The 259290-nt window shown below is 44.1% G+C and overlaps 8 protein-coding genes and 1 non-coding gene across 16 annotated transcripts; 5 read left to right on the plus strand and 4 right to left on the minus strand.

Annotated features, from left to right (window-relative positions):
* Nucleotides 1–2876: 2876 nt before the first annotated feature.
* SPMIP8 (sperm microtubule inner protein 8) lies at nucleotides 2877–5438 on the minus strand. The gene is made up of 6 exons (XM_075280647.1): nucleotides 5229–5438; nucleotides 4445–4506; nucleotides 4205–4379; nucleotides 3973–4034; nucleotides 3104–3168; nucleotides 2877–3024 (listed from the first exon to the last, which is right to left on the minus strand). The coding sequence occupies exons 1-6, from the start codon at nucleotides 5410–5412 to the stop codon at nucleotides 2988–2990; spliced, it is 585 nt and encodes a 194-aa protein (XP_075136748.1). The 5' UTR covers nucleotides 5413–5438; the 3' UTR covers nucleotides 2877–2987.
* Nucleotides 5439–10880: 5442 nt separating this feature from the next.
* CNGB1 (cyclic nucleotide gated channel subunit beta 1) lies at nucleotides 10881–62725 on the plus strand. Its single transcript, XM_075282229.1, has 41 exons — nucleotides 10881–11045; nucleotides 12146–12271; nucleotides 14320–14359; nucleotides 15124–15166; nucleotides 15250–15367; nucleotides 15654–15678; nucleotides 15774–15816; nucleotides 16101–16224; nucleotides 16353–16380; nucleotides 16698–16824; nucleotides 17123–17216; nucleotides 17712–17748; nucleotides 17825–17849; nucleotides 17943–17957; nucleotides 19358–19424; nucleotides 20449–20485; nucleotides 26896–27000; nucleotides 27507–29840; nucleotides 33295–33448; nucleotides 34184–34216; nucleotides 36958–36999; nucleotides 37200–37253; nucleotides 37888–37978; nucleotides 38275–38317; nucleotides 40057–40213; nucleotides 40509–40574; nucleotides 40936–41093; nucleotides 41175–41366; nucleotides 41817–42025; nucleotides 47827–47877; nucleotides 47963–48049; nucleotides 48122–48186; nucleotides 48466–48588; nucleotides 49462–49603; nucleotides 49713–49872; nucleotides 49982–50079; nucleotides 50185–50268; nucleotides 52248–52366; nucleotides 52794–52940; nucleotides 60878–61064; nucleotides 61581–62725. Exons 2-41 carry the CDS (start codon nucleotides 12164–12166, stop codon nucleotides 61794–61796), a joined length of 6048 nt encoding a protein of 2015 aa, XP_075138330.1. The 5' UTR covers nucleotides 10881–11045; nucleotides 12146–12163; the 3' UTR covers nucleotides 61797–62725.
* On the plus strand, nucleotides 55895–55976 carry TRNAS-CGA (transfer RNA serine (anticodon CGA)). Its single transcript has one exon. It is a non-coding gene; the product is annotated as a tRNA-Ser (tRNA).
* A 2330-nt stretch (nucleotides 62726–65055) lies between the features above and the next one.
* Nucleotides 65056–112032, plus strand: KIFC3 (kinesin family member C3). 4 transcript variants are annotated; one of them, XM_075282224.1, is made up of 19 exons: nucleotides 65056–65276; nucleotides 95731–95818; nucleotides 98956–99449; nucleotides 99640–99684; nucleotides 100674–100781; nucleotides 100913–101134; nucleotides 103411–103584; nucleotides 103751–103898; nucleotides 104218–104348; nucleotides 104441–104552; nucleotides 104759–104940; nucleotides 105015–105119; nucleotides 105213–105343; nucleotides 105804–105927; nucleotides 106018–106147; nucleotides 106252–106481; nucleotides 108082–108216; nucleotides 108946–109009; nucleotides 111877–112032. In XM_075282224.1, exons 1-19 carry the CDS (start codon nucleotides 65121–65123, stop codon nucleotides 111900–111902), a joined length of 2805 nt encoding a protein of 934 aa, XP_075138325.1. In that variant the 5' UTR covers nucleotides 65056–65120; the 3' UTR covers nucleotides 111903–112032. The 4 variants fall into 4 exon arrangements, with proteins under 4 accessions (XP_075138325.1, XP_075138326.1, XP_075138328.1 ...); XM_075282225.1 differs by lacking the exon at nucleotides 99640–99684; XM_075282227.1 differs by lacking the exons at nucleotides 65056–65276; nucleotides 95731–95818 and adding an exon at nucleotides 95846–95983.
* A 57-nt stretch (nucleotides 112033–112089) lies between these two features.
* On the minus strand, nucleotides 112090–120437 carry KATNB1 (katanin regulatory subunit B1). The gene is made up of 19 exons (XM_075282228.1): nucleotides 120177–120437; nucleotides 119970–120100; nucleotides 118151–118268; nucleotides 117832–117932; nucleotides 116684–116725; nucleotides 116523–116606; nucleotides 115887–116002; nucleotides 115730–115801; nucleotides 115403–115553; nucleotides 115123–115310; nucleotides 114935–115032; nucleotides 114803–114853; nucleotides 113559–113632; nucleotides 113280–113429; nucleotides 113054–113203; nucleotides 112902–112978; nucleotides 112754–112828; nucleotides 112559–112675; nucleotides 112090–112486 (listed from the first exon to the last, which is right to left on the minus strand). The coding sequence occupies exons 1-19, from the start codon at nucleotides 120214–120216 to the stop codon at nucleotides 112354–112356; spliced, it is 1968 nt and encodes a 655-aa protein (XP_075138329.1). The 5' UTR covers nucleotides 120217–120437; the 3' UTR covers nucleotides 112090–112353.
* A 4764-nt stretch (nucleotides 120438–125201) lies between these two features.
* DRC7 (dynein regulatory complex subunit 7) lies at nucleotides 125202–145741 on the minus strand. The gene is made up of 17 exons (XM_075282241.1): nucleotides 145612–145741; nucleotides 143587–143758; nucleotides 143377–143502; nucleotides 141533–141727; nucleotides 140850–141008; nucleotides 140312–140530; nucleotides 138758–138883; nucleotides 138573–138630; nucleotides 137526–137654; nucleotides 137321–137449; nucleotides 137023–137249; nucleotides 135314–135529; nucleotides 131726–131836; nucleotides 127563–127673; nucleotides 127283–127477; nucleotides 125447–125586; nucleotides 125202–125302 (listed from the first exon to the last, which is right to left on the minus strand). Exons 1-17 carry the CDS (start codon nucleotides 145737–145739, stop codon nucleotides 125212–125214), a joined length of 2532 nt encoding a protein of 843 aa, XP_075138342.1. The 5' UTR covers nucleotides 145740–145741; the 3' UTR covers nucleotides 125202–125211.
* Nucleotides 145742–147051: 1310 nt separating this feature from the next.
* Nucleotides 147052–150465, plus strand: LOC142214464 (pancreatic secretory granule membrane major glycoprotein GP2-like). The gene is made up of 8 exons (XM_075283411.1): nucleotides 147052–147167; nucleotides 147243–147446; nucleotides 147527–147723; nucleotides 147859–148034; nucleotides 148193–148435; nucleotides 148522–148678; nucleotides 149349–149463; nucleotides 150320–150465. The coding sequence occupies exons 1-8, from the start codon at nucleotides 147089–147091 to the stop codon at nucleotides 150463–150465; spliced, it is 1317 nt and encodes a 438-aa protein (XP_075139512.1). The 5' UTR covers nucleotides 147052–147088.
* A 9061-nt stretch (nucleotides 150466–159526) lies between these two features.
* Nucleotides 159527–205910, minus strand: LOC142213766 (adhesion G-protein coupled receptor G1-like). Of its 3 annotated transcripts, none has more exons than XM_075282242.1 (14): nucleotides 205841–205910; nucleotides 182086–182155; nucleotides 176890–177318; nucleotides 170655–170733; nucleotides 170449–170563; nucleotides 170211–170333; nucleotides 170014–170130; nucleotides 166979–167012; nucleotides 166785–166885; nucleotides 165452–165573; nucleotides 164736–165001; nucleotides 164546–164654; nucleotides 164200–164465; nucleotides 159527–162749 (listed from the first exon to the last, which is right to left on the minus strand). In XM_075282242.1, exons 2-14 carry the CDS (start codon nucleotides 182117–182119, stop codon nucleotides 162604–162606), a joined length of 1941 nt encoding a protein of 646 aa, XP_075138343.1. In that variant the 5' UTR covers nucleotides 182120–182155; nucleotides 205841–205910; the 3' UTR covers nucleotides 159527–162603. The 3 variants fall into 3 exon arrangements, with proteins under 3 accessions (XP_075138343.1, XP_075138344.1, XP_075138346.1); XM_075282243.1 differs by lacking the exon at nucleotides 205841–205910 and adding an exon at nucleotides 191546–191794; XM_075282245.1 differs by lacking the exon at nucleotides 205841–205910 and adding an exon at nucleotides 183126–183169.
* A 1987-nt stretch (nucleotides 205911–207897) lies between these two features.
* On the plus strand, nucleotides 207898–227260 carry CCDC102A (coiled-coil domain containing 102A). Of its 3 annotated transcripts, none has more exons than XM_075282247.1 (10): nucleotides 207898–208123; nucleotides 211415–211529; nucleotides 215048–215849; nucleotides 216205–216386; nucleotides 217089–217197; nucleotides 217371–217487; nucleotides 217571–217780; nucleotides 224299–224469; nucleotides 225170–225273; nucleotides 225891–227260. In XM_075282247.1, exons 3-10 carry the CDS (start codon nucleotides 215301–215303, stop codon nucleotides 226012–226014), a joined length of 1566 nt encoding a protein of 521 aa, XP_075138348.1. In that variant the 5' UTR covers nucleotides 207898–208123; nucleotides 211415–211529; nucleotides 215048–215300; the 3' UTR covers nucleotides 226015–227260. The 3 variants fall into 3 exon arrangements, with proteins under 3 accessions (XP_075138348.1, XP_075138349.1, XP_075138347.1); XM_075282248.1 differs by having other exon boundaries at nucleotides 215053–215849; XM_075282246.1 differs by lacking the exon at nucleotides 211415–211529.
* Nucleotides 227261–259290: the final 32030 nt, after the last annotated feature.

Below are 259290 nucleotides of genomic sequence, written 5' to 3' on the forward strand. Positions count from 1 at the left end.
TACATTTAAGTTTGTGGTTGTAAGGTGACAAAATGTGAAAAAGTACAAGTGGTGTGAATACTTTTGCAAGCCACTGTATAGAGGATAGATAAAGGATAGGGAGGGCTAGCACATTCTGCCACTGATCCAGCCAGACTGTTAAACTGGACAGACAGATTAGATGTATATAACCTGAACCTTCGATTTCGGTAATAACAGCCAACTCTATTCCAGTTGTTGATATCTATAAAGAGAAGGTTATGACATGTTGGATTTCAGCATAAACAATCCTTTTATTCTCCCTGCTAAGAAGGAAACACACATATGTTCTGCCTAGCCAAGTGTGCATGTGTATACGGAAATCAGGTGCAATACCTGGCTAGCCTGACAAAGTGTTATTCATAGTATTGGACTGAACGTGTGTTTCTTTAAAGTGTAAATATCATTTATTTGTCATTTTCTGTCACTGGTCAAATCAGTACAGTAGAACTCTATGTAGAGGAACAGAAGAGCTTCTCAAACAGAGAATCATCAGAGAAAGTGTTCAAAGGACTTTTCTCTACGCATTTTTTAAGCGAATTCAGAAACAAAATCCTCGAACGGAAACCAAGTGCTGGTGTGAACCGAGCGTCACCCAGTAATTTACTATTAAGTTCATAATCATACCTTTTATTTCTTTGACCAAAATGCATAACCTTACATTTGTCTACATTTAACTTCATTTGCCAAGTTTCTGCTCCGTGCTTTTTTGGCCCCACAGTATGACTCCCTTTTTTTATGCCCCCTACAATATATGCCCCCCCCCATTCTTGACCCCAACAGTTATAAGCCCACCTTTATATGGTTCCCCTCAGTATGTGACCTCCCTTTTTCAACCCCCACAGTATATGGCTTGATTTTTTTATGGCTCACCCTCTTATTTATGGGCTCTCTAACAGTAGTTGACCCCTTTTTTATGTCCCCCTATTCCACAGTATATGAGCCCCTTTTTGCCCTCCCCCACAGTATATGATCCCTTTCCTACCTTTTTTTGGCCCCCACACAGTATATGACCCCCTTCTCTTAGTCCCCCACAGAATATGACCTCCTTTTATATAGCCCCCACTCAGTATACAACCACTTTTTATGGCCACCACAGTAAAGACCTCCTAATTTGCACCCTCCACAGTATAAGATCTCCTTTTTTGCCCCCCCCCCAGTATATGACCCCATTTCCCCCCCCCCCCCTAGTATATGATCCCCTTTTTCCGGCCCCCACGCAGTATATGACCCCTTTCTACCCCCCCCCCCCCCCACATGATCTAAGCCAATCTTTTTAGGGCTCTTCCACAGTATATGACTCCCCTTTTATGGCCCCAACACAGTTTATGACTCAGTTTCTTGGCTCCACCACAGTAATAGACCCCTCATAGTATATGAACCTTTTTTGTCTTCCACACAGTATATGACTCCATTTTTTGGCTCCACTACAGTAATAGGCTCCCTCATAGTATATGGCCCCCTTTTTTGGCACCCATATAGTATATGACTCCCCTTTTTGGTCCCCACACAATATGACTCCACAGCATTATACTTCCAGAAGGGGTGTTCCTTCCCACCCAGCCATGAAACGGAGCCTGACAGTACTCATCCATAGAGTCATGACTGGGCGAGAAAGAACAATCACTCTGTCAGTATAGTGCTATGGACAGTACGGTCAGGAGGACCGTTCCCAGGTAGACTGTCAGGAACGCCCTTCTGACAGTGAAGAGGAATTGGTAAATGCACCGATATCTGTTCCCCCTGTGTACAGGACGAGAAAGCTGACAGTACGCTGAATTCAGTGCGCTGTTGGGCTTTCTAGTGGTATATAAAACGGCATGTGCCCGAGGACATGAAAGGTTCTCTTTAAGCTGTGGTTCATACAAAATATGTTCGACCCGAAATGAATCTTTTTTTTATTTGTAGATTGTGAGCCCCATATAGGGATCACAATGTACTTTTTTCTTTTTTTCCTATCAGTATGTCTTTGTAGAATGGGAGGAAATCCATGCAAACACGAAGAAAACATACAAACTCCTTGCAGATGTTGCTCCTGGCAGGATTCAAACCCAGGACTCCAGTGCTGCAAGGCTAACCACTGAGCCACCATGTTGCCCCGACACGAAATGAATCTTTAGAGGTTACCCATCTTTATGAGAAACTTTCATTCTTCTGACTAAATGGAGTTTTGATGCACAAAGCGTAAAGGTTAATAGAAGACTAATAGCTGCATCATAAGACTTGGAAGATGCCATCTGACGGCAAGAAATGAAAATGAAAGATTGGCCACTTGAAGAAGATCAATGAGTAAATTGGGATCTGTAATAGTGTGGGAGATGTATTCTTTTCTGACAAACCCTTGGGTTAGAACACCAGATGGGTCCTATTTTTAATTCCTTCACCTGTGATATCAAATAAAGCCATTGGTTGAGGCATTTAAATGAAGAGCTTAGCTTAATAAGGTTGAAGAGATCAAAAATATATGTTGGGTTGGAAAAATATAAGTGGAGATGTACTGTAAGTGTTTAAGGTGTTAGAGAGAGCTGAGGGATAAACTGGTGGGTCTGTACAAGGATAACCTTGTGCTGTATTGTTCTTCATGCTAGCTCCAGACTATATTTATTCACAAACTACTCATATCCAAAAAGACAAGCCCTTTATTTAACCCATTCACCCTCTTCTTCAGTGTTTATGCCATCTTGCTGCTCAGTCAGTGACAAGTCATAGGGATGTATTACTTATTTACAACATGGGCTACATAGTGGGTAAAGACCTAACCTAACACCCCTTCTCTGCTGTAAATATGTTGTCACATAACTTTGTCACTAATTTGCAAATTATGCATCTAAATAAATTCCCGATATCTAATCTCAGGGATATTTTTGTTGCTTGTGGGTAGGAATAAGGGCAGCAAGAAATTTCTGGGACACTGATGTAAATACAATGTGTAGTACTTCTCTCCAAGAGATCACAGACTGCAAGTCCCATCATCTATAGGAAGGACCAAATGTACGAAAAATGTTCCTGCAGTAAGAAGAGAACTGGTGGTTAGATGGAGGATTGAGGGGAATGGAGTACCTGGAGTATTATGATACAGACTTACATGGTCTCCACAGGAATAGGCTTCTGTCCATACTCATCTAGAGATGGGTTATTCTGCAGGCAAAACTGTGGGAGGAGAAAGATGTTAACTCAGATGAGAAATGTGTTTGTCTGTGATATGGAAGCCACTATATCCTCATCTTGCTCCCTTCCACCATGACCTCTGGCACATTGTACACATCACTAGACAACCACAATAAAAAACATTTGCAATGTGCTTTTTTTACACAAGGCACTCAAAGCACAGGGAGCATTATGGAATAGTGGACCACAAGGAACACTGGAGTAGGGAAGCATAGGGAGCACTGTGGAGTAGGGGAGCACAGGGAGCAATGTGGAGTAGGGGAGCACAGGGAGCAATGTGGAGTAGGGGAGCACTGTGGAGTAGGAGGGGAGCACTGTGGAGTAGGGGAGCACAGGGAACATTATGGAGTAGGGGAATAGAGGGAGCATTGTGAAGTAGGGGAGCACATGGAGCATTGTGAAGTAGGGTGCACAGGGAGTATTGTGGAGTAGGGGAGCATTGTGGAATAGAGGAGCATTGTGGAGTAGGGGAGCACTGTGGAGTAGGGTGCACAGGGAGCATTATGGAGTAGGGGAGCACTGGAGTAGGGGAGCACAGGGAGCATTGTGGAGTAGGGGAGTTAGTGGCTGCTGTACAGGAGCTCATCCCCAGAACCCACAGGGGTCAGTTGTTAAATGGAAGCCAATTTACCTATCAGTATATTTTTGCCATGTGGGAAGAAACTGGAGTACCTGCAGGAAACCCACACAAACACGGGGAGAACATACAATGCAGATGTTTACATGTGGTTCTTATTATTGTATTATTACTCAGTGTATGCATGTATGAAATGTGTACCCACTTACCCTCCAGGATTGAGTAACTTTGGGGGATAGGAATCTCACAGCATAACCACTGAACCCTAAATCTGCAAATAAGAGATCTAATATCAGTATCACTTCATGAGTGCTCTCATAACAGAATCAATGATGTCATCTCTAGTTGTGGAGCTTGTTGGTTTCTTATATAGTTTTAATATCTATATAGACAACTAATATGTAATATGATATCATTACATAGATGTTGTATTATTCTTACCCATTTTCTCTAGATCTTTCAGCTGGAAGTTTCCGGATGCTGCTGTATATCTGGAACAGTCTTTGTCTACTTGCATACAAGTTGTCTCTTTCTCTTGAGTCCATTTCAGGGGTTGTGTCACCATGTTATGGTCTGAATGTTGCTGTATGAACTGCCTCCCGGTATGTGTGATCTCCTGAAAGGGACAAGACGACATTCACAATCCTGAATATTTAATAGAGTTTTTATCTTTACACTCACCAATGATGGCAGCAGCTGCTTCTCAGAGTTATATGTGGTTATCCTAGTATTCCTGAAGCTCCCTGTGCAGACGGAGAAAATAGGACCCAGTTACACAGGGCGCATACAGCTCACCCTTATACACAAGAAAGAAAAGACTCAGATGGGAGTGGGTATCCTCACTTGGATTATTTACAAATTTACCATCCAGGCAGCATAGTATCCAATTTACTACCCTCTAATAGTGTTGCAATGTATAGTGTGAAGGATACAACTTAAAGGGGTTTTCTGGACTAAAACTATTGATGCTGTATCCTAAGGTTCGGTCATCAATACCAGATCGGTGGGGGTCCTACACTCTGCATTCTCACGGTATTCTGACCTGCACGCACACTAACTAATACACGTTATCCTTGTATTCCACTGGTGGGTAGATAGTATTGCAGCAGAAAGCCAGATTTTATGTTATTAATCTTTGTTAAGGCCTGGTTCACATCTGTGCACGAGTTTCCATTCGGGGGTCCGCTATAAATAGTGTTATCTATAGGATACCATTATCCTTTATTGTGATGGGGCTCACAGTGGGTTCAGCCTTGAAGTACCTGTATAAACTAATCATAATGCCAAAACTTAACCCAGTAGTTTCATAAAGCATTTTCTCCTAGTTGGGCGTAGGAGGACCATTACACAGTCCCAGTGACCACCATTGTTTCCTAGGAAAGCAGGTCTTACACTGAATTATAAGCTATTATTTATGAACCCTACAAATGTTTGTGTGTAGAACAGAAGATTGTTGGACACTCACTGTGGTTACACGGCGTGCTGGTCCTTGAGTGTTCATCACTTAGCTTGTGCCCCAGACTATCCATCTCCATCCTGCGCAGGGTTGGCAGCCGGGGGTGGTAAAGGGTGTGTTTTACTTCTGCTAGGTGGTACAAAGGAGAAGGCCTGTCCAAGACAGAACTGTGATGGTGTTGGAATAGAGCCATCTGCAGATGATGAGACCTGTGAAGAAACATCACAGTGACTTACCATCACTTCTTATGCCTGGAACTACTTTTTAACAATATTTTTTATTAACTTTTTCCAAGTGTAACAAAAAACATTTACAGTGAAGGAGGACATGAGATGGGCGTAAGCGCTCAGTACCTGTTAGGGAAGTGCAGACAGCAGTTCCCCAGTGCATAGAAGAACCCTTGGGAAAAGGGGGCACAAGAGACAGTGAGCCCTAAGCGGAAGCCCCCCACTGTCCCTTCCTCTTGCCTGGCCCTATCCTACGTAATAGGCGGCAACTTGGAGACGATCCCTACCTGTTAGGAGTATTTAGGTTCATTGCTTTCTATTTTTCTTACCTGGGGAGTTTTTGGCTGCGCGGTGTCTGGGGTGGCATCCTGGCGCTGCGGGGTTGTCCTGTCGTGGGTATTGGTGCACACCTTCTGACTTGCACGCGCGCACTGCTGGTAGGCAGCTTTATTTCCTGGTTGATTAGTCTGTCCTCCCATTTGCACCTGGGAGGAGTGGTCTCTACTCTGTATTTAAACCCATGCCTCGCATGGTTCTGTGCTGAGTGTCGCTTTTACAGAGCTAGGCCTTAGCAGGAGGAGTAGGTGGTTATCTTGGATAGAGGAAGTTCCATGGTTGGTTTTTGGGAGGTTTGGGTGAACGAGTTGGTTTGTGTGTTTTCCCTTCTGTGTTCACCAATCCTTCCTCTGTGTGTAATTGACTGTGTGAGTGAATTGCCTTATCCTTTGATTTCTACTCAGTTTCCCTGTGTTTGTTTCCTAGTGTAAAGTTCCTTCCCCTATTGGTTTGGGGGAATCCTTTCCCACATTTTTCCTGTGTGCTGCTTGTGTAGTTAGTCAGCGCACACCCTTGTCAGTCCCTGTCAGTAGCAGCTTCACTTGTTCGTTAGGGGTGACCCCCTTTAGTCTCCAGTCCCTAGAGATCTTATAGGGCATTCCTTCTCCCACTTCCCTCTAGGCCTACGGTATCAGTGAGAGAGGAGCTGTCAGGGTCAGGCTTAGCCTGAGAACAGCCGACCCACACCCGTGAGGCAGGGACCGGGTTAGCTAGAGGGAGTAGTGCAGGGCAAGATTTCCTACTGCTATTCCTTAGCCCCGTTGCAGCTACCTGGACTGACATAACACTACCTATATACGTGGCACACAAAACACAGACAAGACAATAACAATAAAGGTAGGTCAGCTAGCCAGGGGTCAATAACAGTTGAGCAATGAAGTGTCATAATCCAAAAGAATAGTCAATAATAAAAAGGCAGAGGTCAAGAATCAGAATATAAGTAATAACAGCGAGAGAAAAAGCAAGTACGCACGAGGCAATAGCAAGCACCAGTGTGAATGCGAGCCAAGACTAAATAGGGAGGAAGAACCCGCCCTGGACCTGACGGGAAGGCAGGCTGTCAATCACAGAGCAAGAATAAGTTTAACTAATAGAGGAGCAGATAGAAATGAAGGTGAAGAAGATGGGTGTGGTGGGAAATCAATTAACAAGGAGAAGGAATAGGACAGTGTTCAGACAATGCAAAACAAACCCAAAAGAAGAAATCACAGCCAAACACGTCTCCTGCACCGCAGCATGAGACCGGATGATGACACCAAAGCCCGGATGGGCAAAGATGTTACAGTACCAAATAGTAAAGTAACCTATCTGAGTATCCACCTGAGTGAAACCATGGAAGACTAAAAAATATTGTATAAATCAGAGAGACGAAACTGAAGAAAAAAAAAGAGAAGCAAAAGAGAAAGAAGGAATAAAAAAAATAAAATAAAAAGAGTAAGGGGGTTTTCTGTGTTGTCAATGGGGACCCTATGGTGGACAGAAGGATTCAGGGGAGCAGGCACCTATCTAATGGAGAAGTAGTAGTTTATTAGTAGTCCATTTTACATCATTTGTTAGTATGGCAGTGCTTTTTACATAGAGATCTAGGAGTTTGTTAGCATGTTTAATGTGCCTATAGATATTATGTGGAGCTTATTAGTATCTTGGGTGTTCCATATGTCTATAGATATCATATGGAGCTTGTTAGTAACATGCTTATTGTATGTATCTAGCTATCTAGATGTGGCTAATCGTGCATGCTCCATGTGCATATAGCTATCTAGATGTGGAACTGTCATGCATGTCCCATGTGTTAATGTATAGCTAGATGTGGAGTTTGCTAGTATAATACAGTATATGTTCTATATGTGTAGCATGTGAGGTACATGCTATATGCTCACCTGATGCAGGCTCTAGACCGGGCGCCTCTGTTTGTGTAATGTTGCTGGGCAGCCGTCTCCAGGGTTATTGTGTCCTATCCAGGCTGTAATTTGAGTCCCTCATCACAGAGCTGGGGGCCCTCATGCAGCACATTAGATGGGTGCATATATCTATACTGGGGTAAACAGAGTGGCAGGAGCTGGGTTCTCTGTAATGATAGAATAGACTTTGCATATAAGAACATAGGACATCTCTGTGTTTTAAGACCAGGTCAGTCTCTACGTGTAACCCTCTAGTAGGGAACCTTCGGCTCTCCAGCTGCTGTGAAACTACAACTCCCATCATGCTCCATTCACTTTAATGGGAGTTCCAAGAACAGTAGAGCAAGTATGCATGCTGGGAGTTGTAGTTTTGCAACAGCTGGAGAGCCGTACATTCCCTACCCCTGGTGTAACCCCTCGTTCGCATCTGCATTTGTATTCCGTCCAGGGGAGTCTGCATGGGGACCCCTCCTGAACGGAATACCAAACGCATTTGCAATCGGTGTGCAGTAAAAGCACACAGATCCCCATAGACTACAATAATTTGAGAAAGCACACGGACCCCATTACGCAAATGCGTTCAGAGGTCCGTTCCGGGGGGGGGGGGCTCATGTGAACAAAGGGCAATGGTGTTGGCAGGGCTATATGTATCATGATAGGGGTCAGTATTTGTGAATACTGATAGAACAAGCTGTAGGTATAAGGACAAGAGCTGGGTTCTATATCTAAAAATGAGGGTTGTTCTGTTTGTGACATTTTGTATAAGGACAGGGGGTCATTCCATGCCAGGATTATTGACCCTGTGAGTAGTGTACCTTGGAACCCCACTTAAGCATGGTACAGTTCTTAAGTGGATACCTTAATAGATTGTACTGTTTGTACCGGATTTTTGTGTATAATACAGTATAATATGCTCCACAGTGGCACCCACACAGTATTATATACTCCACAGTGGCCCCACACAGCATTATATACTTCACAGTGGGCCCCCACACAGTATATGCTCCACAATCAGCCCCCACACAGTATTATACAGTATATTATACAGTTGGTCCCCATACCGTATTATACGCTCTACAGTGGGCCCCCACACAGTATTACACATTTTACATTTGACCTCCACACAATATTGTATGCTCCACAGTGGCCCCACATCCTATTAATATTATAAAGGTGAATGTTTGTGGGTTTGTGTGTTTGGATGTTCAGATGTTTGTTCCTCAATCACAGCCAAACGGCTGAATGGATTTTGGTGAAATTTCACACACACCTACATATTTCCCACGAAAGTGCAATAGGCTACTTTAAATGTGGGTCACTCACCCCAAATCGCCACCATCACCCTCCAAACACCCCTCCAGGCTCGGCTGTAGAAGCTGGCATTCTGCCAGCACTGCTCTGTCCACGCTCCTCCTATTGGTGCATGGCAGGCTGTGGGCGGGCTATAGAGCCAGGACTGCGGCACCATAGGATGGGGGCTCAATGTGGGCGTGCCGATTCACCAGGGACACAGTGAGGAAGACGGCGGCCGCCCACAGGGTCCCGGAGCTGCAGCTATACCACGCTGCCTACACACATCGCGGAGGAGGCTGCTGCACCCCACACTACACATACAGGTCAGTGCAGCGGGCGGACGGGGTGTCCCGGGGGGGGGGGGGGAGGTGTCCCCAGGTCGGTCAGAGAAGGGGGGACATGAAGCTGGGGGCAGAGATGGGGGTGAAGAAACTGGGAGCAGAGATGGGGGGGACAAGATACTGGGGGCAGAGATGGGGGGACAAGATACTGGGGGCAGAGATGGGGGGACAAGATACTGGGGGCAGAGATGGGGGGACAAGATACTGGGGGCAGAGATGGGGGGACAAGATACTGGGGCAGAGATGGGGGGGGACATGAATCTGGGGGAAGAGATGGGGGGACATGAATCTGGGGGCAGAGATGGGGGACATGAATCTGGGGGCAGAGATGGGGGGACATGAAGCTGGGGGCAGAGATGGGGGGAAGAAACTGGGGGCAGAGATGGGGGGAAGAAACTGGGGGCAGAGATGGAGGGGACATGAAGCTGGGGCAGAGATGGGGGGAAGATACTGGAGCAGAGATAGGGGGGGACAACATACTGGGGGCAGAGATGGGGGGACAACATACTGGGGGCCGAGATGGGGGGGGACAAGATACTGGGGGCAGAGATGGGGGGGACAAGATACTGGGGGCAGGCCCGCTCTGGCCACAAGTAGAGGGGCGTTGGGGCCCACGGCCCGCACTGTAGGTGGTTTGCGCAGGCATCAGGGGGCCGCTGACGAAGTCACGGGTTATAGCTAGTAGTATTATATGCTTCACAGTGGCCCCACACAGCATTATATGATCCACAGTGGCCCACTACACAGTATTATATGCTCCACAGTGGGCCCTCACAAAGTATGATATGCTACTTAGGCTCGGTTCACATCTGCGTTGGCTCTCTGTATGGGGATTCTGTTCCCCTCTACACATGAAAAATCTGGAGAGAAAAACGCTGCAAGCAGCACTTTTTCTCTCTGCATTTTCCACCCGTGCGGTCCGTGAGTTTCCAAGGTAACCGCTTTTTTTTGTGCAGATCAAGTTTCCGTTCGGTGGACCTCCCCAGAGGGAAACCCGTATGCAGAAGTGAACCTAGCCTTACCTGCATTTCCATGAAGACTAGATAAATAGCGTCCTCCTTCTTCTATAACACAGTGCAGGCACTGATGAATTATTTGCTACTTTGTGTTGATCTATCACTCAGAATCTAAAAGGTGAAAAAGTTGAAGTGGTATGAATACTTTTGCAAGCCACTATATATGATCATTCACACACATCACAAATGACCACCTGTCCCACTTACTATCTACAATAGAGTTTACACATACACTGGCCATTTCACCAGCTTTTTCACATTTCACACATCACATTGGCGGTACACTATTTATAGTGTTATGTATACAGTATATGCAGCACTAATGGGTAAAATAACATATCAGACCGTTACCCATAGTAACAGTGAAAAAGGGATATGAAAGATAGAGGGGGATCACCAACAGCTGACATATAAAGATAAGGGTCAGGCTCTCTGTATAAGAATGAGAGTCAGGATATGTGTAAAAGAATGGGGATTGGCTGCTATGTATAAGGGAGGGAGTTAGTAATGATAGGGATTAGTTGGGGGTTGCACTTGTCTGACGGTATTGAGCTATTAGGTACCTTGCGAAATCCATTTATCCTGTGGCAGTGATGGGATCAGACTGTACTTTGCAGTCTCAGCAGAAGAGAGATTTAGTCAAGGACGCTGTGGCTGCCTGAGCCTACGGAGGACTGCAAGCCCCAGGTACCAGGAATACAGGAGTCATCAGGTAACAAATATGGGGGGCATCTTACCTATCTGATATGGTGCTCAAGGGAGGGAAAATCACTCGTTATGATCCAGACATTTTAAGACTAGGTTTAAAGTGGTGTTGACCTATATTCTGCAGGGCGGAAGCATTGGCAGAGCAAATAATGTCCAAACAATCTGTAAATAATGGCAGTGACCATGACTGAATGAGAGTGAGGCGCTGCTGAGCTTCTGTATCTAATCCTATCATGTATGATACTGTCTACTCTATCCAATCCTGTCATAGGTGATACTGTCTGCAGAGCTGTGTATCCATGACACACTATAATGGCCTATTATACGGGTCCCTGCTCGGGGGCGTTCACACTACCGTTGGTGTCCGACAGGTAGTGTCTGCTGCTAATGTCTGTTCAAAATCTTGCACGGACATTAGCAGCGGACACTAGCTGTGTCCGTGACATTTTTCATTCATTTTTAAATGGAGATCGGGTGCGTTCTTTTACACTCCGTGCCTGTCCTTAACTGTCCGTTCCCAAAGATGTCCGACTTTTCAAGCGGACAGCAAAAACCTACATGTCGGGTTTTGCTGTCCGCTTGAAAAGTCGGACATCTTTAGGAACGGACACTTAAGGACAGGCACGGAGTGTAAAACAACGCACCCGATCTCCATTTAAATGAATGAAAAATGTCACGGACACAGCTAGTGTCCGCTGCTAATGTCCGTGCAAGATTTTGAACAGACATTAGCAGCACACACTACCTGTCGGACACAGATGGTAGTGTGAACGCCATGCGACAAAAAGAACTGGTCGGGTCTTTTATGCTAGGCTGGAAACTACCATTACCATTAGTACTTATTGCTTTGTAAAGTATGGCTCTGCTGCCAATATGCAAAACCGTATTGCTTATCCATTGTAGAGTTTGCATCACGCTGTGTGAAGGCACCTTTAACTGAATGCCCATTGTCTTCTTATATCACAATAGAGACATTAATGAACACACATAATAGACCTGAAATTGCCCCCTGTACAAGGGGGTATTTCTCTTAGAGCCACAGATCTACATCTCACATTGAAAATCATCCTCTTATCCTTTATCACTGAAATATTCTCCTCGCAGAGACACACAGATTACAGAATGTTCAGCTGGATTGATAAAGTGATTCCACAACCTCCAGAGACCCCTACAAAGACCTCTCCTGATGGGCAGGACACAAGCTCTGCAGCCCCTTCCAAGTGTGATGCGGTGAGTATTATGAGCAACACCAATATAAGTGGTGATAACCTCATCCGGACTCTGTAAAAGCTTTCTGTATGTTCACATCTGCGGTGTCCATTCTGGTCCTTTGGATGACAATGAACTGCTAAAATAGTAGACACATATGAATGCCTGTTGTTTTTTACTTTAACTGAAACCATTGGTGCTAAAAATTCTTGCAGGTGTCTCAGTGGTTAGTACTATTGCCCTGCAGAGCTGGAGTCCTAGGTTCAAATCTGGTCAAGGGCAACACCTGCAAGGACTTTGTGTGTTTGACCCATTTTTGTGTAGATTTATTTCTTCCAGGTACTCTCCTCTCCTCCCACACTCCATAGACATAGTGATAGGGAATTTAGAATGTGAGCCCTTTACGGAACTGTGACTGACAATGTTTACATCAGGGAAAAAACAAGTAAACCCAGTTGTAAAATAGTATACTCAGAGCACTCATAGCATGCTCACACACCAAACACAGTTCACAACTTCCCAACCATCACCTGCCTGTGCCAGTGAAAGGGGAACCACTGCTATGACATCATCCCATCCTACTTGACCAGCAAAAGCATTGTTACCAGGGGCTGAGGGACCGCCCCCAGTACACCAACCGCCTAATTTGCAGAACACCTTCAAATTAAAGGGATTCTACCATTGAAATGAATTTTTTTGGCGATCACACGTCGGAATAGCCTTTAGAAAGGCCAAAGTGCCAACACGGCAATTTAACCTTAATAACGTGCGGGTCCACAATTGCACACAATTATAGACCTGCAAAATATGGTCATATGAATGGGTCTTTATAGAGCTTTCTGCTCCACTGTGATACTCACACAGTCCAATCTGCTTCACAGTGACCCCCACACAGTACAATCAGCTCCACAATGGCCCCCACACAGTATAATATGCTGCACAGTGGTCCCCACAAAGTACAATTTGCTCCACGGTGGCCCCCACACAGTATAATCTGTTCCACGTATGGCTACCCAAAGAGAGGGCTCTGAGTGCCACTTCTGGCACCCTTGCCATAGTTTCGCCATCACGGGTCTAGGGGCTTAAATGGGATTGAGCTGCTGCTACACTATATGACTGAAGAACATGACATCACCAGTGCATAGAATAGGCCACAGCACATGTGAGCACTATGGCCTCTTCAAACAGCTGTTCAGAGGGTGTATTGGGAGTTGGACCTACCTGATAAAATATTGATGACCTATCCTAAAAATATGTTGGCTAAAAAAGTTCAACTCTGCCTTAGTATAAATGAGAGTATGATCATTATTTTTTTATTCTCCACCTGCTTTGAGAGTGGGTGGGTAGATAAAAGGGGTTATAACATTGTATGTCTATTTATTTCATTGATATTTTATTTTGCAAGATTTTGAAATGAAATAGTAAAATGACCTCTCATACTCATCATTTATCATTCTCCATTACACACTGGTGACATGGTGGAGGATGGAAGTGATCTGTACGCACCCATACTCATCCTCTTTCAAATTTATTGTTATTCTGTTTTATAATGCACTGCTGAAAACATGTTACTGTGCCTTTAATTGTGATTATACATTTAAGCTGATACGGTATTGTGAAAGCCAAGTTTACCAACCTGGTGTGTAGAGTAGGAGATGTGAACCACACATTTATCAGTGTGGACTCCCAATAATTGATGAAATATACAATGGCATTTGTGGATGCAATCCTGCAGGAGCAATAGGTGTGAGTTAGGAGGGGAGATTCTCCTGGGGCCTTTATCTGAATTGATATCGGACACTACAGCACTAGACGCACTGCACCACATTGTCTGCAGAAAGCATCATTGTGGGTCTGTATAACTGTGTTTCCTGCTTGTAGGCTGAGTGTGTGCATAGTGAGCACATTGTAGACAATGACACCTGTTGTGAGATTAGGTAGAGGCCACCACCTAGGAAAAGAGGTTTAGAGTGACTGGAGCCCAAGCAGGAGTTGAGTCAATACAGCCATTAGATGTGCGCTCCCAGATAGATGGACTTGGTGTGAACACCCGCTGTTTTATATTTCAGAATGTGACCTGTCCACAAAAAGATGCAACAAACCCTCCAGGTAAAAACAGATCCTCTAACTACTGTCTCGGGAGGAGGGGGTTGTTGGTTCTCTGCCATATTATTTGGTTTGTACCTCCTAGAAAATATTCCACTAGTGGTAAAATGGTAAAACTTGATCCTTGATATGGTGAAGGTCATAGAGTTGGGTGGTCATCTGGTTAATGACTGTGTATGGCCCGACATGGTTCTTGTCATGTAGTAGACACTGGATAGTTCTTTGGCTGTATTTATTTGATAATATAGTTGACTCAGGATAATTTTCTTGTTAGACATTGCGGGACAACTATACAACTGGTTATTTGATTATATAGTTGACTGAGAAAATTATCTGGTTATATAGCAGGGCTGGGATGGTTATCTGGTTTTATATTTAGCATGGTTATATATTTGTCCCAGCATTGTTATCTGGTTATATAGTTGGCCTGGGATGATTATCTGGGTATAAAGTTGATCAGAAATAGTCATATAGTTCAGCCATATAGTCTATATATCTGGTTATATAGTTGGCCCCTGGTAGTTGAACCAGATAGTAATCCAGATTTATAGTTAACCCGTTTGGTTTTTAGTTATTTACTTGGTCAGGGGTAATTATTATTCATTTATAGTTTGCCCATAATGGTTATATAGTTGCATTGGGATGGTTCTGCTTGGCCCAGTATGGTTACCTGGTAATAGTTGTCCTGGGGGTGTTATTTGGTAAGATATTTTAGCTCTATATATAGGTGTTTTTTTTTCTGATCTTGAATTCCTGTATTTTTGTAGCTGAGTCCATGGCTCAAGACTCCAGTACAACATCTGATAAGAGGTGAGTGTTCCTGTCCATATTGACTAAATTAACAGTTGTAACTCTTTATCCTGTGTAACTTGGGAACCCATGTTGTCTTGCAGTTCAGGGGGAGTTCTTGGCTGGCTAGCACAAGGACTGGGAAAAGTGGTCCCACAGCCTGTGGATAGTCCCGTTCTGGCAAGAGCAAACAAGGAAGAACCAGAGCCAGTGGTGCAACAGGTAGTAGACACCCCAACTCGCCCTCTAAATATAACTGCATAATAAAGGTTGTTGGCATTACTTCCTATTCTACTTATCTGTCCTATGTGTTCTAATAAGATAAGATGATGGAGTCATTGCTTGTTGGCCTGGAGAATGTGGGGCTGGGTGTTAGCTGAGGTCACCACTAGCTGCACTGCTTTGTTATTGTCTTGGTCCCCACATTCTTATTCTTCTGTTATTTAATACAGTTTTGGATGAAGCTTTACTCTCATTTAAAGAGACATCTCATTTGTTTTTGTTCCAGACCTGCAAAGCAGTGAGTGAAGCAGGTAAGAAGTGGCAAAGATTTTGGGAGGCATCTTCATCCATGGTACTGATGCAGGTTCCACCATTTGCATTTGCCTTTCTTTGTTTTTCTTTATAGCTGACAAAGTAGCAGAGAATGGCCCTATGGAGCAAAGTGACAGGTACCATCACAGAGCAAGGCATCCCCACTAAATGCATGGCTTTGATTCATTGGCCTCAGTGACCATTTTGGGGGTGCAATATCAGCTATTATAGCTCTAGTTGGATGGCAACCCTGAGGGAACTATAATGGTGGCCATATTGAGTCTTATTCAACTCTCCCAGAATTGTTTAGAACTGTAAAATGCCAAAATAAAGCAGAGACACCATGACTGATATTTAATGTTGAAAAAAATGGTGAATCTTCTGTCACGAATACTCACCTCACTATTACATATACCTGCAGCGCCTCCACAAGTGTTCTGTCATGGTTGTCTCACGGCTTGGAGAAGGTCATTCCACAACCAACATGGAGCCAGAGGGCAAGCACTGATTTTGGATCTGAACCCAGTACTGCAACTGTAGAGCAGGTATACGGATGTGTGAATACGGGGGTGATATATAAAACCTGCAGGGAAGGAGGTGGGGGGACAATGTCTTTCACTGCATGGTGCATAGTCTGCGCACATCTAACTTTCCTCTCTTTTCTGTCTCTCAGCCGAAGCCACAGCAAGAAAAAGTGGAAGGTGGGTGCTGAGGAGATGCAGGAGGATGATAATGCAGGGAAGAGGGGTCAAGACCCTTATTGAAGCAGAAATTATATAACATCCTACATGGAGATTTTGTGGAGGTTTTAAAGCCACTGCTGGAAACTAGAGGTTACAATGTGATGGGTGGACATTATAATATAGGTCACATTTATAATGTGACAACTTGAGACTGGAGTTTATAATGTGACAGGAGTAGACTGAATATTATAATGTGATGGTTGGAAATTAAAATATGAAAGGTAGAGATTATAATGTGACATATACTGGTTTTACTATATTATATTATTTTGCAGAAGTGGTTGTTGCTCCACCATCCCCTGTTGCTAGCCCCACACCACCACCACCCCCACCTCCTCCAGCTGAGATACAACCAATAGTCACCATAGAGGAGGATACTGCGGCTGTAGACAAAGAGTCAAGGTATGTCCACAAAGATGCCTCATTAATGAACATTATACAAATGGAACCCAGCCGTCCGCTCTGTGTGAGCTCATAATAGAAGGCTAATAATTTATGGGAAAACATAGTCCCTCACTATGACCATACTACTATATCACCCTGATCCTTCCACCCTCTTACACTGATTCATGTACCCCCACACACTGAATCTCTACCCTTTGGCTCAGAGCACGTTGAGCACTTGTCTGATTATAGCCCATCCCAGACTAGTGCATGCCGGTTCCCTAGTGGTTTTACAGGGAATTACCTTTTCTTACAGTGCTGGAAGTGCAGTGTTAAATTGGCTCAAGCAAGGACTGGGAAAAGTGGTGCCACAACCAGAGATGCCAACAGTAACCCCTAAAATTGTGGAGGTGAGTTAGGTTATCCAGCATAAAGAACAAAATAAGTTATCTGGTAGAGTGTTGAGAGAGAAAGTGTAAGAAGTGGTACAGAACAGGAGAAATACTGTACAGTGTCCATAAATACAGTAAAAAGTAGGCGGCGAAAAAAAGTCAAATGCAAAAAACGGGCACAAGTGCATGGTTGTCTGGTTACATAGAGATCAATGTTAAAAATCAAATAAAAACACATCAAATTCCATTTGTTCTTTTGGGCTAATACACAAATGTAATATACCATACTTCTCTGTTCGTCGAAAGAAACGGACAGGTTTTTGTTGTGATTTTTCAATATAAAAAGTGGTACTGTGCCATGTCCAGATTTAGAGCATGAGAAATGCTAGTGTGTCCAGACAGATGTTTAGTTTATAGTCCTTGTGAAGGCTGTAGACTGCTGAAGACCTGTTGGGATTAGTCAGTTTGGGTTTTCAGATGGTAATTCATTGGTTTTCTGTTTTTTGTCAACAGGCAGAGAAGCCGAAGGAGGAGGAGCCAATCCCTTCAGGTAAGGGCTGAACATATGCAGGCTGGGTTTATTACAGGTGTGGGTTTGCACTGAGGTTCTATGTGTTTGCTTGCAGTGACCCGGAAGGACTCTAAGAGCAGGTGAGTGCCCTGGCCATATCTCACTGATATTCTGAGTCGTCATATGTGTGTGACATGAAGCTTCTCTTTCTTCTTCTATGTGCCTGGACCCAGCGCTGAGAGCACCAGGTATGCCACATGTCACTCCACAGTGATTATATGCCACATATATTGGTTGCTTTTCACACCTATCACATGTCATTGTATGATATTATAATACAGGATCTCCCTGTTAGGCTCCTTGCAGACGACTATGTATTAGTTCAATGTGCTATCCAGGTTTTTCCCCCAATATCACACTGACCCATTCATTTCTGTCGGCCCACGTACACAACCATGTATTACATGGTCCTGGGCGCGGGCCGACAGTCCGGGTGTCATAACTCATAAATTTTGCGGCCATGCTTCCACGGCTCCAACTCAATGAATGAAGGAGCTTACAGAAGCACGGCTGGTACACGGGTGGCACATGAATGACATCCGTGTGCTGCCCATGCATCGGGCATGCAGTTCATTCACGGCCGGCGACTGCACACAATCATGTGCAATTGGCCTAAGGAGAAGACGAGCATACAAACAGTGGTGAAGCACCCGAAGACTCAAGAGTCACGGCAAAAGATTTATTACTACTAACGAAAAATCATGATTAAGACAGCTTTTGATTAAAGGGAACCTGTTACATGAAAAATGCTGAGATAAATAGACAGTTCTCTTCAATATACAGTTACGTTCAGAAATTTGGACAGTGACACATTCTTCATGATTTGGCCTCTGCATGAAAAAAAATATCCTGTGAAATATTTAGGAATTGCCACCATTTTTCTAAAAAGCCTTTTCCATTTTTTACCATAAATAAAATGTTCATTTTCAATATTTTGTAGAAAATCCTTTGCAGGGATTTACTGTCCACCAAACCTTGGCGATGCTTTGCCAGATCTATACTACAGGTTTCTTCTGTTGTTGCTTGTTTGTGGATCTTTCTACCTTAGGTTTTCTCTTAAGCAAGCGAAAAGCATGCTCGAGTGGGTTGAGCTCTGGTGATTGATTCAGACATTGCAGAATATTCCACTTCTTTGCCTTAAAAAATTCCTGGGTGGCTTTTGCAGTATGTTTTGGGTCATTGTTCATCTGTACTGTGAAGCGCCGGTCAATCAACTTTGTATTTGGTTGAATCTGAGCAGAAAGTATATCCCTGTATACTTCAGAATTCATCCATCTGCTTCTGTCACATCATCAATAAACACTATAGACCCAGTGCCACTGACAGCCATGTAGTCCCACACCATCACACTGCCTCCTCCATGCTATACAGAGGTTATAAATTCACTGACGGGTAATTTACTCAATTATTAACTTTGTCACAGAAAGAGTAAATTTAAAACATAACTTTTAATTTTATAGGATAAAACAAACAAACAAAAAATAAAATAATTATTTTTATCATTGTATATATGTCATTGTGTGAGGTGTCCTGAGATCATGGTGTGAGGTCATTAGATGAACTAATGTCGCATATGGTTTTCTTCCAGGGTGCTAAGCTGGATCAGTCAAGGTCTGGAGAAAGTCATACCACAACCAGTAGTGACAGCAAAACAGGTATCTACCATCAGTGCAACACTAGACAGTACACAGCAGAGAACACAGACAGCAGTCTGATACATTTGCAGCCAGAGGGGAAACTCCATTGAATTAAAGGGGCTCTATCATTGGGAAAAGTTATTTTTAGATAAGCACATCCTTGCATAGACTTTAGAAAGGCTATTTCACACCTACCTTTTGTATTTAAATTGCCTCCGTGGTTATTGAATAAGTCAGTTTTTATTCATATGCTAATTAGCTTTCTTACTGTGCACTTCTCTCTGCTATTCTCTATGTGTATGCACAGCAGATGACTCATCTCCCTACACAGAACATAGCAGATACAGACACTTCTGATGCACACAGAAAGCTAACTAGCATATGAATAAAAACTGACTTATTGAAAGACTACTGAGGCAATTTACATACAAAAGGTATGTGTGAAATAGCCTTTCTAAAGCCTATGCAAGGATGTGCTTAGCTAAAAATGACGTTTTCCAATGATAGAGCCCCTTTAATGTTATTGCTATTTATAATATGGATGTTTGCAGCCTCAATAGCAATACACCTGGGCGCAGAACTAAAATATTCTATTGACTTCACTGCTTGGCTACTACTAATGACACCTTTATATTCTGTATTCCCTCTTCTTCTTACTCATGAAAGAATTGATGGTTCTCCTCTGAGATTCTACCATCACGGTATCCGTGCCCCATCTATTGGGTCTTCATGGTATTCCTTTTTTTTCCTGTCTCCATTAGGCCACAAATCAATTTTTTTTGTTCCTTTCATAAATAGAGACATTAATAATGGCCCCATTCAGCCTGCCTCCTTTTCCTGCTGAGCTCCATGACATGTATTTCCCTGTGCGGTTGGCAATACTTTTTTTCAGATTTTTTTTTCTTTTGTGGACTTTGGTAACTCTGTAAATAGAAGCTTTCAATGTTTACCTATAGCTTATATTCAAGTGAAATGGATGAGGAGACAGGACTGAGTTCCCATTATTATTATATGCCAGTAATGAATTCTCCTTTTTTGACAGGATGCCCAGAATATAACATTGTGTCAGGTGGAAGAAAGTAAGTACCTTCCGCCTATCCATGTTTCCTCTTGTTATATTGAATATGCTCTTTATTCCAGTAATGATAGATAGATAGATAGATAGATAGATAGATAGATAGATAGATAGATAGATAGATAGATGTACCAGCAGTGCGTCTATAGTTGCACACCAGCAGATATTTCAGTGTTATATCAGCAATACATCTATAAGTTACATATACGGAGATGTGCTCATGTAATATCCACAGCTCAGCTATTATTACATTATTATTATTATTTATTTATATAGCACCATTAATTCCATGGTGCTTTACATTTGGGGGTTACATACATGCCAGCAGATGTGCTCATGTTATATCACTAGCACTTACATAAATTAGCATTTACATGAGTCTTGCCCATAGAATAATCTGCCAGGCATTCTCATGTGTGAATTTATTCTCCTGTTTCTTATTATTTGAGTTTGGGGAAGGAAAGTGTTTCTCTCCCAGTTTGAACTTATATAAATAGGAATAGGGACTAATGGAGGAAGTATCTCACTGTCTCCATGATGTTTCCTTGCCCAGGGCCAGGGTGCATCGAGGGCAGCACATTCTCTATTAATCGTTTTCTCTTCTCCTTTGTTTCAGAGGGGAGTGGGGTTTAATTACCCCTGAAACAAATGGAAAACAGAAGACGCTGGAGCCGTGTCCTGTCCCTGAGCCCCGAACCTTCTGCCTCTGCTCTCCAGCTATAGTCACATACTAGCAGCAGCACTAGAGTCATCACCTTCTAATGCCGCACTGATATCACTGGTGTACACTGCTGCCATAGAGACAGACAGGTCTTACTCTAGTATGAGTGGCCATGCAGGGCGTCTGTCGTGACGTAACTGTCTATCATAACTTTCTGTTCAAATAGTGGGCGATTGTCACTGCACCACAGATAGTCCTCATGCACCCTTCACAACTGTCTCCGAACCTTTCATAGTCATGTATAAACTCCCAATAAGTATTAGTAGACCTCTTACTGTCAACCCTGCACCCCCCATTGTCAACCTTGCACCCCTCATAATCATTGTTTCACTCCTCATAGTCATTTCTGCATGCCTTGTAGACATCCTTGCAACCCTCATAATCTTTATTGCTCCTCTCATGGTTATCCCTGTAACCCTCTTAGTCATTACTGCACTCCTCACGGACATCATTGCTCCTCCTAAGGTCATCACTGGCCCCCTCATAGTCATCAATGCACCATAACAAACACTATGGCCTACCTTTCCCAGCAATGAACATATCATCTCCGTCACTAGACAACACATGATAGCATGAGAATTTGCAGCATTTGTTTTTACCTTGGAAACTATGAAATAAAGTTTGTGCACTCTGTCTTGTTGTGTCGGCTTGTGGTGGTGTGTTGCTGAGTCAGCTCCACAGTCCAAAATGTAGCTATAGGCGGTACAAAAGTAACAGGTTTTGAAACCAAAGTTTTGGTTTTTGAGGGGCCAAAAGGCATATGAAGACCCAAGTATTACACTTAACACAGTAGGTAGGGGCCTGTTATGCATTTCGGCATAACAAAAATTTTACTGCTGTTCTGTGTCTTTATCTAAATAAAGTCAGAATTATTTGCTGGTTAATACCACAATAGATTTTTATAGTTATCAGATCCAGTCACGCAAAGCTGAAAATTCCTTTAATAGACATGAAGCTACTCAATATAATGCTCTATTTCTGCTTCTTCCACTAGCAGGAGCTCAGTTCACTGCATTGAGCTCAATAATACCACAGTATGCAGTAAACTCCAGAGCTCCCCCTAGTGACTGTAGCAGGAAGACAAAATTATATCATTCAACTCTATGGCTATGCATTGGATTTGGAGCCTTTGTTAAGCTCTATTATGACATTATTCAGCTCAGAATTTTAGACCTAAAATGATCTGTCTAGACCAGGGGTCTCAAACTCAACTCAGCATGTGGGCCGCAGAGCAAGATCCCAGCCAGTCGGCGGGCCGCACCGCGGCAAATTTAGCTCCACCCACTTTTATGTTGACTCCGCCCATTCATTTTTCATGTGCCCCCACACTGTATAATCCTCCTACAGTCACCCGTAAACTATATGTCCCCCCTCCATCTTTCCTCCAGTTACATATACACCCTTCATCTGCCCCCAGATTCATGTCCCCCCCATCTCTGCCCTCAGATTCATGTCCCCCCATCTCTGCCCCCAGATTCATGTCCCCCCATCTCTGCCCCCAGATTCATGTCCCTCCATTTCTGCCCCCCGTTTCATGTCCCCCCCATCTCTGCCCCCAGATTCATGTCCCTCCATTTCTGCCCCAGTGTCATGCCGTTCTCCCCCCTCCCTTCGTCTGCCCCCAGTGTCATGAGTCCCTTCATTCCACCATGTTTAAAGAGGACCTTCCACCATTTTGCCCACAGGCAGTTCTATATACTTCCGGAAAGCTGACAGTGCGCTGAGCAGCACACTGTCGGCTTTCCCGATGTGGGCCCAGTGTGAAGAGCTTACGGTCCGGTACCGTAGCTCTTCTATGGTCAGAAGAGCGTCTCTGACACTCAGTCAGAGACGTCCTTCTTCACAGCACAGCCAATCGCGCTGTGCTGTGAGAGCCGAGAGGAACGCCCCCTCCCTCTGCTCGCAGTACTCGTCCATAGACGAGCATTATCAGGGAGGGAGGGGGCGTTCCTCCCGGCTCTCACAGCACAGCGCGATTGGCTGTGCTGTGAAGAAGGACGTCTCTGACTGAGTGTCAGAGACGCTCTTCTGACCATAGAAGAGCTACGGTACCGGACCGTAAGCTCTTCACACTGGGCCCACATCGGGAAAGCCGACAGTGTGCTGAACTCAGCGCACTGTCAGCTTTCCGGCAGTATATAAAACTGCCTGTGGGCAAAATGGTGAAACGTCCGGATTCAACTTGGATCCGGCGCCCCTAGGCTTGTGCGGGCCGCACAAAATTGTTCGGGGGGCCGCGAGTTTGAGACCCCTGGTCTAGACTTTTGTCATAACAAAGCTTTCATTTTTAAAGAGCATTGTATAAGAAATGAAAGTGATTGTTTGTTTGCTTTGGCAACATAAATAGATTTTTCCAATATGTGTCTAGGAAATTCCACTATTAGGTCTTGATGTGTATCACTGTAAGAATGTTTTATATCTGCCCTCATACTGGGTCTGATTCAAAGGTCAGGAAATGGAAAACTGAGTGTGTAACATGTACATTGTGTATTATGGAGAATTGCTTACAGTTAATGTTTTGATGGTATTAAGGGGCATAAGGAGGACCTTTCACCTCCTCCACCAACTCTGATTTTTAGCATCTGTTAATAGGCCCTGCTACAATGATTCCAGCACAGTTGGAATTTTCTTTGTAGCCCTCACTGTTCCTTTGTAATCCATGCTGTCATATTTGGTACCTGATATGCTAATTAGATTCTGTACTGTCAGGAGGGCGGTGTCAGGCAAGAGCAGACAAGGGGTGTGATTCTGAGCTCTGACACTGGCTCCCTCTGATTGGAGCTCTGGATCACACACCCCTGCCTGACACTGCCCTTCTGACATTACAGAGCTTACACATCAGGCACCTAAACTACCTGCGCTTGTTACTCAGAAACGGTGAAAGCTGGAGAAAAGATTCCAACTGCACTGGAAAAGTATGTCTCTGTCTCTAGTCAGTGTCTCTTTCACCAGCAAGTGTCCCTCCTCGGATCATCCCAAAGTATCTCCCACAAGGAACCGCCACTGGCCTTTTCCATGTTTTATTTAGGTCTTTTTATACCCCAATGATTTGACTCCAAACTATTGCTGCCTATGTCCATAACTATGTTGTAAAGGATATTACTAAATGTTGTTAACAGAGAAGAGTAACTCAGACAAGATGGCAGCCTCCACAATCATCTAAGCAAAATACAATTAAAATCTACAATTTTAATATAAAAACAGATTTAAAAAGTAATATATTTAATCTGGTATAAATACATTTGTGATACATTTCTTTTAAATGTAAATAAAAGGCAAACTCAAGATGCCATGAATATTAAAAATAGTTGATAAAGAGATGACATTAGTATTCTTTATTTGCATGTTACGTGAGGGGGACGTTGTATTAGGAAGATGGGACTACAGTCCTATGAAAAAGTTTGGGCACCCCTATTAATCTTAATCATTTTTTGTTCTAAATATTTTGGTGTTTGCAACAGCCATTTCAGTTTGATATATCTAATAACTGATGGACACAGTAATATTTCAGGATTGAAATGAGGTTTATTGTACTAACAGAAAATGTGCAATATGCATTAAACCAAAATTTGACCGGTGCAAAAGTATGGGCACCCTTATCATTTTATTGATTTGAATTTCCCTAACTACTTTTTACTGACTTACTGAAGCACAAAATTGGTTTTGTAACCTCAGTGAGCTTTGAACTTCATAGCCAGATGTATCCAATCATAAGAAAAGGTATTTAAGGTGGCCAATTGCAAGTTGATCTCCTATTTGAATCTCCTCTGAAGAGTGGCATCATGGGCTACTCAAAACAACTCTCAAATGATCTGAAAACAAAGACTGTTCAACATAGTTGTTCAGGGGAAGGATACAAAAAGTTGTCTCAGAGATTTAACCTGTCAGTTTCCACTGTGAGGAACATAGTAAGGAAATGGAAGACCACAGGGACAGTTCTTGTTAAGCCCAGAAGTGGCAGGCCAAGAAAAATATCAGAAAGGCAGAGAAGAAGAATGGTGAGAACAGTCAAGGACAATCCACAGACCACCTCCAAAGAGCTGCAGCATCATCTTGCTGCAGATGGTGTCACTGTGCATCGGTCAACTATACAGCGCACTTTGCACAAATAGAAGCTGTATGGGAGAGTGATGAGAAAGAAGCCGTTTCTGCACGTACGCCACAAATAGAGTTGCCTGAGGTATGAAAAAGCACATTTGGACAAGGCAGCTTCATTTTGGAAACAAAAATTGAGTTGTTTGGTTATAAAAAAAAGGCGTTATGCATGGCGTCCAAAAAGAAACAGCATTCCAAGAAAAACACATGCTACCCACTGTAAAATTTGGTGGAGGTTCCATCATGCTTTGGGGCTGTGTGGCCAATGCCGGCATCGGGAATCTTGTTAAAGTTGAGAGTCGCATGGATTCCACTCAGTATCAGCAGATTCTTGAGAATAATGTTCAAGAATCAGTGACGAAGTTGAAGTTACGCCGGGGATGGATATTTCAGCAAGACAATGATCCAAAACACCGCTCCAAATCCTCAGGCATTCATGCAGAGGAACAATTACAATGTTCTGGAATGGCCATCCCAGTCCCCAGACCTGAATATCATTGAACATCTGTGGGATGATTTGAAGCGGGCTGTCCATGCTCGGCGACCATCTAACTTAACTGAACTTGAATTGTTTGTCCAAAATACCTTTATCCAGGATCCAGGAACTGATTAAAAGCTACAGGAAGCGACTAGAGGCTGTTATCTTTGCAAAAGGAGGATCTACTAAATATTAATGTCACTTTTCTGTTGAGGTGCCCATACTTTTGCACCGGTCAAATTTTGGTTTAATGCATATTGCACATTTTCTGTTAGTACAATAAACCTCATTTCAATCCTGAAATATTACTGTGTCCATCAGTTATTAGATATATCAAACTGAAATGGCTGTTATAAACACCAAAATATTTAGAACTAAAAATGATTAAGATTAATAGGGGTGCCCAAATTTTTCATAGGACTGTATGTGTCTTAAAGAAAGGACAGACAAAGGGACAGATAGAGGGAGTAGATAAGCTATAACATTCCCCATTGTTAGTAGTGGGCACTATGGATGTCAACTGTTGAGGCGCTATCGACTATTCTGATACCTTCTGTCTTGTTTGTGATATAAATGAGGTGCTGCAATGAAGAACCTCCAGAACTGGCAACTGTCCGTCTTTTATTATGCTTTGTGACCAGAATGGAAATTGCAGGCTATAGGCCTTAAACATTGGATAGTGACATGGAAGATAAAAAAAATATAATATCAGAAATTCTTAAAAATATGTTTCCCATAAAAATTGGTTTGAAAAGTAGGACATTTCTGTCCCCACTGCCAACATACATCTGTAAGGAATACCATTGAAACTCCTTAGGTCCTTTTGATGAGAGAATCACGGTAAACAATAGGTATCTTGCATAAGGATGAAATGAATTTCACTGAGATATGCCACCACATCCACAATCCTCCATCTTTATATTAAATATCAAATATTACATATCATAGAGATCTCCTTATTTATAACCTGCATTTCTGACAGCATCAATAGCATTATGTGGGGGGGGGGGACACCAGAGCTGGTGCAGGCTTTGTGACCAGCTCCTCAGCCATTGCTTGCTTTTTCTAGTTCTAGAAATATAGAACAATAATCAAATATGTAAATATTATTTTCCTGCAGTCTGTATTACGCCTCCAAATACTGAACAAGAAATCCTCTCTGTAGAAGAAACCATGAACACAGAACCCCCATCAGATGAAGTCACAGCAAAGCAAGTACCTGATGGTAGGTCATATGTTTAGTAGATTGTCTGTGCCTGGCAGCTGCAGAGAAAGCCTGAGCTATGACATTTTTACATCATGTAGCCTTTTATACACTAACTCCATAGTCAATCGCACTAGATGACGCTATTACTGATATCTCATGCTTTGGTGTCTCACATAGTGACAGAGATAATAGAGGAAGCCCTTATACCAGTGAACTTGCTACAATAAAGTCCCACAACACCTCAACTATATGACCTAACACATTAGCCACAGATCTCCTATCTACACCTAACTTTACAGACTTCGCTCCTTTGCAGAAATATTTTTGCAAAAGGATTCATGTCTACTTGATATAATTGCAGTCAGAGTAATAAAGGGCAGGATATAGACAGGGGTGACTGGTACCTTCTGAGTATTTCTATGCTCATACTCCAAACAAAGATGACAGACATCAGCTTGTAGTAGATGCCCTTTGACTGGCTTATGAACAACCTCGTAACCTCGTGCCCTGCTCCTCCCTTCCAGGGAGAGGTTCCATTGAAGTCCCAGAGGAGCTGAGCAGGGGCTTCAACACATCAGAGAATGTGGACCAGGATAGAAGAATCATGGACACATCAGAGGACCAAGAGCGATTCAAGTATGAGAAAAACACACAGCAGAATATCATAGAGGAAGAGCAAGGCACCCAAAAAGTCTACGGACAAAAGCACAGTGAAGACATCTGTTTAGTTAATACCATGGAGATAAAGGGACATGTTGACAATCATTCTCAAATGAATGAAGTGCAGTGTCTCAGTCACAGTCAGGCTACAAGAGATGAGGAGGAAGTGCTGAGTCTGAGTCATGAATGTTCTACAAGTTATAAAGAGGAATTGCAGTGTCTGAGTCATGGTCAGTCTACAAGAGATGAGGAGGAAGTGCAGTGTCTGGGCCATGGTCAGTCTACAAGAGATGAGGAGGAAGTGCAGTGTCTGGGCCATGGTCAGTCTACAGAAGATAAGGAGGAAGTGCAGTGTCTGAGCCATGAACAGTCTACAGAAGATAAGGAGGAAGTGCAGCATCTAAGCCATGGTCAGTCTACAGAAGATAAGGAGGAAGTGCAGTGTCTAAGCCATGGTCAGTCTACAGAAGATAAGGAGGAAGTGCAGTGTCTGAGCCATGAACAGTCTACAAGATATGAAAAGGAAGAACAATGTCTGAGCCAGGGTCAGTCTACGAAAGATGAGGAGGAAGTAAAGTGTCCAAGCTATAGTCAGTCTATACCATGTGAAGATGTGCAGTGTCTGAGTCTTGATCAGTCTACAAGAGATGAGGAGGAAGTACAGAGTCTGAACCATGAACAGTCTGCAATATATGAAAAGGAATTGCAGTGTCTGAGTCAGAGTCAATCTACAGGATATGAGGAGGAAGTGCAATGTCTGCACGAGGGTCAGTCTACAAGATATGAGGAGAATGTACAGTGTCTAAGCCAGGGTCAGCCTACAGGACATGAGGGGGAAGTGCAGTGTCAAGGTCATTGTCAGTCTATGTCATATGAAGAGGAAGTGCAGTGTTTGAGTAATGAACAGCCTACTAGATATGAGGAGGATGTGCAATGTCAGTGCAGTGGTCAGTCTACAAGATATGAAGAAGTGCAATGTCTGAGCTATGGTCAGTCTACAGCATGTGATAAAGAGGTCAAATATCCCTCTGTAGGTCACATTAAATATTTAACAGAAAGACCAGCAGTGGGGAACATAACAGGAGAATGCGACCAAAAGGAAGGCACTCATCCAAACAGTGATCAAATTAGTCAGCTGACTCTTCATGGAGATGAAATAGGGAGTGAGCTCCCGACTGAACATCACTTACAAGATGATATGAAGGTATTAAAAAGCCAATGTGAGTTCCAGGAAGAATGTCAAGAATATGAAGGGATTAAAGACAAAATAACACTTAATGAAGATGTGAAACATCTGCAGCAACAAACAAATGTGCAAGGAATTGCAGATACTGACCTCAAGGGATCACAGACAGAACAAGTTGAATTAAAAGGTCAAGATGTCGCCAAGGAAGAAGAAAACACCATTAGTTGTCACCAAAATGATCACTTGCAAAGACAGATGGAAATAGAAAACAAGGTACACGAGAATGGTGAAGATGATGCTACACCACACATACAATGTGTAGAGAGTCAACAACAAACTACTCAGCTGGTGGATGCTACTACACCTTGTCTACCACAAGATACCTCAATTTCAGAATTACAACAATGGGAGCCATTGGTGGAGAACCAAACCAAGATACATAAAGAAGAAAACTTTCCAGAAGATGAAAGCGACGAAGCAGAGAACTGGAAGATACAAACTGAGGAGAGGGAGACCCAAACAGAATGTCAAACCACTGACCATGAACACTCATCATATGATGAAGGTACACCAATCCAAACCGAAGAACGCCAAACTCAGACCACACCACCCATGGAGAAAGAGGTTCAGCATGATGAAGTGGACTTTCTCAGAGAGCACCTTGAGGAGAAGGTCAATAACAACCAAAGTGAGCAACTGACCAATGTTAAGATTTCATTGAATGAAGATTATACAGGAAGAACATTGGATGAAGAAATATCCCCCAGAGGAGAAGAAATGGGAGCAACAGAGGCCCAACCCATAGAGACAGCTGTGCCAGATAGAATAGAATATGGCAATGGTCATTGCTTTCCAACTTGTGACCATAGTGATATGGTAGACAAGGCCTCACTGGAGGATGCGGTGGTCAATTGTGAAGCTGCTGCACTAGACTCTCCTGAAGAATTACAGAAAGAAGAAGGTGTAGGAGACATAAGGCTCATGGCGGTGTCAAATTCAAGGATGTGCCCAGGTGCTTGATATAGTGACATAGAGTCCTGACACATCTTTATGTGACCATAGGCAGGAGCTATTTCCCAGTTTCATCAGTCAATTGAGATAGATAAGATGGCTTGTTTTCGAAAGGGAATCAATGGCATCCTGGCCACAGGGTAGTAGTATCCTTTAGTAATTTGTGTTTATTGTACCCAGCATAAAATACAGGAGCAATGAACCTACCTACAGTTACTTGTAAGCCCTATTATTCTGCCCTAATGTGTTCAACATAAACTAGTGATAGATTTGTGATCTTATTTTAACAGTTAATTTGCCATAGGTTTTGAGATCTTACATCTTTAACCAAGTAGAATGCATCTCCACTGCCATTGAGACATCTGATATAGTTATCATATGTACACTCAATGGCAAAAAAAAAACATAATGCACCAAGGAGGAGTTTTTGGAATAAAATGAAACTATAACTTGTGAATGTAATGATGATATACAGATGTAGCAGAGTTGACACGAACTTCTGCAATTAGCTAAACTGTTGCAGCATGATATCTTATCACAAGAGACAAAAAACACCAATAAAAAAATCATTGACTCTAGTACATTTGTATGAGATAACTCTGCTACATCTGTATGTAAGTGATTACAATATTACAAGATACAAGATGGGGGAATACAAGATGAGATAAGGATGGTAAGGTAAACATGCGGGTTGAACATGGTATACTGTCCACAAATGTTACAGCTGGGATGTAGATCCTGCAGTTATAGGCTGCCAAAGCTGATATTCAAGTTGGCCCTATTGGCGATACATATGGAAACTGGTTAGGCCAAGAAGGGGTTGCAGCCTGGCAGAGACATTATCGTGACACCCTTACTGTGTGTGGGCCATCATTAACCTACTGAAAAATGACACTTTGAAGCCCTGCTGTGAAAGGCAACACATTTGGCCACAGGATGTCCTACACATGTCACTAAATTTTAAGTGTCCCTTGTTATGTAGGGGTGACAAACTGGAATGCAATCGCTTCCCAGATCATCACACCAGCAGTTGGGGCAGTATATCTCTCCACATAATATTTGATCATCAATTTCTAAACAGAAAATGGATTAGTCGATGAGAAAAATATGGTTCTAGTCTGTAGCAGTCCAGGTTTCTCATTCACGACACCACATTAAATGAAGGTGACAGTGGTTTGCTCTCAGTGGCAGAACATGTAATGGATGCTGCAACACTTTATTGTTCGGAGAGAGACGAGGGTCTGTAATGAAGGCGCCACCTGTGTCTGAGATAGTTGCTCATGCTCATTGGCAGGTCAAACAATCCTGAACCATCCAAAGCCTGTTTGCCATATGTGCATGCCCCCACCACTGCTCTCAACACCTCCTAACAACTGGGTCAGAATGACCAAGATTCCAACGAACTTGTCGAAATGATCATTATGTTTCTTTCACTCCAATGATGCTCCCTATCTCAAGGTCTATCAAGTGGCATGACATAACATGACAATGTCTTGCCATATTAAAAGTATGTTGTAGAGTTATGTCTACCAATCAATGATCTCTCAACAATACATACCCTACCCAAAGGTAGCCTCTGGGAACCTTTTTTTAGGGCAGCAAGGAAAGAACTTTTGTACCCTCTTGTGGCAAGGCCCAATGTCTAATCAGACCACACCTGTAATCATTTACATATCTGTTTGAGGCCATGTGTAAATCTGTAGGGGGTAAAGGGATAAGTTACTTTCCAGCCATCGACCCTGAATGGGCCCAAAAGATACTACATAAAATATACCTCCATTCTAAATGGCCCAAGGTAGACAGAGCCCCATTACAAATTCTGCACTGGTGTAAAGAAACGGTGTAGCTAAACTCTTGGACAACTTTTGATTTTCTGGCAGTATTAGTGTCATGAATACATTTTGTAATATAGTTTATTAACAAATTTTGGATCCTTTCTGTGAAATCCTGCATTTTTGTCATTCTGTATTGCGAGCTGTTATCTTCTCATTCTTGTAATGTTCCTGTCTGATAACCTGTCCAAGAAAATCATGGTTGGGTTTCGCAGGCCATAGAATGTTACTGCATTAATGGTCATGTCCACGGGCAACCTATAAAGAGAAATGGCAGTCGCCGCTAAGATAGTTGAAGAGCATCTTCACAATTCTGCAAAATGTTTAATATTTGCGGAAAATATTTAGCTTTTAATTATCTACAAATTTAGATATGGTTATGTTCATGGAACAACTCCTTTAGGCTAAAGTGCCACGTAGTGTCCCACAGTAATAATGCGCTGCAGGAAAAAAACACGGCAGCAACACATCGCAGTTTTTCCCTCAGCGTCTTTAATAGAATGTGTGCAGAGGCGCTAGGTGAGTATGGTTTTTTTTGTTTAATGTATTATATTGTCTAAGGGAACACTGGAAGGTAGCTTAATATTTGAAGGGCCAATGGGGGTCAGCTTTATGTGTTATGGGTCACTAAAGGGACATGATAATATATGGGCACCTGCAAGGGTATTTGACTTCTTGATGGACCACTGAAGGGCAATATAATATATTGGGTTACTGGAGTGGCATTATATTGTGTGGGGGTCATTAGTGGACATGAAAATTTGTGCATGCCACTTAGGGGACATTATACTGTGTACAGGAGACATCATGTACACAGTATTCTAGAAATTGAAGAGCACTTTAACTGTGTTAGGGTACAAAAGGTCATCATAGCAATGGGTCAGGTCAAAGGGGAGATGGGTGTGGCTAAAAGAATTTGCTGCAGTATGCATTATGCACCACCATAGTGTTGCTTTTTTAATATGCTTCACCCTAGTGACAGACTCCCTTTAAGCTGAAAATGACTTAATCTTAGAAGAGAAAATAGCACTTTGCTGGGCACAATGAACATGGACTGCTGGGGAATACTGTTCCATGATATCGTTCCATGAAATCTTCCTGTTTTGCTATACCTGCATCCTCTACTGAGTCCGTTACTGTCTCGCCACAATTTTTACTTTTATGATAAGTCCTCCTTATAATGTGTATATAGGTAGAAAAAGCAAAGGGCTTCAAGCAGATTTTAATTGACAGTCTTTGTGTCCTACTGTCATAAAAAAAATCATTGGGTGTCTTGATCCGTTACACCATGTATCAAGTGGCTATGGTCACATGCATGGAATATTTTACATTATAATAAAGGACCTTACCACCCACCACAGAACCCCCCTTCAGTTCTTCAACGCTACAGAATATGTATACATGAAACAACACAGTCCTTATCAACACATTCTATTCTTCAGACCTCTATGGAAATACATTTTTACTGCCAATGACTGGTTTAGGGTGATTTCAATCCAATGTGTTTGGGTAACACACGTGACAATGCCACATTTGGTAGTGACTGTCCATACATCTACACACATCATAGACAGGCCCTGGACCCCACAATAACAGGATTCTTGCCATCCTTCTCTTCTGTAGTGGAACCGTCAGAGGACTGGAGCCTGGTGACTGATGAGATAAAGTCCAACTTCCAAGATGAGAATGCGCCAGACATGAGTGTAGAAGAAGTAGGAACACAACCTGAGGTTCCTGTGTTGCTCTCCTTACCACAAGAACATGAGGAAGGGAAAGTGTAAGAAGTATAATAATAATATCAAGTCTCAATATCACCCATTTGTCTTACCCATAAGACACTGTAGTGGCATGATGGAAGAAAATGACCACCCAAGAAAAGACCCTGTCAGTGTACAGCTTGTCGCTATATAGAGATTCCAGGACATCCACTGCCACTATCTAATAGCTTGTCTTTAACACACTGCACACTTACCCACTGTGGCCAGGTTATCTTCTTATTCTTATAATGTTCCTGATAACCTGTCCAAGAAGATCATGGCTGGATTTCTGACAAGTCCCAGGCCATAGAAAGTTCCTGCAACCATGGTCATGTCAACAGGCAACCTATGAAGAGAAAAAACTGGCACTATTAAGATGGATAGAGAAAATCTTTACAATTCTGCAAAATTTTTAACATTTGAGGAAGTATTTAGCTTTTAAAATTTACAAATTTAGATATATTTATGTTCATGGGAAAACTCCTTTAGGCTAAAGCCCCACATATTACATTATTATTTATTTATATAGCACCATTAATTCCATGGTGTTTTACATTTGGGGGTTACATACAGTACACAGAATATACAGGTAGATATAATACTAACAATGACCGACTGGCACAGTGGGGTAGAGGGCCCTGCCCGCGAGGGCTTACAATCATAGTGTCCCACAGCAAATACCTGACCCCACAGAATGTCATTGAGAAGTTGATCATATGCCAAGCAGCCGTCTAATTCTGTATTTTCTGAACCAGGTTGGAAAGAGAAGTCATGGAGTCTGAGAATGAGTGAGTAATGGGTGATCTATACAAGGATTATTTATAGTCTCCTAGTTATAGGGTATTTCTTGATGTCATCTCCCAGATATAGACAATGGGAAGGAATGAGGGGAATTTTTAAAGTCATTTTTTATCAAATGTCACACATGACATACAGCTAGATGGGCTAAGCAACTCTGCTATCTACGCAGTGGAGTGAATATTGGCTTTTTTTTACACTGCCATTTGGGAGTGCAGTGCTTGATAAATGCCCCCTCATTTATTGTTACCTTCCATACATAAACCATATCTTTACATTGTCTCCCAGATACAGATAGTCTCTTTATATTGTCTTGCATAAATGTATTTTCCCTGAAATCTCTTTGTGTAGTCTCACCAATGTTGATGACTCTTTATGTGATCTCCTATTACACTGTAGATTGTCTCTTTATATCTTTCCCTGCATGTAAAGCATCTTTAGGCAATCTCCCATATATAGAATGTCTTTTCATCTCTCTCTCGTACGTACAGCATCTTCTTATGTTGTCTTCCAGATTTGGTGTCTCTTTATATCATCTTCTGCATATAAAACATCATTTTATATTGCTCCTGCATAAAAAGAAGCGTTATACACACATGGACAAAATTGTTGGTACCCCTCGTTTAATGAAAGAAAAAAAAAACAATGGTCACAGAAATAACTTGAATCTGACAAAAGTAATAATATCTAAAAATTCTATGAAAATGAACAAAGGAAAGTCAGACATTGCTTTTCGCTTCAACAGATTTATTTTAGAAATAAAACTCATGAAACTGGCCTGGACAGAAATGATAGTTCCCGTAACTTAATATTTTGTTGCACAACCTTTTGAGGCAATCACTGCAATCCAACGATTTCTGTAACTGTCAATGAGACTTCTGCACCTCTCACAGGTATTTTGGTCACTCCTCATGAGCAAACTGCTCCAGTTGTTTTGGGTTTGAAGGTTGCCTTTTCCAGACGGCATATTTCAGTTCCTTCCAAAGATGCTCAATAGGATTTAGGTCAGGGCTCATAGAAGGCTTCTTCAGAAGAGTCCAATGTTTCCTCTTAGCCATTCTTGGGTGTTTTTAGCTGTGTGTTTTGGGTCATTATCCTGTTGCAAGACCCATGACCTGTGACTGAGACCAAGCTTTCTGACACTAGGCAGTACATTTCTCTCTAGAATCCCTTGATAGTCTTCAGATTTCATTGTACCCTGCAAAGATTCAAGACACCCTGTGCCAGATGCAGCAAAGCAGCCCCAGAACATAACAGAGCCTCCTACACAGTAGGGACAGTGTTCTTTTCAAGATATGCTTCATTTTTTCCATCAGTGAACATAGAGCTGATGTGCCTTGCCAAAAAGTTTGATTCTTGTCTTATCTGTTCATAGGACATTCACCCAGAAGCTTTGTGGCTTGTCAATATGTAGTTTGGTTATTATTACTTTTGTCAGATCCAAGTTATATCTATGACCATTGTGGGTTTTCTTTCATTAAACGAGGGGTACCAACAATTTTGTCCATGGCTGTATATAGTCTCCTGGATATAGTGTGTCTATTTATTGTGATTTCAAGATATACAACCTTCAAGACATAGAGCATCTCTTTATGTGTTCTCCCAGATATACAAAGTATCATGCCATCTCAATAATATACAGTGAAGGAAATAATTATTTGATCCATTGCTGATTTTGTAAGTTTGCCCACTAACAAAGACATGAACAGTCTATTATTTTAAGGATAGGTTAATTTTAAGGGCCCCTTCACACGGAGTTTACGCGCCGCTCATTCAGACACGTATACACAAGCGCTTCAAAACACATCCCATTCACTTCAAAGGGAGCGCGCATAAAACCGTCTTTACACACGCTCCCTTTTGAAGCGCTCGTGTATACGTGTCTGAATGAGTGGAGCGTAAACTCTGTGTGAAGGGGCCCTAACAGTGAGAGATAGAATATCAAAGATAAAATCCAGAAAATCATGTTGTATAAATTTTATAAATATATTTGCATTTTGCATAGAGAAATAAGTATTTGATCCCTAAGTATTAAGGATTTTTTTGCCAGAGGGATCAAATTCTTATTTCTGTATGCAGAATGCAAATATATTTATAAAATTTATACAACGTGATTTTCTGGATTTTATCTTTGATATTCTATCTCTTACTGTTAGAATTAATTTACCCTTAAAATAATAGACTGTTCATGTCTTTGTCAGTGGGCAAACTTACAAAATCAGCAAGGGAGCAAATACTTATTTCCTTCACTGTATATTACTAGATGTAGATCATCTCTTTGTGTAGTCTTCTGACTATAGTTCATCTCTTTATATAGTCTTCTAGATGTAGATCACCTCTTTATATAGTCTTCTAGATGTAGATCACCTCTTTCTGTAGTTTTCTAGGTATAGTTCATCCCTTCATGTAGTCTTCTAGATACATACCATCCCTTTATATAGTCTTTTAGCTGTCGTTAATCTCTTTATGTTGTCTCCACAATACACAGCATCTCTTTATATTATTTGTCCCACATAAAGCAAGACTTTATATGTAACCTCCTGGATATAGAATATCTCTTTATGGTACCTTTGTATGTAGTGTCCAGAATGTACTGTACAGCATCTCCTTATATCAGCTCCTCATACATGCAGAGTGTCTTCTTTATGTAGTCTTCTGCATATAGAGAGTCTCCTTGTATCATCTTCCACATATACATTTTTTTTTACCTCACCCTGTTCTTTCTCCTTAGAAGACTTTCGTGGATCTTGGAAGAAGATGAAGATGAATCAGAGTAAGAAACCTCACCTTCTCCTGGGGCTGCACACAAGTAGAATATAAGTTATACATGATTCTATAAGTGTCTATAGGTTACACTATTGTGGGAGTGGTGGTAGGCAGGGGGTCTGATATCCTGTGGTGAGGGAATAGTTATAGGCGATACAGGGGATTATAGGTTCAGTTCCTCCATGTCCCCCTACCTGTGTCTTCCAGGTTGCAAATGTCTTGTTACCACAGTGAGAGTGAGGAGGAGACCCGGGTGACGCAGTAAGTAGCTGCCGCTAAAGATGCCTTGACGAGCGGTCTCCTAGCAACCCTGGTTCGACCCTAGTTACGGATGCGCTTGCCTTAGTAACCGTCCTGTGCGCGGAGGAGCAGCAAGGGCTGAGGGATCGTGTAAACAGGCAATCCGATTACTACACGGCCGCCCCACAGCAAGCAGACATAGCCCCGGCCGGGGGTCACTACTGTGGGGGAGGTGCAAGGTGTCAGTACTACGCCGGCGCTTTGGGGGTCAGTACTCCTGGGGAGGTGCAGGGGGAGAGATCAGCAGGGTGTGCGGGGGGGTCAGTACTTTGGGAATTGGGGGAGAGATCAGCAGGGTGTGCGGGGGGAGGGGGGGTCAGTATTCTGGGGATGTGCAGGGGGAGAGATCAATGTGTGTGGGGGGAGGGGGCAGTACATAAGGGTCAGTACTGTGGGGGAGCTCAGGTGATCACTATATATAGCCAGTCAGTACTACAGTCAGGGGTCCATATTGTGAGTTGTCCTTCTCTCATGGTGGCTGTGATGTGACATCCTTCTTTCATGGTGGTCTGTGGGTGAGGTGTAGGGTGAGGCTTCGCCAGGACGTCTTTTGTTGTATCCTGGTGATTGGTCGGTAACTGTTATGTTCTGTCAGTCAGGTGACGGTGCAGGGACCCCCAGAATGTCTGGACACGGCTGTTCTGCCCCCCACAGTGGTTGAAGTGGTGAGCACCCAGTACATACAGGTAATACGGCGCCACGTTTGGTGGTATGTAGTATGAGTGCCTCTATTCATCTTTCTTTGCAGCTCTGAAGTGATGTCCTTCTGTCATGGTGTCTGTGATGTGACACCTCCCTTTCATGTGACATCCACCTATCATAGCAGCTCTGATGTGACCTCCTTGTGTCATGGCCGCTCTGATGTGATATAGTCCTGTGGTGTCATTTCTGATGTGTTGTTCATCCTGTCATGTCTGTTCTAATGTGATATAGTCCTGTTCTGACTACTCTGCTGTTGACCCGTTGTCCACATATTTTGCAGGTTTTGGAACAAGCAATTGGAAGTTTCTCAACTGAAGATTTAGGTAATGGCTCAGCAGATGTTTTCGGGGTGTGCAGACCTAAGCCTCTACCCAAGCTAGCCACCATCCCATAAATCCCAGGCTCAGATGCAGCATTCTTAACATTGACAGTTCTTGCTTTCTCCCATAGTTCCTTGCTCTGCAGCTTCCCATAGCTCTGTTCTTCCTGAATTCTCATTGATTAGAAAGTGAAGACAGACACTGATACATACTCACTTTATCCTGTGTTTTAAGTAGAATACCAGAGGTTTAGTATATACCTATACACCAGCAAACAGAAGGGAGTGATGTGACTATTTTTGTATGGAAGATATGGTGCAGTGGTGTGGTTGTGACAAGTATGAGCATTGCTCCTTTTCTTACGCTTTCTCCTACTTTTTAAGTTGCAGGTCCAGTGCTTTGCCTGCTCTTTAGCTGCTGCCACCATGTCCCACCAAAGCGCTGATGTAGAACTTTCCCGCCTGGTGCCTACTCGCGTTCGTGATGGGCGCCACTCACAAGCTGCTTTCCCAGAAGCCTTAGATGAGCTTCCTAATGTTCCCCACTACCGAGCCCCTTCTCTCCCTCTCAGCTTCAGAGATGGGGTGCTGAATCCCACCTTCCAGGGCGACTGTGGCTCCCCCCATCATGCTAGAGGTAGACATCGTAGTGCTTTATGTGATCGTCATAGCACACAGGACAGTGTGAACTGCACCCTCATTTGGTGATCTAACAATATCATATGTAACATATTGCCCAGCAGCAGAAGAAACTTGGTCTGAAGTGGACATAGTCTAAAGCAGTTGTCTCTAACCTGTTGTTCCCAAGTTCTTAAAGTACACCTCCCTTTTAACCATCAAATATGTGATGATAGTTGTAAGTTCAGAACTGCTGAAGAGCTACAGATTGGAGAAAACTAGTTCAAGGTCTGATGATTCCCACTACTGTAAATGTCATCCAATTCTATGGTCACCAGGTGTATAGTGGCAGCACCCAACTGTGCCTGTGATGTAGATCTTATAGTAATGAAGTATTACTGTTGATGTGTGTATCATCTTCATCATCATTCCCCATCTTTAATCCGCATTGTCATCCCATCATCATCATCACCTCATCATAATCCCCATCATCCTCATCTGCATCATCGTGAACATCATTCATCTGCATCATCATCCCCATCATCCATTTTAGAACTATTTATTCTCATCATCCTCATTCCACATCATATTTCCTATCTTTCATCCATGTCATGATCCAAATCATTCATCCTCTTCATCATTACTCATTTACATCACCCTCCTCCCATCATCATTTCCTTCACTTATCCATCTCATCATCTTCATCCCTATCATACATCTGCAGCAACATTCATCTGCACCTTCCTTATCCCACATCATTCATGTACATCTTCCCCATTTTTTTATCCCTATTATTCATTTGCATCATTATTCCCATCATTCATCAACATCATCCTCATCATAGTTTTCATTATCATTCTCAGCTTTCTTCCTCATCCCCATCATTCATCAATATCGTCATTCTCCTCCTATCTGCCAACTTCATTATGCTGTGCATAGTTATATGCCGAGATGGGTGAATAAGGCCTAAATCTCCTATGGCTTGTTGGCACGAGCTTCATGTGGGTCTTGGCCAAGTTATTATTTATGTGACATAATTTGTCATTGGGAATACTGACCATGGACCAATGGTAACCATCCCATCGGATGTATAAGTGTATAATGTCCTGTGTCTGCTCCAACCAGATGTGATGTCGTTCAGTCACCCTGCAGTCAGCATTGAGGACGTCGACTCTGGCAGCATCACTCAAGCCTTAGGACAGGAGGCTCCTATTAAACCCCCTGTTTCCCCCTACAAAGTCAGGACGCTGACTGTTCCAGGAACTTCTCTGGCATCAAAAAGGTAATGGCTCCTCCAAGTTGTTTCCCCAATTTCCAGTAACCATGAGAGCTGCCCATGACAGTAGCAGCAACATGTGACATATGGTAGTATTTGGCTTCATTTCTCACATACATGCTGATATGTGGTTTACATGTTTGCCATAGACAGCTGTATGGTTTAACCGCTTATGAGTAGATCAGCACATATAGTTCAAATTGCCCCATTTCTGTGGCTCACAATAATGCTATTGCCTAGTTTTGCAGAAAATTTCTGAAACATAATGTTCAGTGGTCGCTTGTGACATTTGTACCTACAGCCGTAAGAAAACACAGTCTGAGAATGAAAACCTAGACGATGCTTTAGAAGCTCCAGAGGAAGAAGAGTAAGTGTGACTATTATTGTCTTCCTTCATGCCTTTAGCTCGCTTTTTACTCTCCTGTCACTTCTTTCAGAATTGTATTGGGTCTTCAGGCTCCTTAGTATCATCTTTCTGATTCCTCTGCTCTTTTCCATTAGTCTTGTCCTCTCTTTTATCTTCACCAAACTGGGTCCCCTTATATCCAATAAATGTTCAGGTTCAGCTCCTTGTGGTCACTGATGCTGGTTTGTTCTCTTTATAGTGAAGTAATGAACGCCCAGCAGTATGGAAGTGGATTTGATCTTCTTTGATGGGAGGATTATCATTGGCATTGACATTCTGGGTAGTTGTATCAGTTCTGACTCTACTTTATTTGTGGATTTAGGGTCATGGAGCGCTCTGCATCAGCTATCAGCCATAGCAGCGCTGTCATCACAGAACGGCTGCAGGAACTGGTGCGGCTTTTCAAGGACAGGACAGAGCGAGTGAAGGAGCGACTCATAGACCCTGAGATGTCTTCTGACGAAGAGAGTCCATCTTCATGTAAGTCTGTAAGCAAAAATTAAGGTAATGGATAATAGGTCAGTTGTTAACTCAGCTAGCTCTTTATTTCTTTCTTTGTAGCACCAGCTAAGAAAGCGGCTCCGCCACCACCTCCTCCTCCACCACCTCCTCCTGAGGTGAAGAAGCCAGAAGTCGAGGGCCCTCCAGTAGAAGAACATTATTGTGAGATGCTGTGCTGCAAGTTCAAGACCAGACCCTGGCGTGAAAGCTACCAGAAGTACAAGTTCCCATCCAGCATCGATCCATTGACTAGTAAGGAAGTTTTGCAGCACATGGGGGGCTATGTGGTATGAGCTTTCATGGTGGATTCAGAAACAACTGGAATAATAACATATAAAGCATTGCTGTAGTTATGCAATAGTATATTCAGAGGGCAATGTGGCAGGACATGACTACAACAGTAGCCACCCTGCTTTCTTGGAGTCACCAGCACAGTGACAGCCACTTGTCCCCCCGTCCAGTGTACACTCAACATACTACAAATATCTGGACACTACAAGTGTGTCCTGAAGTGCTTCATGTATAAGGGCAATAAACGTGTATCTGATTATATCTATGTGAAGCTGCTGCCAGTGTCTTACCATATACCCATGTACTCTGTGATAGTGGCTGGTTGCATAGTTGGGGATTTTTGTAAGATGCAGGGAATTAGCTGCTCCGGGGAGAGTTCTGCACTCCTCACTTCTGTCTTTGTCCACACAGACCTCATGTATGTCCTGTGGCTTTTCTTTGTGGTTATGGCGTGGAACTGGAATTGCTGGCTGATTCCTGTGCGCTGGGCTTTTCCCTACCAGACACCAACAAACATCTATTATTGGTTACTCATGGACTATCTGTGTGACCTCATCTATTTGTTGGATATAGTTGTTTTCCAAGTCCGTCTACAGTTTGTGCGAGGTGGTGACATCATAGTAAGTAACAGGCGTATATTCTGTATATCATCTATATATTCACCGCTGTGTCCTTCGTATTATCTATAAATACCTAGATATCCTGTATATTATCTATAGGTACCTTTGATGATATTCATAGTTGATGCTAGAAATTAAATTTTAATATGCCACCTGCCATGAGATTGCAAGTGCTGTGTAGGCGTGCAAGTGCAGTTCTCCAGGCATTCTGTGTTGAAGGTTTTTGAGACCCTCCCTTTGCCTTTGAGTGACAGCTCTAGAATCTAACTAGTATGGCTGTAAGTGGTCTTCTAGATAGATAGGTAGATACTAGAGCTGTCATTCAAGAAGGGAGGGATTAAGAAGCTTCCAGTGCAGAGATCAAAAGGCACAGCACATGAAAGGACTGACCAGAGGGCACTTCTAGTCATAATAAACCACTTCAAACTTTTTATTCTATTTACTGCTGTGAATATGGAATGTTTTATCGTCTTTCCCTATCACCTTTCTACCTTTGAAGCAGTTTTGAGAAGTAAGAACTACTGATGATCCTTTAAAATCCTGTATATCATCTGTACATCCCTCAATTTCCAGTACATTGTCTGTGCATGCTGCAGAGTCCCCTAAATACTTTGTACATCCCACTATATCCTGTCTATTACCTTTTATTGTCTACTATATAATATATATATATATATATATATATATATATATATATATATATATATATATATCCCACTATATCATGAATAATGTCTGTACATTCTTATATCCTTTGTATAATTTGTACATTCCTCTATATCTTGGATATTTTTATGTATATCTTTATATCCTTTCATATCTTCTAAAACATCTCTCTGATTGTCACATAGAGGTATAATGTAATATGCCTCTGACCCTTATTAGAGCGGGATTCTTATGTAAATGTCTGGTTCACAGCACCAATAAACTTTCTGGTTATGTTTAACCAGGAAGTTTATTGGAACTGTGAACCTGACGTTTACCATTGTCCATGTTGCAGTGCCAAAAGAGTTGCACCAAACACTTACACAACACGTACACAAGATCATCAATAAAGTTGCTACAACTTTTATAGGGGGGCTAGAAAATGATACTTTTATGTAAACTCCTATTTAATTTGCATGCACAAAATGGGTTGGCGCTTTTCTGCAATTTTGCCATTTCTTTAACACCCGCACCTGTAAATATATATATATATATATATATATATATATATATATATATATATATATATATATATACAGTCCTATGAAAAAGTTTGGGCACCCCTATTAATCTTAATCATTTTTTGTTCTAAATATTTTGGTGTTTGCAACAGCCATTTCAGTTTGATATATCTAATAACTGATGGACACAGTAATATTTCAGGATTGAAATGAGGTTTATTGTACTAACAGAAAATGTGCAATATGCATTAAACCAAAATTTGACCGGTGCAAAAGTATGGGCACCCTTATCATTTTATTGATTTGAATTCCCCTAACTACTTTTTACTGACTTACTGAAGCACAAAATTGTTTTTGTAACCTCAGTGAGCTTTGAACTTCATAGCCAGATGTATCCAATCATAAGAAAAGGTATTTAAGGTGGCCAATTGCAAGTTGATCTCCTATTTGAATCTCCTCTGAAGAGTGGCATCATGGGCTACTCAAAACAACTCTCAAATGATCTGAAAACAAAGATTGTTCAACATAGTTGTTCAGGGGAAGGATACAAAAAGTTGTCTCAGAGATTTAACCTGTCAGTTTCCACTGTGAGGAACATAGTAAGGAAATGGAAGACCACAGGGACAGTTCTTGTTAAGCCCAGAAGTGGCAGGCCAAGAAAAATATCAGAAAGGCAGAGAAGAAGAATGGTGAGAACAGTCAAGGACAATCCACAGACCACCTCCAAAGAGCTGCAGCATCATCTTGCTGCAGATGGTGTCACTGTGCATCGGTCAACTATACAGCGCACTTTGCACAAATAGAAGCTGTATGGGAGAGTGATGAGAAAGAAGCCGTTTCTGCACGTACGCCACAAATAGAGTTGCCTGAGGTATGAAAAAGCACATTTGGACAAGGCAGCTTCATTTTGGAAACAAAAATTGAGTTGTTTGGTTATAAAAAAAGGCGTTATGCATGGCGTCCAAAAAGAAACAGCATTCCAAGAAAAACACATGCTACCCACTGTAAAATTTGGTGGAGGTTCCATCATGCTTTGGGGCTGTGTGGCCAATGCCGGCATCGGGAATCTTGTTAAAGTTGAGAGTCGCATGGATTCCACTCAGTATCAGCAGATTCTTGAGAATAATGTTCAAGAATCAGTGACGAAGTTGAAGTTACGCCGGGGATGGATATTTCAGCAAGACAATGATCCAAAACACCGCTCCAAATCCTCAGGCATTCATGCAGAGGAACAATTACAATGTTCTGGAATGGCCATCCCAGTCCCCAGACCTGAATATCATTGAACATCTGTGGGATGATTTGAAGCGGGCTGTCCATGCTCGGCGACCATCTAACTTAACTGAACTTGAATTGTTTGTCCAAAATACCTTTATCCAGGATCCAGGAACTGATTAAAAGCTACAGGAAGCGACTAGAGGCTGTTATCTTTGCAAAAGGAGGATCTACTAAATATTAATGTCACTTTTCTGTTGAGGTGCCCATACTTTTGCACCGGTCAAATTTTGGTTTAATGCATATTGCACATTTTCTGTTAGTACAATAAACCTCATTTCAATCCTGAAATATTACTGTGTCCATCAGTTATTAGATATATCAAACTGAAATGGCTGTTGCAAATACCAAAATATTTAGAACTAAAAATGATTAAGATTAATAGGGGTGCCCAAACTTTTTCATAGGACTGTATATATATATATATATATATATATATATATATATATATATATATATATATGAATTCCTCACGTCTTGCAGTTTTTCGGAAAGTCCATTTAGTTTGCAGTAAGGGATTGCTTGAGCTGACATTTTAGTGGCAAATTTGAATTTTTGTGCACTTTTTGCTTGTAATGGCTGTTTGCTGCAAATTTGCATGAAGGTGGTTGTGTATATGAAATATTAAGTTGTGTTTTTAGAAACAGTATGCTGTGCAATCTCAAAAAAGTTATATTTTGGTGTCACAGTTACAGTTTGCTAGGTGCAGTATAGATTTTTAACATATCAGTGAATAACAGCAAAATCTTGCTTGTCTTCTGTATCAGTGTTTTTAAGCCAATAAGCTCTTGTTGTAGTTGATGTTTGTGGTATATATACGTTGTGTACACTTTGATTTATTATTTTATATGGGTTTTGTGTGTGAATGGACGATTAAATATGAGTTTTAGGTGCAAATATATGTTTTAGTGCATTTAAAAACAAAAATTGTTTGTCAAAAATATTGTGACAAACACAAATGATTTTTATGAAAGTGAGTAGCTATTGCTAACCCATTGAGACACATATAATCTTCAGGTTGTCTACTTACCAAAAATATATAGGGTTTAGGGGTGTGCTTGCTTTCCACGGTGTGTAATCCCTACATTTTATAGGATGATACTTTCTTAATACTTCCAGCTTCAAAGGAGATTTTTGTTCCTTCCAGTTCTAGTGATTTTCGACAGGCGCATGCGGGTGTAGGCCTTATTTATATGAATGAACGCTGCACATGTTGAACTCCTATTTTTAGGAGGTTTAGTGCATATAACTTTTTGTTTGGTTTCCACTTTAGCAACTAATATATATTTATTTGCATTTTTTTAATAAAACATTAACTTTAAATCAAAATTGCATGAAGGTGCCTGTTTGTATACAGTACCAAGTGGCATTCTGACAATGCTGCAGGTGTCTACTTTAAGAAAATATATAGGTATGGGAAGGGAGGGGGGTTAGTATGATTTTTTTTAATGTTACAATTTAGGTTTCATTTATGTGCCTCAAAACTGTGAAAATTGCTCTGGCTACTGGAGATGCAAAATTTCCTGAGACCCTGGCAGTAAAAGTTTTAATGACTTTGGATTTAGTATAGTTATTAGTATAGTATGTTATTACAACTCTTGTAGGTATAATGTGTAGGTTTCCCAAAACTTTTGTCCATACCATGTGTGTTTTTGTAGTAATTCTTCTACCCTATTACATCACCTTTACATCCAGAAAGATTATTTTTCACCATGGGAAATCAATTGATTGTCCTAAAAATTATTATTAAGAGAATGTACAAACTCCAAGGGCTAGTTCACACGGAGTTCCACATGTACATATTCTGGAATCCCGTCGCGGCATTCCGCGATGGATTAGGCCTAAATTAATGGGCCGGAGCCTTGCGCTGCGGAAGCCACGGCTGATTCAGCCGCGGAATCCGCGGCAGGATAGGGCAGCTCGCTTCTTTTTTTTCGCTACTAGCTAGCGGAATAAAAGAAGTGAACGGCTCCCATTAAAGTCAATCCGCTGCCAACTTGCCCCGTGTAAACTAGCCCCAAGATTTCCTGATTCAGAAACAATTGTTTGATGCAACACCAATAATATTTGTTGTTAAAATTGAAAAACAATATTTGGTAAATAGGAGAGGCCTCAGTTCGTCCCCTAATAGAGTATTGTAATTGGGGGCAAATTGAGCCCACATTGCTGTCCCTCTCTAGCGATGAGATTAGCAGATGTTGGAAGGTAATTATGTTATGAATCAGAATGAAACCCTTTACTGGAAGTCTTTCTTTTTAGATAGAATCTTAGTATTGATATTTTTATGAACCAAATGCAGTACAGACAGATAGTCCCAGGAAACCAGACTCCCCTGCAAACTAAGGTACAACAGCGCTGAGCGTCCAACGCCCTCCAAACCGAGGTCTTCACCAGAGTTCCTGATGGTGGAGATGGATGTGGAAAAAAACCTGTTTTTATTTTCTGACTAGATTTTTTAAATTCTATTTTCTGTACATGATTATGATGGCTGCCATCTTGTCTGATCTTCTGCACTGCTCTGTTAACAGAATTTAGTGATATGCTTTACGGTATAGTTTTGATCATAGGCACCAATAGACTGGAACCAATTCATTGAGTTCTGTGGAAGAATTTTCTAGAAATGTTTTGTATAGGGAAGAGGCTGTAACATCATCTATTGTCAGTAGTGGATACAGGGATAGGTCAGTGTTGGTATCTAGACAGGTGTTATCTTCTGTTGTAATACTGTCTGTAATATAAACAAAGTGACTACTGCAAAGAAAGCCCCCACTGGTAGTTGTCAGGCTATCATTAGGCTTAGTGGCCAGAGCAAATATTGTAGTACGTTTTTTTGAAAATATATACAGTATATAGTGACATGAAAAATTTTAAATAAAATCCAAAAATTCTTCAAAAATATGTTATACAGAACAACACTTTCTCCAGAGTATGAATACCCAAAACAATAAGAGAAGTCTCATGATACGGCCATTATTGAAGGGAACCTGCTTGGGAAATTCATGCTCCATAAAGCAGCCATCATTTACATGAATCCAACAGTACTTTCTGAGCTACTAGCACGGTTCTCTTTTAGAGGACACCCTGTAACACCGACAGAATCTGCATGAAAATGCCTTCATAGAGACGGCAGGATATTGCTGTGACCTTGGGTGAATGCATTTTCTATTATAAATGGCGTGCTCCTTCCTTTTCCATAACTGTCATATGTTGGAGAACTATATGGCAGTCATTTTCTATGAAGCTTTGCACCCATTTGTATTATATGCTGTGCTGTACCATTGAATCTTATTATACTGTACATTTTATATATGTCTCTATATCCTGTATGTTTTCTTTATATTCTTATTTGCTTATTTATAGACAGATAAGAAGGCAATGCGTGAAAACTATGTCAAATCTGAACGGTTTAAGGTAAGTTCTGTGTTTTTATAGGGATGAATGTTGGAGTGCTATATTATAATAATGATTCTTATTAATAGCACTGTGTCCCTGCTAGATGGACCTCATCTGTCTCCTCCCTCTCGATCTTCTCTACTTTAAGTTTGGAGTGAAATCTATCCTGCGTTTCCCACGTATACTGAAGGTGAGTGTGTAGGTGGTGTACTGTGTCCAGTACATTGGATATGTCAATAACCAGCACTGTCTTCTCTTTTAGTATATGGCTTTCTTTGAGTTTAACAATCGTCTGGAGGCAATTCTAAGTAAAGCCTACATCTACAGGTAAGTGCCCGCCACCCACCGCTGAGCCATATTTGTCTACAATGTGCAATTATATCTGATGGTGACCTAGGGCTGAGGGGTCGGGGGGTTTGCTGGTTTAGATGCTTCTGAAGGGTGGGTGCCTGGGATTAATGCCAATTTCCACTGGAACATACCTCTGTACTATTTGATGTAACACTTTTATTTGTCGATTGTCCATGAGGTACTGCGTTTCTGTTTTTTGTTGTAAATGTCTTATTGAATTACAAATGACATCTGCTGCATGTTTTCTATTATCAGAGTTATCCGTACCACTGCCTACCTCCTTTATTGTCTGCACATGAACGCATGCTTCTATTACTGGGCTTCTGACTATGAGGGGCTGAGGTCCACCAAATGGGTGTATGATGGTGAGGGCAACAGGTAAGCAATAGAGATGAGCGAGTATATTCGATCGAATACCTCCGCCACACAGGGAAGGTGGGAGGGGCATCAAATTTTTACTGCCCCTCCCACCTTCCCTGGCACTTTTTTTATACCAAGAACTATGCAGCGGAGGTATTCGATTGAATATACTCGCTCATCTCTAGTAAGCAACTCACTTACTCTGTCTTTCAGGAGTTATGGTGTTGTTTTTTAAGGCTAAATGCCCACATAGTGAAATACAGCATTTTTCATTTTCAGCATTTTTGCTGGTTTTGCTCTATAGTTTTTCTTCCTTTATTAAATGTATAGGGAAAACACTTGCAATGTGTGGATAAGATTATCCAGAATCTCATTCACTTTGCTGGTACGCAGTGTTTTTTTTCACTGAGTTTTCACAGAGACAAAAAAGCTGCATTTCGGCAACAAAAGGCTGAGGCTAAGGCCCCATGGGACGATACATAGCGTTAAAGCGCTGCGGGAAACACCGCGGCGGGAATGCATTGCGGTTCTTCCTGCAGCGCTTTGAACAGAAAGTTAACTGAGTTTTCCTCTGCCGACTTTCTGTTTCCATCATATCTACAGGAATGCCCTTAGCGTTTCCATAGATATAATGGACATGCTGCAATTTCCAAAAGCGCTGGTTTTGGAAATCGCAGCATGTCCGCGCTGCGATTTGAAACGCAAAGTGGGCAAGGGATTCACATGAATCCCATCCACTTTGCCTGTACTGTATAACTCCGCAATCTTTCCTGCGGCGGGCAAATCGCGGCGTTTCTGGCCCGTGGGGCCCTGGCCTAATACCAATTTTTAGTTCTGCAGTCCATGTTTCTTGCATTCTCTTAAATTTCTTCTTTATGTCATGCTCTCCAGTTACATTCGCTGCTATTACTGGGCAGTGAAGACTCTCATCACCATTGGAGGTCTTCCGGATCCTCAGACACTTTTTGAGCTTTGGTTCCAGTTGCTGAATTATTTCATGGGTGTGTTCGCTTTCTCTGTAATGATCGGTCAGGTAAGTGGCAATGTACACAGATCCATACATGAATGAGCCTGTGTAATGAAGCAAGAATATGGAAAAGCAATATCCATCATGTAGTGAGCATAATCTTCATGTCACACAGATGAGGGATGTCGTAGGTGCAGCAACAGCTGGTCAGACATATTACCGCAGCTGTATGGATAGCACCATAAAGTACATGAACTGTTACAGGATACCACGTTCTGTCCAAAACCGTGTGAAGATGTGGTATGAGTACACTTGGCAGTCCCAAGGCATGCTGGGTAAGGGTTGGCACTTGTTGTATTGCTCACCTTTTGGAAGTCTAGACTATAATTATTGATGCTATGTCATGACGTGGGGTGTAATAGCCTCTCTCTTATATTAATCTAGATGAATCAGAGTTGATGGTTCAACTTCCTGATAAGATGAGGTTGGATCTTGCCATTGATGTGAATTACAATATCGTCAGTAAAGTGGTTTTATTCCAGGTAATGACTACAGGGTCTCCTTTGTCCACAGTTTGTACCAAACCCCACCCATGCATCTGCCATTGAGATCCTGTGTTGGGTAATTCTCTCCATTGCATCTTTTAGGGTTGTGACCGTCAGATGATTTATGACATGCTGAAGAGACTCCGCTCTGTGGTTTACCTGCCGGGAGACTACGTGTGTAAGAAGGTGAAGTGTATTGACCACAGCCCCGCAATGTTATGTAATTTCACTGCAGGGGCCAGATATTTCCATGGATCCAGGAATTTTACCTAGGAGGAGTTGGTGGGAGGGTCTTGAGATAGGTGACCACTCATGAGAAGTGCTAAAAATAAATAGGGTAGGAAAAGGTGACAAACATAGCCCACTCTGCCAATTTGTACTGTTAATCCCCATACATTTTTACCAGACACAACCACAGCCTATCACATGTGACTGACAAATAGTACATAACTTATTTAGCACATCCCAACATTATTACAACCCACACCCCTCTTAAATACATATCAGACAGGTAATCAGACATATACCTGCTTAACAGAGGCCAAAACAAAAACATTTTGGTCTGGGTAGAATCATTCAATTCAATCCGAGGTTTGTGTAATATTGGGATGTACATATGGGGTCACACACGTAATGGTTCATTACACCAGGGTCTGTTGTTTACACCGTATATAATAATATTGGAGGTTATTGTGTATAATGATAAGGCATAATAAGACCCGTGTTTTGAGTCCTTTGTGTGAGAAAAGCACATTAAAAATATTTCTTATGGACAAAGTGGACAGAGTATACAATGATAAGACATGGAAGACATGGCACTGTATATAATGATATGGGACAACAGTATGTACAGTATAATGATGAAGGATGGTGCTCTCTATCAGGACTGGCTGCAAATTAATATGGGCCCTTATTAATTTTTATAAAGGTAAAACATTCCACCAACAGACAGTCACTGAATAATAACACTAGACAAGGGGCAAATGGTATCACCATACATGATACCATCATACTGTTACTGAAGAAAACACACTACTTCAGGAACCAGATTACCAATAATACCACTACATAAGAGCTAAATAATACCACCAGACACTTAATACTACCACATAGAGATTGAATATTACCATCATACTAAACTCCACTACACCGAGACCAGCATTACCACCACAATAAATGTACAGTGGTAGATACCAGTTCTCCAGAGACATTCTGCAGCCTGTGTAAGTGAATATATTTACATCCAGTGGCTTATGGAGATTTCTGATTGTAATCAGTTTCTTTGTCCTTTACCTGGCTTAGACCTTCAGATGCCTCAAATTTCACCTTTAAAGTTCTGCACAGTAATACCATAATACTCCTTTTGTGGCCCCTATAAACCTGCACAATAAATGTAATTTTTTTCACTGCTTCTCATAAGGTCCCTTTGAGATCCTCCTAATAAGGCCTTATTTACACAACAGTGAACAATGGACATGTGATGGCCGTTTTTGCAACATCTGTCACACAAAAAAAACATTGAATCCAGTGTATCTATTTGTATGTACTTCAATCTTTTTTTCACAGCCGTAAAAAAGAAACCGAGATGCACTATCTTTGGCAGTTTTTTACGGGCGCACATACCCCAAGAGAAAACAGTCCGTTCATAAATGATGTAAAATGCATTGATGTCCATTAAAAATGGATGAGTTGGTTGGGTCAGAAAATAAAAGACCAATGAAATTCATAAATTTTTTTCATTGACGTTAAAAACTGATGCAAAACGGATGACACTCAGCCATCAAAAATGGAAGTGATACAGCCGTCAAAAACAAACATTAATGTCCAGTTTTACGAATGTTAGATCCATGAAAAACGTCAATGTGTGCAAGAGGCCTAAGTGCCATTCATAATAATCCATCTTTCCTTTCTCTATAAGAATACCTTAACAGTGACTATCTCTTTTCCCATGGAGAACACTTGTCCAGGGTTCCAGGGGCAAAAATATATATATATATTCTGGTGCTCTAGGAAGGGGATCAAGACCTTTCAAGCAAGGCCCCCCCCAACCTTCCCCCTTACCACTGCCAGTGATCATACACCTCAGGGTGTTTGGAGACTTTTTATGGGCGCTATTTAGATACTTATTTTATACCTGGAACCGATATGTGTGATGTCTCTCGCAGGGAGAAATTGGACGTGAAATGTACATAATAAAAGCTGGAGAGGTGCAGGTCTTGGGGGGCCCAGATGGACAGACAGTGCTTGTCAGCCTAAAGGCCGGATCTGTGTTTGGAGAGATCAGGTGAGTGTAAAAGGTAGCTGTGTCCTTAAAAGGAGGGTGAGCGTCCGTTGTATACTGACAGCAACGAGTATATAAAGACAGGAACTGTTTACAGCTCTCTGTCTTCTACAATTTAAGGACAGTATGGGGTTCAGTGGTCAGTTTTACGATCTTGTAGCACTGAATTTCAGGGCCTAGATGGGAAGAACAGGATCTTCATGAAGTTTCTATATTCTCCTTGAAGGTTACCAACAATTCTTTAGAACCTCCTGACCAACAAATAGCTTCTTATGTGTTGGCATTAGCCATATAAGAGGCAAGTTAGATTGCGAGCCCCATGGAGACAGTAACTGTGTGCCTACAAGTGGAGGTCAGAAGCTGCGTTTTTCTCTATAGTTGCAGATAACTGGCGCACTTTGCCACCTCTCCCCTCTTTTGTATCTTTCAGTTTGCTGGCAGTTGGTGGTGGAAACAGGAGAACAGCTAATGTAGTTGCTCATGGATTCACCAACTTGTTTATCTTGGACAAGAAGGATCTAAATGACATTCTCACCCACTACCCTGAGTCTCAGAAGGTTCTTCGAAGGAAAGCAAAGTGAGTAAAAACCCAATGGGGTGGAGATATGAAACATTGGGGCAGAGTTGTATTGCCCTTAGCAAACAATCACAGTACTGCTTTCTTTTTTTAAGAGAATGCAAAATGAAAGCTGCTCTATGATTGGTTGCTATTGGCAACAAAGACAATTTTCCATTTTCATCATTTCATTATTGACTTTTATCTGTACCTGTCAATCATTCCCAGTGTAGCCACCAGTAACATTAAAGAGTGACAGCAGCAGTCATAGACAAAAGAGATGGTGACCAGAGATGAGCGAATAGTATTCGATCGAATACTACTATTCGATCAAATACTCGTATCGGTCGAATACCACGCAGGAAATTTCCATTGAATTCAATTCAAAAACCTCCTCGTGCTCCTCGTCCTACTACTTCCTGAACTTGGAGGATCCAATGTGTCGAACTTTGGTTTCCATGGAAACCGGAACAACATTCCCATTTTTTCCCATAGACTATAATGGTATTCGATATTCAATCAAATACTACTCGCTCATCTCTAATGGCGACATTTAAAGGAGAGACAGCATCAGCCATAGATAAGAGAGATGATGCCAGTCATTGATAGAAAGAGTGATGGTTTCTATCATAGACAGAAAGAGAGATAGCTTCGCTCATAGATGGAAAAACAGCCGGCGCTAATAATAACCAGGTATAGCAATGTTGAAGAGAAAAAGTGGCACTTACCGTCCACGTAAAACTTCTTCATTCCAAAATCATACGGGCACAGATTGTGGGGAACATAAGGGAGGCCATCAGGAAACATGGTGACAAGCGAAACAGCCGTTGCCTTATATTCCCCACAATCTGTATGATTTTGGAATATAGAAGTTTTATGTGGACGGCTAGGGACACGTTTCTTGTTTAACATTGCTGCATCGGACTGTATTCAGCTAAGCACTACCTATGTCCAAATGTTATAGCAGGTCCAGTCTTGGAACTGGGTGGGAGCGCAAGTGTGAATAGTGGCTAGTGGATGGTAGAGTCAGGTTACTTGGGTTGCTATTTGCTAGACATGGATAGATAGTTGGGCCCAGTCATAGATAGAAGGAGGAGCAAGGCCAGTCATAGAAGGAGAGTCAGTGCAGATCATAAAAAAAAGAGGAGATGGTACCAGCCATAGATAGAAATAGAGGTAGCAAGTCCTCTATTTCACCTTCTCATCTGTCATGGAGGATCTTATTGCATGCTTTAGAGACCTTCATTTCATCCTGGACACCATGGATCCTCTTCCAGATTTTGCAGGATTACGGGATCTTTTTTTTTTTTTTTTTTTTTAATGTAGATTGTGAGCCCTATATAGGGATTACAATGTACTTTTTTCCCCCTTTCAGTATGTCTTTGTAGAATGGGAGGGATTACGGGGATCTTGTGTGTTGAATTGAAGTCTGTGAGCGCTACTTTCTGTGTCTGCCTTCTTTTCCCCATCCCTCCCCTTTTTGTTTCTTCCCCCCCCCCCCATCCTTCCTTCATTTTTCTTTTCCTCTTCTCACTTCTTTTCTCCCTTTTCTGGTCTCCTGCCTTTCCTTCCTTCCCTCCCTCTGGTTTTGCATATATTTTTCAGTGAGTCTGTCCATTGTGTGGTATCACATCTTGTTATGCAGATTGTCTCTGTATTTTTTTACAGTTTGTTTCCGGCCCCTATTTGTATGGCGGCGTTTTTGCATGGTTTGTTTTATGTGGCACTATTTTTGATAAAAATAAAGAATTTATAAAAAAAGGAAATAGAGATAGGAGCAGGAAAATGTTAGTCATGAATATAAAAAAAAATGTCACCAGTTATGGATAGAAACAAAGATGGCGTGAGTCATGGATAGCAGTAGAGACTGCATCACTCATGGATCGAAGTAAAGACAGCACCAGTCATGGACAGAAAAAGAGACAGTACCAATCATGGATATAAAAAGAGATAGGCGATATAGTGGCAATTATAGAAAGAAGGAAGACCATGTCACTCAGAAATAGGAGGAGGATGAAACAATCACAGAAACAACTTCAGATGTAGATAGGAGGAGCGGCAGGGTCACAAATAGGAAGGAGGAATCACATCAGTGATGGATAAAAGGAGACAGAGTGCAAGTCAGAGATAAGAGGTTCCCTGTCGTCCTCAACAGCGGCACAATGTGTTGGTATTTCTGCCCCTGTGTGCTTGTAGGACAGGCGGATATTTAATTAGCCAATCAAATGCGTGGCAGGCCCTATAAGAGGGCACAAGAACCTCCCCTCTGCGTGTTTTTTTCTGTCCTGTGTGGACAGAGGACAAGTGGGAGGACTTGTGTCCTCTTTGAGAAGCTCAGCAGGATCACTCACCTCCTGAGCGGTTGTTTTCTTCTTGTCACCTTCTGTGCCCTGCGGGGAGAAGGTGCTTGTTAGCCATGTGTGGCTACCCCCCTCTATCCCCCCTGCCCCCCCTCTCCTCCGCTTCCCCTGCTCCTTGTGACTTACTTGACATTTTGGTGAGAGTCCGGGGACTCCGCATGCCGCCTCTGGTGGCCGCGCGGACTGCCGGCGGGTGGAACCACACTGTTGTGTATCCTGTTCCCCGCCGGCCGCTGTAAGCGCGCACTTCCGGTTTCGCCGGAAGTATCATAGCGCCATGGCAACGGCCTGGCGCTGGCGGCCGCTCACTCAGGGAAGATTCAGGCCTTATTAAGGCCGGAAAAGACGGGGAGATGTGGGGGTAAGTGCCCGTGTTAAGGGCCTCTTGGTGGGGGGGAATGTATATCTTTGCAGACCCCTGATTACAGGGTTAGTTGTCTGGGCAGGTTGCCTCACCTGCTTTGATTGTGGCTCCGCCCACTTCCAGCCGGCCAGAATTAAGAGGCTGGCTGGCCTGGTGTCAGAGACCTTCCTGCAGTATCTGCTGAAGGCGTGCGATTGTGGTGTTCATTGATCTTGAACTCTTTTCCAGTTTGCAAACTTTATTGGGAACCGGCTGTGATGGCCGAGTGGTTAAGGTTTTGGACTCGAAATCCAATGGGGTCTCCCCGCACAGGTTCAGATCCTGTTCACAGTGCCAGCCCGGCTAGCTCAGTCGGTAGAGCATGAGACTCTTAATCTCAAGGTCGTGGGTTCGAGTCGCACGTTGGGCGCCAAGTCACCTCGCTGTCCGGTCTACAGGACCTGGTAAGATTTACCCTTTTTTTAAAAGCTGGTATGATGTCATGGTGACAGTGTTGCATGGTCTATTATCCCTCTCTGTAGGATATGTCATCCTCTACTACCCCTCCTGGGGATGGTAGGAGGAAAACCTCTTCCAAGAGGAAACATCTTTCCTGCTTCGATTGCGACACACCGCTCCCTGATGGTAGGTAGCGGCTTGAAAGGTTGTGCCCTGCGGGGTACTACTGGTCCTATAACTTGCCTATTTTCAGGCTATGAGTGGGCCCGTTGTCGCGGGTGCAGAGGTCCTCCACCTGTGGAGCCCTCTCCCAGAGATATGATGGCATGGGTCAAGGAGATGGTGAGTTTGGGCATCGCTTGGGTAAATAGTTTTTCCCTTGCTTGTACTCTCCTTTTTGTTTTGCAGGATGATTCCCTCAAAAGGGATCCATTGCACCTTGTCTCAGCTCACCAGGAGACCATGCTCTGAGCTCCGTTCCTCGTCTCTCCCCCCCCCCCCCTTGTAACACCTGCGGGTGGCAGAGGATGATTCCTCCGAGGACGACTCAGTTATTCCAGCAGAACTGCGTTCCATTATGAACAGACAGGCAGGCTGCTGAAGTCCATCCGGTCTACAGTGGGCCGAGATGTTGACGGGGAAGCCTCCACGTCTGCCTCTGGGGGACATATTGCTTTCCATGCGGACGCCACGCTGACCGACCTTATGGCGCAGCAGTGGAAACAGCCAGAGAAAGGACATTCGCTTTCCAGGATCTTCAAGAGTTTGTTTCCTATTAACACTACCCAGTGGGATTCCTGGGGGCCTCCCCCGAAGTTGGATTTGGCCGTAGCAAAGCTGTCCCGCAGAACCCTGGTGCCCTTGGAAGATGGTTCAAATCTTCAGGACCCTCTGGATCGTAGGGCGGACTCCATTCTGAAGAAGGTCTACTCAGCTTCCTCCGCGCAAGCCTCTGTGGCCATAGCCTCCTCTATGGTTGGTGACTTTTTGCGCAACCGCTTAGCCGCCTTGGAGCGGGATATAGACTTGGGCGTAGACAGAGATGAGATTCTGGCCTCTATGAAAAGAGTTCATAGGGCTGCAGATTATTTGGCGGAATCCTCCTGCCATCAATTAAAAATCTCCGCCAAATCTATGGCGTTGTCTACTGCGGCCCGTAGACCCCTTTGGCTAAAGCCTTGGCGGGCAGATTTTGCGTCTAAAGCAGCACTCTGTGCTCTCCCCTTTGAGCCGGGAAGGGTGTCTGGCCAAAGCTTAGACGCCATTATGGAGGGATTAGCTGAAGGTAGGGTAAGGTCCCTACCTCAAGCATCCAGGGGCAGACGTGCTCCCTCTAGAGGCAGAGGTTCTTCCTCTAATTATAGACGCCCTTCCCAACAACGGCGTTTTAGATATCGCCCTAGGGGAGCTGGTCGTGGCGCTTCCAAGGAGGACACCAAGAGGAAGCCTGAGTTTTGACGTGGGGCAGCTCCCTGTGGCCCCCCTTCCTGTGGGAGGACGTCTTTCCTCCTTTTCCAGAGCATGGTTCACCCATATCCAAGACCCATGGGTGTTGAAGATCATACAACACGGGTATCACATCGACTTTCATCTTCCACCTCCAGATCGGTTCGTTTCCACCCAAACTCTTCCACCTTCTCAGCAGGCCAGTCTAGAAGCCTTGGTTGCCGAATATGTTACCAAGGGCGCCCTGGAGAAGGTACCAGCCTCAGACCTCGGTCTGGGAGTCTACTCCCCCGTCTTTCTGGTCCCAAGTTCACCGGGGGCTGGAGGATGATAATAGATCTGAGGTACCTCAATCGGTTTATCAGGAAGAGGTCATTTCGAATGGAAACCGTGGATTCCGTGGCTGTGTTTCTTCAGCCAGGAGAGGTGATGGTTACCCTCGATTTGAAGGACGCCTATCTACATGTCCCCATTGCTCATTTCCACAGGAAGTTCCTCAGGATTGCCGTCGCTATGGCCGGCCACAGGGAGCACTATCAATTCACAGCTCTGCCATTCGGCATCACATCCGCCCCACTGGTATTCACCAAGGTGATTTCTCCGGTCGCCGCGGCCCTCAGACTTCAGGGTCTTTTCATCGTCCCTTATCTAGACGACTGGCTACTGAAAGCTCAGTCTCCTGCTGCCCTCCTCCAGCAGCTCAACCTTGCCATCAACTTCCTACAGGAGTTAGGATTATCAATTGGGAGAAGTCCGAAATCGTTCCATCCACCTGAAGAAAATTCCTCGGATTTATAGTGGATTCAGAAGCGATGCAGATCTTCCTCTCCAGTCCAAGGAAGGAAAGAATCCTAGCCAGTGCACGATTCCTATTGCGCACTCGGCAGGTAACCATCCGGACCGCCATGAGAGTCCTGGGCCTGATGTCATCCTCGGCCAGGGCGGTGCCTTGGACTTTATGGCATTTGCGTCCCCTGCAGATGGAAGTGTTGAGAACCTGGAACAGGTCTCCACGGGGATTGCACAAGAAGATCTGCCTTTCTCCCGCTACCCGTCTTTCCCTCAGATGGTGGATACACCTGAAAGACGGAAGGTCCACGGTCCCGACAGTGTGGACCCTGTTGACAACAGATGCATCCCAGTGGGGATGGGGAGCCCATTGTCAAGACAAAACTGTACAAGGACGATGGAGATGTCCGGAGCTGGGGTCATCCAATCTCAAGGAACTCAAAGCAGTGTACCTGGCCCTAGTACAAAAAAGCTTTGCCCCAGAATTGAAAGGCAAGTCTGTCAAAAAACCGGTCAGACAATATGACGGTGGTAGTCTATATAAACAAACAAGGGGGCACCAGGTCACCAACCTTGCTGAGAGAGACGAATCTCATATTTGCCTAGGCGGAGAAGAATCTGGTCCAGTTATCCGCTGTTCACATAAAGGGCTCCCTGAACATAGTAGCGGATCAGCTGAGTCAGGGTATTACCGTATCAGGAGAATGGTCTCTCAATCCAGACGTATTTCAACAGATCGTCCAGAGATGGGGTCTCCCGGAGGTCGATCTTATGGCTACCCGACTCAACGCCAAGGTGGGGACCCTCTGCTCTCTGTACCAGGAGGACAATCCCTTGGCGGTGGATGCCCTGTCCATCCCATGGAGGTTCAGGCTGTTTTACATATTCCCTCCAATTCCAATCATACCGAAGGTATTGATAAAAATAAGACAGGACCAAGCCTCGGGAATAGCCATAATCCCGTTCTGGCCAAAAAGGGCTTGGTTTGCTCAGCTCATACAAATGAGTCAGGGCATATATTGGAGGCTTCCCCCACTCCCAGACCTGGTAACCCAAGGAGAGCTGAGATGCCAGGATCTGAGGAGACTCAACCTGACAGCCTGGAGGTTGACCAGTCCCTATTGAGAAATAGAGGACTGTCACAAGCCGTCTTGAAGACCCTATCCAGCGCCAGAGCAGATTCGACTAACAAGAACTACCGTCGAATAGGTAACATCTTTAATGCCTGGTGTCTGCAGCATCAAGTGGACTCCACCGATCCCCCTACGGAGGCGATCCTGGACTTCCTTCAAGACGGACTAGACAGAGGTCTTGCTGCGGCCACACTCAAGGTACACGTAGCGGCCCTGTCCGCCTATCTGTGGAGGCGTTTGTCTCAGGATCCTTTAGTGAGCACCTTTATTAAAGGGGCAACTAGGCTGAGACCGGTGGTAAACACCCCTGTCCACCAATGGGACCTTATTCCGGTCCTGAACGCCCTATGTGGCCAGCCATTTGAACCTCTGGAAGAGGTCTCTCTCAAGTCGCTAACCGGCAAAATGGCGCTGCTATTGGCAGTCACACCTGCCAAACGCGTTAGTGAACTACAAGCTTTGTCCGCTGAGGAGCCATATACCACCTTTTTCTCTGACCATGTACAGCTTAGGTTCCTCCCTGGGTTTCGTCCCAAGGTGCCATCTGCTGTAAACAGGAACCAACTGATTTCCCTTCCAGTATTTTTTCCGTTCCCTTCTTCTGCTGAAGAAGAAAGATGGCACAAGCTGGATGTGGTTAGATGCCTGCAGATCTACTTGCAGCGCACTCGCCCCTTTAGGTGGACTGAAAACCTGTTGGTCAGCTACACGGGGAAAAACAAGGGCGCCAAAGCCGCCAAAGCTACAATATCCCGGTGGGTTACTGAGACTATTAGAGTCGCCTATACCGCCCAAGGGCTGTCGGCTCCATCTTTCCTTCATGCCCATTCAACCAGGGCAGTGTCCACTTCACGGGCAGAAAGAAGTGCTTTGTCTGTGGACCAAATATATGCAGCTGCCTCTTGGGCATCTGAATCCACCTTCATTCGGCATTACCGCCTGAAGGACCAAGTGGCAGATTCCACTGCCTTTGCCCAGACCAGTTTAAGTTCGGTCATGGGTTTGTCCCACCCATCTTGGGGACCTGCTTGCTATATCCCCACATTGTGCCGCTGTTGAGGACGACAGGGAACGAGTGATTATGAAGATAATCTTGTTTCCCTTAGTCCTAACAGCGGCACAAGATTTCCCACCCTGGGAATCATATCTTATGTATAAAACTGTATATAAATGTAATGGAGGTACTTTTGTATTTACACGCAGAGGGGAGGTTCTTGTGCCCTCTTATAGGGCCTGCCACGCATTTGATTGGCTAATTAAATATCCGCCTGTCCTACCAGCACACAGGGGCAGAAATACCCACACATTGTGCCGCTGTTAGGACTAAGGGAAACAAGATTATCTTCATAATCACTCGTTATCCATTGTAACTGAGCATTTATTGATCGCTGTAGCTTATATGAAATCATTTGTATTTTCTGCCTGTAGAAAAATGCTTAAAAACACTAATAAACCAAAAGAAGAGGGTCCGCAGCAGAAAGGTTTCCAACACATTATCCCACCAAGACCAGAGACCCCCAAACTGCTGAAAGCTGCTCTTGCTGCCACAGAGAGGATGGGCTTTAAAGGATTGTCTAAAATAAGACGCCAACTAAAAGTGAAAAAATCTGTTGAGGTAAGGAAAGGAGAGAACATAGTAAAAAGGTAGTGGGATTGTAGCAGGGGGTTATAGTTGACAAGTGGCCATAGGGGGGAGGGGGTGTAGGGAAAGCTGGTTGTACTGGAATGAGGCTGAGGGAAAATGGGGGTTGTAGCAGACAGTAAGTTGAAGAAAAGAGGTAGTTGTTTTGGAGATGGGTACATAAGCTGCCATAGTGTAAAGTTGTTTGTATAAGAGAGGAGCTGTTGTGATAAAGGTGTAGTAGCAGAGGTGACCCATGGGGAGAGGGGGCCATAGGGAAGAGGTGGTTTCTGGGCTTAGCTTCCAACTAAGGGCTGTCCAGAATGGATTGAATACTTTTGGAGTTTAGGTTGTACATTACTTTTTTAATGGAGTAGTATTTTGTGGTTTCCTCCTTCCCCTCACAAATAGCTGATGTCTCCATAGTGTAGTAAAAGGATGAAAATCCCCCATAGTTCTAGATTATGAAAAAAACATTTACAGTTGTAACCTGTGTTGTAAACTCTACAGCCTACAAGAAGCAGCCCTATCCCTCCAGGATCGCCTGTGCACCGCCGATCTCCAGTACCTGCCTTCAAGTCAGAGGAGGATGAGCCTGCCGAGATTGTAGCAGAGTCTACAGACAACACAGTATTTATAAGAGTCAGTCCATCCCGAGGGACAGATGAGCAGATCCTTTCTGTGGAGGTTACTGAGGCTTCTGCCCCTGAGGAGGACAAGAAGTAAGATGAGGCACAAAGTACACCAGGCCTGAAAATGGAAGGACAGGGAGACAGTTTAACATGGCCGTGACTTGGAAACGTCCCATCTGCAATTAGTATCAATTGCTCAGTAGCCTTAATAATAGGATTGTGGATGGTTCCTCATCTATGAATCCTGACATTGATGGGTCCACCACACACAGATTAGTGTTCTGTAAAAGGAGAGAGCATCAACCAGGTCTGGCCATGTTCTTCTAGGACTAGAGAACCATCATGGCATAGGATGTATCTGTGGCTGTACTGGTTTCACCTCGGTAGACTTCTCTTGCTGTAGAGCCACTGTGAGTAGATAAATGGTCCTAAACATCTGACTGATGCAACATTTGTCCTGTTGACCATTTATCAGTAGGATTAGGCATCTGTATATACGAGATGATAAGACATGTCCATTGGCAGTGGAATGTTCCTGGGCACAACATTCTCCTTCAGCATAGACTGACACTTGGAGCTTGTGATCATATCTTATAGAGAAGATAATCTCAAGCGATAATCTTCACCTGCCAAGAGGGAACCAAGTAGCTGAAGACACAAATTTATAGTGGCATCTTACGACATTCTTGCTGATCATTGGCAGAAATCACAATGTAAACATGACTCCCAATGGATTTTAGCCTCCTGTAGCTGGGCAGTGGTAGTTGAACCTTTCCAGATCAGCTGCCTCCCGACATACTCAAGCACAGCTTTATTCCACATGTGAGTCTGTTAGATGCTAAAGTTCTATTTTTGGAATAAAAGTAATGGCGCCAGTTTGTCTATGTTGTGTTATTATTATCATTATGTTTTGGGAGAATGTGGAGAGATCTTAATACAGCTGGATGTATAGATAACATCTACCAGGGCACAGATAAAATGGCCACTAGACCTGGATATGACAAGAAGGGTTGTAATGCTGCCACAAGTCCTGATGACCCCAACCATGACCACAGCAACTTCTACTGAGGCTGCCAAGCAAAGTACTCCTTTTGTGGTGCTAAACAAAGTTTCCTCCTGCTGCCATAACTTATCCTTCCTCTGCCACAACCATTCGTTCTGTGAACTCAACCTATTCTGCAACCATCAATACCCTTCCTATGGTCACAAGCACTCTTATGCAGCTGGTGTTATTGGGGGGTCCTGGGATACAGTGGTACAGCTTTACAAGGGTCCCCACCTACCATTACCATGTTCTATCTCTGCATCCCCTGCTAGTACATCCAGCCAGGGCTGCAGAAAGAGTGGTTGTGGCCACAAAAAAAGTGGTTATGGGGGCACAGGAGAACTACAGGACTGCGGTCACAGTAGGATGGTTGTGGGGCTGTTGGGACAGTAGTTGTAGCTGCTAAAACCATAGAAGTTGTAGGCTATGACTATGGAATACATTCACAGGCTGTTAAGGGTCTAAAGCATGAATTTTCACCATGATCAGTTCTTTCTGTGCACTGGGGGGCGCTATACACCAACATAACACGATAACTTCCTGAAGAGAAGTACATTAGAAACGCTCAAGACATTGGTTTCAGAATGCGCTGTTCCCCCTATTATATCCTAGAGTTACAGCCTACCTGCCTTGTGTGGTCAGTATATGATGATGGGCCACGAGAGCCATAAAATGACCAGATAAACTTTACATCCTGTGTGTATACAATAAAGAGCTGAACAATATAACCAGATATATTATATAGAGACCTGTTCTATGGTCAGTATACAATACAGAGCTGTACAGTGTGACCAGATATATAGTACACAATTCAGCCCTATGATTAAAATGACCAGTTGTACATCTGTGCATGATTTTATATGATTCAGGAGATTTGCTAAATCTGTGGGTGAGAAGAGGAAATATCACAAGTGATGATATCAAGAAACCGCAGACAGAACATGAGAAGACAAAGTCACCACAGACTTGTTCCATCTCAAGCATAATACAGCATAGAGCAAGCAAGTGGTCCTCTGTAGCGTCTATATATACATACGATGATGCATATTACGGTCATGTTTCTAGATACACAACACAAGTGCTATACTGTGCCCTGTCCATACAAAGACACAGACTGAGCATGTCATGCACCGGATTCCTTCGTTGGTGTTGCTCTCTAGTCATTGGTATGCAGGAACCTGCCGATCCACATTCTCACGGATGATTCTTTAGCTAAGGAAGCAGAAAACAGGAAGAGTATTATTCAAGGGTTTCTACATTCAGCGCTGTGTCACCATCTTCCCTGATCCCTCTTATAGTAGAATTGTCACAATGAACAGTTTTTAGACAAAAGAAGTCACAGAACTTGAGAATCATCTATGTCCTAGAAAACTAAGTACCAGCCAGAAAATAGCAGGAGACATGTCTGTCTGTACCTCCTAGGCCTGACATAGTTATGAGTCAGTCTGCCTCCATAGAAGCTGCACACATTGTGTGAACCAGAAAAATGAGCTTTACCACTGAGAAACGCTAAGGATACTGCATCCTCTTTATCTCTGTATTAAGTGCAGTGTTGTCATGGGGATGAGACTGTGACCCACATCAGTGTCCACATCCTGCTTGACCTGGATATTGTCATGGGTGTAGATGTGCGTCACAGTCTATAATCTTTACTGCGTACCTTTATTCTGTAATATCCTATAATGATCCAGACTTACTGACCAAATGATATAAGTAGAGCCAGGAGGTTCCACCTATGTCTGCGGACTAGTGTACATATGAATGGCGCACAGCTGTAATACCAGGCATTGCCATGAACAGATGCTTTTTCTGAATAAAAAATCAGATATTTTTAAAACTTGGGCAGCCCTCTTGACTGTTCACTATCCTGCATATTACACAGCGGGGGCAGTCCTAAACATTACACAGCAGGAGAGGTCCAGTGCATCACACAGTGTTGTTGTATTTATCACACAGCAGGGGTGGTCTCTCTGTACATCGCACAGGAATGGGTGGTCTGACAGTACATCACACTGGAGAGGGAGCTCTTGTATATATCACACAGCAGGTGTGGTCCTTCTATACATCTCAGTGTAGTCAATAGGCAGGGGCGGTCCTTCCTGTTTGGTTCTGTCAGATTTTGGTTATTTAGCACCTCAGAGAATACAGTAGTGAACAAAATTTCTCACACCGCCATTTTGTTATCAGTCCTGCCATGATGAGGCCTCAATCTTCTTAGTGAGACAGATGGCTCTGGGAGAGACACGGATTAATGGCTGCTGGGATTATTCAGGATACACAGCCTAATCTGATAATCAGGTCACCTGCGTCATCTCATGTAGACGGATCCTGTCAGCGTTAAGGACAGCGGGGAGCAGGGACTCAGGGGGCAGGATGGACAGGATGTGCTCCCTCCTTGTTACTGCCGTCCACAACCTTCTGTGGGACCAAAGGACACAAAATCCTTACATTAATGGATGCAACATGGAAAGAAGAAAAGTGTCGTTGACACAATCTTGTGTGATGGAGAGGTCAGAGGTGATGTTGCAGGTGAGACACTGCTCTGTCTACAGACACAATATAGACATGGTGAGTTAGATGGCTACCATCATTCTGCGCCTGACATTTCACATGGGCATCATGCGGTCACAGCAGGATGAAACATCACCTGATCTTCCCCCATCCAATCACAGTATACAAGAGACCTGTCTAAAAGAAATACATTGTAACAGGTGCTATCCATGGTCCCTATATCCTGTGATATCGATCAGATTGTGAGCTCTTGGATTTACCGAAATGGGGCAATACATTTTGTATGAAATAGGAAGGTTATAGCGTAAATCACTGAGATCAGGGATGAAAGGAGTGATACCATGTGTGAGCTATTGATAGACATGATGGGGTAAAATATGTGTGAGATGTGTGAGACACAGAGATTAGATTAGGAAGGAGTGATACATTGTTGGAGAGATCACGGTTATGTAAATATCAGAAATATTTCTATCATTATCGTTTGTCCTGGCAGTACAAGCTACAAGCAGATGTATGGAGACGTGACTAATAAATATGGAAGTGCCTACAATGAGCTGGAAGTCAACATGATGGATGGCTGGATGTTGGAATGAATGGATAAATGTTTGTTTGGATGACTGGATAGATGGATGGATGGATAAATGAATGGATGAATAGATATATGGATAGTTGAAAGGATGGATGAACTAATGGATGAATGTATAGACAAATGAGTAGTTGGATGAATGGATAAGACTAGGTTCACATATACATTTGTGAAGACGGGTACATGCAAGACTTTTTCTTCTGTTTGGAAAATAAACACATGATGGAGAAAGTGGTGTTGGTTTAAAATAATCTTAACTTTAGCAACCAATGCCAGGCAGCTGCTGTTAAGGCAGGTAAAATCATGGGATGCATTAAGAAAGGGATAGATGTTTGTGTGAGGGACATTCATTTGGCGCTAGACAAATCACTAGTCAGAGTACACATGGAACATCATGTACAATTTTGGGCACATGTATAAAATAAGCATGTAGCTAAACTAGAGCTGGTGCAGATAATGGCCATCAAGATAATTAAAGGGGTTGTCCAGTTTCAGAACAATGGACTTATTTCTATCCACTAGGCGTAATCAGAATAAGGCTGAGGCCCCACATTGTGGAAACGCAGCTTTATTTGTTGCGTTTTTGTTTTTTTTAGCCAAAGCCAAGAGTGCCTACTAAAGGAATGGGAAATTCACTTCTGGCTTTGGCTCAAAAAAACGCAACAAAATCTGCAACAACAAAAAAAAGCTGTATTTCTGTAACGTGGGGCCTTAGTCTAAAGGAAAGCAAGCAGAGATCTGCAAAACTAAGGAATTGATACAGAAAGTATATTGGAAAATTGTACATCTTTTTATTATACAAACAATAACATTTGTGTCTCAATATTGGTCTGAAAGTAGACGACGACTTAAAGGAAATGGTTGGATTAGAGTTGTATCACGCAGGGTTCTGGCCATAGAACAACCAGTCAGAGCTGAGACCACCATAGGTAAATGAAGGCAGTAATTGTTGGCTTTACCATATTTATGGCTGCACAGAAAACTGCAAAACTGCACAAACAGAAATAAGAAGCCAAGAACCTGTTCCCTGTCGTCCGTACCAGCGGCACAATGTGGGGTATTTCTGCCCCTGTGTGCTGGTAGGACAGGCGGATTTTTAATTAGCCAATCAAAAGCGTGGCTGGCCCTATAAGAGGGCACAAGAACCTCCCCTCTGCGTGTTTTTTTCTGTCCTGTGTGGTCAAGGACAGGTGGGGAGGACTTGTGTCCTCTTATTTTAGGCTCTATGGGTTACCTACCTTTGGAGCATAATTCTTCTTTCTTCAGTTTCTGACCTTCTTGATTGAAGGTCCCTTCCCCTGTCTGGGAAAAAAAAAAAAAAAAAAAAAAAAAAAGTTTCTCTTTAGCCTGCGTGGCTCCTTTCCTTCCCTCCTCCCTCCCTCCCCCCCCCTCCCCTCCTTCTCCCTCTGGCTCACCTGTCAGCACATCTCGTGCTGGTGAGTTGGCCCGGCACTCTGCCGCGGGGCTCTCTCGCTGTCGCTCGCGGACGTGCTCTGCCGGAACTAAAGATCCCGGCGGAGAGTTTCCTGCGTCCGCATTTGCCGGGCGCACACTTCCTGTTGTGCCCGGAAGTATAGCGGCGCCATTGAAGGTCCTGGCGCCGGCGAAGGATGTTTTCTCCGGCTTTCTGCTTATTGCAGAATCTAGCCTGCACGCACGTCCGGGCCAGGAATTGAGGGGGTAGGCGCCCCTGCTGGGGCTGTATGAAGAGGGGGGGGGGTAACCTTTTTCTTTTCCTGGAGGGTTCATGTGACTATGGCCCCTCCCATTTCCGGCCGGCCGGGTTAAAGGTCAGGCCGGCCGGTTATTAGTTACCTTCTCCTTTCTAAGGCGGAAGGCTGTGCATCAGAGGTTGTTGCTTAGCTTCAGGTCTCTTTTTGCCTCCAAACCAAATCTTCAGTTTCTTGTCACCTTGCTGTCCGGGTCTAGGACACGGTAAGATCTACCCCTTCTTTTGATATTTGGTAGAATATGTTGGTGACAATTTTGCATGGTCTATGGTCTCTCTGTAGGATATGTCCTCCTCTACTACCCCCCCTGGGGATTATAGGAGGAAATCTACTGCTAAAAGGAAGCACCTTTCCTGTTTTGACTGTGACACACCGCTCCCTGATGGTAGGTAGCGGCTTAAGAGGTTATCCCTCTGGGTACTACCGGCCCTATAACCCGCCTATTATTTTTAGGCTATGAGTGGGCCCGTTGTCGTGGTTGCAGAGGCCCCCCACCTGAGGAGCCTTCTCCTAGAGATATGATGGCCTGGGTCAAGGAGATGGTGAGTTGGGCATCGCTTGGGTAAGGATAATTCCCTTGCTTGTACTCTCTCTTTATTTTTTGCAGGATGATTCCCTCAAAGGCATACAGTCTACCTTGTCTCAGCTCGCCAAGAGACCATGCACAGAGCATCGTTCCTCGTCCCTCCCTCCCCTGGAACATCTACGGGTGGCAGAGGATGTTTCCTCCGAGGACGACTCTGTAGTTTCCAGCAGACCTGTGTTCCACTATGAACAAACAGGCAGGCTGCTGAAGTCCATCCGGTCTACAGTGGGCCGAGATGTTGACGGGGAAGCCTCCACGTCTGCCTCTGGGGGACATATTGCCTTCCATGCGGACGCCACGCTGACCGACCTCATGGTGCAGCAGTGGAAGCAGCCAGAAAAAAGACATTCATTATCCAGGATCTTTAAGCACCTGTTCCCTATGGATTCAACTCAGTGGGATTCCTGGGGGCCTCCCCCGAAGGTGGATCTAGCCGTGGCGAAGTTGTCTCGTAGAACCCTGGTGCCCCTTGAAGATGGATCAAATCTTCAGGACCCTTTGGATCGCAGGGCTGACGCCACCCTAAAGAAGGTTTATTCTGCTTCCTCTGCCCAAGCCTCAGTAGCCATAGCCTCTACCACTGTGGGCGATTTTCTTCGTAACCGCCTAGCCACCTTGGAGCGGGATATTGATTCCGGTGTGGACAGGGATGACATCTTGGCTTCCATGAAGAATATTCATAGGGCCGCAGATTTTTTGGCAGAATCTTCTCGCCATCAGTTGAGAATTTCAGCCAAGTCGATGGCGTTGTCCACCGCGGCCCGCAGACCCCTGTGGCTAAAGCCTTGGCGTGCAGACTTTGCATCCAAGGCTGCTCTTTGCGCGCTCCCTTTTGAGCCAGGAAGAGTATTTGGGCAAGGCTTGGATACAATCATAGAGGGATTAGCTGAAGGTAAGGGGAAGTCCTTACCTCAAGCTGCCAGGGGCAGACGTGCCCCCTCTAGAGGCAGAGGTTCCGCCTCTAATTATAGACGCCCAACCCAGCAAAGGCGTCCCAGATATCGTCCTAGAGGTTCCGGACGTGGTGCTTCCAGGGAGGACACCAAGAGGAAGCCGGAATTTTGACGCGGGGCAGCTCCCTGTGGCCGCCCTTCCTGTGGGAGGACGTCTTTCGGTTTTTTTCAGAGCTTGGGTCACCCATATTCAAGATCCATGGGTGCTAAGAATTATACAGCACGGTTATCTTATCAAATTCCACCTTCCACCTCCAGATCGGTTTGTTGTCACCAGAACCCTTCCACCTTCCCAACAGGCCAGTTTAGAGGCCTTGGTCGCCGAGTATGTCATCAAAGGCGCCCTGGAGAAGGTCCCAGCCTCAGATCTCGGTCTGGGAGTTTACTCCCCCGTCTTTCTGGTCCCCAAAGTCACCGGGGGCTGGAGAATGATAATAGACCTGAGGTATCTCAATCGCTTTATCAAGAAGAGGTCATTCCGTATGGAAACCGTGGATTCCGTGTCTGCTTTTCTCCAGCCAGGAGACGTGATGGTTACCCTCGACCTGAAGGACGCCTACCTTCATGTCCCTATTGCTCACTCCCACAGGAAATTCCTCAGGATTGCCGTTTCTATGGCCGGCCACAGGGAGCACTTTCAATTCACAGCTCTGCCGTTCGGCATCACATCCGCCCCCCTGGTATTTACCAAGGTGATCGCTCCGGTTGCTGCGGCCCTCAGACTACAGGGCCTCTTCATCGTTCCTTACCTAGACGACTGGCTTCTGAAAGCTCAGTCTCCGGCTGCTCTCCTCCAGCAGCTCAACCTTGCCATCAGTTTCCTACAAGAGTTAGGATGGATCATCAATTGGGAGAAGTCCGAAATCGTTCCTTCCACACGGAGGAAGTTCCTCGGGTTCATAGTGGATTCAGAAACGATGCAGATCTTCCTCTCCAGCCCAAGGAAGGAAAGGATCCAGGCCGGTGCATGGTTTCTATTACACACCCGGCGGGTAACTATCCGCACCGCCATGAGGGTTCTCGGCCTAATGTCACCCTCGGCCAGAGCAGTCCCTTGGGCTTTATGGCATTTGCGTCCCCTGCAGATGGAAGTGTTGACAACCTGGAACAGGTCTCCACGGGGACTGCACAAGAAGATCTGCCTTTCTCCCGCTACCCGTCTTTCCCTCAGATGGTGGATACACCTGAAAGACGGAAGGTCCACGGTCCCAACATTGTGGACCCTGTTGACAACAGATGCATCCCAGTGGGGATGGGGAGCCCATTGCCAGGACAGGACTGTACAAGGACGATGGAGATGTCCGGAGCTGGGATCTTCCAATCTCAAGGAACTCAGAGCTGTGTACTTGGCCCTAGTGCACTTTGCCCCGGAGTTGAGAGGCAAGTCTGTCAAGATCAGGTCAGACAACATGACGGTGGTTGTTTACATAAACAAACAAGGGGGCACTAGGTCACCAACCTTACTGAGAGAGACGAATCTTATATTTGCCTGGGCAGAGAAGAACCTAGCCCAGTTATCCGCTGTTCACATAAAGGGCTCCCTGAACATAGTAGCGGATCATCTGAGTCGGGGTATTACCGTATCAGGAGAATGGTCTCTCAATCCAGACGTTTTTCAACAGATCGTCCAGAGATGGGGTCTCCCGGAGGTCGATCTAATGGCTACCCGACTCAATGCCAAGGTAGGGACCTTCTGCTCCCTATACCAGGAGGACGATCCCTTGGCAGTGGATGCCCTGTCCATCCCATGGAGGTTCAGGCTGTTTTACATATTCCCTCCAATTCCAATCATACCGAAGGTATTGATCAAAATAAGACAGGACCAAGCCTCGGGAATAGCCATAATCCCGTTCTGGCCAAAAAGGGCTTGGTTTGCTCAGCTCATACTAATGAGTCAGGGCATATATTGGAGGCTTCCCCCTCTCCCAGATCTGGTAACCCAAGGAGAGCTGAGATGCCAGGATCTGAGGAGACTCAACCTGACAGCCTGGAGGTTGACCAGTCCCTATTGAGGAATAGAGGACTGTCACAAGCCGTCTTGAAGACCCTATCCAGCGCCAGAGCGGATTCGACTAACAGGAATTACCGTCGAATTAGTAACATCTTTAATGCCTGGTGTCTGCAGCATCAAGTGGACTCCACTGGTCCCCCGACTGAGGCGATCCTGGACTTCCTTCAAGACGGACTAGACAGAGGTCTGGCTGCGGCCACACTCAAAGTACACGTAGCGGCCCTGTCCGCCTATCTGGGGAGGCGTTTGTCTCAGGATCCTTTAGTGAGCACCTTTATTAAAGGGGCAACTAGGCTGAGACCGGTGGTGAACACCCCTGTCCACCAATGGGACCTGATTCCGGTCCTGAACGCTCTTTGCGACCAACCATTCGAACCCCTGGAAGAAGTCTCACTTAAGTTACTAACTGGCAAAATGGCTCTACTATTGGCAGTTACAACTGCCAAAAGAGTTAGTGAGCTACAAGCCTTGTCTGCCGAGGAGCCATATACTATATTTTTTCCGGACCATGTGCAGCTTAGGTTCCTCCCAGGATTTCGTCCCAAGATTCCATCTGCTGCAAATAGGAACCAAACTATTTCTCTTCCAGCATTTTTTCCCTTCCCCTCTTCATCTGAAGAGGAAAGATGGCACAGGCTGGATGTTATCAGATGTCTGCAAATTTATCTGCAGCGTACTCGCCCTTTTAGGCAGGCCGAAAACCTGTTAATTAGTTATACGGGGAAGAATAAAGGCGCCAAGGCCGCCAAGGCCACGATATCCCGCTGGGTCTCCGATACCATAAAAGTCGCCTATACCGCCCAAGGGCGTCCGGTCCCATCTTTTCTTCATGCCCACTCGACCAGGGCAGTGTCCACCTCTCAGGCCGAGAGGAGTGCGTTGTCCTTGGATCAGATTTGTGCAGCTGCCTCCTGGGCATCTGAGTCCACGTTCATTCGGCATTACCGCCTGAGGGACCGGGTGTCCGATTCCTCTGCCTTTGCCCAAACTATTTTGCGCTCTGTCATGGAGTAATCCCGCCCATCTTTGGGCCTACTTGCTATATCCCCACATTGTGCCGCTGGTACGGACGACAGGGAACAAGTGATTATGAAGATAATCTTGTTTCCCTTAGTCCTAACAGCGGCACAAGATTTCCCACCCTGGGAATCATATCTTATGTATAAAACTGTGTATAAATATGGAGGTACTTTTGTATTGACACGCAGAGGGGAGGTTCTTGTGCCCTCTTATAGGGCCAGCCACGCTTTTGATTGGCTAATTAAAAATCCGCCTGTCCTACCAGCACACAGGGGCAGAAATACCCCACATTGTGCCGCTGTTAGGACTAAGGGAAACAAGATTATCTTCATAATCACTTGTTAGTGCTTTCAGTGTGCTGAAATTCAGTGCTTACTTAAAGGATTATATCACTACAGATAGTTATCCTGCACCCATCCTATAAGGGGTCTGGACTTAGAGGCAGGTATTCTCATCTCTGGGGCATTAATTCCAGATATTATTCTGATATCTGGAGATGGAAATAAATTCTCCCCTAATACAAAGGCAGGCATTTACATTGCTCCTTAGCAGAGGTGAAGAGTCTGTTTCCACCTTTCACCTGCCATGTATCGCACCTTAGTCCTCTTATGTGTGAACCCTGAACCTCTAAAGTTACCGTTAATATCTCCAAACTGTCCAGAGGTCCTCTACTTCTTCATCTGCTGGGTGTTACCAGCACATATAGTCATAAGAAGGACGTTGCATGTATTCCAGCGTCAGGGTGTGAGGACTTGTTAGAACTCGTGAGCACACACCCCTGACGTGGTTATGGGAATGCGACTGTCAAGAGATGTCCCTCGAATAATATGTCAGGAACAAACATTCCCATGAGGCGAAAGAAGCATGTACATCATCTGCTTTACTCACATCATGTCATACTCCAGTCTCGTCTGTACCCCAGTCGCCACTATGCTGCTACATAATGTCCAGAGAAGCAGTAACAATTTTTAGATGACGTTTTGCCATATGTCCATATACTACAGAGCCACTCTCATTATTCTGCTGTTACATCATGTTATCACATCTCATATCCAGAGCTAAAGTCACTATTCTAATATTACACCATGTCTTTCTCTTTTCATTTCGCTTTTCTTTCTTCCTTTCACTCACTTTTTCCTCTTTCCCTCTATTTCTTGGTCTTCCTCTCCACTCTCTTTCTTTCTCTCTTTTGCTGTCACTTTTGCCCCATTTTCTGTATTTATTTCTATCTTACACTCTGAAATTATCCTTTCCTCCCTTCCTTCCTTCCTCCTTTTCTTTCTTTATCCTTCTTTCTTTCTGTACCTGTCTGGTTCTCTCATCATCATCATCATCATCATCATCACTAAGGTTGGGCAAAGTTGGGTAACACAGGAATGTAGTAGATACTTGGGGAGTGGTGTACAAATGAGCAATGGCTTCCCTTTATGTCAGCAAGGTCAAAGAACTCTGCATGTGAAAGGTCTCTCTCTGATGTTAGGGTCACAGTCAGTGGGTTGGGGGGGGGGGGTCCCCCCAGGATCAGAGCTTCCCCATCTTCTAAAAGCAAAACGGTGACTGATTACCTAATCTGATATGTATGTATTGGATGATCTGTATGAAGTGTATAGTGTAGATTTATTTTATGTAATGTACAGAGGCGTAGCAAAGCTTTTGTTCACCCAAGGCAAAGATTCTGTTTAGCGTCCTCCTCCCTCCCATCTGAAGCTCACTATCCTTCACCACCAATTAATGTAACCTAACTTCTTGTTTTAGGGTGAATTCACACTGAGTAAACGCTAGCTTATTCTGAACGTAAAACACGTTCAGAATAAGCGGCGTCTAAAGCAGCTCCATTCATTTCTATGGGAGCGGGGATACGAGCGCTCCCCATAGAAATGAATGGGCTGCTTCTTTCACTCCGTGCAGTCCCATTGAAGTGAATGGGGAGTGCCGGCGTGTACGCTCCGGCATGAGCAGAGCTTGCCGTATACGCCGGCACTCCCCATTCACTTCAATGGGACTGCACGGAGTGAAAGAAGCAGCCCATTCATTTCTATGGGGAGCGCTCGTATCCCCGCTCCCATAGAAATGAATGGAGCTGCTTTAGACGCCGCTTATTCTGAACGTGTTTTACGTTCAGAATAAGCTAGCGTTTACTCAGTGCGAATTCACCCTTACAATGTATTATTTAACATACTTAACAGGGCAGATGATTTTTATTTATTGCCTACTATACAGAGGTTTACATTATATATGGTTCTGATACAAACAGAAATCAGGATACAGCTATGACCACATTGTATATTACTACACAGACACCATATCTAGGTGACAGAATTTGCAAAATTTTGTTGAGATAGATTTCCCCTGTAGTGAGGACCTTTGATGATCTAACATTGTGAGTATTATATACTGCTAAGCTGACAGTGCGCTGAACTCAACACAACTTGTCCCAGTTTCAGTACCTATATCACTGCACTCATCGCTAGGCGGTGATGAACTCCCCCCTTCCCCGACAGTACAAGACTATACAAGTGTACTGTCAAGGGGGCTTTTCCTCATCGGTCATCAATGATGCTGAGCGGTGAGGTGGGTCACACTGACAAAACACTGATACTTCTACAACCACGGCAGATACTGGCAAAACTTACAGTGCATTGAACACATCCAGTCAGCTTTGCAGTGGTATACAACACTCAACATGTTAGAGGACATGAAAGAGTCTCTTTAAATAAATAGTATCTACTTTTAGTTGGACTTTACCCCTCCTGATCTCACAGTTTTGTCATTACCTCTTTTTCCTATTCAAGATTTGTAGGGTGTTCTGTGAGTGCCTAAATGTAGCTCAGATCCAGTTGTTCTGTGTTACCCATTTAGGGTGTTGTTGACTTGCAGCCATTTGTTCTTTAGTTATTATTTCCATGGTTTGGGCACTATCTTCTCATCTAGGATTTCCTAGGAGTGTTCTTCTTTACATAGCTATCCTCTGCAAATCATTTTAGCCCCTTATCTTCTAACCGCCCACCAACTTCTTCTTTTACTTTCTGGGTACTTGGTACCTGCCAGAGTTCCCCTCTTCCTAGATTTTCTTTGTCCCCTTTTTCCTCTCCCTCTTCTTTCCCCCTTCCCCTCCCTTTTTTCTTTTGTGTTCTCTGTCTGTTTTGTTTTAGTCTGGTGGTTGCTGTTTAGGAATATGTGTCTACCATTGTTGTCTTCCTGAACATACAGGGATTTAAACTTTCTGAGAACTGATCCCCCTCTTCAGACTCCTGTGGAAGAAGAGAGCCCATATAATATTCCAGCTGGAGACACATTTCCATGCCAATAGCATTCCAAAACTCTCAGAAATATACTTTTCATATGGCTATCACAATGACTTGTGGCTATCACAATGACAATGATAAATCCAACTGCATTTATCTGGTTATCTCATACTTCGTAACACATGGAGAACACATGGAGACCAGCAGTGATGGCAAAAGTACAGTAGATACGTTCTTGTTAGGGGTAAATGAGCAAATGTGATAATGTCCTTGGCAACCTTTTATTTGGTCAGATGTCCTTTTTTGAAAGGGTCCTGGGGGAGCACCCTGATCCTGGATAACACTCCCTCTGATCCTGTTTGGGAATGCACACTATGCTTGTCTAGTCTCCCAGCTCGGCTCATCATGCTCTCCATAATCTTCTACATCAGCACCTACTGATTCACCCTTGGCAGTTCCTCTGCCCTTCTATCTTTTTCTTCTCACCCCACAACTAGTATACAAGGCTAGACGATTTCTTAGTAGGTCACTCTCAGTTATCCTTACTGGTTGTTGCCTCTATTGACATCTCTGTCTCAGACCATGCTCTTATTTCTTTTACTGTATCTGCTCCCACACCGAATGCACAAGACTGGCACTGGTGACTCAATGAGTTATTCTCCCAGGACCCACACGGCCAAATCACCATGTCTTGGTATCTGCCGGACTATTTCACCCAAGACGTGACCTCCAATATTGACCCACTCTCACTTTCTTAAGTGTGCCTACTTAACAATTTTACAGTCTTGCATTCATACACTGGAATAGGTCCACAAGACTTCCCTGGGCAAAATGCTGGGGCAGAAATGCAACAATTGTGGGAACAGGTGAACTCCTCCAATGTTGTCCTCAACCAAGGCTCGGTAGACACTATTTCTTTTAGTTTCCCAATAAGCCGAGTAAAATTGTGGCAAGGGCAATACAGAGGAAACAGACTTAGGGAGCCTTCACACGATGTAACGCTGCGCTCATTCTGATCGTAAAAAGACGTTAAGAATGAGCGCGTAAAAAGCAGCTCCCATTGACTTGAATGGGAGCCGGCATACATGCACTCCTCATTGAAATCAATGGGAGGCTTTTTTCCCTATGCTTTCAATGTATTACGCACGTAATTAGGAAGTGTTTTTTTTACCTTTGCACGCTTTTTGTGGCGCTTTCTTTTTTTTTTTTTTTTTAAAAAACGCTTCCAGGTGGTTTTCCCATCCTTTAAGAGAACAGGCTGCAAAAAACGCGTCACGTTTTTTACCGCCGTAGAACAGGCCGTAAAAAACGCTTTCCATTCACTTCTATTGCTTTCTTCAGGCGGAAAACGCCTGAAGAAAGGTCATGTCGCTTCTTTTTCTCTGCTTGCAGAAAAATCTGCTAGCAGAAAAAAAAAAAAAGCTAGCAGTCTACATAAACTAACATTGTATGGAGGAGGATTATGACGTGAATTCCGCTGAGAAAATCTTCCTCCATGTCCCTGTGTGAACTAGCCCTAAAGCAGAAACCACTGAAGTTATGTCAGAGAGAGAAAGTGACATGTATGTCTATGGCAAAACGGATGGTAAGCAGAGGATACAACTTCTAATGTAAACCATACACTGCGCTATCACTCTGTTTTACACATTTTAACAATGAAAATGCTTCAAAAATTACCTTTTTACTGGAGAATGGAGGATTATGTAGATAATTTGCTTTCCCTTAGTCCAAAAAGCAGCACAACACATGGGGTATTCCTGTCCCTGTGTGCTGTCAGGACAGGTGGAACTTTTAATTAATCAACCTTCCCCTTTAAGAGGTCAGGGAAACCTCCACCTCCCTGTGTTAGTTATAAAGTAAAGTAAAGTAAGACATTCAAAAAAAATTATTCAGAACATATAGCAATAGAGCTTAAGGTAGGGTAGCTTGTGCTGTTTGGACTAAGGGAAAACAGATTATCTACATAATCCTCCATTCCCCTTACGTCCAACAGCAGCACAACACATGGGGATGTAGCAAGTAACCCCCTTAGGGAGGGACCCCTTGGCATGCTGTTGACAAGACCGAACATCCGAAGGCAGTTTCCTCCGAACTATGCCAATCCAACCTATTATGTCTAAAGCTGAAGCTGAACATCTTTTTGCCCAAGAGGCAGAAACCGTTCTGGTGGAGTGGGCTCGCCCACATTCTGGGACAGAGAACCCTTAAGAACGGAAGGAGGCAGGTAATGCCTCCTTTATCCATCTGTACAAAGAGTGAGAAAACCAGGAAGGAATCTCAGTTGCACCAAGTCTGGAAAAAAAAAAGAAAGAGAGATAAGGTTAGTGTAGCCAGAGTTTGAAACTCACCAACTCGCTTGGCAGAAGTGACCACCTGGAGGAAGGTCCTCTTGTAGAACAAGAGTTTAAAGTCTACCTCCTCCAGAGGCTTAACAGAGGTCTGCAGAGACCCTGAAGGACCTAATACAGATCCCACTAAGGTTCATGGGCCTGCACACAAGGCCATAGTTTAGCTGCCCCCCTTGAGAAAACAAGAGTCAAGGCGCTCTTGAGATAGGCGTTTGCCTAGGCAAGCTAATAAAGCAGACATCTGAACCTTCAGAGTGGCAAGAGTAAGCCCTTCGACCTAGGCCGTTTTGGAGAAAATCTAAGATAGATTCTGTGGTGGAGAGAGAGACTTGTTTCTCAGAACACCAACTCTTGAAAAAAAAAAAATCTACCAATCCTTTGTTAACTCGTGGTAGTAAAAGCTGCTCTGGAGCAGACTAAGGTCTTCAGGACGGACTCTTATAGTCCTCTATGTTCGCATAAGAAATGGTCAATTTCCAGGCTGTCAAGATGAATCTCTTCAGATCCTGGTAGAGCCAGACTCCCTTGGTTACCAGGTTCTGAATTAGTGGTATATATTCTAGTTGAGGGACCACTCGCCGGACACCGCGAGACCCGGACATAGCTGATCCATCAGAATGTTTAAGGATCCCCTGATGTGCACTGCTGAGAGATGCGTCAGGTTCTTCTCTGCTCGAGAGAATATGAGATCCCACTCCCTAAGGGATGGTGATCTGGTGTCCCCTGAATGTTCAGGTAGAGGACCCTAGTTAAATTGTCTGAGCGGCTCTGCACGAAGAGAAGTGGAGCAAAAATGCAAAAGCGCTAGGTGGACTGCTTTGAACTTGCGTCACTCGGACGACATGGTCATCTCCAACCAGTTCTAGGTTCCTCTTACAGGAATCTTCTCTAGATGAGCTCCCCAACCAGATGGGAATGCAACAGTGGTCAACAGTGTCCTGACCGGTAGGACCGTGGACATCCCGTCCTTGAGATGGTACCACCACCTGAGTGAAAGATGGGTCTTGAGGGATACCTGAATTGACTTGTCCCAGCGGACAGCTCTGAGTTTTCGTCAGTTTGATGACATGGCTTTCTCCATCCAATTTCACATTCCCCTTATGGGAATCTCCTCTAGATACATTCTCCACCAGAGAGGGAGGCATCGATAGACAACAGAGTCCCGCTTTTTTGCTGGACCGTGGACACTCTCTACCAGAGAGGGACGCATCCATGGTCAACAGGGTCCAGGTGAACTGGACTGTGAACCCTTCATCCAATTTCACGTTCCTCTTATGAAACTCTTCTTTAGATGTACTCTTCACCGGAGAAGGAGGCATCGATGGTCAACAGGGTCCGGCGTTAGCTGGACCGTGGAAACTCCACTGGAAAGGACGCAAAATCACGGCCGCAAAATAGCGCCGCGTATACGGTCCCGGCTCCCGTTGAAATCAATGGGAGCGTATACGGCCCGCAAAAGCTCCCGCGGCGTCTACGTGCCACATTACGTGCCAAAAGACATCGTGTGAATGCACCCAAACACAGAGGGAAAGCTGAAAGAGGACAAGGCTTACTGCAGGGCAGTAAATGAACTGCAGTTGAAAAAAGTCAGTAACCTGCACAAGGCAGGTAAGACAAAAGACTGCAGTATAAACATAGACCTTTCTCTCAGAAAGAAAGAAAAAGGGAAAAAGAAAAAAGAATCTAAGACAGTTTCTTCCAAACCATAGAGGAAGCCACAGAGCCTCATCCACCTGTCCAGTCACGTAGGACAGAAAAAACACAGGGAGGGGGAGGTTCCCTGACCTCTTAAAGGGGAAGGTTGATTTATTAAAAGTTCCACCTGTCCTGACAGCACACAGGGGCAGGAATACCCCATGTGTTGTGCTGCTGTTGGACGTAAGGGGAAAGGTGTTTGCCACATGGTGGGAACATTGCAGAAAGCAAAGGTTTTCTAGAAAAAAATTGATGACTTTTAAGTGCTACAGGCTTGTTGTTATTTGGGAGACAAATTTCTTATTTGTGAACTCCCATTGAGAACTGTACTTCATTACTGCATTGGAAGCTGTATTGGCTGCTGTTGGTTCAACTGCAGGAAACTTTCAACCTGTTTCAACTTGCAGCCTGTGTCTCCTGAGTACATTCCTGCATTCAAGCTTTTTGACCTCCACCAGACTTAGAGAGGCTGAAAACTCAAAATCCTTTGGTAATCTCCAGATTTTATTATTCCTTGCCCACAAGGTACCCAGTGCCAGAGGCAGCAAAACAACTCCAAAACCCTTTTTGACCTTCCACCATATTTGGCTGTTGGTATGGTGTTCTTTTCTTTGTAGGCCTCATTCCATTTTTGGTAAACAGTAGAATGATGTGCTTTACCACATCTCAAACACTACCTTGGTCACATCTGTCCCCAAGACATTTTCTTAGAAGGATTTTGGCTTACTGACATACATTTTTGCAAACTGTAGTCTAGCTTTCTTGTGTCAGCAGTGGGGTCCTCACAGGTCCTCACGGGTCTCCTGCTATAGCGTTTCAATTCATTCAAATCTTGATGGATATTTATTGATTGGGCCTGCTTAGTCACCATCCGGGCTATCCTGCATTACACCGTTTCATTAGTTCTTCTCTTCCGTCCACATCCAGGGAGATTAGCTACAGTGCCATGGGTTGTAAATTTCTTGATTATGTTGCGCACCGTGCACAAAGAAACATCAAGATTTCTGAAGATGGACTTGTAACCTTGAGATTGTTGATATTTTTCCACAATTTTTGTTTTCAAGTCCTCAGACAGTTCTCTTTATATGTAGTATGCATTGCTGTAATTTTCTGTGTGTATACAACATTTAATTATTTTTTTTGGGGGACAGGTGAATATGTTTAGGGGTTTTTTGCACCTTCTCTGGCCTCCTTGCCAAAAACAGTATATCCTAGACAAACCCTTTAAATACTGGAAAAACCTCTGAATCTTGTAAAATAGATAACCTCGCCCAATAACCATAACCGAACTTGTTTGTTTTAGATATTCTGAGACAAATTTTAACAGAATCCTGGTCTAATTGAACATAAAACACCTTCCCTGGCCCCCATGCAAAACCCCACTTATCTTGGACAACCCCTTTAAGTTCCCACACAAAGTATAAAATCAGTTCCCTGTCGTCCCTACCAGCGGCACAATGTGGGGTATTTCGTGCCCCTGTGTGCTGGTAGGACAGGCGGAATTTTAATTAGCCATGTATTAATTTCACATGGCTTGTTCCCTTTCAGAGGGCACAGATACCTCCCCCCTGTGCGTTTTTTTCTGTCCTGTGTAAAGGATCGGACAGGTGGGGAGGACTCTGTGTCCTCCTAAAGAGTAAGAGTAAAGAAGAAGTTTCAGGTACTTACCTGTTCAGACCTGTTCAGGTGTCTTCAATGATGCACTCTGCCCCTTTGGACTTCTGTGTCGGTCCTGCAAAGATAATAGGTAAGATTAAGGTTACCTATTTTACCCACCTCCCTCACGCGATCCTTCTACCTTTCCCCGGCATCCAGTCCTGCTGGGCTTCGGGAGCCGCGCGCAGCCAGCCGGCGTGTTCGCGCGGCTCCATGAGGGGAACTTCCGGTTTCGCGGAACCTTTCCTCTGCGTAGGAGGGTTCCGGCCGGTCGTTTGGTAATGTAACACCGGCAACTTCCGGTTTTTGGCTTTCGCCGCTCCGGGACCACGCGAACAGCAGCGTTGGACACTGGAGGTCCTCAGGAGCTTAAGGTACGTGCCAAAGTAGTTGGCTCAAGGGGGGAGCGTGACTTGAAGGGCTAGGAGTCTTATGAAGGGCAAAAGGAACGGAGCTCTTTTGACTAAGGCCACGCCCCTTCCGGATATGGGGCTGTAAAAGGAGGCAGGTTGCATCCCTCATTGCCTGCTAGTCTAATCCCTAGCTGGTTTCTGCGCTGTGGCTTGTGGTTTCCGCTTCAAAACTGCATTTATTCTACTGCAACTCTGCTGAAGGTTGGTAAGTGGTCTGCAGAAGCTGGGTGAGTCTCCTCATATGGTTCCTTGAATGTACTCCTCTGATGTTTCATATTCCATGCTTAGGTATCGCTGAAAACTAGTTTCTATTTGTCATGTCTTCCTCTTCTACCCCTCCCGGGGATCAAGTGAGACGGAAGAGGTCTTCTAAAAGGAGACACCTGGCTTGCATTGATTGTGACGTTCCACTACCTGATGGTAGGTGCGGTTTTTTTCGTCTGCTAATTCTCCCAATGGTGGGAGTATCCTGAATGTCATTGTTTTGCCTTTAGGCTATGACTGGTCACGCTGCCAGCAATGCAGGGGACCTCTGCGGGAGGAACCCGTTACCAGTGATATGGTAGCATGGGTCAAGGAGTACATGGTGAGTACGGTTGCCGCAAAGAGGGGAAGGGTCCCCCCGGCTTCTAAGTATCCTTGTGTTTTTGCAGGATGATTCTTTAAAGGATATCCGTACTTCACTGGCTCAGCTCACCAAGAAGCAGCGCGTGGAAAGGCGTTCTGCTTCACTGCCCTCCCTGGAGCGCCTCCAGGTGGAGGAGGTGTCCATATCATCGGACGATCAGTCCTCCTGTACCAGCAGACCAATTTTCCATCGGGAGAAGACTAATAAACTGCTGAAGGCCATCCGGTCGTGGGACCAGGTTGGCGAGGGGGAAGCCTCTGCGTCCACCTCTGGGAAGCGGAGGGTTTTCCAAGTGGACGCCTCCATGGCCAGCCTAATGGAACAAGAATGGAAGCAGCCGGAGAAGGCTTACGTCACCACCAGAGCTTTCAAAGCAGTATATCCGATTGATCCCTCCCAACTGGATCGCTGGGGTCCGCCACCCAAGGTGGATTTAGCCATCTCTAAGCTTTCCCGTCGCACTGTCGTGCCCATCGATGACGGGTCAAATCTTCAGGATTTGCTTGATAGGAGAGTGGATTCAACGCTCAAGAAGGCGTATTCGTCTGCTTCAGCCCAGGTGACGGTGGGCATCGCCTCAACGGAAGTAGCTGATAAGCTTCAAGCCCGGCTGGACCGCCAGGAACGGGATATCGACTCCGGGGTTAACAGGGACGACATCCTGGCATCCATGGGGGAGATCCGTCTCGCTACGGATTTCCTGAGAGAATCGGCAAGACAGCAGGTGAAGCTGGCTTCCAAGGCCATGGCCCTCAATACCGCCGCCAGGAGGCCCTTGTGGCTCAAACCTTGGCGGGCTGATGTCGCCTCCAAGTTTTCTTTGTGTTCCCTCCCCTTTCAACCTGGAAAGGTTTTCGGCCAAGGGCTGGACGATCTGATGGAGGGATTGGCTGATGGTAGAGGGAGATCACTACCACAAGCAACCAGAGAAAGAAGGCCTCCCCCTTCTAGGGGTCGAGGCTCCACGTCTCAATACAGGCCTCAACAGGGAAGCCAGAGACGCCCCAGATACCGTCCGAAGGGGGCGGGTCGCAGGATCCCCAAGGAGGACCCTAAGAAGAAGGGGTTTTGAGGAGACGCCGCTCTCTGTGACCAGCTCTCCCGTAGGAGGGCGCCTTTCGAATTTCCTTGTGGCATGGCATCTTCACATACTGGACCCATGGGTCCTTCAAGTTGTTCAGCGAGGATACGCAATAGAGTTCTCCCATCCTCCGGTGGATCGTTTCATCACTACGCGGGTCTTACCAGTCCTACAACAAGACTGCCTGGAGGCTTCCGTCGCAGAATATCTCTCAAAGGGGGCCCTGGAAAGGGTCCCTCCTCCCGAAGTGGGTCAAGGAGTTTATTCACCCGTGTTCTTGGTTCCAAAGTCCACAGGAGGGTGGCGGATGATTATAGATCTTCGGTTCCTCAACCTCTTCATAAAGAAAAAACCTTTCAGGATGGAGTAACCAGTTTCCTATTGCGCGACGAGGTCATGGTCACCCTGGACCTAAAGGATGCCTACTTACATATCCCCATCTTCCCGCCACACAGGAAATATCTACGTATAGCCGTTCTTATGGCTGGTCACAGAGAGCACCTACAGTTCACTGCTCTGCCATTCGGCATATCGTCAGCTCCGTATGTATTCACCAAGATGGTCGCACCAGTTGCCGCCGCTCTCAGACTTCAAGGCCTTTTCGTGGTTCCCTTCCTCGACGACTGGCTTATAAAAGCTCAGTCTACTTCAATTCTCCATCACCACCTCCAGATAGCCATCGCCTTCCTCCAGGAGTTAGGTTGGCTGATCAATTGGGAGAAGTCAGAAATAGTGCCATCCACCCGGAAGAAATTCCTGGGGTTTGTTCTGGATTCCCAGAGCATGCAGATTTTCCTATCTCGTCCAAGGCGAGCAAAAATACAAGCTTCGGTTCGAGGCCTTCTCAGGTCCCGATGGATCACCATTCGCACCGCCATGCGGGTCCTAGGCCTGATGTCTTCTTCAGCCAAGGCGGTCCCTTGGGCTTTATGGCACTTGCGTCCCCTTCAGATGGAAGTGTTGAGAGCCTGGAACGGATCTCCACGGGGACTGCACAGGAAGATCTGCCTTTCTCCCGGTACCCGTCTTTCCCTCAGATGGTGGAGACACCTGAAAGACGGAAGGTCCTCGGTTCAACCTCGTTGGACCCTGTTGACAACAGATGCGTCCCATTCGGGATGGGGAGCCCACCTGGACGGCAGGACTGTCCGGGGTCTGTGGAGGAATCCAGAGGTAGGAACCTCCAACCTGAAGGAGCTAAAAGCAGTTTATCTGGCGCTGAAGTACTTCGCCCCCTTTCTCGAAGGGAAGGCAGTCAAGGTCCGGTCAGACAATATGACGACGGTAATATACTTGAACAAACAGGGCGGCACCAGGGTTCCAGCCTTACTGAAAGAGGCGAACTTGATCTTCACGTGGGCAGAGAAGAATCTGACCCACCTATCCGCTGTTCACATCAAGGGCTCCCTGAACATAGTAGCGGATCAGTTGAGTCGGGGTATCCCTGTATCAGGAGAATGGTCTCTCAATCAAGACATATTCCATCAGATTGTCCAAACATGGGGCCTTCCGGATGTCGACCTCATGGCAACCCGACTCAACGCCAAGGTGGAAACCTTCTGCTCTCTGTACCAGGAGGACAATGCCTTGGCAGTGGATGCCCTGTCCATCCCATGGAGGTTCAGGCTGATATACATCTTCCCTCCAGTTTCCATCATACCCAAGGTATTGATGAAAATCAGACAGGACCAAGTCTCGGGAATTGCCATAATCCCGTTCTGGCCGAAAAGGACTTGGTTTGCCCAGCTCATGTGGATGAGTCAAGGCAGGTATTGGAGGCTTCCCCCCCTCCCAGATCTGGTGACACAAGGAGAGCTGAGACACCACGATCTGAGGAGATTCAATCTGACAGCCTGGAGGTTGACCAGTCCCTATTAAGGAATAGAGGACTGTCTCAAGGCGTCCTAAGGACTTTATCCAGCGCCAGAGCCACCTCGACCAATAAGAATTACCGTAGGATCGGTAATATTTTCCAGGCTTGGTGCACGGAACACGAAGTGGACTCCTCCGATCCCCCTGTGAGGGCGATCCTGGATTTCCTTCAGGACGGCCTAGACAGAGGGCTTGCAGCTTCTACCCTGAAGGTACATGTAGCCGCTTTGTCCGCCTATCTGGGGAGGCGGTTGTCTCAGGATCCTTTAGTGAGCACCTTTATCAAAGGGGCAACTAGGCTGAGACCAGCAGTTTCTGCTCCTGTCCACCAATGGGACCTCAGCAAGGTCCTAACGGCACTTTGTGTTGCTCCATTCGAACCTCTGGAGGAGGTGGATCTAAAGTGGCTGACCTATAAGGTATCTTTTCTCCTCGCTATCACCTCGGCAAAAAGGGTAGGGGAGCTTCAAGCACTCTCATCGGAAGCTCCTTACATTGCCTTCTTTGAAGACCGTGTTCAGTTGAGATTTCTGCCAGGATTCAGGCCGAAAGTTTCTTCTAGGGCGAATGTGAGTCAGCTCATTTGCTTGCCAACCTTTTTTCCCGTGCCCACTTCCCCTGAGGAGGAGAAGTGGCATACCCTAGATTTAGTCCGGAACCTGCAGATTTACCTTCAGCGCACACGCGCTTTCAGGAGATCTGAGAACTTGTTAATAAATTATGTAGGGGGCCATAAAGGCCGCAAGGCTTCTAAGGCCACCATCTCTCGCTGGGTGAAGGAAGCAATCAAGTTGGCGTTTGTGAGTCAGAACTTACCTCCGCCGACCGTCCTAAGGGCCCATTCGACGCGGGCAGTATCGACCTCTTGGGCAGAGGTCAAGGCTCTCACCTTGGACCAGATTTGTGCAGCAGCATCCTGGTCTTCAGAATTGACTTTTGTGAAGCACTACCGACTTGATCGGTATGGCTCAGAAGCTACTGCCTTCGGGCGTACTGTATTACATTCTGCTTGTGTTTAATCTCCCACCCTTATGGGGATTACTTGCTATTTCCCCACATTGTGCCGCTGGTAGGGACGACAGGGAACAAAGGATTATGTAGATAATCTTGTTTCCCTTAGTCCTAACAGCGGCACAAGGATCCCCCCCTATTGTTGTTTATTTTGGAATGTATGTATTATTACTTGTTATTTACGCACAGGGGGGAGGTATCTGTGCCCTCTTAAAGGGAACAAGCCATGTGAAATTAATACATGGCTAATTAAAATTCCGCCTGTCCTACCAGCACACAGGGGCACGAAATACCCCACATTGTGCCGCTGTTAGGACTAAGGGAAACAAGATTATCTACATAATCCTTTGTTTTTATGGATTTGCTAACCCATCTAGAAACATTTGGTGATTTAGGCAACTGAGTGAGGAAAACCAGGAAAACAGTCAAACCACGCTTCTGACATGTCTATGACTGCTCTTATAGAATCCATCTTGAATCTCTTCTTTATAAGGATTTGTTAAGGTAGGTGAAGTCTTTCATTAGTTTTGGGACTAGAAAGATGATACAGCAGACACCTGAGTCTTTTTGCTGATAAGGAACCTCCAATGCTCTCTTGAGAATACATTAATCTAGAATTTTAAACAATTTGGTTTCTTGGACTCTTCAAGACAAATTTGTATTGGGAAATAGATATGAACTCAAGAGAGATTCCTCTGCTGATACAAGCCTGGACCTTAGTGTCTGTTGTTGTGGTTGTTGAGTCTTAGGGCTCATTCACACTACGTAAACACCAGCTTATTCTGAACGTAAAACACGTTCAGAATCAGCGGCGTATAAAGCAGTTCCCATTCATTTCCATGGGGAGCGCTCGTATGCTGGCTCCCATAGAAATGAATGGGAACTGCTTTATACGCCGCTGATTCTGAACATGTCTTACGTTCATAATAAGCTGGCGTTTACGTAGTGTGAATGAGCCCTTAGTCTTGCACCCACTATAGGGGACTAATGTCTTTTTCTTGGAATTGGAATCCCTGTTCCTCTATCTGGAGTTGTGCTTCTTTTGACTGATCCCCCATAGTTTCTTCTAAGCATAGTAGAATACCTTCTAAGGGGACAAAAATTCTACTTATAGGGTTTCATGACCTCAGGAAAAAAAGAAACCATTGCTCTAAACAAGGGACTCTAAAGACAGGATAACTAATGATTCGTCCCCTCTGGCTGAAAATCACAGAGCAAAATGTATTTTAGGAGGCATTGTCTCCTGTCCATTGCTTCAGCCATAAAGCTCTTCTTCTGCTGTTGGCTAGGACCATATTTTTAGATATGACCTTCAGCATGCCTACTGGAAAATCCTACAGGATATAAAAAGTCATATTAAAGTCAACCGAATGGAGAAACTCCTGCCTTGGGATGCATCTTGAATATCAATAGTGAGTTGACTGATAAGGATCCTGAGTGTCCTTGTTGCTGAGGTGACAGCTGCATAGGCTTTGTATAAGGATGATGAATTGGAATACAGTCTTTTCAGGTGATCTTCCTATTTATCTGGTCTTTTAGGACTAAAAACTGGTTTACTAGAAAAACTGATGTTTATCATCCCATTCCTCAGAATGAGTTTGATCAAGCTGGCATACTACCCTGAATTTTGTCCCAGGATCAGACTTTCCCTGTGTAATTTCCAAACAGCATTCCATGATAATGGAATAAGCAGATAGTGAAGAAAATTACAGCTTCTTACTTAGGGAATTAAAAGACTTCCTGTCTGAATCTTTCCTCTCTGAGATCATCAGTCTCCGCCATATTTTTAGCAAGTTTAATGAGCTCTGTCCTTGCGTAATAGTCAGGACAACAGGTATCACCAATGTTACAACATTAGCTCACGTCACAATGTGAATCTAGTGCTAGAGGAGTATCATCTGAGGAGGAGACATAAGCGGAAGAAGATGGTTTATTAGATGCAATAGATCTCTTATGGGCAATGGTGACCTTCCAGAAAGCCTAGGAAAGTAAAGTTTTAAACCAAGTGAAAAAGGTATTAGCATGCATATACCCTGTTTCCCCGAAAATAAGACAGTTTTTTATAATTAATTATCTAACGAAATATATGACCTTTCTTATTTTTGGGGGATGTCTTATGCAGCGGCTGTAGCGGGGAACAATCGGCAGTCATGCTGATGCTTCCTTAGCGGAGTGGCGGCATGACTGCCGATTGTATGTGATCCAGAAGGTGAAGGGGGGGGGTGTCTTATTTTCGGGGAAACAGGGTAAGTAGCTGGATCTTGCTGAGCAGCAGTACAGTTAGAGCCAATGTCAGAATCCATATTTTCAGGAATGGATTGCTGGCAACAGGAATAGAGCTTGTGTCTGATTTTACTCTTTCTTTTTACGTGAAGATGATTGTCTGGACATATGCAAGGCAAAACTACAGACATAAGAGGGTTACTTTCACATGTCCAAGATTCAACTGTAACACTTGTTCCATGTGTGAGCTGGATTTATCATCCTGAACAGTATGCTGGGAGAGGGAGTCCTAGCATTATAGTTATTTATGATACTAAGAAGTCCCTGCCTCCCAGCAATATACTATTATATAGCGATTACAGAAAAGTATTGTATAGACTCACCTCCCCAAGGCCTCTGCTTTTCTCAAAAACACATTGTGTGAACGCAGCTTATTGTATCTATAATTTAGAAATTATGCAACATTTGATACTTTTGTGTGAAATATTGTGTGATTTTTTTCTGGCTAACAGCACTACACTATTTTCCCTATGATTGGTTTAATTTAGAAATAGTTGTATAATCTCTGAGCTTTTCACCATCCCCAAATTTTCATTTGTGCCTTTATCTTTCACTTGTTTACATTTTGCTTTAAGAGACGAGAGAAACCACCAAGGACACGCATTTTAAGCCATCAGAAATAAGTAATATTATACCATCTATATTACTATTTAAAAAAATCTCAAACCCATTACCAGTGGTGAACCTAGCCTCTCTGCTGCCGCCTGAGGTAGACGATCAAAGACACCCCGCCCCCCGGTATTGATTCCGGGGCAGGGGGGGGGGGGGGTATTGTTCATCTTTTGATCGTCCGCCTCAGCCAGCAGGGGGGTTGTGGGTGCTAATGGTAACATTGCAATAAATACAATGCAGTAATATTTTGTGCAGTAATACTGTTAGGAAGCATCTTCCCACATTTCCCGTCTCTTCCCTTTGGAACCCCATGACCCTATTCTTCCAGCTGTAAAAAAGTCAATGGTACCGCACACTCTAAAATTATATGTGGTGCTAGCGAAAAAAGGTCCTTCGACCCAAATATACTAGTGAAAATAGATTTTGCTGCACACACTGTTTTGTGATCAAAGGAATATAGAGATGTATTTTACAATATAGTTGTAGTGTGGTAGCAGGATCAGTATAAGTGTCAAGGCATGACACTTATACTGATCCCGCTACCACACTAGATCACTTCTGATGAAAGTCTAAGGACCGAAACGTCATATCCAATTGATCTAGCCTGTCTTTCTATGCCAATTTTTTGCATTGTGTCAAAAGGCGTTAACTATATTGTAAAATAAATCTCTATATTCCTTTGATCACAAAACAGTGTGTGCAGCAAAATCTATTTTCACCAATTCTTCCAGCTGTGACTTGACTCTGTAAAGTTTGCAACACAGACATCTTTGACTCCTCACTTCTCCACGTATCCAACCCCCACATATAATGTCCCACAGCAACCCCTGTAGCCTATATTATGCCCCAAAGTGGTACAATAGACTGTGGGGCATAATAGAGGTTACAGGGGCCACAGTGGACCCTTCAAGCTCTATTATGCCCCACAGTTGCACACCCATAAACTATTATTATACTCGGGGTCTTTTCAGCCCCCCAAGTATAATAATCAGAGCCCCAGGGGAGGTGAGGGAATATAATAAACAGTGTTACTCACCTCTCTGGGATCCGATGTTAATCTAAGCAGACTTTGGGCCTGTATGATAATATCGCAGATGTCATGTGGTCTAGGATATTACCATATAGGCCCAAAGCCTGTGCTAGCAGTACCATACAGGCCCAAACGCCTGTGCTAGCAGTAACAGGCTATTACTACTAGCACAGGCTTCAGGCCTATATGGTACTGCTAGCACAGGCTTTGGGCCCATATGGTAATATCCCAGACCACGTGACATCTGGAAATTACCATACAGGCCCGAAGCCGGCTAGGAATAACACCGGATCCCGGAGAGGTAAGTTTATTATGTTCCCTCACATCCCCTGGGGCTCCGATTATTATACTCGGGGGTCTGAAAAGACCCCCGTGTATAATAATAGCGGTAGTGAGATCGTGGCCTGGGCTCGGGCCTATTCACTGTTGGCCACCATGGCCTATAGTAGAAGGGGAAGCAGGAGCGGCAGTGAACAGGCCCGAGGAGGCATGTAAATAGGCCGCTACCTGCTGGGGATACTCCAGCAGGTAGCACCCTATTATAACACAAAACAAAAAAAACTTTACTTACTGACCTCACCGCTGCTGCCGCTGCCTCCTTTTCTCCTGGCAAAGTAAGATGTTTGTGTTGAGAACCAGAGGTCTATACTAGCGCAGGAGATGTTTTAAGAGCGGGCGCTCTCCTATGTTAGTGTTTAGGGGGAAAAAAGTTTAAAAAAAATAAAAATTTGCCGAGGCTGCCGTGCCCTCTGGAGTGCTGCCATTACATTATGGGCATGCTTCTCTCTCATCACTTTATACCCGTAATCATACCTCCCAACTTTTGAAGAACTGAAAGAGGGACAAAATGTGCGGCGCGCTTAGCGCGCCGCGGCAAATTTAGCCCCGCCCACTTTTGTGTTGACTCCGCCCACTCGTTAATTTTTCATGTGCCCACACACAGTATAATCCTCCTACAGTCACCCGTAAATTATATGTCCCCCCTCTATCTCTCCCCCAGTTTCATATACACCCTTCATCTTCCCCCAGTTTCATGTCCCTCTTCCATCTCTGCCCCCAGATTCATGTCCCTCCATCTCTGCCCCCAGATTCATGTCCCTCCATCTCTGCCCCCAGATTCATGTCCCCACATCTCTGCCCCCAGATTCATGTCCCACATCTCTGCCCCCAGATTCATGTCCCTCCATCTCTGCCCCCAGATTCATGTCCCTCCATCTCTGCCCCCAGATTCATGTCCTCTCCATCTCTGCCCCCAGATTCATGTCCCCCATCTCTGCCCCCAGATTCATGTCCCCCATCTCTGCCCCCAGATTAATATCCCCCCATCTTTGCCCCCAAATTAATGCTCCCCCATCTCTGCCCCCAAATTAATGCTCCCCCATCTCTGCCCCCAAATTAATGCTCTCCCATCTCTTCCCCCAGATTCATGCCACCCATCTCTGCCCCCAGATTCATGTCCCCCATCTCTGCCCTCAGATTCATGTCCTCTCCATCTCCTCCCCCAGATTCATGTCCCCCATCTCTGCCCCCAGTTTCATGTCCTCCCATCTCTGCCCCCAGATTCATGTCCCTCCATATCTGCTCCCAGATTCATGTCCCCACATCTCTGCCCCCAGATTCCTGTCCCTCCATCTCTGCCCCCAGATTCATGTACCCCATCTCTGCCCCCAGATTCATGTCCTCTCCATCTCTGCCCCCAGTGTCATGCCGTCCTCTCCTTCATCTGCCCCCAGATTCGCGTTCCACCTCCACATTAAACTTACCTTCTCCTCCGCTCCCTCGCCGCTCTCTGCCCGCCTCTCTCGCTGACACATGCGGCTGAAGCTGCTCGCGTGCTCGCTTCGCCGCTGCGTCTCTCTCTCGCTGACACATGCGGCTGAAGTGAGGAGCTGACCTGTGTCAGCTCCTCGCTTCGCCGCTGCCGCCGGCTCCTGGCTTGTACATCGCGTCTACAAGCCAGGAGCCGGCGGCAGCAGCGAAGCGAGGAGCTGATACAGGTCAGCTCCTCGCTTCAGCCGCATGTGTCAGCGAGAGAGAGACGCAGCGGCGAAGCGAGCACGCGAGCAGCTTCAGCCGCATGTGTCAGGGAGAGAGGCGGGCAGCGGCGAAGCGAGGAGCTGACCTGTGTCAGCTCCTTGCTTCAGCTGCATATGTGTTCAACTCAGATCTGCGTCCTCTGGACGCAGATCTGAGTTGAAATCGGGACATACCTCCCTCCAACCGGGACCGCGGGACATGTCACCCAAATCGTGACTGTCCCGCGGAAATCGGGACGGTTGGGAGGTATGCGTAGTAACTACGTCTGATGCTACAAGTACAACTTACAAAAATTGTATCTTAGTCCATTTCAGTTTGTAAATCAAGTGCAAATATCTGTAGGTAATTAAAGGGGCTCTATCATTGGGAAAAGTCATTTTTAACTAATCACATCCTTGCATAGCCGTTAGAAATGTTACTTCACACTTATCTTTAGTATGTAGATTGCCTCAGTGGTTTCTGAATAAGTCCATTTTTATTCATATGCTAATGAGCTTCCAGCCAGCACAGGAAGTTCCCTGCAGCACTCATCTCTTCTATTACCTCCTATGTATATGTGCAAACAGGAATCTGAGCCAGCAGCAGCAGCCTGTGCTGTATACACCCATAGCAAACAATAGCAAAGAGGATGCACAATGCATCGTGCACCCAGTCTAATTAGCATATGAATACAAACGGACTTATTCAAAAACCACTGAGGCAATTTACATACTAAAGGTAGGTGTGAAATAGACTTTCTAAAGGCTATGCAAAGATGTGATTAGTTGAAAATGACTTTTCCCAATGATAGAGGCCCTTTAAAAGAAGAAATTTCTCCTGTCCATAGACTATTAGTGTACAACATGGTGTATAACACCTGAAGTCACTTCTTAACTCTTTATTTGTTTGGGGGGTTTTTTTCCCTTAAAAATTTTGCTCCTTTTAGGGAGCGTTCACACTACCGTCGGTGTCCGACATGTAGTGTCCGCTCCTAGTGTCCGCTCAAAATCTGTCACGGACACTAGGAGCGGACACTAGATGTGTCCGTGACACCTGTCATTCACTTGAATGGGCATCGGGTGCGTTCTTTTGCACTCCGTGCCCGTCCTTCCCTGTCCGCAAGAGAAGATGTCCGACTTCTCAAGCGGACAGAGGAACCCTGCATGCAGTGTGAACGCCCCCTTATCGTGGAGCATACAAAGTCATGTTTCCTTTATTCAGGCAAATATGTCTGAAATTTTTATGTTTTGCTACTTTTGCTCAGTCAGAACAGTTTTTTTGTTGTTTTTTTTAAGGCTAAGGCCCCACTTTGTGGAAACGCAGCTTTTTTTCCCATTCCTTTTGTACTGTAGCTATTCTTGGCTTTGGCTCAAAAAAACACAGCAAAATCTGCAACAAAAAAAGCTGCGTTTCCACAATGTGGGGCCTTAGCCTAAGATGCCCTTTCATGTCCTCTGAGATAGGGCATGCTATACAAAGCAAAGCTGATAGTGTTCTGAATTCAGCCATTAGTTTTGATTTCCGATATCACTGCGTTGTCAGAGAGGCTGTGCATACAGGTCAGCGTCATCTCTGGGAAGTGAGAAATGCACCCCTATAGGCGTCTACTGTCAGGAGGGCCCCTATGATGGTGCAGTGAAATTAGCAGCCAAAGCTAACAGCGCCAATATCTCTGCTACAGGGAACATATCAACAAAGCTGAAAGTGCACTGAATTCAGTGCGCCATTCACTGTGCAATGGTATAAAGCATGCCCACAGTCTTCTTTAAATAAACCATTTCTTTTTGTGTTTCTCTATTCTGAGAGCCATAACTTTTTTAATTTTTCCATTCTTAGCTCTTGTTTTTTGGCTTGAAAAATTGACATAATCATTGGTATAACTTTGACATATATTGATCATATTTTGACATATTTTGATCCCATTTTATTTGTTTTCTTTTCGGAGGTGGTATATGAACAAAAATGCAATTGTTTTTTCTTGTTTTTTTCTTTTTTAACAATATTTAAGGAACATGACAATTTTATAGCCGGGATCATTACAGATAAGGCTATGCCATTTTTAATTCTTTTCAAGAAACAAAGCATTCTTCATGGGCAGATATCAGAGTCTATGGTTTTATTTGGCATTCTCTTTTACAATATAACATTTTTCTTTGTCCCACTAGTAGACTAGAACATACATTATATTGATGACTGGTATAGTGCTATTAGGCCCCTGCTGTCATTAGAACCAGTCAGCATCCCCTATGGCCTTACAGGCTTTTAGCTGCCATCGTTGCTTCTGACAGCAGTTGGCCATTCGTGGTCCTCACCCTGTTGACTTCCTTCCACCCTTGCAGGGGGTCGTGAGCAGCGCCGCACCTCCCATGAGGCGACCTGAAGCGAGCACTTCAGGACCCCAGGAAGGGCGGCATTTTTGATTATCTAAGCCAGTCCAGGACAAGCTGTCCTGGACTGGCTTAGCACCGAGCGGTGGTTTGGGGAGGCCACTGAAGCAGCGCTGCTCCAGCATCCTCCCTTCACGCTCAGGCAGAGAGCAGGTCTTCTTCGTGCCTACTCTCTGCCTGCAAATGGCGCTAAGCCCTTCCCCCTTCGCTCCACCACGCCCCCTTCGCTCCGCCACACCCCTACGCTCCGCCCCTTCCTCCGGGGGGGGGGGGGGGCGGCTTTCTGTAGTTCGCCTCGGGCAGCCAAAGGGGTAGGTTCACCCCCGGTCGTGAGCGGTGGGAGAAGGAGGAGCACAATTCTGGGGTACTTCTGCAGTGTCTTTTCATGTCCTATTCGCAAATTAGGATGTAAAATTAGTGTAATGTGTCAGGAAGTGGTTAACATTCTTAAAATGTGTTGCCCTTGGTAAATAAGAGAATATTGATATTTTGTCACCATCATAGCTCAATGTAGCTTTCTATTTTCTGGCTTCTCTGTGTTGGAGGAGGAAGGGATATTCAGCGTATTGTAGAGATGTTGTGTGTATGAGTCTTATTCAGGTTGGAGATGTTAAATATTTGATGTGTTAGGTATCAGGTGTTCTGTGGGGACGGGGAGGGGAGTCGCACTCTCTCTTTTTGTACAGATATACAAAAGGTATAAATTTGAGGTCACCCTGACCCATCTTCACTTGACAGTATTATTTTAAAAATATAAGTGACCATCCATACTCCTGAGATAGTACACGTTTTATATGTAGATACAGACACAGCATGGATCCAGTACATGTTTATGTTATGGTTTTGTAGATTAGTTATTTGCAGGTTTGGGGGTGGTCATGTGTGTAAGTATTGTCATCTCTGTGCCCTACTCAAATCAAATTTTTTCATCCGCCAATTTTCGACACACTGCTACTGAGTGTCCAAAGAGAGATTCCAGCACAGATGAACGTAGCCTTCCATGTTACATATATGTCCAGTGGGTGAGGATATTTACACCTATATGATGTGTCATCTATCCCTTTACCTGGGCTCTTGTTCTCACTGTAGCCATGTTGTCCTGATGTGTCTTGTCTGTTATTACACTGGACAGAGATGAAGATCAGTGCTCAACAATAACCAGCTGTTTGTTATATTTCTTTCATTGCATTCTTGCATTTAGCTGTACCCCTGAAGGCTACTACTCTGTCCACTAATGCCCTGCCACTATATAGGGAGAGGAGTACACTTTACATTACTACATTATAACAGATTGTCTCTGTCTCCCCAGGACACCAGTGGCTGCACTCTTCATTACTTCGCCCAGCGATCCATCTTGAGTCTGACCCCCTGTAAGAGGGAAACCCAGAGACCCAGTGGTGAGTATCCCCCGCCCGCGATGTGAGGGAGGGACTGACAGCACAGCGATCAGGTTAGATCACATTCCTCTCACTATTTGTCAGCCCAGAGATAGACATGGTCCCGAAACTGAGACCATCGACCTGCAGCCAAACGGACTCCACAGGATATTCTGCTAGTACCAGGTATACATCTTGTACACAGCTGGGTATATCTCCAATGTCAGGTATCTAGTTGTTTCTAAAAATGTACATCTTTTTTAGAACTGGGTTGAAAACCAGTATCAGAAATATCTCTTGTACAAAGCTGGTTATACCACCAGTATCAGATATATAGTTTCTGAAAATGCGGATATACCACCACTATCAGGTATATAATTCATGAAACTCTGTGTATACAACCAAAATCAGGTATATAGCTTCTCAAAATGTGTTTATACCACCAGTATCAGGTATATAATTCCTGAAAATGTGGGTATACCTCCAGTAACAGGTATATAGTTTCTTAAAATGCGGGTATATCACCACTATTAGGTATATAGTTTCTGAAAATGTGTGTATACCACCAGTATCAGGTATGTTGTTCTTGAAAATGCGGATATTTCACTAGTATCAAGTATATGGTTTTTGAAAATGCGGGTATGTCACCATTATTGGGTTAATGTCTTGTAAACTCCAGACATGCTGCCAGTATGTATACAGCTGGGTATGCTGCCAGTATCAGACAGATGTCTTGTATACAGCTGGGTATACCTCCAGTATCAAACACGTCTTGTATACAGCTGGGTATACCTCCAGTATCAGGCACATATCTGTATACAGCTGAATATGCTGCCAGTATCAGACAGATGTCTTGTATACAGCTGGGTACACCTCCAGTATCAGGCACATGTCTTGTATACAGCTGGGTACACCTTTAGTATCAGGCACATGTCTTGTATACAGCTGGGTACACCTCCAGTATCAGGCACATGTCTGTATACAGCTGGGTATGCTGCCAGTATCAGACAGATGTCTAGTATACAGCTGGGTACACCTCCAGTATCAGGCACATGTCTGTATACAGCTGGGTATGCTGCCAGTATCAGACAGATGTCTTGTATACAGCTGGGTACACCTCCAGTATCAGGTAAATGGGTTGTATTCCTTTTTCCACTCCTCTTTCTCGCCTATCTCTGCTAGGTGTAGCAGCCTCCTCTTCTTCACCTGTCTCTGATATGGGTTGTGGTTTGAGTTGTGCTCCCCATTGCTCCTCCGCCTGGCCTGTCTCTGATATGGGTTGTAGTCTTTGAGTTGTCCTCCCTCCCCACCTCCTCTTCCTCCCCTCTCCCTGCTCCCTCCCCACAGTGAGCGCTGACTTTCCTGTCTGAAGTTTGTTATGGACCCTGGCACTCTGTATGAGGTAAGGAGCAGGAGGCACAGGCGGGTGGTGGGCACAGGGGCAAGTCTCTGTTTGTGTAGAAGCTGTGAGAGTTAATGGCGCAGCTTCTTTAGTGGGCAGTCCTGGCTATTTTATGGTTAACACTGCCAAAGTGTCTTCTATACTGGAATGTGACCTTGGTGAAGCTCAGGCAGTGGTGGCAGTAAGGAACAATCCAGTACTGTGGAAAGAAATTCCTCTCAGCTGCGCTCATGTGAATGGCATTTGTTTCCTTGTTGCTGTCCTGACATTCTCTAAAATCTTCTTCTTACTCCTTCCTATCATATCTTACACCAGTCATAGATAACTGCTAATGATTAACTGAAGGGTTAACTAGGAGCAGATGAGAGACAGTATGCATATATGTTCTGTATGTGTATACACTGTACGAGTTCTGAGGGCTAGGATACATGGTATGTGTATACATGGTACAGTTCTAAAGACAGGTATACATTGTATTTGTATATGCTGTATGCGCTCTAAGGGCTGATATACATTGTCTATGTATACACTGTATAAGTGCTTAGGGCTATAATATTGCACGTGTATACACAGTATAAGTTCAGAGGGTTGGTTTATAATATATTTGTACACTGTACAAGTTATGAGGGCTAGTACATATTGCATGTGTATACATTGTATAAGCTCTCGGGGTCAGTATATATTGTTTGGGTTCTGAGGGTCAGTATACACTGTATTTGTATACACTGTATAAGTTCTCAGGGCCAGCATACATTGTATGAGTTCTGAGGCTCAGTATGCATTGCATGTATTTACACTGTGTAAGATCTCAGGGTCAGTATCCATTGCATTGATATACATTGTATTAGCTCTGAGGGTCAGTATGCATTGTTTGAGTTCTGAGGGCCGGTATACACTGTATAACTTCTCAGGGCCAGCATACATTGTATGAGTTATGAGGGTCAGTATGCATTGTATGTGTATACACTGTATTAGTTCCCAGTATCAGTATACATTGTTTGGGTTCTGAGGGTCAGTATACATTGTATTTGTATACACTGTATAAGTTCTCAGGGCCAGCATACATTGTTTGAGTTCTGAGGGTCAGTATGCATTGCATGTATATAGACTGTATAAGATCTCAGGGTCAGTATCCATTGCATTGATATACATTGTATGAGTTCTGAGGATCAGTGCACATTGTATGTATATATACTGTATAAATTCTCAGGGTCGGTATATGTTGTATGGGTATATACTGTGTAAGTATTTGGGGCCAGTATACATTGTATGAGTTCTGAAGGTTGGTATATTTTGTATGTGTGTACACTGTATAAGTTCTGAGGGTTAGTGTAAATTATATGAGTTTTCCGTATATGTTGTATTTGTATACACTGTATAAATTCTGAGGGTCGGCATACATTGTATGTATATACATTGTATAAGTTCTGAGGGTCAGTATATGCTGTATGTTTATACACTATAACATTTCAGGGTCAGTATATATGGTGTGTGTATACTCCATACAAGTTCTGAGGGTCAGTATGCACTGTATAAGTGCCTGTATACATCATACAGATTCTAAGGGCTGGTATTCAACGAACTATTTAAAAGGACAATGTTGCTGCTTTTTGGGAACCACATTCCTGTTTGCAGGAGTCCGAATTCAGACTATGAACCTTGTACGCTGTCATCCATGTTTGTATAAATGTGTATGACCCCTGCCTTGTGTGCAGAAGTATATTCTAACCACCTGCTGTTTTGTTATGTATGTCAGGCTGCTGGTGGTGCGTGGTGGGGAAGACCTATAGTGCTCCTATCCCTCTGACCATGGTGGGATCCCTGAAACAAGACAGTCAAGTCCTCCCAGAAATAGAGAAGTCTGGGCAGAGGCCTCTGGACAGGGACACAATACAAGAGCTGAGAGGAAAACAGAGGCCGCTAATGGCAAAGGTCCAAGAACCGAGAACACAGCAGGAGGGGAAAACTCCTCCAGGAAAGAGACAGCCTGAGCATGAAACCACAAGAGACTTCAAAGTACAGCTACAGCTATTGAGACTTCAGGCAGAGCCAAAACTACTACGTGACAATGATGACAAGAAACAGACCAAGTGTGAGCACCCGGCAGAAACTAGACAGCTTGAAGGTGACAGCCATGGAATGGGACGGTGTTTGGAAGAGCATATGTTACAAGTGAAGTTACATGACATGCAGGACATGTTAGAACAGAAGAAGAAAGAACATGAAGAGATGTGCAAGAAGTTTCAAGAGGTGAGGTGTGGTCACCTTTATGGGCTGGTGGGTTGCCCTTTATGACTTGCGTAGTCACCTTTATAGTCTGTGTGGTCATAATTTAGGGTTTATGGGTTGTGTGGTCATTCCTTTGGGCTGTGTAGTCACACTTCTTGATTTCCCCCAAGGTTGCGCAACCACTCTTATAGTTTGTGTTTGTTTTTTGCAGATGCAACGTCAGTCTGAAGAGATATCTAGTCTTCACATCCAGCTGGTAGGTCAATCGCACCAGTACATTTCTAGCGCTTTCACTTAAGGTGTACCTAAATTTCCAAACAGCTTTTCATTTTGGTTACTTTATTAACAAATTCTGGCTCCTTTCTGGGTAATCCTGCATTTCTTAATTTTTTCCCTTGTTTCTCAATTGAGAGCTTAAATTTCTATATCACTTCTGAATGAAAATCAGTCCATGGTATTGTGATATACAGTCCAGGGTCATGTGATATACAGTCCAGGGTCATGTGGTATACAGTCCATGGTATTGTGGTATACAGTCCATGGTATTGTGGTATACAGTCCAGGGTCATGTGATATACAGTCCAGGGTCATGTGATATACAGTCCATGGTATTGTGATATACAGTCCAGGGTCATGTGATATACAGTCCATGGTATTGTGATATACAGTCCAGGGTCATGTGATATACAGTCCATGGTATTGTGATATACAGTCCAGGGTCATGTGATATACAGTCCATGGTATTGTGATATACAGTCCAAGGTATTGTGATATACAGTCCAGGGTCATGTGATATACAGTCCATGGTATTGTGATATACAGTCCAGGGTCAGGTGATGGGCACCCCAGTGCTACGCTTTTTACCAGGCAGATGTCTGATTAATGTACTGTGACAACCATTGGGATTTTGCCCCCAAAAATAGCTACTTTTTTTAAATCTGTGCTGCCTTCGCTAGATTTCCCAAAAAGGGGCATAGTGAGGGCATGTACAGGGTGGGGTGGGTTTATTTGGTGTAGAAAAAAACATGCGTTTTTATGTTCATTTGTGTGAAAAAAGCGCCATACAGACCTTTCCTAAATGCTGCTCTGTAATAGCACCTAGTGGAAAATACTGATCAGTGAACAGCAATGCCTAAAAATAGGTAACTCAGAGAACCTTCAAAGGAGGAATGGTTTGACATACTCAATTTCTCTTGCACCTGCATCATGGAGTCAGGAATGATGTGCCTCTGGTCTTTTACTCAGGGGGGAACAGATTTAGAGAAGCATCGTGACCTTCTCGTATCGGAGAATGGACGTCTGAGACAGGAGCTACAGCAGCTGAAGAGGCGACTAGAATGTGAAAATAACCAGGTAACACAATGTCTTCACCACAACCCCAGGGCGGTAGGTTTGGGCCCAATCATTTGTGGTCCAACATCACATCATTGTACCTACACCAGTAAATCTCCCATGCTTACTGGATACTTGTACTTGTGTTCCAGGAGCTGGCGGCTATGAGGCAACGTCTATTACATATGGAGCAGGAGGAGAGTGAGAGGAAGACGCTAATTTGCGCATTGCAACAAGAAGTGGAGCAGAAATCCGAGAGACTTGCCGAAGCCGAACTCCGAATGAGGGACTCAGTACGTGAGAAAGTGGAGGAAGAGGAGAGGCTAAATCGCAGATTACGGGAGTATCAACTCTCTCAGCAGCCACAGATAAAGGTTTGGGGTGAATCATCATCTGTTATGTGAAAATGACTTGTAAATTACTTGGTACAAGAATATTTTGCCTTGTTCCTTCTGGCAGCTGAAAAGTCAAGACTGGCACCTTCTCAGCTGTGATTCCATAACCTAGTCTCTGATACATACACCATTAGCATGCCCCCTAATAATAATGATATTTATATAGCAACAACATATTCTGCAGCATATTACAAATCATAGGTTTAAGTACAGACAAAATGAGACATTGCAATATTAAATCAATTTGCATAATAGGAGTGACAGCCGTGCTTGCAAGAGCTTACACTCTATGAGAAGGGGATGACACAAGAGATAGATGTGCAGTGGTCCAGCCAAGAGATAAGGTTAACAAACAAATAGAGCTGTATGGAACAGTCACCAGCTTATATCCTTTTATGTACTGATCCAAAGTGCCTGGGCATGGAGGGTTATATTTAGGTAAAGGAATCAAGTCCTGTGGGATAATGGGGAGGGGTGAGAATGAACAGATGAGGATTAGTTTAGGGAGCATAAATGCAGAAGTGCAGAAATGTTAGATTAGAAAATGTAATAGACCTTCATGGAGAGAAGTGCTTTTAGGATGTACCTGAAGCTGCAGACGTTTGGTGTTAATCTGATTGTCCCGGATAAAGCATTCCAGAGTAATGGTGCAGCGAAAGAGAAGTCCTGGAGACGGGAATGGGAGGTTCTGATTATAGAGGTTGTTAGTCTCAGGTCGTTGGCAGATATTAAGAATAAGTGTAGGATGGTAGACAAAAATGAGCAAAGAGATATAGGGTGGTACAAAGCCAAGGATAGTTTTGTGGATGAGGTTAATAAGTTTATATTTTATTCTATATCGAATAGGCAACCCATGTAGTGACTGACACAAACTGGCTGTAGCGTCTAGACTGATAGATGAGCCTGGCCGCTGCATTCAGAATAGATTGTAGAGGGGAGAGTTTATTGAAGGAAAAACCGATTAGTAAGGAGTTACAGTAGTCAAGGCGAGAATGAATCAGAGAGACAAATAAGTGTCTTTATTGTTCCCATGGTAAGGAAAGGGAGATTTCTCAAGATATTTTGAGGTGCAGGTGACATGAGCGTGCAAGTTATTGTACAAACTAAAGGTCTGAGTCACACATAAACCCAAGACAGCAGGCATGTTGCCTCCTGTGAGATCACTGTCTAAAATAGAAATTTCATGGTTAGGTTGGGTAGATAGACAGTGGAAACAACAATAATTCAGTTTTTAAAAGATTCCAGAAAAAGGGAAGACATGTCATACAGCCACTGGTGGTTTGTAGTGCAGGGGACATATAATTTATTCACAAATATTCTTGTCCTCAGAGTTTTATTCTTAGAAATCAGGATATAAATAGTATGTTAATAAATAAGTCTCCCTACAAAACACCCTCCCCATGTCTGATATATGACTACACAAATATCACAGGAACCATTTTATTAGTGGGAACGAATGTTGTCTAGAATAGGACAGTGTAAAGAACTTTTCAGACAGAAATACGTTTTATGTTTTCTCAATGTCCTTAGTTACGGTAATACTAGTGAGACATTCAACAGCATGCAAAAGTTTGAGACAAGTGTGGAAAAAAATGCTGCAAAGTATAAAAGCTTTCAAAAATAGAAGTGTTAATATTTTCTTTTTTTACAATTATCTAAATGAAGTGAATGAATGTAAGAGAAATCTAAATAAATATTTGGTGTGACCCTTTACCCTTGAAGCTGCATCAATTCTTCTAGGATCTCAGCAGGAAGATTCTTCCTAATATATTATAGAACTAACCACGGATCTTCTGTGGATGTAGGCTTGCTCAAATCCTCCTGTCTCTTCATGTAATCCCAGACAGACTGGATGTTGTTGAGATCAGGGCCTTGTGGTGGCCATATCATCACCTCCAGGACTCCTCAAAGGGTAATATGATTGAGATTTCCCTTTTAGTCATTCACTTTGTTCCTGAAACTTTTGCACAGCAGCATGTAGGACAATAAAAGAGGTGGCTTCTATCTAAATAAATACCACATTTCTAAAAGATTTTTAACTTTCTAAAACAAATATTTATATATATAGCTAAACACATTAGAGTTATTAGAGTAGATGTCAACAGGAGTCATCAAACATAGTCTGTATTCACAAGTTGTGGTCATGTTGTATTTTAGCTGGTTAACCCTGAATTCTGATAGTTGTGCTCAGGTAGATCTTTAGACCATTGAAATATGTGATGTGTGATATGTGTATTATGTGACCTCTATTGCAGTATGTGGTAAAGACAGTTGAGGTTGAATCTGGCAAGATGAAGGCTGCTCTGAGCCAAGCAGAGGCCAGGAGCCTCCACCTTCAGGAACAGCTGGATAGACAAAACCAGGCTGTGCAAGACATGAAGAGGCAACTACAAAATGAACAACAAGAGGTGGCCAAGCTCCGTGCTCAGGTCAGGACCCCCAAAATCCTCTCGAGCTCAGATCAGGTCTGTCTGGTTGGTGACTCTGTAAGGATCTGAAGGATGATTTGGAGTCCAATCCAGCCAATTAAAAATCCTTCATTTTTAAGAACAATGCTAGTAATATGACTGCATTCATAAACCTCTTTCTATATAGGTGGCGTTGTATGCTTCAGAGCTTGATCTTGCCCAGGAGCAAATGGTGAAGGAGTTCCATTCTCTGCAAGAGGAGAAGGAGATTGCAGTGTCTGAAGCATTTCAGCGAGCCCAGGAGGAGATGAGAGCTGTACATCAGAGCTTGGATGGTGAGACCATGTTGCCGCAAAACCCTATCCTGATCATTTATACACTTCCAATCACTTGCTGCTGAGCTTTGTTTTATTTTTTGTCACTTGTTGTTAATCTCTACATCCTCCACTTAGTACTGATCACTTGTTCACCTAGATTCACTTGCTACGTTTCCTCCTTTCACCTCCATTCTCTTTAATAAATATACAGTATGTGCTTTGACTTCTGTCCACATGGCCCATGTTTTTAGAAATAGGTTGTAAAGTCTGGATGAACTTTTCTGTTCCCCATGATAACATATTCACTGATAATTTCCCCTCTCACTGATGGTTTTAGGTGTCCGCAGGAATCTCCTCATGTTACAACCAGCGCTGCGCACTTTGACCCATGACTACAATGCTCTGAAGAAACAGGTGCGAGACTTCCCAGGCCTGCTGTATGAAGCCATGCGAGAAGCCCGTGACGAGGTGTGTGAATTGGTACATCACATGAAAGGGTAGTGGGGAATCTGACATTATCCTCCATAATGTTGCTGTCTTTTTTTTTTTTTTTTTTTTAGTTTTCCCAAGCTGTGAAACGTGTTCAAGACACCAACACTGAGCTACTCTCCAAATACCAACGAGAACTTTACCTGCGCAAAGAGTGTCACAACCAATTGGTGCGTCTCCGAGGTGAGTGATCAGCACAACCTATCAGGTAATGACATCAGGTCAGGTGAGCGTGGAAGACTCCAGACAGGAGACACCAGGTCCTGAACTGTACAATGCACTTCATCGATCAAACCCTGGTTATGTTGTCTGTCCATGTACAGTTATAGTATGGGGAGAATGATGTGGAGAGCATATGTTACATACAAGTTCCTGTCTTTTCTCATCAGGCAACATCCGTGTATTCGCCCGTGTTCGGCCAGTCACATCTGGGGATGGAACCGGTCTAGGCGCAAAGAATGTCGTCACCTTTGACCGTGATGATGATGGGATCCTACACATTACAAACAAAGGAAAAATCCAGAGTTTTGAACTTGACAAAGTTTTCCCACCCAGCACAACACAGGAGGAGGTACAAGGAGGGGAGAGGCCTAGGGAGGAGGCATGGTGAGGAGTTCAGGTTGCTGATAAGTTCTGTTTTTGCAGGTGTTTGATGAGGTATCTCCACTCATCACCTCCTGTCTGGATGGGTACAATGTCTGTATTCTGGCCTATGGCCAGACAGGCTCTGGTAAAACATACAGTATGGAGGTAAGGGCTGTTGGAGAGAAGAGTATCTGCTATAGTATAACAGCTATACGCACAAGTGAGGGCCTAAGGTAATATTTTATGTCCTTACTTTAGGGCACTGCTGTTAATCCTGGGATAAACCAGAGGGCCCTTCACCTGCTGCTGTCAGTGGTGAGTGAACGATCCAGAAGCTGGGAGCATCACCTGACCATCAGCATGGCTGAAATCTACAATGAGACGCTGAGGTTAGTGCTGCTCCATGTTATGGTAAAGCAGGGTATGTTCATGGTTATCTGTCATCCAGTTGTTTGTTACAATAACATAAGGGATTGAAAAATCCAATGGCTGACATTTCATCATTACGTCTGTTGACCCATCTGTTTTGCCCATTTATAAACATCTATAGGAAGACGGCATATAAAATTTCTATAACTACTGTGGCCATCTACCTACATCTGCAATCCGCGTCTATCACATCCCATGGTGCTGTTTTTCTGTATTCTCCTTCGTTGGCCTTCTTCTTATATCCATTGTTCAGGACCACCATCTTCTCTAACTACACTCTATGGCAGCCATCTTCCGCTAAGCACGTTCTGTGGCCACAATTTTTCAATATCGACTCTCTGTGATCACATTTTCCTATATCTTTTCATATCAACTCTGTAAGGCCACCATCTTCCTCTAACTATTCTCTGTGTCTGACAGGGATCTTCTGGGCTCTGACTGTCACAGCTCTCTGGAAATAAAGATGGCTCCAGGAGGTGCTGGGGAGTTGTATGTGCCAGGGCTGACACAGCGCAGTGTGAGGAACATGCAGGACATAAATAAGGTGAGGACACAATGCTCCTGGTGTAACTAAAAAGCAGAACCTCTCCTGTACAAGATGTTCATATATGACATATGTATCTTTCTTTCTCAGATTCTGGAGCTTGGACGGAAACAACGAGCCACAGAACACACAAACGCTAATGCCCACAGCTCCAGGTCCCATGCCCTTCTTATCTTAACAGCCAAGGGGCGGGAGACCAGTACTGGGATCTGTACAACAGGTAAGTGACACTGAGAGCAGACATTGTAGAGTTACCCTCCAGTGGTCTTTAGAATGGTTCATTTATTACTGGTTCACATGTAACTGGCTTCATCTTCCCAATAGGAAAGCTCTATCTGGTGGACCTGGCTGGGTCAGAGCGGGTGTCACGGTCAGGAGCAGCGGGAGAACGATTGCGGGAGGCTCAGTGCATCAACCGCTCTCTATCTGCTCTGGGTGACGTCTTCTCAGCCCTGCGAGCTCAGCAGGCCCATGTTCCATATCGCAACTCCAAGCTAACATACCTGCTGCAGGAAGCACTTAGCCGAGATGGGAAGGCTCTACTGCTTGTACAGGTGAGATCAAATGACTCAGATGCAGAATAGTCACACAATGCTCCCTTCTCAATATAATGACAGCAAAAGATGTTGTTTTTTTTTGTTTTGTTTTTTTGACAATATGTCAAATGATCCCAAGCACTGATGTCAAGCCACGGTATGAATACAAAAATTCGATTGACTTGAGCGTTGCCCTATGCAATGAGCTTCAAATGACCTAAAACATACTAGTAATGGAACAACATCTTGGCTATTCCAATCCTCTGACCTCAATCCCATAGAGAACATGTGAGATGACATAAAAATTGCAGTTTATGAAGAAAATCCCAAAAATGCAGAAGAAATGTTGAATTTAGTCCAATCTTCATACACTGGAAGAGGTGTCAAATTGGTCAACAACATGCAACACGGATGTCAAGAAGTTCTCAGAAATAATGTAAATCTTCAAAGTAAAGTGAAATCTCACTTTTTTCAGTTTCTATAGGGAATGTTTTTAACCCCTCCCCTACATCTGCCTATATAGTACAGGAGGTGTCGGATCTTTAAATATGGTGGCTGCTCTAAAGCAGAGTAGAAGGGTGGCTAATAAAACAGTAACAAAAAAAGTGTTATACTACAATATTTTAAAAATTCAAAAAAATAAATAAATAAAGAATTGAAGCTCCCCCTTTCCCTAGGTCTCAAATAAAAATAAAAAGTCCCTGCATCTGAAAACTCCTGAGCTACAAACATATTAAATGAACGGAGAAATAAAAAAAGTTATGGCTTTTGGAGAGCAAGGAGTAAAAATTGAGAAATGACTGTGGTGGAAAGGGGTTAATGAAAACCGCTGGCACGGTTATTTTATCGTATAGCCTAATGCTCCATTTTCTTTACTTTATTTTTTTTTTTTATGTAGATTGTGAGCCCCACATAGAGCTCCCAATGTACATTTTTTCCCTATCAGTATGTCTTTTGGAATATGGGATGGAAATCCATGCAAACACGGGGAGAACATACAAACTCCTTGCAGATGGTTTTATGCCATTGGTGGGATTTGAACACCAAGACTCCAGTGCTGCAAGGCTGCAGTGCTAACCACTGAGCCACCGTGTGGCCCCTTATTTTCTTTACTTTCTATAAAGGGTTAACACAAACTGCACATATCGTGTCATTGTTTGACCTGGAGTTGAATGTGTGTTGATTTCTAGTGCATTTGCATTTATCCGCATGCTGTGATTTCAAGAGGAAAACTCTGTGGACTTTATGTGAAAAGCACTGCATAAAGGAAACCACACAATGTGTTTCCACCGCAGTTTTTTTTTCACAGTGCTTTTTTGGTTGTGGGGCCTTAGCCTAAAACTGTCGGAGGAAAAAAAATCTTCCCTGCAGGACTTTTTTTCTTTGCCGATTTCCAGGCAGACACTACGATAAAGCCGCCAAGGTTCTGGCAAAGACAAAACTTTAGCTTGAGGCTGGGGAATCCCATCCACACCTTGCGGAAAAATGCGCTAATCGGATATGCTGCGATTTCCAAAACCATCAAACCATGCAAACTCCCCCTTCTCCACACCCACCCCATTACAGGTGGGTAGCAGCTGGAACTTGCTCTAGTAACAATCTCTCTATTTGTCTATAGGTATCACCAGTGGAGCAGAATATAAATGAATCACTCTGTTCTTTACGGTTTGGGGACAGAGTCCGATCTGTGGAATTGGGAGTCCCAAGCAAAAAAATAGAGCAACTCCCACCAGCAGGCACTGAGAGTTCTGAGGTAATAATAATGCATTTTATTTATATAGCGCCAACATATTCTGCAGCACTGTACAATTTATAGGGTTCAAGTACAGACAAAAAGATACATGACAAAGAATGTCATTTCACACAATGGGACTGAGGACCCTGCTCGCAAGAGCTTACAATCTATGAGGTAGAGGGGTGACACAAGAGGTAGCAGGGGCAGCATCGGAGGTAGCATTGCTTATACAGTGGTCAGATAATTTTGTAATAGATGTTACTGTCATTACACATATATAAAACTGTATGAGCCGTCACCAGTCATGTCATTTAACATGTGGATGGTGTCTGGATATATAAAGTTAGCCTGAAATGGAATTATATCGTGTGGGGTAATGGGGGAGCGTGAACAGAGAAGGGTTAATTTTAGGGATTCAAATTACGGTACGGAAGGGCTTACATTAGGAATTGTGATAGGCCTGTTTGAAAAGATGTGTCTTTAGTTTGCGCTTGAAGCTGTAGAAATTGTGAGTTAATCTGATTGTCTGGGATAGAGCATTCCAGAGAAGTGGTGCAACTCAGGAGAAGTATTGTACACATAACCCAAAAATCAGTATGTGGTGCCCTGACAGCAGATCAAGGAGGCCTCCACAGCAAGTGGATAGTGCTGCCTGTCACACCTGAGGGGGAAAGTAGGCACATGATGATTGTTACTGTGTGGCATTAGAAAAGTTTTACCATATAGTCTATGCTTGTTCTTTTCCAGAGTGACAGCCCCTCCACACGTGCCACAAGGACAACATCTGTGCGTAAGAAGGTGCCAACCTCAGGTATACAGAACCATCTTGTTATAAGTGACACATTATTGATGATGGCGATTCCATCAGGGCCACAGCATCCCCCTGGGAATATCCCCAGAACATGTATCTCTTAGCATCATATGCTGCCTTCTAATATAATAGCAAAGGCACTACATATAGTACAGTGCAATAGGTTTAGGCAGGCGTGGCAAAAATGCTGCAACATCCATCATAGTAGAGTAATGGACACAGAAGGAGCCTCATCCGTCTGTGTCCATACCCATTTACTCTTCCATCATGTTTGTTCGCTTTTGTAACTGGAAGGGGGAGGGAAGGAAAGAAGGGGAAAAAAAAGCATGATGCAAGAAAGCTTCTCTCATGTTTATTACATTACAGTGCACTCCCAACAAATGCAGCCTCACCTGCATCTGTCTTATAATGTCCATCCTGAGATAGATGAGAGCAACAGATCTTGAATAAAAGTAGTGTGAACCTAGCTTAATCGTGGGAAGTTTTTTTTTTTTTTTTCTTTCTTTAATTAATAAAAGTGAATGAACAAAAGAGGAATCTAAATCAAATCCATATTCGGTGTGACTGTCCTTTGCCTTCACAACAGCATCATTTCTTCTAGGTATACTTGTACAAAGTCGTTTTTTTTTCGATAATTGAACACGATAATAATCCTAAGTGTCATATGTAAGATGAAACATTCATTAAAGGGGTTGTCTGGAAATATATTGATAGCTGCACATTGTTTAGTATTGCAGCACAGCCCTATTCATTTGAATAGCACTGAGCTTCAGAATGGCCATGTGACCAATGGACGTGATGTCATTGCCTGAAAAAAAGAAAGTGGAAGTCAATATCTCAGTCCCAGACAATGCCAGGAACCGAAACTAAAACATTACTGTAGGAGGAACAGTGGAACTCTGATGATTTTGGAAGAGTGCCTAATGTCACAGGTCATACATCATGGCAAGGCTGAGTGCAGCAACAATACACAAGGTGCTTGTATTGCATCAAGCAAGGTGTCTCCCGGGCAAACTAGGGTGTGAAGATGTGCTGCTCAAGCTCTTTTGAAGAGGCAGAAATAAATAGCCAATGTTGAAGACAGTAGGTACAGTGGTTGGCCAAGGAAATTTAGTGCAGCAGATGAAAGATACATCATGCTTACTTAACTGTAAAATGGAAAACGCAGAAACCAACAGGATCTCAGGAACACCTATCTACAGTATGGAGAAGTCTGGTGGTGGACCTCATAGCAGAATTGCAGCAAAACTAAAAAAGAACACATACTTTAGACATGGAAACAAGGACAAAGTGACTAAACTGCATAAAAACATACGTATTAGGGTGCAATAAAATGGCAGAAGGTGCTCCGGACTTAAAGAGGATCTTTCACCTACTGAGGCACATACTGTGTAATACACCGCTAGAAAGCCAACAGTGTGCTGAATTCAAACGCACTTTCGGCTTTCTAGTTCTGTGTCCCCCCTGAAGAGCTATAGGTGCCGTTACCATAGCTCTTCAGTGTCAGAAGGGCGTTTCTGACGGTCTGTCAGGAAGGCTCCTCCTCACAGTAGTGTCCATCATGCTAGGTGGTAAGGAATGCTCCCTCGATGGACACTATTGTGAGGAGGAGCCTTCCCGACAGACTGTCAGAATCGCCCTTCTGACACTGAAGAGCTACGGTACCGGCACAGATAGCTCTTCACCAGGCACACAGAAGGGGAAAGCTTTTTGGCTTTCTAGCGGTGTATTACACCATATGTGCTGCAGGAGGTGAAAGTTCCTCTTTAAAAGTCTAAATGTGAAATAAGAAGCAGTTTGTCCTCTGAAGGACAGGAGAGCGGTATAATATGTCTGCAGCTAACAGTGAAACATGGTGAAGGTTCTTTGCAAGTTTGGGGATGCATTTCAGCAAATGGAGTTGGGGATTTGATCAGGATTAATGGTGGTTCTTAATGGTGAGAAATAGAGGCAGTAACACAGATACATGCAATGCCAGCAGGGAGGCTTCCAAGTGGCTATAAATTTATTCTTCAGTATGACAACCCCAAACATAAAGCCAATGTCACTAAGAACTAGGTGTCCTGGAAATGACAACACAGAGAGCCCTGATCTCATCATCAAGTCTTTCTGAAGTTACCTGGAGAGACAGGATTTCAGCAAGCCTCCATCCACATAAGATATGTGGTTATTTCTCCAAGATGTCTGGAACAACCTCCCTGCTGACTTCCTTTAAAAACTGTGTGCAAGTGGACCTAGAAGAATTGATGCTGTTTTGAAGGCAAAGGGCGGTCACACCAAATACAGAAATCTAAAACTTATCAATTTTGTTTATTCACTTTTTATTTTTGTCAATTAACACTTCCATTTCTGAAAGAATTCTTACTTTGTAACACAAACGTTTGCACAGTACTTTAGGTAGTGTCACTATTATATCAGTATATACTGCAGGATGCTAAGAGACATCTGTTGGGAGGATGCTGTGGCAGAGTCCTTACTTTCCACCATAATTGTCTACATAACATACTGTTGCCCAAATTTACTAAGTGAGGTGCACCTCGAAGATGGAAATAAGGGGCCTCAACTTTCTGCATTGTTGGCACACAATGGAACATCTCAGCTCCTACACCCCACTTGTCACTTTTTTTTTTTTTTTTTTTTTTTTAGACAGAGGATGGAACAGGAAAACTGTTATACCAGAAATCTTTGTCACTGCCTGACTGGCATAGATAAGAGTTCTGGCACCTGCACACACAAGAATTATTGAAAGGCTGAATCCTCTCAGTAATTCTGGTGTGTTTAGCGGCTATTGGAGAAGACACTAAGTCTGGCATAAGAAATATCAATGTGTAACACTGAAGATCACTGACCGATATGTTTCTTTTCAGTGCGGCAGCGGATCGGCCCTCCCTGACCTTCGCCTGAACAGCTACTAGAACTAGATGGTTACAATAATCCCTCGCCTGCTTCCCGTGTACATGTCCATTTATATTTTTGTATATTTCTAGAGAACTAAAACTTATTACAGAGTATTTTATAAGGAATTTCTGCTGCATGCTTGCTTTTGTTTGAGTTATTTGGGGTAACGTCGCACACAGAAGACAGGTCACACGCGTGTAAAATATGACACTTGTTTAATTTAATTGGACTATAAAGGAGACACTTAACAGTGACAAGCACACATCTCACAGAGACACAGTGACTCTTCTGGATCTTGCTGCTGGGGCAGCCTTGGAATGTCATGGGGCTTTTACCATAAAACACCCCATAAAAAAGAAGCCACAGTGTCCAATGTCTTTCACTTTATTTCAAGGCCACGGGGTGTTGCATTCAGCTGCTGATTTCTGCAGGATCATTCACCCACATCACTCGAGTCCTGACATGAGGAGCTGCAGCTCCCAGAAGGCGCTCCCATATCGTCCACTCTGTGATGCTTTGCTCTTCACCAGCACATACAGGCTCTTCAGCTGCTTGTAACACAGCTTACATTTCATCAGCCTGCAGAGAGAAGTCGATCATTGACAATTACAGCAATGTTACTACATTATTGCACTCAGACAGACGCCTTACCTTTCCTCGCGTGAAATGTCCACACCCACAGAAGGTGGCGCTGAGAGTGTGTCTGTGATTAGAGGAAGGAACCTCTGCAGGAGGAGCTTGAGGGAAACACATCCAGTCTGTACATAACTAAAAAGAGAGATATGACACTCAGGGGGTGATAAGTAGGCAGGACACAATTATTGTTGCACTACAAAAGGTACTCACCTCTCATATTTACTTTGTAGCAGTTTGTCAATCTGAGGCAGCACAGTGAGGCAAAGATCCAGCTTCCACAGGGACCTGAGCCAGACAATGAGTGGTCAGCAAATAGCAAGATGAGGAGAGAAGTGAGATATCTGGAGAGAGTACTTACGCTTTCTGGTTGATTATGTTAAGGAGATCCACAACCACAGAGAGATCATTAACAGCCACAGCAGAGTCCATTGAGGTCTACAATATAAACAGCACAGTTCAGAGCGCCCCCATCTGATAATCCATTTCCAGGACACATAAACTGCTTCTTACCTTTACGTCCCCTGTGCTCCACACTGCTCTTACAGTATCCAGATTTCGCATTCTGCTAGTCAGTACCATGCACATTGTGTCATGGCCTTTTCGGATCTGACATACAGCTTCTTCATCCACAATCTCTGCTGGGGATGAACCCTTGACAACCTGCAGGAAGGAAAGTGGAAGAGTTTCTGTCCAAGATTCAAGTTATAACCTGACTGCCCATTAGAGGCTTACTTACTGGGAGAAAGTCTGCAACTTTAAGACCAATGGGCTCGTTCCTTGCTGCAGATATAACTGGGGGGTTACTGGATATGGATGGAGCAGCTGGAGGGTCCGGGCATACAGTAGGCGTAGAAGCTGCAACTGGGGGTCTGTTAAGCTGTTCAGACTAAATAAAAGAGGCTCTCAGAAAATAGGCAAGTCATATATACATGCAACACAAGCTCAAAAGGCACAGGCCAGAAACAGAGACCATTGATCCCCAGGCCCCAATATTCATCCATATTAAAGTACATACGTTTTTCCTGGTAATGGGAACAGGAGTAACGACCTCTGGTGCGGCAGGAACGGCTTCCTTTACTACAGTGAGGTCTGGGAGCAGAAGAGAGACTTGTATGGATAGTGTTTCATAAGATGGGTAAGTTATTAGGTGATGCCAGTTTTCAGGTATCAAGAAGACCCACTATACTCAAGTTCTGACCAGTGCAAAAATATGATTTTACATGACGGTAAAAGCTTTGCAATTCCAAATAATTCTATAAAAGTATGGTAACCCAGTTTTAGTGTAATATTAGAATCCACAAATACCAGTCCTCTTCCACACTACTACTAGCTACGTCTGTGTCTAAGGGGTGCCTGTTATTTGTGGTATGAAACATCACCCTAAAATTAGTAGTCTCTTTTATAAACAAGTTATTACACTGAGTAATTCTGGATTGCTAGCTTCTTTTACTTACAGTCCTCACGTACTACCCAGAAAGTCACAGGTTTTCCCTCAAACGAATTCACACATACCATATTTTTCGCTTTATAAGATATAAGATGCACCCAAGTTTTAGAGGAGAAAATAGGAAAATAAAGTATTTTTACCCAATTCCTGGACAACCTCTTTAAGGATGATGGCCCCTGCACACAGTCTAATGGCCAGTTAATGGCCCCTCTACATATTGTAACACTATAATGTCCCATAGTAACCCCCAGACATACACACTATTATGCCCTATAGTGGCCCATACGGTTCCCTTTATAGATTTTCACAAAATTTTGGGGTCAGAAAAAGCCAAAATTCTTGGGGTTCACCACCCACAAACCACTTTCAGACTCCAGAATTTAATAATCAGAGGCCCCAGGGAGATGTTTAAACATAATTAACAGTGTAATTCAGCTCTCCTGGGCTCCGGCGCTGACCTTGCCAAATCCATTGTCAGAGACATCTCTGAGCAATCACAGGCCTCAGCAGTGAGTAATAGTTTACTCATCCCTCTCCAGACCCCAGAGTATAATAAGGGTTTGTGGGTGGCAATCATGCTGGCTTGATTTTTAGCACTATTTCCCCCACACTGGATACAAAAGAAAAAAATGGAAGGGTCTTATAAAGCAAAAAAATATAGTAAAATCACAAAATAGGAACTGTCCTCTCTGGTAGACATCCTCACAGGATGGGAAACACAGATGTAGGGGCAGGTACAACCGGAGAGGGCAATCGTGTCCTTAATGCCTTAGTGCATGTGAAATATCTAAGACATGTAGGTGTGATCTTACCATCCTCTGGGGGAGCTGGGAAAGGTTCACTATTTCGTGGGGGAGTCCGAGCTGCAAGCAAGACAAATGAAATACAAAGGATGTTCCATAAGATGAGTTATCAAAAAGAGAGGAAACTGTGCATGTGCTTACAGATAGTATTCTTGGGCTGGAAGATTTCCTTGTAATCCTCTGCATTCTGGATTTCTGCTCGTGACTCCTTCTCCTCATCATCACTGGTTGGGCTAACCCTGTGACAATGACACAGTCATATTACAACATATGAGAGGGAGAGATTGTGAGACCTAGGCATTCCTGGCTAATGCTCACTGTGCTTCTACCTCTTTGGCTTTGTGCAAGTAGTTGATGGTCGCTCGTAGTTCCGTCTCAAGGATGATCCTGCTGGAGTGGGCTGACTGACTGGCATTTCTTTTGGAAGAGACCCCTGAGTACCTGATCCAGTCATTTTCACACGATGCAGGTCAACAACAAAAGAGGACACGTTGGACTGAGTGCTAGATACGCCAATCTGCAAGTCATAAAGTACAGCTCAACTTAAGAAATTTCTATGTGGGAACCAGATCCTGGGTCAGTGAGCACCAGCCTCTTGATTCCACTCACCAGCTGGTTGTTGCAGATAGATAGGTCAGAGACCTTGCCCCACGCGACAGGCACCGTATCAAAACAGCGCTCTGGTTCCCAGCCATAAACACGTAAAACATCCCGGCCCCCGCAGAAAAGACAGCCACCATCACTGCTGAAAAGGATGGACCTGCAGAACAAACCAGATCTAGCAAACACAAGGTGATCCATGTCCAACAATTGTGACAGCATTGGGCTAACCCTACATAACAAAATCAGCCTGACATAGGGAAATGCAAGTAAAACACAAAATATCCTTTAAGTCCATCTTCTTTTGATGGTCCTGGCAGCTATAAACTATCTCACCTGAAAGGTGTGGCTTCCCCTTCCATACAGCCCACTGACTGGAACTTCTCTAGATCCCAGAAACGAACTGTCCTACAAAGTAAAGATACCCAATATCACACAATTCAGAAATAAGACAGAAGAAGGAAACTGTATGCCAAAGAGAATCCCAGTTTACCTGTCTCCACTTGCTGATGCCAGCAAATATTCATTAGGGTGAAACTCCACAATCTGCACAGGCCCTGTGTGCTCAATAAACTCAGCCATTAACTTTCCAGCACTTAGATCCCAGAGCTAGGAGAATTATGAAGATTAGTCAGTCTTATGCATTTCCCCAGAAGAAGTAAAACTCCAACTTTATAATATATAAACTTTATTTATTTTCAGTAAATGGAACAGTCTTGTTAACCAACAGCGAGTAGAAATCTTAAATATGAAGGAGAGAAAAAAAATGGACATTTCTATATACAACTAACAACATAAATACACATTCATGCATCAATGGGCTACAGTACAAATGACTATTCTATTGCCAGGAATGGATCCTCTCATGTGTACTCAAGACCACTTTGTCAGAAAACTTCCCTTATGTACATACATATTATGGGCTGAGCTATGATGCAGCTGTCTGCCTGTAGCCTGCACCAGGTCTCACCATCTCTAAAGGTTCAGAAATCCATCATCTGTTTTCAGACCCAGATTTATATTAGGGTCTAGTAGGGCAAGGCAGACCCAGAACACCAACAATTCCCTCAGGACCCATCATGTCCTGTTCTTTTGTGGACCCCAGGTCAAGGTGTGAAATCCCACATACCTTTACAGTGTGGTCATCCGAAGATGAAGCCAACCACTTGCCATCTGGACTGAAACGTAAGCAGCGCACGGCTTGTGTGTGCCCCTGAACATAAAGCAAAGAGAGTGAAGAGCCAGACAAGGATAGAAACCTACTATAAAACTTTTTCGGGGAGGCCTTACCTTGTAACGAAACACACACCCTTTTCTGCGCACGTCCCACAGCTGCACAGAAGAAAAGATGATGAGAATTTTACAGTGGAAGTCCCCTACCCTCTATAATAGACATTTTGGTGCAAAGACATGTAAATGACAATAGCAGTTACATGGGACTAGCACATAGCAAATGTGGAGGTGAAGGATGAACCTGCAAGTGACTCTACTTTTCCTTTTGAAGAAAAGTCATCCAGAACCATCTCAATAACAACCCTATAACAGATTAGCACTTTGAAGTCAGGAGGACTAGGGGAATGCATCTACACCAGACCTGTGGGTATGCAGGTGGAGTTCTAGTATAGTTGGACTCCATTTAGTGCCATATAAAATATCCTTATATATGAGAAGCTGGGAATGGAAAAATGGAAATAAGACTGGATTAATACTAGAATACCACAGGTAGTCACTAATTGGGTATTTCTGGAATAAGATGTGCCACGATGCACGAGCAGTGGCACCACAGAGACCCCCACTCAACATACTGAACAAGACTGGCACATAACAAATCTTGAGTAGAGATGAGCGAATAGTATTCGAAGCTAGAGTTTCGAATACTATTCACTCATCTCTAATCTTGAGGTAAAGGCCAAGCCTTTAAGTTTTGTTTGACGTCATCCTGAATAATCTCAATTATAAATTTATAAACAGATTAGCACAAGCAGTCATAATATGGAACTCCCTAATTTAAGAGCAGCAAAATTTCGGGACCGTGAGGAAGTTGTGATGTTTAGTTTATCGAAAGAGTCTAAATTGGCTCTGCATGTCTTTGTATAGGGTTAGACGACAGATTCTCTAGAAAAAATACTGGACATGGGTTGATGCTCAGAGACTAAGGCTCTATTAAGATCACATTTTATACATCCCTTTAACAGATGCAAGAAACAAACGTAAATGGATGGCCATCCATTTACATGGACATTAATACTTTTTTTAGTTTCTGTTGTTTTATTAAAAAAACAAAAAAACAAAACAACTTAGTATACTATATTTTTGTATATGTTCAGACAGCACTGGAACAGGAGCAGTAGCTTGTGGGCACCAGATGTTTACAATAAATAGTTATAGCACAGTAAAGTAGATTGTATAGAAAACATAAGGGGTTAATAACACTGCACCTTAATGTTTGTGTCTAGAGACCCCGACGCCACAAACTCTCCATACGGGTGGAAATCTAGACTGCACACATTGGCCTTGTGTCCCATTAATGTCCTCTGTACTATTAAGAAAAAAAACCAAAAAAGATTGGTCATATGTATTACTTCAAAATATAATCTGAAACATGGGGATTACATATTTTATGTAGGAGATGTATGTTTGTAATATATACAGCCCCCCCATATACATCATCGTATATACGTCCCCCATGGGCATGTATATTATAAAACACATCTATCCTATGTACATGCCTTGTATATTAGGTATATAAACACTTACTTTTAGCTTCTTCCATGTTCCACACCCGCAGAGAACCCGACTGAGATCCGGCCACAATCAGCTTCTCAGACGTGCTGAAGCGGACACTCTCCACTGGGGATGTGTGCCCAGTCAGACTCTGTTATGAAGAACAATGTACATGAACAATGTTAAAGGGGTTTTTGGAGATTATGTACATTTCTTAAAGGGGTTGGCCACTTTCAGACCAATATTGATTATTGTTTGTACAATAAAAAGTTGTACAATTTTCCCAATATATTTTCTGTATCAATTCCTCTCGGTTTTCTAAATTTCGGCTTGTTGTCATTCATTCTGTTACTTATAGTGGATAAAACTCTGACCATGGTCATGTGATTTATGGTCCATGGTCATGTGATGAGCACAGAGGTGCCGCTCGTTATAGTCACAGCACAATAATCAGACATCTGCCTGGTAATCAGCTGTGCACCTGTGTGCTCATCACATGACCATGGACAGACTTATATCCACTAGAAGTAACAGAATGAATGACAGCAAGCAGAGATCTAGAAAACCGACAATAACATTTGTTTCTCAATATAGGTCTGAAAGTGGCCAACCCCTTACTGATAGCCCCCATCAGCAGCCCCCAGTAGCTGAAAATGGATCAGGAATTAGACAGTCCCATCCTTTGTGTAGTGGTAAAACTGAGTCACTGCAGCTTAGGTCCCTTTCAAGTGAATAAGAACTGATATACAGTACCTCATGTGACCACTACACAGAACGGAGCAGATGGATTCCTGCTCCTTACATGCATCAATGTTTAAGTACTGCTGTGGGATGGGGGTGTCGTGTGCTGGACCTCCACCACTATGGTATTGACAACCTATTCATAGGATAGGTCATCAATATTTTTAGCTAGTATAACCCCTTTAATAAGGGGGAGAGCTATTGGCACAGGAAGTGATTGAAGTAGTGGAAGCGCTGGTGGCACATGGAGCAGAAGGGGGAACCTTTGGTAAGTACACAAAGCAGGATGTGTCAGCCAGTGAACGATGCTCTGGAAGTATCAGAACCAGGCAATACTGAAGACGAGAGTGAAGAATACAGAAACCATATGGAAAGATCTCCATTTTGGTTGGGAAGTATTAAAGAGGACTTTCACAACTTGCATCAAGTCCAATTCTTTACATCAACTAATAGGTACTGCTCCACTGATTCCAGTATAGTTAGAATTTCTTCTTTAGCCCCACCATGCCTGAGCAGTCAGTGCTGTTGGTTTTGGTGTTTGAATTGCATATTAGACTCTGTACTATAAGGTGGGCATGTCAGATGGTGTGATTCTGAGATATGACACGGTTCAGCTCTGACAGGAATTCTGAATCATACCCCTTGCCTATCACTGTCCACCTGACGCTAGGTTCACAATTGCGTTTGGGTTTCCATTGGGGGGGCTCTGCATGGGGACTCCTCCAAATGGAAACTTAATCCACTTAAAAAGTGGTTACCCTCGAAGACCCGTGGACCCCACAGACTATAAAGGTCTACCAGCTTTACACGCTGCTTGCAGGACTTTCTCTAAGCATTTTTAAAGCGGGATGGGGTATAAAATCCCCCAGTGGAGACCCAGCGCAGGTGTGAACCTAGCCTGACAGTGAAGAGCCTGAGTAGGGTATCAACAACCAAAACCAACTGCTATGTTTTCTTGGGAATGGTGGAGACTAGAAAAAAAATTCCAACTGCGGAGCGGCTCCTATTAGAAGCCAACAACTGGTCCTCTAAGTTTAATGAATAGTCATCTAAACATGGACTATGTTTGTAAGTAGGTGTTCCATCTTGCCATAGCCACTTGATTCCTCACCATTATACAGTTTGGTTTATTGACAGACCACAGATTGACGCGGCAATCTTCTCCACCGGTTGCCAGGAGGCGGCCAGAACTCTTCCCAAGGGCCAGAGCTGCAACATTGCTGGCATGAGCCACTATTTCTTCTGTAAAAGAAAAGTAAAGATGTTACCAGACAGAACAGCCCAGCAACATAAGCCCACCTGGTCCCGCAACACTCACGCAGCTTCCATGCTGTTTTCGTTGTTCCCGAAGTCGCCATGTTTATATGCCAAAGAAAAGATGCATTACAGGGAAGACGACGTGTCTGTGTTTGGGGGATGTACCCCCCAGTCCTTTGCCGCAGGTGCAACAAGATCTGTGAGTTGTGACCGTTGATAAATCCGAGGATCTAGAGGCAACACAACACAACACTACATAGGGTTAATTGTAAGAAAGACCTCATGCTCTCCAATAACGGATTTATCACTCATCCCCCTCCGGACACCCCGCTGTGGACCTCTCACAAAGAATTATTAAGTTTAATTCCTATTCCCCCCCCCTTCCCAAATGTCATCCTTATACTACTTGTGTCCTACCTCACCACATCATATATACCCCGATAGCACAACCCCAGGCTGTGGACATTTTATAGATAATTATTAAGGATAATCCCCCATCCCAATGCTACACCTGTCCGACCTCACCAGATCATGTATACCCAGCTACCATACCCCCAGTGGTCACGTTACCCCAGGCTGCGGACATCTTACAGATAATTAAGGATAATCCCCCATCCCAATGCTACACCTGTCCGACCTTACCAGATTATATATACCTCAATACCATACCCCCAGCGGTCACTCTACCCCAGGCTGCGGACATCTTACAGATAATTAAGGATAACCCCCCCATCCCAATACTACACCTGTCCGACCTCACCAGATCATATATATACCCGATACCACACCCCCAGCAGTCACTCTACCCCAGGCTGGGGACATCTTAGGTAGGGTTCACACTACCGTTGGTGTCTGCTCAGAAGGTCAGTTTAAAAAAAAACAAACAAAAAAAAACCTAACACCGATCATCAGACACAAACGGACAGTAACTGATGGCTATCAGTTACCCATACACTTCAATGTTAAGAAAAAAAAAAAAATGGACACTTGCTGAACGGACAGAAAAGTCCTACATGTAGGATTATTCTATCTGCTTGAAAAAACGGACATGGTTGTAAATGGACACAAGATAAGATCCCATTGAAATTAATGGAAATTGCAAACACACCAGCGAGTGTCCGTTGGTAAAATCTTGTACGGAAAATAGCCACGGACACTACTGAGCGGACACTAACGGTAGTGTGAACACCCCTTTACAGATAATTATTAAGGATAATTCCCCATCCCAATACTACACCTGTCTGACCTCACCAGATCATATATACCCGATACCACACCCCCAGCTGTCACCCTGCCCAGGCTGGGGACATAATTATAAGTGAGGAACAACTCATCAGACATAATGAGAGCTGTCAGCAGGAAGGAGACGTCACCAGGAGGGGGATGGGTCCCCAGAAAACAACAACTATACCTCAGACAGGTGGACCACCATTATCTACCCACCGTACCTGGGTGCCCAATACCAACCTACCCCTAATATTGTAATAAAAGGCGCCCTACTTACCATACCCCACCTATACATCCAGCCAAACTGTAAAAACAAGTTCTCTGCTTCACCTAATCCCATACATTCTCCCCACATCTATCAGCCCCAATATCTCTCTGATAGGACCCCCATCCTACAGTCACTTACCTAACCACATCTCCTCACATCACACAGATACTACAGTCACCCCCGACATCACACAGATAATACAGCCGTCCCTTCTAACAAGTCCCCCACATCACCCTGATACCCCTCTACCCAGCCCCATACTGCCCCCCACTACTTACTCGCCCTCAGCTCCAGCCGCCGGGCTTCAGGCACCAGGATATAATCTGCGATCTTATTCGCGGTTTCCAGACAACAGGCTTCAAAACAAACGTAACGCCACGCCCCCTAACAGCTAGGACGTATATCTGACGTAGTTACGTAAACGTCTGTTTCAAAGCGCCATGATTGTGACTGGCAAGGTACTCCATCCTAGCATTTACCCATGCAGGGAGGACAGAATTGTTCATTGTGCTTGGATGTGAGCGGTGAAATCGCTTCTGTATTAATGTATATGGAGAAAAGTGATATAACTGCGGTACACTATAATATCAGAAGAGTGGTGATGTCACTACTGTATGCTATAACATCTGGAGAGTGGTGATGTCATTGCTGTATGCTATAATATCAGGAGAGTGGTGATGTCATTGCTGTATGCTAAAACATCTGGAGAGTGGTGATGTCATTGCTGTACACTATAATATCAGGAGGGTGGTGATGTCACTGCTGTACAAAAGAACATCTGCAGAGCAGTGATTTCACTGCTGTATTAATATAGCATATGAAGAGTGGTGATGTCACTACTTTATAATATAACATCAGTAGAGCGGTGATTTCACTTCTGCATAGTATAACATCTGGAGAATGGTGATGTCACTGCTGTATAGTATGACATTTGGAGAGCAATGGCGTCACTACTGTATAATATAACATAAGGGAATGGTGATGTTACTGCTTTATAATGTAACATGGAGAATGGTGAAGTCACAGCTGTATAGTATAGCATATGGGAAAAGGTGATGTCACTGCTATATAAAGTATAATATGGAGAGTGGTGATAGCACCTGGAGAGGGGTCATGTCATAGATGTATTAACATACCATGTACAGAGTGGTGATGGTGATGTCACTGCTGTTTACTACCAGAAACTCCCCCCCCCCCCAAAGATAGGGAATAACTTATTGATTGTTGGGTGTCCTGCCACTTGGACAGACACCAATATTTGGATAGGGGGTAACATGTTCTAATTGGAATACCCCTTTAAATTCATGCTGTCTCAAAATTAGAATTAGCAAATCTATCCCAGTATGCCTTGATTCAGCATTTTTCCCAGCTATCACAGGTGCCGTGTGGTGGACAAACTACTCTTATCTCTATTTAGCCCATAGGAAGACTTAACATAACAAATACTATATACCCAGCCCTACCTTCAGTTGGGAATCTAGTGGAGAGTCTCAGTTTGGGCTCTTGGTCTTCCTATCATTTGACCTACACAGGAGCGCGTCTGCCATTCAGTGGCTAAGCAGTTGTACTCCATTGGCTGACACACTTGTGTGTATTAACAGCTAGGACAAAACCAGAGACCAGAACAGAGATTCTCCACTGGATCCTTGGCCTAATGGACAGGTGAGTATGTAGTATTTGTTATTTTAAGCCTATGTGTGGATAGTTCTTATTACCACAATATTCATGATGGGCATTCCTTAAAACATTTTCTAGGACTTTGATAATGATGGGTTATCCTTAGATCCAACATTCGCCACCAATCAGCCGGAGTCACGGCACCAGAAGTTGCACAGTGTACAGAACCAGAACAACACAGTGTCCATTGTATGTGGTGGGTTACTGCAGCTCAGTTCCCATTGAAGTAACAGGTAATTAAGCTGCAGTAACCCAGCATGGCCACTACACAGTGGACTGAACTGTGTGCTGATTAAGGAACATTGAAAGAGTGATGCTTGTACTGATGTATAGTAGCTGCACAGAGAACAGGCACAATATATTTTCCAGAATTCATGAGATCTGCCTCCTATTTCAGGAATCCAGAAAATTTCCCATTTTTTGAGAGCCTTCCAGACATTCTGGGTTGTTTGGCAAGTATTGTGAGGAAAAATAATCCAAGTTACTCAATGATGAGCAGGTAAGGTTCATTCACTATATAGAAACTGCAGGTAAGGTACAGTTCAGTCAGTTTTAAGTTTCTCCCCTCATCAATCTCTATAGATACAGTTAGTGTTCACTCCTCCTGTCTGCACAGGTTTAGATACAGTTAGTGCCCACTTCTCCTGTCTGCACAGGTTTAGATACAGTTAGTGCTCACTCCTCCTGTCTGCACAGGTTTAGATACAGTTAGTGTTCACTCCGCCTGTCTGGACAGGCTTAGATACATTTAGTGCTCACTCCTCCTGTCTGCACAGGTTTAGATACATTTAATACTCACTCCTCCAATCTGCACAGGTTTAGATACAGTTAGTGCTCACTCCTCCTTTCTGCACAGGTTTAGATACAGTTAGTGTTCACTCCGCCTGTCTGGACAGGCTTAGATAGATACATTTAGTGCTCACTCCTCCTGTCTGTACAGGTTTAGATACAGTTAATGCTCACTCCTCCTGTCTGCACAAGTTTACATGCAGTGATTGCTCACTTCTTCTGTCTGCACAGATTTAGATACAGTTAGTGCTCACTTCTTCTGTCTGCACAGGTTTAGATACAGTTAGTGCTCACTCCTTCTGTCTGCAAAGATTGAGTCAGTGCTGTTTCCTCCCCTCTGCATTGCTTCTGACAGTTGTGATTTCTCCCCTCTGCACAAGTACAGTCAGCGCTATGCTCGCCCTCTACTGTCTCCATAGCTTCAGTTAGTGTTTCGGTTCCTTGCTTCCCTCTTCATCATATTACACATCTGTTATCACTTCTCTGCTCTGCTTATTCTTGGGAGAATTGCACGCTTCTGAGGGTGAGTTGGCAAGTATGTGTTTACTATCTCCCCCTATAGAGACATTCCCCCTAAAAACTTGTTTCTGAAGAGTGGTTATGTCACTTATGTATAATATAACTTCTGTCTGGAGAGCTCTATAATGTAACTTATGTCTGGAGTGGAGAGTGATGATGTGATGTCACTGCAGTATAATGTAACTTATATCAGGAGAGTGGCAACGTAATTTCTGTATAATGTAGCTTATAGCTGGAGTATTGTATAATGTAACATATCTGGAGAGTGGCAACGTCATTTCTGTATAATGTAGCTTATAGCTGGAGTATTGTATAATGTAACATATCTGGAGAGTGGCAACGTCATTTCTGTATAATGTAGCTTATAGCTGGAGTATTGTATAATGTAACATATCTGGAGAGTGGTGATGTCACTGACATATAATATAATCTATATCAGGAGAGCTCCATAATGTAATATGTATCTGTAGTGTGATGATGTTACTGCTGCATAGTATTTGCTATTACAACAATGGAGATGGCATGCTGAAGTGCGTAGGGTTATTTATTATACATTATCTTCTGAGGTTATTGCAGCAAAATGATACTTCTTTGTTCAAGTATGTTGAGGTTTGCATTAGACAGAAAGCAGTTGCTCACATAGACGGGGATCCTTGCTAAGCCGATCTTCGAGTGACATGTACTTCTGAGGGGCTAGTTCCTTATGTCTAAGAAGAGAGAGATGACAAGTCATCAGCTAAAGATTAAAGAGGAGGATATACACAGGAAAATGGTGGCTGAGTACATAGGCGCTATGACCAGAAGCAATGCGGGTGCAGTACTACCATGACAGCACCATATTAATACATTACCTATTTAGTCTTGCTTCTAGGATCTGGATGCGGAACATAGCTTCAGAGCAGTACTCCAGGTATGCCTCCTCATCTTCTTTGTTCATGGATGGCTGGTTCTGGTGATACCACTGTTGCTTCTTTTGTAACTCTTGTGTCTCCTAATGTGATGTATGACATGAAGAGTTACATAGCACGGTTATATATGCTGGTGTGGTGTGCACATATACACGTGGATCATCAAGTGGAATTTATCGCTGGGATCAGCAGTATATTTGCAGAGTCCGCTTACAGAATACAAAAGTCTTTATCAGAATCACAATGGAGCCAGTCTATAAGATACTGGAGCTTATGAACATATACTTAATCGCTTAACAAACCTCCCAATTTAGCATGCAGTATATTTTTTTATGTTCACCATACGGGATAAATTATTATTTATACTTATTATTTATATTTGTTAAAGAAAGCAGTGGAGGCATCTATGTTCTGGATTGAGGAAATGCCAAAGAGTTATAGGAGAGAGTTGGAGAACATGTCAAGGCGGTTAAGGTTCCTGCACGGGTGGATTTGTTTCCAGATTGGGGGAGTCTTTTACAGAGGAGAGGGATGAGGATGTTAGTAAGTTGTGGTCAGAGGGCGTCGTGGGAGAGTTAAAGAGTTTGGATAGGGAACAGAGGCAGGTGAATATGAGGTCCACTATGTGTCCCAGTTTGTGAGTGGCAGAGGAGGACCATTGTGATAGACCAAAGAGGTGATGAGAGATAGGAGTTTGGAAGCAGAAGGTTGGTCAGAGTTAAAGGGGATGTTGAAATCACCCATGATGATAATGGGGGCATCAGTATAGAGGAAGTGCATGAGTCAGGTTTTGAAGTGGTTGATGAAGGCGATGGTAGGTATATCATAAAACATTGTATTAAAGTACATTGCATATAGTATCCTTATGTGCAGTAGGGATAGGCAGCCAGGAGGCCGTTGATGGGCTGCCACAATCTCATTGTGGGGGGATCAGTGGGGTGGATGGAAAGTTTGGAATCTTGCCTCCTAACCAGTCAGATGCAATGATCACGATTATATAATATATAATATGAGTGTAGCTGCAGTTCTCCAGCATCATGCAGTGGACTGGGCTGCAGTTCTGCTCCTGTTACTTGAATAGGAGCAATATGCCAGAACAGCTGATTTGTGCGGGGTTTGGGACCTCCTCAGAACACATACCAATGAACTATCCTGTGCATTGGTTATCAGTATAAAAAATCAATTTGTGGCCAGAAAACCCTTTTTAGGTGCGAAGAGGGACAGAGTGAATTGGGTCAAACGTAGGGACTGTCCGTCCAAAAGACATTGAAGAGGTATGTTTTAAATGGGGGAATATCAAAGATCTCTGCAAAGTCATACTGTAGTGCACAGTATTCTATGAGAATATCCAGGTTTACTGTGGAGTATGTAAGTAAGGGAGACAGACGATAAGCCTCCTCCTTCCTCAACCAGACGAACTAGATTCACTTATGATGAATAGGTACTTTTCTTGAGCAATTTAAAATGTGTTTCTGGCCTAAACCGGGTCATTTGTCAGTTAAAATGTACAGTGGAGTAAAGATGCAATTGTGGGAATCAGTCAACAAGACACTGGACACTGGGGCCGAAGGAAATATCTGAGGCAGTCTATGGTATAGAGTAGTTAGTAGGAATATCCTGAATCACTGTGGTGTCAGTCTATAAGACATGTGGCACATGATGTCCTGGTGAGAGTTGGTGACTCTGTATTATCTAAGATGCCTGGTCTTCACCTATGAGCAGAAGATCGATGGGATGGGAAGACAAATGGAATGTCACTGACATATAACCACTAGTTACCTTCTCAAAGCGGGCCTGGATGAGGTTGGCTTGCTGAATGAGCCTGTTCTTGAGGTCACGCAGACAGTCCTCCTTCACCTGCTGGGCCTGTAGACGTGTCAGCTTCTCTGGGTCTCCCAGAATTGCTAAATATGGAGCCAAATAATCCAGTTCCAGCACAGCTCTTAGCTGACGCTCTTCCAGTATAGCACGTTCCTATAACAATACATTGACACATTATTATGTCCACATGTGCTTTACCTGGGAGGTGGAGCAAGTGCTCCTAAAAGTGACCACTCACTTGGGACGCTCGCTGCTCCTTGCTTTTCTGATTCCTCTCAGTGTCATAGATGGAAATTGTGAGTTGTGGATTTGCCTCCTCCTGAGCCCGCCGGGAAAGGATCTCTAGAACCTGCAGGCAAGGTTATATCATTACAGATCAGATACTCTACAGTCCTCTCTGTCCTCCATCTCCTCAATCTCCTGTCCCAATCTGGCCACCAGTCACTATAATGAAACCCTTAAAAATACATTGGATGAGGTGGCTCCCCCCTCCACTCATAAAGTCCCACATAGAAGACAGCAACCGCACTTCAGAATGTCCATTCTCTTCTTTTGAACCAGTTACAGAAGAGGAAGTTTCCCAGCTACTTTCTCCATCTCGCCCTACAACCTGCAGTAGTGACCCTTTCCCCTCACATCTTCTCCAATCTCTGTCGCCTGCTGTCACGACTTACCTTACTAAAATATTTAACCTCTCTCTCTCTTCTGGAATTTTCCCATCCTCTTTCAAGCATGCTGTTATAACCCCGCTATTGAAAAAACCCTCCCTGGACCCGTCCTGTGCTGTTAACTATCGACCCGTCTCTAACCTCCTCTTCATCTCTAACGCCTGGTCTATTCTTGTTTAATCCGCTATCTCTCTGCTAACTCTCTGCTTGACCCCTTACAATCTGGTTTCCGTGTTCTGCACTCTACTGAAACGGCCCTCACAAAAGTCTCTAATGATCTCCTAATGGCTAAATCTAATGGGGACTTCTCTCTTCTTATTCTTCTGGACCTCTCTGCAGCTTTTGACACTGTTGACCATCAACTCCTCACTATGCTCCGCTCAGTCGGCCTCAATGACACCGCCCTCTCCTGGTTCTCCTCTTATCTCTCAGACCGCACTTTCAGTGTATCATTTGCGGGCTCTGTTTCTTCCCCTCTTTCTCTTGCTGTTGGGGTTTCCTCAGGGCTCAGTCCTAGGCCCCCTGCTCTTCTCTCTCTACACAGCCCCCATTGGACAAACCATCACCTGATTTGGCTTCCGGTACCATCTTTATGCTGATGACACCCAATTATACACATCTTCCCGTGACATCACCCCTGCACTAATACAGAACACCAGTGACTGTCTTTCTGCTGTCTCTAATATCATGTCCTCGCTCTATCTGAAACTAAATCTCTCTAAGACTGAACTACTACTGTTTCCACCATCTAATAGATCTGTCCCTGATATATCCATTGTAGTCTCAGGCCTTACTATAACTCCTAGGCAGCAGGCTCGCTGCCTCGGGGTTATGTTTGACTCAGACCTTTCCTTCACCCCTCATATTGAATCACTCACACGCTCATGTCACCTCCACCTCAAAAACATCTCCAGAATACGCCCTTTCCTTACCAGAGATACACTAAAGACACTTATTGTCTCTCTGATTCATTCTCGCCTTGACTACTGTAACTCCTTACTAATCGGTCTTCCCCTCACTAAACTCTCTCCTCTACAATCTATTCTGAATGCAGCGGCCAGGCTCATCTATCAGGCTAGACGCTACAGCGATGCCTCTGGTCTGTGCCAGTCGCTACATTGGCTGCCTATTCATTATAGAATAATATATATAGTTATCACCCTCATCCACAAGGCTCTCCATAATGCCGCACCTCCCTACATTTCCTCCCTCATCTCTGTCTACCGCCCAACCCGTGTTCTCCATTCACTCAATGACCTAACACTTACATCCTCTATTATCAGAACCTCCCACGCTCGTATACAAGACTTCTCCCGAGTTGCACCACTTCTCTGGAATGCTCTACCCCGGGCAATCAGATTAACTCCCAATTTCTACAACTTCAAGCGCAAACTAAAGACACATCTTTTCAGACAGGCCTATCTCAATTGCTAATGTAAACCCTTCCGTACTGTCATTAGAATCCCCAAAATCTAATCCTCCTCTGTTCCAGCTCCCACATTACCCCACATGATATGATGCCATTTCAGGCTAACTCTATATGTCCAAGCTCCATCCACATGTTAAAGGTCACGACTTGTGACGGCACATAAAGTTTTAGGTTTGTGTAATGACAGTAACCTCTACAAAATTGTCTGACCACTGTATAAGCAATGCCGACCCTGCTACCTCTTGTGTCACCCCCTCTACCTCATAGATTGTAAGCTCTTGCAAGCAGGGCCCTCAGTCGCATTGTGTGAAATGACTTTCTTTGTAATGTATCTTTCTATCTGTATTTGAACCCTACAAATTGTACAGCGCTGCGGACTATTTGTGCCTGAATCACTATTATTAAAACCAGTGAATCATAGCTCCCACCCCGCTGTACCCAAAACAAAGGTCTTCTAATGGTAAGTAGATGCCATCTCTCTGCAGTACCCTAAATAAACCCTGAATATGCTATTTATAGCGAAGCATGTTGGGGGCTAAGACTCACTGGTTTTAAAGAGGTTTTCTGGGCATATGATATTGATCAGATCAGAGGAGTCCAACACCCAGGACCTCTGCCAATCGGCTGTTCTCACTAGCTACTATATGGAGAATATAGCCAGAGGCAGATAGCTCTGCTCTTAGTGTAGTGGCCATACTGAGTTACTTTAGCACAGCATACAAGTGAATGGGAGCTGAGATGTAGTAACTCAGAATAGGTATTATAGAGAGAACAGAGTTATCTGTTACTGGTTCTGTTCTCAGTGTTGCGGCTGGTGAGAACAGCTAACCACGCATCCTGCTGATCTGATATTGATGACCTATCCTAAGGGGTTTTGCCCAAAGCACCCCTTTAGTAATATTGATTCAGATCCATATGTATAATATACTGCTTATTTGACTGCAGTGATCTGCCAGCGTTATATGTGAACAATAGATTTTACTTAAAAGTGTTTGCATTCTGTGTAAAGTAACACAGTAGTAATCCGGGATTTGGATAAACTCTGTGTACACATGACAATAAAGTGGCTGAAAATAAAAATACAATAATACTATTATTATTGTGGAGCCCGGCATTAACTTTATAAAGTGTTTATGTGAGATGTAAAAATTGATGTGTTTTACAATACAAATAGAGTTAAGTTTTAGGGTTTTATATTTATTGTTGAAATAAACTTGGGGGATATTATTTGCCTTTTGGCAGTTTGGCTGATGACATGGTACAGAAGAAAAACTGAAAACTGGGTAAGTAATTACTTTATGTGGCCATCAGTGCACTCTTATCATCCATCACATCATCGCTTGTACTCCAACAGTGTATCCTGCAATTCTGTGAAACTATTGTGTACCTTGTAATTCTGTCCAAACCATCAGTCTACCTCTGCAATACTTATAGTATACCTCCAAGATAAGCTCAGAAGTGGGATTCTCTGACTGTACCTATTCGGAGAGTAGTGGGCCACTTAGTGGGCTTAGTACATCTCTCCTAATAGTGGCAACTAGCATTTGGCATACAATAGGTACATATGCCCAACCTATCCGAATGACACAATAGGTCATGTTTTTAAGCAGATATTCTACCAGCCTTTGCTTATCATTTGTTTTTAGAGGGTACGTCCCTTAAATAAAATTATGTTTTACTAGCCGTTCACTATTTTGTTCTATATGCAATGGAATACCCATCAACTACACCTGGAAATAGCTGTGTGTTACATATTTAATGAGTTGTAGAAACTGGTTTTACCTAAATACACTTAAACTACTGAAAATACTCAAAAGTTGGTACAGCAGACAAAAATAAGAGCCAGGTGAGACTGAGACCTTTAATGTCACTTTATATCTTTTTATACATTCCTACCATGTTCTGGAAGGAGTTTTCCTGGACTTTTACATGAATGACCCTTTAGGGATTACTCACCTGAGAGTATATCAGTATACTCCATCATCTGTAACATTGTATCCCTATCATATGTTATATCCATGATTGTACCTGTATAATGTGTCACATTTGTCATTGTATCATTTGTCTTTCATGTGTCATATTAGTCACTGTACCCCTATATTATCTCACATTTGACAGTATGTCAATGTCATGTGTCACATCTGTTACTGCACCCCTATCCTGTGTCCCATCTATCAATGTACCCCACCATATGTCACATTCACCACTGTGCCCATGTCATACAGATCCGTCACCGTATCCCCCACAGCCAGCTCATATCCCACTTCAATTTAAAATCCTCAACTGCATTGTATAGTGGTGTACCTCTGCTTCAGATTTCTGAACCGCCTCCTGGGCACACTGCTCCCCTTGCTGGAGCTGAACAAGACTTTCATAAATGTAGAGCTGTTTGGTAAACTTCTCCAATGGCTCCACCTGGTGGACAATACAGAGCAAAGTGTATAAGAAATGATAGTGGAGAAGCAGATGAGATCCTGACAAAGGGAAGATAAACAATACTTTTTTCCAGAGGAGCATTGTATGGCCTATAAGGTGCTTTCTCTAACAGTACCTCCTGGAACCACTCACTGAAACATTGCACCATCTGTAGGTCAGAGACCTCAATATCCAATCAAAAAGTTGCTGGGGAGCCACACATTCTCATGAAAGAAAAAGATCACACATTGGGGCATATTTATGAAGAACGGTATATTGAACACCAATTTTCATAACCCTGGCACCACCGAAAGAGCCACCTGATTCATGAGGAGGTACACGCTTCTTTATACATGTGGCAGCTTCTATGCCAGGTGGTGCACCTATATTGGAATCTATGCCTGTTTGTAGCTGGTGTAGATTTCACCACTGATTATTTGAGCCAGTAAACTGCCAGAAATGATATTGAATGTGCTGCAACTCCCACACCACGATCATGTTCATGGTGTGGCGTGGGAGGCGCAAAAATGCCAGTTGTAACAATTATTGTGGCAACTGGTGTTTAAAAGGTTACAAACCCAAGGTTTCCTAGTTTTTATGCCAGATATCTGGTGTAAACTAAATAGCAAATATGGTATGCCCCATTCAGTCTTGTGACCGTGAAAATGATATATTTCAGGGAACGCCGGTCCTTCAAGATGTAAACGGGCCAAAAGATAGCCTTAATCTGTCACCGGAACCTAGCATACCAACCCAGCACAACACATAGATAGGTTAGGATCACCTGAATCAAATTATGTTTTCCCCTTGTGAATCCATGCCTCTGTTCTCTTAAGATATCATTATTTTTGCCAATTTGCAAATGAGAGGATTGTCATTGCTCTAAAGAGCTCATATACATGTTGATAAAAATGTCAATATCTCAGTAAGGATTCACAAAGGGAAAATACCATTAGGTTAAGGTAAATTCAAACCAATCTATCTGCAGGGCTCAGTTCATATCCTGGGTTCTGGTGACAGACCCCCTTTAAATGGATGTAGGTACATTGGATAGGCCCACCGTCTAGTGTCTACATCTGTGGCTGGTAAGAGCCAGATGTGGTGGAGCATCCAACTGTTATGTGATGATGTGCTCAGTCTTAACTGACATTGATGTCCCTGTATTGAGATTGTTGAGGTCCTCAGTTACAAAGAGACAGTTCTCACCTCCACCAGACGCACTCACCTCTGCAAAGCAGGTCTACTTCAACACACTCATATCTGCACTCTCACGCAATCCCAAACATCTATCCATAACCTTCAACTCCCTCTTCCGTCCTCCGACATCACTTATCTCAGCTGACGACTTTGCCTCTTACTTCAAAACGAAAATTGACACCATCAGAGACAGTCTCACCCTACTCCCCCAACAACCCCTCTACCCAACTGCTCACTGCTCATCATCCTTGACCTGTTTCTCCACCATCACTGATGACAAACTCTCCTCCCTAATCTCTAAATCCCACTTCACCTCCTGCGTGCTTGATCCGATCCAGTCACATCTCCCCAAACTCACTGAAGTCATTACTCCGGCCCTAACCCATCTCTTCAACCTATCTCTAGCCAATGGATCCTTCCCCTCTGCCTTCAAATACGCCACAGTCACACCTATACTTAAGAAACCGACCCTCGACCCGTCCTCTCCAGCCAACTATCGTCCCATCTCACTGCTCCCGTACACCTCAAAACTGCTTGAGCAGCATGTCCACTCAGAACTCTCCTCCTATCTCTCGTCAAACCTGCTCTTTGACAGACTACAGTCAGGCTTCAGACCCCGTCACTCCACTGAAACTGCCCTAACAAAAGTCACTAATGACCTTCTAACTGCCAAAGCCAAGCGCCATTAGTCTGTCCTCCTCCTTGACCTCTCCTCTGCCTTTGACACAGTTGACTACTCCCTCCTGTTAGAAATTCTCTCATCCCTTGGTATCTCAGACCTGGCCCTTTCCGGGATCTCCTCATACCTCACCGACTGCACATTCAGCGTCTCCCACTCGCACACCACCTCCTCACAACGCCCTCTCTTTGTAAGCGTCCCACAAGGCTCCGTCCCAGGTCCCATCCCTTGGCCTGGGCCAACTCATAGAGGGCCAACTCATAGAATCTCATGGTTTTCAATACCATTGCTATGCCGATGACACCCAAATATACATCTCTGGACCAGACGTTACCTCCCTGCTGGCCAGAGTTCCAGATTGTTTAGCGGCTGTAGTCTCCTTCCTCTCCTCCCGCTTTTTCAAACTCAACATGGAGAAAACGGAGTTCATAATCTTCACCCCCACCACGTATGGCCCCTCCTCCTGACCAATCTATCAAAGTTAATGGAACCACAATTACCCCTGTCCCTTGGGCCCGATGCCTTGGGGTAACCCTGGACTCTGACCTATCCTTCAAGTCACACGTTCAAACCCTCAACACTTCCTGCCGCCTCAACTCAAAAACATCCACCGAATCCGCTCCTTCCTCACCCCTGAAACCACTAAGATGCTCGTCCAGGCCCTCATAATCTCCCACCTAGACTACTGCAACACCCTCCTCCATGGACTCCTAGCAAACACCCTCGCCCCCCTCCAGTTCACCTGAAACTGCGCTGCTCGTTTAATCCACCTCACCCCCCGTTCTTCATCGGCTGCTCCCCTCTGCCGTCCCTCCACTGGCTACCCATAGCCCAGTGAATTGAATTCCAGCTACTAACGTTAACATACAAAGCCATCCACAACCTGTCCCCTCCATATATCTCCAACCTAATCTCCCGCTACCTGCCTACACGTAACCTTAGATCCTCCAACGACCTCCTACTCCGCTCTGCCCTCATCCGCTCCTCACACAACTGTCTCCAAGATTTCTCCCGTGCATCCCCCATATCTGGAACTCCTTACCAAGACACATAAGACTGACTCCCACAATCACAGGCTTCAAGAAGGCCCTGAAGACTCACCTATTCAGGAAGGCCTACAACCTCCAATAACACATCACCTCACTGCCATCTATACAGTCTCCCCCTCTCTTTCTGTGTCTATCCCTCTTCCCTCATAGATTGTAAGTCCTCGCGGGCAGGGCCCTCTACCCCACTGTGCCATTCGGTCATTATTAGTATTATATCTACCTGTATATTTTGTGTATTGTATGTAAACCCAAATGTAAAGCACCATGGAATTAATGGTGCTATATAAATAAACAATAATAATAATTATTAATAATATTAATACTACTACTACTACTAATAATAATAATAAAATTGTTGTAAATGAGCCTGGTCACATCTGTTTTAAATTTCTTCTTTTGGGACAAAGGTGGGGACAGTGGTAGCAGAGCCATAGAGGGTTGTACCAAAATAGTGCACTAGGCTTACACAGCAGACAACCTCTCGGGGCTATGTATGTCATATAGTTTTCAGTGCCCTCACCTGCTGAGGATGGGTACAGGAAAGCTCATTACCTGGTAAGAGATGCAAGTCTCAGGGCTCAGCATCACATGTGCTCCCTTTTCCCCAAGGTTGACCGGCTTCAGGAACTCCCAGGTGGATGTTGTGATGTGATCGTGTTCCCGCTGGCAGCGGACATGGATGCGATCCTCAGTGATCAAGAAAATCCGTTCAGCCACATCTTCATTGGCTGACTTTTCAGTGTTTCTATGGAAACGTTCTGTGATTTTCTGGCAAAGAAAAAAAAAATTATAAAATCAGAAAGTTCACAAATATATCTGGAATACTGAGAAACCTGTTATCATGGTGGCTCAGTAGTTAACACTGCAGCCTTGCAGGTCTGGAGTCCTGGGTTCAAATCCTGCCAAGGACAACGTCTGTGAGGAGTTGCATGTTCTCCGTGTTTGTGTGGGTTTCCTTCCACACTTCAAACACATACTGATAGGGAATGTAGATTGTGAGCTGGGACAGTGACTGACAATGTCTGTAAAGCACTGTGGAATATGGTGGCGCTATACAAGTAAGAATTAAATAAAAAAAAATTTAAAAGTTATTAGAATTAGAATGGTCTTCAAAGAAGACTAGTTAGTACATGAGCAGTGTCTGCATTTCACATATAATGTCACAGTGAGGGGGAAGCATCTGTATTACGTATTTAATATTACACAGGGAACGTCTGATATTACATATGCAACATAAATGGCTTTTCAGCAGGGACAAAATTGAGGCTGAATAGGGGGATTTAAAAGGAATCTGTTCCCTATTGAACTAGAAGCACAGTCAGAAAGCTGGGGTTCACATGAAATAGCCACTTTTTTTTGTTTCCCCATTATGCCTCCATTGCTCATATTGGCTTTTTACTGAAATGCTATTGAGCTGTTTGGTGCAAGGTGTGCGCCTCCATTACACTTGTTACACCAAAGAGCTACCTCCCTGCTATGGCGGACGCAGTGCACATGTTAGTCATAGTAGGGAGGAAGGGACTGGGTGCTGGAAAGCATCGCTCTATGGCAAGATGGGAGCTACCGAGACTACCAAACAGTTCATTACCATATCAGGAGAAAGCCAATAACTCAAGGAAGCAGAAAAAGTGTTTTATTTATGTGAACCCTGACTGACTGCACTTAGTGTTCAATAGGGATTGTTCTGTTGACAGACTCCTTGCAAACTGATAACAGGTTGGGAGCTTACTGGTGACAGACTCGCTGCAAACTGGTAGCAGGTTAGGATTTACTGAGTTTTCTGTATTTATAGGGCGATGTTTCCCCTCAGCTCTTTTTAAGTGTGATCAATTTTTATTAAATTTTTCATAATAAAACAAAGTAAACACACAGTACAAAGTACAGGTAATAGTGCAAACATCATAACAACGCATGTGCTGATGGACATACAAGTCCAGAAACAGGTAATAAGGGAGGAGAAGAAAGAAGGAGGAAAGGGGAGGACAAAAGGCCCTCAGCTCTTTTTAAGTGTTGTAACACCAGACTGCAGCACCATATGGCAAGGTTTTTGGTCAGTAGGGGGATTCTGCAGCAGGTCCCAGTTCAGATGGACTCAGGTATCTATGTAGGTTTGTCAGTGAGATAATGGTGGAGAATGGGGACAGCTGGCTCATGGAAGATTGGTGGTAAAGTGCACCCATTGTGATTGTAATGTATCTGCACCAGCAGGAACAAACTATCTTGCTATTTATCTCATGGATGTGATAGTTCAGGATCCTTACCAGAATAGGTCGGGGGTTTGCCTCCGTAGGTCCTCCAGCTATGGACACTTTCTTTGGCCTTTTCCCATATAATGTGTGCCTGTAATACAAAAAGTCCTGTCGACCCTGGAAAATCTCCATCATCTCATTTGGCTTTTCCTCACGTTTCTGTAATCCATCCAAGCGAGCCTCACTGTAAAACAGCATTGTGCGCTCTGTTTCTGGAGCCAATGAGCGGAAGGTGTGAACTAGAAGATAGCTGTAGGTTAGCAGCAGATTGAGGAGTTACCCAACACACACCATAATGTCAGCATATTACCCTTCAGAGCATCAATGCGACCTGGAGAGAAGTACTCAGTGGTGACCCCAAACTGTCTCTTCTGCTGTCTCATGTCCAGCTTGTCCTTCCGATGCTGGAACCAGTCTTGAACCTCCAGCTCTTTGGAGCCTGAAATGGAGTGCATGGCCAAGTGTTAGCAAGTAATTTGTAACCCTCTTCATTATGCTGACTTGTGGAGACTTACATCCTGTGTCTTGGTAGAGAGTTAGGCAGGATACCTGGCCGTCCTCTAGAAGGTAGGGGGCCCACTTCTCTACCTTTGCCTTCTTGTATTTTAAAACTTTTTTCCCCTGAGGACATCGAGTCTCAAACTCTAGAAAGAAAGAGCAGAAGGACATACTGAAATACCTAGTACCAGTCATGTAGACCTCCGCTGTCACAATTGTTGCCCGCACATTCCACTCATACTCCGTTTCATACTGACACTGTCCATTCAAGATATAATACATGCGTATCCAGTCCTAATTCTCAAACACAAAAAAGGGGATGGTATTTTAAATTGAGAGTGGTCTCAATGGAATGGGGCTTTAGGGATCATACAGAAACACTGTCTGTCCCACTGACAGAATCTGTCCCTTCTTATATAAAGTATTTGAATTTCTCCATATATGTGTTTTACCACACACCACATGCTATGTGTGCCACTGCTGAATAGGCTGTGGTTGGCTGCTATGTGTAAGACTCTGAGAAATCGTCTTATAAATGCACTGTAATGAAGAAATAATGGAACTGTATGTACGGTAACCAGCCACAATGCTATTAGCAACCTCCCACCCCATATAATAAGGTTAATTAAAGCAGAACTAAACATCTTCTAGGGCAGTATTTGTGATGTTAATACATTTTGTTATACTTTATTTAATGAATTTTAGTTCCTTCTGTGAAATCCTGTACTTCAAAAATAGTGAGTGAAAGTAGATTAAAGAGAACTTGTCACCACCAACTTCATTACTTTGCACCCTTTCATAGTACATGCACTACCAGACACCAAACACCATGATATATCATGAGAGCTGTCACATATGCCATGTTCTTCAGGACAGACACGCAGTCACCGCACACTATAAGCACTAGCACAAACCATGTGTTACACCACCCACACCATGTGCACCAACAAAAAGTATGTGTGTTCATCGTAAAGCAGTGACATATCAGAATCTCAGGCCTCCAACCTTGTATTGTTAAACCACGTAACAATTGCCATTATTCTGAAATTTATTATAGTACAAACCTTTTGGGGTCACCACAATTGGCAGCACCCAAGACACCGGCAGCTGCATCACCTGGTTCTGGAAAGACAAAGAAGCAATGTGACATCTCGAGTTTCTTGACCTTGTGACCCAGAACTCTATGCCTCATGGTCCTGCATATGTAAATATAGTAAGCAGCCGCTTCAGATACCATTTCTGCACTTACTTCTCCATCTTCCTCCTCCTCCTCATCTTCATCCTCCATCATACCTGGGATGAGCAGCACAGGCTTCACCGAGCTCAACAGCATGAACTCCCAGCAAACAGGGTCCCCCAGGTCAAAACTCAGGTCCTATCAAAAGAGGAAGGGAGTCCCAGTGACAAAATAGAATTCCAAGTTATCCATTATTCCGTTTTCTAGTGTTCACTTAACACCAAGCAGTGCGCCGTATTACCCCGTCCACTTTCAATCCTGTGCTGCGCCATCTAATGCCCCCTCTACACTATCCCATGTCATTACCTTTACTTTTCACTACCCCTTGTCACTCTGTACACATTGTTTTATCATATGTCATTATTATTTATTTTTAGAGCACCATTAATTCCATGGTGGTGAACATTTAAGGGTGTCCTGGTTTCTCCTCAGCAATCTGGCTCAGAGGGTGTTCCCACTTGCACCCATGTCCGCCCGCCAGGTCTCTGTCTTAATCCCTGGAAAAACTGCATAGGGGGCGGCTTCCTGGCGATTAGTTTTAATTTATTTTAATGTTTGTTTTAAAGAAAACAGCCGGTGTCCATTTGCAGCCTCTCCGTGGGGAAACCTTTTTTTTTTTTTTTTTTTTTTTTTGCATGGACACAAAGTCGGACATGCAGGACTTTGTGTCCGTCCCAAAAAAATCAGTTTCCCCACGGAAAGGCTGCATACGGACACCGGTGGTTTGCTTTAAAAAAAAAAAAAAACATTGAAGTGTGAACGCCCCTTATATTGAGCTTAACCAAGTCTTTTCTGGATTTCAGTCCTCTAGGGACAGACCTCCTGTCTCTCTCCAACTGGTGCACAGTCCAGCTGGTCACTGCAGGTCACAGCAGCACTCTCCTGCTGTGTGCTCTCTCTCTGGAGTTGGGCCCTGGGAATGGATGTGGTCAAGGCTCTATTCAACCCTGTTTTGGGGTCACTCTTCAAAGCCCTCTAGGTTTACCCCCTCACAATATACAGTGTATATATATATATATATATATATATATATATATATATATATATATATATATCTCATGTTATGCCCTATACACATATCACAGCACTACATTATGTCACTCCCTCATGTCTACACAGTGCATTATCCAGTGTCACTCACTGTACTATACCATGTCACTTCCTAAACACTGCACAGTTGCTTGCCCCTCTTTACACACTAAAATATCCCATATCTTCCCCTTCACCCTACACAGTAGACCATGTTACTCCACATGTGATATACACTGCTATATACCATGGCACTCCCTCCAAACTGTACACTTTATTCCATGTCACACCCTCCAGTCTACACGCTGATCTATTCTATATCACTCCCTACACAATGCACTCTGCACTATCCAATGTCACTCACTGTTACACACTGGAATATTCCATATTACTACCTACACTTAACATAATGCACATGTCACATTCTTCACTGTACACAGCACTATCCTGTCAATCCCTATTCATGATACTGGCCCATGAAAATCTAATGTACCTTTCTAAATGCAATCAGATAAGTCCCTACTCCAGGCTTGGTACCTTGCAGCCATAGCGACAGTCCTGCATATTGATCCAGTAATTTTCATGATTCCACAGACTTTCAATACCCAGGAAGTGTTCATCTTTTGTTTCATATGCATGGCCAGTCAGTGCATCAATGAAGAAATTGTCTGGCACTTCCCTCTTCCCTGCCAGAACTAACACCCAGCAGTGGATTCTGCGACCATACAGGCGGTCCGGACCAGGTTTCTCTACATTCTGTGGACACATATCATTCTGTTACTCATGGATGATCAGGGCTGTGTTAGTAAAACATTTTGCACCAGGGTTATGTATGAGAAATGTTGAGCAGTAGGGATCACAGCATGTTTCATCATCTGCCTGGATGTCAGTGATATGACTGCCCAGTGTCTGACACAAGGGTCCTGTCTGAACGGTAGGAATCATGCACGCAACATGCAAGGTCTATGGCCCCACTTATCAGTGTGCAGTGCATACAGCTTTGGAATTACAAGCAAGTACAGAATTGCAAAGCCCTAACTAAGTACGATAAGCAATCTGTGGCATGTAAACTTACCGCCAAGCGCTGCTCCTCTTCTTCAAGTTGTTTGAGGCGGGAGGCCTGCATTTTGGCTTCCTTTTTGTCTACTTGCTCCAGTTCAAACTTACTGACTAGTTGTCTAGGAGGCCGCACACTGTATTTTTTGTGAGGCTTTGCTGGTGATGCTCCGTGGCTCTACAATGCGGAAAAATATAGGAGTCAAGGGCGACAGAATAGGTATGTATGGATGCAGAAGGTGAAGGCATACCCCAGATAGCTCACTTGGAGAGGTGATAAAAGTAAATGGAGAAGAGATGTCTGCGCAGAGAAGGATTTTCTGTGAAAGCTCTAGAAGGGTTTGTCTATATGGGGAATTACTAGAAGGAAAATTTCAAACTACATTCTGCAATATTTACATTTCCTGTCCTTACCTTTCATCTTGGCTCAATATATTCCAAGAACATTGGCACAAGACAAACAGAATACACAGTGGAGTAACGTAAAAGTTTTTGTTTCTTTTTAAAAACTGCACCAGAGCCATAGAACTTATCTGTATGTGGGTTATACAGGGCATGTGATACACTATGTGTTTGGGTTGTACATGGCTGTCACGGGTCAGTAGACAGGGAATCTCATTAACTGGTTCTAGATATTTCTTCAAGATTCACACTTCTCATCCTTGTTAAATAAAAGTAAAGTGTATGATGTAGAACACTCACCTCTTGTGTGGTTCTCAGTAGAGGACATGTTTCTTGAGTCTCATCCATAAGACACATTTCACGAGTGGCATAGCCACTGACACAGTAGGCATCGTATCCAGCGCCCAGCAGCAAGGAACACAGCAAGACACTAAAATCAAAGCAATTTCCCTTCTGTTCCCGCAGAATGGAGTACGAGGAGAAGAGGTGCTGTGGCTGTGAATGGAATGAGCTCAGGGAATGAGGGGTGACGGACAGAATCAAGGAGACATAATATACAGGTGTATAAATAATAAGGCGGGAGAATAGTGAATACAAGGAAGAAAGCTATAGGAAAGAAGTATTGAGTGTATGAATGATGGATGTATATGAAAGGAAGAGAGAAGATGAATGAATGATAGAGGAGAACCAATGGAGAATATATATACATAAGGGTCAGAGGGAAAAAGAATGGTGGAGATGTAGAGTACCAGTTAAACATTTGGACATATCTTTTCATCCCATGGATTTACTTTTTTTTTTATTTTATACAGATTCATATTGAGGGCATGAAAACTATGAAGGCATTAAGAAGTAAACAAAAAAGTGATACACAAACCAGAATATGTTTTAGATTTTAGATTTACAACAAAATAGCCCTTTTGCATAGATAACAACTTTTCATACATGTGGCATTCTCTCAATCAGCTTCAAGAGGTAGTCATCCAGAATGGATTTCAATGAACAGGTATGCCTTGTCAAGAGTTACATTCTGGAATTTCTTATCTTCGTAATATGTTTGAGGACATTAGTTGTGTTGTGCAGAGGTAGGGTTGGTAGACAGTTTCTTATAGTCTTTAGTCCTATTCAAGTACTGCTGTCATCCACATTATGGCAAGAACCAATCAAGAGAAACGGCAGTCCATCATTACTTTAAGACATGAAGGTCAGTAAATCCAGAAAATGTGAAAAACCTTGAGCGCAGTCATGAAAACCATATACACAAGCAAAGGTAGAGCTATAGTGTGCCTATCTATAATTCATAGACATGCACCTATGCAACAGAAAATTCAAATATCTGACAGTGCACTGATGCAAATATAAAACATAACATTTATTTATTCCATTAAAACAATGATCCCTTCTAAAATACCATCAATTGGTAATCACACTTAGGATATGACACAGTTGGTAGTCAAGAAACAAAGTAGGTAACATACCATATGGTGGAAACAATTGACACCTCACCCATATAGAAGTACTCTATACAAGTCTGTCATAGAATAAATGTACCGTAATGGTCTTACCGGGACCTGATGGCAGGAGAAACCCTGGTGTAGAGGGTTCAGCACAAGAAGAGAAAAATTCCCTATAGTTTACCCTGAATTTCTGACCCTCAATCCCCAAATTGCCCCCACCCTTACAAGGGAAGTACCAAGCTGTCCCTCTACAAACCCCCTTAAATCCCTAGTCCCAGGGATTTAATATGTAACATATTCTGGTGGTTTGTTTAATGCTTTTTAAAAAAAAATATTTTAATTCCATGTTTGTTCCTTCATAGTTTGTATGTCTACAATGTAGATAAAAATGTTCAATGTACAAAATAAAATTTAAAAAAAGGAATGAAAACTCCAAATTTTTGACTGGTGACTTATGGAGGGTGCAACAAAGATAATTCATTGATGTAAATATATAAAGAAAAGTGAGGAAATGAATGAATGAATGAAAGAACAAAGAAGGTGCATAAAAGGAACAGATATATGGAAAGAAGAGAGAAGATGATTGAAAGAAGAAGATTTATGAAGGGGAAAGAGAAAATTAATGAAGGTAAGAGAAAAGACCAATGAATGGAGGAGATATATGAAAAGTCACAGGAGTCTTCTCACCAGCTCTATTTCAGGATTCAGCGGTTCCATTGTTACAAATTCTGACACAAAACGTGCACATTCTTCCCAGTGATAAAGCTCTGGGTATGGGAGGAGTGTGGGGCGTAGTGTGGAGCATACAAACTTCTGTAATAAAAAGAAAGACTGAGACAGTCACCTCATATCACCCATTTTACATGCTGGGGAAAGCTGCATTTTGTTCACACTCACCTCCACACCACACTCATTCAGTGGGGATATGAAAAGCGACTCCCTGTCAGGGTAGAGATGCGTATACTGGCGGCAGAAGTTTTCGGCCAGGTTCAGTAGTGTTTGTTCCTTAGGAGAATTCTCAGTGTAGGATGATGGAAAGCTTGTGAAGTCAACCTGTCTGTCCATCTCTCTGAGAAACAAAGAGAAAATTTCAGTAAATGTTAGCAGATGAAATAATCCACGGAGTGTTCAGAGCACGTAGTCTTCACAAAGTGTAGGGAGGTGATCTGCAAAGTAATACTGGTAATTTCTGCAGTATAAAGTATCATGTCAATGTAATTAATCTAAGATTTTGTGATGATTTTTAAAGGGGTTATCCACTTTCTACAATAAGGAATATTCCTAAAGAATCTTAAATATTACACCTATCGGGATCATGGTAATATTAGATTACTGGTACCAAGACAGGGTGGCTCTTGCCATGCTGCTCACTTGCCATACACACTATAGCAGCAAGTGAAGCTGCCTGCTGAGGCTGTCCCACTGAAGTCTACACCCACCTCACTGCCTCGAAACCAGTGATCTGTGGGGGATTGTGGGTGTTGGACCCCCGCAGATCTAATATTGATGGCCATCAATTGTAGAAAGTGGATAACTCCTTTAATACTTTATTGTATAGCTATTACCACATATGCAGAGTCTAGGCATCTCCTGCAGCAAACCATTGCCTGTGTTAAGATGACAATGGACGATGTAATGTTAAAAGGCTGTTACAGTGTCTGTATTTTGGGTTGAGATGCATCCATATAACCATACCATGTTTGTTTGATACCTCTGATAGTGAGATATGCTATGAGTGAAGATCAAGGTCTAGACAGCCACTGAAGAACATGCTACTGGGCTGTGAGAGAGAAACCAAGGCAGTGGCTGAAACTTGAGGAGGTTTAGAGCTTGTGAAACCACCTTATGTGCACAATGTAAGAGAGTACCACAGGTACTAGAACTGAAAGGCCTCACAGAGGTCAGTGAAAGATTAAGAGAACAACAGAAGCAGGTGAGCCTGAAAGGAGACCACTTGCTGGTTATTGTGCCAGAGCATATTTTACACCTATCGTATTAGAACTACTTGCCCTGCAGCCTGGACGAAGATGAAGTGACCATACAAGTGGGTGAGTGATGTAGAAACAATGTCACAAAATACACTAAAAGTGGTGTAAACTATAAGCAATTGTCTAGAGAGCAGAGTGTCCAAAATGGGGGTGCAGATTGTGTAGTCTTTACAGTGGGAGGCATGCAGACCATGGAATCTTTATAGTGGGGATCATACAAAGCGTGAAACCTTTATACCTTTGTAGCGGGGGCATGGCCAGCATGGAACCTTTAGGGCCCATTCACACAGAGTTTTTTGGCGCTGATTTTGACGCTGAATCCACATGGAAAAAAAGCCTCCCATTGAATTCAATGGGTTCCTTCGGAAACAGGAACCCATTGAAGTCAATGGGAGGCTTTTTTTCCATGTGGATTCTGACGTGAATTCAGTGTCAAAATCAGCGCCAAAAAACTCTGTGTGAATGGACCCTATTATAGTGGGAGCAATGCAGAGTGTGGAGTATTTTTGGAGGTGGGTGCAGAGTGCGCAGTTTTATAGTGGGGGCATGCAGAGTGCGGAGCAGATATAGTGGGGGGCATACAGAGTGCATAGTAGATATGGGGGGGGCATACAGAGTGCAGAATCTTCATAGTGAGGGGCTTGCAGAGCGTGGAGTCTTTACAGTGTAGAGCCAAGCAGAGCACAAAGTCTTCAACCTGGGAGTGTACAGAGCACAAAGTCTTTAAAGTGGGGAGGGGGGATGCCAAGGGTAGAGTCTTTTAAGTAGTGGAGTAAAGAGCACAGAGCATTCAAATTTGGGGCCATGCATGAAGCGGAGCCTTTAAAGTAGGAGGCGTGCAAGATTGTTTAGTGCTCAGAGTCTTTATGGGCAGACATTACCCATTTCCAGTATCTACATCCTAGAACTACCACCATCATTGGATAGTACTCACCCGGGGGTGTCCGTCACCTCAATGAGCGCCATCTGCTCTTGAATATCATGCAGCTCATTGTCACTCAGAATATCATCCTCCTCCTCCTCCTCATGTCCCCGCTCATCTACCTCCTCTAGAGCCTCCATTACACCTGGAAAGGAACAGACATGTGACAATAACATCCTCTATTGTATCTGGACCTGTCATGATGATAGGGGTAGAAGTGTGAAGACAAGTGGGGGTAATATTGAGGGGAGCAAGGGCATGCACAGGGCTGTTATGCTAGACATTATAATAATGGGGGTGACAGTCCGGAATTGGGGGTCACTGTACATGATATGAGTGGCAGTGTGGAGGGTATACTCAGGGGTGCCGAACATTCATAGACACTGATAAAGCTCTCACCTGCTGTTTTCTTGTACGCGTCTGGTTGCCTGGTAACAGGACCGGAAGCTGCCGCAGAGGCTGCAGGGAGATGTAGTCCCGTCCTTCAAAATTTCAGTCTGTGTCATTATGTACACTACAGCTTTGGCAGCTCGGGGAGCGGGCAGGAAACAGTTAATGTAATGATTGACACCTGCTACTTACCGTATAAATGGAGGAGGGTGAGGGGAGATGTTCTGGAGCCTGGGATCACGTGGTGAATTGTAACTTTATTACAGGAGATCTAGTACGCGATCTGTATCAGCTCCTCGCCATATACACCCCCGCGTGTTATATACATCACCTCCCCCTTATACACCCTCAATACCTCACCCTAAAATACACACCTCTACGAATTATACACATCACTGTTCCCTCTATATACAGCCATACACTTTTTATATATCACATTTCCCTCCATTTACTTCCCTACAAGTCATATACATCATTCCCTCCAGATATACCCTACACTTTATATACACTCCTGCATGGTGTGTGTATATATATATATATATATATATATATATATATATATATATATACACACATTATATACATCACTTCCACATGCACCTCTTCACCTCCCTTCTACCCCTATTTACACTGCTTACCCCTTCATGTACCCAAACACATTATATACATAAACACCCCCTTTACAGGTTATATGGATCTCCTTTCTACGTGTTCTATGCTTCTTCTCCTTAAATCCCGCACCCCCCCCCCCCTCCATATACACCCATGCACATTTTATACACTACTACATATATTCGATCACCCTCCTGCACACAATATCTTCCTCAGTAACCATGGCTATAAGGGATATACCTGATTTTCCCTCCTATGTGATACAATATGCAGGTGACATTGCTGTATACACCGCAGACTTCCACTATGTTTGATAGCATTAATGTGTTTTATTGGATGTTTGTTATAATGTTAAAATAGCTGATAACAGAAAAGCAGTGTGTATTGTATTGATCTCTAGCAGTGTTTTGGTATGGGGGTTTTCTGGCCTGGTAAATGTCTGATATGCCTGGGATTGTAGTCATTGACTATCTACTTTGTTATGTAGATGGCGCCTCTTGCTACTTCCTTTTGGCTTGTTGCTGTGGTGGAGTTGATTGCTTTGGTCGATCCAGAGCAGGTTAGAGGTAAGATGTGGAAGCTCAGATACATTGTGGAAAGCTCCTCCACCACTTCTTAAACTTTATGGTTTCTTCACATAGGTTCAGAGTTGGATCCTAAAGGCAGTGTACATGTCTTCTACCGGGACCCGTGGCCCAAAGATCAGAGTATGATGCCCACAATCGATGCCACACTGGGTACTGGATGTCCCGCCAATGCTTGTGAGAATGGAGGAAGATGTGAAATTCTCAGTGGAAAACTTCAGTGCTTGTGTAAACCAGGCTTCATAGGAGACATGTGCCAAGGTAGAGAGGATGGAAGATGCCGTAATGGGTGGAGTGGGGTGTTGGGTCCCATTTTAAGCCTAATCTTCTATTATTGCCAGATCTTCAGCTGCAGCTGAGCTGTGATCATGATAGGATGACCTTCCAGGTCCTAAAGAGTGCTCTTCATGAGCTGAATGTGAACTTGTCCATCCTACACTTGTTCAATCCAGCATGTAAGCAACTGGACATATCTGAGCTGCATGTTTCTGTCACACTGACCCATGAAAACCACACTCTATGTGGCACTGTGGTCCAGGTAAGTTGTGTTTCTTCGTACAGTCAGTGTTGCCTCTAAGAAAAATTCGGAGAGAACCAAAGTGACTTGAATCTTCTTGCTTTGCAGCTGTTGTAAAACTTGACTGTTATACCAGCTATCTTTTATATATTCCAGGTGAATGGCAGCCATCTTATCTACACCAATGAGCTGAGCACAAGTACAGCAGGAGAGAGGGAAGAGGTCCCCAGCTCCATGATATCCAGGTCCTCCGACATCCGAATTGGCTTTGCTTGTGTATATCACTATGACAGAGTGGTGTCCCTGCCGTTCCCTCTGGTGACTAGCGCTGCGTAAGTAGAGAGCTGGCTGTGTGAAGTCCCAGGAACATGTCACAAGTGAACTACTTAAAGGATCTGTGTAGAATCTGTGGTCCACATTCTTATTTTATGCATCCCTTTAACATGAATGGTAGTTGTTTTGTCTGAGTGCCTATTTTCTTTATATTCAGGTTGGTAACATTCATGGTGAAGGAAGGAAAATTCAATGTCACAATGACTTTGCACCCCACAGCTGAGTACCTAGGGCCGTACAGTCACCCCCCTGTCATCCCTCTGAATCAACGTTTGTATGTCCAGCTACAAATTCATGGCCATGACCCACAGAACTACTTCACCCTGAAGCTTGAGGAATGTTGGGCCACCCCATGGGCTCATCATGGAAGTGCAGTTCGTCATCTCCTCATTACGGATGGGTGAGTTTCACATTCCTCCTAAGGTTTGCATGATGGAATTCTCCTGGTCACATTAGTTCTCTGCTGACTGATCTTTCTCTCCACAGCATTGCTAATGACTCCACAGTAAAGATGATGGACTCTGGAAACCAGTCCCTGAGTCGATTCACTCTTCTGATGTTCCACTTCGTTCAGTATCAGGAGGTTTATCTGCATTGCCGCATCTGGCTTTGCCACTACAACTCCACGCAATGCCATTATCAGGTCCGTGGTGTCCCCTCAATAACTCTGTGATGTGACCAACCGCTATGGACATCTTAGCTGTGTAATACCATTAGAATCGCAGAATGGTGGCTCACTACTTAGCAATGTTGCCTTGCTGCTCTGGGGTCCAAAAATATACTGATAAGTAAACTGGCTTCCCGTAGACAACTGACCATAGTGGGGGTGAATGCCTGTACAGCAGCACCCCCCTTCTCCACTCTACAACTCTCCATGTGCTTTGAGTCTCTTGTATGAGAAAATGTGCATTTATGTCTATGTGGAAAATGCTTATAGATCTGGGTCCTAGAGGATCATCCATCTTGAGAATGGGGGTCATGGTTGTACATGAGTGACCTTTTACATTAATCTTTATGGGGATTCAAAAAATACCAAGTAAAGTGTGCTCAGCTGTTTATTTTTAGAAGTTCCATAAATTTGAATGAACAGATCTGTTTGGAGCTACCTTTAACCCTAAACCTATCATTGTCCTTTTTCTTATGTATTCTGAATGGTCCACTGCTGACTTTGTGCATTTTCTTTGATCCCTCTAGTCATAGAAAGAGAAGAGGGGAGTGGCACTGTTTGTAAAATAGATATTGTTGAGCCATTGATGGGGAAATACGTGGCTCCATCCATAGTGATTAGAGTGGTGTTTCCATGTCCTCTGCAGCCCAAATCCAGAATGCAGAAGAGAGAGTTGAGTGACCCATACAGGAAAGTGGTGTCCTGTGGCCCTGTCAAGCTGTCTGGAGGTGTCAGGACCAGCAAAGAGGAACAAGAATCTGGTATGTTACGTCCTAAATGGTGAGAGAAGAGGGTGATGGTATCTAGAGGTTATCATTTTAGGGTCTTGTAATATTTTAGTACATGATCAGAAATCCACCTCTACTGCTCTAAATACTACTTCTCATGCTGCCCTTTCTCTCTTAATAGCAGGAAATGGTCTGTGTCGAGCCTAAATTATAATCCTGCTGCTTTCACTGAGGATGCAGCAGAAACTGTACTGTATTCTACTGCGCATGCATGACTAACAGATCGTCACTAGCATGATACACCTACATGAGAAGGTGCTATTACAAGAAACAAGATGGCAACAGCACTTTACTTTCAGTCATTACATTGCTGTCACAATTTTTTTTAATGTAAAGTGGCCTAACTGCAATTGTTAGGGTATGTTTACACGTGAAATCTGCTGCTGATTTTGAGGCATAGTCCACCCCTAAATCAGTGGCAGATTCCACCATGATGCCTGAATATAATGGAAGGCAGGGATCAGTGCAGTACACTGAAAGTATCCTGCTCAATCTTGCCTCAGATTTCACATCTGATTCATCCACAGTCTGCTGTTCCAGATATCCTTCTTATTATGCCTATATCACTGCAGGGAGCTGGGGTGGTGAAAAACAGAGGAATCTGTCTCCCTCAAAACCTTTTTTCATTTTCCTCCATGTGAACTTACCCTTTATTCTAATGTTTTTACCCCTTCAGAGGTGTGAATGAGCAGGTAGAGGACTGTCTGCATAGTCTGCATACATGGCTCTGCCTTTTTAATGTAATCAAGCAAAATGCTATTGGTTTTCACGTGTAATATAGAAATAATAGACTCCTTTTGTCCTAACCACTGGCTTCTCTCCTTTTCAGGGCTCAGGGCGCTTGTCTTTGCAGGATCGTTTGCAGCAGGAATGGTTTTCCTCATCCTCAGTTCTGTTGCTTTTGCAAAAGCTTTAAAGAAAATTTCCAAATTGAGGAGGCCTGTTAATTCTGCTCGGTTTGAGCTACTCCTCTGAATAAATACTGAACCTACCATGTTCTGTCTGCCTCTTGTTTCCTGAATGATCCACTACTGGCCCCGAGTATCCTAGGATTTGTACATCCCTAAACAAATAGAGGGATGGATGACCTAGGCTAAAGTATGGTTTAAGGATGCTGTCAAGTCTCCTGAAGGCTCCACTGGTAGAATACAGTCCTATGAAAAAGTTTGGGCACCCCTATTAATCTTAATCATTTTTTGTTCTAAATATTTTGGTGTTTGCAACAGCCATTTCAGTTTGATATATCTAATAACTGCTGGACACAGTAATATTTCAGGATTGAAATGAGGTTTATTGTACTAACAGAAAATGTGCAATATGCATTAAACCAAAATTTGACCGGTGCAAAAGTATGGGCACCCTTATCATTTTATTGATTTGAATTCCCCCTAACTACTTTTTACTGACTTACTGAAGCACAAAATTGGTTTTGTAACCTCAGTGAGCTTTGAACTTCATAGCCAGATGTATCCAATCATAAGAAAAGGTATTTAAGGTGGCCAATTGCAAGTTGATCTCCTATTTGAATCTCCTCTGAAGAGTGGCATCATTGGCTACTCAAAACAACTCTCAAATGATCTGAAAACAAAGATTGTTCAACATAGTTGTTCAGGGGAAGGATACAAAAAGTGGCAGGCCAAGAAAAATATCAGAAAGGCAGAGAAGAAGAATGGTGAGAACAGTCAAGGACAATCCACAGACCACCTCCAAAGAGCTGCAGCATCATCTTGCTGCAGATGGTGTCACTGTGCATCGGTCAACTATACAGCGCACTTTGCACAAATAGAAGCTGTATGGGAGAGTGATGAGAAAGAAGCCGTTTCTGCACGTATGCCACAAATAGAGTTGCCTGAGGTATGAAAAAGCACATTTGGACAAGGCAGCTTCATTTTGGAAACAAAAATTGAGTTGTTTGGTTATAAAAAAAGGCGTTATGCATGGCGTCCAAAAAGAAACAGCATTCCAAGAAAAACACATGCTACCCACTGTAAAATTTGGTGGAGGTTCCATCATGCTTTGGGGCTGTGTGGCCAATGCCGGCATCGGGAATCTTGTTAAAGTTGAGGGTCGCATGGATTCCACTCAGTATCAGCAGATTCTTGAGAATAATGTTCAAGAATCAGTGACGAAGTTGAAGTTACGCCGGGGATGGATATTTCAGCAAGACAATGATCCAAAACACCGCTCCAAATCCTCAGGCATTCATGCAGAGGAACAATTACAATGTTCTGGAATGGCCATCCCAGTCCCCAGACCTGAATATCATTGAACATCTGTGGGATGATTTGAAGCGGGCTGTCCATGCTCGGCGACCATCTAACTTAACTGAACTTGAATTGTTTGTCCAAAATACCTTGATCCAGGAACTGATTAAAAGCTACAGGAAGCGACTAGAGGCTGTTATCTTTGCAAAAGGAGGATCTACTAAATATTAATGTCACTTTTCTGTTGAGGTGCCCATACTTTTGCACCGGTCAAATTTTGGTTTAATGCATATTGCACATTTTCTGTTAGTACAATAAACCTCATTTCAATCCTGAAATATTACTGTGTCCATCAGTTATTAGATATATCAAACTGAAATGGCTGTTATAAACACCAAAATATTTAGAACTAAAAATGATTAAGATTAATAGGGGTGCCCAAACTTTTTCATAGGACTGTATATATTATTGTAGGAGTCACCCCATCGGTGAGACTCTGGCCTCCGACAGAACTTTCCTAGAAGTGCTGCCATGCTCTCCTGTACAGTCCTGCATGTATCAATATATATAGGGATTCTGGTGGAAACTGTACCCACATACACTGATGCAACAGCCTCCTGTCTGAAGTCTCCGATCACTGCAGGACCTGTAGTAATATCACATAACCAAAATGTACTGCAAAATCATGCAGCAGGTGTAATTCTCTGGATAGAAGCTACATGCAAGGTAAATCCTTTTATTCCATGGGTGGCCACATTTGTTACAACAGGAATAATTCTCAAAAGGTTCTTGATGGAACTGAAATATCTTGACCCAAAATTGACACCGTGTGTATGTATCATTTAGTGAATTAATATATCTGCGCAGTATCACTACTTTTTTCCAATCTGCCCCTATTGTATGGGTTATATTTAATATACACCTATGTAATCCGCATAGTACCACTTCTCAGTATCCACTCTTATTCTGTGTATGTCTATGTAAAGGGATATATAATATATATATATATATATATATATATATATATATACACATAAACTCTGCACAGTACGACTTATCCTGTATGCTGGATATAAGGCTCTTATTTGTGTGAAGGGTGGTATGTATTATGTGAGGAACCCTGGCCCACTTATAACTGTCATGGGATTGTCATGAGATTCATATAAACTGGACCAGATTTGGAACATATAGAAAGACTTGCTGCTCTTCCATGTTTGTTCCACTCCTGGTCTTGGCTTACATATAATGATGCACATTGCTGAGAATGCTGCTGTCTGAATGAGGCCTAAGTTTTCCCAGGACTCACATTAAACACAATCAGACAAAAACCTCAATAGAAAACATTTATTTATGGCACACAAAAAAAAAATATACACAGGAGCTGGCTGCCCAGGATATACACACAAGTTTTATGTACAAAATTTATACAATGTTTGTACATGTAATACAGTAATTTCTTGGTCACCCCGTGGCAGTGAACAATCGGTTAATCCAAGAAGTGACCCAAGGAATTGGCCAGAAGCAGTCGGCTGCTGAGAATGGATTTAAATAAAGCTTAATATCTTTATAAATGTATAAATAAATGGCCACTGCTTCTCCTTTTCAAGCTCTGTTTGCTGTCAGTGAATAAGAACATCCTTATTTATATTAATAGACAGTCCGGCCTGTGCTCTGTAACACAGCAGCCGCACAAATCGCACTGTTATCTTGTTACAAAGTATCAGTCCGGAGTTCAGGTTGTTTATTACCGGAAGTGTGTGTCGGGGGGAGCTCTATGGAAAGGATATTGAGGTGAACTTCTTCCTCAAAATCCTCTCCAAAAACGCCCTAATCTGCCTCCCATCATAGGAACAAGTGATGGATGTTGTTTTGGTTTGCTTGCATGAGGTTTTTTTCTTTTGCTTTTTTTTTTTCCTGAGTGCAGAAAAAAAGGGCCATGACTGATTTTGCTGCGCTGTCCGTAGCAGAATGACCAATGGCGTGTGGCTTTAGGATTATTTAGCTCAATATCATAAGACTGAGCAAAATGCAAACTCTGGCACATGCAGGCTCACTCATTGCTTTCTGCTGTGGATGTGTTCAGTTATTGTATCTCTGCATGATTTTCTCCAAAAGCCATTGGGTGAACATAGCCTTGAGTTCCAAACATGCCCTAAGGCCCCATTCTCACATCTATACTTTGCAAGGCAGAGTTCACATCTGCTTTGTGGAATCAGTGTTTCCCTGTCGTCCGTACCAGCGGCACAATGTGGGGTATTTCTGCCCCTGTGTGCTGGTAGGACAGGCGGATTTTTAATTAGCCAATCAAAAGCGTGGCTGGCCCTATAAGAGGGCACAAGAACCTCCCCTCTGCGTGTTTTTTTCTGTCCTGTGTGGTCAAGGACAGGTGGGGAGGACTTGTGTCCTCTTATTTTAGGCTCTATGGGTTACCTACCTTTGGAGCATAATTCTTCTTTCTTCAGTTTCTGACCTTCTTGATTGAAGGTCCCTTCCCCTGTCTGGGAAAAAAAAAAAAAAAAAAGTTTCTCTTTAGCCTGCGTGGCTTCTTTCCTTCCCTCCTCCCTCCCTCCCCCCCCTCCCCTCCTTCTCCCTCTGGCTCACCTGTCAGCACATCTCGTGCTGGTGAGTTGGCCCGGCACGCTGCCGCGGGGCTCTCTCGCTGTCGCTTGCGGACGTGCTCTGCCGGAACTAAAGTTCCCGGCGGAGAGTTTCCTGCGTCCGCATTTGCCGGGCGCACACTTCCTGTTGTGCCCGGAAGTATAGCGGCGCCATTGAAGATCCTGGCGCCGGCGAAGGATGTTTTCTCCGGCTTTCTGCTTATTGCAGAATCTAGCCTGCACGCACGTCCGGGCCAGGAATTGAGGGGGTAGGCGACCCTGCTGGGGCTGTATGAAGAGGGGGGGGGTAACCTTTCTCTTTTCCTGGAGGGTTCATGTGACTATGGCCCCTCCCATTTCCGGCCGGCCGGGTTAAAGGTCAGGCCGGCCGGTTATTAGTTACCTTCTCCTTTCTAAGGCGGAAGGCTGTGCATCAGAGGTTGTTGCTTAGCTTCAGGTCTCTTTTTGCCTCCAAACCAAATCTTCAGTTTCTTGTCACCTTGCTGTCCGGGTCTAGGACACGGTAAGATCTACCCCTTCTTTTGATATTTGGTAGAATATGTTGGTGACAATTTTGCATGGTCTATGGTCTCTCTGTAGGATATGTCTTCCTCTACTACCCCCCCTGGGGATTATAGGAGGAAATCTACTGCTAAAAGGAAGCACCTTTCCTGTTTTGACTGTGACACGCCGCTCCCTGATGGTAGGTAGCGGCTTAAGAGGTTATCCCTCTGGGTACTACCGGCCCTATAACCCGCCTATTATTTTTAGGCTATGAGTGGGCCCGTTGTCGTGGTTGCAGAGGCCCCCCACCTGAGGAGCCTTCTCCTAGAGATATGATGGCCTGGGTCAAGGAGATGGTGAGTTGGGCATCGCTTGGGTAAGGATAATTCCCTTGCTTGTACTCTCTCTTTATTTTTTGCAGGATGATTCCCTCAAAGGCATACAGTCTACCTTGTCTCAGCTCGCCAAGAGACCATGCACAGAGCATCGTTCCTCGTCCCTCCCTCCCCTGGAACATCTACGGGTGGCAGAGGATGTTTCCTCCGAGGACGACTCTGTAGTTTCCAGCAGACCTGTGTTCCACTATGAACAAACAGGCAGGCTGCTGAAGTCCATCCGGTCTACAGTGGGCCGAGATGTTGACGGGGAAGCCTCCACGTCTGCCTCTGGGGGACATATTGCCTTCCATGCGGACGCCACGCTGACCGACCTCATGGTGCAGCAGTGGAAGCAGCCAGAAAAAGGACATTCATTATCCAGGATCTTTAAGCACCTGTTCCCTATGGATTCAACTCAGTGGGATTCCTGGGGGCCTCCCCCGAAGGTGGATCTAGCCGTGGCGAAGTTGTCTCGTAGAACCCTGGTGCCCCTTGAAGATGGATCAAATCTTCAGGACCTTTTGGATCGCAGGGCTGACGCCACCCTTAAGAAGGTTTATTCTGCTTCCTCTGCCCAAGCCTCAGTAGCCATAGCCTCTACCACTGTGGGCGATTTTCTTCGTAACCGCCTAGCCACCTTGGAGCGGGATATTGATTCCGGTGTGGACAGGGATGACATCTTGGCTTCCATGAAGAATATTCATAGGGCCGCAGATTTTTTGGCAGAATCTTCTCGCCATCAGTTGAGAATTTCAGCCAAGTCGATGGCGTTGTCCACTGCGGCCCGCAGACCCCTGTGGCTAAAGCCTTGGCGTGCAGACTTTGCATCCAAGGCTGCTCTTTGCGCGCTCCCTTTTGAGCCAGGAAGAGTATTTGGGCAAGGCTTGGATACTATCATAGAGGGATTAGCTGAAGGTAAGGGGAAGTCCTTACCTCAAGCTGCCAGGGGCAGACGTGCCCCCTCTAGAGGCAGAGGTTCCGCCTCTAATTATAGACGCCCAACCCAGCAAAGGCGTCCCAGATATCGTCCTAGAGGTTCCGGACGTGGTGCTTCCAGGGAGGACACCAAGAGGAAGCCGGAATTTTGACGCGGGGCAGCTCCCTGTGGCCCCCCTTTCTGTGGGAGGACGTCTTTCGGTTTTTTTCAGAGCTTGGGTCACCCATATTCAAGATCCATGGGTGCTAAGAATTATACAGCACGGTTATCTTATCAAATTCCACCTTCCACCTCCAGATCGGTTTGTTGTCACCAGAACCCTTCCACCTTCCCAACAGGCCAGTTTAGAGGCCTTGGTCGCCGAGTATGTCATCAAAGGCGCCCTGGAGAAGGTCCCAGCCTCAGATCTCGGTCTGGGAGTTTACTCCCCCGTCTTTCTGGTCCCCAAAGTCACCGGGGGCTGGAGAATGATAATAGACCTGAGGTATCTCAATCGCTTTATCAAGAAGAGGTCATTCCGTATGGAAACCGTGGATTCCGTGTCTGCTTTTCTCCAGCCAGGAGACGTGATGGTTACCCTCGACCTGAAGGACGCCTACCTTCATGTCCCTATTGCTCACTCCCACAGGAAATTCCTCAGGATTGCCGTTTCTATGGCCGGCCACAGGGAGCACTTTCAATTCACAGCTCTGCCGTTCGGCATCACATCCGCCCCCCTGGTATTTACCAAGGTGATCGCTCCGGTTGCTGCGGCCCTCAGACTACAGGGCCTCTTCATCGTTCCTTACCTAGACGACTGGCTTCTGAAAGCTCAGTCTCCGGCTGCTCTCCTCCAGCAGCTCAACCTTGCCATCAGTTTCCTACAAGAGTTAGGATGGATCATCAATTGGGAGAAGTCCGAAATCGTTCCTTCCACACGGAGGAAGTTCCTCGGGTTCATAGTGGATTCAGAAACGATGCAGATCTTCCTCTCCAGCCCAAGGAAGGAAAGGATCCAGGCCGGTGCACGGTTTCTATTACACACCCGGCGGGTAACTATCCGCACCGCCATGAGGGTCCTCGGCCTAATGTCATCCTCGGCCAGAGCAGTCCCTTGGGCTTTATGGCATTTGCGTCCCCTGCAGATGGAAGTGTTGACAACCTGGAACAGGTCTCCACGGGGACTGCACAAGAAGATCTGCCTTTCTCCCGCTACCCGTCTTTCCCTCAGATGGTGGATACACCTGAAAGACGGAAGGTCCACGGTCCCAACATTGTGGACCCTGTTGACAACAGATGCATCCCAGTGGGGATGGGGAGCCCATTGCCAGGACAGGACTGTACAAGGACGATGGAGATGTCCGGAGCTGGGATCTTCCAATCTCAAGGAACTCAGAGCTGTGTACTTGGCCCTAGTGCACTTTGCCCCGGAGTTGAGAGGCAAGTCTGTCAAGATCAGGTCAGACAACATGACGGTGGTTGTTTACATAAACAAACAAGGGGGCACCAGGTCACCAACCTTACTGAGAGAGACGAATCTTATATTTGCCTGGGCAGAGAAGAACCTAGCCCAGTTATCCGCTGTTCACATAAAGGGCTCCCTGAACATAGTAGCGGATCATCTGAGTCGGGGTATTACCGTATCAGGAGAATGGTCTCTCAATCCAGACGTTTTTCAACAGATCGTCCAGAGATGGGGTCTCCCGGAGGTCGATCTAATGGCTACCCGACTCAATGCCAAGGTAGGGACCTTCTGCTCCCTATACCAGGAGGACGATCCCTTGGCAGTGGATGCCCTGTCCATCCCATGGAGGTTCAGGCTGTTTTACATATTCCCTCCAATTCCAATCATACCGAAGGTATTGATCAAAATAAGACAGGACCAAGCCTCGGGAATAGCCATAATCCCGTTCTGGCCAAAAAGGGCTTGGTTTGCTCAGCTCATACTAATGAGTCAGGGCATATATTGGAGGCTTCCCCCTCTCCCAGATCTGGTAACCCAAGGAGAGCTGAGATGCCAGGATCTGAGGAGACTCAACCTGACAGCCTGGAGGTTGACCAGTCCCTATTGAGGAATAGAGGACTGTCACAAGCCGTCTTGAAGACCCTATCCAGCGCCAGAGCGGATTCGACTAACAGGAATTACCGTTGAATTAGTAACATCTTTAATGCCTGGTGTCTGCAGCATCAAGTGGACTCCACTGGTCCCCCGACTGAGGCGATCCTGGACTTCCTTCAAGACGGACTAGACAGAGGTCTGGCTGCGGCCACACTCAAAGTACACGTAGCGGCTCTGTCCGCCTATCTGGGGAGGCGTTTGTCTCAGGATCCTTTAGTGAGCACCTTTATTAAAGGGGCAACTAGGCTGAGACCGGTGGTGAACACCCCTGTCCACCAATGGGACCTCATTCCGGTCCTGAACGCTCTTTGCGACCAACCATTCGAACCCCTGGAAGAAGTCTCACTTAAGTTACTAACTGGCAAAATGGCTCTACTATTGGCAGTTACAACTGCCAAAAGAGTTAGTGAGCTACAAGCCTTGTCTGCCGAGGAGCCATATACTATATTTTTTCCGGACCATGTGCAGCTTAGGTTCCTCCCAGGATTTCGTCCCAAGATTCCATCTGCTGCAAATAGGAACCAAACTATTTCTCTTCCAGCATTTTTTCCCTTCCCCTCTTCATCTGAAGAGGAAAGATGGCACAGGCTGGATGTTATCAGATGTCTGCAAATTTATCTGCAGCGTACTCGCCCTTTTAGGCAGGCCGAAAACCTGTTAATTAGTTATACGGGGAAGAATAAAGGCGCCAAGGCCGCCAAGGCCACGATATCCCGCTGGGTCTCCGATACCATAAAAGTCGCCTATACCGCCCAAGGGCGTCCGGTCCCATCTTTTCTTCATGCCCACTCGACCAGGGCAGTGTCCACCTCTCAGGCCGAGAGGAGTGCGTTGTCCTTGGATCAGATTTGTGCAGCTGCCTCCTGGGCATCTGAGTCCACGTTCATTCGGCATTACCGCCTGAGGGACCGGGTGTCCGATTCCTCTGCCTTTGCCCAAACTATTTTGAGCTCTGTCATGGAGTAATCCCGCCCATCTTTGGGCCTACTTGCTATATCCCCACATTGTGCCGCTGGTACGGACGACAGGGAACAAGTGATTATGAAGATAATCTTGTTTCCCTTAGTCCTAACAGCGGCACAAGATTTCCCACCCTGGGAATCATATCTTATGTATAAAACTGTGTATAAATATGGAGGTACTTTTGTATTGACACGCAGAGGGGAGGTTCTTGTGCCCTCTTATAGGGCCAGCCACGCTTTTGATTGGCTAATTAAAAATCCGCCTGTCCTACCAGCACACAGGGGCAGAAATACCCCACATTGTGCCGCTGTTAGGACTAAGGGAAACAAGATTATCTTCATAATCACTTGTTCTGTTAAACTGATAAAAGCAGACCAATTTGAAGGGCGTCTACCCCCTCCCACAAGCAAATTCAACTACCCCTACCATGTTATGGAACATGTTGCAATGATGAACAGCATGCCATTGTTATGTATATCACTTTCATAGCTTTGGAAACCAATAACTTTGAAGTCTTATACTGATGAGGCACCTTGCATGCTGGGGGCAGGCCTTCAGATCCTTGAAGCATCGTTCAGACCCCTACCATCTTCTACCTGTGCCACCCTGTGTAGTGGGAGTTGATCTTCCCACTGCTATGACGTCAACCATACACCTTGAGCAACAAGAGCAGTACCCCCAGGACTGAAGGCTGACCCCCAGTGCAACAACTACCTCAAAGTTAGTTTTCTCCAAAACTACAGTGGCATACAAAAGAAAGCTATGTTGTATATGACTGCAATGTGCCCTGTATCATGGTGATGGCAGCTGAATTTGCTGGTAGACTCCCTTAAAACATCCATTGATTCAATAGGTGTTTATACTGCTCATCTGTCATAGTTAAGGGTTGTTGTTTTATTTTTTTTAAAGAAAAAAAAAAGCGGTGCCAACAGGACTTTTCTTCTGTTCAAAAAAAAAAAAAAGCACCAAATCTTTTTATTTTCCATTTAAGTCAATAGGATTCTGTCCAGCTATGGTTTGTAGTATAATGTTTTATGTTTTTACAAATATATCAAAAACTTTTAACACTACAAAGATGTGAACTTGCCCTAAGCGGCAGTGAAACATGAACAAAGAGAAGTTCCATGGAGAGAATTCTGTATCTTGCGTGGTTTTTTAGGTTACATGACTGATCACATTTTAGACATGTGACTGAAGCGTTACTTTTCATATCATGATGTAGAATAGTCAGTGTGGTGACTAAGATGGCGAGGCTTTTCTTTGGGGTGCATGACATTATTGTGAGAATAATCTGACCGCACAATGTGATCAGATGTTTTCAGTTAGACGGTAGCCGTATCCGCTGTATGTGGCTGCCCAGCTCGTGGCTGTTAGGTTGGAAATGTTCATTACTGGCCATTTATATTGGGGGTAAGAACTCTTTCACTTGATTGTATGTCTAATAGACAGGATGTGCAGCTCTACAGTAACATAGGAACGTAGATGTGCGCAATTGGCAAGACTGATGCACACATATAAGAAATTCTGTCTGTCAGCTCAAATTGTGGCAGCTCAAATTGTTGTGGTCATTGGAAGTGCAGTTTGCGACATTGGGGAAGATAATCAGCAAAGTTAGGTCTTAGGCTAGAAACCTAATCTGCTAAAAAATAGCAGAAACCCGCAGGTGCCATAGACTATAATGGGGTCTGTCTGGTTTCCGCACGAAAAGAGCGATAAATGCGCAGAGAGGAACAGAATCTCTATACGGAGAGCCAATGCTGGTGTGAACTCTGCCTTAGTCACATATCTGTGTTTTGCATCAGTAATTGTGAGCCTAAAACAGGTCTGGGTTGAAAACACAGAACAGGTACATATCCTTTCTACTATATACGGTATGTACTCTCCACCCCGACTTTGGCTCGCTGACCAAAACACTGCTGTGTGAATAAGACCTTAAAAGCAAGAAGGGCTCATATGTGTCAACTGGCCAGACAGGGAGCTTTCACAAACTACAACAACACTTTGCTATTTCTATCAGTACCATGCTTCCTCAAGGGCTGGAATAGGAAACTCAGGGACCTAATTTTTGTAATCATGGAGGGTACCAGTGGTCACACAATTCCCAGCAGTCCCAAGCATTTGGGATAGGTGCACCTTAACATACAGCTATCTGTACAGGCAGTAAACTGGTCATCATCCAGCACTATATATTGGAGGAGGCATTTGTGCCATCCTCAGTTTGAGGCATTGCTATAGGAGGTGCAGAGGCTGCAGTCACTACCAGAAACTGCACACTGAGGGGGCACCAAAGGTCTCTCTTCCACATTAAATATACCACTATTCTAAAAGTCACAAGGCAGGTGTGGGGGGACATTACAGATTTTCTATATTTTTCCTATTCCTTTTGTAGCCATTCCTGGCTTTGGCTCAAAAAAACAAAAAAAACAAAAAAAAAAACTCCGCAAAATCTGCATTGATAGAAGCTGTGTTTCTGCAACATAGGGCCTCAGTTTAAAGAGTTTCTGTAAGCACAACTAGGGCAGCTTAAGCTGGCCTTACATATTAGACTAGTCGGCTAAAATGGCCGATCTTGGTTATTTCATTTTATGACTGTTAAAAATTTAAAATAAAAAATACTGCAAACAATCATTTGTGATGGCTGACAGTGGAATTTTGTCTGCTAATAAAATATCCTGAAAAGTTTTGGGCCAAAATTAAGTGTATGGCATTCAGCTGACCATTGAAGAGAGTGGCCTGTCTATAATGATAACATGATGATAAAGAGGGTGCATGTTTTATGCAATCATATCTAAGAAATCACTTTGTCTGTACCATGATGATCAAAATTAATGCAAAGCCTATATAATGATGATCTAAGGACCTGCAGCCTATACCGTAATAAGAGAACAGCGACTTAGATTTGTGCATTCTCATTGGCTGCGGTCCCAGCAGCTATTTAAATGCTGCATCTGCTCCTTTCCCTCCTCACATCCTTGTCCGGCGCCTCCACTCTCATGGGAGAATTATGGTCACACAATGTTCCACATTTTCCTGGAAATATCCTCCTTTCCCTTTTCCTGGATCTTTAGATATAATTTGTATGGGGTAGGCAGTTTGTGACTGATCTTAGGCCTAGATCAAGTCCTATAAATTAAGGCTTATTATGTGATGCTAAAATGTCTGCATTTAGAACCATAGCAGTAAAATACCCACAAAAAGGGAAAATTGCTAACTGGACAAATCAACTTGAGTCTACAGCTGTGCAGGGTTTCCCTGATGCATGGTTGTCACAGAGCTTACAATCTACGCCAGTCCACACCTGTCCAGCAGGTGCAAGAATGGCTGAGACATCAGTGTGGTTATGGCCAAGTGCTTCCATTCTTAGTAAAGTGCTTGTAAGATAGGAGTGATAAGGGGGCAGGTTCAACAGGGCTTATTCTTTGCATCACACCTGTCATCCCAGGAGTTTCTTGTGGTCACTGCTGAGACTCAGATCAGCCTTGGGGGAGGCTGGGGTGGCGCTTGTACAGTCTGAAGAGTGTGACTGGTTCTTGGCAGAAGGCTGCGACAAGGCACAATACCACAGGAAGATGAAGAGGCCTGAAGGGAAGAAAACACGAGAGAAGTTATTACAGGAAGGGGGGCTATCATTTCCCTCGGTTATATGAGGGTAGTTAGATCTATCATGAACTATAAACATAAGCAATATGTATATGGGATTCCAGATCTGACATAATCTATAGTTGGACACAGTATACATGGGGGGAGTCTTATATACAAGTACGTGCACACATTGCAAATTACACAAATATTTTCCATGCAGATATTCACGTGGATAATCCGCATTATAATCTGCAGATGGGTGTCTTTTCCTCTTAGAAGTGAGTTACTTGTTTTGCTATTATCCAAGTCATCTTCCACAACTGCTTTGTACATTAAAAAATGTACTTACAGGGAGGTACCTTCCAAAGGTGGTATTGGAGAAGAACTACTTTGTATTTCCCAGAATTCCCAAGGGATCATGCATGGCTTTGGGAGGGGTTATGCGGGGATACTGTCCTGGATAAGTAGCCTTACTTGGATAGCTGACGGTTTCCCAGAGCCCAGTTTATTCGATCAGACCTCTTCTGTAGGTGTTCAAGCTCTCTGTTGTGTGACTGACTTCACTCTACTCCTTTTGCATAAAGTAGGATGGAGTCAGTCATGTGACAGAATTGTGTTGTCAGCAGAGGGTGCTGAGTGCAGAGACTTCTGACACCCTTTTGCGCTCTGCAAATCTAATTATGGCGGACACTTCATCTATATGGTTAAGGATCCTTACTTACACTGTTATGTCAATTATACCTACACAAATGCCGGCGTTTTCCCAATAGGTATAATTGAAGCAGAAAGTCGGCAGAGGAATCCTATGCTGACTTTCTGTGGAAAGCACTGAGGGAAAAACCGCAAAGTGTTACCGCAACAGTTTTTCCTGCAGCCTGCTACATGGGGCCTTAGCCTTACAATTTTTTTTTATTTTACCACATAAAGCCTCTAAGCCTCCTTATGCCTTAAAAAAGAAGACATGGTATCCCCCTAACCAATGTCAATGGCTTCTTACATAGCCAACCAGTACATTGCTCTGCATTAAAATGGGGCAAGAACCCTTCAATTGCTGTCTGCAGATGGGCAACTTTTCCTTTTGGAAGAGACTTACTGGTGTGGTTTATCCCAAGTTATGATCAAGACTTCTTTGTAAATGAAACTTGTACTTGATTTACTTGATGTAGTCGATTTGCCTTCCATAAGGTGGTGCAGGAGAAGTCATTTGCATTTTTATTCCCTTTTCTAAGTGTCATGGGCGCATTAGACCCCAAAGTTGGCTCACATCAGACACACTACAAGAACAGTAACAGGAACTACTGCACCCTCCTTTCCCTGGATATGTCAAGAAACAACGTACCTGACAAGTAGTTCGCAGTGAAGTGGTTCCAGACCACAAATCATAAGATGTAACTAAATTGGGTTGATGTACTCTGACAATGACTAGTGAAGGGGGTGCGGTACTCACCTTGTAGGGCATTCAGGATGGTAAAGAGATACTGGACAGGTAGGTACAGGGCTCCATTTGTGAAAAATGCTAGGCCCCACGGCAGTCCCAACATGCAGCTGAGCCCCAGCAATGTAACACAATGTCTGATTTTCTCTGCTCGGGTGTGTGGAATGAGTCGTAGAACTCGCCGGGTCATGGCTACCATCATACAGACATTAAACAGCAGAATTGCAGCGCAGATGACCAGATTAAACATTCGGACAATGGGCTCCCTCAGCCAACATCTACAAGAAATATAGAACAAAAATTTAGCAGACGGAAACTAAGAACATGTTGGTCATGAACTGTGACAGTAAGAACTTACATAGAGGCTGTGGAGTTACGGAATGAAGGTCGCTCCACGGCAATGTTATAAACCCCATAACTTTCTGAATCTATCAGCATCACCACAGCCACAATAAGGACTGGAACACCTGTAGATAAGACATGACAACCCTTAGCTCTTGTGTCTAATGTGGAAGACACAGAACAGAAACAAACACAGGAGAACTCACCCCAGCCAACCAGGGCTAGTTTTATGGTGGTTACAGAGGAAGCAGGAAACACTTTGACTACTAGCCGGTAGAGATTGTAGCCTTCAATGGCCATCCAGCAAAAAGTACAGAGCAGAGAGAAGTGCAGAGCTGCCGCAGAGCTGATGCAGACAGTACGCTCCTCCAGGGCGCCAAGTACCGCACTCAATATGAAGCTCACATCCAAAAGAAGCACTGCCCCCAGCAGGTTTACATGGATCTGCAACGTGGGGTTCGACTGCATCTTCCTGTCAGAAAAAGGAATATCCACTTTGTACACATACATGTAACACATCAAAAGCACTGCACTGCACACATACGGTATGTGTAATATGTCTGCTTTTACACACGTCAGCATACTGTAGATAAATTGTACATATAAAGTTAGGATACATATGCATGTAACAAGTCAGCACATACTGCATGTATATATGTAATAGATCAGGAAACTGTATACACACTGTACACACAAGCATGGTAAACAGGGGAAACAAAAATGTAAGTTCATCATATATTCCCCATGGTAGGGTCCAAGCATAGAATCCTGAGTTCAGTTATAGACAAAGCTTATATTTGCTTCTTTGTATACACACTGTGTATGTTATGTCTTACACTGCATATCACACACACACATAACATGTCAGAACACTTTCTACTACAAACATGTATGTAACATGGCAGCACACTGTGTGTAATACCTGGAGCAGCAGATCCAGATGATTGTGAAGAAACAGGAGATGGCAGAAATGCTGCAACCAGCGAATGTCAGGACAGACAGTGACACAAGATGGACCTCGGGGATGACCTCACTGGACATTTGCTGGACAACAAAAGAGCAATAAGTTACTAATGGTTAGGATACTGGTGATGTAGTGATGATGGGGTAGTTTGTGTAGTAGGTTGTTAGGGTTCCGGATGGAGTTGATATAGTTGATTACTGGGGTTCATGATAGGGGTAATTTAGTAAGTAAGTGGGGGGAAGGACGGGCATGATGTTGTAGGTTACTGGAGTTCAAGACGGGAGTGATGTAGTGGATCAGAGTTCAGCATGAGGGTCATGTAGGCAGTCCTGTAATTTCAGATGGGTGTGATTTAGTGAACTACTGAGGGTGAGAGTGGGAGTGATGTAGCAATTCACTGGAATACAGGATGGGGTTGCTGTAGGAGATTACTAGGGGTCAGAATGCGGACAATGTAGCAGGTTACTGAGAGTATAAAGTATGAGTATGAAGGTGATATAGCAAATTACTGGGGTCAAGGTGGTGTGATGCAACAGGTTAATGGGAGTGATATAGCAGGTTACTGGGGTTTAGGATGGGGATGATTTAGTAAATTAGTGGACATCAACATGAGAGTGATGTAGTGGATTACTAGGACATAGGATGGTGGTGATGTAACAGGTTACTGGAGTTCAGGATGGGATTAATCTAGTATATTACTGGGGTTCAGAGAAGGTGATGATGGGGTTAATATAGTAGATTACTGAGGTTCTGACTGGGGGCGATGTAGGAAGTTAGCAGAGTTTAGGATTGAGGAGATTTAGTATATTACTGGGAGGCAATATTGGGTTGATGTACCAGGGTAGGGTTGATACAGCAGCACAAGGGTGATGTAGCAGGATTCTGGGGTTCGGGATGTGGGTGGTATAGGAGATTACTCAGAGACCAGAATAGCCATGATGTAGCAAATTGCCGAGTATCAAGATGAGAGTGATATAGCAAGATACTTGCAGGAAAGGGGTGAATTAGGAGGTTACAGAATTCAGGATGGGCATTATTGAGGGTGAGGATGGAGACTGATGTAGCAGATTCCTAGAGTTCAGGATGTGGAGGAGGTAGTAGGTTACTGGAGCTCAGGATGGGGAATCTAGAACAGATGACTGTTTTTCTGATTTAATAGAATACTGGGGTCCAGGATGGAAGCGATGTAGCAGATTTCTAGGGTATGAGATGATCTTGATACAGCAGATTTGTGAGCATGTACTAAATACTTCTACTAGTGGATGGACCTGGATCATTCTTAATAACTCACCATCAACAGAGCGAAATAAGTAAGGTGGTTGCATCTACAATCTGTGTACCCATCACCAGGCTCCGTGTGACAACCATCCGTCCTCCAGTTTTGTGATAATTCTGTGGGAATAGACATATGACCAGTTGTAAGTACTCACACATTAGTCTATTGGTGGACCTTACCCTATATTATTAAAAGGGCAGCTTACTCACCATCCCAGAACACACAGACTGGAGACGTGTTTACCTGTAGTACAAAAGAGGAAAATACGTTAGGGAAAACTGTACGAAAAGGTGATGGGGTTATGGGGCAAACATCCCATACAGACAGAAGAAGACAAATGTTTAACCCTGTTATTCGTGCAAGATTACACGTTCTGGGAATCTTATCTCTCAACCCTGTTTTTCTGTCAAGGGGAAAGTGGGGGGGTGAAGGAGAGGAATGATATGGGGAGCATATGGAGCAGACACCGGTGACATCTGCATACCCTGTAGTTGGGTCTGTTTCCTGTACATTAACAGTTACACCACAAAAATATACAGGTGCAACTTTCAGCCTGTAACCGTGTGACAAATATCACACAAAACCCAACATATACAAGAGGGATCTGGATAGATAACACAAGACAGTTGTTACAGGAATATGGAGAATTAGCCTCAGAAAGATGTGACAAGAAGAGGGGTGTTACCCATAATAGGTGTGCCAAGGGGCATTATTCTGGACAGGTGATGTAGGATGAGGGAGGGTAACCAGGATAGGTGTTACAGGAAGCAGAGCATTACCCATAATAGGTGTGGTAGAGCGAGGGATGTTATCCTGGACAGGTGTTGTAGGATGAGGGATATTAACCAGGACACTTGTTAAAGGAAGTGCGGTTTTTACAAGGGAGAGATGTGGCAAAAAGAGGAATTTTTTTTAAAGATGGGTGTATATATGTAATAACTACTACAGCGCTCTAGTTAGTGTAGAAAATGGGTATCACAAAACTTTATTAATTCTCATTTGGCAGCATATTAGTATGCTAGTAAACAGAAAACAGTTTACAGATCCCGGATGTTTTGGCCCTTTAGGACCTTCATTTGTGGAAGATCTAAGGTAAATCAAAAGCATATACATAAATATCATAAAAATATAACAAACAACAAGATGTTAGAAATACATTTTTCACTTATCAATGCTAAATAAAGGCAACAAGCTTCACCCATCTCACATCAATATAATAGTTTCCTAGTAAACACATAGTGTCCATTATATATACTCACATCAAATAATTGTCACAATGCCTACAAACCAATTCCTAATTTTAATCCAATGAATGCAGATTGTGTACATAATAACCCACTATCAATCTCCCACTAAAATAGAATATACATACAAATCTGGCTCCAATACTTTTGGAGCCAGATTTTGAGGTGGATTTAGCATCAAAATCCGCTCCAAAAAACTCTGTGTCAACATACCCTTAAAGGGGTTGTCCCACGTCGCATACTCACCAGTCTTCGCTGCAGTAAATTCTTCTGTCTTCCAGCTTTGTTGTGTCATTGGTGGGCGGCATCCGATGTAATAGAGAGGCGGATGCCGGGGAGTGTAGACGCCGGCACAGGTGAAGCCAGCAGCGGCAGGAGCGATGCTGCTATTCCACTCCTCTGCCCCTCCCTCCCCTCCGGAATATTAACATCACTCCTGCCGCTGCTGGCTTCACCTGTGCCGGCGTCTACACTCCCCGGCATCCGCCTCTCTATTACAGTGGATGCCGGGTCTGTATTGGTGGCCCCTTCCCCCCCCCAAAGTGTAAACTACCCCCTTCCAGGCTCACTCCCGTGCACTTAGCCCCTCCTCCCTCCCCCCTCAGAGCAGCAGATACATCACTTGACTTATGACCAGATACGTCAAGGGATGTGTCAAAAAAAGATGAATAAAGTAATATAGTGGACAAACAAAGCAGTTTTGCTGAAGCAGTGTATTTAGGAAAAGTCTTACATTCACATTAACAAGCAGTATATATAGGATCCTTGTGATGGGACAACCCCTTTAAGGACTGAAACATCTGGAATCTGTGAACTGTTATGTTTTCTATATACTACATACTAATATGTATTTAAAGATGTTATTAGATATTGACAAGTGGATTACATTCAGTACATCCGGCAGCCAGCCCACAAATACAAGACTATTAAAATAGTGGAGTGCATACTTTTTTTTTAAGTGTGTTGATATCCAAGAAGGGTGTGACAGAGAGAGGGGCATTACTCTGGACAGGTGTTGTAGGGAGAGGGATGGTAACCAGGATGGGTGTTACAGGAAAGGTGGTGTAACCTATAATGGGAGAGGGGTGTTAACCAGGATAGGGGATACATGGTGAGGGATGTTACCCAGGACCCAGGTAGAGGGGTGTTATCTAATGAGAGGTGTGGCAGAAAGAGGAGTTTTATGCATGGCAGGTGAAACAAGTAAAGGTGTGTTATCCAGGAAAGGTGAGACTGTAAGAGGGTACAAAATGAGTCCACCACCCTCTGCAAATTAAGTACATCTACCTCTTATCACCCTCACAGTTGAGCAATGAACTGCTATATTCTTAACTGCCATTAGCTACCATTGAACCTGTTGTGGAGGATATACTACCTGTTACTATGTGAACATTATATTTGTTATGTCTTATAGACTACTTATGACTTGGTGTGTTATGTTATACAACGTGATGTCATGCTGTATACCCCAGCAATGTAAAATGTTGCCAGTTGGGGTTGTAGCTTAGAAAATGTGTTGCCTCTGTAAATACTTTGGCACTACAAAATAATACTTGTTTAAGATTAATACAGATTAAGGGCATCAGACTATCTCAGAGTACGAGACTGGGATACAACAGCACTGCGACAATTTGTTATCATCTGGTTCTGTTCAAAAACCTTCTTTTTACCTTTTGTGAGATTGCGTAACCATACACTGGTTGCCACAACTGAGAATCAACAATCAAGCTTATACCCTCTTCATAAAAGTTACACTATCATTTTGCTACCACATTCTCCATCTCAAACCCTCCACTGTAGTAGAGAACCTCTGTTAACACCAAAGGAGCACATTATACTATGTTACCTATGTTTTGGTCCCTACAACACCAATAGGCTTCAGAGAAGATGGTTATGCACATGTGCAGCTGCTTATGTATCATAGGGTCCCAGATCTAACAAATCTTTTGCCCATCGTCTTCAGTAAATCCAATTGTGGCTCCGATTGTCACATCTGTTACCTGTAAGGGATGGTGGTGAAATGTGATGACAATATCTTCGGAAAGATTAGCGACCTGTGTGCCCTCAAGAGTGACGCCGACCACTTGACTTTCCAGAACTGTACTTTTAACAGCATCCTGTGTGCACACATATGAAAATACATGATTTTATGCAGTGGAGGACACACTATGTGACAACTATGAGCTTGAAGACTTACCTGGAAGAGCGCACCAGAGTCGTGGATTCGGACAACATGCAACCGAGTACCCGGGTCAACCTTCTCCAGTAACTCATTTGGAAAAGATAAAGAAATACCCATGCGGTCAGGGAGAGAACTCAACTGTAGGGGGCAAGAAGAACACATGTACCTTACATTTACAAGTCACTATATGTTGACCTCAGTTTCAGAGTTTTGTATGCATACTGAACACATTTAGGATACCATTACCACTCACCACATCAGTAGAATTCATCTTATATACAGCCGCCTGTAAAGAGCCCTTTCCAAAATGATGACTATCCTCACTGAAAGTCACCTTGGACAACACAGTTTCAAGCCAGTCACGGAAGCTGAAAAGAGACGGAAGAGGCTATGATGTTGGCGAGGGGAATACTTGACCCTTCCCCCCCTCAAGAATTAATTTCTTAGGGATTGACTTACTCTTGTCCATTCCCATTGAAATTCTCCTTGTCAAGATAGTCAGAGACTTGTAAAATTTCGTGCTCCACACTCTTTGTATCTACAAGGAAAACAGGCAAAGAGATCAGTATTGACCCTAGGTGTATAACCTCCATCTTCTGCCCTAATAAAAGGAGCTTGAAACTTAATGATTTGTATAAATCCCTTTGCCGCAACCCAGATAAAGGGAATCGGAGGATGGGAGTAGTAGTTGCTGATGATGTGCAACCTGCTAGGCTGAGCACACTCAACCATGTACCCCAGCCCCACTCCTGGGCCAGACACCACTGAGGGGGGTCCTGTAGCACTACCTGATGTTGGTGGCAATAGTTTACCCTGGGCACTTCTAGTTGGAGAGGTGACCTCTCTACTCTGGGCCAGTGTGATGGTGTTCGGAAAGGCCCTTATGGTAAAGCAGGAATGACTCAGGAGGTCAGTAGTACAGTGAAACAGGATAACGCTTTACTTCCGCAACTGGAGAAGGTACAAACAGCAGCTTCCAAATGGGGGTAGTAGTCTCTCAGTGTCCAACTCTCCAGCCTTAATTTTAGGAGCATGGCCAGGGATGATAAAGGCTCTAAAGCTAGCTCCTCTCCTACTACAACTCCTTCTGTGCCACTCCCAGTTAGGGATACTGGGGATAGTAGTGCAGGGTAGTCCTGATCGGGATCTGGTTACCTTTACTAAGGCAACTCTTCCTGTCAGCGTACTCCACTGCTCCTCCTGACACAGAGTCCAAAGTCCTGACAGTTAAAACTCCTTTTCTCTCCCTTTCTGTCTCTGGATAAGGTTAGGGCAACATTCTCCCCATCCTAGAGGCTGTATGGATGGCCACTGAAGTCCAGTCTCAGTGCTGACTAGCAACTCTGCAGTCTAACTGTCTCAGCTACACAGTCTAGACTGTACTGGCTGTTCAACGGTTGCCCTAGAGACAAAAGTCTCCTTCAACCCCACCCAGTGGCCTGTGATAGGCCAAGGCTGAACCATGGCTAAAGTTTTGAAACACAAGGGAGAACTACAGCGAAAACAACAAGGGATAAACTGCATAACAATATACAAATGACAATTAACATAGAGGATGGGACATACTAACATAACCCAGAGGCACAAAAGAAAACTCTTTGAAAGCAGTAGCACTCTGGGATGCTGCACTTTCCACACCTGAGCTGAGACCCTTCCTTGCAATTCTACTCTTTACATACCAGCATTGTTTTTCCTTTTCATGTACTCTGTCCTTCCCCTACCTACAATAAGTACATCCCCTTCTTATTCGCTGCCCCTCCTCTGCCTGAAGCTGCATTGATGTCACCGATTTTGCTGGACTATGACCCTGATAATCCTGACAATATGAGCAGTGACTATGTAGATCATTGTGAAGATATAATTCACAGAGCAGAGCAAAACACAGAAAGGGAACTCAAAAAGTCCGCAGACTTCCTCTTCCACCGTTATGACAGCCAACCACAAATCTATGTTCTCACCCTGGTTACATGTATGGATAATTATGTAATGCAAACACCTCTCCCGAAATATTTTCTGCTGCTGGCAGACTATTGCATGGGCATCAAAGATATTACAGAATAATATGTGAGGTTCCAGACACTGCAGGTGTCTTATTGTTGGAATGTGAGCTCCTTTCCCATCCACTTCTGATTCCCACACATAATGCCCTGTTGTGGGGAGGGGAGGATGTGGAGGACTTTGCCCTTGGCACAGATTTCAGATAACTGAAATTCCATCAATTCAGTAAAAGTGCCCAGTAGCGGCGCCTCCTCCCCATGGAGATAATGTTAAACTTTCTCTGGAAGAAGTAATCTGTGTCCATGCCAGCCCTTTATTTAGAGGACAAGCACCTGACATGAGGCAAAATACAGTTTGAGAAAAATGCATGCTACTAAGGATAGTGGGGGAGGGGTATCTTACACTGTGTGACTATTAATGACAAATCATTAACAATAGTAATAAGTGACTGCGGTAGCAGAAATCATGTGATCTGGTATCAGAGGGGAAGGGGGTATCTGACCTTCTTTGCTCAACAATAACATGTTCTAACACAGTGTACTTCCTGGGCAGAAAGCATGAGAAGAAAATATTCACATTCACTTCAAGATAAAAGCAAAGGAAAATGTGACCAACTGCATAAGCAACGCCACAGCCGCCCGGACAGTTAGAGGACTGCTAAGCAGCAACTGACAGCTAAGGCGCAAGTGAGTGATCGCAGAGGGGCAAATATCGGCCATTGTTCTTGGGAATTATAAGGGAGCCTAACCCTTCTCCCCATTATTACTGGTGTTAAAGCACTGTACCCTCCTATGGTCACAGAGTCCTCCTTCATCAGTTTGGGTACACTGTCTACTCCTGTTGTCACAGAAACTCACATGTTCCTCTCCAGCCATATTGGATAATAGTCAAATTTTGTACAAATTGCCTGATCCCAGACGTTGTACATGCACAGTGCACCATCCTACAGAAAACAGGCCATGCACATCACATTAGAAACAACATTTAGCAAATCTGTTTTAAAGGATGAACAAAGGGATGCAAAAAGACGGCCATTCATTTATACAGATTCAATGTTAGAGTCAGTTTCTATCAATCTTTTTTTAGGACACAGAATTGTAGTATCTCTTCTCTTATATACATAAAAATGAGTTTCTGTCTGCTTGTCTGTCCGTCCATCTGTCTTCTATGTGCGACCAAACGAATGGGCCGATCTTCACCAAACTGGGTACAAAGATACATCCCGTGTATTCTAAAAGGTTTTAGACGGGGCCTCAACTCTCTCGGACATACTGTTCCTGAGATACAGTATTCCCAAAACAATGACCTGCATTAGCCAATACAAACCTGCAGGTCTTTCACTCATATTCCAACTGCCATACACACGGTCAGTCCACATGCACACAGCATTACTCCAGGTGTATCCAACATTGATATCAACCATCAGAGGATTAGATACAAAGCACAGCATACAGTATCACACATCGGAGGAGTAGATACACGGCTCAGCACACAGTATCACACGGCAGAGGATTAGATACACGGCTCAGCACACAGTATCACACAGCAGAGGATTAGATACAAGGCTCATCACATAGTACCACATGGCAGAGGATTAGATACACGGCTCAGCACACAGTATCACACAGCAGAGCTTTACTCCAGGTTTCCATAGCAACCCAGCCATTTTTCTTTGCTGCTATAGATCAGCTTTAAAGGAGCAGGGCGCTGTACACATATGCTGTACACTGTTCAGGTATCCACAACAACTGATTGCAGGTTTTTCACAGATATTCAAACTGAGCTACATATGATCATATGACGCTTATGAACATACACACAAACGACATACAAAATAGACCAGTGCAAAACTGGGCAATTCTTATGGGGCCATTACACAAACCAAAAAATGAAATATACCCGTGCAAAGCCGGGTCCTCCTGCTAGTACCAGATAAAAATTGATCCAAATTAGTTTATTTTATATAGACACTTTTTGTAGAACTCCTAAGTTATGACACTTTACCACATACTGGCTATGACCCTGTCTCCAGCCATACTGACCCAGCACAATTATATGAGTTTCTCTAAAATGATGGGTCAGCATCTCCCCTAGTAGACTAGGACACCATAAACAAGTACTGTGCTAGGAGATATGTTTCGGCATCAACTTATCTGTTACCATAGGACGCAGATGAGTTGACTGCAATGGTGAAGCAGGGATCAGCTGGAAGAGTACATTAAACTGTGGGGGCAACTGGAGAGGAACCGAATACTGTGGGTGCAGCTGGAGGGGGACAATAAACTTTGGGTGGAATGGGTGCACTAGAAGAGGAACTTTATACTGTGGAGGAAGGCTGGAAGGTACATTATATTGATTGAGCATACCATGTCAGGGTGACTGTAGGGGGTTATACTGTGTGGCGGCACAAACAGAAATGGATGGGAATGGACAGAGTCAAAGTAGAGGTGGGTTGAGCTAAATTTGCTGTGACGCAGATAGCACAGGACATTTTATCCCTCTTTCAGTCCTTTGAAAGTTTGGTAAACTACAAGCATGACATCAAAGGAACAACAAAATCATGAAAACATACCAAGTTCTTTCTGTATGGGTCACAAAGTGTATTCCTAAATCAGAACAATGGACAAAACTAGAAAACAAAGGAATACTCGACATGAAATGAGAGATAGAACATAATACCTTTATTAATGAAAAAGTAAAAAATAGGGAGGATAGCTACCAACAGAAAAAAGGGAATCCTGTTCTGGTACTGATCCGTAATAAATAACAGGGTATGACGAGTAAATCATGCATATAAGTTATAAATAAAGGCTATGAGAATAAATATGCGGCACAGAGAATAAAAGTATATAACATATAACCCAACAGTGAGGAACTTATTGCGTATGCAACGTTCAGGGATTGTTAAACATATAATGGAAAAAGGAGGAGAGTGCCAAACTGAATATAAACAGTGAAAATCATGAGCACAAAGACAGTGAAGTGATATACCTAGGGTAAGTAAGCTAAAAGTAGTAATGTCGCTATAGCATGAAACGAAGAAGGCAGCGCCGAAACGCGCGTTGGGGTAGGGTTTCCCTTGGTCCTGGTTCCTTGTTGCACGGTCATTATGGGTATGTGTTCTTATGACTCTAACATTTTGCTATGTCTGAATTCATGCTGTTTATTACATACTTGCTGTGCACTTACATTGAGACTTAGAAATTGTTTCATGCGTTTCAACGTTTAACAATCCCTGAACGTTGCATATGCAATTAGTTCCTCACTGTTGGGTTATATGTTATATACTTTTATTCTCTGTGCCGCATATTTATTCTCATAGCCTTTATTTATAACTTATATGCATGATTTACTCGACATACTCTGTTATTTATCACGGATCAGTACCAGAACAGGATTCACTTTTTTCTGTTGGTAGCGATCCTCCTTATTTTTTTACTTTTTCATTAATAAAGGTACTATGTTTTATCTCTCATTTCATGTTGAGTATTCCTTTCAGTTTCCTTTGTTTTCTACCTTTGAAAGATTGGTTGTTTGCAATAGTTAGTCAACCAGTACTAGACTCTGTATTCCTGACATGAATGGGGGAGGGGGGGTCCAAGAATAAGCATATTGCTTTCACCACCTGAAGTGCAGATGTGGAAACCAATTCTGAGCATTGATGAATAAAATAGATCAAGGGATTTTAGAAAGAAGTCACATCACAAACAGGCAGGTTGTGTGGGAGGAAAGTTGTGTAGGTGGTTACAAAACAATCACCAAGATGTGACATCATAGACAGAAACAGGAAATAGTAAACCTCTAACAATTATAGTAAAATATAGAGAGACAGTATGCATATCACCACCAGAGATGGCGAGAACGTGAGAAAGAGGAAAACAAAATAGAGAGGAAGGAAGGATGAAAGAAAGGAAGATGGATGAGTTGCGAACGTGTGAAGTTTTATTAGTAGAGAGATAGCAAGCCAGGCATGGTAATCTTATATAACATTTCAGTCTAATACAAAAGACCTTCATCAGACACGGATTGCACCAGAAGTAGTTGGGAAGTAAATGAAAAATACCATGAAACATGGCAGAACTCACATGGCTGCAGGATAGCCAACTCCATCACATCTTTCACTTACCAGCAAACTGCTTTTGGTGTAATCCGTGTCTGATGAAGCTTTGTTGTATTAGACTGAAACTATACACATGGTTACCATGTCTAGATTGCTATTTGTCTACTAAGAAACCTCACACGTTTGCAACATATCCATCTGATCGTCTAGTTTATATGAAGAATTTCATATCCTAAATTATCTTTTGTACCATGTTCCTCAGAATCTGACCACTCCATACTGAAGTTACCTTGCACTCCATGCCCTTAGTACCTGTATATTTAGAGATACCAGCTGGTGACTGGCTCATACAGCTTCATGTATATGACCATATTTATTAAAAGATAGCTGGATCTTTGTACCAAGCAAGCCCTCTAAAACTCGTGTCACCCCGAATTTCTCATAGATTGTAAGCTTTTGTGAGCAGGACCCCCCCTACTATTGTAAGATAAGTTAATCATTTGTTACACTATAATATACAATATTTGTATAATATGTTCTGCTAAATAAATATTTGTATAACATGTTCTGCTAATAAAAATGTATTATTATTATTAGTGATCATTACACCCACCTTCCCCATGGGTGCGGTATTACCTGTGTCTGAGACGTGGAGAGGGAAGTTGAAGCTGCAGGAATTGGCAGCTGGTTGTCCATTGATGGTAACATTAATAAGCATGTAGCTGGAGTTGCAGGTATATGATGGTGGTGTTGCCTGAAGCAGGTTACTTCTGGTCGGTAAGCTTGCTGGCACATTCCATGATCTGGATTTGGTCACTCCATATGTAAAGTTAAAAACGCGCAGTGCAGGTATCCAGTGCACACAGAATACATAGAGGCCAGGCTGTGATTGCAAAATGATGTCATCAGAGAACAGAAAAGGGGAAAGCACGAACAGAGCCTCTGGTGTGTTCACCACGGTCAACGTATCTTCTCCAGAGCCATTAGAATATCGCATGGTGTTTCCACCACTCTCCTGCTTCCTCCATCCACACAGTGATAGCCCTTGTGTGCCTGGAACAACTCCTGAGATACAAAAAACATGAGTCATAGGTCATGGAAGCTAATTCTTAAAAAAGTGCTCCGGGAAAAACTGTGACAGATAAACATTTTCTCACAGCGCTAAATTCTGCGGCCCACGACGTGGGGCATTAGCCTAACAGGATTTTCAGTTTTCTGTGAAAAAAAAAGTCTTAATCTTTGTGTTCCAATTCCTCATGATTTTCATCTAAAACCTTGTTACAATTTCAGACTCTAGCCAATGGCGGAAATTTACTCTCACATGTATATCAGAAAACGGGCAAACAAGTGATGCATCTTTGCCATGCGGGTAGGATTTGCACCAAAGATGTGCTACTTTGTTGTTTGTGGATACTACAGGATCCTGGAAGGTGAGGAGATGACATTGCCATCTAATATACATTATAGAGGGGCTGCAGGGAGACGAGGCTACTTGATTCTGGAAGGTGAGGAGAGGGGTCTATCCTCTAATAATATACAGTACAGACCAAAAGTTTGGACTCACCTTCTCATTTAAAGAGTTTTCCATATTTTCATGACTATGAAAATTGTAGATTCACACTGAAGGCATCAAAACTATGAATTATCACATGTGGGATTATATACTTAACAAAAAAGTGTGAAACAACTGAAAATATGTCTTATATTCTAGGTTCTTCAAAGTAGCCACCTTTTGCTTTGATTACTGCTTCGCACACTCTTGGCATTCTCGTGATGAGCTTCAAGAGGTAGTCACCTGAAATGGCCTTCCAACAGTCTTGAAGGAGTTCCCAGAGATGCTTAGAACTTGTTGGCTCCTTTGCCTTCCGTCTGCGGTCCAGGTCACTCCAAACCATCTCGATTGGGTTCAGGTCTGGTGACTGTGGAGGCCAGGTCATCTGGCGTAGCACCCCATCACTCTCCTTCTTGGTCAAATGGCCCTTACACAGCCTGGAGGTGTGTTTGGGGTCATTGTCCTATTAAATGATGGTCCAACTAAATGCAAACCAGAAGGAATAGCATGCCGCTGCAAGATTCTGTGGTAGCCATGCTGGTTCAGTATGTCTTCAATTTTGAATAAACAGGGTCACCAGCAAAGCACCCCTACACCATCACACCTCCTCCTCCATGCTTCACGGTGGCAACCAGGCATGTAGAGTCCATCCGTTCACCTTTTCTGCGTTGCACAAAGACATGGTGGTTGGAACCAAAGATCTCAAATTTGGACTCATCAGACCAAAGCACAGATTTCCACTGGTCTAATGTCCATTCCTTGTGTTCTTTAGCCCAAACAAGTCTCTTCTGCTTGTTGCCTGTCCTTAGCAGTGGTTTTCTAGCAGCTATTTTCTCATAAAGGCCTGCTGCACAAAGTCTCCTCTTAACAGTTGTTGTAGAGATGTGTCTGCTGCTAGAACTCTGTGTGGCAGAGGTGACTCTTGGTCTTCCTTTCCTGGGGCAGTCCTCATGTGAGCCAGTTTCTTTGTAGCACTTGATGGTTTTTGGAGCTGCACTTGGGGACACTTTCAATGTTTTCCCAAATTTTCAGACTGACTGACCTTCATTTCTTAAAGTAATGATGGCCACTCGTTTTTATTTACTGCTTTTTTCTTGCCATAATACAAATTCTAACAGTCTATTCAGTAGGACTATCAGCTGTGTATCCACCTGACTTCTGCACAACACAACTGATGGTCCCAACCCCATTTATAAGTCAAGAAATCTCACTTATTAAACCTGACAAAGCACACCTGTGAAGTGAAAACCATTTCAGGTGACTACCTCTTGAAGTTCATCAAGAGAATGCCAAGAGTGTGCAAAGCAGGAATCAAAGCAAAAGGTGGCTACTTTGAAGAACCTAGAATATAAGACATATTTCAGTTGTTTCACACTTTTTTTTGTTAAGTATATAATTCCACATGTGTTAATTCATAGTTTTGATGCCTTCAGTGTGAATCTACAATTTTCATAGTCATAAAAATACAGAAAACTCTTTGAATGAGAAGGTGTGTCCAAACTTTTGGTTTGTATTGTATATAACAGAGGGGCTGCAGGAAGAGGAGGCTACAGGATTCTGGAAGGTGAGGAGAGGGGTCTGTCCTCTAATAATTTACATTATAGAGGGGCTGAAGGGAGAGGAGACTACAGGACTCTGGAAGGCGAGGAAAGGGGGTCTGTCATCTAATAATATATATATTACAGAGAGAGGAGGCTAGGGGATTCTGGAAGGTGAGGAGAGGGGTCTGTTCTCTAATAATATATAACACAGAGGGGCTACAGGAAGAGGAGGCTAGGGGATTCTGGAAGTTGAAGAGAGGAGTCTGCCCCCTAATAATATATATCACAGAGGGGCTGCAGTTAGGGGAGGCTACAGAGTTCTGGAAGGTGAGGAGATGACACTTATCTCAAAGGCGGCAAGCTACAGGAAGGTGAGGAAGTAATGGAGGACCCCTTACTCATGTTATGGTGATGGAGGACACACTCAGGCACAGTGGCTTTTTCCTGGTTTGTACTGTACATAGTGATTTGCAGCGTGGATAGGAGTCACACAGTCAGAGTGAGAAGTTTCGATAGAGGTGGCAATGTAATTTGTGCCGTGAATATATCACAGACACCCCCAGGTTCTCTCACTTTGTGTCAGATGTGTCTGGTTTCATATAGCAGAATAGTTAGGAAATTCCTTACAATATCACTATTTCAGAAAAATCTTACTAGAATTACTACGGCAAGACACAGCCTGCTCAGACAGCGCTACACCAAAGAGACATTACATGATGGGGAATGTAGGGATGGTTGTCTGAGGAAGTATCGCACATTATAAGATTAAATACAGCAGCATAGCACACAGCATCTTATATGATAGAAACAGACAAAGAACCTTAGCAGACCATACCACACATGACTGGAGCAGATGCATCTCAGAAGACAGTATCACACAGACTAGACTTAGATACAGTAATTCAGGACACAGCGTCACATATACTAGAAATAGATACAGCAGCTCAGCAAACAGTATCACACAGAATAGGAATAGATACAGAAGTTTAGTGAGCAGTATCACACGATGGGATCAGATATAGAATCTTAACAGATAGTAATAAACATGTTAAGGTTAGATACATGAGCTCAGCAAACAATATTAAACAGGACAGTTAGATATGTAGGAGATAGTATCACACCTTATAGGTTTAGATCTAGTACATCAGTAGAATAAGATTAAATACAGAAATTTATCAAACAGTATCCCACATGGCAGCATTAGATACATCAGTTAAGTAGAAAGTATTACACATGATGGGATTAGATACAGCTCAGCAGATAGAATCATACTGAATAGGATTAGATACACCAGCTCAGCAAACAGTATTACACATATTAGGTTTAGATAAAATGGCTCACATAATATTACACCTAGAAATATTAGATACACAGATCAGCAGACAGTATCACACACAGTAGGATCACATACACTGACTCAGCAGACAGTATCGGGCATGATTAGATATTAGATACAACAGATCATTAGATAATGTCACACATGACAGGCTTAGATACAGTGGCTCGGCAGATAGTATAACAAATGATAGGATTTGATATAGCAAATGAAGAGTCAGCATCCTACATAATATGTTTAGATACAAAGGCTCAGCATACCGTATCCTGCATAATATGTTTAGATACAAAGACAGAATCATGAGTTATTGGATCACACATGAGAAGATTAGATACAACAGCAGACACCATTAGACATAATAGAAATAGATTAAGTAACGACACAGATATGATCCCACATGATAGAATTAGATATAGTAGCTCAGAAGACATTTTTCTCACTACATAGGCTTAGATACATTGGCTTAGCATTCATTGTCGCACAAGCTAGAATTAAGTATAGTATTCAGCAGACAGTATCACACACAGGCAGATTAGATATAGGGGCTCAGTAGAAAGTTCTGCACAAGATAGGAATAGAAACACAGACTCAGCAGACTGTTTCACACTTGGGGGGACTACATATATATAGTTGAGCAGACAGAATCATGCAGGATAGGTTTAGATACAGAGGCTCAGGGGTACAGAGATACAGAGGCATAGGTGGATGGAGTGCATGGGGCAGTAAGTGAGGTATAAGTGGATGGAGTACATGGATCATTACGTGAGGTATAGGTGGATGGAGTACATGGGCCAGTAAGTGAGGTATAGGTGGATGGAGTACATGGATCATTATGTGAGGTATAGGTGGATGGAGTACATGGATCATTATGTGAGATATAGGTGGATGGAGTACATGGGGCAGTAAGTAAGATAGGTATAGGTGGATGGAGTACATGGATCATTACGTGAGGTATAGGTGGATGGAGTACATGGGCCAGTAAGTGAGGTATAGGTGGATGGAGTACATGGATCATTATGTGAGGTATAGGTGGATGGAGTACATGGATCATTATGTGAGATATAGGTGGATGGAGTACATGGGGCAGTAAGTAAGATAGGTATAGGTGGATGGAGTACATGGATCATTACGTAAGGTATAGGTGGATGGAGTACATAGGGCAGTAACTGAGGTAGGTATAGTTGGATGGAGTGCATGGGGCAGTAAGTGAGGTAGGTATAGGTGGATGGAGTGCATGGGGCAGTAAGTGAGGTATAGTTGGATGGAGTGTATGGGGCAGTTTTTGGAAGGGCAGTATATCAAGTGCAGAGGTAAGAGTTTAGCATGTAGGTGAAGGGGCAATATTTGGGGACAATTTATTTAAGGAGCAGGTGGAGTGGTCCAGGGAGAATGGCAAAACATACCATATAGAAGTAGCAGCAGGAACAGCAAGGACATGGTGACTGATCCTCCAGGGTGATCCGGGCACTGAAGCTGTAGGAGAAAAGAACCTTTGTTAATGTTTGCAGAAGGAGGAGGGGTGGGGGGAGCCTTTCACTGACACCAACAATGCAAAAGACACAAGGACAACGACAGCTCTGTCTGGGGAGGGCCCCATTACACAGACTCTGGCAGGGAAGGGGTTATACTTCACTGTGTCTGGCAGGGAAGTGGTTACACTGCACAATCTCTGTCGAAAAGTTACCACACTGCAAATTCTATAGAAGAAAGGGGATTATGTGCACATTCTATGTTAGAAAATGGGTTAGACTGCAGAATTTCTAAAATAGTAGGGGGTTACATTGCACAGTTTCTGGGAAAGAAGGGATAGTACAACACAGTTTCTGGAAGAGAAGGGATTACACTGTACAGTGCCTAGAATAGATAGGTTTACACTGTACAGTCTCTTGAAGAGAAGAGGCTACACTGCACAGTCTCTGGAAAAGAAGGGTTACACTGCACAGTTTCTGAAAAAGATTGCGCTACACTGTACAGTGCCTAGAATGGATCTACACTGCACAGTCTCTTGAAGAGAATAGGCTGCACTGCAGAGTCTCTGGAAAAGACGGGATAAAACAGCACAGTTTCTGGAAAAGATGGGATAACACAGCACAATTTCTGGAAAAGATGGGATAAAACAGCACAGTTTCTGGAAAAGACTATTCTACACTGTACAGTGCCTAGAATAGATAGCTCTACACTGCACAGTCTCTTGAAGAGAAGAGGCTACACTACACAGGCTCTGGGAAAGAAGGGGTTACACTGCACGTTTTCTTGCAGAGAAGAGGCTACACTGCATGGTCTCTGGAATAGAATACTAGACAGATTCTAGAAGAGAGGAGTTTACACAATGCAGTCTTGGGAAGGGATAGAGTGCACAGTCTGCCTATCCGTGCAATGTACATTGTCGTATATTTTGTGCACTGCTCTCTAATTTATTTTCATATTGTTCTTTGTCCTTTACCTGTCGTGTCTGGACAGATTCCGGTGAGCGCTCCTCCCTTTCAGGTGTGTGTACAGGTAGATGTATGAGGTCACACTTATTCTAAACACTGAGCACTGATTCCTCTCTGGGGACCTGACATGTTCAGTGTGCTAGTGCTCTAGTATTGAATCTATACACTGGTGGGAAAGAATGAGTGAGGGTCAGATATATTATGGACTCTCTATTCCCTAGGCTTTACCATATTACTTGTTATCACTGCCATAGAAAATATCACACCCTTGCTTTGTCCCACATGTATTTTCTATTAAGGCACATAGTAAGGCTGCCTTGGCTGAGGGCCTTTATGTCCAGTCCCCTGAGAAGCAGGTTACTGTTCTATTATCAGGGCATTGTTTGTTGCCAAGGCTCAGTGACTTGGCTCTAGGTGAGGATGTGTGGCTGTGTACAGCTCTGAAGTCATTGCTTCCTGTGCTGCTGTACAAATGTATTCACCATCACCACCAGCCCCCACATCAACCACTGCATGTTTGACGCAAAATTCACATTTGCGCCTGGGTTTCCGTTTGTCGAGTCCGCTTGAAGACCTAACTCGCTTAAAAAGCAGTTACCCGTGAAAACCCGCAGACCCCATAGACCATAATGGAGCCCGGTGGGTTTGTGCACAGAAAAAAAGCAGAAAAATGCGGAGAGAAAAGTCCTGCTTGCATTTTTTTTAGTGGGTTCAGGGATGGAAACTTAGAATGGAATACAGGCTCTGGCGTGAACCTAGCCTTTCCGTGTAACCACAATAGATCACAGTGGAATTAATTTGGCTTTTTCAACCCTTATAAACAGAAAAAAAGTGACCAAAAAACATACAATAAATAACTATTCATGCCCGTACAGACTGCGTTAACAGTTATAACTTGGGTGTGTGCAAAGAGTTTTTGTTATTAGGCTGAGCCCCCACATTGCACTTTTTTTTTTTTTTAAAGTCAAATCCAGGAGTGGCTATAAAAGGAATGGGAAATATATAGGAAGCTCTTATACTTCTGTCTTCTGTTCAATCCACTCCTTAGGCTGAAGCCACAAATTTCAGAAACTGAAAATAAATAGTGTTTTACAGGCCAATGAGGTTTTATGTAACCCCTTACCACTCTGTACCATATTATTATGTCACATTGAGTGTATAGTTAATGCTCATTGTCGTAATAGTATGGCGCTATAATACTGCAGGCACAGGAGCTGTGCCTGTGACATTACTTCCAGCACACAGCTGTATTAAACTGTCAAGATCTGGGACTAGCCGCAACAGTCAGAAAATACTCTAACTCCAGCGGATTAACCCCAGGAATACTGTGATCAATAGCGATCACGGCATCCATGGGCAAGAACGGCATCCCTAGGATCCCCGTGATATCGAAGAGGTGTGAGAAGTTGCCGTGACAGCCACAAGACCGAGCAACAGCCTCCTAACTGCCACTCCTTGTTACACGTAGGGAGCCTATGTGCAATGTGTTACAATACAATGCATTTTTATCACAGATCACAGGTATAAAAATAAAAAAAAAGTTAAAAATGAATAAAAAATAAACAAATAAAAAGTTAAAAAAACACATTTAATTAAAAAACCCCATAAAAAATAAACAAACATGTTAGCTATCCCTATGTGTGTGCAAGTCTACATCATCCAAAAATAGCCTTATTTATCCTGTATAGTGAACACTGCAAATTAACATATTTTGGTCATCTTGCTTCCCCCAAAGACATACATACCAAACATTGGTAACAATAATAACTACAATTTGCCTCACAAATAAAGAGCCCTTACATATCAACAAAACAGTACAAAAAAAGTTACCGTATTTTTCGGACTTTTTTTCCCCCAAATTTCGGAGGAAAATGAGGGTGCGTCTTATAGTCTGAATGTGGGATGGCCACGCTACTGCCACCGCTGGTTTTCTTCAGCGGCAGTAGCGCGGCAATCTGCAGGCCCCAGCAGCTAAGACAGTCCCCGGCATCTGCTGTAACAGACCGGCGGATACCGGGGAGTGTCTTAGCTGCCGGGGCCTGCAGATTGCCGCGCTACTGCCACCGCTGGTTTTCTTCAGCGGCAGGAGTGTGACAATACTGCAGGCCCCGGCAGCTAAGACACTCCCCGGCATCCGCCGGTCTATTACAGCAGATGCCGGGGACTGTCTTAGCTGCCGGGGCCTGCAGATTGCCACGCTCCTGCCGCTGAAGAAAACCAGCGGTGGAAGCGCGGCCATGCTGCAAACCCACTCCTCCTCCACACGTCCCGGCAGTCAGTTAGCCCCCTCCCCACCGGCCCCATACCTTTAGTGATGCAGGCCGGCTCCTGCACGGCGAGGCCGCAGGAGCCGACCTGTTCCGATGACAGCCAGGAGCCTAATGAAGGCTCCGAGGCCTGTCATAGATATATATTACTATCGCGGCTGGTCTATGACCCTCCGCGATAACAATGTATAGAATCTCCCATAGACGGCAATACACTTGTATTGCCGTCTATGGGACTTGCAATCAAATGATTGCAGGTTCAAGCCCCCTAGAATACATATAAAAGTATAACATTACTGTGAAACATACACATTAGGTATCCCTGTGTCTGAAAATGCCCGGTCTACTAATATTTTTATGTACAGTGAACGTCAAAATGAAAAGTGCTAAACCGCCGGGTTTTTCTCTCTGTTTTGCCTCTGAATTAAATAAAGGTGATCTAAGCAATAAACATTTCCCAAAATGGTATATCTAAAAAGTACACCTGGCCCCACAAAAAAAACGCCCTATACATCCCCGTACAGCTGCAGGGTCACCTGTCAATGTGGCCTTGCAGCTGTTCCAAAACTACAACTCCCATACATTAAATATTTTACCATTTTTTGCCTGAAAATTTTTTTTCCCTATTTTTCTCCTCTAAAACCTGGGTGCGTCTTATAGTCCGAAAAATACGGTATAGGCGTCAGAATACGGTGATCCCAGTCAATCAAAGTGACGTTTTATTTGTAAAAGCAGTAACACATGATAAAAACTATATATATACAAAACTATATATATATATATATATATATATATATATATATACACAAAACTATATATATATATATATATATATATATATATATATATATATATATATATATATATACTAGCTGGTACCCGCGACTTCGTCTGCGGTGATTGTAGAAGTGGGTATATACAGGCGGGGGTAAGGTTTTCGTACTGTGTATATGGTATGGGATATGAAATGTAAGTTTGTATCTTGTTTTTGCTGTAATTCTGAGAATACGTGAGACTTTTGTGTTGAAGCTAATTTGTATTTGAGCTGCTATATATTGTGTTGTGAGAAACTTTACATAGTGACTTTGGGACAGAAGTATTTGAAGTTAACCCTTTCCCGCCGATGGCATTTTTTGATTTTCGTTTTTGACTCCCCTCCTTCTAAACCCCATAACTTTTTTATTTCTCCGCTCCCAGAGCCATATGAGGTCTTAATTTTTCCTGGGACAAATTTTTCTTCATGATGCCACCATTATTTATTCTATATAAAGTACTGGGAAGCAGGGAAAAAATTCAGAATGGGGTGGATTTGAAGAAAAAATGCATTTCTGCGACTTTCTTACGGGCTTTGGTTTTACGGCGTTCACTGTGCAACCAAAATGACATGTCCCATGTATTCTGTGCTTTGTTACGATTCCGGGGATAGCAAATTTATATGGTTTTATTTACATTTTGACCCCTTAAAAAAAATCCAAAACTGTGTTAAAAAAATTATTTTTTGAAAAGTCGCCATATTCCAACAGCCGTAACTTTTTTATACGTGCGTGTACGGGGATGTATAGGGCGTCTTTTTTTGCGGGAACGGGTGTACTTTGTAGTTCTACCATTTTTGGGAAATGTTATTGCTTTGATCACTTTTTATTCAAATTTTTAGCAGAATCAAAACAGTGAAAAAATGGCAGTTTGGCACTTTTGACCATTTTTCCCGCTACGGCGTTTACTGAACAGGAAAAATATTTGTATAACTTTGTAGAGCGGGCGATTTAGGACGCGCGGATACCTAACATGTATGTATTTCACAATTTTTAACTACTTTTATATGTGTTCTAGGGAAAGGGGGGTGATTTGAATTTTTAATCCTTTTTATTTATTTTTTTTATATTTTTTTTTACTTTTTTTAAACTTTTTTTTTTGCATTTATTAGACCGCCTAGGGGTATTGACATGGGTGGGCGGTGTCGCGGATTGTCAGAGTGGTGGGGGCAAACATGGCTGCTTCGGAGCGTTAAAGAGCGCCTCCTAGAGAATCGTTAAGGTGAGGGGCAAAGTGGTAAAGTATATGTATATGAGATTGTGTGGGGTTAGGGGCGAGGCTGTAGAGGGCAATATGAATTTTGTGGCTTGCTATGGTCCAAAGTGTGTGAGATTGCAGAGATGGTGGTGTGAGTTTGGGTTTTGTGGGGGTCCTGGCACAAACGTATGTGCGCTATTGTGACGAAAAGTAGCCTATTGTTTAATCGAGTGTAATAACTATGTTTGTGGAAAATTTCAGCCAAATCGGTGGAGCGGTTTTTGCGTGATTGACCGCCAAACATCCGAACATCCAAAGGGTCCTGGGAAAAACGTATGTGCGCTATTGTGACTAAAAGTAGCCTATTGCGCAATCGAGTGTAGGGACTATGTTTGTGGAAAATTTCAGCCAAATCGGTGGAGCGGTTGTTGCGTGATTGACCGCCAAACATCCCAACATCCAAAGGGTCCTGGGAAAAACGTATGTGCGCTATTGTGACGAAAAGTAGCCTATTGCGCAATCGAGTGTAGGGACTATGTTTGTGGAAAATTTCATCCAAATCGGGGTCCAAAGTGTGTGAGATTGCAGAGATAGTGGTGTGAGTTTGGGTTTTGTGGGGGTCCTGGGAAAAACGTATGTGCGCTATTGTGACAAAAAGTAGCCTATTGTTTAATCGGGTGTATTAACTATGTTTGTGGAAAATTTCAGCCAAATCGGTGGAGCGGTTTTTCCGTGATTGAGGAACAAACATCTGAACATGCAAACATCCAAACACACAAACCCACAAACTCACAAACTTTCACATTTATAATATTAATAGGATATATATATATATATATATATATATATATATACACACCATATATATATATATATATATATATATATATATATATATATATATACCATATATATATATATATATATATATATATATATATATATATATATGGTAACTCTGTAATCGGAATGACCCAATGGATTAATGTAGAGTGAACACTATAAAAACAAAATGCAAAAAAATTGTAGAAATTTTTTTTTTTTTTTACACAGACTCCCAAAAAATTTTAACAAAAAGATTATATGTACCCCAAAATGGTGCAAAATTAAAGTACAACTCATCATGTAAAGAATAAGCCGTCACATAGCTATGTCGACAGAAAAATGAAAAAGTTATGAATCTTGGAAGGCAGGGAAGAAAACTATGAAAGTCACCAAGCATTAACATACAAACTACTCTGAATCCTTAAAGGGTTAATCTTATTCTACGCAATGCTTTAGGGTACATTCACTCATTAGGCTAAGGCTCCACATAGCACCCTGCAGCAAAGAAGCATATGGGAAAAACCATGGTGGCAACGCATCACGTTTTTTCCACAGTGCTTTTCACAAAAAGTCTGCAGCTGTTTCTTCTGCTGACTTTATGTTTCAATTATACCTGTAGGGAAACCACTGGCGTTTCCATAGGTATAAATAACATGCTGTGATTTCCAAAACTGCAATGGCTTTGGAAATTGCAGCGTGTCCATTGTGGGTAGTTTTCCGCAAAGTGGGGATTCACTTTGCTGTGACTGTAAAACGCTGCGGCATTTATGCCACATGGTGTCCTGTAGACATCTTTATAGGAAAAAAATATGTAAAAAAATAAAATCTCCACCTCCACCGGTTTATACCATTTTATGTCATTCTTAGTGAATCTGCCACAATAATTTTACATATATATCACAAACACAATATAGTATGTACACATCATACACACAGTAGACACACAATAACATACACACATCAGGTCAACATTAACATATACTCTGGCCTCTTCATATATCATGCGCATTCCCGTGCACCAGTTCGGATATCTACATCAGTTTGGAACTGGACTAGATTTCCATTAAACATGCTGGGCCCAGGCATCCCAGCCATGATTTACAAAGCCCATGTTCTCGCAATGTGGCAAGCGAGGTGCAGAATGGGGATTGTAACGTATGTTTGCTGCGAGAAAGGCCTGTGCATCAAATGTCATCCACAAGATTATTCCTATACACCAGAAAACTGGCTGAAAAGGATTGATAAATTCCCCCCAATGTGTAAACATTTGCACATTTTTAGGCAGTGTCTCCTCGTGGGAACTATGAGAGTTTGAGTATCGTCTCGGTGTCACATTTCACACCTACATGGTTTTCTGCTTGTATAGAGTGGATATACAAGAAGGCTATACCATGTACATATGGAAGAGGCAGGGTGTATATCACCAGTAGATATTAATCTAAACCCCATTTACGGATCCCTACAAAGTGATTGTACCCCAAAACCTTACTGTACCCCTTGTACTCACAGTCCTTTTCTTTTAGCCCAGGTGTTATCTGTGGACCCTGTGATCGCTCAATATGTACCCAGTGATCTATCTATCTAACCTCCATGTCTGTGTTTTCTCTGCCTGTGCCCCATGATCTCTAAGCCTGTGCGCCATGTTCTCTCTGTCTGTGTCATCTCCGCCTGTGATCTCTCTGCCTGTGCCCCATGATGCCTCAGCCTGTGCAGACAAATGGCTCCCCGTTTACGCTAGGTTCACACTAGCACCGGGTTCTCTGTTGTTCAGGTCTATCAGGAGACTACGGAGAGCTGGACTGCTACAACAGCAGTGATGTACACACGGAGCCCCGCGGACCCCATTGACTATAATAAGGTGTATAATCAGGTGTTCGCCATTTAGAAACTGAAAGCGGTGGAGAAAAAAGTCCTTTGTGCAGAACTTCTTTCTCTGCTGAATTTTGGCAGTCTCTGCAGCAAAGTCTCCAACGGATGTGAACACAGCCTTAATTGTTAAAAATAGAAGACTTTCCTTTGTATCCATCATAATTCACTTTGTAGATACAAAAGAAAGCTCATTTACACCAGGCTTATGGGTTTTTTTCTGTTAGGAAATATAATGCTGCAGTCTCTATTTTCTCACAAATAGTAATATCAGTAATAATGCAGCCTAAGCCTGGTTTTCTCTCATCTATTCTCTGTGATCCTGGCCTGCATGGTGATCTCTCAGCTTGTATCAGGGGTTACCGCAGCCTGCACCCCCTGATTGCTCATCCTGTAACCTGTAATCTCTTAGCTTGGGCCATCTGATTTTTTTGGCCTGTGCCCTCTGGTGCTGATGCCCCTCCTTGTTCAGAGCATGGGTTAGAAATATTTTCAGATCCTGAATCCTAACATTGTGTATGAGGGGCCGAATCATAAGGCCCCCAATGACTGTAAATGAGTCATAGAATAAATGTCTCTGCAGGGTCCACATATGTCTCTCACCCATGACAGGTGCCACCAGAAGACCACTACCAGCTGCTGGTAGTAAACCAGAGACAGAGTCAACCAGGTCTGCCAAAGTATGGAATAAGTTACCAGTTTTTTTCATAAGAGCAGACAATACCAGGTTCTCATTTACATCGAGCCATAGTTAGTTCTTTGCCATTCAGGAAAATGACCTTTAACCTGTCCTATGCTGGGATATACACATGGCAATTCCTATAGGTACATCCATATGCTGGATTGTAGTCTTACCCTTAGTCTGTCAGTGTCACAGCTGACAGTATCGCACATGATGGACCTGTCCTATGCTGTGATATATACATGCCAGTTCCTATAGGCAGAACCATATGATGAATTAAAGTCTTATCCTAAGTCTGTCAGTGTCACATCTGACGGTATCGTACATGGTGGACCTAGAGATGGCATCTCAATGTACAATATTATACATCAAATTACACAATTCAGCCAAAAGTGTCAAACAAGAGAGGATTAGATTCAGTATTACAAATAAAAGACTTAGCTACAGCAACTCAGCAGATAGCATCATATATGCCTGCCTTAGATACAGCAGTTCAGCATACAGTATCACACACGATAAGATTAAATATCACCAATTAGCAAGCATATCACATGTGACAAGATTAGATAAAGTGGCTCATCAGATACTATTACACATGATAGGCTTAGATACAGTATCATGCACAATAGGATAAGATACAGCAGATCAGCAAACAGTCTCACATTGTAGGATTAGATACAGAAAGCAGACATTATACATGACAGGTTTAGAGACAGAGCTCAGCTGCATAGTTGCTAGACATGAGTGCGAAAAAAGTATTTCTTCACTTCTACATTACTTTGAGAATTCAGAAGACCTTTATCCTCCTGGCAGGCTCTTCTCTCTTCTGCTGACAGGTTCTTCTCTCTTCTACTGGCAGTCTGCTATTCCTCTTCCTTCTGGTAGGGTCTTGTCCTCTCACCTCCTGGCAGGCACTTTACTCGGTTATGGCTGCTTAGCTATTCTCTGATGCTTTTTGGTATCTCAGTTTGCAGGACAGTGATGCGTAACACTGATGCTGGTTACATGGGCTTTATCTGGAGTTGCACACACACACACACACTGACTCATCATTAGTCATATCTCATTTCCATATAGTTACTGACAGTGTAGCATGCTCCAATTCATAATTCCACACTATACCACAGCTCTACAATATACAGCGCACCCGTACACAGCTCCCCACTACAGCTCAGCACTATACAACATTATACTACATAGCTCACAGCACATTCTCTACACCCTCTGTATTACACAGCTACATACTACACAACACTCTATATGACATTGCTCCATACTAGAAGGCTTTACATTACAAAACACTATCACAAAATCATGTTACACAAGAATTTGTAGTATCAGTCCTTATTCACTAGAATCCCATCCACCTTGCAGGGACTGTAAAACGCATCGCTTTTTGCCATGGTGTTTGCCACCTTTCACATCCCCTAACATTGGCCACGTTATATACTGCTGCAAAGCTGACAGTGCAATGAATTCAGTAATAGTAATAAAATACTAATGAAAATTATCACACTATATAATAATATTAATAATGTTAATAAATAAGCAATGTATCAATGAATGTTAAGAAACCTGATGCAGTCACATATAAATCATATAGACAAAAATAGTAAAAAATAACATAATACTGACCAGAGGGGTTCAGACCACTACACATGGTTTACAATAATGGAGCATTATAATGTGTGAAAACCCTAATGGATATTACACAGTGTGGGGGTACTCCTCATACAGTATAATGGTCCTGACTGTCCCCCCCCATAGTAGAATGTTCCTTATTAGAGATGAGCGAACAGTGAAATATTTGATATTCGTTTCTAGTAGAGCCTCAATATTCGACTACTCGATCGAATATCGAATCCCATTATAATCTATGGGAAAAAAATGCTTGTTTCAGGGGAAACCACTATTCGACTAAAGGAGAGTCACCAAGTCCACGAATAGCAGGAGGAGAGTGTTTAGGAGGAGCGCTGTGCAGTTATAGTCTATGGGGTCCATGCGCTTTAACTGCACAGCGCTTGCAGTTGCGCTGATCAACAGTCAGCTCCCTCGTAACAGCAAGCTGCCAGCTCTCCCGACTATCAAGGACGAGCCTGCTGCAGAATCAGCATTGGTTTGCCGAATGCTATACACTGTATAGCATTTGGCCAATCAACGCTGGCTCTGAATCTAATATTTACTGTGAATAGCTAGTAGTATTTGATAGAGTACGAATATTTTGAATACCGTAGTATTTGATCGAATACCTACTCGATCGAATACTACTTGCTCAGCTCTATTCCTTATTGCCTCTCTCACAGTCTCTGACAGTGGTCAGGAGAGACTGTGTCTGCACACAGCTTGTACAGGGACAATTACTGATCCCGGCTACCACAAGAGAATGTATTCATGCTAAAGGATGATAGCTGGGAGGTGAGTAGCTTCTCTTGCTGGGATTAGGGAGGCAGGGGCCATACAGCTGGTGGCTGTGGTCTCTGTTCAGACCACAGTCTACCAACTGATCTATCCTCTCCCCTGCCCTGATCTGACAAATTGTTGTGGGGCAGAGGGAGAGAACTGTATAGACATGCCCACAGCTATCTGATCGAACATTAAGCAACCAGTCAGTGGGGTCTGGTCCCTGATGATTTCGGACTAGGAGACGCAGGAACTTTTAGCAAGGCTTTTTTGCTAATTAAAATTGTTTTTTATAGTCTAGAAAATACGGTATATTGTTACTGTATGGGGTATATAAAATGTGGGGATGGGATATATCATAATCTCTAGTGAGTTTGTTGGCTGTGCCTACAATATGTCTTAGTTATCTTGATGTAATATCTGTTTGTTATTAAAGATGATATACGTGGTTACATTTTATATCTGCTGTGTGTTTTTGGTGCGAGTATTGAATGCTCAATTGCAACATACAAGATGTACTGGTGTTGTACCCGGGACTATATGTGTGAGGACAGTATACAAGATACACTTTAAAAAAAAAAAAAAAAAAAAAAAGCTGACCAAACACATTAGATATATATGCCACTGAGTTTTCTAGGACCAGCTGACCATCTAATATATATGGGAGTTTCCTGACTGCCCCCAGATGTCGGAGGAGAGATAAGGGTCAGGCATGATTCTTTTGTCATCAGTAGAAGCCAGCTAACTCTAGGTTTACACTAGCGCTTGGGTTTCCATTCTTCGGGTCCGCTTGGGGACCTGAAAAACGGCAAACCAAGCAGCTTAAAAAAAGCGGTTACCCATGGAAATCCGCAGACACCATAGACTATAATGTGGTCTGCCAGGTTTCCATCTGAAAAACGCGGAGAGAAAAGTCCTGCTTCGGATTCTGAAAAATGCGAACATAGAGCGAGTGCTGGTGAGAGTCCAGCCTTAGCGTGTATCTGTGAATGTAAAGATAGATATTGGTTGGCTGAACAAGACTTCAGTTGACCACTACCTAATGGTTAGGGTTCATTTACATAGACTTCCTGTCTGAAGAAGCACTGATCAACAATATGACAAATCATGGGGGGGGGCAATTATTACTACAGTCATTCATCCTCATACAGGCTACCAATACATTCCCTGTTTATATAGCCAACACAGAACAAGCGCCTATAGGAACATTTGTTCACTGTTAAAAGACAGTATACAAGGCAGACTTCTACTCTACAGGACAGTATACAAGGCAGACCTTTTCATCCATGGTACAGTATACAAGGCAGACTTCTAATCTACAGGACAGTATACAAGACAGACCTTCAATCTAGGGTACCATTTGGGGTAAGCTTTGATCTTTTACATTTAGTCGTTTATTGATTTCTCTGATCAAACCCCAGAGAAGAGACCAGAGAATAGATCACTGATCACTCAGAATCCACCAGTTGCAGACAGGGTATTAAGGGATCTCATGCAGAACGTGTTTTAACCTGCCAATAGCAGAGTAGGTTTGTGCTTGACAGGTATTGATGTCACCTGCTCTTTGCTGGGATAGGGAGAAGCGAGAGCGATGTTGGTCTCCCCCCTCCTATCTGCTTGGTTTTATTTTGGCAACTGTCCATCATTCTTCTTGGTAATAAAGGTGGATAAGAGCCCAGAGCGGAAGACTAGACGCTGAGGCCCTGCAGGTGAATTCCAGGAATGTAAAGACTTGGAGACGTCCAAGAGTCCTAGCCTCCCACCCCCGCATAATTAAGCAAAGGACTTTGTACGCTTCCAGTCTGCACCTCAATGCTTTACACTACACTTTACTTTACACTTTACAATACTATTACACACTTTGCCTGCATTCACACAATCATGGTGCAAAATGACTATGAAAAACTTCCATTTTTCATCATCTTTTTGCACCCAAGAGACAGCCATTTTCACGGATCCGTCAAACTTTACATTGTATGGAGGGATCTGTGAAAACAGACAAAAATAGAACGACTTATATTTTGAGGATCCGTGGCAACAGACTGTCAAAATATGGTTTATGTGAATAGCCCCCATTCAAAGATATTGAAAGTAATTCACCTATTAAAAAAACTGAAGTCGACAGATATTTACGACGTTCATGGTAATTTAGGCTTAGGGAGGGTTCACACGATGTATTTTGGCACGTACTGTGGCACGTAGACGCCGCTGGAGCTTTTGCGGGCCGTATACGCTCCCATTGATTTCAATGGGAGCCGGGACCATATATGCGGCGCTATTTTGTGGCCGCCGCAACATCATGGCTGCAAAATAGCGCCGTGTATACGGTCCCGGCTCCCATTGAAATCAATGGGAGCGTATACGGCTCGCAAAAGCTCCCGCGGTGACTACGTGCCACATTACGTGCCAAAATACATCGTGTGAACCCGGCCTTAGTCCCAAAACAAGGAATGCTTGTAGCAGTTCACAGCTTGACTTTTAGGAATTAGGTTGGTGACCCTATTAGGCTAAGGCCCAATGTACCAAGCCGCAGCCAAAAAAACGCTGCGGAAAGAATCACGTTTTTTTTCTGCAGTGTTTTTCACAGAAAGTCTGAAGAATTTTGTTCTTCAGACTTTCTGCCCCTATTATACCTACAGGGAAAACACCAGTGTTTATGTAGGTATAACTGACATGCTTCACTTTTCCGTTAAGATTATTGTTTGCTATTTATTCCCACTAACAGAAGATGGGTCATGGTCAGACCCCAAAATAAAATGGAATACAACTTACATTAAACCTCAATATCAATCGCATGGACTTTTAAGCTGTACCAATGTATAATAACAAAGAAAAATAAGGACCAAATACAAATATGTAAATTCAATAGATTTATTTTTAATTCTTTAAGTTTTATGAAGGATAATTCATAAGACATCTACAAGGATTTTATATGTTCGCTGCAGGTTTGTGTGAGTTGCCTCCGGGTACTCCGTTTTCCTCCAAAACTTCAAAGACATACTGATAGGGCTCATAATCATATATATATATATATATATATATATATATATATATATATATATATATATATATATATAATGTAATGTATAATGGACGCCCATCTGTTCCTGTTAGCCACGGTTATTAATGTTAAACAATAACGGATGCTTGCTGTCCGTCACAATTCCATTATTTTGAATGGACACAAAAGTCCTGCATCCTGGGATTTTAGGTCTGTGAAAAAAAAAAAACGACATGTGGCAGATTAGCCTTTCTTAAGGCTATTCATACATGTTAGCGAGAAAAAAGGCAGTTTTAATGATAGAATCCCTTTAACATTATATTCGGTTATTAATGTTAATACATATTAATATTGCAGCATTCAATCCGTTCTTCTTGTCCATTGTAGGACCATAATAATTGAAAAATGGTTTGTAAAATGACAGACAGCAACGGATCTCAAAGGATTCCATTGACTATGGTGGGGTTCATAAGGTATCCATTATTTTTGAACAGACATTGCTGCACAGAAAAAATGGTGTTGCAGGAGTTTTTCATCTGGGAATTCTGAATGTCTCTGCACCAAAGGCTCCGAATAAACAATCCAAAGCAGATGTGAAGGTAGCTTTTAAGAAAATAATCGGATACAATGAACTAGAGCCTATCTAGAGCTGGATTACAATAAATGCAGCCAGAATCTTTATATCCATATAGATAATTATTCACATGATAAATGCTGCTTATTATGCATCTCACTACAATATGGCCATTTAAAGGGCCGCCATTTACACGATAAACCCCATAGACAGCTCCTATCACATTATGAACAAATCCATTGAATCAGGCATTGACTCTCTAGAAGCTAGTAATCCGAGAGACAAAAAAAATAGCAGATGCAGATGTGACCTGTCTTGTGAACTCAGTCAGACATTGTAAGATGAACACTTCCTCCACTGTCTAACATGAAGCCACATTTATAGTAGTAGAAAACTCTCGGAGAGACAGGTGTATGTATCAGGGGCTACAACACTCTCATTACCATTGAGGGTAAGGAATATATTACAGCATACAATAACGCCACCAGAATAGTTTCATACAGGAACAGCACAGTCTAATATCATGTTCACATTAGGATTTCAGCCTTCTGTCTGAGCTATATGTTGCAACCATAGGCGTACAATAGTATATGTCCTTCGCTATTTGAAAAACCCACATCATCCTTTAACCGATTTACTTGTGTGCTTTGGGCGATTGTTTAGTTGCATTACCCAATATCTCTTCAGCTTGAGGTTATGACCCACGGAATTGACATTCTCCTGGAAAATATTTTAATACATCTTGGAATTTGTAATTTCCTCAATGGTGGCAAAACATCTAGCCCCGCGACAAGAAAACCCACCTTAAAACCATGACGCTGGTGTACCATACGTTACATTTGGGATGAGGTTTTGGTGTTTGTGTGCAGGATGATCTGCACTCCAGAAACAGCTAAAAAGTTCTACTTTTCTCTCCTTTGTCAAACATCCAGGTGGTCTTGGATAACTTCAGATGGATTTTTGGACAGCAGAGGCCTCCTTCTCCGTGTCCTTCCATGAACATCAGTCTTGTTTAGTGGATTTTTAATACTGGATATATGAAGAGTATTTCGCACAGTTTGTAGTCTTTCCCAAGACTTTCATTATTTGATCTTTTTACGGTCACAACAGTATAGATTTTTTTTTTTTAATTATTTGTAGATACTTTTGTCTATGTATTAATATACATTCTGGTCTTTAAACCCTTCCCACTACAGCCATTTTTCATTTTTGCATTGGTCTTCTCTACTCCCCTCCTTTCAAGAGCCATAACTTTTTTTCTTATTTTTCAAACCATAGAGACATTGGCTTGGCTTCTTGCAAGACAAATCGTACTTCATAATGGTACCTTTAAATATTCTGTATAATGTACTGGGAGACTAATCCGAACCACGCATTGCAGAAGAATATCCACAGCAGATATGCTGCAATTTCAAGAAGCCTTGTGTTTTTGTAAATTGCAGCAGGTCAATTATACCTATGGAAATGCTGGCGTTTTCCATATAGGAATAATTGAAACAGAGAATTTTCCTCTGTGGAGTTTTCCTCCGTAATAAGCGCTGTGGGAAAAAACTGCCATGCGTTTCTGCCGCAGTTATTTCTGCAGCGCTTTTCGGCTCAAAATAAGACAACAAATACAGTGAAAATCTAGACTAGGCAGTCTAAAGAACAGCAGATTTATCATCCAGCACCTCCAACTAAGCCTTCGTTCACATCTGCATTGGTATTCCGTCCAGGGGAGTCTGCATGAGGACCACCACCCCTCCGAACGGAATACCGAACGTAACTGCAAGCTGTGTGCCAGTTAAAGTACATGGATCCCATAGACTATAATGGGGACTGTGTGCTTGCCACCAGATCTCTGCAGGGATCAAACGGACAGGAAAGTAATTCACAATCTACTTTCATGTCCACATGATTCGTGTGGGCAGTAGGCGGCAAGCACACGGACCCATTATAGTCTATGGGGTTCGTGTGCTTTTACGGCACAGCGCTTGCAATTGTGTTTGTATTCCGTTCGGGGGGAGGGGGGGTCCCATGTGGACTCTCCCTGGATGGAATACAAAAGCAGATGTGAACAGGGCATAACAAAAAAACTGACACTGAAGTCTAACATCTCTACGCTGCTTTATTTTTGAGCCACAGTTGCCATTTTGTAATACAGTGGGACACCTCAATCTGGAAAGAAAACTGGTTTGCATAGATTTCAATCCTGATGCATGGAACCTCCAGAGAAGAGCCAGAATTATTAAGAAGCCAGATCCTCGCACCTGGTATATAGCTTAAGACTGTTGTAGGAAACACCAGTCTTTACCTCAGTGACTGTGTATCGAATTATAACCCAGATATAAATACAGGAAACTGGTGGTAGAGAGTTTGTTCCGGGATATCATTTATTCATCTGGTTGAATGGCAGTTTTGCCATGTGTTTCCATAGATAGTGAAGTCTGTATGTGATATTGCAAAACATTCCTGTTATACTGTTATATACAAAAGCACCAAACTCCTTCATATAAGATGAATCCAGAAATGGAGAGACAGCACCCCCTGCTGTTTTATGACCAACGTGCAGACATGATCAAACCAGGACCCAGCAGATCAGCCTCGCAGCTGAGGAATCTGTGACTATTCTGGGCTCACCAAGGAAGTTCACTAACAATTAAGATAGAGATCTTGACACTAAAGTTGGCCATAGACATGACAGATGTATCTGAAGATCAATTACAGTTTTCTATGCTTTCAGCGGCATCTCATTGTAATCTTTATGTATGTGTATGACCATCACAGACATCAGATTCTTGGAACATTTCTTTAAATTCAGTTTAGGGTAAGTTCACACGGGCAGTGGCGTAACTAGGAATGGTGGGGCCCCGTGGTGAACTTTTGACATGCCACCCCCCCTTCCAAAACAAACACAGACGACCTCGGCCACCCCCCTCCTCCGCATTCCTGCGCTCTATTATGTCCCTTAGTGGCCCCTGCACACAGTATTATGTCCCTTAGGGGCCCCTACATACAATATTATGTCCCTTAGTGGCCCCTACACACAATATTATGTCCCTTAATGGCTCCTACACACACTATGTCCCTTAGTGGCCCCTGCACACAGTATTATGTCCCTTAGTGGCCCCTGCACACACTTATGTCCCTTAGTGACCCTGCACACAGTATTATGTCCGTTAGTCGCCCCTGCACTCAGTAGTATGCTCCACTGTGGACACCCATAAACAATTATTATACTCTGGGGTCTTTTCACACCCCAGAGTATAATAATCGGAAACCTGGGGGAATAAAAACATAAAAAACTACAGTTGTTTACCTGTCCCCCGGCTCCTACGCTGTCGGCCTTCTTTTTTAAACTAGTTTTATTGAAGGAGAAGTAAAATAACAGACAATGCAATCAGGTAAATACAGGCAAATAAGTTCAAAAATACACAAACAAACAAACAAAGATCTGCCACAACGCCTAACCACCGCGGTCCACCATCAGAACACACAGGGAAATGCAGCAGGAAGTAAAGCAATTCCACAACTCCTACTCAAGGTGCAAAGGCTCCCAGCGCCGAACGCATGGAGGGGAGAGAATACTGGGTAGCAGGAGAAGCACACCGCACTCCCCAAAGAATTTCTGGGGGCAGCCCCACCCTTATATATAATTTGATTAAACGGGAGGATTGAATTGACCAGTCTCCACCACTGAGATACCGATGGAGACTGCAAGGCCATCCACCGGAGGGCAATGGCCTTCCTAGCATAGAACAGACCCTCCCGAAGGAAGATCCGGACGTAATGTTGCCACAGCTCCTCTTCAAGCACACCAAACAGACAGACCTCGGGAGAGAGCGGAACAGGACAGTGCCAAAACATCGGCCAGAAGGTCCACCACCCCTCTCCAGAAGGCTTGCAGAACAGGGCAACTCCACACCATGTGCCAGAAGTCCGCCTGAGGACACGGACACCTGACACAGTTCGGGCCAGGTAGACGACCCATCTTAAAAAGACGGGCCGGGGTCACGTAACACTGATGTAAAATAAATATTTGAATCAGTTTATTATTAGCTGAGGGTGAAACGTACAAAGGAGATTCTAGAACATCCTGAAACGTCTCATCCGTCAGCTCCGGGATATTGGTGCGTAAATTAAATACTCATAAAGAACGGAAACCAGACCCCTCGGACCCTGGGAACGGAGCACACCAATAAGTATTCAGAAATAGCACATGGCTGAGCGGGGAATATGGAGGAGAGGGCATGCCGTATTTGGAGAAAGTGAAAGAATTGATGGTGGGGGATTTCACGTGAGGAGACTAGGGAATCAAATGTAACAAAGACACCTTGTTCGTATAAATCTGATAGGGAGGACACACCATAACGGGACCAGGACTGGGCATCAAGCAATCTATGGAGGTTGGGCAAACCAGGGTTGTCCCATAGTGGGGTCTATGCAGGGACGTCAGAGAAGGAAGACACTTTCCTGGCTTACTTCCAGACCTGCGCTGCCCCTGAACAGTCGGGGATGTTCCAACACAGGCCACAAGATACGCAAGTCCAGATGGTGAGCCAGGTGGGCCTTGGGGCCCGGAAGCAGTCCGGGGGAGAGCCAGGGTTTGAGAAAACGAAGCTGGCCAGCTAAGTAATAAAAGGAACAGATCAGGAAGAGATGTACCACCGATCTGTTTTGGCCTCCGGAGGGTAGACAAGCTCAATTTAGACCAGGAGTGGCCCCACACAAAGGAGGTCGTCAGAGAGTCCATCTGTTGGAAGAACCGAAGAGGCACGGGCATGGCTGAGTGGCTCAAGACATACAAACACTTGGGCAAGACTATCATTTTAATCAGGTTAATACGACCCGCTACAGACAGGGGCAACGCAGCCCAGATACGGAATTTAATCCTAAAATGGGAGATGAGTGGGAACACATTTAGATCCAGGAACCTCTTATGGTCCCTAGGAAGAACTATACCAAGATATTTACAGACCTGAACTACCGGGAGCCCACACATCATGGTGCCGCCCACCGCCGCTGAAGCTCCGCTAATGGGCATATAAGAGGATTTAGACCAATTAGTGCGGAGGCCAGAGTAATTACCAAATACATCTATAAGCTCTATGGCCCGAGGCAACGATACAGAGGGATTAGTCAAGAAGAGGAGGAGATCGTCGGCATAGAGCGCGACTCTCTCCTCTCGGGAGCCAATGAGAATACCCTGGTAGACAGGGTCTTGCCTAAGGAGTATGGCCAGGGGTTGTACAGCTAGAGCGAACAGCAGCGGTGAGAGTGGACAGCCTTGCTGCGTGCCTCTACCTAGTGTGGGGGAGATAGGCTCAGCGGTAGCAGCAGCGGACCCAGACAGTCAGAGACAGACACCAAAATCAGTTTGAACAGGGTTTTACCCCTGTGCGTTTATTTTGCAAAAAGGTTTAAAGGTGCTGGCAAACAAAATAAACAGGCCTTTACTTCAGGCAAAAACAAACACAAATACCTGCCCGGCTAGGCGACTAACTATACAGAAGCACTCTGTCTATACGTGTGGCTTGCTTCAACCACACGGACAAAACAAATCAACAAAAATACAAGCTGTGAAGCACCCACTGGTCTCACCAGTTTTCAGTTGGATGGACAGGACCTGGCTCCACCACTCTCCCCCAGGAACTGCCCAGGACAGAAGTCTGGAGAGGCTTTATAGGCCTGTGATTAGGCCTAACTGCTCCCACCTGTACATGAAGGCTCCTTCCTACAGTGGGATGAGAAGGGGTTAATACAGCCATATGCTTTACTACAGCTCTTGAAGCCCTCACTCACCAGACATATGAGAGGACTCTGGGGGAGATATAGCGTCCTTCCAGGACTTTTCCTGTCACTTTCTTACACTAGTGAAAAATACGGGGACAGCGAGCCATTGATGGACAAAGCCGCCCTAGGGAAATGGTACAGAAGGGACACCCATGAAATGAAGCTGTCACCAAAGCCATATCGGTGTAGAGAGTGCAAAAGAAACGGCCACTCGACCGAGTCGAAGGCCTTGATTGCATCCAAGGAAACTATTGCCCAATCGTCCAAACAGTCCGAACCAATCTGGGTCACCACCTGGACACGTCTCAGATTGTCAGACGTGGACTTGCCCGGCATGAAACCAGTCTGGTCCGGGTGGACCAGATCAAGGACCACCGAGTTAAGCCTATTAGCTAACATTTTGGCCAGGAGTTTCTAATCAATGTTTAACAGACTTATAGGCCTGTAAGAGCCGCAGTCCAGCGGGTCCTTATCTGGTTTAAGTAACAGGATAATAGTAGCGTCATAAAAGGACGCCGGGAGACAGCGGCCCTCAAAAGCTGAATTATAACACTCAAGCAATATAGGAAGAAGGACCTCAAAAGCTGAATTATAACGCTGTCGTCCTTCTTCAATGATGTCAGACGTCACATGACCGGGGACGCAGGCCGGGTTCATGTGACGTCAGACAGCTAGGCCTGAAGCCTGCCCGGATCGTTGAGAGGTAAGTAACAGTTTTTTTTATGTTTCTTACCTCTCCCGGGCCTTCGATCATTATATTCGGGGGTCTGCAAAGACCCCCGAGTATAATGATAGTGTTTGTGGGGCTCGCGGTGTCACTTACCGATCCTGGCCCAGCCAGGATCAGTAAGTAAATAGGGCCCGTAACAGCCTATTAAAAAAAAAACCAAAAAAAATGCAGCGGTAGCGGCTGTCACCGGGCCCCCTAATGTCCCGGCCCTGTGGCAGCCGCTACCACGGTAGTTACGCTACTGCACACTGGGTTTTTTGGTCCGGAACCTGAGGCGGAGGCCGTCTCAGGTTCTGGACCAAAATATGGGTAGTTGCAACTAGATGCTGGTGCAGTGCACCAGCATCCAGTTGCGCACTTCACTCCGGATTGGGCCCAAATGAATGGGCCTAGTCAGGAGGGAGTGTCTTCAGGCGGATGTTGCGAGGCGAATCCGCCTGAAAGAATGAGTATGTCGCTTCTTTTCTATGGCTCCCATCTTTTTGGTCAAGATTTTGAGGCGGATACAGCCTCAAAATCCTGACCAAAAACCCCCTGTGAACTTACCCTTAATGTTCCAAAGGTCTGCAGATAAATATTTTAGGTGTATGGCCAGCTTCGGCATGATCTCGTCACCCCAGTATTTTGAATTAGCTGCTCAAATGTTCCCTAAACGCCTGATGCACTAGGATCTGGTCAGCTGTCTCTCTGACAACTATTTGTTGCACTTTTTACTGCTTAGGCCCGGTTCACATCTGCGTTCAGGATATTTCATTCCCCTATCCGCATAAAATATGCGAAGAAAAAAGTACTGTAAGCAGCACTTTTCTCTCTACATTTTTCATGCAGAAACCACATGGACCCTATTATAGTCTATGGGGTCCGTTGGTTTCCTTAGGTAACCGTTTTGTTATGCGGATAGTTTTCTGTTCAGGGGGGTCCCCAAGGGAACCAGGACTTAGTCTGACTATCAATACTTTTTACACCTGTGGATCAGCTACATGACACATAGCAGCTTCCTGCCATTCCAATTTTCTGCATACAACAGATCCCAGAAACTAAAAAATACAAAACAAGAATCCCAAAGAGGAGAAATCAAAACCTCAAAGAGGTATCAGAACATCAACATAGAAAATAAGAATGAAAAGGGTGCTACACCCAATTGGAATTTCACAGGAAAATTTTGATAAACATATTTGTTTTTCTGTTTGAGACACAATTCTCTTGGCAGTTGTCTAACGCTAGGTTCACATCTGCCTATATTGCAGGGCTTTTCCCTCCGCATTTTTTAGGTTAAGGCCCCACATGACATCCCGCAGCAAAAAAGTACTGCGGGAAAAACCGCAGTGACAACGCATCATGGTTCACGCACGGCTTTAGACAGAAAGTTGGCAGAAGTTTCCTCTACAGACATTTTGTTACAAATATACCTATGGGGAAACCGCCTGTGTTTCCATGGGTATAATTGACATGTTTTGATTTCAAAAACTGCCCCAGTTTTGGAAATCGTGGCGTGCCCACAGCTCGGTTTTTACTGCAAAGTGGGCATGGGCTTCGCTAGTATCCCATCCACTTCGCTCTGACTGTATAACGTCACATTTTTTCTGCGGTGTTTCCGCCACGGGCAAATCGTGGTGTTTATACCACGTGGGGCCCTGGCCTTAAGCAGATTTGGGGGCAGAAACCAAAAATATAGATCAGGCACAGGTAGTACATAAGTGTACTTGTTACATTCTAGCAGAGGTTTCTCTCACATGGGTTAATACACTTGAACTGGGGTACAGTAGAACTGTTGGAGAAATTTTACTGAGACTCTATCTTGGTCTAAAGGTCATGGGCCTAAAGAAGGCCACCTGCGTCCACAGCATGTCGTGTTAGGTGTTATTTGTATGGTAAAACCAACGTCTAGGTTGACACTAGAGCTCGGTCTCCATCGATCAGGTCTGCATGGGGACCCAGAAGACAAAGAGCCTGTCCGCTTAAAAAGTGGTTACCTAAGAACACCCGCGGACCCAATAGACTATAGTGGGTTCTGCTGGATTTCCTCTCTGCTGACTTTAGGAGGAATCTCTTCCGCTCAGAGACAGATGTGAACCTAGCCTTACAATGCCCTAGATTTCAATGACCACGAAGCCAACACGTTTCCAAAATCCCCAGTCAGCAACTGCCACTTCATACACGTACAAGACACACTGGTAACGCCTGCCTTTCACAGAAAGAGGTTCTGATAGCAGAGATCAATGCACAGTCTAATTCTTCTTTCACGAAAAAAGGCAGTGACTGAATTCCTATAAAAGTAAATATGCAACAAACTAGGTATCTAATTAATGATACAATAATAATATATGTAATTAAAAAATGACAGTAATCATTTTAATTTAAAGTCGAAGTCTTTGTAACAGGTTTGTAATTTTTTTCGCCTCTGACTTCACCCTACAATGGCTCCGACTCTGACCCCACAGCATTGTTAGGGTCATACTCACACCTTAGTTTTGTGGAGCACTGGTAGGTGGCATCAGCTTCCCCAGTCATTTACACCAGATTTCAGTGACGAAGGCAGCACAGATTGTGTCATCGACTAAGACAGGGATAGCAAGACAGCCGAAAAATGGCTTACCAGTTCCTACTGTAAGGGCCTACTTATCGTGCCACTCCTATTCACTACACAGGAGCTGCTCAGTCAAGCCGAGAATGCATGTGTTTACAGAAGTTAGGCGAGACAGCTGTCGGCCCAATAAACATTTAGCTGACAGCTATCTCATGTGTAAGACACGCATTACTTTGTAAGGGTGCATTCACACTGAGTAAACGCTAGCTTATTCTGAACGTAAAACACGTTCAGAATAAGCGGCGTCTAAAGCAGCTCCATTCATTTCTATGGGAGCGGGGATACGAGCGCTCCCCATAGAAATGAATGGGCTGCTTCTTTCACTCCGTGCAGTCCCATTGAAGTGAATGGGGAGTGCCGGCGTATACGGCAAGCTCTGCTCATGCCGGAGCGTACACGCCGGCACTCCCCATTCACTTCAATGGGACTGCACGGAGTGAAAGAAGCAGCCCATTCATTTCTATGGGGAGCGCTCGTATCCCCGCTCCCATAGAAATGAATGGAGCTGCTTTAGACGCCGCTTATTCTGAACGTGTTTTACGTTCAGAATAAGCTAGCGTTTACTCAGTGTGAATGCACCCTTAGGCAGCAAGTGTATGCCAATTATAGTTCACCCTCCCCAGAACTTCGGAGATACAAAGTAAGACCAGATCTCAGATCCTCAAATATCCAAAACAGAAACCCAGAGGAGAAGAAACTAGAACTTCACAGTTCTTAGATAAGAATCCCAGAGGTTAGACCCAAAATCCTCAGAGACCCAACCTTCCAATCTGCGATGGCCAGGGCCATCATAGATCAGCTGTTTAACAGTGCTGGCACAAGCTCCAAAGCTCTATAGCTGTACTTGTAATAGCGGACGTAGCAAGTAATGCAGTGGTTGTCCCACAGACATGAATGGGAAAGCTGAATAACCCCTTTAAACATTCAAGTAAAGAACCTTATAGACCAGCACCCAAAATCTCATATGCCCATAAACTGAAACAACCTCAGGCACGGGACCACAGCACCCCTTAATCTTCATAAAACTGCAGGGATCAGCTTCCAGAACCGCAACACCTCAGAGGTCAGACTTTTGATCCTCAGACACTGGACTGCAGAGACCAGCTTCCAGAACTTCAGCATCTCAGAGAACAGATCCAAACTAGACTGCAGAAACCAGCTACCAGAACCGCAGCACATGAGAGGTCAGACCTTTGTTCCGCAGAAACTGGACCGCAGGGACCAGCTTCTAGAACCGCAGCACCTCAGAGAACAGATCTTTGATCCTCAAACACCAGACTGCAGGGACCAACTTCTAGAAAGGTGGCACCTCAAAAACTGAACCAAGGGACCAGCTTCCAGAACTGCAGCACCTCAGAGACCAGACCTTTGATCCTCAGACACCAGACTGCTGGGACCAACTTCCGGAATCACAGAAAATGAACGCAGCATCTCAGAGACCAGTCAGAGAGCTTCCAGAACTGCGGCACCTCAGAGACCAGACCATGAATCCTCAGACACCAGACCAACTTCCAGAACTGCAGAAACTGAACCGCAGCAGCTCGGAGACCAGACCATTAATCTTCAGACACTGGACCGCAGGAACCAGCTTCCAGAACTGCAGAAACTGAACCACAGTACACTAAAGACCAGACCATTATTAGTCAGACACTGGAACGCAGGAATCCACTTCCAGAACTGCAGAAACTGAATTGCAGTACCCCAGACCATTAACCTTCAGACACTGGACCACAGGAACCAGCTTCCAGAACTGCAGCACCTAAGAGACAAAACCCTTTATGCTTACCACAAAATCTATAAAAAAATAAATAAAAAAGCATCTAAGAGACCATCCCTAGAACCCCAATCCAACATAAGAACCTCAGAGATTGGTTCTAGTACTTTCAGAGACTGTACCCGAGAAACTCAATAATCCCAAATAAGGACCACAGACCTCTGAACCTAAATCCAACCTTCATCTTCAAACCATGGACCACAGTACCTCAGAGGAGAGACCCCAAGAGACTGGACCCCAAAACTGAAAAGATCCAGACCCTCTTTAGACTAGGCCCAGTACTTGCCGCCGCCGGTGGTGGTAACAGATCGGGGCGGCTGCACATTACCCTGTATATTATATTGTCACCGCCGTCGGGTTACAGGGCGCCCCCTGGGGACGGGGAGCTGAGGGGGCGGATGGCCCGGGCCTGGGAAGGAAGCGCTCAGGGCCGGGCGGGGCCTCCTGCACTCACTGGAAGTTGAGAAGTTTTTTTTTTTTTTTTTTTTTTTTTTGCTGCTCTCGGGATCCGGCGGCAGGTCAGTATAACCGGGAACCGAGGGCGAGAGTGACCCGGAATAAGGGGATAGCCCGGCACACACTGCAAGCTGCACCCCAATACTATATACAGGGGAAGAATGTGAGCACACCGGGGATAATATACAGCAGTACGGTGCATACAGTGAGAGGTTAGTATACAGGGGTGCAGTGTGTACTGTGCGGGGGTAGTATATGGAGGTGCGGTGTGTATAATAAGTGGTTAATATATAAGGGTACAGTCTAGATATGATATACAGGGGTGCAGTCCAGATATAATATACAGGGTACAACTTGAAGCTCCTGGGCACCAGTGCAAAGTCTACTAGTCCCCCGATGATAGATAGATAGATAGATAGATAGATAGATAGATAGATAGATAGATAGATAGATAGATAGATACGTATTATTTATAGCACTGTTCTCCTCATATTGGAAAGAGATACATTACATGGGTACATGGGTTCCTCTAAGGCTCCTGGGCCTTAGTGTGACACCTTTTGCACCCCTTTAAATTCCACCCCTTATTATAGACTTGTATTGTACAGCCAAACTTGTACATACTGAACCCCTGTTTACTAGATCTGAATTGTACACACTGCAAGCAAATAATATACACATTATACCCCTGTTTGCTACACCTGGACTGTATGCATTGTATACATACTGTACCCTGTGTAATACACCTGGACTGTATATTTTTCACAACAATATTATATACACTGTACCCCTGTATTCTACACTTGGACTGTATATGCTGAACCCAAATATTATTCACATTTTACCCCTGTCTACTACGTATGAATTGTACACACTGCATCCTTATTATACACACCTCTATTTACTGTACCTGGGCCATATATCCTGTGCTCCAATATTATATCTAATTTATTATATGCAGTGTATTTCTGTGGACTGCACTTGGACTGTATATGCTTCAATATTATATAATGATAATAATAATAATAATAATAATAATAATAATAATAAATTTTATATAGTGCCAACATATTCAGCAGTGCTGTATAATTTGTAGGGTTCAAATACAGACAGAAAGATGCATTACAAGAAAGTCATTTCACACAATGGGACTGAGAGCCCTGCTCGCAAGAGCTTACAATCTATGAGGTAGATTCTAGTTGTAGCATATACACTGTATGCTACAACTGGATTGCATGTAGTGCACACCACTACTATACACAATGTAACCCTGTATGCTACACCTGATTTATTCACACTGCACTCAAATCTAGACACTGTACCCCTGTGTACTACACCTGAACTGTATTCTTTGCACTCCAATACTACATACACCGTACCCCTGATCTGTATACACAGAACTCGCGTGTTGTACATACTGTACCTTTGTGTATTACATCTGGGCTGGATACACAGAACACAAATATTATAAACACTGTACCTCAATATACTACACCTGTACTGTACACATTGCTCTCAAATATTCACAAATATACTCACTGTATTTCTGTATACTGCACTTGGACTGTATACGCTGTGCTTCGATATTATCTAAACTGTACTCCTGTATACTACATCTGGACTGAATACTTTGCGGTCCTATATTATATACATTGTATCCCTTTATACTACACCTGGACATTTTATACATTGTACTCCAGTATTCTATACAGTTCATCTTTGTATACTACCCCAGGTGTAAATACAAAGACGAGTACTATCAGGAGGGGAGGGAGGCGTTCCTCCATGGTCTCACAGCGCTATAGACGCTGCTGTGAAGAAGGGCTATGGTACCGGTACCGATAGCTATTCACCTCGGGCACAGATCGTGAATCATCCGTTTCTTTTCAAGCCGCAAGTCACTTTGTTCACTTGTCTCAGCTCTTTGACACAATTTTGTGTTATTAGCATTTGAATGAACTTGCCCAATAGATGGTCCTTTTTTTTTGGGCGGCTTTTTAAAAAACAGTCCTTAGTATTCTGACCCTTATAGGATGAATAGTAAATACAGAGCAGCCCTCACAAAGTATTACTATGACCTGAAGGAGCTGCCTCACAGGCAGACTTGTGGAGTTGCCCAAAGCAACCAATCAGCGCTCAGCTTTCACTTTACCTCCCTGTATATAGTAAGCAATAATGACAATTTTACTATCAGACAGTTTTCGCCTGACCAATGTTGCTGCTCAGTAAGGGCTCGTTCACATCTGCGCCCGTACTCCATTCTGCAGGTTTCCGTTTCCTGCACAAAACAGGGGCAGGAGACGGAAACCTGCTGGCATGTTTCAATCCCATTCATTTGAATGGGCTTGAAAAGTCCCCGGGCATGTGCGCTGGTGAGCATTTTATGCGCTCCGGGGCGAAACTTTTTTTTTTTTTTTAACCGGACAAAGAGTCGGACGTGCAGTAGCCTATATCCGGTTTAAAAAAAACGGTTTTGCCGCGGAGCGCATAAAACGCTCACTGGCACTCACGGCCAGACTCGGCATAGCAGGTTTCCGTCTTCTGCATGCAGAAGACGGAAACCTCAAAACAGAGTTCAGGCACTGGTGTGAACCCAGCATAAGACTCAGTATTTTTCATGCGTCTCCAGGCCTTGGATTCTACAGCTCCATAGACTTCTATGGAGCCTGCAAAATTCACAGTTTTGTGCACAAAGAAATCTATGGAACTGCCAAATCCATGGCACGGAGGACCGTGGAAAATACTGTAGCCACTAAGGATAACATATTTTGTCAGTGCGTGCGTGCGTGTATGTATGCGTGTGTTCATGTACGTGTATGGTCCATGTATATGTATGTGTGCGTGTATGTTTGTGTGATCCACGTGTATGTATGTGTGTGTGTGTATGTGTGTATGTGTGCATACATGTGTGTGGTCCGTGTATATGTATGTGTACATGTGATCCATGTACTTGTGCGTGAGCAGTGCAAGTGTCCATGCATGCGGTAGTTGTGTGTGAGTACGCATGTGCTCTGTTTGTCTGTGTGCGTAGGGTGCATCCATCTGAGTGTGTTTGCGTGGTCCGTGCGTGCGTTTGTGTACATGTGGTATTTATGGGGTGGTGTTTGTGTTGTGTGTGTCTACAGTGGTCTGGTGTTTTTGTGGTGTATTGTGGCATTTGTGTGGTGTTGTGCTTGTGGGTTGGTATATATGTGCTGTCTGTGTGATGTTTATATGATGTTTGTGAAATGTTGTGTGTTGTGGTGCGGCTCCTTTAGCAGCGACTCTTTGGCGCCATTGTTATAATCCGTCAGTCACAACTGTTGTTTTCCCCTCAGCACTTTCACCTTCACATTTCCCCATTATATGTGTAGGGCCTAACTTCGGGGGTTCCAATCTCATGACGGGAGGACACTAGTGAGATGTAACGTGCTCAGTTTTCTGCTCCTGTGGGTGGAGAGGGGGCGTGCCAAATTTCACCCAAATCAGGTGAGAACTGTGGATTTGTATAGAGCGGGCTACTACAGATTTTGAGTTTTATATACATATACAGCTATATCTCATATACATTGACCTCTACACTATGCTGCGGTATAGTACATTTAGAGATTATTTACATTGTATACTGTATACTTTGTAGCCCTTTATAGTGCACCTATCCATACATTATATAACTGTATAAACGATAGGGCTGTGTGTACGGTACAGGGGCTGTGTGTACTGTACAGTATTTGCCCATTTTAAATATACTATATGCGCACTTGCTACTCTGTATACAGGTGCCCTTCTAGTACCCTGTATGGTACTATATATCTCATCTTTTTACCATATACCCCCTGTAAACAGTGGGGAGGCACATTTATCCTATATATAGATGGGATCTTGTCACCCACTGAGCACAGCTGTCACATATAATGAAAACTGTGGCCAAACCACAAAAGACATTGGAATTCTGAGCAAATGTGTTAGTATTTGTCTTGAACGTGGTGACGTCTTTTCTTTGTCCCTGCTTTGTCGCTGCTAGTCACGGTCTTGTCAGGCAGATGTGTCTTATTAGCTGTAGCTGCCTGCATGTATAGAGACCATAGAGAGGAGAGTAGTAGGTGCAGTGAGCTGTAATACTGCAAGGGATAGACAAAGAAAATGACATCGTAAATATCATAAAAAATGCAAATCTTGGTGTTTTTATTAGACCCTGCCTTCCTTTGTGGCACTCTCTCGCAGTCACTCCTTCTTATTGTGCTGCTATCTCTCAAGCACTTGTTCTCTTTGAGCTGCACTCTCCTGTTCACCGCTCCCCTTTGCACCCTTCTCTACATCTCTTTATGTCGCTTTCTCCCAGTCACTGCATCCATATGTGCCATTCTCTCTTGGTCACTGCGTCCTTTTATCCCAGTCACTGCATCCCTTTGCACCATTCATGGCATCTCTTTGTGTCACACTCTTCATGTCACGGCATTCCTTTGTGCCAGTCACTGCTCTCTCCCAGTCGGTGCATCCTTTAGTGCCACTCTGTCCCAGTTGCTGCATCCTTTAGTGCCACTCTGTCCCTGTCACTGCTTCCTTTTGTGCCGCTCTGTCCCTGCTTCCCTTTGTGCGGCTATGTCCCTGTCACTGTTTCCCTGTGTGCTGCTCTGTCCCGGTCACCACTTCCCTTTGTGCCGCTCTGTCCCTGTCACTGCTTCCCTTTATGCCACTCTGTCCCTGTCACCGTTTCCCTTTGTGCTGACCTGCCCCAGTCATTGTTTCACTTTGTACCGCCCTGTCCCAGTCACTGCTTCCCTTTTTGCCGCTTTGTCCCTGTCACCGCTTCCCTTTTTTCCGCTTTGTTCCTGTCACTGCTTCCCTTTGTGCTGCTCTGTCCCGGTCACCACTTCTCTTTGTGCCGCTCTGTCCCGGTCACCGCTTCCCTTTGTGTGCTCTGTCCCTGTCACTGCTTCCCTTTGTGCCTCTCTATTCTGGTTACTGCTTCCCTGTGTGCCTCTCTGTCCCAGTCACCTCTTCCCTTTGTGCCGCTCTGTCCCTGTCACCGCTTCCCTTTGTGTGCTCTGTCCCTGTCACTGCTTCCCTTTGTGCCTCTCTATTCTGGTTACTGCTTCCCTGTGTGCCTCTCTGTCCCAGTCACCTCTTCCCTTTGTGCCGCTCTGTCCCTGTCACTGCTTCCCTTTGTGCCGCTCTATCCTGGTTACTGCTTCCCTGTGTGCCGCTCTGTCTTGGTCACCATTTCCCTTTGTGCCGCTCTGTCCCTGTCACCGCTTCCCTTTGTGCGCTCTGTCCCTGTCACTGCTTCCCTTTGTGCCGCTCTGTCTCTGTCACCGCTTCCCTTTGTGCCGCTCTATCCTGGTTACTGCTTCCCTGTGTGCCGCTCTGTCCCTGTCACCGCTTCCCTTTGTGCCGCTCTATCCTGGTTACTGCTTCCCTGTGTGCCTCTCTGTCCCAGTCACCTCTTCCCTTTGTGCCGCTCTGCCCCTGTCACCGCTTCCCTTTGTGCCGCTCTGTCCCTGTCACCGCTTCCCTGTGTGCCTCTCTGTCCCAGTCACCTCTTCCCTGTGTGCCTCTCTGTCCCTGTCACCTCTTCCCTTTGTGCCGCTCTGTCCCTGTCACTGCTTCCCTTTGTGCCGCTCTATCCTGGTTACTGCTTCCCTGTGTGCCGCTCTGTCTTGGTCACCATTTCCCTTTGTGCGCTCTGTCCCTGTCACTGCTTCCCTTTGTGCCGCTCTGTCTCTGTCACCGCTTCCCTTTGTGCCGCTCTATCCTGGTTACTGCTTCCCTGTGTGCCGCTCTGTCCCTGTCACCGCTTCCCTTTGTGCCGCTCTATCCTGGTTACTGCTTCCCTGTGTGCCTCTCTGTCCCAGTCACCTCTTCCCTTTGTGCCGCTCTGCCCCTGTCACCGCTTCCCTTTGTGCCGCTCTGTCCCTGTCACCGCTTCCCTGTGTGCCTCTCTGTCCCAGTCACCTCTTCCCTGTGTGCCTCTCTGTCCCTGTCACCGCTTCCCTTTGTGCTGCTCTGTCCCTGTCACCGCTTCCCTTTGCGCCGCTCTGTCCCGGTCACCGCTTCCCTTTGTGCCGCTCTGTCCCAGTCACTGCTTCAATATGTGCTGCTCTGTACCTGTCACCGCTTCCCTTTGTGCCGCTCTGTCCCAGTCACTGCTTCAATATGTGCTGCTCTGTACCTGTCACCGCTTCCCTTTGTGCCGCTCTGTCCCTGTCACTGCTTCCCTTTGTGCCGCTCTGTACCTGTCATCGCTTCCCTTTGTGCCGCTCTGTCCCAGTCACTGCTTCAATATGTGCTGCTCTGTACCTGTCACCGCTTCCCTTTGTGCCGCTCTGTCCCTCTCACTGTCTCCCTTTGTGCTGCTCTGTCCCGGTCACCTCTTCCTTTTGTGCCGCTCTGCCCCTGTCACCGCTTCCCTTTGTGCCGCTCTGCCCCTGTCACCGCTTCCCTTTGTGCCGCTCTGTCCCTGTCACCGGTTCCCTTTGCGCCGCTCTGTCCCGGTCACCGCTTCCCTTTATGCCGCTCTGTCCCAGTCACTGCTTCAATATGTGCTGCTCTGTACCTGTCACTGCTTCCCTTTGTGCCGCTCTGTCCCTGTCACTGCTTCCCTTTGTGCCGCTCTGTACCTGTCACCGCTTCCCTTTGTGCCGCTCTGTCCCAGTCACTGCTTCAATATGTGCTGCTCTGTACCTGTCACCGCTTCCCTTTGTGCCGCTCTGTCCCAGTCACTGCTTCAATATGTGCTGCTCTGTACCTGTCACCGCTTCCCTTTGTGCCGCTCTGTCCCAGTCACTGCTTCAATATGTGCTGCTCTGTACCTGTCACCGCTTCCCTTTGTGCCGCTCTGTCCCTCTCACTGTCTCCTTTTGTGCTGCTCTGTCCCAGTCACTACTTCCATTTACGCCGCTCTGTCCCAGTCACCGTTTCCCTTTTGTGCTGACTTCCATGCTAGATGCTTCTTTCTGTCAGTTTTTACTGCTTCTCATAAATGATATTTTTTCTATTTGTGACAGGACAGACTACAAACAAGTTCCTTCTCCACCCTGGAAGTTAATGTCTGGAAGATTACTCCTCGTCTTTAGTTGATGCTTCCATATACCTTAATAAATAGAGGATGTAGGGCTATTGTTATTTTTAGAACGATCTTAGAGCCTATTTAGGGTCCTGCCGTTGTCTGAGGGGGTTCAGTGTCTCCCGTTCTTGGAGCCTGTCCCCCTCAGGCATTTGTCATCAAGTCCTACCAACACTTCTCTACTTTCGATCACTATGAGTCAGAGCAGTGGTCCAAGCCCCCGCTTGGTGGATTCTGCTCTGCTTTTACAGAGCTCAGAAATCTGCAGTTTGGGAAGTTCTCAACCTGAACGGATGCGACACCCAGATTCTCTTACTCCTTCACCAAAGAGCCTTCCACCATCTCCCATCCCCCAGACTACCATTCCTTTGTCTGCTGGAGACTGGGAGAGTCGTGAGGAACTCCGACAGAGAGAACTAGAGGAGGCCAGAGCACGAGCAGCTCAAATGGAGAAGACCATGCGCTGGTGGTCAGACTGCACAGCCAACTGGAGAGAGAAGTGGAGCAAAGTAAGAGCTGAGCGGAACAAGGCCAGGGAGGAGGGAGTACAGCTCCGCAACCGACTTGAGGTTCTGAGCAAAGAGCTGAGTGCTTTGAAAAGAGAGCGTCAGGAAACCAGCAGCGAAATGGAGCAACTTCGCAGGGAGAATGAGCGACTGCGCAGCAAAGACCAAGTGAATGCAGAGCAGGAAACTGAGGAACCAGTGAGGGATGTGGACACAGAGAAACCCCTGAAGAACAAGGTCAGAACACCAGAATCCCAGGCCGGGGTAGAGAAGTGTGAGGGAAGGTAAACTCCACCTTATATGGTGGATCTTAACTTTTGTGGTTGCCACCAAAGCTGCAGCAGCTTGTTCTCTATGTATAACGCTACTGTTCTGTAATCACTATTTATTCTGGTAACCGGCAGATTTTACCATTGTAGTGATATTACACTGCACATGGAGAGAGGACATGTCTACATTTTCCTGAAGCTTTGGCAGCAACCAAAGGAGAGTTAATTAACTATGAAGGAAATCCCACATAAGACACATAGATGTATCTCTTCCTCCTGTGCATATCTTAGTATTCTGACAAGTTTCAAACTACTGATTTCAGGAGACTGATGTAGATAGCAACATACAACCAGAGGATGGTGAACCACACAATGGGGGTTCAGGTCGCAGCTCTAGGCACCGGTACTGGGAGGACAGAGACCCTGCAGAAGAGGACCCACCTAAGATAACCGCCCTGAAGCTTAGACTGGATGAAAGTCAGAAGGTTCTTCTAAAGGAAAGAGAGTGAGTTACTTGCTGTATTTATAAGATATAAATGTATACAGGGACTATCTGGGCTGTGTTCTGGACCTATTTTGGGTAGAGTCAAAGTCAGAAAAAAGTTAGTCTGGCTTCAAAATAAAATTATTATTTTTTAATTATATTATATGATTATTAATATTGTATAATTAATTAGATGTATAGTTTGTTGCATATTTCCTTTTATACAAAGTCAATAATTTTTTAATGATCATGCCTGTTAGTCATTTATCAGTTGGAGTTGGTGGACTGCTCTTCGGCTCCCCAACCCCAGGATGGGCATATAAGGCCTGTTTTTCTTTTTAAGATACGGGGGCAGAGTATGTGAACACACTGCATGAAACTACCTTTTTAGATGCCAGTGAAGCTAGGTTCACACTAGTGTTCGGGTCTGCTTGGGGACCCGAAAGACATAGAACCCTGTCTGCTTAAAAAGCCAAGTTACCAACAGAAACCTGCGGCCCTATAGACTGCAGTGGGGTCCGCCCGGATGCCAATGGTTTTATTTCGAAACCAGTGGAGAGAAAAGTCTTCCTTGCAGGACTTTTCTCTCCATCGATTTTAAGCGGAATGTGTGGTGGAGTCTCCTACGGAGGCTCCAATGTAGATGTCTCTTCCACGCAGTTATAAGCTCTTTGTGCAAGCTATTAGCTCTCAGTATCATGTTCTCACTCTGTACTTGTATAGAGACAAGATGCTTCTGAGTAAGAGCATTGAGAAGATGGAAGCAGAAATAAGCCAGATGAGGATGAAATGTGAGGAATTGAGCAAGTCAAGACAAGAGGCTGTTACTCAGGTAAGAAACCAGCAAAGGCAAAATGTGACTGTTATATGTGGACAGGGTCATCTGATAGGCATAGGGTTATCTGGGATTTATGACTCCCTAGATTGGAGATAAGGCTGGTATAATTGAGGTAGTGGGCTGACCCTGGAATGTATTACTGAAGTGACACATACCACTTTCTCCAGCTTGCTCTTCTCAGAGAGCGGCACCAGGATGAGTTAGGTCGGATCTCTGAAGATCTACAGGATGAGCTTGGAGTCCGTTCCAGCATGGATAAGAAGCTAGCAGAGTTAAGAGCAGAGGTATCTTTCTATTCTTATCACCATGATAACCCTAAGCCCTGTTGCTGCTTTATTATATGGACATGTCTATATCGTTTGTACAGATGGAAGGGCTCCAAGCGGAGAACGCAGAGGAGTGGGGCCGGAGGGAGAGACTTGAGACAGAGAAACTCAATCTGGAACGAGAAAACAAGAAGCTCCGACTTCAGATTCAGGACCTGGAAGAAATTCTGACCCGTAAGAGAAGACAGACAGTCAGTGCCCTGGACACTGACCTGAAGTCCATACAGGCAGAGCTCTTTGAGAAGAACAAGGTAATAATCCATTCAGATCACACTTTCTACATCCTTTTAGCAGATCTGTTTGACCATCCTTTTACATAGAGATCAGTGTAAAGACAAAAAACTGATTCGTCTCTGTTAGATTTTACATCTTATACCTGGAGACCCCTCTCACACACATCACCTACACAGTAGACCCTTACCATACACACCTCCTCTATACTGTAGACCCCTATTACACATACTTTCCGTTCATATACACGCATACAACATCTGCAAGGAGTTTCTATGCTTGTTTCCTCCCGGTACTCAATAGTATTATTGAGGTTTTTAAATACAAAATGGAAAACACCCGGATGACCTTACATGTGGAGCCTCATGGGCAGTCCCTCAATCTACTTTGATTTCTCTCATCCTCCCTCCCCTCCCTACCAGTCGGCTGCCTGGAACCCATACTGTTTTGAGATAATGCATCCCCTCCCCCTTCATTTTACCAACCCCTACTGTTTTATATTGTTATTATTATCATTATTTTATTTATTGCTACTATAATTACTATTCTATTGCTATGAAAGAAATTTTCTGAGAGAAGTCCTCAGTAGTTGATACCTTTTTTAATGGCTAACTCAAAAAGTTTTTGGATGACATATCGAGCTTTCGGGACTACTATAAAGGTCCCTTCATCAGGATGGTATAACACAATGTCTGAAGGTAGGCATATATATACAGAGAAATGGAGTGTTAGATGCAAAATAGATGGAAAACAGAACATAAACAGTTTTAAAAAAAACATATATATCAGTTCGCAGGAAAGTTCTCTGGGTTTATGGCTTCTTTGATCAGTGACGTGGTGTCTAGTGGTTATAAAAGGCCATAAAACCCTGGGCCCTGTTTAAACCTTGTTGGAGAGTGCGAAAGGTCTTCATAAGTTTAAATTCCCATATGAGGCGATCTTTTCTGTCTCTGAAATTCCCCCTTAGTACCAGGATCTTCATATCCTGGGTCATATTATGATTTTGATTACAGAAGTGTTCTGGCATCGGGAGGTCCATTCTTTGCTCTCTAATCGTATGTCTGTGTGAGTTCATCCTCATCCTAAGTGACTGTCCTGTCTCACCTACATACAGTCCCTCAGGACACTTAGTACACAATATCAAATACACTACATTAGGTGTGCTGCAGGTGAAGTTACCTGGGATCTTGTAGTGTCGATCAGAGTTCGGGATCTTTATTTTGTCCGTAGTCAGTATGTGCGGGCAGGTTTTGCACCTCTTCTGTCCACATGGAAATGTTCCTTTGTTAGTTGGAGGTGACAGTGAGCTGCTAATAATCATATTCCTGAGGTTTGGTGGCTGTCTGTAACACAGGAGAGGGGGTTCTGGAAATATGGATTTTAGATGGTTGTCTTTTTGCAGTAGTGGATGTAATTTGCGTGTAATTCCTCTCAGCGTCTCCAGGTGGGGGTTATATGTGACAACCAGGGGCACCCGAGTGTTCTCCTGTTTGGTACTGTATTTTAATAAGTCCGATCTTGGTATTCTGGTGGCCCTGTTGATTTGGTTATCAATTGTTCTTGGATGGTAGCCCTGCCTCAAGAATGTGTTTTAGAGGCCCCCAATGTGCTTGTCTCTGTCCACCGGGTCTGAACATATGCGATGGTATCTGATGGCTTGGCTGTAGACAATGGATTTCTTTATGTGTTTCGGATGAAAGCTATCCCATCTTAGGTAGGTAGGGCGGTCAATCGGCTTCCGATACAGTGATGTCTCAATTTTGTTGTCCTGTATCTTGATGACTGTGTCTAGGAAGTTTATTTCTGAGAAGGAGTAATTGAGCGTCAGGTTGATGGTGGGATGGAGACAAGCACATTGGGGGCCTCAAAAACACATTCTTGAGGCAGGGTTACCATCCAAGAACAATTGATAACCAAATCACCAGGGCCACCAGAATACCAAGATCGGAGTTATTAAAATACAATACCAAACAGGAGAACACTCGGGTGCCCCTGGTTGTCACATATAACCCCCACCTGGAGACACTGAGAGGAATTACACGCAAATTACATCCACTACTGCAAAAAGACAACCGTCTAAAATCCATATTTCCAGAACCCCCTCTCCTGTGTTACAGACAGCCACCAAACCTCAGGAATATGATTATTAGCAGCTCACTGTCACCTCCAACTAACAAAGGAACATTTCCATGTGGACAGAAGAGGTGCAAAACCTGCCCGCACATACTGACTACGGACAAAATAAAGATCCCGAACTCTGATCGACACTACAAGATCCCAGGTAACTTCACCTGCAGCACACCTAATGTAGTGTATTTGATATTGTGTACTAAGTGTCCTGAGGGCCTGTATGTAGGTGAGACAGGACAGTCACTTAGGATGAGGATGAACTCACACAGACATACGATTAGAGAGCAAAGAATGGACCTCCTGGTGCCAGAACACTTCTGTAATCAAAATCATAATATGACCCAGGATATGAAGATTCTGGTACTAAGGGGGAATTTCAGAGACAGAAAAGATCGCCTCATATGGGAATTTAAACTTATGAAGACCTTTCGCACTCTCCAACAAGGTTTAAACAGGGCCCAGGGTTTTATGGCCTTTTATAACCACTAGACACCACGTCACTGATCAAAGAAGCCATAAACCCAGAGAACTTTCCTGCGAACTGATATATATGTTTTTTTTTTAAACTGTTTATGTTCTGTTTTCCATCTATTTTGCATCTAACACTCCATTTCTCTGTATATATATGCCTACCTTCAGACATTGTGTTATACCATCTTGATGAAGGGACCTTTATAGTAGTCCCGAAAGCTCGATATGTCATCCAAAAACTTTTTGAGTTAGCCATTAAAAAAAGGTATCAACTACTGAGGACTTCTCTCAGAAAATTTCTTTCATTTCATATCCACTGGCTAACACGGTACAAGGATATGTATTTATTCTATTGCTAGTATGTTGTTTATTTTTGTTCCTGATGTGTTTTCTGTTCCCCATGGTTTATATCTTGGTACATAAACAACCAGATGACTGGGTGATTGTATCTCATTCTGGTCCTTTGACTACGATGCTAACCCCACCTTGGCCTTATTGTCCTTTGTATTCTGTCTTGTTCTTCATCCTTTTTATTTTATGTCTTTCTTTTGTTACAACCTTTATGGATGGGTGTGTCTGGTCCCTCCCGCTGTATTTTACATGCAATTCTCACCCGGATAGCTTTTCTTTTTCTTCTTTTGTTACTCTTTGATAACAATACAATTGAGGATTTTTGAAAAAAAGGTTCCAAACTACCAATCCCCAATCCGACTGTCCCCCTCCCCCAGTCCCACCCCCTTTTGCCGAAAATAGACATGAATTGCAGGAATGCAATCCAAAGGCTTTGAGGTTGTACATAGGGAAAGTATTGGAGAACAAATCCTAGGATTCTAAGGAAAACAATTACAAAATGCTGATCTCTACAGAACACATAGTACAACATATATAACATGTGGGAGATCATCATACTGCAAGTAAAGTTATAGTTAATGCATCGGGTACAAAACGTCATTCAGACGGCCAGCGGCCACACCATCCGATTCTCCATAGAGGTATCTAAAGTGTAAGTGGTCTGTATCCGAAAGAAGAGTCCTATGCGCCAGGTCATGGGTATCTAAGCATGGGCCCAAAGGTCTAATTTCTTATATGAACCTCTTTTTAAGTATACAAATTTCTCCATCCAGAGGGCGGTAATCACTTTAGTTTTAAATTCAGTTAACTTTGGGAGATCAGCATCTCTCTATTGGGCTGCTATCCATTTACGAGCCAGGTAAAGGAATTGCAAGATGGCCAGGGGCTACCCCTCTGAAGGTATTCCATCAGTGTATCACAATAAGCATTCAATGGGACCTAGCTGTATAAGACAATTCTCCCCACAAAATTAGTGACTCTCCTTCAAAAACTGTAAGTCCCAGGCAGCTGAGATAACGTGAATAAGCTCAGCCCCATCCTTATTGCATCTATTGCAGCAAGCATCCGCTCTATAGCACGTTCTCTGCAATAAGTTTGGTGTTCTGTATATGCTGTTTATAAGGAATAGCTGGAATAAACGGAGCATCTCACAGAGAGAAACTCACTACAGTGCCTCAAGGATGTCAGTCTAGGCTTTCTTAGGAAGAATATGCAAATCTGTCTCCCATGATGTTAATATAGGGAGACAGTTCCTCAGTCATGCAGACCACTAGTGGGCATTCTCTTTAATATCATGCCTGACCTTCCCAGAGGCCTTTGCTGCAATGATATGGGATTTTGCCAAGTCAGTCTCTCAGCCGAGGACAGCTGTTTTGATCTGATAGGATCTCTTCAGCCCGGCGCAGAGAAGACTAACTTGGCAGAGGTGAGAGGCTTCAGACCAGGTTAAGGGGATATTGTCACTCTTTAGTGAGAGACCACCATATAGGTGTGTGGAGACTTATCAAGCCATTTGCGCTCCACTGTAAAGGCTCATGGGAAGAATATGCTAATCTGACTCCCATGAAGTTAATATAGGGGAGAGCCCCCTAGTTGGCTGCATGACTGAGGCACTGTCTCCCTATATTAACATCATTAAGTTTTGAAATCTTCATAAAAGTTCAAGTGATGGAAAAGGTAAAATAGAACTTAGGCTGGATTCCTTTGGAGACTCCATGGCAGAAAACAGTGAAAATTGGCAGAGAGAAAAGGAGTTGTCTCTCCACTGCTTTCAGTTTTGAAACGGTGGTCACCTGGTAGACCTCATTACAGTCAGTGAGGTATTGAGGTGTCCATGTATATCAGCTATTTTAGCGGTCTGGTATTAATGTGAACTTAGCATCAGTTGCATGAGCTGTCAGCGTTCATGTCTCTATCCTGAGGCTGCAGTATGTTATCCCTTCTTCCTATACCTTTGTATGTCTGTCTTGACTCTCTAGTTAACCTCCCCCACCCCTCCCATATCTATAATTGTCAGTTGTTTAAAGGGGCTCTATCAGCAAAATTATGCTGTATGAGCCCCACATATGCGTGAATAGCCTTTAAAAAGGCTATTCAGGCACTGGTAATCTTATTTTAAACCCCCCTCCCGTTTTAAAATCAAACTATAAAAACATATATATATGTAAATCATACCTTAGCGTGCACGCTGGGCGGTCGTCCATGATCCAACGTCAACTTCTGGCACGCCTTCTTCTTGTTTCGGCGATGCCCTCCGTTCCTGGCTCTTCCCTGGCTTCACCGTTGTCTTCTGGCGGTTCAAATCCGATTGGAACAAATCCGGCGCGTGCGCAGTAGAGCTCCCTCCAGAGCTACTGCGCATGTTCCGGTGCCATTTTTCTCAATGGCAGTGCGCACGCGCCGGAGTTGTTCCAATCAGATTTGAACCGCTGAAAGAAGACAACGATGAAGCCTGGGAAGAGCCAGGACCGGAGGGTGTCGCTGAAAGATGAAGAAAGAAGAGGAAGCGTGCCAGAAGAGATGACTTCGGATCGTGCACAACCGCCCAGTGTGCAGGCTAAGGTATGATTTTATATATATGTTTTTATAGTTTTATTTTAAAACGGGCGGGGAGTTTAAAATACCATTAGCGGTGCCTGAATGGCCTTTTTAAAGGCTATTCACGCATATGTGGGGCTCATATAGCATAATTTTGCTGATGGAGCCCCTTTAAACTACAACTATAGGTGCATCTTAGGGACTCAGATGTTTTATTCGCTATATATGGAAAACATAGGGAGACACCTCTGACACACTTTTTAGTACCCTACAACTCCCTTTAAACTTCTAATGTCTTGTGATATCACACAGTAAATACGGTTTTATCTACCTATCATAATCCACATTAACTCCCAATTATTAAGTGGTGACCAGCTGATTGCTGTCATATCCATTGGGGTTGTAATCTGTGGCTGACTCCCACTCAGTCCCATCCTCAACATACCTAAGTCTAACCCCAGGGGTGTAGCAGTTTAGGGGTGTGAAGTTAGCAGTTGCACTGGTGTCTGGGGGACAGTGATACATGTTTTATATTGAATCCTAGCAGTTTCATGTTATCCATTTGGCTAGATGTGTGTGCCGGCACAGCAGTGATGGTGCTGTTATCCCAGTGCATTAGTATGAAGTATTAGTAGAAGTATGAAGGATAGAGATGAGAGATGTTCCACGTAACCACCCTTTTTTATTTGAGACTTACTATCTCAGAGACAGATCAATAAACCTGCAGTCTCCTCAATCTGCGGTACATTAACAGCCATTACAGCATAACTCATTGTCTTCGTAAAACTGTCACATTTTATGATCATGCACAGATTACTAGGGAAAATGTGTTCCACTCTCCTTTGTCATCTCGTTCTGTAATCCATATCTAGTTTTGCACAATGGTCTACATTTGGTCTTAGTCCTGACACCCCACTCGTAGCCCCTGATGCTTTAGACTTAGCCTTGCAGCCCTATGAGGCCACATCTGTAGTTGCTCTCGTACTGGATATCCCGGTGTTTTCACATTCATGTTTCCACACTATTTATTCTTGACCTTTAACCCTAGGAACTGTCCGACCTGCGACATAATCATGCCAAGCTGAAGAAACAGCATTATGAGAAATCTGCAGAGCTTGCTCATGCCAGTCGACGCATGGAGCAGCTGGAGGTGGAGGTGAAAAAACTGCGTCTCCGGGTGGAAGAGTTAAAGAAAGAGCTGGGGCAAGCAGAAGACCAGGTAACATAATAGATGCCCCAATGGAGGGGCAAGGTGATGTCTTTCATCTTTCAGTGTTTTGCTAAAGTTTTTCCTAAAGGAACAAGAAAAAGAAATGTAATTGGTCAAAGTATATATCTGTTACTGAACTTCACTCACATAGTCACATCTCCGCCTCATGTTACTGACATGACTAAATATTTTCAATTAACAGTTATTCCATTTATTACTGCTGACAACCAGCCTGTATATCATGACTGAGAGGTTGTCACAGCCCTGACCCCAATTATAGACCTTTCTGAATATAACAGTAATGTAAATTTCATTATGATCAGACAAGACATGCACACACCAGTTTATACAGTAACAACTATTCCATCTATTACTGTTGACAACCAGTCTTTATGTCGTGCATTAAATACTCCATAGGTGTTGTTTTCCAGCTTTCCTTGGTATGATATTGCCATTTGCACCTAGTTAAGTGACACATGATTTGTGTGTAGTCATGTCAAGGTCTCTTAGAGCCATATAGGTAGTCGGTCATCCGGCTTTTCAAAGCACAGATACAACTAAAATGCCTGAACTGTACTTGATAGACAACAACACCTTTTTTAGGATTTCTTGTATAGTTTATAGACTTGTAATAATTATATACAGTAGTTTCACATCTTTTTAGGAATATCATGTTCTTCATGGCCATTTGTCACTTCCCTTATTACAGTTAGATGAGGCTCAGAATCAGATGCGCAAATTACAAAGATCGCTCGATGAACAGACGGAGATGAACGAAAATCTACAGGTTCAAGTGGAACATCTACAGTCCAGGTGCATGCTTAAATCTACATACATATATGTGTGCCAGCAAAGACATATAGCATTTACCCTACCAGTCCAGACAATATAGATACAGCACATCCATATATATGTACAGAATATACAGTATACTATTGAACTGCTATGTCCTAATATCTGTGCATCATATAGACTAAATAGAACCTCCAACTGTTACATGTCCACTATAGAGAACCTTCCAAGTCCTCATATACACATCATATAGACTGCATTGAACCATTCACATCCTCCTATACATACATCATATAAACTATACAGAATCTATAACCTCTTATACTGTGTATTCACTATACAGTCTATATAGGACTGAATCATACATGCATCATATAAATTATTATAATTCATTGCTCTTGTTCTCATATATTAACATCATATAGACAATATAGAACCACCCATGTTCTATAATTTACAACAGGTAAAACTGACCTATGTTCTCATATATGCACAGCACTATCCTATACATGCAGCACATGAGCAAGGACTTTTGACTAGAAGGATATCTAGTTGAAGGGGTATTAATAATGTATGATATGTTCTCTCCATCCAGCAAGAGCCGAGGCTGCAACTTAATGACTGTCTGTCTCCTTCAGGTTGCGGCGGCAACACAATCCTCCCTTGTTTGGGAAGCTGCGCACCTCTCGGTTTGGTAATGATGATACTGGTGAGACAGGAAGTGACCCTGATGAGGATGATCTTCAGATCCAAGTGCCATAGCTGGAGCTGTCCTGGTTCTGAAGGGTTTAGAAAACTGGGCCCAGATCTCTAGACATATACAGAGAGGAGGGGGATACATTTTACTCTGCTTTGGGCATTGCTGCTGAAACTTCCCCACTTACTACACTCTCTCAGTGTTATGTGATAGCAGAGTGTCCTCCACTTGTTCATTCATCGATGCATGTACTTATAGAATTAGTATACGTACATGTGGATGTCGGCCTTCTCTGCGTCTGTTATGCCCTTTTGTAGATGAATTGACTGTTGGTGCTCAGGTGGAAATAAATCTGAAGAAGAGCTGAAAAGCCTCAGCTAGCACCAAACCTCAACCCTTCCATGACAGATCCTGTACCTCTAATCCCAGTATGACCACTACCCATGATGCACCTTGCCACAGGAATAATACATGTGTATGCAGCAAGGTTGACAACAAGCCTGGGCTCTTCACCTCATTGTCTTTAACATGGATCTCTTCTCGCTGGCATCATTATAAGGTTAGCCGCCTGGCACTAACCATATGCCATTATATAATGGCCTTCAGGTATATAAATACTATTTAATGGACTATATACTCCCAGTAGGTATACAATAGAATTAAAATGAACTTCATACCCTTGTCAGGTAAATAATCTATAATAGTTCAATAGACCTCCAACTGGTAAATAAAAGGTACAGTGTAAGTGCCCAGGACTTTAATAGATCTATGCTGGACTGTAGACTTTCAGCAAGTATGTAACAGATCTGTTCTGGACTATAGATCTCTGACAGCTATACAATGATCAATAATCTGCCAGCTCCCCAAATGGAACATTGATGGTTAAATAATGGGCTATAGACTTCTGACAGATTAGGACTGATTTATGAAGGCACAGCACTGCCCTAAATTTCACTCTCCTTGTCCTCTGAATTGTCTCCATGTCCACTGAATGGAGTGTGGACTGGTTAAGCTCTCTCCCTTGCATAGAATATTGACCGTAGGAAACTTCAATGATTGTATGACATGCCACCCCACCTGGTTATTACATATGAGTGTACGTCTTCTCATGTTCTGTAGTCTTATTGTATTATGGATCAGCAGGAAAATTCCAGCAGAAGGAAGAGGAACGCTACTGGGATCCCTGTTGTACCTCTATAGAGCTCATGCCTATGACACAGGGCTGGCTCTGCATGGTGCCTTATATTTATAATCTATTTTTATACTTTTCTGTAAGTGCAGTTGCATTCATGGAAATAAACTTATTTTATAGACCGTGCATCCTGTGTGGTGTCAGAAAATCTACTGCTGAGAGATATGGGGGCACTACCATACGCATGGAAAATCCAGAATCCTTTTTAACACTGCTGTCAAAATAGAGGGTACTGGAGAGTGACCCAAAAACTGAGTTGAAAAGGGTATTGACCACAGGAATCCCTCACTAGTTTTAATGGGAGGGCTTTAGTAAAAACATTAACATCTAAAAGGAGACAAATATATTCTAAGGTAAGTTCACATCAGCTTCTTTTAAGTACACAGTACTGATCCATTATAGTATCAGAAGAATGGACTGAAAAACAAATAGAATGACAAATGCAGATGGAGTACACACTGTTTGCATCCATCATAGTAATGTAGAAAACAATATGGAAGATTTCTTCTGTCTTGTTTGTTTACTTTTCAAATGGAAGATAAAGTCCTGCATGCATAATTGTATCTCCTGTGTAAAATAATAGAAAACAAGACAGATGAAAGCTGAATGATGACAAATGCAGACCGAAAGTGCTCCATCTGCATCTATAGAACAGATCAGAAAAATGGACTGAAAGAGGGTGATTTGAATTATGGCTAACACACTGTCCCAAGAGTTACGGAAAGAAGGTGTTTCAACTTGATAGTCCAGCTCAAAGATAATAGTGAATATTGCAGCAGCACCCTCGCCTAGAACACTACAAGATTTTCACAGTAATTTAATATTGCAAAGCATACAGTACACAGCCACTCTCTTTTGCTTAAAGTACCTCTCCCATTGTGCTTAGGTCCTCAATTTCTTTCATCTCTACCTCTTCTATATCCTAAAAACACTGGCAGTTATCGTCCAAGTCATCAATAAGAGGAAGTTTTGGGCTATGAGGAATATCTCTCCCAACAGATGCCACACTAGAGAATGGGATCTGTGTCAATAAAGAAGACTTGGTTGACTGAACAGAAAGACAGCGTGGTAAATTATGTGTTACAACAGAGAAGTACACACAGTACCCTGACTCAATATTTCTGTTTCACTGCTTTCAAAAACATCTTTATTCTGAGGAGGTATAACACAATGGCTACTAGCAGGGCTATCAAGACAAGAAGTAGTGTTACTGTTGCCACCCACGTTCTTATTGTTAGCACTTGCACAAGTGTTTCCTCCTTGTCCTCCTCTTGCCTGTCCCCTGCTCTATTTTTTACCAGTTATTTTACAGCACACTGGTTAATTATAATAATAGGCAACAACTCTGATTCTGTAGGCTTATGACCAGCCTCAATAGTAATGTTGTGAATCTCCCATAGACTATAATACAGCTGTATTGCAGTCTATGAGACTTGCAATAAAATGATTGCACATTCAAGCCCCAAAGGAGGGCTAATAAAATAGCAAAAAAAAGTTAAAAAAATAAAATTAAAAGTTACATGGAAAAGTAAAAAAATTCTGTGAAACTCATATATTTTAGATATATCCCTGTGACTGAAAGCACCCAGTCTACAAACTTCTAAAAATATTTTTCCTGTATGGTGAACACCATAGTAGGGGGAAAAAAAATCAAAAATGCCAAACCACAGTTTTTTTTCTGCGTTGCCTCTGATAAAAATTTTTAATAAAAAGCAATAGCCATTCCTAAAAATGGTATAACTAAAAAGTACAGCTGGCTCCGCAATAAAAAAAAAAAAAAAAAAGACAACATATACTGTATATCCCTGTACACGGAAGTATTAAAAAGTTACAGGTGTCAAAATATGGCAACTTTTAGAAGAAAAAAAATTGGCACAGTTTTGGATTTTTGCTAAGGGAGCGTTCACACTACCGTCGGTGTCCGACATGTAGTGTCCGCTCCTAGTGTCCGCTCAAAATCTGTCACGGACACTAGGAGCGGACACTAGATGTGTCCGTGACACCTGTCATTCAAATGAATGGGCATCGGGTGCGTTCTTTTGCACTCCGTGCCCGTCCTTCCCTGTCCGCAAGAGAAGATGTCCGACTTCTCAAGTGGACAGAGGAACCCTGCATGCAGGGCTTTTCTGTCCGCTTGAGAAGTCGGACATCTTCTCTTGCGGACAGGGAAGGACGGGCACGGAGTGCAAAAGAACGCACCCGATGCCCATTCATTTGAATGACAGGTGTCACGGACACATCTAGTGTCCGCTCCTAGTGTCCGTGACAGATTTTGAGCGGACACTAGGAGCGGACACTACATGTCGGACACCGACGGTAGTGTGAACGCCCCCTAAGGGATTAAAATGTAAATAAAACCATATAAATTAGGTATCCTCAGAATGTTACCGAAACATAGAATACAGGGGACATGTCATTTTGGCTGCACAGTGAACGCCTTAAAAAATGAATCCCTTGAGAGAATATCACAAATGCACTTTTTCTTCAAATCCACCCCTCCATATTTTGACACCTGTAACTTTTTTTTTTATACCTCAGTGTACGGGGATGTATAGGGTATCTTTTATTGCGGGGCCGGGTGTACTTTTTAGTTCTACAATTTTGGGGATTTACTTTTCCTTTGATCATTTTTTATTCAAATTTTTATCAGAGGCAAAACAGTGAAAAAATGGCGGTTTGGCACTTTTGACTTTTTTTCCTGCTACGGCGTTTACCGTACGTGAAAAATATTTTTATAGATTTGTAGAGCGGGCATTTTCGGACACAGGGATACCTAACATATATGTGTTTCACAGTTTTTAACTTTCTTTTATATGTGTTCTAGGGAAAGGGGGTATTTGAATTTTTAATACTTTTTAATTTTTTTTACATATTTTTTTAACTTTTTTTCTGCATTTATTAGACCCCCTAGGGGTCTCGAACCCCAGGGGATCTGATCACTAATGCAATGCATGATCTTGGTCTTGTTTTAAAGCCAAGATTAAGACTGGAGTTACAGTCCTATTTAGCCTTCCAGAATGTATCCTGCCTGGAGCGAATTGTAAATCATGGAAGCGAAGAAGAGGATCCGCGCTCGGAGGTCGTATAGATAGACCAAGAGTCGAAATATAGATGTGAGAATCTTTAATGGATTATACACAGTACAGCACAATGCATTTCGGGTTACAGAAAAAAACCCTTTTTCAAGTGCAAAATCATAAAAACACGTCGGGCCATGTTGGAGCGAATTGTAATGCTCTTTACTAGAGATGAGCGAACAGTGTTCTATCGAACTCATGTTCGATCGGATATTAGGCTGTTCGGCATGTTTGAATCGAATCGAACACCGCGTGGTAAAGTGCGCCATTACTCGATTCCCCTCCCACCTTCCCTGGCGCCTTTTTTGCTCCAATAACAGCGCAGGGTAGGTGGGACAGGAACTACGACACCGGTGACGTTGAGAAAAGTAGGCAAAACCCATTGGCTGCCGAAAACATGTGACCTCTAATTTAAAAGAACAGCGCCGCCCAGCTTCGCGTCATTCTGAGCTTGCAATTCACCGAGGACGGAGGTTTCCGTCCAGCTAGCTAGGGCTTAGATTCTGGGTAGGCAGGGACAGGCTAGGATAGGAAGGAGAAGACAACCACAACAGCTCTTGTAAGAGCTAAATTCCAGGGAGAAGCTTGTCAGTGTAACGTGGCACTGACGGGCTCAATCGCCGCAACCCAGCTTTCCCAGGATCCTGAATGGAATACACTGTCAGTGTATTCCCGTATACCCGATATATACCCCGATACCCGTTCCAACGGTGTGCCCCCCCACCTTCACCCCAGAAATACCCTGCAAGTCCCCTAGCAATAGAATTGGGGCTATATACACCCACAATTTTTACTACTGGTATACAGTGCCATTGTCTGACTGGGAATTCAAAGAATATATTGGGGTTATAAATACCCTCATTTCTTGCTACTGCCATATAGTGCCAGTTTCTGACTGGTAATTCAAAGAATATATTGGGGTTACGTGCACCCACAATTTTTACTACTGGTATACAGTGCCATTGTCTGACTGGGAATTCAAAGAATATATTGGGAATACAAATACCCTCATTTCTTGCTACTGCCATATAGTGCCAGTGTCTGACTGGTAATTCAAAGAATATATTGGGGTTACGTGCACCCACAATTTTTACTACTGGTATACAGTGCCATTGTCTGACTGGGAATTCAAAGAATATATTGGGAATACAAATACCCTCATTTCTTGCTACTGCCATATAGTGCCAGCTTCTGACTGGTAATTCAAAGAATATATTGGGGTTACGTGCACCCACAATTTTTACTACTGGTATACAGTGCCATTGTCTGACTGGGAATTCAAAGAATATATTGGGAATACAAATACCCTCATTTCTTGCTACTGCCATATAGTGCCAGTTTCTGACTGGTAATTCAAAGAATATATTGGGGTTACGTGCACCCACAATTTTTACTACTGGTATACAGTGCCATTGTCTGACTGGGAATTCAAAGAATATATTGGGAATACAAATACCCTCATTTCTTGCTACTGCCATATAGTGCCAGTGTCTGACTGGGAATTCAAAGAATATATTGGGGTTACGTGCACCCACAATTTTTACTACTGGTATACAGTGCCATTGTCTGACTGGGAATTCAAAGAATATATTGGGAATACAAATACCCTCATTTCTTGCTACTGCCATATAGTGCCAGTGTCTGACTGGGAATTCAAAGAATATATTGGGGTTACGTGCACCCACAATTTTTACTACTGGTATACAGTGCCATTGTCTGACTGGGAATTCAAAGAATATATTGGGAATACAAATACCCTCATTTCTTGCTACTGCCATATAGTGCCAGTTTCTGACTGGTAATTCAAAGAATATATTGGGGTTACGTGCACCCACAATTTTTACTACTGGTATACAGTGCCATTGTCTGACTGGGAATTCAAAGAATATATTGGGAATACAAATACCCTCATTTCTTGCTACTGCCATATAGTGCCAGTTTCTGACTGGTAATTCAAAGAATATATTGGGGTTACGTGCACCCACAATTTTTACTACTGGTATACAGTGCCATTGTCTGACTGGGAATTCAAAGAATATATTGGGAATACAAATACCCTCATTTCTTGCTACTGCCATATAGTGCCAGTGTCTGACTGGGAATTCAAAGAATATATTGTGGTTACGTGCACCCACAATTTTTACTACTGGTATACAGTGCCATTGTCTGACTGGGAATTCAAAGAATATATTGGGAATACAAATACCCTCATTTCTTGCTACTGCCATATAGTGCCAGTGTCTGACTGGGAATTCAAAGAATATATTGGGGTTACGTGCACCCACAATTTTTACTACTGGTATACAGTGCCATTGTCTGACTGGGAATTCAAAGAATATATTGGGAATACAAATACCCTCATTTCTTGCTACTGCCATATAGTGCCAGTTTCTGACTGGTAATTCAAAGAATATATTGGGGTTACGTGCACCCACAATTTTTACTACTGGTATACAGTGCCATTGTCTGACTGGGAATTCAAAGAATATATTGGGAATACAAATACCCTCATTTCTTGCTACTGCCATATAGTGCCAGTGTCTGACTGGGAATTCAAAGAATATATTGGGGTTACGTGCACCCACAATTTTTACTACTGGTATACAGTGCCATTGTCTGACTGGGAATTCAAAGAATATATTGGGGTTATAAATACCCTCATTTCTTGCTACTGCCATATAGTGCCAGTTTCTGACTGGTAATTCAAAGAATATATTGTGGTTACGTGCACCCACAATTTTTACTACTGGTATACAGTGCCATTGTCTGACTGGGAATTCAAAGAATATATTGGGAATACAAATACCCTCATTTCTTGCTACTGCCATATAGTGCCAGTGTCTGACTGGGAATTCAAAGAATATATTGGGGTTACGTGCACCCACAATTTTTACTACTGGTATACAGTGCCATTGTCTGACTGGGAATTCAAAGAATATATTGGGAATACAAATACCCTCATTTCTTGCTACTGCCATATAGTGCCAGTTTCTGACTGGTAATTCAAAGAATATATTGGGGTTACGTGCACCCACAATTTTTACTACTGGTATACAGTGCCATTGTCTGACTGGGAATTCAAAGAATATATTGGGAATACAAATACCCTCATTTCTTGCTACTGCCATATAGTGCCAGTTTCTGACTGGTAATTCAAAGAATTTATTGGGGTTACGTGCACCCACAATTTTTACTACTGGTATACAGTGCCATTGTCTGACTGGGAATTCAAAGAATATATTGGGAATACAAATACCCTCATTTCTTGCTACTGCCATATAGTGCCAGTGTCTGACTGGGAATTCAAAGAATATATTGGGGTTACGTGCACCCACAATTTTTACTACTGGTATACAGTGCCATTGTCTGACTGGGAATTCAAAGAATATATTGGGAATACAAATACCCTCATTTCTTGCTACTGCCATATAGTGCCAGTGTCTGACTGGGAATTCAAAGAATATATTGGGGTTACGTGCACCCACAATTTTTACTACTGGTATACAGTGCCATTGTCTGACTGGGAATTCAAAGAATATATTGGGAATACAAATACCCTCATTTCTTGCTACTGCCATATAGTGCCAGTTTCTGACTGGTAATTCAAAGAATATATTGGGGTTACGTGCACCCACAATTTTTACTACTGGTATACAGTGCCATTGTCTGACTGGGAATTCAAAGAATATATTGGGAATACAAATACCCTCATTTCTTGCTACTGCCATATAGTGCCAGTGTCTGACTGGGAATTCAAAGAATATATTGGGGTTACGTGCACCCACAATTTTTACTACTGGTATACAGTGCCATTGTCTGACTGGGAATTCAAAGAATATATTGGGGTTATAAATACCCTCATTTCTTGCTACTGCCATATAGTGCCAGTTTCTGACTGGTAATTCAAAGAATATATTGTGGTTACGTGCACCCACAATTTTTACTACTGGTATACAGTGCCATTGTCTGACTGGGAATTCAAAGAATATATTGGGAATACAAATACCCTCATTTCTTGCTACTGCCATATAGTGCCAGTTTCTGACTGGTAATTCAAAGAATATATTGGGGTTACGTGCACCCACAATTTTTACTACTGGTATACAGTGCCATTGTCTGACTGGGAATTCAAAGAATATATTGGGAATACAAATACCCTCATTTCTTGCTACTGCCATATAGTGCCAGTGTCTGACTGGGAATTCAAAGAATATATTGGGGTTACGTGCACCCACAATTTTTACTACTGGTATACAGTGCCATTGTCTGACTGGGAATTCAAAGAATATATTGGGGTTATAAATACCCTCATTTCTTGCTACTGCCATATAGTGCCAGTTTCTGACTGGTAATTCAAAGAATATATTGTGGTTACGTGCACCCACAATTTTTACTACTGGTATACAGTGCCATTGTCTGACTGGGAATTCAAAGAATATATTGGGAATACAAATACCCTCATTTCTTGCTACTGCCATATAGTGCCAGTGTCTGACTGGGAATTCAAAGAATATATTGGGGTTACGTGCACCCACAATTTTTACTACTGGTATACAGTGCCATTGTCTGACTGGGAATTCAAAGAATATATTGGGAATACAAATACCCTCATTTCTTGCTACTGCCATATAGTGCCAGTTTCTGACTGGTAATTCAAAGAATATATTGGGGTTACGTGCACCCACAATTTTTACTACTGGTATACAGTGCCAATTTCTAACTAGGAATTCAAAATGCGCAAGGCTCCCGGAAAGGGACGTGGACGAGGCCGTGGGCGAGGTCGGGGGAATGGTTCTGGGGAGCAAGGTAGCAGTGAAGCCACAGGGCGTCCCGTGCCTACTCCTGTGGGGCAGCAAGCATTGCGCCACTCCACAGTGCCAGGGTTGCTTGCCACATTAACTAAACTGCAGGGTACAAACCTTAGTAGGCCCGAGAACCAGGAACAGGTCTTGCAATGGCTGTCAGAGAACGCTTACAGCTTATTGTCCAGCAGCCAGTCAGACTCTGCCTCCTCTCCTCCTATTACCCCACAGTCTTGTCTTCCTTCCTCCCAAAATTCCGAAGCTTTACAGAACAATAACCCAAACTGTCCCTGCTCCCCAGAGCTGTTCTCCGCTCCTTTCATTGTCCCTCAACCTGCCTCTCCACGTCACGATTCCACGAACCTAACAGAGGAGCATCTGTGTCCAGATGCTCAAACACTAGAGTCTCCTCCATCTCCGTTCGATTTGGTGGTGGATGACCAGCAACCCACCCTCATCGACGATGATGTGACGCAGTTGCCGTCAGGGCATCCAGTTGACCGGCGCATTGTGCGGGAGGAGGAGATGAGACAGGAGTTGGAAGAGGAAGTGGTGGATGATGAGGACACTGACCCGACCTGGACAGGGGGGATGTCAAGCGGGGAAAGTAGTGTGGATGTTGAGGCAGGTGCAGCACCAAAAAGGGTAGCTAGAGGCAGAGGCAGAGGTCAGCAGCTTAGGCGAAGCCAGGCCACACCCGGAATCTCCCAAGATGTTCCAGTTCGTACCCAGCCCCGGAAAACTCCCACCTCGAGGGCACGTTTCTCGAAGGTGTGGAGTTTTTTCAAGGAATGCGCCGAGGACAGATATAGTGTTGTCTGCACAATTTGCCTCTCGAAATTGATTAGGGGCTCTGAGAAGAGCAACCTGTCCACCACTTCAATGCGCCGTCATTTGGAATCCAAGCACTGGAATCAGTGGCAGGCAGCAACGGCAGGACAAAGGCCGCCTGCCGTTCACGCCACTGCCACTGCCTCTGCCACTGCCTCTGCCTCTGCCACTGCTGACTGTGCTGGCGATGCACTCCAGAGGACGAGCCAGGACACCACTTCATCTGCCTCCGCCACTTTGTTGACTTCTACCTCATCCTCCCCTGGTCCTGTCTTATCTCCTTCTCCTGCACCATCAAAGGCACCATCAGGCGTTTCTTTACAACAACCCACCATCTCTCAGACATTGGAGCGGCGGCAGAAATACACTGCTAACCACCCACACGCGCAAGCCTTGAACGCCAACATCGCTAAACTGCTGGCCCAGGAGATGTTGGCGTTCCGGCTTGTTGAAACTCCCGCCTTCCTGGACCTGATGGCAACTGCAGCACCTCGCTATGCCGTCCCTAGCCGTCACTACTTCTCCCGGTGTGCCGTCCCCGCCTTGCACCAGCACGTGTCACTCAACATCAGGCGGGACAAGTGCATGCGGACAGGGACGCTACATTTCACTGACGGCACACTGGGTGAATGTAGTTGAGGCTGGGACTGCTTCCCAAACTGGCCCGGTGTACCTCGTCTCCCCGCCTAACATTCCTGGCAGGGACACGAGAAGAACACCCCCCTCCTCCTCCTCCTCTACCGCCTCCTCCTCCGCCACCGCCTCCTCCTCCGCCACCGCCTCCTCCTCCGCTGTTAGATTGACCCCAGCTACGAGTTGGAAACGTTGCAGCACTGGCGTTGGTAGACGTCAGCAGGCTGTGCTGAAGCTGATCAGCTTGGGGGACAGACAGCACACTGCCTCCGAGGTGAGGGATGCCCTCCTCGATGAGACGGCAATATGGTTTGAGCCGCTGCACCTGGGCCCAGGCATGGTCGTTTGTGATAACGGCCGGAACCTGGTAGCAGCTCTGGAGCTTGCCGGACTCCAACATGTTCCATGCCTGGCCCACGTCTTCAACCTAGTGGTGCAACGTTTCCTAAAGAGCTACCCCAATGTTCCAGAGCTACTGGTGAAAGTGCGGCGCATGTGCGCCCACTTTCGCAAGTCGACAGTAGCCGCTGCTAGCTTAAAATCTCTCCAGCAACGCCTGCATGTGCCACAACACCGGCTTTTGTGCGACGTCCCCACACGCTGGAACTCAACGTTTCTGATGTTGAATAGAGTGGTTGAGCAGCAGAGACCTTTGATGGAATACCAGCTACAAAACCCTAGGGTGCCACAAAGTCAGCTGCCTCAGTTTCTCATCCATGAGTGGCCATGGATGAGAGACCTTTGTGACATCCTACGGGTGTTTGAGGAGTCCACAAGGAGGGTGAGCTCTGAGGATGCGATGGTGAGCCTTACAATCCCGCTCTTGTGTGTTCTGAGAGAATCCCTGATTGACATCAGGGATAACTCAGATCACACAGAGGAGTTAGGGATAGCATCCGATCCGTCACAGCTGGAGAGTAGGTCCACACATCTGTCCGCTTCACTGCGTTTAATGGAGGAGGAGGAGGAGGAGGAGGAGGAAGAAGAGTTGTCCGATGATGTGATGGTGATACAGGAGGCTTCCGGGCAACTTCAAATCGTCCCATTGTTGCAGCGCGGATGGGTAGACATGGAGGATGAGGAGGAAATGGAGATTGAACTTTCCGGTGGGGCCAGAGGAGTCATGCCAACTAACACTGTGGCAGACATGGCTGAGTTCATGTTGGGGTGCTTTACAACCGACAAGCGTATTGTCAAAATCATGGAGGACAACCAGTACTGGATCTTTGCTATCCTTGACCCCCGGTATAAAAACAACATCTCGTCTTTTATTCCGGTAGAGGGGAGGGCCAATCGCATCAATGCTTGCCACAGGCAATTGGTGCAGAATATGATGGAGATGTTTCCAGCATGTGACGTTGGCGGCAGGGAGGGCAGTTCCTCCAGTAGGCAACCAAGTTCTCACCGGTCCACACAAACGAGGGGCACACTGTCTAAGGTCTGGGACACCTTGATGGCACCCCCTCGCCACAGTGCCGCCACGGAGGGTCCTAGTGTCACCAGGCGTGAGAAGTATAGGCGCATGTTGCGGGAATACCTTTCCGACCACAGCCCTGTCCTCTCCGACCCCTCTGCGCCCTACACGTATTGGGTGTCGAAGTTGGACCTGTGGCTTGAACTTGCCCTATATGCCTTGGAGGTGCTGTCCTGTCCTGCCGCCAGCGTCCTATCTGAGAGGGTGTTCAGTGCAGCCGGTGGCATCATCACTGACAAGCGCACCCGTCTGTCAGCTGAGAGTGCCGACCGGCTCACTTTGATAAAAATGAACCACCACTGGATAGAGCCTTCATTTTTGTGCCCACCTGTGTAAAGCACCCCAACATGAAACTCCATGTCTGTACTCAACCTCTCCAATTCCTCTGCATCCTCATACTCATCCACCATAAGCGTTGCACAATTCTGCTAATACTAGGCTCCCTCCAACATGATTTCCCCCAACTCTGCTGGTTAGAGGCTCCCTCCACCCTGATTTCCACCAACTCTGCTGGTTAGAGGCTCCCTCCACCCTGCTTTCCCACAACTCTGCTGGTTAGAGGCTCCCTCCACCATGAATTTGCCCAAACTGGGCTGGTTAGAGGCTCCCTCCACCATGAATTGGTCCAAACTGGGGTTTTTAGAGGCTCCCTCCACCATGAATTTGCCAAAACTGGGCTGTTTAGAGGCTCCCTCCACCATGAATTGGTCCAAATTGGGGTTTTTAGAGGCTCCCTCCACCATGAATTTGCCCAAACTGGGCTGGTTAGAGGCTCCCTCCACCATGAATTGGTCCAAACTGGGCTGGTTAGAGGCTCCCTCCACCATGAATTGGTCCAAATTGGGGTTTTTAGAGGCTCCCTCCACCATGAATTGGTCCAAACTGGGCTGTTTAGAGGCTCCCTCCACCATGAATTGGTCCAAACTGGGGTTTTTAGAGGCTCCCTCCACCATGAATTGGTCCAAACTGGGCTGGTTAGAGGCTCCCTCCACCATGAATTGGTCCAAACTGGGTTTTTTAGAGGCTCCCTCCACCATGAATTGGTCCAAACTGGGGTTTTTAGAGGCTCCCTCCACCATGAATTGGTCCAAACTGGGGTTTTTAGAGGCTCCCTCCACCATGAATTGGTCCAAACTGGGGCTTTTAGAGGCTCCCTCCACCATGAATTTGCCCAAACTGGGCTGTTTAGAGGCTCCCTCCACCATGAATTGGTCCAAACTGGGTTTTTTAGAGGCTCCCTCCACCATGAATTGGTCCAAACTGGGGTTTTTAGAGGCTCCCTCCACCATGAATTGGTCCAAACTTGGCTGTTTAGAGGCTCCCTCCACCATTAATTGGTCCAAACTGGGCTGGTTAGAGGCTCCCTCCACCATGAATTGGTCCAAACTGGGTTTTTTAGAGGCTCCCTCCACCATGAATTGGTCCAAACTGGGGTTTTTAGAGGCTCCCTCCACCATGAATTGGTCCAAACTGGGCTGTTTAGCGGCTCCCTCCACCATTAATTGGTCCAAACTGGGCTGGTTAGAGGCTCCCTCCACCATGAATTTGCCCAAACTGGGCTGTTTAGAGGCTCCCTCCACCATGAATTTGCCCAAACTGGGCTGGTTAGAGGCTCCCTCCACCATGAATTGGTCCAAATTGGGGTTTTTAGAGGCTCCCTCCACCATGAATTGGTCCAAACTGGGCTGTTTAGAGGCTCCCTCCACCATGAATTGGTCCAAACTGGGGTTTTTAGAGGCTCCCTCCACCATGAATTGGTCCAAACTGGGCTGGTTAGAGGCTCCCTCCACCATGAATTGGTCCAAACTGGGGTTTTTAGAGGCTCCCTCCACCATGAATTGGTCCAAACTGGGCTGGTTAGAGGCTCCCTCCACCATGAATTGGTCCAAACTGGGTTTTTTAGAGGCTCCCTCCACCATGAATTTGCCCAAACTGGGCTGTTTAGAGGCTCCCTCCACCATGAATTGGTCCAAACTGGGCTGGTTAGAGGCTCCCTCCACCATGAATTTCCCAAAACTTGGCTGTTTAGAGGCTCCCTCCACCATTAATTGGTCCAAACTGGGCTGGTTAGAGGCTCCCTCCACCATGAATTTGCCCAAACTGGGCTATTTAGAGGCTCCCTCCACCATGAATTGGTCCAAACTGGGTTTTTTAGAGGCTCCCTCCACCATGAATTGGTCCAAACTGGGCTGTTTAGAGGCTCCCTCCACCATGAATTTGCCCAAACTGGGCTGGTTAGAGGCTCCCTCCACCATGAATTGGTCCAAACTGGGCTGGTTAGAGGCTCCCTCCACCATGAATTTGCCCAAACTGGGCTGTTTAGAGGCTCCCTCCACCATGAATTGGTCCAAACTGGGTTTTTTAGAGGCTCCCTCCACCATGAATTGGTCCAAACTGGGCTGTTTAGAGGCTCCCTCCACCATGAATTTGCCCAAACTGGGCTGGTTAGAGGCTCCCTCCACCATTAATTGGTCCAAACTGGGCTGGTTAGAGGCTCCCTCCACCATGAATTTGCCCAAACTGGGCTGTTTAGAGGCTCCCTCCACCATGAATTTGCCCAAACTGGGCTGTTTAGAGGCTCCCTCCACCATGAATTTGCCCAAACTGGGCTGGTTAGAGGCTCCCTCCACCATGAATTGGTCCAAACTGGGCTGGTTAGAGGCTCCCTCCACCATGAATTTGCCCAAACTGGGCTGTTTAGAGGCTCCCTCCACCATGAATTGGTCCAAACTGGGTTTTTTAGAGGCTCCCTCCACCATGAATTGGTCCAAACTGGGCTGTTTAGAGGCTCCCTCCACCATGAATTTGCCCAAACTGGGCTGGTTAGAGGCTCCCTCCACCATTAATTGGTCCAAACTGGGCTGGTTAGAGGCTCCCTCCACCATGAATTTGCCCAAACTGGGCTGTTTAGAGGCTCCCTCCACCATGAATTTGCCCAAACTGGGCTGTTTAGAGGCTCCCTCCACCATGAATTTGCCCAAACTGGGCTGGTTAGAGGCTCCCTCCACCATGAATTGGTCCAAACTGGGTTTTTTAGAGGCTCCCTCCACCATGAATTTGCCCAAACTGGGCTGGTTAGAGGCTCCCTCCACCATGAATTGGTCCAAACTGGGTTTTTTAGAGGCTCCCTCCACCATGAATTTGCCCAAACTGGGCTGGTTAGAGGCTCCCTCCACCATGAATTGGTCCAAACTGGGTTTTTTAGAGGCTCCCTCCACCATGAATTTGCCCACACTGGGCTGGTTAGAGGCTCCCTCCACCATGAATTGGTCCAAACTGGGGTTTTTAGAGGCTCCCTCCACCATGAATTTGCCCAAACTGGGGTGTTTAGAGGCTCCCTCCACCATGAATTTGCCCAAACTCTGCTGGTTAGAGGCTCAATCCACCCTGATTTTCAAAACAAATGTTGGTGCCAACCTCAACTTACTACAAGGGCCAAATTCACTGCTGGTGACAAGCTCTCCTCACTGCAAGTGCCAAATACACATGTTTCAAGGTGTTTTCCTACTGTCAGAGAGGTGGTATTGAGTGTGTAAAGTGTGTAGTTGTTAGGCTGTGATGTTGGGGTAATAGAGGGTCTTTGGTGTGTTAGATGCCCTCAGACATGCTTCCCCTGCTGTCCCAGTGTCATTCCAGAGGTGTTGGCATCATTTCCTGGGGTGTCATAGTGGACTTGGTGACCCTCCAGACACGGATTTGGGTTTCCCCCTTAACGAGTATCTGTTCCCCATAGACTATAATGGGGTTCGAAACCCATTCGAACACACGAACATTGAGCGGCTGTTCGAATCGAATTTCGAACCTCGAACATTTTAGTGTTCGCTCATCTCTACTCTTTACTCAAAACCCAAGCAGGGTTTATTCCGAACTCTATGGGTTTCAACCCTCCAATAAGTCTACCACAGCGCTATTTTGTTCCTCTAACCAAATTATTAGTAAGGGCATTGAATCATTTATTGTAGGGGGGGATTGTGGGATGAATTTTAAATTAATTTTAAAGGAATTAATAAAAGGTATGTTTTAGTAAGGATTTAGTTCAGTGTATACCACATTAGTCTCCTTACACCCTGTGTAATTTATCCTCCAATAACTCTACAAGTTATACCCCACCCTATGGAAATGCTCCTTTACAGGGTTAATAAAATCTTTCAGAAAAGAAGTTTAAAAAAAAAAAAATTGTTATTTTATTGTAAGGTAGACTGTAGTGAGGTGTAAATTGATCCAGACTGTAATATTCACCACACAACATTTTTGTACAGCAGGTATTTGAAATCAGCATCAAATTCTCTTTTTATTACTCGATAAATAATATTTGCATTTAGTTAAAGGGGCTCTATCACTAGGAAAAGTCATTTTTAACTAATCACACCTTTGTATAGCCCTTAGAAAGTCTATTTCACACCTACCTTTTGTATGTAGATTGCCTCACTGGTTTCTGAATAAGTCCATTTATATTCATATGCTAATTAGACTAGTGCACGATAGAAGGTGCACACCTCTCCTATTGTCTTCTATGGGAGACGGCTCCTTCTGCTGCTGATGACTCGCTTCCTGTTTGCTTCACACACATAGAAGATAATGGGAGAGAGGAGGCTGCTGGGATAAACTTCCTGTACTGGCTGGAGGCTCATTAGCATATGAATAAAAACGGACTTATTCAGAGACCACTGAAGCAATCTACATACAAAAGGTAAGTGTGGAATAGCCTTTCTAAAGCCTATGCAAGCATGTGTTTAGATAAAAATGACTTTTCCCAGTGATAGAGCCCCTTTAAGCATCACATTTTTATAAGAAAGTAAAGTAACAAAACAGGATAAATATATACATTTTCAGCCACTATTGGATATACTCTATTGGTGTCATGTGTGTGTATACCTATAGTACTTTCTCTCATATATGCGGTATATACTTTATTTAACCATCAACACTGAAACTGCAACATCAAGGACAAACCATAAGGTTAGGCAAATCGAAGAAGAAACAAGTGTCACTAAGGCTAGGTTCACATCTGCGTTCGAGGGGTCTGCTTGAGGACCCTCTGAAGGGAAATCCAAACTGCTTAAAAAAGCGGTTACCCATGGCCTATAATGGCCCCGCACGTTTTCTGTTCGAAAAGGGCAACAAATGCAGAGAAAAGCACTGCTTGCAGCACTTTTCTCTTTGCATTTTTCAAGCGGAGAGGGGACTGGAATCCCTGAACAGACAGCCCAGCCTAATATCTGCAAATGATCAAATCTCAACCGCCTAGCTCCAACCTGTAGCATGTAGAGCGGAGGCATAAAAGCCACATTGATAGTGGGAAGAGTGTGGGATTCTTCCTTTGCCACTTGTTGCAAACTGAGAGGGACAAAATCCTTGAATTGAGAGACCTTAGTTTACCGCTCCAGCAGATGGCATTCCACCTAGGCCAAGTTGTTAACACTGTTAAACTTTGTATCTGGTAGTTGCGAGGACATTGAAGAACTGGAATATCAGCAAGCAGCATATGGAGGGGAACCTATGTGCAAACAGATTGTTTGGAATAGCATGTAGTGTTTTTTTTTTATAATTTGCATATAATTAACAGTTGTAAATATACAGTACATAAGTGTGCCCTCCCTCTTGTATATTATATTATAGAACCAGAGTGTACCCCTTCTCTTATATATTCTGTATATATTCTAACATGTCCATATAGTATCCCGTCTTATTCATCCTACATATACGCTATAGTTATCAGATGTGTATACACATAGTAGCCCCTCCCTTGTCTATATTCTTTATAGATTCTATGGTTATCTATGTAGTACCCTTCTATCCTATATATACTCTATAGCTGTTATACATACCTCTCAACTTTTGAAGAACCGAAAGAGGGACAAAACGTGTGCTGCGGCAAATTTAGCTCCACCCACTTTTATGTACACTCCGCCCATTCTCATTCATTTTTCTTGTGCCCCGACACAGTATAATCCTGCTACAGTCACCCGTAAATTATATGTCCCCCCTCCATCTCACCTCCAGATTCATATACCCCCTTCATCTTCCCCCAGTTTCACGTCCCCCCTCCATCTCTGCCACCAGATTCATGTCCCCCCATCTCTGCACACAGTTTCATGTGCCCCATCTCTGCCCCCAGATTCATGTCCCCCATCTCTTCCCCCAGATTCATGTCCCCTCATTTCTGCCCACAGTTTCATGTCCCCCCATCTCTGCCCACAGTTTCATGTCCCCCCATCTCTTTCCCCAGTTGAAACCGGGACATACGTCCCGCCGACCGGGACCATGGGACAGACACTGAATCCGTGAATGTCCCGCGGAATCCGGGACGGTTCAGAGGTATGTGTTATGTGTGTTTCTTCTACATTAGTGATACTCCATCCCAACCAATAAAGTTGTTTGTTTCAGTGCAGCCTCTCCCAGCCTTGGGATGCATAGACTAGTCCACTGCCGTCAACATTCCAACCTGTTCAATGTAAAAGCAGACCAGAAATGGAGAGGGTAAAAGTAGGTCCTCCCTCCAGAAACAGTAATATATGAATAGTTACTTGAAGGAAGACCTCCTGTTATTTAGGTAACTTACTAAATTTTTACAATTTTTAAATTAGGGAATGTTATGCAGGTATTGCAATAAACATTTAGAAAAATATCTGGTGTGAACTTTTAGTTTATACATATCACTGTAACAATATTACTGACTCTAAAGGGAAGACTTAAGTTTTACACTGAAAAAACTAGCTTACAGAATACAGCTACGGACATACATGGGATATCCTGCATCGGACCCACCCATAGCACAAACCACCTGGCTTTAAATGTGGGTTGAACCCATGCAGCTAACACAGATTACTAGAATTGAGAACTGCTGCAGCATATGCAGTAATAATTGACACAATATGTGTTTCAAATCCCTAGTACAAAACACTTTGAGCTCCAGTATTTTCCACTGTATGTAAATACTAATGTAATTTGCAGGTCAGTGGTTCTGCCAGCTGTGAGCCTACTGCAGACTTGTAACATGTGGTCCCAACCTGTAGAATGAGGACCTACTTCTAACTACTCCATTGCCTGAACTACACTGAACAGACTAGAATAGTGATCCCAGAGGGAGGGCCTACTATACTCCTGACACCTAGTTTGCTCTAGATTACTGATTCCAGAGGGAGGACCTCCTTGTAAGATCTGAACAGGCTAAGTTACTGACTCATCCTTTACACTGGAACTTTTTGTAGCGCTACTAATTGACTTTAACTATTGACAGCTGTAGCCACAAGATTGCATATAACTGGATACATTCATCTGAACTGCACTTGGAACTCAATAGTTAAAATCAATTACTAGCTCCACAAAGAGCCGCAGTGTAGCCTTGGCTTTACCCACTCCATCTGGATTTCATGCCTAAATCCACTACAATTCAGCCAGCTCACTGTGAAGTCCCTTACATGGCTTTGACTCTTAACCCCTTCCCACCACAGGCATTTTTCAATTTTCATTTTTGACTCCCCCCCCCCCCCCCTTCCAAACCTTTTTTATTTTTACGCTCTCAGAGGCATATGAGGTCTTAATGTTTGCAGGACAAATTTGTCTTCATGATGCTGCCATTAATTACTCTGTACAATGTACTGGGAGGCTGGAAAAAAATTCAGATTGGGTGGATTTGAAGAAAAAGTGCATTTGTATGACTTTCTTATGGGCTTCGTTTTTAAGGCGTTCACTGTGAAGCCAAAAAGACATGTCATCTGTATTCTATGTTTTGGCAACATTCTGAGGATACCAAATTTATATGGTCTGATTTCCATTTTAACCCCTTAACAAAAATCCAAAACTGTAGAAAAATGTTTTGGTTTTTTTTTCCCTAAAAGTCGCCATATTCTGACACTCGTAACTTTCTTATATTCTGCGTACAGGTATGCATAAGGCGCTTTTTTGCGGGATTAGGTGTACTTTTTAGCTATACCATTTTGGGGAATTGCTATTGCTTTGATTAATTTTTATTCAAATTTTTTATCAGGGGCATAACAGTGAAAAAACAGCAATTTGGCATTTTTATTTTTTTTCTTACTACAATGTTTACCGTTGGGAAAAATATTTTTATAGATCTGTAGAAATTTTCAGACAAAAGGATACTTAATGTTTAAGTGTTTCACAGTATATAAGTACTTCTGTACATGTTCTAGGGAAAGGGGGGTGATTTAAACTTCATTTAATATTTTTTTTTACACTTATTAGACCCCCTAGGGGTCTTGAACCCCAGGGGTTCTGATCACTAATGCATTACAAAAAAATAATGAAAGACAGGCCAGGGAGCCTTCACAAGCTTGCTCTGGGTGCTGGTGACACCCAGCAAAATGGTGTCGCTGCGGGTAAAATCGCATCTTGGTCAAACCAAGGCCCCAGAGAGGTTAATTCCCCCGATCAATGCGGGCACCGATTGCAGGCATTAGCGCTGGGTGTCTACTGTACAAAACAGTACGGTGGATGTCGGGAAAGGGTTAAAGACAACATTTCACCACCTCCAAGTAAAGCTCTTTCCATAAATTAATAGGTGCCACTCAGTGGCGTAACTAGGAATGGCGGGGCCCCATGGCGAACTTTTGACATGGGGCCCCCCCGACACCGAAGATCTCGACCGAGTCCCTCCTACGCATTCCTGCGCGCTCTATTATGTTCCATAGTGGCCCCTGCACACAGTATTATACCCAATAGTGGCCCCTGCACACAGTATTATACCCAATAGTGGCCCCTACAGGACTAAATACTGTCACGTCACCCGCTGACCGCTATACCAGGACAAATTGTGGATAAAAAATCTGGTCATGTGCATTACAATTTAGTAACTCCATGTGCCTCATATTAATAGCAGTTAACCCCATCATCTCCCTCACATTAACCCCTGTGTGCCTCACCATAAGAGTTACTGATATGTGAGAGACATGGAGGTAATAATAAAGTATCTTCATTATTATTCAGTGGCGGATCCAGGGTTTGCGGGTCCCTGGGCAATTGACTTTGGCGGGGCCCTACTTACTGGGGGTCTCGCACTTCTAACCTGTACTTCCCAACTGTTGAAGACTAGAAAGAGGGGACAAAACGTGCGGCGCGCGCAGCGCTCTGCAGCAAATTAGGCCCCGCCCACTTTTATGTTGACTCCACCCATTCTCATTCAATTTTCATGTGATTCCACACAGTATAATCCTCCTACAGTCACCCGTAAATTATATCTCCCCCCCATTTTCATATACACCCTTCATCTACCCCTAGTTTCATGTCCCCCCCCCTCTATCTCTGTCCCCAGTTTCATGCCATTCTCCCCCTTTATCTGCCCACAGTTTCATTTCCCCCCGTCTCTGCCCCAGTGTCATGCCGTTCTCCCCCCTTCATCTGCCCCAGTGTCATGCCATTCCCCCCCCTTCATCTGCCCTAGTGTCATGCCGTTCTCCCCCTCCATCTGCCCCAGTGTCATGCTGTTCTCCCCCCCTTCATCTGCCCCAGTGTCATGCCGTTCTCCCCCCTTCATCTGCCCCAGTGTCATGCCATCCCCCCCCTTCATCTGCCCTAGTGTCATGCCGTTCTCCCCCCCTTCATCTGCCCCAGTGTCATGCTGTTCTCTCCCCCTCTTCATCTGCCCCAGTGTCATGCCGTTCTCCCCCTTCATCTGCCCCAGTGTCATGCCGTTCTCCCCCTCCATCTGCCCCAGTGTCATGCCGTTCTCCCCCTTCATCTGCCCCAGTGTCATGCCGTTCTCCCCCTCCATCTGCCCCAGTGTCATGCTGTTCTCTCCCCCTCTTCATCTGCCCCAGTGTCATGCCGTTCTCCCCCTTCATCTGCCCCAGTGTCATGCCGTTCTCCCCCTCCATCTGCCCCAGTGTCATGCCGTTCTCCCCCTCCATCTGCCCCAGTGCCATGCCGTTCTCCCTCCTCCATCTGCCCCAGTGCCATGCCGTTCTCCCTCCTCCATCTGCCCCAGTGCCATGCCGTTCTCCCTCCTCCATCTGCCCCAGTGCCATGCCGTTCTCCCTCCTCCATCTGCCCCAGTGCCATGCCGTTCTCCCTCCTCCATCTGCCCCAGTGTCATGCCGTTCTCCCCCTCCATCTGCCCCAGTGCCATGCCGTTCTCCCTCCTCCATCTGCCCCAGTGTCATGCCGTTCTCCCCCTCCATCTGCCCCAGTGTCATGCCGTTCTCCCCCTCCATCTGCCCCAGTGCCATGCCGTTCTCCCTCCTCCATCTGCCCCAGTGCCATGCCGTTCTCCCTCCTCCATCTGCCCCAGTGTCATGCCGTTCTCCCCCTTCATCTGCCCCAGTGTCATGCCGTTCTCCCCCTCCATCTGCCCCAGTGCCATGCCGTTCTCCCTCCTCCATCTGCCCCAGTGCCATGCCGTTCTCCCTCCTCCATCTGCCCCAGTGCCATGCCGTTCTCCCTCCTCCATCTGCCCCAGTGCTGTCAGCTCCTGCTTTAACGCTGAGCTCAGTTGGAGTCGGGACATGCCGACCGGGACCATTTTGTTAGGTCCCGGCCGCGCCGCGGGGCCCCGCTAAGCGCGGGGCCCCGGGCGGTTGCCCGGCTCGCCCGGCCCTGGATCCGCCCCTGTTATTATTACCCCCATATGTCTCACATATCAGTAACTCTTATGGTGAGGCACACGGGTTAATGTGAGGGAGATGATGGGGTTAACTGCTATTAATATGAGGCACATGGAGTTACTAAAACACAAGTAATCACCCCATATGCCTGACATTAATAAGTAACCCCAGTACGTACCTGTGTAGCTTTAGTTTCATTTTCCTTCTTCCTTTCTTCCTCCAGTGCAGGACGGCAGGAGCTCGGCAGGGATAAGCCCCGCCTCCTCCTCTCATTGGTGGGCAGAGGACAGCAGAGAAAGGGAGGGGGGAGAGAGGAGGAGCGTCCTGAAGCGCTGAGAGGAGCCAGAGCTGCAGCTCCTGTGTCTCAGCCGTTGCTGCAGCTTCGGGGCCCCCTGTTGGTGTAAAGTATTCCACCAACAGGGGGCCCCGATCATTATACTCGGGGGTCCGAAAAGACCTCCGAGAATAATGATAGCAGCGGTAGCAGCTGTCACCGGGCCCCTAATGCCCCGGGCCCTGTGGCAGCTGCTACCGCTGCTATGGTGGTAGTTACGCCACTGGTGCCACTCCACTGATTCTGCAACAGTTAGAATTTTTCTTTCTAGTCTAGTTAATTTTGGTGCTTGATAAGCTATTTAGGCTCTGTACTGTCAGGCAGGAGGTGACAAGACGTGTTATTCTGAGCTTTAACTCTGTCTTCCTATGATTGGATCTCTGAACACAACCCCTTGCATGACATTAGAGAGCTAAAATAGCACATCAGGCACCAAACTGTGCTTGTTGCTCAAAAATGGTGGAAGCTAAAGAAAACATTACAGCATTAGAACTGCGCTGGAATGGAAGATTATAAAGATAATCCATTTTCCCTTAGCCCAAATAGCAGCGCAAGATGGGGTATTCCTGCCCCTGTGTGCTGTTAAAACAAGTGGAACTTTTAATTAGCTAACAGAACTTTCCCCTATAAGAGGCCGAGAGAGCTCCTCCCCTTGTGTGTTATTCCAAGAGTATAACAATATACAATAATAATACAATAATAAATGGGAGGGAGCCTTGTGCTGCTGTTTGGGCTAAGGGAAAACAGATTATCTTTATAATCTTCCATTTCCCCTACGCCCAACAGCAGCACAAGATGGGGATTTAGCAAGTATAACCCCAACTAGGGTGGGGGGTCTTGGCAAGCAGATGCCAAGACAGAATGCCCAAAGGCTACAGAGTCCAAGATGCGCCAGTCCAATCTATAGTGCCTGGCGAAGGTCAGCTGCGAACTTCAGGAAGCAGCGGCACATATCTGCTCTAAGGAGAGTGAGCGTCTCTCTGCCCAGGTGGTTGACACAGCTCTGGTAGCGTGGGCACGTACAAACTCTGGCACTGATAGGTCCAGGGCACGAAGGGAGCAGACGATGGCCTCCCTGATCCATCGTGACAGGGTGACTTTAGACGCTTTAACGCCCCTATTATGGCCATAAACATTGATTAGCAGGTTTTCCGACCTCCAGAAAGAGGCTGTATGATCCAGGTAAATTCGTAGTGCTCTGACCAAGTCCAGCTTATGCATCCTTTCCTCCCACTCAGAAGTGGGAGAGGGAAAAAAGGCCGGCAGGGAAATTACCTAGTTGATATTATAAAAGGTAGGAACCTTTGGCAGAAATCCCTGGATGAACCTAAGTTGTACCCTATCCAGGAAGAAGGTAATTAAAGGTTCGGAGGCCGCCAGGGCCTGTAATTCTCCAACCCTCTTGGCGGAGGTTATTGCCAACAAGAAGGTTACCTTGTAAGAAAGGTATTTCCAATCCACTTCAGACAATGGTTCAAAGGGGGAGAACAAAGCTCCTGTAGAAACGCAGCCAGGTCCCACTTAGGGACCGGGGGCTGTACCTGGGGGCGGTGCCTAGAGGCCCCTCTTAAGAATTGCTTTATTAGAGGATCTTGAGATAACCGGGTCCCCAGAAGAGCAGAAAGAACTGAAACATGAACCTTCAGGGTGGCTGGTGTTAACCCCTTATCCAGGCTGCTTTGTAGGAACTCCAAGACAGACTCGATAGCAGAGTTGTTGAGCTGCCTATCCGCACACCATCTTTGAAATATCCGAGAGATCCTTAGATAGCTCCAGTTAGTTGATTCCTCTCTTGAATGGGCCAAAGTTCTTAGAACGCCCTGGGACAATCCTCTATCTCCGCATACGGCGCGGTCAACCTCCAGGCAGTGAGGTTGAATCTGTCTAGGTCCTGGCAGAGCTGTCTGTTTAGAGTTACCAGGTTTTGGACTTGTGGAAGCCTTCAGTAGGTCCCTCGACTCATCAAAATGAGGTGGGTAAACCATGCCCTTTTTGGCCAGAACGGCATGATCACTATAGCCGAAGTCTGGTCCTGCCTGAGTTTCGCCAATACCTTCGGAATCATGGGAATTGGAGGAAAAACATACGCCAGTTTGAACCTCCAAGGTATTGACAGGGCATCCACCGCCAAAGGATTGTCTTCCCGGTAGAGGTAGCAAAATTTCTGTACTTTGGCGTTGTACTGGGTGGCCATCAGATCCACCTCGGGGAGACCCCACATCTCGGTGAGATGGTGAAAGATGTCCTGATTCAGGGACCATTTGCCTGACGTCACCAGGCCTCTGCTGAGCTGATCCGCAAGGATATTCAGTAGACCTGGAATGTGAACCACTGATAGCTGGGACAGGTTCCTCTCTGCCCAGGAAAATATCAAGTTCGTTACCTGCAGGAGAGAGGAGGATCTGGTTCCCCCTTGTTTGTTGATGTATTGGAGTGCTGTTAAGTTGTCTGTCCTTACTCTTACAGCTTTCCCCTGCAGGTGGGGTGCAAACGTCAGAAGTGCACGGTGTACCGCGGTAAGCTCGCGCCAATTGGACGATTGAGCTCTCTCCAGCTGATTCCAGGTACCTCGTACCGGGGTCTCCCCTGGATGCGCTCCCCATGCTGTGAGGGAGGCATCTGTGACAAAGTAATCTCCAGTCTGTAGAAAGGGGAGGACTGATCTGATGGTCTCCATACGGAACCGTACCTTGTGGATAAATCGATTCAGGTATCTGAGATCGATGATTATATGCCATCCGCCTAATGACTTTGGTACCAAGAACACCGGAGAATAGACGCCTTGACCGTGTTCTTATCGGGGAACCGGTTCCAATGCATCTTTGTCCACGTACTCCTGGTGGGATTTTCTAGATGAAGTTGCCTGATGTCCTGAAGAGGGTGGGTTCTCACATATTTTTCTGGTGGAAGAGAGGAGAAACTTATCTTGTAACCGTCTCGGATCACTTGCAGGACCCAAGGATCCTGAATAAGACAGAACCAGGCGGACACGTGTTGAGAGAGGCGACCACCTACCGCCGCAGGTACGCGGGGGGAGGGGGGCGGGATAGCCAGAAGGATCTTATCTTCTCAGGGTCATGAGAGGACCCTTGACCTCCGCCTCTGGACTGGGTGCCGGGGTGCCTTTGTCCTCGAGAGCCTCCTTTTGCAAATTCACGGCCACGAAAGGAGGAACTCTGTCTTCCACCTAAGGGCTGAGGAAGGTTCTTCCCCTTTGAATCAGAGAGTCCCTCCATTATCCGGTCTAGCTCCTTCCCGAATAGCCTCCCCAGCTCAAAGGGAAAAGCCACAAAGACTAAATTTGGAGGCGTTATCCGCCCTCCACGGTTTCAACCATAGCGGACCCCTGGCTGCAGTAGATAGAGCCATAGATCTGGATGATAACTTCGTCTGGTAGAAGGTTGCTTCAGATAGGAAGTCGACCATCAGGGAGATGTCTGACATGGATGTCAAGAGTCAATATCTTTCTCCAGGGAAGAAAGGTCAGAACGAAGTTTCGCCACTACCTCTCTAGCAGAGATCCCCACCGAAGCTTGGGCGTAGGAGGTCGCATAAACTCGCCTCAGAGAACCTTCCACGTGACGGTCCATTGGGTCTTGTAGATTGGACCTGTCTTCTGCAGGGACCACAGTACGCTTTGATAATTTGGCGACTGCCATATCCACTCTAGGGAAAAAACCCCAAGAGCCCTGCTGAATTTTGGAGATGGGAAAGAGCGCCCTGAAACGCCTGGAAGGGTTAAATGCTTTCCCTGGGCGCAGCCTCCATCCTAAAGTATTTGGATCTTCTAGATGACCCCTCCTCAGTAGAATCCCCGACACGGTCCTTAGACTTGATGGCATTAATTAATCTGGGTATTTTTTAATAGGGTAGATGGGCTTTTCAGGTTCCTCCATTTCTTTCTCCGAGGAAACTTCATCCACTATGTGGAGGTCCTCCAGAGGGGGGAGGGATACCTGGCGGCCTTCCACCCGAGGTCTTTTAGATAGATGCATGATTGACTCCTTCATCTCCCTCATGGACTGTTCCACAAATTCTTTGACCCAGCTGGCAACATCCCGGAGGGGTGTGTCCTCAGATGGTGGGCCTCTGCAACCACAGCAGAACTGATATTCATAGCCATTAGGCAAAGGGATCCCGCACTTCCCGCAGGCTAGGTGCTTGCGTTTGGAGGTTGACTTTCTCCTGGGATCACAGAAGAGGAGGACATTTAGAAGAAGAACAAAATATAGGTTAATTCCATAACCCAGGAAAAAGTACCCCCACTGCCCGAGCTACCTACGCTTAGATGCACAACAAAGGGAGCTCAGAGCTTGCTAGCAAGGAACACCAAGCGGCAGAAGCTTGTGCACAGATGTGGACAAGCATAGAGCTCAGGGCAAAGGGGATTTAAATAGCCCGGGAAGTAAAGATGGGGCGGGGACTACAGAACTCCACCCCCTGATCCCTCCTCCCCCTCGCCGCTAAACAAGACAGCCGGGGGGGGGGGGGGGGAGGAAGGAGGTCATGGAGGGGCTAAATAAAGAAAAATCTTCATCCCAAGATGAGAATGCTCAAAATCCTCCTGAAGAGAGCTGGGAGAGAGCTGCACCGCAAAGCTACTGCGCTTGCGCAGGCTCAACCCGGAAATAGAAGCCTGCGCACACAAGATCAGTGCCCGGCTGGAACCTGCCGCAGCACAAAAATTCCACAGAGACCGTGGAGAGAAGAAAGGTTTCCCCCCTCCCCGCGACCAAGAGAAGCCGGCGCGGACCGACCAGCAGCAGCATGTAGAAGGCCCCAAATCTGCGGACTCCCCCAAGGGGAGAGAACAGAGATGCTGCAGGCAAGTAAGACATCTGGGGGATAGGCAGAGATACATCCCCCCCCCCACCTGTCCAGACACAGGACAGAACAAAACACAGGGGGGAGGAGGTCTCTCGGCCTCTTATAGGGGAAAGTTCTGATAGCTAATTAAATTAAAAGTTCCACCTGTCCTAACAGCACACAGGGGCAGGAATACCCCATCTTGTGCTGCTGTTGGTCGTAGGGGAATCATTGCATTGGTTCTTATTAACTGCTGCTAAGATCTTGACTTGGTGGAGATCTCCATTCTCTTCAAGTATAGGACTGGAAGGTTTGGAGTCACTCTGGCCTGTGTGTCTTTTTCCTTTGCGTACTACAGGGTTAGGCAGGGAGGTATGGATGATTTGAACGGGGGCGCCACGCAAGGTGGTGATAACCTTGGTGGATAAAGAATGGGGGTATCTGCTTATCAGGAGCCACCATTTTAGTAGCAATGGAGACAAGGTCGATAGAGCATCGTGTGTTCATGTACAACACCTTTATTGAAACGGTCTGTTCTGTCATCCAAACACAGAGACGTTTCTGGAATCATTTCAACGTTGGCCGTCATGGTCGTGTTCCAAAGATTAACACGATAATGAAGAGGTTGAATAATTTTCAACGAACAGATTCTTTGAGACCCGGAACTGCACGAGGAGGTGACTGAACGGTACAGACCCCAGAAAACATCGAAAGGGTGCGTCAAGCAGTAGAAGCCAGCCCTCGACGTTTGACCGTACGGCATGCTCGTACTCTTCGCATGTCGTACCGATTTAGAGGAGTATGGACAACTCACAACATCTACAGGAGTGTATGGACAAAAACGGACGCCATTTGACAGATGCAATTCTTCGTACATAATCAATGTTTTAATTTCTTTTTTTGTTTTTCTTTGAATTTTGTAATGGCAACATCCAAGCTACACAATGAAAAAATAAAATTTGAGTTTCGTTGAAAAATGAGTGTGTAAATGTTATTTTAAATCATCCATACCTCCCTGCCTAACCCTGTACTTCTGACATAGCGAAGACTTCACACTAAAAAGCTTAAATTCCCTAAGAAACGCCTCTCTTCTGGGAAGAATCCACCACACAGTTCTTTGCTGATACCAGCCTTCCTTGCTCCACCATTGCCTCTCACAGGACGGGGGCCCTACATGGCATAAACGCCACAGTTTGGCTGTACCAATGGAAGAACAAAAGGACGGTGCTCTCACGTCCAAAGGAATTTATTCAAAAAGAAGATTGCACAACGCAAAAACAGTTGCCGCGTTTCGGGTCGGAACCCTTTATCAAGTGTGTAACTAGTTAAAAACAATAAATATAGTATATGTATAAAAAACATGAATATACAAAGACATAATTTAAAAAACAGATTAGCTTGTCAAAGAAAAAAACAACAGACCACGACGTTATTAGGCAAGAGAATCATTTACCTATAAACCAAGAACCTATAAACAAATCCAAGGTATATTATATGAATTCTGAATTAAACTCAGATGATGTATTACACATCATTAGTCATAGACAAACTATTATATATTGATCATATTATTCATACTCGAGATAACTATAGATCCTTAACATCCCATATGTTCAGTGACTATTATTATATTTCATTAGAACAAGATTCCAGCAATAATATTGTCTTACCTTCACTAATCGAGCTTAGTGAAGGTAAGACAATATTATTGCTGGAATCTTGTTCTAATGAAATATAATAATAGTCACTGAACATATGGGATGTTAAGGATCTATAGTTATCTCGAGTATGAATAATATGATCAATATATAATAGTTTGTCTATGACTAATGATGTGTAATACATCATCTGAGTTTAATTCAGAATTCATATAATATACCTTGGATTTGTTTATAGGTTCTGGGTTTATAGGTAAATGATTCTCTTGCCTAATAACGTCGTGGTCTGTTGTTTTTTTCTTTGACAAGCTAATCTGTTTTTTAAATTATGTCTTTGTATATTCATGTTTTTTATACATATACTATATTTATTGTTTTTAACTAGTTACGCACTTGATAAAGGGTTCCGACCCGAAACGCGGCAACTGTTTTTGCGTTGTGCAATCTTCTTTTTGAATAAATTCCTTTGGACCTGAGAGCGCCGTCCTTTTGTTCTTCCATTGGTGCATCCTCCTGGTTTTTGACCAGTGTTATAGAGACGTGCTGCCACTCTCACTCTGACAAAGCCTAATATTGCTGAAAACGGAGTTGTGAACGGAGTCACAACCCGATCAGGTGAGAGGCCACCAGGTCCTGAGTTCTTTTCATAAACACCAGATAATTCATCTATATATTTATAATAGACCATCTACACTATAAGTGTGCTCGGTGTCTCTCTATTCACAGTTTGGCTGTGGCGGATATGTAGCGGAAAGAAACATAACATTTTACAGCCCCAAGGCAAAGTGGTCCCTGGGCACCCATCTAAAACTGCTCTGAAAATCTGAATAAGAGTGCAACTCCCGTTGTACCAGTAGGTGAATAGAGGCCCCCAAAGGCTTCCAGATTAGAAACCAATCTTCCAGAAAGGGAAAAGAGACAGCCTCTTCTAAATCTAAGGGTGCCAACTGTCTGAGAGGAATTTTTGCTGAATCTTCAGGAAGTGGAACCTCCTAGGGTTTCCATCCACTGGATCGGAAACTAACTGCATCCCTCCATTCCCCAAGCTCAGACACTACTCCCATATAATACAGGTCCCTTCGTGCCTTCCATACTATAGCGCGCGGCAGCAGTCAGAAAAGAGGGTGCTGCCAGCCTGCAGGAGAAAGCCTGGAAGGAAGAGCGGTATATATGATAGAGTGGCTTTGGGGAACGGGGTTGTAGTAGTGACATTCCGTTTCTGGATCAACATCGGATAACTAGCAAATGGGGGGTCACATGATGGGTAAATATACACTCACCGGCAACTTTATTAGGTACACCATGCTAGTAACGGGTTGGACCCCCTTTTGCCTTCAGAACTGCCTCAATTCTTCGTGGCATAGATTCAACAAGGTGCTGGAAGCATTCCTCAGAGATTTTGGTCCATATTGACATGATGGCATCACACAGTTGCCGCAGATTTGTCGGCTGCACATCCATGATGCGAATCTCCCGTTCCACCACATCCCAAAGATGCTCTATTGGATTGAGATCTGGTGACTGTGGAGGCCATTGGAGTACAGTGAACTCATTGTCATGTTCAAGAAACCAGTCTGAGATGATTCCAGCTTTATGACATGGCGCATTATCCTGCTGAAAGTAGCCATCAGATGTTGGGTACATTGTGGTCATAAAGGGATGGACATGGTCAGCAACAATACTCAGGTAGGCTTTGGCGTTGCAACGATGCTCAATTGGTACCAAGAGGCCCAAAGAGTGCCAAGAAAATATTCCCCACACCATGACACCACCACCACCACCAGCCTGAACCGTTGATACAAGGCAGGATGGATCCATGCTTTCATGTTGTTGATGCCAAATTCTGACCCTATCATCCGAATGTCGCAGCAGAAATCGAGACTCATCAGACCAGGCAACGTTTTTCCAATCTTCAATTGTCCAATTTCGATGAGCTTGTGCAAATTGTAGCCTCAGTTTCCTGTTCTTAGCTGAAAGGAGTGGCACCCGGTGTGGTCTTCTGCTGCTGTAGCCCATCTGCCTCAAAGTTCGACGTACTGTGCGTTCAGAGATGCTCTTCTGGCTACCTTGGTTGTAACGGGTGGCTATTTGAGTCACTATTGCCTTTCTATCAGCTCGAACCAGTCTGGCCATTCTCCTCTGACCTATGGCATCAACAACGCATTTCCGCCCACAGAACTGCCGCTCACTGGATGTTTTTTCTTTTTCGGACCATTCTCTGTAAACCCGAGAGATGGTTGTGCGTGAAAATCCCAGTAGATCAGCAGTTTCTGAAATACTCAGACCAGCCCTTCTGGCACCAACAACCATGCCACGTTCAAAGGCACTCAAATCACCTTTCTTCCCCATACTGATGCTCGGTTTGAACTGCAGGAGATTGTCTTGACCATGTCTACATGCCGAAATGCACTGAGTTGCCGCCATGTGATTGGCTGATTAGAAATTAAGTGTTAACGAGCAGTTGGACAGGTGTACCTAATAAAGTGGCCGGTGAGTGTACATTTTGATAAATTATGTTATTTAGAAAGTAAGCGGGGGATGGTGTTTAGATTAGTGTAGGGATTAGACAACCCCTTTAAGATCCTAATACAGCGGTTCTCAACCTGTGGGTCGTGACCCCGGGGTCGCCACATACCTCCCAACCGTCCCGGTCGGTGGGAGGTATGTCCCAGTTTCAACTGATCGGCGCCCGGAGGACGCTGATGAGTTGAAAACACAGGCGATTAAAGCAGGAGTTGACACAGCCAGCTCCTGCTTTAACGCTTTGCTGCGGCTTCTGTATGTGTAGCCGCGATGTGATGACGTCACATCGCGGCTACAACTATATGAGTGAGCGAGACTGAGCGGGCAGCGGGGGATCGTTGGAAAGGGAGTATGTGTTTTGTTTTTTTTTAAACATTAAGGTGGAACATAATGAAGGGGCAGATGAAGGGGGGGGATGGCATGACACTGGGGGCAGAGATGGAGGGACATGAAACTGGGCAGATGAAGTGGGGGAGACGGCATGACACTGGGGGCAGAGATGGAGGGACATGAAACTGTGGGCAGATGAAGTGGGGGACGGCATGACACTGGGGGCAGAGATGGAGGGACATGAAGCTCAGGGCAGATGAAGGGGGGGGACGGCATGACACTGGGGGCAGAGATGGAGGGACATGAAACTGTGGGCAGATGAAGTGGGGGAGACGGCATGACACTGGGGGCAGAGATGGAGGGACATGAAACTGTGGGCAGATGAAGGGGGGGACGGCATGACACTGGGGGCAGAGATGGAGGGACATGAAGCTCTGGGCAGAGATGGGGGAACATGAATCTGGGGAACAGATGGGGACATGAAACTGTGGGCAGATGAAGGGGGGTATGGCTTGACACTGGAGGGAGAGATGGGGGGACATGAAACTAGGGGCAGAGATGGAGGGGGGACATGAAACTGGGGGCAGATGAAGGGGTTATATGAAACTGGGGGGGGGACATATAATGTACGGGTGACTGTAGGAGGATTATACTGTGTGGTAGCACATGAAAAAAATTAATGAGAATGGGCGGAGTCAACATAAAAGTGGGCGGAGCTAAATATAATAATAAATATTTTCTCCCTCTTTCTAATCTTCAAAAGTTGTGAGGTATACCTAAAGCCATCAGAAAATACATATTTATGATGGCTTTAGCCACTGAGAAGCCGCGCTACTGCCTGCAGCAGCGCTATTCAGCTGGAACGCACGCCGTTATGGACGCGTGTTCCAAACTGAATGGGGCACTGCAACAAGAGGAACTGTATTGCAGGGTCACGGCATTAGAAAGGTTGAGAACCACTGTCCTAATAATTGACACCCCCCGTGACCCATGATAACGTACAGAGTCAGATACAATATGCTGGACTGTGCCACAGTCTGGCTCTACATTTAGCACTTATCCAACATTCACATGACCGTAGTATAAAACGGCCATATTTCTCAGCAGCCTTGTCTGTTT

Source organism: Leptodactylus fuscus, chromosome 7, assembly GCF_031893055.1.
Source record: "Leptodactylus fuscus isolate aLepFus1 chromosome 7, aLepFus1.hap2, whole genome shotgun sequence".
Lineage (NCBI taxonomy): Eukaryota > Metazoa > Chordata > Amphibia > Anura > Leptodactylidae > Leptodactylus > Leptodactylus fuscus.

Coding starts and splice junctions, on each gene's coding strand:
- CNGB1 (XM_075282229.1), top strand. CDS start 12,164: ATGTTCAGCTGGATTGATAAAGTGATTCCACAACCTCCAGAGACCCCT. Junction 15,167..15,249: donor AGTACAACATCTGATAAGAG/GTGAGTGTTCCT, acceptor GTTGTCTTGCAG/TTCAGGGGGAGTTCTTGGCT. Junction 38,318..40,056: donor TTTCTCAACTGAAGATTTAG/GTAATGGCTCAG, acceptor TGCTCCAACCAG/ATGTGATGTCGTTCAGTCAC.
- DRC7 (XM_075282241.1), bottom strand. CDS start 145,739: ATGGAGGCTCTAGAGGAGGTAGATGAGCGGGGACATGAGGAGGAGGAG. Junction 143,759..145,611: donor GAGGTGACGGACACCCCCGG/GTGAGTACTATC, acceptor TTTGTTTCTCAG/AGAGATGGACAGACAGGTTG. Junction 138,884..140,311: donor ACTGTCGCTATGGCTGCAAG/GTACCAAGCCTG, acceptor CTCTTTTGATAG/GACCTGAGTTTTGACCTGGG.
- SPMIP8 (XM_075280647.1), bottom strand. CDS start 5,412: ATGGCTCTATTCCAACACCATCACAGTTCTGTCTTGGACAGGCCTTCT. Junction 4,380..4,444: donor AGCAGCTGCTGCCATCATTG/GTGAGTGTAAAG, acceptor TGTCCCTTTCAG/GAGATCACACATACCGGGAG. Junction 4,035..4,204: donor GAAAGATCTAGAGAAAATGG/GTAAGAATAATA, acceptor TCTTATTTGCAG/ATTTAGGGTTCAGTGGTTAT.
- KATNB1 (XM_075282228.1), bottom strand. CDS start 120,216: ATGGCGACTTCGGGAACAACGAAAACAGCATGGAAGCTGC. Junction 118,269..119,969: donor ATAAACCAAACTGTATAATG/GTGAGGAATCAA, acceptor TCTTCATAACAG/AGTCTGACTGGGCACACATC. Junction 112,829..112,901: donor AACATAATCAACCAGAAAGC/GTAAGTACTCTC, acceptor TGTCTGGCTCAG/GTCCCTGTGGAAGCTGGATC.
- LOC142213766 (XM_075282242.1), bottom strand. CDS start 182,119: ATGTCCTTGCTGTTCCTGCTGCTACTTCTATATG. Junction 167,013..170,013: donor TTCACCACCATCCCTTACAG/GTAACAGATGTG, acceptor TTTGTACTACAG/GTAAACACGTCTCCAGTCTG. Junction 165,574..166,784: donor CTTATTTCGCTCTGTTGATG/GTGAGTTATTAA, acceptor TTTGTTGTCCAG/CAAATGTCCAGTGAGGTCAT.
- LOC142214464 (XM_075283411.1), top strand. CDS start 147,089: ATGGCGCCTCTTGCTACTTCCTTTTGGCTTGTTGCTGTGGTGGAGTTG. Junction 148,035..148,192: donor CCTCTGGTGACTAGCGCTGC/GTAAGTAGAGAG, acceptor CTTTATATTCAG/GTTGGTAACATTCATGGTGA. Junction 149,464..150,319: donor CAAAGAGGAACAAGAATCTG/GTATGTTACGTC, acceptor TCTCCTTTTCAG/GGCTCAGGGCGCTTGTCTTT.
- CCDC102A (XM_075282247.1), top strand. CDS start 215,301: ATGAGTCAGAGCAGTGGTCCAAGCCCCCGCTTGGTGGATTCTGCTCTG. Junction 216,387..217,088: donor GTTCTTCTAAAGGAAAGAGA/GTGAGTTACTTG, acceptor GTACTTGTATAG/AGACAAGATGCTTCTGAGTA. Junction 217,198..217,370: donor GACAAGAGGCTGTTACTCAG/GTAAGAAACCAG, acceptor CACTTTCTCCAG/CTTGCTCTTCTCAGAGAGCG.
- KIFC3 (XM_075282224.1), top strand. CDS start 65,121: ATGGACAGGATGTGCTCCCTCCTTGTTACTGCCGTCCACAACCTTCTG. Junction 65,277..95,730: donor GGTCAGAGGTGATGTTGCAG/GTGAGACACTGC, acceptor CTGTCTCCCCAG/GACACCAGTGGCTGCACTCT. Junction 103,585..103,750: donor TGGCCAAGCTCCGTGCTCAG/GTCAGGACCCCC, acceptor CTTTCTATATAG/GTGGCGTTGTATGCTTCAGA.